This window comes from Carassius auratus, chromosome 7, assembly GCF_003368295.1.
Source record: "Carassius auratus strain Wakin chromosome 7, ASM336829v1, whole genome shotgun sequence".
Classification (NCBI taxonomy): Eukaryota; Metazoa; Chordata; class Actinopteri; order Cypriniformes; family Cyprinidae; genus Carassius; species Carassius auratus.
Window position 1 is genome coordinate 5,468,250 of NC_039249.1, and position 288,358 is coordinate 5,756,607.

General features: G+C 39.1%; 5 protein-coding genes across 13 annotated transcripts; 4 read left to right on the forward strand and 1 right to left on the reverse strand.

Annotated features, from left to right (window-relative positions):
- Positions 1-24,753: 24,753 nt before the first annotated feature.
- Positions 24,754-46,472, forward strand: serpinh2 (serine (or cysteine) peptidase inhibitor, clade H, member 2). 2 transcript variants are annotated; one of them, XM_026266847.1, is made up of 6 exons: positions 24,754-25,082; positions 25,151-25,252; positions 26,862-27,487; positions 34,505-34,597; positions 34,676-34,908; positions 45,801-46,472. In XM_026266847.1, exons 1-6 carry the CDS (start codon positions 24,907-24,909, stop codon positions 46,104-46,106), a joined length of 1,536 nt encoding a protein of 511 aa, XP_026122632.1. In that variant the 5' UTR covers positions 24,754-24,906; the 3' UTR covers positions 46,107-46,472. The 2 variants fall into 2 exon arrangements, with proteins under 2 accessions (XP_026122632.1, XP_026122633.1); XM_026266848.1 differs by lacking the exon at positions 25,151-25,252 and having other exon boundaries at positions 24,761-25,082.
- Positions 46,473-52,289: 5,817 nt separating this feature from the next.
- Positions 52,290-188,061, forward strand: dnah2 (dynein, axonemal, heavy chain 2). Of its 2 annotated transcripts, XM_026266849.1 has the most exons (88): positions 52,290-52,432; positions 53,988-54,169; positions 54,823-54,893; positions 57,758-57,928; positions 58,326-58,554; positions 60,802-60,912; positions 63,609-63,847; positions 64,856-65,047; positions 69,702-69,859; positions 78,138-78,225; positions 78,846-79,048; positions 80,110-80,239; positions 80,933-81,115; positions 83,750-83,964; positions 84,443-84,589; positions 86,760-86,916; positions 90,126-90,365; positions 90,547-90,735; positions 93,622-93,769; positions 94,090-94,282; positions 95,209-95,409; positions 96,049-96,205; positions 96,370-96,544; positions 98,611-98,774; positions 98,871-99,032; positions 100,047-100,150; positions 101,693-101,849; positions 105,173-105,255; positions 116,262-116,442; positions 116,843-116,981; positions 117,382-117,599; positions 117,736-117,837; positions 117,917-118,042; positions 118,127-118,237; positions 119,227-119,415; positions 119,512-119,615; positions 121,756-121,945; positions 122,031-122,211; positions 122,684-122,811; positions 125,926-126,078; positions 126,709-126,834; positions 128,372-128,590; positions 135,765-135,882; positions 148,297-148,433; positions 149,460-149,597; positions 149,667-149,825; positions 150,163-150,315; positions 150,657-150,748; positions 151,336-151,534; positions 153,716-153,940; positions 154,040-154,144; positions 155,814-156,002; positions 156,391-156,476; positions 156,555-156,685; positions 156,777-156,926; positions 158,369-158,536; positions 159,129-159,289; positions 159,388-159,527; positions 161,493-161,625; positions 162,465-162,604; positions 162,771-162,981; positions 165,373-165,489; positions 165,622-165,763; positions 166,034-166,203; positions 167,252-167,368; positions 167,487-167,651; positions 167,769-167,894; positions 168,281-168,429; positions 168,715-168,781; positions 169,695-169,845; positions 170,292-170,440; positions 170,514-170,647; positions 170,802-170,946; positions 171,145-171,344; positions 172,110-172,236; positions 172,397-172,583; positions 173,012-173,160; positions 173,748-173,931; positions 176,151-176,341; positions 176,435-176,626; positions 178,685-178,869; positions 180,186-180,420; positions 180,515-180,666; positions 180,739-180,853; positions 184,467-184,643; positions 186,233-186,307; positions 187,352-187,502; positions 187,633-187,787. In XM_026266849.1, the coding sequence occupies exons 2-88, from the start codon at positions 54,022-54,024 to the stop codon at positions 187,785-187,787; spliced, it is 13,524 nt and encodes a 4,507-aa protein (XP_026122634.1). In that variant the 5' UTR covers positions 52,290-52,432; positions 53,988-54,021. The 2 variants fall into 2 exon arrangements, with proteins under 2 accessions (XP_026122634.1, XP_026122635.1); XM_026266850.1 differs by lacking the exon at positions 52,290-52,432 and having other exon boundaries at positions 54,022-54,169; positions 187,633-188,061.
- Positions 188,062-190,992: 2,931 nt separating this feature from the next.
- On the forward strand, positions 190,993-268,540 carry LOC113105649 (lysine-specific demethylase 6B-like). 7 transcript variants are annotated; one of them, XM_026266853.1, is made up of 25 exons: positions 190,993-191,544; positions 194,553-194,680; positions 218,504-218,540; positions 247,909-247,971; positions 256,170-256,268; positions 257,629-257,718; positions 257,954-258,077; positions 258,170-258,259; positions 258,339-258,549; positions 258,683-258,928; positions 259,027-259,191; positions 259,884-260,387; positions 260,562-263,686; positions 263,811-263,937; positions 264,094-264,199; positions 264,323-264,528; positions 264,692-264,792; positions 264,930-264,998; positions 265,186-265,334; positions 265,447-265,561; positions 265,660-265,847; positions 266,116-266,257; positions 266,335-266,461; positions 266,588-266,758; positions 266,853-268,540. In XM_026266853.1, the coding sequence occupies exons 7-25, from the start codon at positions 257,959-257,961 to the stop codon at positions 266,874-266,876; spliced, it is 5,985 nt and encodes a 1,994-aa protein (XP_026122638.1). In that variant the 5' UTR covers positions 190,993-191,544; positions 194,553-194,680; positions 218,504-218,540; positions 247,909-247,971; positions 256,170-256,268; positions 257,629-257,718; positions 257,954-257,958; the 3' UTR covers positions 266,877-268,540. The 7 variants fall into 7 exon arrangements, with proteins under 7 accessions (XP_026122638.1, XP_026122639.1, XP_026122637.1 ...); XM_026266854.1 differs by lacking the exon at positions 190,993-191,544 and adding an exon at positions 192,129-192,343; XM_026266858.1 differs by lacking the exons at positions 190,993-191,544; positions 194,553-194,680; positions 218,504-218,540 and adding an exon at positions 247,485-247,795 and having other exon boundaries at positions 260,562-261,069; positions 261,160-263,686.
- Positions 268,541-272,642: 4,102 nt separating this feature from the next.
- LOC113105650 (transmembrane protein 88-like) lies at positions 272,643-279,281 on the forward strand. Its single transcript, XM_026266859.1, has 3 exons — positions 272,643-272,902; positions 274,770-275,168; positions 278,581-279,281. The coding sequence occupies exons 2-3, from the start codon at positions 274,776-274,778 to the stop codon at positions 278,860-278,862; spliced, it is 675 nt and encodes a 224-aa protein (XP_026122644.1). The 5' UTR covers positions 272,643-272,902; positions 274,770-274,775; the 3' UTR covers positions 278,863-279,281.
- Positions 279,282-285,722: 6,441 nt separating this feature from the next.
- On the reverse strand, positions 285,723-286,836 carry LOC113105367 (uncharacterized). The gene is made up of 4 exons (XM_026266404.1): positions 286,720-286,836; positions 286,523-286,609; positions 286,308-286,388; positions 285,723-286,220 (listed from the first exon to the last, which is right to left on the reverse strand). Exons 1-4 carry the CDS (start codon positions 286,777-286,779, stop codon positions 285,723-285,725), a joined length of 726 nt encoding a protein of 241 aa, XP_026122189.1. The 5' UTR covers positions 286,780-286,836.
- Between the last annotated feature and the right edge of the window lie 1,522 nt (positions 286,837-288,358).

Sequence of the window (288,358 nt, forward strand, 5' to 3'; positions counted from 1 at the left end):
AGTTGCCTGGTCTGATGAGTCTCAGTACCAACTGAGCATTGTTTAAATGCCACAACCTACTTGGGTTTCGTTGCTGACCAGGTCCATCGCTTTATGACCAAAGTGATGTCTATTTCCGGCAGCGTGCAATGTTACAAAGCTGAGATCATCTCTAGTTTTGTGAACATGACAATGAGTTCACTGTACTCAAATGGCCTCCACAGTCACCAGATATCAATCCAGTAGAGCACTTTTGGGATGTGGTGGTGGAACGGGAGACAAATCTGCAGCAACTGCATTATACTATCATTTCAATGTGGAGGAATGTTTCCAGCGTCTTGCTGAATCTGTTCCACAGAGAATTAAGCTGAAAGTATTTTTTTTTAAGTTGTTATCGAAAGAAATATGTCACTTTGTAGGTCAGTCGGCAGTTAGCTTTATACTGGTACCCTCAACAAAAAGCCCATAGGATTTTTCCATAGGCTTTTGGATTATCACAAAAAATAAACTGTGTTAGACAATAGTTCATGAAACTAACATGTTTTGTCCACTGAGATCTTTTGAATTTTGAAGCCTAAATACAAGTATTTACAGAAGTTAAAAGCTAAACTTAGGCTATAAGTGAACTAAACCAAGTTCGCTCACCTTCACCACGTTCCCGACAACTTATTTTTAGAAAAATGTTCAGTGAAAAGGATTTACTGAATTTTATTCAATGTACCATGAAACGTTTCATATAAACTGGAAAAAACTAAAACAAGACATTGAAAATAAATAGTAAGTAGTGAATAAATTAAATAATCGTAACTGAAGCACATATTTTTTTGTACATTTCGAAATAAGGTCCAGTAAAAGTAAATAAATCCTTGATTAATATGAATATTTTTAATAAAAACTAATTTTAGAATTCAATTAAATTCTTTTTGGATATGGTAAGATTACATTTTTTTTAGTTTTGTTAGGGTGAATACACAAAATTATATTTTGAACTTGCTTCTAGAAAATCCTCAATCTTTCTGCTTAGCTTCATGCCATAAACATTTCATTTTAACTTGACTTCAAGCACTATGCATCATTAGAGTTTCACTTTCACCATTTCTAAGGCGGTAAATGTGGTGTTTACATGGAATAATCATAATTTTTCCTTATGGTACAAACCCAGAGTCTCTGCTGGGATACATCTGTGGGAAAGCAATAAGACAACCATTTTCCATCTGAAGACTTGTGGTTGCATTTTGGAGCAAAGCAAAAAATAAAAAAAAACTTGTTGAACAACAATATAAAAACAGGAAACTAATTGGACTACACATTATACTACAACTGGAAAATACTATAAATTGATCAAATGTTCACCGTGATGACGTTAAATGCCTCCAGTAGCTCCATTTAGCAACTTGTTAGCAACTGTTTTATCCTGTTAACAGTCACTCATTTTTGAACATAGACTTGAAAGTGCATGATCCAAACCTACATTTTTATAATTCATGACTGAAAACATTTTGTAACATGATTTTGATGTACCATTTTCATTGTAATGCAATGTTTGATTTTAAAATGGGTTCCAAAGGATGAATTTTGAGATTTTAAGTTTTTAAAGTGATACAGTATATAATTTCTGATGATTTCTAAAGTGTGATAGAGATACAAGCAAAAAAGAAGACTTTATTCTGTTATGATGTAGTTTTTTGGGGTGCACTCTTGCCATAAATTAATCTATTACTTTTCCTACATAATTTTTAACAAAAAAATATCTATTTAGGAGTCTAAGACCTTCCCAATGATAGTTTGTCACGATTAGATTATGATTTAATTGTAATACAGTGAAGTAAATGTAGGCGGCCCACCGAGGGGCCGGGTGGCAGTTAATAGGTTAAAAAACGTAACAGTTTTAACTGGGAGTGCTTTATTGTCCCAATAAGGTGGAATCTATTTAATAATTTGAATTCAAATGATAATTTGCACTCAATACGTAATAATTGCATACTGTTTTATAACGTGCAACAATACAGAGGTGCAGATAATTGTCACTATTTGCAACAAGTATTACAGACAGCAGAAAATCCTGCTATTTTAACATAGAATAAATAGAATTTATTGTTAGTTGCATAGTGTAAATAGCATATATTGCTAAGAAAAAATGCTGTTTTCACTTGGTGTAAATAACATCTATCGCTATTTACACTTAGTGCAAAAAGCCGCTGCCAAAAATAATTATCACATTTAACTAAATGTTTTCTTTTAAATGACTTATCAAATTAATCTGTGAGTCATTTATTTACGTGAATCGTTCAGATAATTCAAGGTAGTAGCTACTAATGTGCTTTTCCAACACTGTTCTTGTCTAGGAATAATTTGTATTTTAAAAATCACTGGCTAATTTTGAATTGTATTGAATCTTTCGTATCTCTCAGACATATAATCACATTTTTGGCAGGAAAATATGTGGGAAATGGAGAGAGACAGAGAGTGAACGCTAAATGGAGATGTGGGGGAAAAAAAGAACAAAATTGAAGCTGAGGGTGAATGTAAAATGAGGTTCACCAGAAGAGAGAGAGGGGGTGTGGGGTATTAGGTGAGAGGAGAGGTAAAATAGTATAAGTGCAGGTTCGTTATCTCCATTAACACCTGCAAGGCTAACGAGGATGTCTCTTGGTTACTATGACGATGGCTTGTCACACAGCACACACACACACACACACCAGACTATTCAGTTTGCTCTTTATCACACTACATTTTCAGCATCTGTGTGTATGTGTGCTCTACCTTGGTGTGTTAGTGTCATAAATGAGTCTGAGTTGATCAGTGTGTGTGTGTGAGTGTATGTGTGTGTGTGTGTGTGTGTGTGTGTGTGTGTGTGTGTGTTACCCCTCATTTTACCCACCTCCTTATCTAGGCCATCCTTAAAATCACATCGGTAGATATATAGTGCAAAAACCCTGCCTACTCAAACCCAGTTTGGTGGGATCCAGCAGGATTGAGGACTGTGTGTGTGTGTGTGTGTGTGTGTGTAAGGGAGACAGCGTGTTTTATCTCTTGTAGTTAATGACTGCAGCACAGCTCTACAGATATTGCTTGTGTTGAGTGATCTGTGATTGTCTCCGACCGCTAGCCATTTATCAGAGCTATATGAGAGAGAAATAGACTGCAGAGAGAGAGAGAGACTCCAGATAAGTGATGGCTGAGGTAAGGATGAAGGTAGTGAAAAGAAGTGTAAGTTCATTTCGTCGTTGGCCTGTCTGTGGCTGCTTCTGTGCGATCGTGATTGTGATGTGCACAAATACATAGCGTGTGTGAGAGAGAGAGAGAGAGAGAGAGACATAATAGTGAGATTTGGGTCCCTTGCAGATGGACCGATACACAGACACACAGCAGGCCTGCTTAATAATTAACCAGGCAAATCTATTATATGAATATTTAATGAGAATCGCTCTTGCTCTGTCCTGATACAGGAGTGCAAGGCTGTGGGAATGTCCGTGTGTGGGACTGTACTGTGTGTACTCACACATTGTGTGTGTGTATGTGGTTGTGTACTACTGTCAGCCAGACCTGTTCTGGCATGCATGGTGTTGGGAGGGAGTTTGTGTGTGTGTGTGTGTGTGTGTGTGTGTGCGTGCATGTAAATGTACGTGTGCACATATTTATGCTATATTGTGGAGACCAAATCCCCACATAAGGATAGTGAAACCTGAAAATTTTTACGGTTAAGTGATAAAAAAATACCGTTTGGTCAGTATAAAATAATCGAAGTCTATGGAAAGTCCCCACAATTCACAGAAACAAACATGTTGTTATTTTTTTTATAACCTATTATATTTATATACCTTTTTATATACCTATATTATATTTGAACACACCAGTCTAACACCAAATATTTAGTAAACAAATCAATATATGGCATTAATTTAATTTAATCTCAATGTTTTACATCATTATAGTGTAATGTTAAGAATTACTAAAGTACATTAAGAATATTAAGTAGTCTTATATTTCACAAATTGTAACAAGCAAATTTAGCAAATGTATTTAACACTGAATTAATGTTGAGTAATTTATTTTATAATTATCAAATTATAATTTTTTTCTTTTTCACACCATTATAATACCAAATTTAGCAAATGTGTTAATGATATTAATAATAATTATTGACAACAATAACAATTAAATTTAAATTTCATTATTTAATTTTCATTATTAACTATTATTTATTTAATTGTTTTAGTATATAAATAATATATGTGAAGCGGATTAAAAATAGGCGGGACTTTTATCCATTTATGACCTTTTAATGAAAAATTACAACAACAAAAAAACACACATGGATATATTGTTCATAGTAAGTTCAATAATGTGTTTAGAAAATAGATAGGGTGAATTTTTATTTCATGTTGACTTTAAAAATGAAGGCCATTAAAAATGAAGAATTAATTGCATGCATTGACTTTGATGTCTAATTTATTTTATTACATGGTTAGTTGGCAATTAATAGGTTTTTTTGGTTATTTTGGTTTGGTGTGTATGTCTGTGTAATTATTTGCTTTTTTAACCTTGCCTATGAAACCACTTGAAAATGAAAAAGAGAATGAGAGGAAGCAACAAACTCAAGGAACAAATAAGAGACCGCAAACATTGGAGAATAAAGGAGAAAGAGATTGTGTGTGTGTGTGTGTGTGTGTGTGTGTGTGTGTGTGTGTGTGTGTGTGTGTGTGTGTGTGTGTGTGTGTGTGTGTGTGTGTGTGCGTGCAGTGATGTTCTCATTCCCATGCCACTTTCTCTGTTCCAATATCTGTGAGAATTAGAAACTCACACAACTCTCTCTCTCTTTCTGCACTGACAGCTCAATGTCAACAGTGACCCAGAGCGAGGGAGGAGAAGGAGAGGTGGAGAAAAAGAGGAGTAGCTAGGGAAAAGAATGAGTGAAGGAGAAAGGTGAGCAGCCAGTAATAACACTGCTGTGTTACTTTTGAGCAGTAAAGGATTGCATTTATCAAAGCTGAGGTTGAATAGGGGAAATATGAAAGATGGAGGAACACAGAGTGAGAACAAGGGAAGTGACTCAATAATTGCATTCTGGGAAGTCAGAGATATATTGCGTGTATTTCATACCAAACGCATGTTTGCATGCTTTTTTGGACCAGATTTATAACCCCGCACATAGTTTATAGCAAACAAACACGCTCAGGTGAAAAATGGCTTTGTGAATTATTCATCAACGAAAGTCACTCGATGACAATTTACGATTTTGAGGTATGTATCCGCCATTGAACATGAGACCTCTCATATTTTCTGCCGTCTTAGTCACATTTCCGATCAATTCAACGTATGCAGTTTATGTGTGTTTACCATGGCCTCTCAGCAGCTGTGTCTCAGCCGTCCAGATGTGTGCGTTTATGTATGTGACATGGAAACTAACGTCTAAATCCCGAGACACAACGATTTCAACCTCGTCACATGACACCTGCCGTAACCAATCAGCGTCCTGCTACAAACAACTGCGCTCTTGAAGTATGTCTGGGTGTCGTAGACAGTGTTTGATTTGAATTTGAATTTAAAATATCGGCCTCATTACGATTTTCATTATCTAATCAATTATTCATGAGTTAGGCAAACGAAATGGCTTAGACACTCAGCGAGCACTCGACAAGGGCGATTGGCCTTGAACTTGATTTTCGCTTGATTTCGCATTTAGCATCGTTCTCTCCCTCTCCCTCTCGCTCTGCTTTTTTTGTTGTTGTTGTTTTTTTTTTGTGCTCTGTTTCCACTGTCTCTCTTCGAAATTTTCTTTCTACAGAATGAAAAGTGCATGGGAGTCCCAGGGGTGCGCTTTCCCCAGCTTTCAGAACTTATTCTGTGCCACGTTCTCAAGAAAAAGCAAGTGAAACGGGGAAAGAAGGAGAGACAGAGGTGGAGAGAGATTGGTGAAGGAAATCAGGGTATGTGCAACACAGAGCAATGGATGACAGCAAAACAGAAGGGAAGATAGAGGGATGGCAGATGGAGGGATATGAGAGCTTTGGGACTCTGAGAGAGAGAGTGAATACACAACCAAAAGTATCATGCCCATTCAAACTGAGAGGACACACGCAGAGTGGATTAAAAATGCAACACAATTCATGGAATATATATAACTGATCATTTAGTTGCCCAATTATTGTAGGTAAAATGTGTTTATTTAGTACAATGTGGCTGAAATGTCTACATTTGCAGATTTTCATTTGCAGAATGTTTGCTTGGTTTGTTTAAAAACAGTTATATACATATATTAGGATTTGAACCCAGTTTCCTCGCTTGACAAGTGAAAACTGCACACCTTAAGGAATGCATTATATATGATGCATTTCTACGTTCTTAAACACTCCATTAACTTAAAATGAGAGGCTCTTAATGTATGTCTTTTAGTATTACGACCAAGCATACTCTTCAAATTTTTGCAGTCAGTATTTTATTTATTAATTTATTTTCAAGAAATTTAAATGTATTGATTTGTTTATAAATGTGACCCTGGACCACACAACCAGTCAATAATGGTCATTTTCTTTAGATTGAGATACATCATCTGAAAGCTGAATAAAGAAGGTTTCCATTGATGTATGGTTTGTTATGATAGGACGCTATTTGAAAATGTGGCATCTGAGGGTGCAAAAAAATCTAAATACTGAGAAAATGACCTTGAAAGTTGTCCAAATGAAGTTCTTAGCCATGCATAAATGACATGATATTTTCTTAATATCCTAAAAAAGAAAAATCCATCATTCTGACCCATACAATGCATTGTTGGCTATTATACATGTGCTACTTATGACTGGTTTTGTGGTCCATGGTGGCAAATATATTATTTGTATCTTTATTATATTATAATATTAAGCAAGGAAACATTAAATTCATAACAGTGACATATATTATAGAAAAACAAATTCTGAAATAAATGTCAGAGATTCCAAATTACTAAGCAGCAGCATTATCATTTTCAGCTGATAAGAAATGTTCATTGAGCATCAAATCAGCATATTAGAAATTTCTGAAGGATAATTTAACACAGGACTGAAGTAATGGCTGCTGAAAATTCAGCTTTGCCATCACATGAATAAATTACATTATAAAATATATTAAAATGTAAACGGTTATTTTAAATCGTAATAATATAGCTGTCATTTTGCATTATTGACACACTGATTTCCTAATGAATGTTGTTCAGCTGCTTTGACGCAATGTATTTTATTTAAAGCGCTATATAAATAAAGGTGACTTGACTTGACTACTTTTATATCGTATTTTACACAAATAAATTCAGCCTTGGTGTGAGAATAAGAGGCTTTTTTCAAAAAAATGTAAAATGTTGCCAACTTCAAACTTATGAATGGTAGTGTATAAAATCCTACACACACTGGCTGAATTCACTTTTAGCAGATACGTGCATTTATATATATAAAATTCTTCTTCTTACAGGATTACAGGCCAAAAATGTTAAGTCTTCCTGTCCACATGTTCTGAGAATATTCTTCCCTCTAAAGCCTATGGACTAGCAAATGTAATGCGTCTTCTGATATTTACATTTTCTGTTTCAGTAAGAAAAACCTCAATACAGGAAAGAAAAGTACACTCATCGTGCGATTTCATGGGGTCTTTAAAAAGTGAGGCAGGACCGCCACTGGTGTCCCCCTCAGAAATAACAGGTGCGTGACATTCCTGACAGCCGCGGTAATAGTAGCATCTCATCATATTGTGATGGTACAATAGAAAGAACGGACAAATGGACCGAGAAAAGAGCGCTCTTCAGGCATATCTCATTCAACATGACAGCTTTCCAAGAGGAAATTATGTTTAAATAAAATCTTTTTCTTTCCCGCTCAGCCTCAGGAAGATAAATAAGGAGACATAATGAGAAAAGTTTGTGCAGGAGAAGAAAAGCCATTGTGTCTGTATATTACCGGCCACAAATTACGGCCGTTAAAACACCTCTTTGCTCCAGCTCCCCCTCACCAGCCATCCTCTGCCTGAGCTAAGATAAACACAGGCGCTAGATGGAGGGTAAAAAAAGAATCCAAATGAAACAAATGACCTTTTATTTTCATTTCATTCAGTCCTCCCCAACTCACTCCTGCTCGTCCTTTCTCTCTTTCTGCTCTCGCTAATGGTTATTTGCCTTGGTGGAAAGGGTACAGTGTTCTCAAAGAGGAGAAAAGAAACTCTATGTGCCAGAAAGAAAGAGATGGAGAACGAGGGTGTGGATGGGAGAGAAGGGAAGGGGAAAAAAAGCTGAAAAATATTTCATTTAGATCCATTTTCATCCCCAGAGACACAGATCCCCTTCCTCTGGCTACAATAAAAGAAAAAAGACGGGGGAAAGAGATACAGGAGGGGTGAAAAAAGAGAATTACATGTCAATATTTGTTCCCTTTGGCTCCTCGGATAAGGGCTGATACATTACCTAGAACCTCTCTCTGTAAACCAATTCAATAACGGCGAGGTTTGCCGAGGATCACAGTGACTCGGGGGGCAGCACGGAGAAACAACAAGAAATGGAAGCGAACGAGAGGGGAGACGGAGAGATGAGTTGAAACTGGCTTAAGTGAGAGAGAACGAAAAAAGAGAGGGTCAAAGAAACCAAAATCACTACTGCAACCAAAGAGATAGACAACATTAAAGGCCTTTGTTTCCGCCACCAAATGTTTGGATGAACATGCGAAACACATGCATGTTTCCTCATTTGGACTAATCGTTTTGAGATGCTGTTGACTAGCTGAATCAGTGTTGATATGTAAATGAGTCAGTGCACCAATCTTAGAGGTCTCAGGGTGGTTTGCAAGAACATTGATATTACAAGTTCAACGCATAAATGAATTTTAATTATATAGATTAGTATGCATTTATTTAATATTTTATCACAGTTAATGTTTTTGCATTTTTTTATATACAATACTGTGAATACAATTTTTAAGCAAGGATGCATTTCTTTAATCAAAAATACAGTTAAAACAGTGATGCATCGTTAAAATATAAAATAGCTGTTTCTAAATATCAATTTGTTTCCGTAATAGTCAAGTTCATTTTTAGCAGTCATTACTGTGTGAAGCTTTAGAATTTATGGTTTGGGGTTCAACAAACATTTCTTACCATTATCAATGTTGAAAACTTTTTTTTTTTTTGTCAGGACTTATTGATGAATAGAATTCTTGCTTGGGGGAAAAAAAAACATTACTGACCCCAACTTTTGAATGATAGTTTATATACAGTGAAATGTATTTATATGTTTCCCTGTCTGACTCCTTTCACAGCTCAGGGTCATTGCTATTGACGAGTTTTTCAACCATCAACCAAGCAGAATTGTTTGGTTTAATGAGTGACATCTTAAGCCCCTTTCACACTGCACGTCGGGCCCGCGATATTTCCGGAACATTGCCGGGTCGCCTTCTGTGTGAAAGCAACCACGTCCCGGGACTGATTACCGAATTGAACCCGGGTCGAGGACCTAGTAACATTGGGGGGTTCGACCCGGGACAAGCGCTGTGTGAACAAAAGCCAGATCTAATTCCGTGTCGAAGTGATGACGCGCGTTATCGCGACTCTTTTACCGGCTGTTTTGAAGGAAGATCAACGTTTGCGACGAAAACATATGTGCAAACTGTAATGAAGCAGAGATCAGCTAGTTCCTCACTTTCCTCGCTGACGCAGAGGTTGTTTGCTTGCTTCAGTGAAAGTATAACGTGCCTAGCGTTGTCGACTCGTACATTACACGTCACGTGCTGATGTCACGTGTCATTACGGGATCTTCAAGGGTTGTGTGTGAAAGCACGCACATATACCGGGTCATCACTGGCAGTGTGAAAGTGCCAAATCTAGCGACCCGGGAACAATTGCAGGAACACTTTACCTGTGTATTTGCCGGAATGGCAGTGAGAAAGGGGCTTTATTTATGCTAGCTTTCTCCAAGTATTACAAGCCACCTTTCTCAACACAGACCAAAAGCAGTAGTAGAGATAACTAACTGGGATATTTGAGTACATCATTAAAATTATTCCAGATCCAACAAAGGCTTTAATCAGAAATAACTTCATGTGTGAGTTCATTAATGAAAGAGTGGTCATCACCTTCAGCAGATATTTTCTTCTACATACCCTCACTGACTGTGTAGGAGAAGTATCATTGCTCGTAAGAGAGCCATTACTTTAACGACTGATGAACCTAAAGATGTACGATGGCGTAACACTCAAGTTAATTATGTTGTTTTTTGGTCTCATATGGTCTGATATTAATCCAGATGGTTTCTGAAATAAGACCGCGATGCTTTGGAAATGCTAAATGAATGTTGTCTTTGCACATTTAGTTTGATTAATAGAGTCTGGGGCCGGCGAGAGTCTCAGGTGGAAGGGTCATGATCCTGTCTCCTACCTTCATCACCTGTCCGTCAGACACAAAGTAGGCTGGGACTGGCTGCGTCGGGCTGTCCGTCAGCCTTAGTGGGAGGGTCATGGATAATGATAGCACCCCATCTGGCCATGAAGGCGACATCACAACGAGCTGATTGGGGTGAAAGACCAAGTACGCCCACTTTTTCCTCTTCAGTCCAAGACATATGAAGCGAAACTCTGGCACGTGCATATGTATGTGTGCTATGACATTATGGTTTAGGGAGACAGATGGGATCCACTCACTTATACTCACGCTGACGCTTGCTCGCGCCAGCCACTGCCCCATTTCACCCTCAGCTCCCCATGATTCTGGCAAGGTCGTGACCTTTACAACCCTTGACTTTAACAGACTGGACAAGCATATGGAGGTAACTCGGGGGAAATGAAGTTTTGTGTGCACACACTCCACGGTTATCTCAGCAAAACTTCATTTTCCATTAAACAACTCACTCCCGTCACGATTCGGTGTTGTCCGCTCTCATAAACGTCCCATTCAGTCGCCAGAGATCAACAGAAGTTAACTCCATCTCGATTCGCACGTCAGTAGTTGATCCAGGAGCCCGCTGCCCTCACCTGTGCGCATTTCCATTCTAATGCCACCTGCACTGATGTCTGCATTCATTAAGACGAGAGCGCTCAGGGCTGCCATGTGCGCGTGATACAAGAACGCCAATCTGTCATACAGAGGAATGGCTGTTGCTACTGTCGGCGAACATGCGCGCTCACCAATCCCAGACACATGTTTGGTGACTCCTGCGGTGTTCACTTCCATCTTGATCAAAGCGATAACGGTGCTTCTTAATGTCTCACCTCATTGAGATTCTATCAGTCTATCAGTCACCGGCCTCAGAACACACACGCTTTCAACCTGAGGAATGGCATTCTCATTAAGATACATCAGATACGGCAACTCCTGAACTGAGCGCGCGGCGTACGGCAACTCATTTCCACCGGCTCTCATAAACGTCTTATTAAAACAGATCTCTTCTTATTTTCCACCTGTACGTACGGATGTCGAAATGATTTGCATTTGTACTGGTATACGTATCGGTAAATACGCATAATAGAATCAGTTTGTGTGTGCGCTTGTGTAGCCGTGGCCCAAAGCCTCACCCGCCGTCAGTAATGACAGGCACAGCGTAATTAGCCTGGGGTAAACAATTAACACAGGAGATCCATTCTGATGCAAATGACCAAACCCCAACAGAACCAGACACAATGCCGCCTCAATGCATTTAGAGTCATTATGATCACCTTCCAGGTTGGCGAAGCACACGCCATTTGGTTTGTGTGTGTGAGCGTGCAGGCACATTGTCTTTGTTATTTCTGGAGCTCGGTCCTCTGTTTGCAGTTCTCATTAAGGTTTAGGGTAAATGTTTTTAATATTGGCGCTCCAGGTAAGCCGTATGGCCTAAAATACATTAACGGGCGAAGACTGTGGCTGCAAAACTCATCCTTCAATCACACAGCTGTTTCTCTGTAATCACACTCATCATTGTTCGTCTTCCTTCCTCTCTCCTCCACCGTTGTCTTTTGTTTGCCATACTGTCGTACCTCTAAATTAGCACCACTGCAGCCACCATTTGCTGTCCGTTCCGCTTTTCAATTACCTCTGTGTTTTTAATTTACTCTCTGGATTTAATTTTGAAAATCATAGATTGATTGTCATAAATAGAGCTATTTATTTTTCTGCGATGAGACGTGGAAATGCATTATGGGATTGATTTTAAGGCACGTATTAACGTCTTCATTCACTGTGTCACTTAAACACTTATTTCTCTATTACGTTTCGCATTTTTATTTTACGCATAGAGCGAGTTGGGTGTAAGTTTAGATATATATTTCTATGCACTGTTGAGTCATCTGTAATGTTTTTTTGTGTTCATCCATTTTGAAAAGCTTTTAAGGTCATCTGTGCAAATGCACACGGGAATAGAGTTTCGTGTAATGGCAGCACTTATTCACTTAATCGAGATCATACGATTCAGATTTTTTTTCCCTCCCGGAACAAAACTCTCAGTCTCTTCGAAGAGAGAGAGAGAGAGAGAAAAAAAAAACGTTCCTCTCCTCTAAGAATAATTGAGGCGATAGTGAACACAGTTGCTAATTAATCATGCAGTATAGCTGAAAATTGAGGTGAAAGAGAAAAAGATGAGAGGAGAGGGAGAGAGATGAGAGGACCTGGATGAGAGATGAGAGACATCTAGAAATGAGAGGAGAGGGCAGGAGTGGATGAGTGCAGGTCACATGGGGAGGGAGAATGTCAAAAAACATGGTCATAAAGGAAACAATGGAACAAGATGGAGACAAGCTTTGAGACAAAGATTGGTACATTATAGATTCATTATTGTAATAATAGATAAGAGGTGCTTTTAAAACATTAGTGTTTACACAGTGATGGCAGTAGCACTGCTAAAAGTAGCAAAGCTTTCAGATTAATTTAAAGTAGCCAGATAGTAGTGTAGCTAGTTTTTAAAATCCTATAGCTTTTTAGTAGGCTATTGAAGCTGTTTTATTAGGTAGGTTTCTTGACAGTATTTTAATATTAAGATGTGAACTGTATTATGTCAAACAAAGAAATGTTCATTTTAAGAATGAAAGGCTCTTCTGAATCAGTTCTTTTCAGGGATTCATAATTTATATTCTGTGTGTTTATTTCTGTCGAAATGTTTGGGATCGAAAGGATTTTTATTTGTATTTTTTATGCACATCATGGGGCCATTCACACAGACTGCATTTTTCCATTCCACAACTGTATGTTTCCAATATTTGTTTTATGTAAACACGCTAGATGGACATTTCTGACCATTGTTAAAAGTTAAAATGTTTCTCAAGTTTTTTCCCATTCCACTGCCCAAGTCTTGTATTTTTTTAAGAAAAAAAACGTTAGGAATGCCCCACAATGTAGCATTTATTTGAAAAATACAGTAAAACTGGTAATACTGAATCACAGCAATGTGAAATAATAATATATATTATAATATATAAAACATCAGTTTTCTACCTAAATGTATTTAAAAATGTAATGTATTCCTATAATGACAAAGCTAAATTTTCATCAGCCATTACTTCATATAGTAATCCTTGAGAAATTGTTCTAATATGCTGATTTGATAACTTCTTTTCACTTTAGAAATGTAAAATAAAAATTGTGGAAACTGTAATTAAATTTAACACTGTGAATTTAACGGTAAAACACTGTAAAAATGCTACAGTAAAACCTGTAAAATGGTTTACGGTAAATTCCCATACTATCCGGTGAAAACCTGTATTGGACTTTATAGGATTCTTTGATGATTTCAAATGAACAAAATTTATTTAAAGTAGAAATCTTCTGTAGCATTATAAATATCTTCATTTGTCACTTTTAATGCATCCTTGCTAAAGGAAAGTATTAATTTCTCTAAAAAACAACAACAACAACCTTACTGACCCCAGATTTTTGAACAGTAGGATGTGTCAAACTCTGTCTGCTTATTGGAGCAGTCTGTCAAATTGAGGCTCACCCAGTTCTTTAAGGTTTGGATGACACCTCTGTATCTGTTTGTCCAACCATGGCAGACGAGGCAGGGCGGAATAGACTCCAAGACCTTCTAAACACTTGAGGTTTTCTGGCTGCAGAGAGGTGAAATGGCTTGTCATGTTCATTCTCTCGCTCTCTCAGGAGAGCATGTTTTATTTTATATTCGTGGGACAAAGGTCCATTTTCTTGGAGTTCTGCTAAAATTACCCTCTTAGCGTCCAGCAGCCCCTCATTATCTCTCCATCTATTCTCCATTCATCCATCCCCCTCCATTTTTGCCATTCTATTTCATCTCTGCTGTCCTCAAATCCATCTAATTCTCTCCATTTATTCTTTCTTAGTTCTACCCTTCCCTCCATTATTCCTCCATCCTCTTCTCATTCTGCTCTGTTCATCATCCCACCACCTGTAATGTCCTTTTCCCGCTCTCGTATGCCTTCGTTCCCAATCTCTGTGACCTCCTCTTTCCCTTTCTCCTCTCATCCTCATCCACTCTTCATCCCTGCCTGTGCAGCCCACTCCAAATTGGAGAGGGCTGGTTTCCTCTAATTAAAATCTTTAATCAGACTCCTAATTAGCCTAACCAGAGCCTTGTAAATCATTTCCGCCTCTTGCCTCTCCTACAGACCCAGACCAAGATCCTTTTTTAAGCGTTCAGCCCGCTGTAATGTAGCTAAATGAAAGCGAACTGCTGCAGAGGGATGGATATGATGGAGAAAGAGGAAGATGCCCTCGTTCATTGTTCTGGGTGGGTTTCCTGTGACTGGCACACTGGTGTGATCTGTACGGTCTCTAATGTGGTTTTAAGCTTTATCAAGTCATTCTGTATTGATGGCAGAGGCTGGTGGTTTTTCACTGTAGCTATAGTAGATTTACAATGTTTATTTTACATCTAGGACATCATATATACTGCAGGTTTGTAGCACTTTAGAACTAGAAATAGATAGTGGTCCTTGTAAAAAATATAAATTTTAGTGTTTACAGTATCTTCACAGCTCTATATCAAGCAGTTCATCACAGGCGCAGATTTGTTGAAGCAAAAACCAATATTTTCTTGTGTGACACCAAAATATGAATCCCTTGTGTTTTCTACAGTCGTTTTAGAAGTTATTCCCTGTTGTTATGAGTTAATCTGAATCCTCTTCACAAATGGTTTTGTTTGCTTTCAATGATGTATTTATTCTTTCAGTAGTTTATATGCTGTTTGTTATTTACACAAATTACTAGGCTATGTAAAAGGTAAGTAGAATGCATAGAATATAATTTGGGTGTTAATTTTATGCGTTTTTTTACTCTTGTATTTTTCTAAAATGAAATTTCCTCTCTTTTTTTATGTATTTGTTCTTTCTGTGATATTATTTTCACTAGTGAGTGACTAGACTAGCACTAGGAAGCATGGAAATCTAAGCTGCATTGAAATACATTGTGGCCTAAGTTGATCTTTTCAGCAAAGTAAATGGATGGATGGCTGAATGAATGTCTTTTACTGATCCCTAAAGGGAAATTGAGGAAGATGAGCTGTTGAATTCACTACATTCTTCTATTACCTCACCGCAGTGAGCTCTTCACCGCGCGGCCCTGTCAGCTCCCTTTACTAATTAGGCTACACAGACTGAGTCTCCATAGCTAACCTGCCTCGAGGCTAAAACTTTATATGACTAACCTCTGCTTCCACGCCATCTTTCACATAAATCCAAGCCACAGGTCGTCCCTTAAATCTGCCCGTATTCTGTGAATAATCGAACTCCCGTGGGACTGGGGCTAATGTACACAGTGGACGACCTTTGCCACTCTTAATGGTTTAATGTCTGGGTTTTGTCATGGTGGATGTGGAACAAGAAACGTAATGAACTCCCAGCATTATTAGCCGTGGCTGATTACTCAGCACAGCTGGATGAGGACATGATGGAAACGCAGCCTTGTTTTCCTCGCTCTCTCTTTTCGCTCTTGTTTTATGAGCTTCTGCCTAATGCCCCCAAAACACACTTACAGTCTCATCTCCACGGTAGCTGAAGTCATTATTTGGATAAATGACATCACCTGTTGATTTCCTCCAGACCCTCGAAGGCTCATAACTCTTCTCCTGCTCCTTTCTTTGTCTCTCATACTCTTCTCCTTTCCCAAGCTGCAGGCCTGGTATTTTTAGGGCCGTGTGAAGGGGTGAAAGCATCGAGCACTTTTTCTCTCATCTCTCCATTTTAATCCCTGAGTGATGGCTGAAATGTGCGAGGCCCAGAAATGACTGTCTCTCCTCGCCTGCGGGCATGAGCCATCAGTCACCTCACTACAGACTAAAACAGCACAATTCCTCTCCAACCTGCCTACGGAGCACACCCCGGAGGTGTGTACGTACGTGACTGTTGTGTAGTAGTGTATTCAGGCTGCATTATGCCAAAAATTAAGAGCACTTCCTTTGTGCCACTCGCAAAACGCCGCCAGGCTAAATAGAGCATTATGCGTCTTTCACTTTTTTTTCACCCTCGCTTTTCCCAATGACCATATTGGTTGTACTTACTCACCTCTTTGAGCCAAAAACGAACATGCTCCTATCGCATCACAAAGACACACATACACACACGTTCGTGTAATGCATAATGCATTGTGCTGTAGCCATTTCAGCGTACCCAAACCCCCCCCTTGCACGCCCAGTCTGTTCCAGGCTATCAGACATGACAGTGCCAGCTGGGCTCCTGGCAGCAGCCGAGCAGGGAGGAGGAGAAAGAGAGAGAATCCAAGAGAGAAAGAGAGATGGAGACACAGCAGGACAATGTGAAGAAAGGATGCAGGGGGGGAGGCGGTGGGAGGCACGGTTTGCAGCGCTCCAGCGTCTGTTCCGTTCCCCGCTGATCTAAGACGTGTTGCAGAACCGTGCCGGTCGGATTTTTTTGGGATGGAAAGCCGCTCTGGGTTGAGCAGTGTTCATGTTCAGTTTATATAAAGACAGCTGTCAGCACAGGAGTGTGTGCCACTTCCAAACACTCCACTCCACTCATCGCTGACTCACTCTGAGCAATTAACTGCTCCAGTTAACCTTGCTTCTGTTGATAGAGTAGAGAGAGAGAGAGAGAGAGAGAGAGAGAGAGGGGAAAACAGTATCCGAGTGTATCTGTTTGAGCAAATCACCATGTGTGTTCAAGAAAGTGTGAGAACTGAAGAAAGTCTGTGTGCGTGGCTGTCCATCTGTCTGGGAAGGTGTGCCTGTTTAAAGCAGCATGTGAGCTTTAAAGCAGCATGTGTATGTGATCATGTCTGAGTTAGCTCAGACTGTTCAGAGACTCCGCAGCTTGTTTCTGTATGCCGTGTTGGCGAATGCTTGTATGCGTAAAACTCTGTCCTGATACGCTTGCTTTCCTATGCAAAAAGCAGTATGGGAAATGAGTAGGTTGTGAGTAGTATTAATGAATCGTTAGATACTTGCGCACTTACTGTATGTTTTGCTATTCCACTTGTCAGAGTGAAGGTCAAAAGTCAGTGCTTATACAGCTGATGTAATATATCAAGAAATGTTTTTATTCTACACACCTCATTCCTATTTCTTAATTCCTAAATCATCAGTGGTGAAGAAGTTATTTTTAATTTTATAGACCAAAATTTGGTATTATACAGAACATGAACCTCATAGATCAAAATATGAAAAATGCATTGCACAGTGGTTTCTTTTCCTAAGCTCAGGAGACTTAAGATAAGATTCTCATATATCTCTCATTTTAGTATCAACAGCACTTCAGATGTTTCTCTAAAAAATTCCTTCGGAGAAATGGAAGTAGACAGAGCTGGGATTCAAACCCATGTTGTCTGAGGTGCAGTTGTTTCTTCATGTTGATGTGCACGGTGGGACTCTGACAGTGGTAACCTTATGCTCAGGATACTAAGAGGTGATTCTCTTATATGTCTCCTTGAAATATCAGCTTTGTCTTCAGATGTCTTCAGTTTTATTTTAGGAGAAACTTTACACTTTTACTAATATTGTAAATATTAAAACTAGTATTCAGATAGCATTAAACAGCTTTGTTTATTTAGTATTAAAATTGTCTTGTACAGACCATCTTTGCATGTACTGTATGTAAATATAGTTTATGGTTTCCTCTGTTAAATCACTGTGCAATAAAAAACAACAGCTCTCATATTTGACTCCTCTAAATTTCAGAACTGATCTCAATGACTTTACGAAGTCAAATGCCTCTATGAGCTCAAACATTCCTTCCATGTATTAATCAAATTAGTCAATTATTAATCAAGACTAAGTCATAAGCCATTTAAGTGCCTTTCAGCAAAGAAAGCTCCAGGGTTACATTTTCTGTAGATCAGTTTTGATTAAGGTATGCGACATATTACTATTTCCAACAGAAATTATGTGCCTAAGTACATAAACATTGTCCTATAAAATGTATCATTATCCTAATTCTTACAAAATGTATTTCTCAATATAGCCTTTAACTCTAAATGAATGATTTCCCCCCTTTTATTTACTGCCTTTACTTGACTTGATGTACACCTTTTACACCGTAAAGTTGTTGAGATCTCTTCTAAAGCAATACAAGAGACAAATATGATACTCCTAGATTATTTAGCTAAAGAGAAAAATCTAAGCACAGTGTGTGATGTTTTTGAGATCCGTCAACTAAACTTTTGAGGTTTAGATTACACAACTCACAAATGTGAGAGATCCAGAGTCTCTAGATAAGGAGAAAAATCCTAGCAGTTTGATGTTGTTGAGATCTCTTCTAAAGCTTTAAAGAAGACAAATATGAGACCACCAGAGTCTTTAGACTAGGAGAAATACCTGAGCACAGTGTGTAACGCTGTTGAGATCTTGATTGAAACTTTGGTTGGAGACAAATGTGAGACCACCAGAGTCTCTATTTTAGGAGAAAAATCTGAGCACAATGTGTGATGTTGTTGAGATCTCTTCCAAAGCTTTAAAATAGAAAAATGTGAGAGATCCAGCGTCTCTAGTTAAGAAGAAATATCTAAGCACAGTGTGTGATGTTGTTGAGATCTCTTTTAAAGCTTTAAAGGGCACCATTGTGAGATTGGTAGAGTTTTTGTCTCAGGAGACAAGTTTGAGAAGCAGGAGACATGAACACATTCAATCTTAAGGTTACCTCATTTCTGTCAGGAGAAATATTTGAAATGGTAAAGAGATCTCACTTTTGATTTTTCTTTCCTATGGGATATCTTGGAGAATATTGGTAACCAAACGGTTTCATTTCCTACTGACTTCCAAAGTTTTATTTTTTATTATTATTATTATTTTGTCCATTTAATGGAAGTATATGGGAACTAAAATGGTTTAGTTAGCAACATTCTATGTCATAAAGGATTTGGAACAACATGAGGGTGAGTAAATACAGTAAAGGCAGAATTTGTATTTTTTGTATATATACACACACACACACACACACACTCACTGGCCACTTTATTAGGTACACCTGTTCAATTGCTTGGTAACACAAATTGCTAATCAGCCAATTACATGGCAGCAACTCAATCTATTTAGTCATCTAGATTACTTACTAAAGTTCAAACTGAGCATCAGAATGGGAAAGAAAGGGGATTTAAGTGACTTTGAACGTGGAATGGTTGTTGGTTCCAGACGGGCTGGTTGGATTATTTCAGAAACTGCTGCTTTACTGGGATTTTCACACACAACCGTCTCTAGGGTTTACAGAGAATGGTCTGAAAAAGAGAAAATATCCAGTGAGCGGCAGTTGTGTGGACGAAAATGCATTATTGATGTCAGATGTCAGAGGAGTACTGGTTAGAGATGATAGAAAGACAACAGTAACTCAAATAACCACTCGTTACAACCAAGGTATGCAGAACACCATCTCTGAACGCACAACGCATCAAACCCTGAAGCAGATGGGCTGCAGCAGCAGAAGACCACACCAGGTGCCGTCCCTGTCAGCTAAGAACAGGAAATGGAGGATACATTTCACACAGGCTCACCTAAATTGGACAATAGAAGATTGGAAAAATGTTGCCTGGACTGATGAGTCTCGATTTCTGCTGCAACATTCAGATGATAGGGTCAGAATTAGGCAAAAAGAATATGAAAGCATGAATCCATCCTGAATCCATCTCAGCAGTTCAGGTCGGTGGTGGTGGTGTAATGGTGTGAGGCAGGGCTATTCAAATCTTACCCTGGAGGGCCAATGCAGTGCAGCGTTTGGCTCCAACCCTAGTCAAACACACCTGAGCATGCTAATCAATGTTTTTGGGATCATTAGAAAATCACAGGCCGGTGACTTTGATCAGGGTTGGAGCCAAACTCTGCACCGCATTGGCCCTCTAGGGCAAGATTTGAATAGCCCAGGTGTGAGGGTTATTTTTTTTGGCAAACTTTGGGCCCCTTAGTACCAATTGAGCATTGTTTAAATGCCGCAGCCTACCTGAGTATTGTTGCTGACCATGTGCATCCCTTTATGACTACAGTGTTCCCATCCTCTGATGGCTACTTCCAGCAGGATAGTGCACCATGTCACAAAGCTCAAATCATCTCAGACTGGTTTCTTGAACATGACAGTGAGTTCACTTTATTCAAATGGCCTCCACAGTCACCAGATCTAAATCCAACAGGGCAGCTTTGAGATGGGGGTTGAACGAAAGATTCACATCATGGATGTGCAGCCGACAAATCTGCAGCAACTGTGTGATGCTGTCATGTCAATATGGACCAAAATCTCTGAGGAATGTTGAATCTATGACACAAAGAATTCAGGCAGTTCTGAAGGCAAAAGGGGGTCCAACCTGGTACTAGCGAGGTGCACCTATTAAAGTGGCCAGTGTGTCTGTGTGTGTGTGTGTGTGTGTGTGTGTGTATGTATATATATATATATATATATATATATATATATATATATATATATATATATATATATATATACATTATGTATGTATATAAAATCATATGAAGGTTTAAGTGTGTCTTCATTCAAAGTGTTACAAAAAAAATTCAAAATTTGTCAACTTTTATTTTAAGTTTCACTGGAAGATTAATGTTTCTGAAGCATCTACATCACTTACATGTTTCCCCAAAACCAATACATTTCCACTACATGTTTTCTGGACCGTAATGGATTTTCCATACTCCTTATAAAAGTAGAATTATCAATATCATTTCCAGAATGTCTGCTTGTGTTTCTGTGTGTTGTTTTTTTTGCAGGGAAGTCTTTGCAGATTTTGATAAAGTAACTGCACAAATAACTTTTATATTGCTACTGATTTAAGTTAATTTTTACTGCATTTATGCAACTTATATTTGCGTCATATCTCTTGCATTTCTTTCTTTGGACCAATCAAGTTTATCAAAATCAAACAAAATGTGTGCTTCAATAAATATGATGAAAATCCATGCATTTTTTTTTTTTTTTTACCATTTTGTGTAAAGGTTTAACAGACAATTAAAATGAATACTTTTTCTTTGATTTCATGTCATGCTTGTATATTTCTCTGCCTATGTGCACTTTAACCAGACGCCGTTACAAAAAACCATCATGCCCACCTCTGTCATCTGCTCCCTTCACCCGACACCCTTCTTCTTGACTCGGGATCACCCTGAGGGTCGGCCGGCCGGTTTGCCTCGTCTCACAGGAAACTCCAAGAGCCTCTGCCTGAAACATATGAGACAGAGAACAGATGGTGCTGTGATTTCTGACAATTGTGAACATGTTTTCCCCCCAACTGTGTCTGTATGTGTGTGTGCTCTTTTAGCTATCTAGACCTCCGCTCCTGTAGACTATACACCCTTGGGTGTGTATTTGTATGAATGAGAGAGTGAGAAAGAAAGGGAGAGGGGAGGAAATATGTGTGTTTATGTTCTTTTTAGACCTACTTGCTGCTGTGGGTCTGACCCAGGAGTCATCATGGATTAAAAGCACTGGGAAACACGCCACAGGTCCGTCACTCAGCACACTCGGATCCAAACGAGTACAACAGGATTTTGACAGATCTTCTCTTTTAACACTGATCTCAGAGCAGTACTCCAGAGTCTCTTATTTCGATAGGAATTTGAATGTAGATGAGACTGACTGCTCTCAAACCAGCATGTATGGGAGACTAAGCATGAAACCGCACCGGCGGGGCCCATGGGTCAGGGATGATGATGAACTGACGGAGCGCATGGAGGAGCTGAACCCCACTGTTTGTCCTGAAATGGCTCCAACATATAAAAGGCCCTGCAGTAAAGGTGTGTGTGTGTGTGTGTGCACTGTCTACAGGCTCATACGGAAAGTAAATCAGGGGCCTATTGTACAGTAAATGTCAGTCGCCCTGCCTCTCGTCTCCTGTCGCTGGCAGAACGTTTTGCGGGTTATGAGACTGGATGGACACCAATACTCTGCCTTAAAGGTGTCCACAAGATGCTGGAAGAGACTCGTGCACAAGATGAACTGTGAATTTTGGTCTCTGTATGTTTTATAAGACAGCATCCATAAGGAAAGGCAATTAAGCTGAATGGTAAATGTCAGTTATTTATGTATATTGTCTCTGGCACTGTAGAGACATCCAACATATTAGGAGCAAAGTTGAGCCCTTTGACGGGCATGTAATATGATAAATAGCAGAGTAAACTACATTTTTACATTCTGAAAAAAAAAATGTGAGTGGTGTTTGCTCACTGCCACAATGGGGTGATAATGTTGTTTGCCAGGGTGTTGATTTATGATTGTTATAGTTCCCTGGGTGTTTTTTAATCTATTGCTATTAGGGCATGATGGTGGTACCAAATCAATTATCTGCCAATATAAGAGTTGGCAGATATATTCCTCTAGTTTTACATTTAGATTACCATTGCCACCATGCAATGCTTACGCAAATGTAATCTTAAAAACACTACTAATTTAATAGCGATGTAAGATGTGTAATCTTTAAAGAAATCAAAAAAAAAAAAAGAATATTGTTTTTTGATACTGTACATTATAATGTTATAATGCCTAAATTAAATAGTATAATTTTATTTGACTTTAAGCAATTTAGTTTTAAATTCATGCATTTAACAGACGCTTTTATCCAAAGTGACTTACAGTGCATTCAGGCTATCAATTTTTACATATCATGTGTTCCCGGGGAATCGAACCCCCAACCTTGCGCTTGATGGCGTAGTGCTCTACCAATTGAACTACAGGAACACAGTTTTAGCAATGTGAATAAAAAATGTTTAATTGGTTTTGATTAAATATTCAAATTTCTCTACTACCAGTCATTTATTGGTTACTGGTCAGAACATAAAAATAATTTTTGGCTTATTGTATCTGCCAGGATTTTTATATTGGCATATTTCTAGTTGCCATGCGCTTGCTAGGGTGTTCTGGGTTGTTCCTTTTCCAAATCAAAACTGTCTATAATTTTTTTTACATCTGTCTATTAAGTGGACATATTAATTTCTGTATCAAGCCTCAGAAGATTAGTTGAAATCTTCTTAAACAAGCTATACATTTCCTTTTTAGCCCTGAAGCCAAACATTTAACTCATAAACCTGCAAGGCTAACATAGTACGTGGCTGGCCTGATAAAGAGAAATAAGATCCTGCGATGGCATTTTATATGTGAGGGAACATTAATGGAGGGCCATGCATTACTACAACCATAGGGGTGGAATGAACATTAATGGTGTCAATGTGCATCTAGGAGGTCAAAGGCTGGGATATACTAGTAGCAAAGGAAAGGGTAAAGATGTCACACCGGTGAAAGGTGAGACCCCTGGAAGATGCAAATCTCCCACAGGGTGTCCACAGATCTCTGCGGTTTCCCGAGAGACTCGTTTAGGTGCGAAGCAGCCGCGGGCAGCTGGATCATCTGGGCCAGTGTATCTGTGAAAGCCGCTCATTATAGGCTCGGCTGACTGTGATAACCTGATCGGTTTAACAGTTTCTCTTTTAACGGCTGAGGTTTTGATTTGGAAACAGGGAGGGGGTGATTCTAGACCAGTATGAAAGGGCAACTAATTACAGGCTCCAACGACTGTGATGTTCTGCGAAGGTCCTTAAGGCAGCAGCTCCCAGAGAGATGGTTAAGACATATCCAGTTACACCAATAAGCCCTATCCTCCACATAAAGCAAGCAGCCATGACCAGTCACACATTAGTCATCATTACTGTGAGTGCGCGTGTGTGAAGGAGGGGCGTCTTTCCATTCAGCATTGCTGGCAGTATGTGTGCGTTGGGGGTGAATGCACTAGATATGATGCGTGAGGCCTCTGACAGCTTTAGATTCAAAAAACATATGCACAGCATGTATGTCTAATTACCCATCACAGCATATGAGTGCAAGCTACAGTAGCGTATGTGTGTGAGAGACATACAGAGGCATTGTGTGTACTTGTGTATTCACCAGCGTGTGCTTTGTCGACGACTATCTGAGAGTGTGATGTGGATTAGAGGAGTAATTGGCAGAGTCTATGTACTGTCATGTCCCGGCAGGCTGTTTAGTATTGCGGCGTGTTTGCCGTGATCTGAGTCTGTCTTCAGGCCTGATCCTCCTTTTCCACCCTCTCTGACTATCTGAACATCAATTGATTCTGTCTGCTAGTGTTATCTGCTCATTGATCAATTTGCTGTTTAACTTGACTAATCTTGAACTTTACCTTAAAAAATAAATAAATGCTTTCTGTGAGGATGTTGGAGAATGTCAGCCGAAATCCAAAACTGGGATCTCGAAATGTAAATCAGGACGAAGAGGAGTGTGTTTAACGCTTTCGCAGGCGTGTACATGACACACTATTATGGGACAAGTCGACCTTATGTTTGGCCGTGGCGGTGTAGATCGCGGGCGCCCCCTTTCGGTCGCTACTGCAACTACAGGCTTTCATAGAGGAGGGAAGCAACCGGTTGCGTGAAATAAAAAAACTAAGACAATTTAAATGACAGCAGCTGGACAGTGGTTTTTGCAGGTCAAACCAGAAAAAAACTACGCGTTTTGAAATCTTTTTTAATTAATTTTATAACACTGATAAGGAGGAAAACGACACCATCATTGTTTAGTTATTGTAAGAAGGTTAATGGAATGTGCCAGGTTTCTGGAAAGAGGAAAAAATACCCGGATTGAGCCCAGAGAGAATACATTCGGCTGGAGGAAAAGTAAGCAAACTGTGAAAAGACCCTCCTCCGCCACGTCTGAACCTGCCCCGTCAGTTCCTTTCAGCTCAAACCCCGCGGAAGAAATCGGAAGAAAGAAGTAAGCTTTAATTAATTAACGGTACAAGCAAACAAGGAACTTGTTTCACTTTGTTTTCTGCCCCTCAGTTCTCCGAGCAGACGGAACAGCTGCTCGCTCAGCAAGCGCAAGAACCAACATCTACTGTTCCGCCTGTATAATATCCTCCAGCGTCTGCTGTTATTTAAGGGGTTTGTTTATTCTGTCTTTTCTGTGATCTCTCGCGGATATAAAGCGAAATTTCCGGAGGACGCCGTTCGGTTTATGGTTTAGATTTAAGAGGATTTTAAAGTTTATTTTAGTGATGTATAGGCCGTGAAGATGCCCTTTCAGCAGCGCAGCTGTATGGAAAATTATCATGACGTCGGGATTACATTGTCAGAAGAGGGAGCTTTAATAAAAAAAATACCATGTTAACCTTGTTTTCAGCAGAATACATTGTCTACCCAGTTGTTAATAATGTTAAATTGAAATAAATTCTCATTCAGTGTTATTTGTCATTGATACATTTCTATTATGACAGAAACATAACAGAAACTCTGGTTACCACAGTCATTTTTAAAGGTGGCTGAGAATCTTTTTTTTTTCTTTTCTTGAGATTGGTTATGGCTTGGTTCCCGAAGGCACTGCTAATGTAAAACTGATATAGATTGGTAAACAGTGCTTGAATGTATGCCAGTAATATAATTAAATACAATAAATTAAAATCAAACAATTTTGGAGAATGTCCAAGAGGCTGGTGTTCCTGAAGCCATACAGGACCAAAATCCATCCTCAGTGTTCAGTACTTAAACATCAATTTGTATTTGGTAGATGCAGTAAAAATATATACTAAAATGGGATACTTTTTTTTTTTTTTTTTACCCACTGAATATTTAATAGAAGCATGAAAAGTTATAGAATAATAGGAGCTGTATGTCATTTTTTGACTGTACAAAATCATAAAAATGTAGATATTTTCCTCCAGCCGAATGTAAATTTGTAGATATTTTAGAAACGTGCTAAGTTCAAATATTTGTTTCTCCAATATGATGCAGCCATTTATTCAACACTGAAATGTGTTTTGTGTCAGAATGTCTGTTTTTGTTTTGGTCTGTGTGATTCCGCCCACTGCCTATTTACTTAATTGTATTTCAACAACCCCGGGTTGCCAGTTGTTGGAAAACTCAATGTCTTGCACCCATGGAAGCTAGCAAACAAATTGGGTCAGAGATTCTGTAGCATCGAGTCTGAAGAGGAGGGGGGCGATAGGAACGACTATCTCCAATATTTTGAATTTGGACTACACAACTAATTTCAACCTCTTGCTGTCATTATTAAATACAGCACCTTTAAGTATTAGGAACAATAAAAGTGGTTGACATCAATCGAAAAGAAAGTAATTTCAGAGGTGCAGCAAGAAGATAAACATTTTATTATTTTAAATTCGGTGCGGCAGTTAATTATCTAAAATATAAACTGAAAAAAAAGTGAAAGTGTCAAGTATGGTGAGTGACCCATACTCAGAATTCGTGTTCTGCATTTAACCCATCCAAAGTGCACACACACCCAGAGCAATGGGAAGCCATTTATGTTGCAGCACCCAGGGAGCAATTGGGGGATCGGTGCCTTGCTCAAGGGCACCTAAGTTGTGGTATTGCTGGCCTGAGATTCAAACCCACAACCCTAGGCCACAACTTACCCAAATATGTAATATGGAATATGTTGTATAAAGTAAATGAGATCAGTTTAATTTTCATGTTGACTCCAATTAGAATTTGTGGAATGATATGTTCATATTTCTCTCTCTTTCCTCTCCAGTCCTGCAATGGTGCCCATTTCTCCTGTTCCTCTCTTGTTTCTACTAGTTTTGGCTCTGCAGAGCGTCTGGTCATCTGCTCCACAGGAACATAAAGTTCAAAGCTCGCCTCAGCCAGAAATCTCCAGCTTACATCATCCCACATGGAGCCTGGGGCTGCAGCTGTATAGGTCGCTCCGCATCGATGGTTCCCAGACCAACACCTTCATCTCCCCACTTCTGTTGGCCAACTCCCTGCTGGCTCTTGGGGGTGGAGCTAAAGGATCCACAGCAGGCCAGTTTCATGATCTCCTGAGGATCACCAAACACGATAAGGCTGTTGGAGAAGCTTTGACCAAGGCACTGAAATCTGTGCATGAAGCTAATGGAACCTGCTACACATTTCACAGTTCTTCCGCTCTGTTTTCCAAACAAGTCCCAAGACTGGAGAAGAGCTTTCTGGAGAAGCTCCAGTCCCACTTTGGGTTGCAGCATGTGGCCCTGGAGGATGCACAGAAACAGACTGATATGGAGAAGCTCAAGTCCTGGGCTAAAAGTGGGATGGATGGAGAAGAGACAGCAGATCTGGAGCTGGCACTGGAGACCAAACCTGGAGCCATGATCCTGGCCAATGCACTGCACTTTAGAGGTGAGAAGAATATGCTGGAAACTATTCCAGCTGACTTCAAATAAAGCTAAAAGAGCACAGTTATATTCTAATACGATATTGTGCCAAGTTACATAGTTAGGTTAAGGAAAGGCTTTTTTTTTAATCACTGAGTGCAAATAACATATCACGAAGACAGACTGAAAAGCTTTTGTGAATACCATGCTTTAGGAACAACCATTAGACACAGTTAAAAAGGTATGGCTTGTCTACTGTAGCTAGGGGATCAGGATAGTTGTGTATAATCTTGAGGCTTTATGGTCCATTATGTGTTTGGACTTTAGCCAGACGGCATTGCAAAATTCAAGGTCTCATCCTTCGCTGATGCACTGTAAAACCTGGCTTTACTTTAATGGCCTGTGGGAAGTGAATACTGTTATTTTCTATAATTTGAGTTCTTAGCGATGTTTTGTCTGTGAGTTAATCAGTGTTTTTGAATGAATTGTAGTCATGAAAGATTTGTAGACATGTGCATTGTATAAATTACATTAGTGGTTAATTCCAGTTCTGTAATCAGACTGATGTTCCAAGAGCACTGATGTAAATTCTAATAGCACTGGGATTTAAATCATGAATTCAAGTGGGATTTGAATTATTGATTCAATTGATTTGTTTCAGGAATGAAACAAGAGCCTGCTTGTATGGCTGCGTTCCACTTCGCTTTTAGACACACACTTCTGAACTTCCCTAAGCACTTCCCCTTGGGGGAATCCCCGCTGCTCTTTTGAAGTGTGTTTCACTTTGTGAAGTGGATGAGGGAAGATTATATGGGCAGACCCTTGACCCCTCGATTTTGACAGAGTCTACTTCATATGCAGACAGCTCCATAAACCACAACGCAACATGATAGTGATGTCACCGCAGATCGCGCTTATTTTACCCCAACCCAAACAACTCTATGATATATGAATTCTCTTTTCAATATTTAAACAGCCCAAGCATACCTATACGTATATTGTGCACCATAATCAATGACATACATCCGGTTCATCGAGATGCAGGGAAGTGAGGAAAGGACATTAAAAAAGTGGAACGCAGCCTATTTGTGAGTCACTGAACCATTTATTCAACTGATTTGTTCTAAAGCACTTATTGTTCAGCACACACACAAAAAAGTGACTGCCATGTTGAGCGAGTCATCAAATCTTTACTCAAGTGACTCACTCGCATAATGATGCAACATGCAAAAAAGATTCAATGAACACATCTTTTTGGTAAACTGATTCAAAAAATCAATGGGATTAAGCAAATCCACAACCCTATGTTATTCTTATTTATTTCTGATTGACAACTAATTCATCTAATGCAGCTCAAATAATTTAAGGCAACCGTTAACCATTTTAAAAACCCAACAATACTTTTTACATTTGAGTTTTTCTCGGATTCCAGTTTCATTACCAATTCCAAGGTCATCGGTGAGTGAATACAGTTATCAGCTCATATTGTATCTAAAAAAAGGCAAGAAGTGATATTTGAGCCAAACAGGATCAGACAGAGTGGTCATAGCACCGCTGGGCTTCCTCTTTCTTGCGTGCTGGAGAACTAGCTAGTACAGATTGTGCTGCTGCTTGATAAATGAACCATAAGCAGTTGCACGACTGATGCTGAAGGTGAAAATTTGCTTGGAGGATAAGGTATCACACTTTAGGGGGTGTGCAAAGCATACAAGTGTGTGTGTGATTGTAGTGATTTATGTTGGTGTAGCAAATGCACCTGTAAAGTGCACGCGTTTACTTATGTGTTCGGATGTATTTGTGTATTGTATACACACCTGTTTCCATTCATGCAGGGAAGTCTGATTTATTTTAGCGAACTGGCGTTTAGTGAACAAATTGGTTGGAATAAAAGATTCATCATTTCAATACAGTTTTCGTTACAGTTTCCGAACTACATTCAAGTGATTTATGCTCTGTGAACAAAGTATTTAATACAAGCATCGGTTCAAAAGAATGATTCTTTTATAAATCAGACATGCATTCTCCTTCACACCCAGCCTGCAAGGTTGATGACAAACCATCTCCAGAAGAGCCTATGTATCTTCCCGGGAGAGGTGGTGTGTCATCTTAAATAATTTAGTAATGATCGCCTGCCTGTCCTGCCCTCCAGTGAGTGGCTGTATTCTTCATACAATACTATTCTGCTAACTGCATACATTGCAATCACTTCCTGCTATTAAAAATTATATGAATCTGTATATGTGAACTGAGTACTGCATTATTGTCACCTGACTATCACTAATAAACTGTCAACTGTGTTTGACTAGTTGGTGCAACATTTGGGGTAATTTTGTTGGTCTGACAAGGTTTCGTAACTGGAAAATGAACAGTTAAATTTTTTACAGGGCGTTGTCTTTTCATTTCTGAAATAAATATGGTTATTCAAATCCATGCATGCAGAAATGTGCATATGCATGCACAGAATCGATATTGTTTTGGTCCATATGAATGCATTTAGCAGACACGCTTATCCAAAGAAACCTATAGTGCATTCAAAGTATGAATTTTTATCAATTCATGCGTTCCCCCATGCGAGTCGATTTAAATTTGTGTCAATCATATGAGCACAATGGTTCAACATGTAAAAGCTTGCATGATAAGTATTAGGCCAAGGCACTGATTTAGTTTTTTTTTTTTAAACCATGAACCCATCTACATGCATTTTTGAAGTAAAAGGAAATTATTTTGACATGCTCGAGAGAGTGGTTTTCCTGTCTTATTATTATTATTGAGCTGTAATACTAATATTGTTTTTGCACAAAAGCTGTGCCGTACATTCAGTACCACGTCAAATCAGACACAGTTCAGCGATACTTAAGTTTCTTGTCACTTTTGAGAAGAGATGTTAAATATGCTTGAAGGGCTTAAAATGAGTTTTTAACATGTCGGTGCTATATGCTGTTCTACTCTCATTTGTGCATTGTCTCACCCACATGCTGAAGTCTTGTTCTACTCATCGATTTCTTTGTCTGAGTAATACTGGCAGGTGCTTTGATCCTATTTTAAACACAGAGCGATGGGAACGATGCGGTAGGAGGAGAGCTTCTCTCTACTACCAAACGCAACAGGAAATAAAGTTTGGATTGATTTTAGGCTGATAAGCAATCTAATTAATTTCTTTTGTTTTATGTTTTGACTTAATTACTTTTTTTTTTTTTCGTTCGCTAGCAAGAAGCAGGAGTCGGTGGAAGTTCATTAATTCAGTCGATGAAATATACAAATTAGATCAGACAATAGATTGGGCCCTGTGAATGAGATTATGAAAATTGAATTCATAGTTTGGATTTATAATTTAAAGGCAGTCAGTAGTCACACCGCTTCAGGGTTCTATAGTAATTCATTTAGTCGCCAGTGTAATATTAACTTTGTCCGAAGCTTTTTCATTGTCTCTCTGATGGGTCGTTTGTGGACTTTTACTCTTGGTGTTAATCTGAGAGCAGTTTTCTCTGTTCTCCTGAAATCTGCTCAATCATGCATGTGCCTGCTTCAGACTTTTGAGCCAAGTGGATTTGGATTGGAGGTTTAAAAAAAAAAAAGTGTTTAAAATTACACCGGCCTTGTGCAGATCATTTACTTTATTTATAACGTAATAATTAAAGTAGTTGTAATACCGTATTCATATTTTGAGCATGATTTCATCAAGTACAATGTGTTCCTGGATCAACATTCCAATCAACCAATCAGAATTGAGATAAAACTTTCCAGGAAATAACTGTTTTAGGCTTAAAATCAGGGTTAGGTGCTTCTACACCCTTGTTAATCAGCTATCATTTCCCACTGATTTTAGAAATAAATGATGGGTAGGGTTAGGTTTTGGGGTAGGGATTGGTTAAGTTTATATTTTTGGACAATAATGTTGATCCAGGATCATCAGAAGATGTTGATCTAGGAACATGTCTTACTTGGAAAATCACTGCCGTATCTATATGTTTATGTATATATTCACTGAAAAAAGTAATGTCCTGTATATCAAAAGTCTGCTTTAAGCACTACAGTACATCTCATCCTTATGAACAGCCATGTCTTGCTGTGAGATGTTACTGCACTTGAAATTTCTTAAACACGTCAGAGGGGACACATGCTTTTCTGTGGTTTTCCACTCCAAGGACAATCCGCTATCCTTCCTGTCTCAGACGTCTTACATTGCAGATAATTTCTCTGGCTACATCTGCATTCCTCATGCGTCCCTGCAGCAGGACAATGGCATGTTCATGCAGGTGAGCACGAAACCTGGGTTCCTTTCTTCTGGTGAGTCAGTAGAAAGGTCTCTCTCTTTAATGTCCTAAGTTATCATAACTGTGACCTTAATCGCCTACTGCCTATAAGCTGTTCCACATGTCCATGTGAAAAAATGGTTTATTCATTGAAAAAGTAACAGAAACCCTTTCCGATTAAAATATATGAAGCTTAATTGGATTTTACAAAATTATCTTTAAAATGCAGTACTCTAAAAAAAAATACATTTTTTGATGATATTCCTGTCAGGAATGACTATAGTAAGCTTGGCAACAGTCCTCTGGTGCGTGGACAATTCCTTATTCCTGGTACGTTGAAACAAATAGCCAGGCACCATGGAGAACTGGATTGGAGCTCACATCAGGGGGCAAATTGAGAGCCACAGGTGTGGAGGGAAGCAAAGACAGAGGTGAACGATAAGAGACTTTTGAGGGAATGGTCAAAGGCTTTGAAGAGCGAGGGGGGGAAGAAAAAGGTTACTGTAGGCCGATTCTTGGTGTGTCATGGTGGCAGACACCACACTAGCTCATTACCTCAGCCTTTGTGCTCTGTACAGCAAACCCCAAAAACAAGCACACACACTTCACCCCCGAACAGCAGCCCTGCTCCGAGCACCAAAGGATCCCGGGAGAGAAGATGAAAGCACTTTAATTCACAGCGTTTTAGCTTTATTGTTTGTGGCTCGGTTATTACTGAAAATGGGCATGAGAGAGGCTTCAAGATGCAAAGCCACACAATAGCTGCATTGTCTTTATGCTCTGTAATTAATGAAGAAGGTATGAGTGTCTCTCTCTTGCGAATGCTCTTTGGGTCATTCTGTTTCTCTCTTTCAGTCACAGAATCTCCCAGGATGTTTTCTTTCTTTTGATTGCCAGCCAAGACCGCAGTGACAAGAATCCTTGTGTGGCATTTCAGAAACTCGCATGGCAGAATTCCCCTTTTAGCTCGCAGTTCCAAGAGCTTTGCCACCCCATAAAAACTGACAGATACCATGCCATGTGTTTTGAACTTTAGGCTGATCAAATTTCATCCCCCTGTGTAATTATTGAAATCCAACTGCTCTGGCTCTTGGCTTGCGTTCACAAGCTTATAGGGAACTGCTAGCATACTATTGAGGCGCATGCAAAGCTTGGCACGGGGCCGAATGAAGAGGTTTGCTTTCCCTACACAGGATCAGGTGTTTCTCATAATATATGACAGTCGGGCGACTCGTCTCGGGTTTATGAAATGAGACTCTTTTCTTTTCTTTGAAGAGGAATCCTACCCTAGTTTCTGTCTCTTTGTTTTGTTTATTTTCTGGTTTTGTAAATGGTATTCCTAATTATACATAAGGAATATGTTTTGAATTCCTCATGAGGAGGATGTTTAATGCTGAAAGCAGTGGTTTTGGGACTAGGAGTGTTTAAAGGTGATTATGGAAATTTCATCTTGGGTGGCACATTCCTTTTTAAGGCACATCAAAACTGAGGCCTGGATAAACTGCAGCTATAAACACATAAGTGCGATCAGGTGACTTTGATGAGAAAGTGAAAAACTAGCACCAAATTGAAAAAACGGGGCTAGAGATACATCTAATGCTGGTAAAATATTCAGCAACCCCGAAAATATATTTTTGAACATATTAGCCACATTTAAAGATGTATGAATGCCATTGCATCAGATAAAAAAATATATAAATCAAGTGCAAGTACAAAAATAAATAACACAAGCACAGTTGAATTTTCAGTGTCATGTGATCCTTCAGAAATCATTCTAATTTTCAGGTTTAATGCTCAAATAACATTTCTTAGTATTATCAATGTTAAAAACAGCAACAGTAGCATGTTACATTTTCTTTTTCAAGATTCTTTGGAAGCTTGAAAGAACAGCATTTAAATGAATATGAAATTATGAAAGAGGTACATGCTCTAAAAGTAGCTTTAATGTCCATGTTTGTAGTTATTGAAATAAGCTGTGCTGGTGGTGACTCAGCTAGGTTTGACACATTAATAGTGAACAAATTCGCTAAAAATGTCCTTGGGACCTGTTGTTTATAAACAATTGTAAAAATGGCACAAAAAAAATAGAAAAAAATTCTAGCTTAATTTTGGCAGGTGACACTTTTACATTTTGTATCTGACGCAATGAGATTCAGACATTTTAAGCGTGTCTTAATTGTAATACTTTTTGGAGCCAGTGCAGGTCCAAATAACAATTGGCAAGGTCCAAATTGAGTTGCAGAGGCTGTTGAATGTCTTATGTGTCTCTTGTCTCCTGTTCAAGAGCATTATACTGCTTCTGGTGCCGCGAAATACAATAACACGGCCTGGTTTAACCCTATATTGTCTTGCAATCATCCTTAGAACTTGATACTGTTTCTTTCACACTTTCTTTCTAGCTCATTCTTTATCTTTCCCTTGACTAATCCAATATGGTGAAAAGAAATTGTGACTATAATACTGCTAATAGTCTCTTTATCGAATCTCATCTTTGTCAGTGAATTTAATGGGTGTAATGGGCTGTAATAATATGTCCTATGCCTCTGCCTCCCCTTCACCCCTCCTCTCTGCTTTTCTTTTATTTTTGGTTCTTTTTCTGGCATGGTGTCTGTAATAATCCTTTGTATGGTCTCATCAAAGCCTCAGATCCAAACAGTCTGTCTGTAAGATAATTGTACCCGATGTGTTCTAACAGTTTACGTCAAAATGTTAAAATACTTGTCCGGGTCATGACATCTAAGTGATGTTCATCTATTCAGTTGTGTTTTTGTCGTTTTTTCTTTTGGTAGGATTTTGGGATCGAGGCTTTTACCATGAAAACCAAGATTTGCGTAGCTTCTTAGGTACAAAATACACCAAAGTTCCCATGATGCACAGATCAGGTAAGTCCAAGACGAGTTATTTGTCATTGAAATACACAATAAAGACATCCAAACTATGGCAAATGTTTGCGTTCCCAGGTGTATACCGTCACTATGAAGACATAGAGAACATGGTACAGGTGTTGGAACTGGGCCTGTGGGAAGGGAAGGCCAGCATGATACTGCTTTTGCCCTTTCATGTGGAGAGTTTGGCTCGGCTGGACCGTCTGCTGACCCCGGATCGGGTGGAGAAGTGGTTTGAGAAACTGAACTCCACAAGTGTAGCATTATCCCTCCCGAAAACCAAGATAAGCAGCACGGTCAATCTACAGGTAATAGTCAAAATATTGTACATATCACTTCCTATCCAGCCGTTATAAATGTGTGAAATACAATTTGAAAACATTAAGTTATAGATAAATATCCTTAACATACAATGTAGATAAGACTCATTTAGAAAGCTAATGGAAGATAACCAGATATGACATTAGCATAATGAGAACGAACCATAGGTCATAGATTATTCTCATTCAGTGGGAAAGCTATTTTCCTTTTAATGGAAATTGTGTTTGCACTGAGATTGCAGTCAGGCTTTGCAATGCGGTTTTATGTGTGTTAGGACACTGAGCTATGGTCTTGATTCTTTAAAACATTCTTCAGATGTGCATTGTAAGTACTTCCATTGCTGTCTTGTGCTGCTCTCTTTTTGAACAATATCAGGCTGAGTGTGTTGCTTTGTTGACCTGTAAACAAGATGCAGATTACAGAGTTTTTTTTAATCATTAAAAGGACAAGAAGTTATCTTTTGATGATTATTTCCTTTAAATTCATTAAATATTTGGTACTGTATGCCATGTTAATTTTGGTCCATTTTAAACCATATTGAATCACATTTTAGAAGGCAAAAGCATTATTTGAATTCAAACTAGATTTTATTGATTGTCTGTGTTTGACTGCCTCGTTCAAATCCAATTTTGTACATATCCGATTGGAATCCAATCTAGATGACTGACTGTCCATATACATGGTATCACAACTGTTTACGTTTCATGTGGCATGAGAATGTGACAAAGCTTTGCTAAATCTGATCTGAACACTCAGACTGGATTTCCAGGAATGCGATTTGAATAGGACTCCACACCACGTATGAATGTAGTTCGAAACAGATTTGCAAAAATCAGATTCATGTAGTTTGTTGCTGTTCAGACTATCTAAATATGATTGGATTTCAATTGGAGTTGCACAAAAATTGGATTTGGGCTGACAGTCTGAAGGAGGCTGGTGTTTTAGGCGGATGCTAGGAATTTCTATGATATAACAGATAGATAATTTAATGTGATCTGCCATGTGAGTCTGATAAGTACTGTCATCATCTGACACTTTTGCTGTAGATGTACAGTTTTGTTAGTTTTGTAGATTTGTAGATTTACAGTAGAAGTTTGGGGTATGTAATAATTATAATTATAATAAAAATCAAGTAATTGTTAAATTATCATTGTTTAAATATTAAGAAACCCCACTGTTTTAACACCAGCATCTTAGAGTAATTTCTGAAGGATCATGTGACACTGAAGACTGGAGTAATGATGCTGAAAATTCAGCTTTGCCATCACAGCAATAAACAAATTAGAAAATGTATAGAAAAGTAAATTGCACACACACACACACACACCCTAAACATGCATGTAAATGAAGTAACTTTAAAATGAACACAAAGAAATCTTTTGCGTTGTTTTGTATGGATGGGTGTAATTTACGTTCTAGAGCAAATGTCCAAGTTTCATCAGTTTATGTTTACCACAGACCTTGTTTTTCTCATAAATTGAAAAACCCCATTTTAAAACCCATAGTAAAACTTGAGGGAACCCCATGGTGTTTTAGTCTCCCGGGTTTGAACATCACAGCTGCAGTACTCTATTGGTGTTGTGCAATACAGAGCTCAACAGAAAGTCTTCCTGTAATTGCATGCCTGTGATCCCTCTAAGTGTTTCCAATACAGACTAATGGCTCTCCTGGCATCCCAAACATTTGTGCTCCTTCTAGGCCTGGGTCCTCAGAGAGATGCCATGCTGGGTTAGGAGCTCGGCAAGATCTCGGCCACAGGAAGCAGCCTGGACGTAGATAGCGAAGAGTGACAGAGTTTTAGAATAGCACAGATGGTTGTGTCTGCACTGCTGAACAGATCTGGATTTGGACGACAGAGAGTGACAGTGACGGGCTTGTTTGGGCTGTTGAGTTCAGTGGATGAGACCGTGTCTGGTATGATTGGCTCGTGGGTAACACATTTGGATTCTTTGGTTTCTAGCGGTGGGTGGATATGTCAAGCAAGCTCTTCTTGTGGATCGCGGAGGTGAAGTGTTTTGGAGCTTGATGAATGATTTTGTGACATGTGCTGCTGGCTTTCCTCTCCACGCTCACCTCGGTCTTCTTTCTCCATCCTTTTCTCTCTCCTGTCTCGTCTTTTCTCTCTCTCCATCCTCCCTCTCTCAGCGTCTGACCTCAGCTCATCTATCTCCTGCCTGGAGTCCACTGGATCCTCCCACTCATCTGTCGTCTCCCTTTCTTTATTCATCACTTCATCCACCAGCTCAATCTTTGTGTCTGCCCTCTCATTCGCTCTCATTTCTAGCTGGTCAGAGTCCCTGTAGCTCATCTCCTGTCTCGCCCCTTTTCTTTTCTCTCACTCTTTCTTTGTCAAACTCTCATATTCCCTGTTTAGCTCTTTTTAATATTTGCATGTCTTATTCTTCTTATTTTCTTTCTCTTTTTTTGTCCTCCCATATCTGTGAAATATTTCACTTTTTAATCTTTACTTGTTTTCTTGCTCAGTTTTTTATGAATGCATCTATTTTAATGTGTGTATAAGGTGAATGTGTTTTTCGTGTGTGTGTTTGTGACTTTCATGATGAAACTGACAATTGAAGAATTTGTTTTTGCACATTTTTAACACAGATAACTTCCAAATCAAACTGAAGAGTAGGAGAAATTTTATATATATATATATATATATATATATATTATTTTGGATGTGATTAATCATGATTAATCATTTGACAGCACATATATTATATATATATATATATATATATATATATATATATATAGAAAAGGCCATCCCCTTTATTGACATCAGGACAACAGATTTCTCTTCAGACAAGATAAGGTTTAATATATAAAATAAATGAATTAATATAAAAAATGCATATAAAATATATAGTTTTATAGATTCTAAACGGTATAAAAATAAATATTCATAATAGATAATGATACTGTATATCATATATAATTGTATTTTCTTTCATTTAAATGTAATCTTTTATTTATATAAATAAGATCACAATAAATAACATGTCACAAGATCAGTCTTTAGAAATTAAAATTAAATAATCCTTTTCAGTTTGATGAATGTTTCAGTTTGTATGAAGAATTCGTTAGGATTAAACATGTTTCCTTAATATCTAAAGTGCATAAGTTAACTCTTAGAGCGCCAAAACTCTATTTGATACATTTTTTGTCTTTCTCTCAAATTTTTTGCCCATTCTGAAAACCCCTGCTGTAGGGTCACTGTCCCTGGTTAATGCTGCAGGCAGTGACAAACCTTCTGAACCACAAGGTTGGTTTTATCCTCGTGGTGGACAGCAGATGTCAAGACAAATATGTCAGTAGGTGTCCAGTGACAGAGTAGGGTAAGAATTCAGAGAAGCAGAGGTTAAAAAACACAGATAGAGTAAAAAGGTACAACAAAAATGACAGTTGTTGAACTAGACAGGTCAAGTGGGGCACAACCGTTCCCAGGGCGCACAGAGAAGTGAATGGTCGCTGTAGTGGGGCGCAGCATTTTGTTAGTCTAGTAATGTCAGGTGAGAAATATAAGCACCCGCATGCCATGTCCGCTTATGCAGCTCTGCTCAGAAGAACAAGATTTTGACATTAACATGAGCGGTAAGGATGCCCAAGAGAGACCTAGAAGCTTGCTTTAAAAAACCCACCGACAGCCCAGACATGACTCCCTTTTTTGGACTTGCTGAGTTCACATAAGTGATGCCCCAGCGTGCGGAAAGAGGCCGAAAAGTCCTGCCACGGCTGCATGACATGAATAGAGCTGTATTACTTCTCTGACAAGTCCTCCTGCTGCTCCCTCGCTCTCTCTGTTTCCCCGCTCTTTCATGTTCTCATCTGGCTTTGTCTTTTTTCTGCCACACATACACACTCTCTGTCTTGTAGTATCTGAAGAAATATGACCGTAGGTCAGAGACACTTGATTCCTCTGCTTTTATATGGGCAGTGACAGAAGAGGCGTGCCGAGTGCAGCTTCCTGCTCCCTCTCCGATCGGGTCGAAGTGAGCAAACACTGCCTCCATCTCCAGGCGTTAATAGCGTTTCATCTCGCCTCAGAGCCTCAGCCTCCAACATGGCCGCCTGACGCTCTGTCACTCTCAAGTCGCTCTAGGCCTTCTGTCACGCTCCCGCGTGGACGTCTTCGGTCTCAGGAGGAGCTGCCATTATCCTGATTTCCAATCCGTGTGCTTGCATACGCACTAATGTAGTCGTGCTGCGTGGCTACGGGGGCCCGGCTCGGGGCAGGATGACCCAAATTGGACTGACGTGCAGCTGGAGAGGTGAGTGGTTGTGAGAGAGGTGGAATGGGGTTGAGTGCTGGAGAGAGAGAGAGAGATAGGGAAAGGGCAGGAGAGCGGGTGAGCTGGATAAAAATATCCGCTCTGGTGGTGAGGCAGCGGGGCCAGAGCTCAGCAACGGTTAGTGCCAGGCGATAGCCGCTAACAAGAGATTGAGTCTGGACTCCATAACGAGCACGAGGGGTCGAGGGGTCACCGTCTGCCTGATGCCTGGCAAACACACACAGCCAGACACACTGACCTTAAGAGTCTGACGCAGGGATACACAGAAAACACTCTCACTCTCTGACAAACACACACACACACGTAGCGTGCCAAGGCCTGTGGATGCCAGTGTGGCTGTAATTGGATTGCACAGTTCTCTGTGTGTGCCAGAGAGACAGAGGAAGTCAAGCTAACATACACACTCATTGATGAGGTCATGAAGTGGATGTGGTGTGTATGCCAGGACTTGGGAAAAGCCTGTTGTGTTTAGACAAGTGTTTTAGAGCACAGTACCACACCGTGATAAAATGCTTATACAAATATTGACACATCCTGTTTATTATATATAATAAAATTACAATTTATTGAAGTTTAGAACCGGCTTTCCTAAAACCTTCATCACGTTTGCCAAAAGCAAGGGAATTTATTATAATAATCTGTCATAAATATTTCTTGCCAGCCATGTAACTGTATTCTATTAATTACACTAATGGTTCTTTTAGTGCTTCTGAAGAGGAAAAAATGGAAATAAGACACTGTGCTTATTTTTTATTTATTGTATTTGAGTTTTTCTGCCCTTATCAGTCTGGCACCATATGATAATTTCAGTCGTCAACAGAGCAATTCAGAAATAGATGTAATTACATTTGAATGAAGCACAGAAGTGTCATAAATGCAGTCTAATAATCTATATTAAATAATCTATATTCGCTCTCATTTCTAGCTGGTCAGAGTCCCTGTAGCTCATCTCCTGTCTCGCCCCTTTTCTTTTCTCTCACTCTTTCTTTGTCAAACTCTCATATTCCCTGTTCAGCTCTTTTTAATATTTGCATGTCTTATTCTTCTTATTTTCTTTCTCTTTTTTTGTCCTCCCATATCTGTGAAATATTTTATTTTTTAATCTTTACTTGTTTTCTTGCTCAGTTTTTTATGAATGCATCTATTTTAATGTGTGTATAAGGTGAATGTGTTTTTCGTGTGTGTGTTTGTGACTTTCATGATGAAACTGACAATTGAAGAATTCGTTTTTGCACATTTTTAACACAGATAACTTTGTGTGACTTCCAAATCAAACTGAAGAGTAGGAGAAATTATATATATATATATATATATATATTATTTTGGATGTGATTAATCATGATTAATCATTTGACAGCACATATATTATATATATATATTTATATATATAGAAAAGGCCATCCCCTTTATTGACATCAGGACAACAGATTTCTCTTCAGACAAGATAAGGTTTAATATATAAAATAAATGAATTAATATAAAAAATGCATATAAAATATATAGTTTTATAGATTCTAAAAGGTATAAAAATAAATATTCATAATAGATAATGATACTGTATATCATATATAATTGTATTTTCTTTCATTTAAATGTAATCTTTTATTTAATTATTTAAATATTTTAAATATTTAATTATTTAATTACATTTGAATGAAGCACAGAAGTGTCATAAATGCAGTCTAATAATCTATATTAAATAAACAAAAATTAACACATCAATTCATTATTTTTCATAAAATAACCCCTGAAATCGTTGAATCACTTGTCATTCATTCATAATTAAAAATAAATAAATAAATCTGTCATCATTTACTCTCATGTTGTTCCAGAGCCATTAAAACTTTGATGAAACACGCAAAAATATTTTTAATGAAACCTAAGAGATTTCTGTCCCTACATTGGAAGTCTTTTACATCAAATCATTGATGCTTAAAGTTCATAAGTATATCTATATAAATGAAGGGGTTTTGATTGCTTCATATCATGATCAGATTTAATTTAGGCTTTCATTTACGTATAAACATTGATCAAGTCACATGCATAGAACACATCAAAGTAAACATCTCGCAGGTTTACAATCTTCATTGGTGTTTTAAAGATGAATGAAAAGATCTGTGAGTTTGGAACGACATGAGTGAATAATTAATGACAACACTTTCAATTTTTAGGATGAAGTAACCCTGATGAAGTAACTACACACATACCAAATAAATGTTTTAGTGCTGTAAAATGATCTTTGCCTTATAAATTATCTGTGATTTTTCTTATAACAGTTATTTCTGTTAGCAGACCCCTGATGGCCACGCTGGGTGACCCTTACATTATGTATCTTTCACCTTAAGTTGAGGCTCCCCCTGGGGGAGGGTTCTGTCGCTGCTTCCATTGATTCAGAAGTGTTTTTGATTCACTGTGCAACCTGCTCATAAGAATCATTCATTTGGATATGGGTTAGCATTGATCACACTGTTCATTTACATTGAGCCTCAGTTCAAAAGAAATTATCCCGAAAAAATTTCATTTTTAAATATATATTTAACCAATTTGGAATCAGTGCTTGTTTTCCCAGCACTGTTTGTCATTAGCATTTGTAATGAAATGTCAAAGTTGCTGACACTATTTCTCTAAATGTAATATATCCATTTAATATTTCAACACCGCTCTGTTTTAACACAGTTACTCTTGTGTGCAGTTGTTGGGATTGTGATTCCAGGAAACTGATAAACAGTGTGAAGTGCTTTGTGACACAGTGTGATGTAAAGAAAAAAATATATATTTTGTGTGAAGAAGAAGGGGACGAAAGCGAAAAAGAGAGACAGAAAATGTAAATAAGTCATTGACCGTGATAAAGAACTCTGCCACTGAATAATATCCAAGACATTTAGTGAAAGGTAAACTGACTGCCGTGATGCTGCGAGGCTGAATTAAACAGTTGCTGGAGTTGCTCCATACAGTATGCCGCTGCTGGGCCATCTCCACCCCTTACATTCCCATGCACCATCATGTTGTATAGAAAATGCAACATTCAGTCGACTCCAGGGCTGTTTCTTCTTGTGCGTTATTCATGAGCTGTATGTTTTTGTAGTTGTGTTTATTGATGTATGCGCTACAGTATAATACAGAGTTTGCTAAAAAAATGGAGCGCATGGATAGGCGGCATTTGGAAAACTTTGGCTTGAGAAAGAAACAGACAGGAAAGAGAGAGTGAGAAGAGAGGAAAATAGAGACGCTCCATTTCCACCCAATGAGCAGCATTAGAGCTGAACCATGTTTACACAGCCCTCCTCCTCGCTCCATCTCTCTCCCTCTCTCGTTTTCCTCCATCTGCCCATCACATTTACTGCATTAGTTGGGAGTCTGTGTGCCATATTACTACATGATATTTATTAGCCTCCTTTCATCTGTTTCCAGTGCAGAAACTACTGTACTCATTTGCAGACCCATCACTCAGTCCAGATGCCTGCTGGGCATGTCTTTTCTTCGCAAACGTGTCATTAATTCATTTGGGGCTCACTGCTCCTAGAGAGGCTTTACCTGTACCCCTTCGGGGCGTCCTGTGAGCTCCATTGGATTTTGTAGAAGCGAAACCAAGCTTCACTAGCTTCAAATGACTCAAAGCTAATAGCTGTGTAGAATCTTGGTCTGGATTAAGTGAATATGCGAAATGAGCATTTTTTTGGCCGTCGGGCCCCGGGGTCTTCTAGGGTGAATGCTTGCACGACGACAGCCCACATTGAATATTTAAACGCTGATTGTTTTTAAAAATGAAGTGACCTCAGCAAATCTGTACATCCCGGGAGGTGCCGCCATCCAAAGGAGAAAGAGCAAGATGGAGCTAGACAAAGAAAGAGGCATGCTATTTATAGAGCCTGTCACAATGCAGGCTGGGAGACGTCTGCTAATGTTGCATGTGACTCTAATTGCTGGAGACAGCATTGTCGTAGTAACACACGGCGCCATGTCATGGTTGCGGCAACAAGCTGCTTCGGGTCAAGGCTACGTCGCCAAGGAGCGGATCTGCATCTATAGTGCCGGAAAACATCAAAGTTACAATGGGAAAGCTGGAGAGATGCAGGGAAAAACCCTCGGAGACAACACAGAGAATTAATTAAAGGGAAATAAATTCACCCAATGCGGTGTCAGCCTGAATAGCAAGGACATACAGCCACGAGAGAGGGTGAGAAAGCCTCAGGAGACAGAGAGGAAAGACCGTCACTCTCCCAAACATAAATACGTGCTTAGATACAAGCCTGGACATTCGGATCAGAGCGGGAAAAAGACAGGGAGCACATAAGAGCAGGCGAGAGAGGAATTAAACAAGCGTTAAACAAGCGGCGGATGGTCAGATGAGGGATGAGGATGCCACAGAGGTGGCTGAGCGGCCGATAGGATGAGGCAGTGATGAAGTGATGGAGGAAAGAGGTAGGTGAAGGAGAATAATGGATGAGGACAATAGAAGTGCATTAGTGCAGGTGTGTGCTGAGACTGTTGAGAGAGAGAGAACCGCAGAGGGTCGAGCAGTGTCCGCGTAGGTGACAGCCTCCCCCACCTCTCTGCTTCATTATCAACCTCTCTGTCCATCTTTCTGTTGTTTTCCTCCTTTTTTCCCCTTTAACAACCTCTGATTCAAATCACTATGCCAGCGCCTGTGTTGTGCACCCATTCAGAATTGAATTGTGAATTGCTTTTAATTGCTGAATTTGAATTGAGGTAGCAAACAGGATGCAGAATTACTTTAAAGTCCCTTTCGAAGAAAAGCCAGTTCACTCGGTGGCCATATTTTGGACAGCTATTTTTGGCATGCAAGACCAACTCCTGTCTACTTGAATGGGAAAATAGTAAAATCTCTAATACTGATGGCCAAACTCACATTTAAATAACATTTTATTAATTTGGAAACAAAACCTTGGGATGAAGTGTCCATTAAGAAGTCAGACTTCTTTTTTTTTCAGCACAACGCCATGTCATGTGCGAGACTTTGCACAAAAGTCAAAGATGTCCTTTTACACAGAAAAACTATGGGAAACCAGCAGAACCAGTGGAATGCAAAAATGTGTTTTGTCTGAATGCTGAGTTCAAGTTTAATAGCCTCGTGGGCAGTGCACCAACATACTGTATGGTGCATTTGCGCTTTTGGTGTCCTGAGTTCGAATCCCGCCTCATGGACCTTTCCCAATCCCATCCCTCTCTCTCTCTCCTACTCGCTTCATGTCAGATCTCCACTCAATTTAAATAAGTAAGATTAAATGAATTCTAATAAATGCATACTGTAGTTTTCACGTTATTAATTAGAAAAGCAAATTAGACCAAGCCTTGCTTTAAGTGTAAAGATAAATGTTTATAGAAATTTTCTTTCCCAGAATGCATTAGTTTGTTGAATTGCAGTTCTGTCGTTCTAATGAAATCAAGTTACAATTTAACTTGCTGTCAGGTGAGGACAATTCAATTAGGTTTCCAACTTATTCATTGATTTGGAGCCTATTCTTTAATTCTGAGTTTTGCACAAATCTAGCTAGCACACCAACTCAGCCATTCGCAGTGAGCTCGCATCATTTTTGCAACAAGATAGAGTGTGCATGCGCTCTGTTTTAATTACAATAGTCATTTAGGCGAGAGTGCTTAATCATTCAGTTAAAGCACTTGCCATTCGGTCTCTGCTTTCACAAACATGTTGGGTGTCTCTCAATCTTCCCACAGCAGTTCACTTATTATCTCCTCTTCCTCATTTCGCTATCTCCCTCATAGTCTCTCACTCTCTGTGCGGGTAACTTTTTTTTATCCAGGATCTCATCCAGGGAGAATATAAACTACCTGTCAGTGAGCATCTTTCTGCCAAATTCATATCTGAAAGGAAAACAAAAGCAGGCCGAGGTCAGAGAGATCTTTTTTTAAATTATTCATAAGCAGCTCTCCCTCGGCCACCGTCTTCAGCTCCTGTCGCATGCTTTGTACCGCCCGCACCGCCAACAAGGGCATCTGTCATGCCTCTAAAATAAAGGGGAGACAATGAAGAGGGGAAACAACCGAATTTTTGAAACATTATTGATTTACAGTGACACTTTTTTTGTTTTGTTTTCATTTGTCCTTTCTACCTATCTGACGAGGACTGGTCTCTCTTTCTCTGTGTGTGTGTGTGTGTGTGTGTTTTCCATTTTCAGCATTGGGAGTCATAAAAGGATATTGAATGTTTAATTTTTCAAAGTCTCTATTGGCTCATATTTTAGTTTTTCTTTCATGTAGTCTGCATTGTTTGATTCTGAGTTTGGCACAAATCTGAGTTTGGTGGCACCAAATCTGGTTTATCAGAAATCTGAGTTTGGTGGTGGTTGAGGAGAGACCCCCCCACCACCACATGATTGTGTGGTTGTACAACAATACACAATAAAAAAAAAGCACTATATAAATGCATCATTCATTCATTCATTCACCATCTTAGTCATTTGGAGCGGAGAAGGATTTTGGGGCTTAGTGTTTACCTGCCTTCTGAATCAGAAATTATTTTGTATGAAAATGCATTAAATTCTCTGTTTTCTTGCACTCTTTTTCCCTAATTCTGTTTTTTTCCACTCCTTGCTCTCTCTCAGAGGCAGCTAGCCGCATTGGGCCTGGTAGATGCGTGGAACAAGACATCAGCTGATTTCTCCACTGCATCAAGCTTGGGACGGGGGAAGCTCCACTTGGGAGCCGTGCTGCATTGGACGTCCCTCGAGCTGGCCCCTGAGTCCGGCAGCAAGGATGGTATGCATGAGGATGAGGATGTGGACAAGCCAAAAATCTTCTATGCAGATCATTCCTTCATTATACTAGTCAGGGACAGCAGCACTGGAGCATTGCTCATGATAGGTGCACTGGACCAGACTGATGGTCCTGCAATTCACGACGAGCTGTAGAACCAAAATACTTCACCCTCTGGCACTGACAGTTGTTTTCAGAGCCAAAATGGCTGACCTACGGGTATTGACAATAAACTGACCTTCTTATCCAGTGCAAATCCACTGTCTTTCACCTACTGGCCTTATGTTTTGTGCTGACACATGCTATGTTTAACTTACAGATATGAAAGAGCTTAGGATAGGATGATGTGTAGACCTGACCTGAATCTGCACTCACAGAATTTTGCAGAAAGAATTGCTGATTGCCTGTAAATGACTGTATATTAGTACCTTCTAGCCTGTTTGTATTTGCCTCAACAATTAGTGATTGTTTTGGGTCAAATTAAATGGATTGAAATTTGAATTTAATTATATTGTATGTAATTCACCTGTGTCCAGTCATTTGATGTTTATTTCTGCTTTGTAGCTTTTTTCTGCTTTTTTTCACCCAGAGAAATCGTATTGGTTTAAAATCCTATTCCAATCAGTGTGTAGATTGATTCTATGTGTGCCTAATGATGTAGTTACATTTAAAAGACCCCGTGTGAATTGCTTGTGGTCAGTTAGCACACCAGTGAATACACTAGTACGTGTGTTTCTATGTCTGGAAGCTCTTCAGAGCAGAGACACTGACTGACAGCAACGCTCACCGTGATAGACGTGCACTGCGATGGGATCGTCAGAGGGAAGCTCTGCAGCCAGTGTGGTGGGTGTCAACTACACTCATATCGACACACCGACACAACTCATTCCTTACTGTTACTGTAACCACCATGATGACAGCCAAGTGAATACATGTTAATGCTAAGGTACTGCTCCAGACACACAACATACTCTTACACTGCAACACAAAGTGACTCCAACCACTGTCAACATGTAAACAGCATGGATGCCAGCAGGATTTCATCTGAGGGGGTACATGCACAGAAGGGATATTTGCACTTAAAAGTATATGCTAGTTTTAAAAGTCCAACTAGGAAGAGTTTTTTTCATTTTCTACAATATATCACTATTATGCACGTTTTTAAAGACTTTAGACTATTCAGACCAAACGTTCAGTGAGAGCAACAGTACACCTTAGCACAATGAAAGAGTCTCTAGTTTACGTTTTAAACTTTTTAAAACTAAAATTTCAAAAAGCAATGAAAAATTAATCCATCTACAGAAGATGTCCATATAGGAAAACAACTGTGAAGCAAATGACAGCTCTTCAAACGTAGTTTTTTGTTTCAATCGTAGATGAATATCCAGTTCATCCAGCAGTTTGTTCTAAAGTAACTTGACTGAGAAATTGCTTTAGATAATTCTAAAAGAAAGCAGTGCAAATTAATGCAAATCAATTCAGACCATTCTGCATGTTTGGCCAGTTCAGTGAAAAGAAAGAACTGACCCAACTTAATTATTTTATAATTATAGGAATATTTCACCCCAAACTGTTCTGAATATCTACTCACCCTCAGGCCACAAAGGATGTAAAGGTGTCTGAATCATAATTGGAACATATTTGGAGAAGTTTTGCTGTACATCACTTGTTTTTCAGTGGATCCTCTGCAGTGAATGGGTGCCGTCAGAATGAGAGTTTAAACAGCTGATAAAAACATCACAATAATTTGTTAAAATCCCGCAGCTTATTGCTATAGAAGATATTAATTGATGGACTTTGGCTGGTTTTTCTCTCACATAAACACAGATCAAATGTTTTTATCAGCTGTTTGGACTCTCATTCCGACAGCACCCATTCACTGCAGAGGATCCATGAGTGAACAAGTGAAGTAATGCTAAATTTCTCCAAATCTGTTTTGATGTAGAAATCACATAATGGATGGCATGTTTGGGTGAATGTCAGTAGATGAGCTCATGGTAGGTACACTGCATACAGCCTTATCTGCAGGCGCCACTGTATGCACTGCAATGTCTCCTAGTAACATGTCTGTTAAGTTTAAAGATTTCATCTAACCTCGGCTCTGACACAGGAAGGTCCCTGTTCTCTTTCTCTCTCTCCTGCTTCACCTCATCTCTCTTTAATTTCTCTCACTGTAGCTGACTCATCTTCCTGGACAGACTTACCCAAGCAGATCAGGGACTCCAGAAGAGCAAGGGCTAAGCTGGCTGTGCTGTCCCGGCCCCAGGATCACTCTCTCGGGGAGCCAGATCACTCATCCAGGCTGTTATTGATGGGGTAGGCTTAATGCTAATGGCACTAATGACTCGAGACTGCCATCAACAACGCAGACAGATGATACACCTTTTAATCTTTTAATGCCTGCCCCAATCAATGAAGGCCACAGCCGTATCACTTCATACCGGTTAAACGGTGTACAAACCATGCCATAAATTAAGAATTTACATATTAGTTTTGCATCGCAGGACTTAGCATTTGTTGACTTTTATTGCTGCTGCTGTGGTAGAAGGGAAAGCTCAGCTGTGCATGACTGGGGAAAAATGACTGTACTGTAAAGTAGTGTTTTGTAGAAGTGCTTGTAATATGGCTTTGGCTTATAGTGCTGCGTCCAATATACTTAGTGCATCCAAAAATTAAATAAATAAGCAAAACAAGTAAAAATGTAATATCTTAAGCCAATAAAACTGTTTGCAAGGTGGGTTTACAAGGCTATAAGGCTTTTAATGTTTCGATGAGCGTATTAATCAGCTTCCATTTTACGGAGCGCTTTATTCATTTAAATTCTCCAGAGTGGAAACCTCTCAAAGAAACATAAAACGAAACAGAATAACTGTGTTATTAAATGGCCAAAGCACTGTATCCTTATCCAACCCCTGTCCCATAATTACATGAGCGACTGGGCCAGAGATATTAAAAGTAGCTGTGATATTGGAACCGTCAGGCCATTTAAGCGCAGACGCTAATTAAGGGCCGCTGGAAAATGTGTGGTAGCCCGACTGATTTCTCATCCTCTCAGCAATGGTTCTTTCAGCCAATACCGCACATAAACACAAACTGTTAGTTTCGTCCCTTCGCAAATGAATTATTGAGAAATAAAAGGAACGAGTGGGGAAAAAAAGAGAATCCCCTTGCTGCCATTAATCTTAAAAAAAGAGTGTCCCTACACGGCCATGTTTTATTAAAAGCTTTGAGGGTAGTTTTATTTGATTACTTCAGAATGCTCCGGTTCCCCGCTCTGGAAACACTCTGTATTATTTTTACAGACCGACTGTGTTTTGCGGGTAAAAAGGGGTTATGAAAGGGCATAGATGGATTCTTTTGAATGGAAACAAAAAAGTGTAAATGCATTGTAGATTTGTCCACATAAGGAACATCAGATGTTTGGTCCTGTTCGTGATGAATGTATAATGTCAAAACGTGTGTGTCGCTGCCGGTTGCTACTGCTTCTACAAGGCCTCGGCGTGCCCTGTGAACGCCAAGCACAATATGTGACAATGTTAAAAAATGAGTAACGTAATTATCCTCCCTGAAAACCACCAGAAGAATGTCATTATTCATTTGCAACTTCTAAAACTTTTAGAGGGCCCCAGATGTTGTGTTCTGGCCATGACATAAGGCTTTCATAACCCTCTTGACTTTTATAAGCCTGTGTGAAACAGAACCCTGCATGTGAGCTTGTTTCCGCACATGTGTGTGAGCGTCCATCCGTTTCAATGTATGGTCTTCATATATCATGTGCATTGTGAACATAAAGCGTGCTGTGCTGCTGTTTCAGAGACTCTGAGGCCTGAGGCTGTGCAATGAGAGCACATTATTTTTGCTCAAGCTCTCATTAGCTTCACCGCTGATTCTATTCCAGTCAAATTCCTTCAGATCCATTGTATGGCGTGTCTCTTCCCTGCTGAGAGCTCACACTACATATAGAGTGCTACAGTGATGTATTTTGTAGACTAACCCTGTTTTCCTCAACAAAACGCCAATAAGATTTTTCCATTTGTTTTAGGATTATTACAGAAAATAAGCTATGTGTCCAAAAATCAGCAAGGGTATTTATTTATTTATTTTTTGACGTTACTCAAAACTCCTAAATGAGTGGATTTCTATTGGAATGACTCGCGAAAGTTGCGAATGGAATTTCACATGCAAAATTTTGCTGAGCAACAGTAAATCTGACAGCGCCATTTTGTTCATCATGGTAACCTTCAACAATGAAACATAATTTTGAAGCCTAAATCCATTGGCTATAGCTATAGATAATAGCTAAATGCAGGCTATAAATGAACTACACCAAGGCTGCATGACCATTAAGCATCTGACAACTCTTTTAATTCAAAAAATCCCTGAAAGTTTAAGTTCGAAATACAATTAGGCTGTGGAAGCAAACTAATGAGTATGATTTTATTTGTTCTGTGTGATGACAACTAATGTCCCCCAAAACCTTTGTAGTCCCATTTAGCAACTTATTAGCATCAACCTTTTTCAAGACAATTAAAAGCTTGAAAAATCGTAAAGGTGTATAATTGATGTATTTTGTCTTAAAATTAAACATGAAAATATCTTAAGCTAATGTTAACCACAGACCATATTTCAAGCGTTTAAACAAAAAACCCATTCAAAAACCCCAACGACTTTAGGACGATGAAGAAGTGCTTAATCTGAAAATTAAGAAAAATATGTCATACCTTGCAATTCTCTTTCTCTCTCTCTCTTTCCATTATTATTTGTTGTCCATAATAGCAACCACCGAAACCTGTTGCTTTTAAATTCATGACAAAAAATAAATAAAAAAGATCATAACTTTTTTGCCTCCCATTTATTATTTCAGGCCTATTTTATTTTTTCCACTGCTCAAGAGGATGATATTTTTGTGCAAAAGGTGCATTAGCTCATCATTTAATATACCGCAGAAGACAATCCAGCGAGCAATGCAAAGTTGTTTGCCATAGCATTACAGGGAGTGTTTCAGGTCCCAATGGGGAAATTTCCTTTTGACTTGCACTCAGATTCTCGGAGGGACTCCGTCAAGCCATATATCTCAGTGGAGTGTGCTTTGGGGTGAGAGAGAGAAATGTAGAGAGTGTATGCCTATGTGTGTGTCTGTGTCTATAATCAAAAAGTAGAATGCATTATGGGTGGAGGTTGAATGAGTGCGAGTGACATTATCAGAGACTGAAAGTGCACCTTCTTCTTCATCCAACGGGTTTAATCTTTAATCTCCCATTTTTAAATAAAAGATTGTAGACCCGAGCAATGAACTTCAACTCCCATTGCTTCCTTTTGTCAAAGTCCTGCTCCTCACCATTTTGATGCTGAAAAAAGGGGATTTGTGCACCATCTGAGTTGTTATACTTACATAGAGAGAGTGAATGGAGGCTCACAGATCGGCTCCCCAGGGTCAGAGGACTTGTACAAATCCTACAGTTTGTCCATTTGCACTCAGAGCCATTTCAAGAGTGGTAAGATAAGAGATATAAATGACAAACAAATATTTGGGCTTTTAAAAGATGTGTGGGGCAGTGCTTGAACTTTGAGGAATCCACAAAAGCTGTTTTGGGGTCTATTCAAATATACATGTCTATATCAGTGCATTCAGCCATTGATTTAGCCGGATTTTTTCCAGTTACTTGTGGAAAGGAGTTTGAAGTGTACATACAGCTGAGTTTTATAAAATAGACCTTCAGCTAAATTGCCCTTTTTTCTTTTAAACAGTAGATACAACCAGCATGTCTTTTTTTCACCTATATTCTATATTTCAGTAGTTTAATGCATCCTTGAATTCAGTAAGGCACTAGCGTGTCACCTTAGCTCCATAAAGAAGAAGAAAAAGAATGTCCCCCTGGAGACAAGGCCATGTGTGACACTGGAGTATTAAATTAAACATAATATATAAGCATACTGCCGTTCCAGTAGGTTTTTATTTAACACACATCTGCTGGAGGTGAAACATGAAAAAAAATCCCTCTCGAGACATTTTCTGACCCAAAACACAAATGTTTTTTTTTTTTTATTCCTCAAAAATATTTGCATTACAGTAGTTATTCAATATTTTCAAACGATGTTTTGCGTTTTCATTTACAGCGTCAATTAAATACTTAAGACTGTATGGTTATAGGCGCGTTTGCACAGAATGATCACTGTATGACATCAAAGTACCGCGAGAGCGATTCGAATGCATTGGATCCGTGTGCTGTCTAATCGATCTCGCGATACTTTAATGTCGTTCAATGATCATTCTGTGCAGCGCTGCTTCTGAAGGCGCCTATCCAGCCTCTAGCGCCGTTTCCATGGAGACGCGTCTACAGAGTTACCACGAGCAGCAGTGTCTGCTGTTTGCTGCATGAAACAGTTGGGAAACGTTGACTTTAAGCACTTTTGGTTATTTATATAGTGCTATATTTAACTTCACACGGTGAAAGACGCCGTCAGAGGAAGTATTTCAGAGGTGAGAGTGATATTTTGCTTGTTTATTTGAAACTCAGCTCTAAACTGTCGAAATAAGACACCGGCTGTTTTCAAAACAAACGGTTGTTAACGTTAACGTTACTTGGGAGTTTAACAGTAACGTGACTTACTTAACTTAAACTACGTACTTATTTGGCTATTTAATGTTTTATTTTGAACGTGTTTCGGGAGAGCTAGTGCAATTTTACTGTTCTAACGGCTTAACTGATATAAAATAACTCAATCAGACGACATCATTCCGTAAATGAATAATGAAGATAACGTAGACGATAATCTCACAGGATCAGATTTAGGTCTTTAGAAGCTTATAATTGTATTCAATAAAGAGACCAAATTCCCGAAGTCCTTTATAATCTGCCTGTTGCCTCCCACAGTCTTGGTTTTGTCATTTCATCTGATGCAGTGTGGCTCACAGACTTATTTTAACTGATCAAACTCACCTGGTGCCTTTCAAACTTCATCTGATCTGACGGGATCCGCGGTTTTAAATGTTTTCCATTACACACAGACTCCCTGTCATACCTTTTCATGCTTTTGTATTGCCTCCAAACTGTCTGCTTTATTATACAGCACTCAACAAAACTGACAAGTTGGGAACTGAATCAAAGCTTCAATGAAGAAGGAGGGTCTGCTGGTGTTGACAACTAAATGTGGAAATGGAGGGGAGACATCAGCTTGGAAAAGATAAATAGTTTATGAGCTAGATATTTTTGCTCTCGCTTCCTGACTGAGGCAGATCCAGCGAGGCAGATTTATCCATATCGTCTGTCTAGGAAGAGAGTAGGAGAGAAGGCAATATTTTGGTGCTTGGAGACTTGTAGCACGCCTATGCGAAAAGGTTCTTTTCCCGTCTCTGATGTTCAAAATGTCTGCTTGTTTCAGCCTCGGTTTTTCATCGCTTTTATTTACTTTGACCAAGAACTGCATCTGGGGAAATCACAGAGCTCTTAGACAACTGATGAGGCATCATTAAGATGTTGAGCACATAATTTAACTGAACCTTTTCAACTGTACAAGTCTGTATGTGCACATTTATTTGTGTGTAGTTTTGGGTTTTTAAAAATGTTTTTAAAGGACATATTTCATGCTTAACAAGGATGTCTTCATGTGTTAAAAATACTGTAAATTGTGAAAAAGTAATATTGTGAAATATTACAATTCAGAACACATTTTTTCTATTGTAAGATACTTTTAAAATGTCATTTAATCCTGTGATAGCAAATCTGAATTTTCGGCAGCCATTATTTCAGTCTTCAGTGTCACATAATCCATCAAAAATATTCTAATATGCAGATTTAATACTCATGAAACATGAATTATTATTATCAGTGCAGAAAACAGTTGTGCTGCTTAAATTTTTCATATTTCTATGAAAACTGCCCCCCACCCCATTTTGTTCATGAGGTTGCAAGGTGGTTTGAAAGCGGTATTATTATTGAAACCCATATATAAACATATTTTAGCAAACACCACTGAAAAAAGAGTATGTGGTTATTGCATGACTGCCTATATTTTTGCATTATTCTTACTGAAAGGTAAGCATACCCACAGAGGTATCAGTCTCTCAGGATGGCTGACCGAGGGACCCCCCAGCCTGCCCGCTCATCTTCCAGCATGTCCATGCAGTCTGATTCAGAGAAGGATCACTCCAAGAGCAAACTCATTTCCTCCACACCGGTCCCCAGTGACGTCTCCCTAGAAGTGCCAGAGGTTCCAGGTATGAAACAAGCTGCTTTGAGTTTTTAGTGTTTGCCTCACACTTGTAAATACTGTACAAGCAGCTCTCTGATCTGCCGGTTATTTACATTATGCTAAAAAATGCATCGCGTTTGACGTCATTATGTATTTAAAATGGTGCCAGCATAACGATATAGTGGTTCAGAGTTATTAAATATTGAAAACTGTGACAGAAAGCTCCTTTACTGCCACTCAACACTTACATCTAATGCACTCACACTTATTTTCCTTTTTTCTACTTGCTACTTTTATTTTTGTAAAGCCAACAAGAAGTGCAAATGGGCTGCAAATGGATTAGTAGCACTACCCTAATCTAATCGTAGGACCTCTGCATCTGTGACCATTGTGTATTTTTGTGGTTACCTTTAACACTTGCTTTTTTGTATTCACATTTTGGTTTTCTTGCACTTTTCGCTTGATATGTTTTTACTTATTCATTTCTTGATCAGTTGTGTTTTGGGCACCATGTAAAACAAAGTTATTGCAGGAAAACCATAATATTATTTTACTGCCCTTTCCAGTAAAGGTCAGCTAGACCTGAACTGTGGTGCAGAATGCTTTCTAATCTGAACTGAGCTGGTTGTTCAAATTATTCTTTGCACTGTGTGTTTGTGTGTATGTTTTTTTTCTCAGTTGAGAAAGAGAAGCCTGTCTCAAAGGTGGATGTTTCAGCAGAGGAAGCAGATTCCTACACGCAACGGCTGGTAATTCACTCATACATGCTAAATTACCAGCCTTTAGGCACAGACACTGATAAATCACCTCACAATGATTGGGATTCTTATCTGATTATAATCTGCAATTTATAATTTTTCCCTCGCTTGAGTCTCGTGCCTGCGGTCCTGGCTTACTAATCAGTGCTTTCATATCGGCGTTATTGAGTTCTTCTAATGATGTGAGTGAATATTTCATCCGCTCTCCACATGCTCTGTGGGCTTAAAGGTCTTGTTTGGGCCCTGTTCACGTCTTAGACCTCATCATCGATCACACAAATCGGAAGACGGCAGCAAGTTAGTGCGAGAAACATCGTTAAATTCCACCCAATGGTCTTCAAAATAGAGGAAGAAGAGAAGCATATTGTTGAACTGTAATTTCCGTTACAGGCTCATGCATACGCATGACGAGGTTTTTGGCTTAAACAAGATAGATAACCTCTGGTCACAAATGATGGCTGATGCAAATAGCATGGGAGGAAGAAATGACTGAGAAAGTGAGGGGCGAGTGGGCAGAGCCAGTCAGCGGACTTACAGCATCTCTGTCCTTTCATCAATGAGGTTAATAGAATTAATTACAGCCCTCTGGCTGCAAAAAGGCAATGGCATTTACATGCAGTGGCTCAGTGTGTCCGCCCCTGCTGGGAGACCCTGTAGAAAAAGCAGCTGCTGAGCTGGTTGTAATGCTATTTGTTATAGTAATGCACATTCACTGACATTAGCCCTTTAGACAAATATCAATATGTTTATGGTAGTTATGTGGTGCTTTTAGCACAGAGTCAAGATTAATTATTAATGTGATGTGTTATGCCACACAACTTCTGAGAGGATGATGGAGGTTTTAAATGGGAGTTTTCAATCCAGTTTGACATGCAAAATACTGTCTCACCATATAATTCGATGTTACGCCATATCGTGATTTATCCAGTTTGGCCAGTCTTTTAAAGGGGGGGTGAAATGCTCGTTTTCACTCAATATCCTGTTAATCTTGAGTACCTATAGAGTAGAACTGCATCCTTCATAACTCCAAAAAGTATTTAGTTTTATTATATTCATAAGAGAAAGATAGTCTGTACCGATTTTTCCCGGAAAAACACGAGCGCCTGGAGGCTTGACGTGTGGGCGGAGCTAAAGAATCACGAGCGCCCAAGTATAGGTCTCTGCAGGAAAGTAATGGGAGTTACGAGATCAAGGTGTTTTTACACTATGATACCTGATTAGTTGATGTAATAGTGACGTTAGGTTTAGGGGTGGGGTTGGGTAAGGGGGATCATTTAGATTGCATGATTCAGAAACACCCAGCAGTTTCAAAACACCCACATGGTGATAAACGCTCCCTTTTGCTCTGCAGAGACCTAAGTCTCCGAGCGCCAGTTGCGTTGAGAAGCTGTGACAGCTGTGAAGGCTGAAACTGAACGAGAGCAGCAGCAGCAACGACTCGCTCCGAGCGGGGCTCGAACCCGGGTCTCCGATGGGAGGCGGACGCACTAACAAGGAGGCAGAGATATTTGAAGCAGTTTTACTCACCGCCTGTGGTTCCAACACACAATCGTGACCCTTTTTCGTTGGGATTGCATCATCCTTAAGAAATAAACCATACGCAAATCCGTCGTCAAACTGGGCCTTGTTTGTAAAACAAGCATTTTAGAAATGCAGGGAGCCACAGAGCCATACTCGAAAAAAACTTTCCGAAACTTGTGACAAACCGGAAGGAGTATTTTTGGAACAGAAATACTCCTACAAACGTACAACTTAATTTTTGAAACTTTGTCCATGTTTAGCATGGGAATCCAACTCTTTAACAGTGTAAAAAACTCAGTATGCATGAAATTGCATTTCACCCCCCCTTTAATTCAAATCAGCTCATACCCTTTTTTCAAATAAATGCTGTTCTTTTTTTTAATTTTCCGTTAATCAAAGGGTGTTTTCAGACCTGGCCCATTGTTTCGGAACCTGGCGCATTTCCCCCCTTAGCTCGTTCATTTTGGCATGTGTGAATCATGCTTGGATCCGAGCCAAAACAATCGACTCAATTGACTCGAGTGTAAACGAACTCTGAAGCGGTTTGGTTGTAGTAAGAAAGCAATCTGATCCAACGGACCAACGAACCAGACTATATCATAATGTATAATGAATAATTACGTAAGTTCCAGGAAACCCATTAACTTTGTTGTTTTGCTAATACTTCAAAATGAACCTGTTAATTTCTGTGGGTGAGCACGTCTTCGCCATTCAAAATCAAAGTGCACTTTTTCAATTTATAATGTCGTATTATTGCTCTTCTTCCTAGTAGGTGCATTTTAAAAATGTTTTCCCGATGAATCCTGCACTCCTGCTCAAAATGATTAATTAATATAATGACAGCTACAAAAAAAAAAAAACAATAAGCCCACATAGCTGTTTGTCGTTCTATATCCTGATGGATGACAGCCGTGACAGCTAAGTGGAATCCTGCAAAAATTATCCGTGGACCTTTGACCAATGAGAGAACAGTTTACTTGTGCCTGACTTCTATTAACAAATTTGGTCCGTTTAAAAACTTTGCTGTATGAAAGCGAACCAAGCCAAGAATAAAAAGCAACATTGTAATAATTTTAATCCCCGTTTCGGAACAAAGCAATCGATCTACAGGTGTGACAATGAAGACTGGAGTAATGGCTGCTTAAAATTTATCTTCGCCACCACACAAAATTTTAATTATATTTTAAAACATATCCAAGAGTAAGAGTCTTTTAAAAATCTAACTGACCCCAATCCTTTGAATGATTGTTTAAACAAAATACAAATATATAGTTATTTAAAATACTTATAATACAATAGATTGGTTATAATGAACTGCTCTTTTTTTCCACCAGAGAGAAGCATTTAAACAGCGTTTAGTTTTGAGTGGTGTATCAAAGGAGTCCTGGACAGAGGAAAGTGAGCGTGCCTTGGATAAATTCATCTCAGACTCTTCTGTCAGGCTTCTCGTTGTCTACCATGACCCTTTCACCAGCCTACGCGTGGACTACGCCATACCAGCTCAGGTATGCTGCAGCTCTATATTGAGAATTGACATTTAACATCCCAATCAGAGCCTTTTGTGTCACACAATCTCATAAAAACTGAAGATTATTCAACAGTTGAGTGTGCTCGTTTTTATAGTGATATTTTGAGCTTCAATTTAATCAAGGAACATGCAGGGGTTTCTCAATAATTTTATTCTTCATGCGTTGTATTCATTTCTAATGCATCTGGTGAATATACCAGGATACCAAAGATCTCATTGTTAAACTGTGTGTGATGACTTTGGGTGATCAATTAGCACTCAAAAATATGAATTACCAACATGTCCTCTTTCCCGCTTATCCATCTTCCACCACACTCTCTCTCTCTCTCTCTCTCTCTCTTTCTCTCTCTCTCTCTCTCTCTCTCTCCCCCCAGGTGGTTGAGCACATGTCCTACTTCATTCGGGCAGAGGACAGTATAATCACAGAGGAGAGTTTTAGGAGCACGGTGCAGTTTGGTTCTGTAAGGGGAGGGGCCATAGAGGGTCTCCTCAGGCTGATGAATGGTGTTCACACCCCTCAGGTCACCCTCAGCACTGCCTGGCCAGAGACCGCCAAAAACAACTACTCTGTAGAATTACACCGCTTCCTCAGCAAACTTACAGGTAATGACAGAAAGTCACAGTGCCATCTAGTGTCGACCCTCCTCAGACAGTAACAGTAACCTTCTGTATTTACTTGTATGTTATTTTTTTGTGACTTTACAGTTGACACAACCTGAAGTATGCATTAATAACAGTTGAAAAGGGGCCATATAGGGTGTCTTGGCGGTTTTAAAATCGTGTACATTGGGGAATTTTTTTTCAAAAACTTGTTTTCTCATAAATTGTAAATTTCACAAAGAATTTTGAAGAGAAACAATTAACAAATTGAATTAAACACAACTTTTTTAAGTAGAAAGCCTGAAAGATTATTTTCTTATAATACATACTCCAGTAATCTTTATCTACAGTTTTGAAAAATCATTTATTACAGTGCATGTATAGTAAGGAGCTGCCTGAAGTACATACAGTCTTTGATTAATGTCTCAAACTCTTATAAAAGTTACTTTTTGTAACACATTTTGTGCAAAATATTATTTTTCCTTAAAACAAAAATAATGAAAGTAGAGCGCTGCAGCCTGGGTGCTTTATTATTTACATGCTCACTGAAGTGCACTGACCTCTCATTTACTACCACTTTCTCTTTCAATTCACATTCACTGTGTTATTGATCCTTCATTTCATCCACACTGCAGTCAGCGACTTTCTTCATATATGTTTCTTTCACATTAAGCTCAACCCAAGCACTACTGACCTGAGATCACATTTACATTTTGTATTTTGATTTGCTCTCCTTCAGCTAAACAGGCGTAGCTGATTCAGAATCAGTGCTTTTGTGTTTTTTTTTTTTTTTTTGCAATCTGACTGAGCTTCTCCTCCGTCAGCCATTCAGAGGTAATCACCAGGCACAGTGGAGCACTGTGATGGTTCAATTATTATGCTCATCAGTCCAATCAGCACACCCACATCACCCAGAGCAGCACGACTCTGACTAAACAGAAATAACACAGCCACCAATCACAGGCTCTTCTTACATGGGGAAAGGCAGTGCTGCAGTGCTCCTGGGTAATCAGAAACCCGTTCGACAATTTTAACAATTCGCCTTTTGGTTCTCCTCTTTTAGCACATAATTCTGTAGATCATGTTTGATGCGGTAAGACTGGGTGCCAAGAAATACATTTTTGAAGTTATTAAAGATGTATGGAAAAATGGTTCAATAAATTTGCCATACCGCAAATTTACCTTGTATCTGTTTTAATTAAGCTAACAAATAACAGTGAGGTCACAACGTGCTCTTAAGTGATGTATTCAGCTGCTTAAAATGGTGTAACTCAGAGGGAATTCAGGTTACAATTGAAAGAAGTGAGTAAGGCGCCACAGGTATATTGATGTTAGCCATGCCTTTTCCAAAAATAACATCACAGGCTCAGTTCATTCTTACTCCGTGAGGTAAAGCCTTGCCAATTCGTCTCTCATTTACCAAAGCTGAAGAATTTGGTCTGGAATTTGTACTGAATAAATATAGACACTGTATACCCACTCCTACACAAAAACGCCACATATGCTAAATGATTAGACACACAAGTACACACACATGCACATTATTTCTCATCTCAGCAAGCTGACTCATTCGCTTTCTGGCTATATTTTATTTTATTTATTTTTTGATGTCTCATTATTTTCCCTCTGGTGTATCCCGTTTGCTTGTCTTTGTTCTCGCTGTAAAGGCCAATCGAATGCTGTCATTGTGTTCTTCCACTCTTTTTATTTCTGTGTCTCATAACTGCCGTCACAGAGTGAAGCAGCTTGTCGAATTTGTACACATTGGCCTTGTTCCTTTTAATCTTTTCATCTCTCAATATGCTACACACTTTCTGAATCTCGCTCTTTCTTCTGTCTCCCTCCATCAGACTTCTCCTTCCAAAGATTTTATGTGACAGACCTCTATTATCTTTTTATCTGCCTTTCACTCTTTAAATGCTTGTTAAAGTGGCTGCAGCAAGAATTGTTTCGATGTCCAGCATGGAAGGAGCAGTGGATACTGTAGAAACCACAAAGAAGTTGTAAAAAACGTTTGTGATGGTTGACACGTGCCACACAGGCATAAGAGCATAGCAGTAAACTTTTATTGTGTTTCCCTTTTATGCTCTTGTGTTGATTCATTTCACCAACATGCAAAGCACTACAATATGGGATAGCTTTGCTGTGTGTAGCAGTAAGAATGAGATGTGATGATGTGCTGTGCTGTACTATGGATGACTTGCACTGATCGGATTACTGATGTTACTATTGTTTTTGTTTTTTTCACAGACAGCAGATTTAAACTGCTGGGCAGCACTGTGCTGTACGTCCCTCTGGAGGCTCTGCAGCACCGCCCAGAGGAGGCTGTCACCAACAAGAGTCTGGTGCAACGCCTAGAGAGTAAGACCGTGGTCGTGTCTACGGGTGCTTGTGTGTGTAAATGGGTGTGTAAATATTTTTGAATCGAGTGGACTGTGTGGAATGAACAGTGTGAAAAGTACATAAGTTGCCATATGCAGGAAATTACATCTACCGTGACAGTCCGTGGCTAGAGCCTGTGAGTGTGATTTACACAGTAACCACAGCTGAAGGGCAAAAATAAAGGGCTAATTCAATTCAATACTGCCATGCTGCTCTAAGACAGTTAAAGGAGTCTTTATTCAATTTGGTGGTCCTGGAGGGGTCCAGGGTTAAAGGGACGTACTTGGGGCATTTGGAGGTGTTGGAGAAAAAGACATTTTAGAAGCTAACTTGAGCAAAAACAAAAAAACAGGACATGGTATGAATGATACTACACTCAGGGTCTTTTACAACAGGCAGCAGAGCAGAGACTGTTTGTCTTCCAAATGATTTTATTAAATTTCCACTGCCTTAAAGTCTACAAGAGGTCGGAAGGTGCCCTTTCTTTATACAGGCTTTGTTTAAAGCCGAGCTCAGACTACAGGAGTTTTAACATCATAACCGATTTTGAAGTCTGGTTGCAGCACACACATAAGGAGAAACTTTGCAGATTATCTTCCCTCAAATATTAAACATGCGCACAGTACAAGATTTGAACATCGTGACTCATCACACACTGCAAATTATCATGCCAGAGGAAGATGATTTTTTTGTGTGTGCTAGTAGCTTTCTGCACTCAAAACTGAGGCGATTTCACTCCAGCACTTCTCTTTCTTCTTACAGTTGTGATAAGTTTTCGACAAATTAGACAGACTGTCGTGTTACTACACAATGTCAAGAAACAGTTTCCTCTTTCTCTACTATCCAACGAAGACATTCATCAGCTGTTTTGTGCATTGGCTGTGAAAGTACTGACGTAATCATATAGCCATCATCATGCCGATTTAAATCCTACATATCAAACATGATGGATGATAATCAGGGCTGCCCCGATTTGTGTGCGAGCAGATCGGGAGGTGCAAGATTCGATCTGTGAATGCCTCACACTACCAAATCATCCACGCCGAACATTGGGTCAGATCGAGGTGCTCATCAAGATGTTTGCTCCGATTCTCGGGAGGGGGAAATCGTGGCTAAATCGGGCTAAAAATACTGTAGTGTGAGCCAGGATTAATAGATATTAATATATACCGTTCAAAAGTCTGTGAGATTTTTCTGTCTGTGAAGTTTTTAAAAGACTATCATGCTCACCAAAGATTCTTTTATTTGATCAAAAATATTTGATCAATATTTTGAAATATTATTACTGAATATTATATTAGGGAACTAAATGCTTATTGTGAAAATTTTATCTTTTGAAAGTTCAAAAGAATTTCCTTTTAGTCTTGTTTTATTATTAAACTGCCATTTTTATTAATTCAATGGCTCCTTGCTTTGTAAAAGTTTAAATATTAAAAACAACAACAACAAACAAAGTCTTACTGACCACAAATTAGAATATAATTTCTGTTTGTATTGTTTTTGTAGTCCTTTGTCAAACTTTAATGACTTGCTCTGGCTGTTAGATGAGTTTTTGGGTCATGTTGTCAGGTATAGGCATTGATTTACTGTAGGCTATTGCTGTATGTAATGCAGAGGCACTGCAAAATTTAGCTGTTAGTTGATAGGATAGTTCACCCAAAAATGAAAATTCTGTCATTAAATACTAACCCCGTGTCGTTCCAAACCTGTAAGGCATAACGTTCATCTTCTGCTCCTGAAACGCCATCGAATCTCAGTTTAGAGGCATCTTTTTAAGGACATGGACGCTGAAGGTCAAGTTCACCCTCAAGAGCATCTCATCACATCACATCCCATGCTTGTTTTCAAATCTACTGCTATTTTGCATTTTGGCCGTGACCAGCTTATATTAACCAGCTTTAAATTACTGTTAAAGAGATCACCCCAAAAATGAAAATTCTGTCATTAATTACCCACCCTCATTTTGTTCCAAAACCGTAATACCCTTGTTTGTCTTCAGAACACAAATTAATATATTTCGGATGAAATCTGAGAGCTTTCTGGCCTGGCATAGACACCAACAGAACTACCACGTTCAAGGCCCAGAAACATAGTAATATAGCAGAATTTACATTTTTTGGGTGAACCATCCCTAAACAGTCATTTAATTGTGGTTAATATAAGCTGGTCACAGCCAAAATACCCAATAGCAGTAGATTTGAAAATTAGCATTACCAGTGGGATGCATTGAGATGTTCTTGAGGGTGAACTTGACCTTCAGCATCCATGTCCTCAAAAAGATGCCTCTGAAGTGAGTTTCGAGGGAGTTTTTGGGAGCAGAGTAGTCATCCACAGCCACATCACACTCCATTATGGGATGAAATACACAGTTTTTAATATTCTAGAATTGTCAAGTAGTTTACATTTTAATAGTCAAATACTGGATGATAGAAGTGTACTACACCCTTTGTAGTTAGCCAATTAGCCAAAATGTAATGGAATATTTAATGTATTTTATGTATTTAATAAAAGATCATGCAAGGGTGTGTAGAATTTTTTGAATAATGGACATTTATTTTTATTTTTATTTTTTTTGCTGAATTCTGTGGCCAGAAATTCAGTGCAGAATTGCTGGTTTGAATAAATAGAAAATATAGCTCCTCACAAACCCATTTTTCTCTCTTTCTGTCTACCAGTGGTGATGATCCACTGGACACGTCAAATAAAAGCAGTGCTGAGCGCTCAACCTGTGAGTGACATAGGAGACACCTCGGGCCTCCTGGAGGAGATCTCTTTCTGGAAGAGCCGCTGTGCTGATCTGGACAGCATTAGTAAGCAGCTGCAGAAACCTGGAGTCTGTCATATACAGGCGATTCTGCAGCTCTACACGTCAACCTACATCCCACCCTTCTGTAAACTAGCCAAGCAGATCCAGGTAGAGCTGAGCATCTACATGTGTGTGTGTGTGTGTGTCCATGGGTGTGTGAAAATATGTGTGGGGCTACATGGCAGGAATTGAGCCGAGGTTTAATGGGCTGAACAAGAACATTCTCTGGCTGTTGATGATTTATATGCGGCTTCTGAACGGCTTCTCCTCACCCCTCGGAAATGAGGCCGTCTCACATTCGGGCTTTGCTATTACGAGTTGACCTGGCTTCTCATTTCAACGGGAGATGGAGCATGTCTGTCAGCTCTACTTCAGCACTTAGTGTCCCACCCTTGTTGCCCCTTAACACTGATTTTGGATCAGTTTCTGGTTGTTCTTATAATGACTCAATATTGAAGAACCCAGTCCTGCATCAGTGTGGAGGACACCTGTCCTTTTTTTCTGATTGTTATGCCTCCAGCTTCACACTGTGCAAAACTGCAAGGATAGAGCAACTGCCGTCCTTCATTTCATACAATCTCCAAAGCCTCTAAAAAAATCAATGTGACCAGAGTGAAATAATTAAGCATCAGGCCTATTTGACCTTCAGGGGCACCCATGGCTGCTTGTAATAATGGTGTTGTAGAGTCAGCTGTGTGCCTGATCGCTGCCCCGTAACAGCCATTGTGTATGGCAGCAGTCAACAAAGGGTGTTGATCCAAGAACAAGTCCCACTGGGGTAAAACCCTTTAAGCTTATTCGGATGTCACTGAAGTTGACCTTAACGGTGCCAAACTGACTTTAGATGAGTGAAATCAGGGCAAAGTGAAGGTGTTGTTCTCAATGATGTGACCTGGTTTAGGTAGTGCTAAATTTGTGAGAAGCATGTTCATCAAATCCTGTATTTTACAGTAAACGAATGTTTATCTCAAATTTTTTTATAACAAAATTCAAGAATGTTTATCTAAATTCTATCTATCTGTCTGTCTGTCTGCCTAAGGATATAGTTAACATTCTTTATTTTGGTCATATCTATTTTCCAACACTGAAGTAAAGTGGATTTTTGTTTTTCTCCAGGATAGTACTTTGCAGGCTCAGTCAAACGTCTCCTTCCTGTCCCTACTGAAAGAGCCATGTGAGGAGCTGGCTCAGCTTAAACCTCGTGAGATTGCACCCAAACTAGCTCACATCCTTAACCTCATCCGTGTGATATGGATCAACTCCAGCTACTACAACACCCGTGACAGGATCACTGCTCTATTATGCAAGGTAACTAATTTTTAATTCAGGAATGCTAATATTGTTTGTTTGTTCAGAGACACACAACGCATGACTCCAAACTGTCAGGAACTAACAATATTTTGTTCGAAGTTACTCAATATTAACTTGTTGTTTATTGTATTAAAAGCTCGCAATTGCTCATGTGATAATGTTAAAATGCTATATTTTGGATATGTAATCCTGTTTTAGTATTATTGCATCGTATGTACCTTCTACAAATGCAAATCCCCTGTGCAGAATGATTGAGTAAAGTGATACATTATAAGATAGGTTACCCTTTTATGATATCATCGAGTGAATTGATTTTCAGTGCCCTGACAATGAAGATTGATCAACTGCACCTTTTTGTTGTTATGCACAACCCTTTGTCTAGGCTCACAGATCAATCACTTCATGCATAATTTTGTATGAATCAGCTAAGCTCTCATGCTCAGAGGTTTTCCTACATCCACTCGCACAGACCTGTACAGTCGTATTAGTACCTACTGCCTGGATTCCACATCCCCCTCTTCTGCTTCCTGTACATCAAAGTTCGGATTGCTTTGGGCTCCGCCACATAGATAAGCCATCAGCCGCAGTCGTGTAGCACATGTAACACGTGTTCTTCAGATCAGAGAAGCGGGGCCTTGCGTCTCTACGCCACTCGCTCGCATCGCTTCACTTGCTTTTCATTTCCATCCTTGGCTCCTTGAGAGCATCAGGGAAACCGTTTAACCTTCTGTAATTACGCTCTGACCCTTCCTCTGCTGGAATCACATGGTACCACTACCACTTTGTTTCCCTCTCTTTTTTGTCTGTTTCATTTTTCTTTTTTCCTCTCTTTCATTCTCTTCTTTGAAAAAACACATCAAGGCAAATCGGACTGCTACAAAAACATTTGGTCTAATTGTTTCCTGAGGGGTGAGATTGTGCGCACATGCTGAAATGCCCACATTGAATTCGCAATTGTTTTCCAGGGGGCCTTTATATTCTCTGAGGTCACATATGCACCTTTGACTTGCATGTGCTGAATGAGTTCAAGTCTAGACAATCTTTTCCCGTTTGTTTCAAACTTTAAGGGATAGTTCACCTAGCATTGAAATTCTGTCTGACCTTTTCTTTTCTGTGGAGCACAAAAAAAGAGACCATAAAATATCGATATCCTGTTAAAGTTATATCTAAAAAAATCTGTGGTTGCCAGAAATTCACTGTAAAAAGTGACCGTGTTTCCGGGTGTTAGGAGATGCATGTAATTAACAACCATCATTTTATTTTAAAGTGATTATGATAATGTTAACATACCAATCTACTTGAAGAACCAAAATCTGCTTTTTATTATAAAATATAGTTCACCACCACCACCGTAATAATACTATTGGTACAATAAAAAGCCAAATGATGAATCTGAGTTCATTGTAAGATGCATGTCCATTAAACATGGCCAATACTTGCAATACATATTAAACATTATCTAAATGCAACACACCCAAATGTACATTACTGATAGCAAAACTAAGAAGAAACTAAATCATTTACCTAAAATATAATCAATGTAATGTCAAGCAGGGACTAAGTTAAAGTTTTTAACTTTACGTTTTTAACAATTAAAATTTTTATCCGTAGTATTTAGTGTGTTTTAAAATGGATTTCCTATGCAATAAAAGTTAACATGGTACAGTATTGTTTCAAACCCCTTTGAATTTCAATGTGTAGACAAAAACATTTAAAATATTCTTCAGAATTTTATTTTCAATTCAGATTTTAAATTTTGGGGTAAATTACCTTTTTAACACAAGCTCTCCTGGACATTGCAGCACCAACCCTCAACCAAAAAAAACAGATATACTGTGTTTAGAACCATTCTTTTAAGCCTCGGATAATACACGGGTAATGGGTCCCAGCAATTGTTCCCGTATTATTCCCGGATCGTTCATTCACACCGAATGTTGATCTGCCTCCAAAACACCCAGTAAAAGAGTTGCACGATAACATGCGTCATCCCTACGACACACCCTTTACAGCATTGGTTCTGGCTTTTGTTCACACAGAGCTCATTCCGGGACTGAACCCGGAAATGTTGCTAGGTCCCCAACCTGTGGTCATTCCCAGAATCAATCCCGGGACTTTTTTTTTTTTTACATGCACACAGAAGGCAATCCGGCAATTTTCCGGGTCCAACGTGTAGTGTGAAAAGGGCTTTAGTCTGCCAGAAAAGTACTTCTGTTCATCTACAATACTGTAATTCTTTACACACTCTTACCCAGTCCAAATACCTGCAGTTCAGTCAATTGAGCTCTCTGCACTTTGTTCTTACCTTGTCAGATACACAGACTATCTATTTTGAAAAGTTCTATTGTGTTAGATCAGTGCTTATGCCATGAAAATGGCTTAAGTTATGTTATAATGATTTTTGAAGTAAACGAAAGTTCTCTTCTCCTACAATGAAAAAGAGCCTTCATCAGTTTACAAGCATTTTTTTCTGCTGGAAAATTGAATTTCTATTTGCCTGAGTGAAAGATTCCTACAACTGATATAGGCTCTCACTGTGGAGGTTTTTATGTTTTTACTGTTATTCTACGAAATAACGTTGCCATTTTTCTCATGGCAGTTTCACCGTGCCATGAATGTGCTGTGAGTTTAAATCACCTGCTAAGGTCCATTAATGCTCACTGACTTGAGTCTTGTACGTAGTTCATAGATTTGGCAGACGGTCCTATAGGGCTGATGGGGGATCAACTTCCCTGACCAAACGTGAAATGAAACATTTTAGAATAAATTGAGGAAACTGTTCTAAAATCAGAGTTTAATGGTGATTTCTATCAACACCCATAAACAAATACATCTAAATGGTCTGTAAAGTCCACCCAGTGCTTTGTTGTCATTGGCTGCATGCAGTAGCATGTTAGCAGAGCTGTGTTTAATGAAGGGGAAATGGGCCCCGGTATTGGCACTCTTTTTCAGTCGGTTTCTCCCTGTCTAAGAATTAAAATAACATTAAAAAACTGATTATTTCAGCAGGGAAGCATTTTATTGTGCTTAAAGAACGGAGGTAGAGAGAAAAGACATGGAGCAGAACTTGCTTCCTTGATTCGGTTTCCAGTCAGTTTCTAGCTAATAATTTCCAATCAGAGGGCATTTGAGTCACGATGTGTGTGTATGTTTGTGGATTTGTGTGTGTGCACGACCACCTTTTCTTGTCTCTCCCTCAGGGCTTTAGCATTTCTTTTATTTGTTTTTAGTTTGTACCCCCCACCCCACCCCATCCTATTTCTCTGAGCTGGTAGAGCCTACATTGGATTTAATATCATTTTCCAATCAGCCAGCACTAGGGGCCGTGGGCTTTGGACTCCGTTGTGCTTTCGCTTTAATACCAATAGAAAAACAGAGGTAAAGAAAGGGTTCAAATACATAAGGCCTTCAAAAGAATAACTTGTAATAATTGTGCAGGCATTCTGAGACTGATGTGCTCATTGTTATTTTGTACATGGGATTCATGGCTCCATAAGCTGTTTGCTTCCCATTGTCTATTCCCAGATATGAAACACCATCTGCCGGGGTTTCTTAAAGCTCAGTGCCTGTCATCTATTCTTACCTCCTACGTCCACCTAACCCTACTCTCAGCTCCCCAAAGAAAGCCAAAGTTAAGACACACTTCTCTGCTGATTTTCAAGAGCTGCTGTGACAGAAATGGAAGAAACGTCTCTGATTGAACAAGGCCTTAGAAATCTCTTGAGATGCAGGCGTTGGGACATGTGTTGTCTTCATTTACAGAAGCTTCTTTTTTTCACTCTGTAAAGAGAGGAATGAAAAAAATAAATATATTAGGAACTCATAAGCTGTTTAATTCTGTGGCTCTCTTAACCTTTTGCTTAAATGAGAATTTTGAGTCATTTACATATCAATTTAATTTCCTCTTGTTTTGTGCCTCCTTCATTAAAACAGGAATTTGCCTGGCACTGTAATCAGCGTGTAGTACACATTACTGCAGCATGACACACACACACACACACACACACACACACACACACACACACACATCTTTCTTTCACATAAAAATGTTTTTCCCTTTCCCACAGATACACATGTAGTCCTTTCTTTCTTTCTTTCTTTCTTTCTTTCTTTCTTTCTTTCTTTCTTTCTTTCTTTCTCTCTCTCTCTCTCTCTCACACACACACACACACACACACACACACACACACACAGTTGTTTCAGCACTGTATGGGGTTCTTCTGCCAGATGAAGCTGAGAATGAATGGGAATCTGTCATTTCACATCCTCCACTATAAAAATCTTCAGCGATAATTACACTTTCTTCTCCTCTCTTCCTTCTTTGTTACCTTCTCTTCATTATTTTTTGCTCGTTTCTTTACAACGATCTCTGTTTTTGTAGAGTGCATAGGTTTGAATGACACCAGGCATAACAGCCAGGGTTTTTACAGGAGAAAATCTTGTCTGATTCATAGCAAATTCGGTACTCAAGGTTAATCTACACCTGAATGCGAAGCACATTACGGCTCACACCTGTCTGTGCTTGCTTTGGTACAGTCAGTGCGGTTCTCTCATCAAACATTCATGTGCAAATCCTCAGTTATAAGGCTGACACAAAGACAGATTCACACTGGTTTATTTACATATCTATACCATGTGTTGTTGTTTATTGCAGATTAGTAATGAGATCATCCGCCTGTGCTGTCGGGAGATTTCTCTGGACAGGATCTTCCAGGGTTATGTGATCTCCAGCAAGCAGATTCTGGATGACTGTATCCAGTGCTGCCTGGCCTGGAAAGAGCTCTACCTACACACCTCCCAGCTCCACCACAAGTACTGTGTCCCTCAATCTTAATTTCTGTCTCTCTCTCTCTCTAAGTTCTGCTCTGTTCCCTACAGCGCAGGAACACACCACTTAGAACTGCACTGTGATTGCACTGTATTACAGCAGCACCAATCCACTTTACACACCATAACTCTGTGAGTTACCACGGTCAGCAATGACATATGGAGTGCTGTATCATTTCAAATATAATTAAGCTTCTTCAGTGATTTATCTCAGTTTACACTCTGCTGGGTGCCGTACTGTTTTGTCAGCATCACCACTACTGTTACCACTTCTACCAGAACCACTATTAGTACAAATATTACTGCCACTATTAAACCTGGTATTATCACTGCAGCTGCCATTTTTGCTACTGCCGCTGCCGTTACACCAAGCAGTCTGATTTAAATCTGTTTTACTACTGTACCACTACTAATCCAAATATGACCACTACTGCTAATAATATTGTTACTTTGATAACTGATAGTATGTTTCTCTGCATTACTATCACTATTAAATATGACCATTACTATTTTTTTTTTTTTACCTTTACCATTTCTACGGTTTCTATGGTTAACTGCATTACTGATACTACTTATATGGAGATACATTTGTCTCAGAATGAATGTATTTTTAAAATATGACTTACAAATTTGCAAGCTAATTTAATGTTTTTAAAAGAAGTCTCTTATGCTCACCAAGGCTGCATTTATGTGATCCGAAATACGGTAAGAAGTGTTAAATTCTAATTTAAAAGAACTGTTTTCCATTTAATATTTAATAAAATGGACTTTATTCACGTGATGGCAAAGTTCATTTTTTAGCACCTATTGTTTTCTAGTATTCTAAAACACATGATCCCTCTGAAATCATTTTAAAATAGGCTACTGATACACATTTCATGTTTCAGAGTTACACATAAACACTTGTTTAATCTCTGTAAGCTCCTCAGATGACAATGTAGACGTCTGTCAAACGTTGTTGTTGTGATCATAGACTGTATGGTTGTGAATACACGCAGTACAGGGAGCAGCTTCTCCCTCACCATTGTAATATGCTGCTTTTGCAGGGTTCGGTGAAAAAGCTTCGGCTTTTTTGTTTTTGTCACCTGACCTGAATTCGGCTTCTGCAATAAAACGTGAACTTGCGATGCCTTGGACAGTGCAGGTTTTTTTGACATAACGTGTTTAGGGTTCAGATCGCGCTATACTGCATGAAGAGAATAATGCAAAGCATTTAATTTTTCTTTTTTTAAGTGGCGTTTATCAGTTTTTGCAAATTGACTCTTTATATATTGTAACAATATAAAAGTCTTTGTTGTGGTATTTGATCATTTTAATGTATCCTAGCTGATTATGAGTAATAATTGATTTCTTTAAAAAGATCTTCCTGTTACAACAGCCTCTGTTTAGCTAGTCTGAATTCTGTTTCATAGTCAGCTAAATGTTTGCTCTCTTCTAGTTCTCTTCTGTCTGAGTCAGCTGTACACAGATAGTTTTCAGCACCTGGTCTTCCTTTCTATACAGTAGCTAATAGAGAGCATGCTTTAAGCCTATATTATTAACTGCCCGCCCTCCTCTCTGTCTTTCAGCTTTATGGCCCTTTCTCTCCCTGTCATTTTCACCATCACTGGCTCTGCCTAACCCACCCACCCATCTCAACTTCTCCATACAATTCTTGAGCTCACGCTCTCTCCCTTTCGCAATGGAAATGATACTGCTGCTAAATGAGAGTGCCAAAGCTGTTCTGTGATTGCAGCCCTCCTGCTAAAAAGAACAGCATTTTACGATGCGATGACAGAGTTTCTTCTTCAAAGTGATGGAACTTACTGCCAAATGACAGAGGCTGAACACTGCAGCATCCATTTGAAAGGAGCTCTCTCAGAGTCATCTCCTGGAGTTTTTTATTGCACTTAGGTTTAGGTTTGCGCTTCTTCTTTAGGTGTGGTGAAACTTTGCAATACTGTTTCATCATGTCCCAGCAGAATGCAGCATCTGCTTCGTAGCATTCTGCCGTAAACTATGGCATAACTCATAGTGGCTGTGATTTTGAAAGATGTTAACAGTGTAGCAAATGCTGTATTGTTGAAGCTGAATGTAACTGATTCAGTGGGAGGGATAGTCTGTAGAGAAGAAACATTTATTTCCTAAGCAAGCCTTCCCTACAGGATGCAGCCATTCAGTTGTGGCTTTTAAAAACAGCGAGGGACTCCAGAGGTATTTCGTGGAAAATAATGTGCGGTCAACCAAACACAACACAATGTTCTTAGTAGGTTACACCCTAAGGTCTCTCACTTTCACCCCAACCCTGCAGGTTTTTTGGATTGTATCATATTTTTAGTGTAGTGGGCCTGCTGGTTGTTTATGACTGTTGGCTTCATTTGTTGTGATAAAAGCAAAGAGTTTGTTTTGCCCCCGCAGACACAGGGATCTTCGATCGTTCAGTCGAGTAGCTGAGCCCACTCTCAAAAATACAGCCGATGTTCAGATAGCAAAAAGAATACAGTGTTCCACCTCTCTTACAACACTGTACAAGGATTCTTACTATAGATGCAGTAAATACGGTTAAATAACTAACTACCAGATGTACCAGATTATTGCAGAATTATTATTAATATTTTTTTAATAATAGTTTTCTCACTATTCTTAAAAGTGCTATCAACTTTAAGGAACACAAGAATGCATCTTATTGCAGCTCTTCTGTTCCGATTTACCATTTAAAAGTTAAAACAGGCCTAACTTAATTCAGTCCTACTTTACCTTATCGTTAATTATGGTTTCTTTGTTTGACTGTTTTATTCACATAAAAGTTGGTGACAATCAGTCAAATTTACTTAAGTAGATTAAATAAACTTTAAAAGCCATGCAAGTTATTGTCTATGAAAAGTTATTTTGAAGAATGTTTTTGGAAATACAATGAAACTGAAAACAACTCTGGTCCTAAAAGACCTTCGCTGGACAAAAAACATCAACAAAAAAGCAAATGATGACTGAATATGTACTTTTGCCTTAAATTCCTTCAACATCCTCTTGACATTTCTTGATTTATAACTAGGGTTGGGAATAATTAGAAATTGTTCGTTCTGGTTCTGCCTAACGGTTCTAGTTCCGATTCTGGTTCCATTAAAATCATTAAACAACTATTTAAAAAATAGTGGTAAGGAAAAATCCCCAATACTCACCTACTCAATGCTCAATACTGTTTGTTACTTACTGTGAACTTAATTTAAAGGTTGGCAATGTCAAAATTCAACATATATTACAGTATACAAATTTTCAGGTATCGGTTCTGGTTCCATTTAAATGAACTATTATAATGTTTTTTGCTATTTTACCTTCATTGAATGTAGTGTTGCTGGAAGGTAGTAAGTAATGTTGAGTAATGCTAGTCCATCAGCATGTGCTTCAAAGTTGATGTTTTTTACACTATTAATAACATGAATGAGCTGGTTGGCCAAATAGTATCTTGAGGGCTAAAACACTTGTTAATTTCCTTTAATTAATGAAATATAAAATGTTATACTTATAGCCATTTATACACACACTCCATAAAGCCCCTCTTTTACAAATAATAATGCAGTCTGGAGATGGTGTGATGCAATGATCACTCTTGAAATGACTTGTACACTAAATAATCTAACCCTCACACTTACATAACAATAGCAGTCTATTTATTTAGTGGTCCAAGTTGAAGCCAGTATGTATATTAATGCCAATATGGGACAAATATAATGTAATTTATTGGCAGCAGGTGACATCCATTATGGGAAACGCAGAATCATCAGAACACTGGCGGAAGGCTGTTCACAGCACTTGGTCATATGTCACACCAGAACCGTTATGGAACTGAAACTAAGAAATTGCTCACAGTTCCGGTTCTTAAAAAAAAAAACAGAGCCGGTTCTCGGTTCCCAACCCTATTCATAATGCTGACAAACACTGGCATAGTCATGGATCTGATGTTTTATCTGATTGAGGCAGCACGGACATTCAGGGTATTCATCAAAATGATATACTCAGATTTGTGCTTCTGTTCTATAGAGTCTGTTATTAAGTATATTGATATTTGGGAGAAAAAAATCCCACTTTAGAGATAAGATCTATAGTTGTTTTATTTTTATTTATTTTTTTTACTCAGTAAAGATACTATGTTTACTGAATGCACTAGAGCATCAGGAATCCTATACGTTTTAGAACTTGTGAATAGAATCATTACAGAAGAGCATGCTAGTATTGTTATTATGGGCCATTTGTTGTTGCAGTACCATTAATGACCTGCCAGCTGCAGCAATAATAGCCTGCACTCCTGCGGCCTGGGCCGATGGCAGCACTTGAAGTGAATCGATTGCTGCACTAGTAAATTCAATACAGCGCTGCAACTAAAAACTTAAGGCACGGCAGGCCTCCGAGGTAGGATTTGATTGTCCCTGCTTTACGATGTATTGAGTGCGAGATTGAATGCCCTGTATAAAGCAGACAGCGTTATAAATGGCCAATGTTAAAGCTGGATCCAGATGCTTGCGGTTTGGTCTTTTCAGTTTGAGGAGGAAGACCATTATGCACACACTCACATATGTCTTCAGAGTTCAGCTGTGGGTCGAAGTCTTGGAGACTTGTGGTTGTGTGTATTAGTACTAAACAGCAAGCAAATGTCCTTTGTCGTATTTTGCCATCATTGTGTTGTTCTTTGCACAGACATGAGGACCAGAAAATTAGCAAGTGACACTGGCACTGTTGCAGCTCACATCACGTCAGATACTTTCAGAGAAATGATTGATCAAAGCCAGCCGTCAACTCTATCAGTCTGGACAGCCATGAATCAAAAGGTCACCTGTGTTTTTCTCCAGAGCTATTTTACTGGCATCATATGTATGAGTAGAGATCACATAAGCTGGTTTGTTCAACCTCTTGGTGCATGTGTATGTTTAAATATGTGTGTGTGTTGTGACATGATTAATGTGGTGTTAGCTGCAGCATGCCCTTTATCCTCTGTCCTCCTGGTGGCCTCTCCTTTTCTCGACTCTTTTTTTTTTTTTTTTTTTTTTGCCATTTCACAGATTTTATCATTCAGTCAAATTATTATTATTTTTGCCTTGAACACTTTCTTCTCCACCTATTTTTTCACTTTCACTCTCATATGAAACAAAACCACAAATGACATCTCTATAATATCTCAAGTGATGATCCTTGACAATAATGAGATTTAATGGAAAGCAAATGGAGTCTTTCCTCAAGAAGTAATTTCAGATTTCAGAAGAGATTTCATCCGTATCAAAGCTGTGTGCTCAGCCTTTGATTTTTGATTACAGATCTTAGCATATTGGCAAATCTATGTTTTGGATGCAATACTAGCTTCTTAAATAATAAGTCCCTGCCAATTTTTTATTTTTTTTTTGATAATCATTTTTACTCGGATGTACTTCACAATACAGTAGAAAATTGATTGATCAAATTGATACTGAAATGAAACCAAAACTGAGAACTTAAACTAAATGTATGAAATAGTAATAAAATCAATAAAGTATCTTTCATTGCCTTCTCTTTGACTTTACCCTTTCCTTCAAGTGCTCTTTCTCTCCACCACTCTCTTTTCCTTTAACTCCCTCTTTTTAATATTTTTTTTTATTGAATTCTTATTTATTGAATTACAAGTCAATCATGTCAGATTTTCCTGACAATTCCCCAAATGAATCATAACCCTTGTGGTCAGCCTGGTTGTTCTTCTGTATAATGATTGAGCTTAAATCCTTTCAGACCTTCTGAAACAAGGATGACCTCATAAAATATCTGTCATGGTTAGAAACATTGCCATGGTACCACTGCCACTAACTGTTCAGGGAGTCATGCTTTGAAAGAAAGACATGCAGATTTATTTTTGTGTGTGTGTGCATGAGTTTAAATGCACAGAACATAACTATTTTAACTGCTCAGTGAGTCACACTGATTTACTGCCTTGCCATTTTGTGTCTGTCTGTGTGTGTGTGTGTGTAAGTGTGTGTATAGGACCATCAACTTTAACACTAGATGTTCATTACATATTTCATTTTACAGATCAAATTCTCAATTTCATCATACACTTTTGATTTTACTGCATTTCCTAATGTTAAAATTGCCACTGACATCACAGCTATGATGAAATCTTGTAAGACGGCTACCAGTGAGAGTGTTTTCATTCATGTTCACTTCTAACCTAACAACTTAAAGATAAAATGGGTATTACTTTGAATTCATGGGCATAAAAAATTCAGACAGAAGTAGAAAAATATTGGAAATCCAAAAATATTTTTATGTAACTCCGGAGTCTTTTTTTCCCACTCAGACTGAGAGAGAATCTTATTACATTTAATTTAAACTGCCCCTAACACAGTTGTCCCCAAACTCCCTTCTGTATTGTCTGGTTAGGACCAATAACGGAGGAGGCTTGTTGTAAACACATATTTCATTTTAATTAATATTTTGTCTGTTTATGTGAAAATGCAGTCAGTTGTTTGCATTTCACTGATTCCACTCATTTATTTTCCGTAAGTGCTTAACTTCTTAGTCTGATCCACTCTCTCACATACTCTGTTTAAATCAACATCTCTAACCTTGCTGGATGTAGTAATAGCGTTTTATCATGGTTCATGGTATGCAGTAACTCGTTCAAAGGGATGTGACCCTGGAGCCAGAGAGCGTGTAAGAGAATAAACATAAAGATAGCTTATCGTCTGTAATCTGTGTTACTGCCTATGTCTGACATTCACCTCTGTGTCCTCCTGTGTGTTTAGACAGTGCATTCATCACTTTGGGCCCAATGACGACCTTCTCTGAGACCTACACCACTGGATCATGTCTCTCTCATAATCACTTACTCTCGCTCTCTCTTTCTCTCTTTCCAAAACATCTTTGTTCATCTCTGTCTATTATCCTTCCTCCCAATCCCTCTTTTAGTTGTATAAAAGTTGTCCTCCCCCGGCCCTATTTTTCCTTTCTTTTGCATGACAGCCGTTTACTGGAGCATTATTACTCCCCGTATAAGCCCGTCTTTAATTAGACACCAATTTGGACGGATTTACGCTTTTTCACATGCCAAAACATTCATATTGGCTGTTTATCCCCGTGGTTAAAGGGCATAGCTGTCAAACTGACCACAATTCATGGCGATATTAAGTGTTTCGCAGTGAACTGAGCAGCATGGCGCAGCTCCGTTCCTTCAGAAATAACATGGGCTAACTGGTGATTAAGGATTTAAAAGACGAAGTGGAGATGCTCGTGCCAGGCGGTCCTGTAAATGATTCAGGAGAACTGATTGCTGGTGCGCGGCTCACCGTCATTTCAATGTGTTTTTGAATCTCAGTCATTAAAGCTTTGGCCGCATTTCAATTTAAGCCCTCATCCTCCGCTCTGGTGACTATGATCTCCGTGCTAGGTGAAAAGCGTACTTTAGTCGTTGCTCCAGACGGCGGTTATTTTTCTCTTTAATAATAAATAGAAAAAAAATCTTTGCATAAATCAAAGTAGTATGAAAGATGAAAAGGGAATTTTTGTTTTATGCGTGGAGACCTTTCTAGAACTTATCAGTTGGCCTGTTGTTACCCCATACATCCTAAGATAGGGGCCGCACATTAAAAGAAATCACAAAACACTGGCAAGCGGATCGTTCTAAATGACCAGAGTCCCATTGTATCTTGACATCAGCTTTGAACTGTGTATGTGAACTGTGAACCAGTATGACAGAGTTCCTAGTTCCAAGATTGTTGGCAGTGCCTCAGAACAAGGCCATGGATTTGCTCTCTCCCTTTGACTAAATCACTCAATTGACATGTACTATCATGCCATCTGGTAACAGAGTCATCCCGCTGAAGTCTTACTCTCTTTTTCTACATATCTCTCTTGCGCTCCCTCTCTTTTCCCCTCCCTGTGACCCTGGGTTCCTCTCTGCCCCACTAAAGGTGTTTGTCTGTGAGCGGCAGTGAGGATTAGCTTTCCATCAGTAGAAGAATGAGGTGTGAAAAGCAATCTGAGGAACGCCAGGCTGGCTGATATGGAACTTTGGCGGATGCAATTATGCCTATGACAGATCATTTCTGACCTGATCCCTCGCTGCTCTGGCTGGCAGCCAGCTACTGCCGTTGTTTTGTTTTTCTCGTGCGGCGAGTGAAATGTGAAAACCTTTAGCAAGGGAGTAGTGACACAGCAGACTTCTCCATTTTTCTCTGCTTTCCCTTACAGCCCTGCACTGTAGAAACAAAAATGAGGATGAAGATGTATGAACTTTCTATTTTACTCTTTATCTTTGTATTTTTAGATACTCTTCCCAAGGGTGGTCGCTTGACCAGATTACCATATTTGCTCTGGTGGATTCCTTTGTGCGGAGATGCAAAGATCTAATAGAGGTGAGCAAACACTACAAAATGATGCAAACAAACTCCCATTCACAAACTGTACATTTTCCAAATGCATGCAGAATTTTTACACCCTACTTTCTCAAACACACATCCAGATCTCCTCTCAGATTTCTCAATAATTCACGTCTCTGTGTGTCTTTATTGCTTTCATTTTTCATATTTCCCAGGACTCCTGTCCTTGCTGAGAGCTGTTTTTTATATCACTTGTCATTTTTATAATTATTCATGCACATTTTTTTGCTGTGTGCTCCTACTAGTTCCTCATACTATTGGTACTTTCCATAAATAGGGCTTGAAACACTTTTTCTCTTTCAACAAATGGTTAGTAAGAAGAGATGCTTAGCCTTCAGATATTGTTGTATATCAAGTATAGGAGGTCAAACTGAAATTCATGAGCTATTTTGTTTCATTCTTTTTTTCTTCTTTTTTTGTGCAATAAAATGACTGTTGCACTTTTTGTAAAATAGAATACAGTATATTGAATATCTATTCTATTTACAAACTTGCAGTTTAAAAAATTTATTTACAAAATTTTTGTTCTAAAAACAAATTCCAATGAAACCTTTTTTGCATAAGTTTGTTTCTCTAACAAATTCTCTTTATTTCAGGTGTGTGAGTGTCAGCAGCAGTTTGCTCGCTGGGAAGAGGGTGAGCGAGTCCCATTGCCATGCTTTGCTGGACGTCAGGGGTCAGAGGTCACTCAGAGACTGCTGTACATCGAGGCAACCTTTGACAACAGCCTGCACGTCCTGCGCTCTGTTAAGGACATCCTGGATGTCAGAAATCCCTCTTGGCATGAGGACTACAGCAGGTGCAGTGTGTTTGTAAATTGATCAGGGCACAGAGAAAAAGAGAGGTACTGTGAAATAGCTGGCTTTGATTGTTCGAGGAGCTACATTCTATCCATATGCCAGACACGATGCCTACACTGGAAGTGACCAGTGTTGCATTTGCAGTAAGCTGCACATCACCTCTGAATGTCCACTAATCAGAGACCAGTCAGCTGTGAGCCAAAATGCAAAATGAAGGTGCCAAATCTGGCTCTTGCACTGTAGACAGCTCCATTGACTGTAATGGAAGCGATCTAGTTTTGTTGTGTAGTGACACGCAAAATGCGTCAAACTGTGTGTCTGTCTTTCTGCCAGCCTGTCTATGAAGCAGTCAGTCCTTCTGGTTCTCATGTATATTTATGAATGTTTGTCATTCTCGACTGCTTATTGGCCTGCTGGCCTTTGGGAATTTCCATACATCTCATATTAGCATATCTTCATAAATATGCATATAATGACCCGCATATTGGGATCATATAGATATTTTTCATGAATATTCTGCCTAAATGTATGTGCAGCGGAGAGAAGATCACTTTGCCTTTCTGCCTGAGCCCAGCGTGCCCCTATTGTCATTCACAACTGTTTGTGACAGCAGGCAGTTTGGCTGCTTATCTGAATACCATCATGACCGTCTCGTCTGTGTGACAGAACCAGGGCTGCCCATCAGCCACCAGAGACCATTATCCCCTCGTACCCCCGCCCCAGGCACTGACGGACCTTGGGAAAGCGAACAGTGTGTGAGCGAGCGTGTGCATCTGATGGCCATGATGGATTGGGGCCGAGGCGGGTCATAGGGTTAGGATGTTGTTGCCAAGACAAACAGCTGTGCTTGTGTCTGGGGCAGGTGTTTCATAGTGTCTCAGCATATTGAGAGCACCCAAATCAATACCAGCCTCCATTTATGGCCGAGAGTGTGTGTGTGTGTGCTAGACTCTGCCTTTGAATAGAGGGCACTGATTTGTGTTTGGAACATGCTGTACAGCTCTACCCACTTCTTTGTTTTGTGCCTCTTGTTTATCCGTGTGTGTGTTTGTGTTTTTAGATTCCGTGGTAAAGTGAAAGATCTGGAGGTGATGATGCAGAATTTGATCACTTCGACCTTCGAGACGGTGAACTGTGTGGAGGAAGGCGTACAGCTGCTTGATGTGTTTCAGCACCTGTCTGGACGAGAGGTCTTTCTCACACACACTTAGCCTTCAATTCACACACACTTTATCAGCTCCTTTAAAACCTTGCACACTGTCAGACTGCTGCTCTTCTTAGCAAATACAGTGAATACAAATTGCAAGCGCAGAACAGACCACACACAGACTTCTGATGTCATTTACTCAGGAGGTCAGTAGCAGGACCTCACGCACACATATAAGCTCACTGCTCTCTCACCTGTGTCACCAATCTCTTTATTTGTTGTCATTAAGATGTGTTTACCTCGTTAATCACCATCATCTCTCCTGGCTGTGCCTTCCCCCTCGGTCTTATTCAGTTTGTTTTGTTCCTCCTCTTTCCTTTCATTTTGTCATTCAGCTTATCAAAATTTTAAAGTGGTGCATTGACTAGACTGTTTTACATGAATAATAGCTAAAACATTACAATGAATAATAAAAAGTCAAAAACAAAAAGGTGCCAGTGAAGGTGAAACCAACTTAATAATAAAAAAAAACTAATCAAATAAATAATTTCTAGAATAACAAGGCATGGGTAGACATTATGAAGACAACTAGTTAACATAATGATCATAGCAGTAATTTGTGGTTTCTGAGAGTGTTCATTCACATAAAGAGTCAAGCCATAAGAGGCTGTGTATTACAGTAATTTTACCACATTTTACACATTTCCTGAGTGTTTCTCTTTGATATCTTTCTTAGGCAATCAAACGGACCATTGACAGAAAGACGGTGGATGTATACGCATTGCTTAATGCTGAGCTGAGTGATATTAATTTGGTGATGTGCAGACTGTCATCTCTCACACCTGCTCAGATGCCTCGACACGCAGGACAGGGGCATTGGACTCGAGCACTCCGATCACGGATAGAAAGACCCATGGAGGTGATATTAATATTAAAGAGAGGTTAACCTAAAACAACTACAAGATCAGGGTTGTGAATCAAGAACTCTTTTGATTCAGAACTGGTTGCAATTTGTTTTTTATCCAATACCAGTTCATAATGATTTTAATGAAATTCTCTGAATGCAAAAATACTGTTTCCTCTGCTGGAGAATTCAGAACAGAAAGAAATTTTATTTTCATTTCAATCTTTTAATAATTTTTATATTTATACACCATCTGAAATCTGAATAAATAAGCTTTCCGTTGATGTATGTTAGGATCAAACAATATTTGGCCGAGATACAACTATTTGAAAATCTCAAATCTAAGGTTGCAAAAAAATGTATATACTGATAAAATCACCTATAAAGTTGTGAATGAATTCTTAGCAATGCATATTACGAATCAAAAATTAAGTTTTGATATATTTCCAGTAGTAAATTTACAAAATATCTTCATGGAACATGATATTTACTTAATATCCTTATGATTTATGGCATAAAAGAAAAGACTTGACCCATACAATGCTTTTTTTGGCTATTGCTAAAAATATACCCCAGCGACTTAAGACTGTTTTTTTTGCTCCAGGATCACACACATGCTAATTTCTAATTAAGCGACCAATTTATATGGTAGACTTTCATGTATTCTTTTATTTATATGCAAACATTGTTTAATTACCATTATAACTAGCTATCTCACATATTTTTGCTCACTCAGATTATTATTGAACACAATAGCTTGATTTGCAACTTTAAATTAAATAACAAATGACAAGTAAGCAGTCAGTAATAAAATAACAACAAATAAACAATTGACAAATGATAGCACAAAAAATAATAACAATACAAATGAAATAAATTGCTTTTTAGTATTTCAGGTTGGACTAACAGAAGGGCTATTAAGAGATTTCGTTTTTTTTATTTTACCAGTTATATACAAATAATGTTTAGTCCTATAAAGCTGTTATTATCAGAACACGTGAGCCTAAAGGGGGTCGCACACCGGACGAGACGCGCCGCGTCGCGCCACATGTAGGACAACTCGAGGTATCGCACACTGGACGCGCACATTCTATATCCGTGAGCTCAATTTCGCAGCAAGATGGGAGAGTTTTAACTTCATCTATTATTTTAATTTTAAATATATGATTTTAATTGATAAAAGCTGAGTTTTTAACGTTAATTAATGAAAATAATCTGTGTTATTATAATAAGTCTGTTATTGTTTTGTTGTATCTGTTGTCTAGGCAACTGTGCTGCTGAAAACGTAACCAAACACTTTGTAATGTTTTATTTGAATGAAACAAGTGTGCTGTACTATAATTTCAGTTTCAGTTTATAACATCTGGGTTTTTTAATATAAAACTATGCGGATGGCGCTCTGTGGCGCGGCAGAAATTTGAACAGCGTTCTGAGTCGTAGCTGGGCGCCGCGGACAGACGCCGAATGGCGCCGCCGGTGTGTGTACTCACATAGAGAATAATGTGTTCGAATTTTAAAGACGTGGCGCGACGCGACGCGGCGCTGCGCTTCTCGTCCGGTGTGCGACCCCCTTAACATAGTGGTTAGCAGATCAATGAATGAGAGGGAAGTGTTGCCAGAGTTGCCCACATACCACATCATGTTACAGTAGGGCTGTTGCAGACTGAAACAGTACTGTACTACTACATCAATGTTTCCTGTCGGCTCGATTTTTGAGTGGACTTTGCTGTTCCGATGAGCATGAACGGTATATGAGTGGAGCCAAGGAGCGCTCACATAGTGACTAATCAGTCCAATCCCTATCTGTAGGCTGTACCCTTTTTTCCTCCCCCTTTTGTACAGTAGGTGAACTCTGTTGGGGTTTATGGACAAATGAATCAGATTCCATCCAAAAACTTCCATCAGGGTAAATTTGGAAGGTGTCACAAGATAGCTTAACTCCACTGATGAGCTCTTCTCTGTGTTGAGCTAAGAGCCTTGTGTCAGAGGCCAGTGAGGGGCCTCAGCAGAGGCCCTGGAGCTCAGCCAGGATCCAGTCACACAGGCCCTAATGCTATTAAAGCCAGCTGTGCCTCTACATACTCCCTCTCTCATTCTTTTCGTCACTTTCTGTTTCACTCACCCTTCCTCTCTATTTCGCTCTCTTTGGCTTTCTCTTTCTTTTGCTTCTCATCTTTCTCTCATTCTTCAGTTTGCTTGCAAAGCACATCTCCATTGTGTTTAAATTCATTTTTCCGCTTTTCTTTAAGAAGGCAATTAAGAGCAGACGTAAGCTTTAATTGGACGCAGATATGATTATGTTGCATTTCTCCACAATTGATGCCAAAAAGGCCCATGGAGAAAAGAAAGGAAGACAGAAACCAGAGCTTATTGATGGTCTGATTAGAAGTTGTAAAATGTTTACATAGTTCCTACGTAGCCTGAGACATTCCTAACATGACCGAAGTTTAGCCTTCATTTGTTGCTATGTTTACCTTTGGTTTGTTTAGCTTAGCTGTGCTCTGACGGTTGCTTTGATTGTTTGTGACCTTGCATATGTGAGTCGGTAAGATTTCAAGACGTTGTTTGTTTGTAAGTGACGAGATGAGTGTTCTCTGCGTTCTCTCTGAGCTCATCCCATCTGTTTGTGTGTGTTTTTTGCACATCTAGGTTCTTCGGCGAGCTCATTTCCTCCCACACGTCAGCAGTGGTGAGGAGGTGCATGTAAATTATGCTAAGCTGTGTCAGACTCTGGATGAGAAGGTGAGGAGGATCTTCACAGACTGGAGTCAGAGTCTGAACAGAGAGTGTCTCAACAGTCTCAACCAGCCACTCATGATCCGCTGTAAAGGGAAGACAGGCCCGCTGGACATCAACTTTAACAAGTACGTGATTACACAAACTCCTCCAGTACCTCGGTGTTCACTGTTTCATGTTACTGACCAGGGATGTTTTTGTCCATAATTTTATGGCACAAGATTCAGCTTTAAAAAAATCAGAAAAATGTATTAAAACTTTTTAGCTTTAATGATGAGGACAGTATACAAATATCAAAGAACATCCACTTTTCACTTTATCCGCTCAGGGAAATAAATAATATTAAATAATAATATTAATCCAACTGATAGCAATGGATTAAATCCTATGCCATCCTGAATATTCCGTTAGACTTGAAGTTGAATACGTTTTGAATGCTATTAATTATTAAGTCCTTAAGCAACCCATTCAAACCCTTTCAAATAATTAAATTAGTCATGTATTATGCTCTGAAGTCATTACTGAAGATGTTTTATACATGCTGAATATTCAAGTGTGAGCACAAATACACAGACTTGAAATGTAAAACCCTGTTTATGTGTTCAGGAACCTGTTGAAGATGTTTAATGAGATTCATTACTGGGACCGACTGCTCTTCGAGATCCCTCACTATGTGACAGAGGTGTATCAGCGCAGAGAGGAACTCCACAACCTGAGAGAGAATGTCCTCCTAGTTGTTAGAGACTATAACAGGTTGGTATGGCTGACAAAGACTGACTTTTCGGGCGTCCCATACAGTACACGTTTACTCTTCATAAAACATATTTTTTAATAATAATAATAAAGATGGTATTTTCCGCAAATCCCAAGTTTTTATTTAAATGTATTATTATTATTTCATGTAGTATTATAATTATTTAGGTGTGATACATTTTTTATTTAATGCTTGAAAATAACACAGTTTAAGAAATTAGGCTTTTAAGTTGTATATGCAAATATTATATAAAATAATTAAAGCAGCGCTCTAATGTAGGGCCCTATGAACTCTGTTTTATTTTTTCCCAAACTCCGTTTTATTTTTGTCCAAATTCCATTTTTTCTGTTTTCATTTTTCTGGATTCCATTTTTTTCAGTTTAAATTTTTCTCCACTCCTTTTACATTGTTAAATTAAGGTGTATTCATTGAAAAACATGTCTAATTAATTAAAATCATAAAACTTACATGCTGCGCAAATCCACGTTCATTATCAGCGTTTATTTGCGCATCTTCTCTGTTAACAATGGCTCTCTGTAGTAACAGCAGGGGCAAGTTCAAGTTCAAAACAGTGCGCAACGTTTTGCTACGGTTTCCGCGTTGACGGTCATTTTTCCTGGAAACGGCGTGCACCGGTGTGCAACGTGGTTAGAGATGCGTTTTCTCTTGTTTGGTGGGTGTGTCAGAACTGCAGTCAAATCAGCAGCAACATGTATATAAAGCACGCAGTATTAAAGTGAACTCGCACAATGGCTTCAAGGAAAATAATGTACAAATGTGTTCGTTGCAGCTCGGCATACGCAACAACTGAGGATATTAGAAGACATGTTTGTCGTAAGTTTTATTGTAAAAATATAGGATATCAACATAATGATGTAGTTGTTTATATTTTTAGCTTCATTGCAAGTGTATGACATTTGGTATAGAAATAAACAATGGTAATTAAGTGCTTTTCCTACAAATGAGAAAGAAAATACAGGGTATTAAAACCGTATGAACTACAAATAAAGTCAGTATGCGAGGCTAAATAGATGGCTCTGAAAATTCTTCACAAAGAAGACAAAGAATGGCCTTCTCAGCTGCCATAGTTGCAACTCTTGCGTCATCAGAACAGTGTGTTCAACGCATCACCGTTTCTGTTTAAAAAACATTGTTCAATGTTTTGTCGGGGCTGATTTACCGCTGATTAGAGAACCGGCTTTACTGACGAGATGCGCATTAATGATCAGCCGAGCACCCCTAATTTCAACAAATAGCCTAGAAATATTATTATTTGTAAGTTAATTTAAAAACTGCATTATGTGCAATTTACATGTTTGCATACAATTTTTTGTAAAGTTGAGTTTATTTAAAAATAAATGGTAGGTATATTTAAGTTTAGGTTAAGTTGTTAGGCCTAATTTTAACTTTATAATGTAAAGAAATGCTCCCTACAGTTTTAAACATAAGCTGAGCTAAAATTCAGACTGTAACTGAATGTATTTAAAGAAAGAGCAACTTGTTCAGTAAACCACTGTTTATTTTTAAAAAAAATAAATAAATTGCTGCTTTACCAAAATCATACCAAACCATGATGTTAAAACCGAGGTACGTACCAAACCGTCATGTTTGTCTACCGTTACACCCCTACAATATACACATCTCCATTCAAGACTTTATCACATCCAATCTGGAGAAAAGCACTTGAATTAAATGCACACACACACACACATACTTCCACTGAGCAAAACAATTCACACTTATGTCCCTCATTCTGTTGTGAATAAAAACCTCCTCCTCTCTCACATAAGTATACACACACACACACACACACAAACACATGCTCTTCAGACTGGAGGACTCATTGTAACTCTCAGAGGGACAGAGTGAGTCATCTCTGTCAGTATTGTTACCACATTTAATGCATTCTACACATGCCAGCTGGAAACAAACACTTAAACCCAACACAAGCTAAACAGGCCACTTGCCCCAAATGGCAAAGCACATCCAATAAGACTTGTTAATCCATTTTTACCACCCTCTTGTTCTGTTATGCTTTTAAAATGGCCTTGCTTGTTTTTGAAAAATGCTGTGAAAGAAACTTGTCAATGCCTGAAAGACTTAAGATGAAAATGGGGGAATAAACAACAGCGAACTTAACCTTATATGTTTGTGTTCAATCTCAATTAGAATCATTAAGGCTCTAAATGCAGATGAGATGGGCCTCTTTTCTGAGAGAATTCGGTTCCTGGATCGGAAAATCCAGCCAGGCCTTTCAAAACTGCACTGGTCCACAAAAGGAACAGCCAACGTCTTTATCAATGACTGCAGAGTGCACGCCAACAAGGTCAGTAGTTTCTGTCACACACGCAAATACACACAACAGAAAACTGTGGCCAAACAGATGGTAGAGTGAAAAGCTTGTGTTCCTCAGGCAGACAGAGATTTTCTGGATTTGCCCTGATCAGAGCAATATGAATTTCAATGCTGGTCCAGTGCATTGCCACTAGAAAAACATAGCTAGTGGAGCTGGTCAGCCAGCATGGTCTGTCTGGTAAAGCTGATGGACAGCTAGCTAGGCAAGAAGCCCGATGTGGACAGCAGTCTGGTTTCTTAAGTAGAGAAACCTCCTGAGTCCAAAAATTGAAGAGAATTCTAGACATCTAGTTTCTTGTTTTACAGAGTACCACAGGTTTAAGATGTGGTCTGAGATTTGAGCTGTGTAACAGACAGCAAATGCAGATATCTGGCAGGACAAATATAAGCTTGCTGTTTAAAAGCTTATAAAGCACACATCTATAGTGAATGACAGATGTTTACAACTTTTACATTGAGTTTTGATTTCAGATTTTGGATTTCAGTTGTAGTTAGTTTTAAGGGGTTTAGAACTTTTCTCACATCTTAGGAGATAGACCAACAGGTTAGGGTTTGGACTGTGAGAAGAAGTGCTGGCTTTGACATAAATATAACAGATAGCTGGCACTTTATTAGAAAGACATCAACTATATAAATCAAATTGTTTCCCATGTATACTTACGCTCTTTCTAAGAAAACAGTAGAAACTGTGATCCTTTTTTTATGTTAGGATTCCTTGATGAATAGAAAGTTTTAAAGCATTTATGTAAAATAGTAAATTTTTGGAAACAATGCAAGTCTTTACTGTCACTATTGATCAGTTTAATGCATCTCTGCAGAAAAAGAACATTCATTTATTTTATTTTCTCTCTTTTTGGACAGTAGTGTATTTTTCAATAAAATCTAGTGCAGAATATATCTTAAAGCTGCGGTAGGACTTTTGACGCTCTAGCGGTTAATAAACAGAACTGCTTGCGTCTTGCGGAAGAACATCGTAGCCAGATCTACTTCTCTCTGTTTATGTCTATGAAGAATCACAAAGGTACTGGGTTACTCCGCCGGGGTATCCCCGAAGCAATCTAAAATAGTCCGAATATAAACACTTATTATAGGTGCACCCTAGTGATTCAGGACAAGCTAAAAAACGGTTTGGAAAATGGATTCATGGTGTACTCGCTTATTATATACATTTTTCTACATTTTGAACACAAACAAAGTTACGGACCGGACCTCTGATTGGTTGTTTCTTACTGGGAGCGGTCCGTAACTGCAAATGGCAATAGGACACTGGGAGGAGCCAGAGGAGCTTGATTTATTCACAGATTATCTGTCTCATATTCTACTGTCAGGACATAATGACAGGTTTAACAAATATGTAAAAAATATATTTTTACAAAAGTTACCTACTGCAGCTTTAATGGCAGGTAAGAAATACTTATGGCTAGTAAACTTTCTCAAGTCACCCAATATCGGCAGGTGTAGAAAAAAAAGTTAATTTTATACCCTAGCTATGGTTTTTCAGGAACAGGAGACTTTGCTGTTGTTTTGTTCTGATACAACTGTGTCCTTTTTGCTGGCTGATATTGCTTTTGTAATGCAAGAATAAGGCAGCAGGCTTTACTGAGAATGGAAGTGCAACTCAGTGGAGAGCAATTGTGAAATCTATTCACTTCCTCTGCTGGCTGTCCATCACTCTTACATTGTACAAGGCAATATGATATTAAAGCACTGGCAGTGGCCTTTAGCCATGTGGTAAAGACGCACACACACATACACAAAGGCATGCAAGCAGAATGCCCCATCTACTTTAATAAAGGCCACACAGGCATTTCTCAGTATAAACAGCCCCAGCATTCACAATAAAAGGCAGCCAGCCACGTTCATGCCGCCACTGTTCCCAGTTCTCTCTCACTTTCTGGAGAGAGCTGGGGGGTGAAGGGGTGGGATCAGGTTCACATCAGAGTCAGTGTCAGACATCCTTCGAGCCCAAAACAGAGCTGGCAACAGCTTCAGCGGTAATGGAGAAGTGTGGAGAACACGACACATCTGAGCTTACACACACCCACACACACTTAGAAATGCAAGTATACATTCTACACACTCCTGCACGTAGAGTAATCTTCCCCTTTGAGGCTTATTTCATGTGACACGTTTCATCCCATGAAAAAGTCATGAGACGAGCTGGATCCAGAGCTGGAAGGAAGTGTGAGATTATGCGGCATGTAAGATGCTTCTGAGAACCTCTGTGCAAACTCTCAGAAACGTCTCAGCATCTCTGCCCTCCACAGATTGAATAGAGAGCTGTTGGATGTGAAAGCTTGATGCTTTGTGGATAAGAACTGCCTCCTTTAATTTTAAGCACAGGGATAGGTTGAAATCAGATCTATTTCTGTAGAAGAGTGAGAGAGGGAGACATGAGCTGGAAAATCCTGCTGGAAAACCCCTGCTGCTCTGTTTGAATGTGTTTTCAGTCCTTCTCCCACCACATTCCTCTCACACCTGTTCTGCCTTTTCTTTTCTTTTCTTTTGTGTTGTTTTTGCTATTTTTGTTTTTGCTTTTTTGTTTGTGTTTAAGGTTGTTTTTGTTTAGTTTTTAGTTTTCAGTTAAGTCCCACTCAGATTTTCATCAACACTTTCTCACTCTGTTGTTTTTCTCTCACTCTCTCTCCTTTTTTTTTTTTTTTGCTTTGCAATTCAATGCAATTAATTTTCCTCAATTTGGTCATTAGATGGGACAGCCTAATGGAGGAGCACCTGAGCTTTTAATGGTTGCTTTGTGCAATAACTCTTCTCAGAGCATTTAGTCAAAACTAATTGTGTGTTCCCCCTCACTACAGGTAAAACATGTATTTCCATATATACTTGCTTAAGTATTGTGGATTTGGAACGGCGAAAGACCAGTAAAGTGGAATCTAATTTTAAATAATAGCACAACAATGTCAAGAATAGGTTATTCCTGACAATTGTGTCTGCAATATGCATTAGAAAATGTGTTATTGTAAATGATCCAGTAACATAGTGTTTGACGTTAAGACAAGCTTGCTGCTGAATTGCTTTGTAGAGAAGCTTTGTGTACAAAACTTTTATAAAGAAAATGATCAAATCTTCCAGTTTACTAAGCTGTGTGTTCTGAGATTAACATTTGCTCTCTATCTATGTTTTTCTGCTTTCTCTGCTTTTGATCTCTCATCTCTCCCACAGGTGCAGTTAATGGTGGATGAGTATAAGGCAGCTAGCTTAGCTGCCTCTAGGCTCTGCGAGCAGATCAGTGAGCTGCTTTTGGTGCATGTGGATGGCAAGATGGTCTATGGAGACCTGGAGTTCCAGGAGGATCAGCAGAGTCATCAGCGTAGCCAGCTGCTCCGACTGCAGAACGCTCACCAGGACATCATCAAAATCATGGCCAGAGTCTACGGGACCTTCCACCTCGATGGCCCAGAGGTTGGACTGTCTTAGGATCTTTTCTACTAAAGCAATGAACTTTTTGAGATTGTGATTTAATGATTTACCTTGTTTAAGGAATGTTGTTGGTGTAAAATCCGCACAATGCACAACCTAAAGTAGCTTGAGGTTGTCATGGTAAGGACTTCCCATTGACTTCTATATTTGTGTGTGCTTTCAGGTGCAACAGCATTGGGTGTCATACATGGAGAAGATGGACCGAATGATTGAGGAGGCGTTTCGTGTGAATATAAAGCGCTCTCTACAGGAGCTCTCTAAAGCCATCAATGGAGATGGCAAGACATCTCCAAACCCCTTATTCAGAGTAGAGGTGGTACTGACACAACAGACTCCTCGATCTCCTGCTCAGGTACACACAGACAGACTCAAATCTAATATTTGTCAAACCTAATAATGTAGTGGCTATTGATAAAAGAAGTTAAAGTGACATACAGCCAAGTATGGTCAGAATTCATGCTCTGTATTTAACCCATCTAAAGTGCACACACACACACACACACACAGCAGTAAACACACACACCGTGAACACACACCCAGAGTAGTGGGCAGCCTTTTATGCTGTGGTGCCCGGGGGTTCGGTGCCGTGCTTAAGGGCATAATGTGGTATTGAAGGTGGAGAGAGCACTGACCATTCCCTCCCTACCACCTACAATTCCTTCCGGCCCGAGACTCAAACTCGCAACCTTTGGGTCATGAGTCCAAATCGCTAACCATTAGGCCATGACTTCCCCTGCTTACGTGATGAGATGACACTTACCTTACATTTAGACATCATAAACTCTGTGATTGCAAGGCAAAAAGTATTAATACAAAAACTGTGTCAGTGCAAATCATTGTGTTGGTCACGGAGAGCTGCTGGCCATGTGTTTTACATACAGCATAAAGACACTATCATACATCAAGCAGAGGGCATTCAGAACACCACGACCTCTAAAGATCACAGCTGCGGCAGCACTGCTGCGTTATTCAGCACTCTACTCTACTCAGCTCTACAGAGGTATATTTGGACTAAGGCCTATGGGTGATGTCCCATGATGCTTAGTCAGCTAAACACAGTGGGAAAGAAAAAGCAGAAACGTTAGTGTGACTTAATTGAGTGTATTTTAGGGACAGTGGTTGCATTGGTCTGTGGAGACAGACTGCCTCAGGCAAAGCACTTTAAGTGCCAGAGGGAAGGGAAATGCATTAATGCTAGCTCAGGACACACCATTAAAGGCCCGTTTGCACTGAATGCAAAATGAATAAGCAAAACAAATAATTGATGAATAGTCTGTTCACACCAAGAGCAGGTTGATCGACAACCGAATTCACGCTTGTACAATAGTTGCTGCGTGACAATTATAAACAGTCACAGAAACCACAAGACACTGGACAAGCTACCAAGATCAAGATCAAGATTCTGTTATTTCAGGAATAAAAATTCAAACTGAATCTGAGACTCATGAGTCCATATTTGAAAACTTTCCTTAGCAGAATCAGAGTGGTAACATTTACATACTTTCATGATGAATCTTCACAGGTGAACAGTCAAAACATTTTTGGCCTATCAATATGAAAAGGTCCTCATCAACATATCATTTGATTAGTTGTATTTTTTGTAAATGATTTTGTGAATAATTCCTTTTCAGTTAATTTACATAGGAAAAAAACACTTAACGTTAACTAGAAAGGTTTTGTTGGTCAACTTTTAGTAAAAACTATATATATTTACAAATCAAAATTCCTTAAATATATTTTTGGACCCACTTTATATTAAGTGGCCTTAACTACTATGTACTTACATTTTAATTAATAATTTAGTACAATGTACTTATTGTGTACATACATGTTTTTACATTGTACTTATATTTAAAAAAATAACGACATGTAATTACATCTGTATTTAATTTCTATAATTACATTTATAATTACACTGTTGACCCATACTTTACACCTTAACCCACCCTTAAACTTACCCATACCTCCAACCCTCTCCCTAACCTTACCCCTATCCCACCTCAATAGCAGCAAGTGTTTTACAATACAATATGAACACAATAAGTACATTGTACTTATTTTTTTATGTAAGTACATAGTAGTTAAGGCCACCTAATATAAAGTGGGACCATATTTTTGAAATATTGTATTAATTCATGCGTTGGCTTAGCAGAATTTTCAGCAATCCATTCTTCATTGGTACATGATCCTTCAGAAATTATATGCTTATGCTTGTAGGCTGATTTGGTGATCAATAATTTTTTTTTAAAGGGGAACTATTATGCTTTTTAACTTTTTCGACTTTAGTCAGTCTGTAATGTTGCTGTTTGAGCATAAAAAAAAGATCAGCAAAGTTACACAGCTCAAAGTCCAAGTCAAAAGTAGATATTTTATTTAACAGAAATCACTTTTCTAAAAACTACAACAAACAACTTGTTTGCCCTACAATGCATATTTCCGGGATTTGTGATATCACATATCGATGAATGGGATGAGACGCACTAGAGGAGTCACCGAGTGTTATCACTAAATGATTTTCCCAAGGCAGAAGAACTAAGAGTGGTTGCAATCATCCGAGTTTAAATCGCGCTCAAATTGATTTGATTTTGACGCAGTATTTACACTAAAGCTGGCAGGCGGCTATGGTAAGGAGCATGACATGTTTCGACCAGGCGTCGAGTGCTGCCAATCACAACACACACTGGCCTAGCTAACCAATCACATTTCGTATTGCAGAAAGTGGCCTTTCATTTGATACAGGAACCATTTGAGCCGTTCATGCCAGACTGAGGAGAGAAGTGCTGTAATAATGTAAAATATGTGAAAAAGAATGTGTTTTTCAAGCAACCCAGTATGAGAGCCTGTTCTAGTACACCCCCAAAACAAAATCAAGACTTTGTATAATAGGAGCATAAGAGCATAATAGAACCCCTTTAATGTGTCTTTGAATATATGTATATTATTTGAAAGTTTCAAAACAGTATTTATTTTCAACATAGAAATCATTTGTAAAATAAGATGTCTTTACTATCACTTTTGATAAATGTAATGTATCATTGCTATATATGTGTTAACAAAACGTACTGACTACAAACTTTTTAGTTTTTAAATAAATAACAAAATTTAGATAATGTAATTGTTGTTATAATTTGGCAGCCCTAGTTTGTAATTAATGAATATAACGATTTTGTCCTTATTATTTTTCCAGTTTGTTTCACAAAATGATTTCCATTGAATGTATTTGTGTTTGTTTTTCCAGGTGGATTTCTCCCCTTCTCTCCAGAAACTGGCCCACATAGTGAACAGCATTAGCTCTCAGCTCATCAAGACCATGACAGGGTTCAAACGTCTGCCAGACCTGCTGACCCGCCAGGCTTCTCAGCGAAAACCTATCCACAGCATCATCGGTACACCCTCTCTCCATCTCATTCACCATATCCCCACTACGTTTGCAAGAATGCCTTCTTTTTATTCCTGTTTCCTCACCTTCATCTCATTCCAAACTCTTATATCTATAATAGTCATTATGAAGAATTGTATGGATCCATTCTCTTTATACAAAATCCTTCTTTTGTATTCGACTCAAAGAAGGAAGTGAATGACGCATGGGTGACTAATTGATGATGAGAACTTTAATTTTTGGGTGAAAAGAAATCCATTCCCATCATCAGTTGTGTATTACTTAATGTAATGGCATCAACAATGCTTTACTCATTTTCTGTTTCAGAGCAAGATGAAGAGATCTGTAAGATCCAGGGAGCTATAGCTGCAGGAATGGTGACTAATGCATCTTACCTGCAGACCTACCTGAAGACCTGGGACAAACACAGAGAGATCTGGGAAATCGAAAAAGACGGCTTTATACAGCGCTACCAGCGGCTAAACCCTACAGTTACCTCCTTTGACGCTGACATAGCCAGGTCCGGTGTCACTGTCCTTCATTCTCTTTTTGTAGAAAAAATAGTTGTTAAGGTTGTAAAAGCAGGGTCTAAATGGTCAAAAAGTATGTGCTAGTAAGATTTGTGCGCTTCTGTATTATTCGCAGTGCTACTAGCAAAATAAAAGTTTCTTTAGTGAACAAATCCACTGAAGGATTCACCATGTTTCTCTCTCACTATCATACATGCATCTCTTATGAGATTTAAAATGCATGAGTCATGATAGCACACTAGAGGGGTGTGTTTGAGGTCACATGAGAAATGATGTGATGGCCTTTCAGACTATTGACGTGTCTGTAGCACAGAGGGGCAGGGTCAACATCTCTTCCCTATAGGTTTGATCTTCACTCGCCAAATCGTTATCATGTCAACAATGGATGCTTGAGTGTGTGTGTGAATCAGAAAGAGAGTGTTTGCAGTGAGATAGAGACTTTGTGTTTGATTGTGCATAATGACCTTGTGCATGCTGGGAGGACACTTGTGTGATGCCTGCCACCCTCGTTTTTTTCACATCAATTAATGCATGCACAGACACATTTTATTCTATATGACTATGTTTAATTTAATTTCTTGCTTTATCTTCACACTCACTCACAAAATCAAATGATGCTGAACATCTTTTTTTTTTCTCGAAAAACTTAATTTCATTTACAGTAGGTATGTTGTACTGAGATGACAAATTAAATTGATATTAATAGAGCAACCATTATGAGTGAGGAAAAAAATAAACAATTAAATTACATTATCTCACAGATCAATTTAAATAATTTAGTAATTTAAGTAATTTAGTGTCAATTAGTAATAATTAAAATCATTGTTTTTCTTTAAATGTACCAACAAAAGCGGTAATGAGAATATGTAGTGTAGAGAATACTTCATTTATGCTTTGTCTCTCTCTCTTTGTGCAGATACACAGAGGTGGCGAATAACGTCCAGAAGGAGGAGACAGTGTTAAGTCTGCAGTTTGTGTTGCTGGACTGTTCTCCGCTCAAATTCTCTCTGTTGCAGCATTGTAACGAGTGGCAGAGCAAGTTCACACAGCTGCTCAGCCTTATGGCCAGTGCCAAACTAAAGGAATTGCACAGCTTCCTGCAGGAAAACGCTCTCAGGTGTGTGTGAGAGCTCTGTTCCAAAATCGTGCCTCACTGTCTGCTCTCTATATAAACAGCTGGGATCCTAACTGAAATGAAACCTCATAAGTGACCAATTTGAAACGCTCTTCATGGGCAGCGACCCTTTTAATGGTCACTCATGCATGCCACAGCAATTAACACCCCTCACGTGAAGAGCATAAGAGACTCGACAAACCTCGCTGTTGATTCCAATAGAGTCTGGCATTAGCTTGTTGCTAAGCTAATGGCCTGACACTCTAATAAATAGTTCCATCGACTAGCAAGAGAATACCATGGAGATTCAGAGATGGCCTCTTTTGACTTGAGCCAGTGTTATTTTGGTATCGTTGAGATACTGTTGTAGTTTTTTATTAATATTTTGAATTAGCAGTAGTTTCTATTTCAGTGTCCATTTTATTGTAGTTACAAAATTTAGCATTTTTGTTGTGTAGCAACAGCCCTGCCACAGCATTTCATCATGCTAAAAACCACTCAGAATTCCTTATCAACTCCATAGCGACTTACACTAAAAAGTTACATTGGTAGGCAGCTCATTATGTTTTGAGCATCTATATGTGACTAGTTCTGAGTTACTGTGTGTAATTCATTTAATTCATTGGCTGTGTGTGTTTTCAGGGTGTCTCAGCCTCCTCAGACTCTGCCGGAGTTGGGAGAGAGTCTAAAACTTCTGGAAACTCTGCAGGCAGATCTGAGTAAGATAGAAAGTCAGATTCCGCCCATCCACGAGCAGTTTGCCATCCTTGAGAAATACGAGGTTGCCGTCGACCCCGCTGTGAGTGTCGCGCCACACACACACACATACACTCCCTCCAGTCAAATCGTCTTCTAAATACACTTTCATCTCTTGCCTCCATTCCATATTTCACTGTGCTTTTATTTTTATTTCAGCACTCTTAGATTTTCTTTTTCTCTTGCTCTTTCTTTCCATCTCTGTAGGTGTTGGAGTTGCTGGAGGCTCTGAATTCAGAGTGGGTGCGGTTCCAGCAGGTTGTGATTGACAGTAACATCATGTTGAAGAAACACAAAGACATGATGAAGAGTGGGCTGGTCCTCTCCTCTGAGGAGTTTAAGAAGAAGACACAGTCTGCCCTGCAGAGCTTCAATAGCAATGGTGAACGCACACATACACATCAGCGTGAGAGATTTGAATGTTACCGAATGGGAAAACACAGACATACAAACACACGGTCAGTAGGATGACTGCCAGTGCTGTCTCAGACCCTACTGTGAGCTTCACATCCCAGCATGCCTCTTTTTCTGTAGGTCAGTTCGCTACATGGGCGGCACTGCAGGCCTTTGCTTTCTGGGACTGTGGGTGTTCTGCATGGTGGGGAGTGCTGGGTAGAGCCATCAACCTCCCACATGCTCCACGGCACATCACAACCAATTAGCCTTGAGATAATGTTTCAGAACGCCATGGAGCCTCACCTACAGCAGAAGTGACCGTCACGCTGACATCCTGCCCTTGACTGCACTCTCAGCCTTTCTGCCACCCTGTTTCTTTCTTTCTCTCTCTCTCTCTTATTGTCCCGTAATGCTGCTCTATCTCATGCTGGTGTCTCTGCGCTGGTTATTCTTTGCTCTATTAAAAATGGGATTGAAAAATTCTTTTTTCTGTCTCGCGCTGCCACCTCTCTTCACAAACAAAGTCACGTTGTGCCGAATTGTATCAAAGAGGACCGAGTTTTTGTCCTACTTTTCCTTCTACCTTCTTTCATTCTTCCCATTTTCTTGCACTTCTTTGCTCATTCGCTCCCCATCTCATTTCCATTGTGCTTGCGTTACCTTGTGATCGTTGATAGCTCTGTGAAGTCTGTTGTTTTTCAGTTTGATCTCCTGCCATTCTTTCCCTGTGTCTTTTTCTCCTATGTTCTTCTCCTCTCAGTATGAGTCCAAAAGCCTTTCCGTCTTGATTCAGACAAAGTACGAGTTTTGGCACAGCCGATTAACGCAAAAGCTTTGCACTAAATCAACACGTGGCAAACACGCTCAATGCTCACGTCATTATTTCCCCCAACCACAGAATTTCCGAACATGGGCGGCAGCTGCAACTTGTTGAAAACGGCAGGATTGTTTGGATTGTTCCTGCAAACAATGGCGGGCTCCTTCAGGTTAATGAGGCCAGGAAGCAGCTTTGTGCAAGGAGAAATTTGTATTCAAGAGAGAGAGATGGTTTCAATAATATCACACTCATTCAGTCCAAACACATACTACTGGCCCCTGCCAAGGTGCCCCTTCAAAATCTCATCTCCTGCTCTCCATGGACCCAGCATGACTTTCCCTCTCACATCCGGCGAGGAGGAAAAATATGACATTGCGTTTCTCAGCACAGAGCCAATTAAACATGTATGATTGGTTGAAGTCTCCAAGGCAGATTTATCAAAAATTTAGCACATTTTAATATTTGCTAATTAGATTTTCTTTTACGTTTTACTCTGGCACAACGGAGAGAGAGAATGGGTGTCATCAAACCTCTCAACACCAATGCTCTCCTGAATGCATTCTGCTCTAGCGACGCACTTCATCATGTTCTAAATGCTTCAGTAAATCAGACTTTACACAAATATTGACTGAAGATCCCCAATGGATCTTCACATGCTGCTTAATGGCTCATCTTAATGCTGAATTGTGTAAATGTCTGTTTTTTGTAATTGCCGGAGATGCAAGTGTGTGATTTAGCCGGTGTGTTTGATGGTATCCATTATAAACGCTGACAGACGTAAACAGTAGCGCCTATAAACATATCACAGAGGCCTCTGGGGCAGATAACGAGCCCTGCTGGTGTCTGTGTGAGTGTGTTCCTGTGTGTTACTGTGAGCGTTGTGTGTTGCCATCTTGAGATGAATGAGGCGCTTTTCAAAAGATCAAATCTCTCGTAAATCAAAGCTGTCGCAAGTGCGCGTGGATCGTGGGAGTCCGGGCTTGTGAGCGGAGCTGGGTCCGAGCCAGAACTCACACTCTGCTCAGAAAAGAGACCTACTGACCCGCTGAGCTCCCAACTGTGAAACCACATTAATAGCACATTGTGAGAAACATGCTCACTTCGCTAACTTTCTGGCCAATAGGAATCCATTGAGCTTGGGGGAAACCTAACTATATGCATCTTTGTGCTTGTGTGTGTGGTCTTATCTTTGTCTTCATGTATATAGTCTTATTTGTACGTATATGTATGTGCAGGTCCATTTGGCAGCAGTGTAGCCCCAGATTCTGCACTGCAGCAGGTATCAGAGCTGCGTGCCCAGTTGGAGGCTCTTAAGGAAGAGCAGCAGAACATACGTTATGGTCTCAACATCTTTAATATTGAACAACCAGCCTCTAAAGACATCCTCACTCTTGAGAAGGTGCCTATTCACTGCTGTTACAGTACACTGTAAAAACACTTCTGGTTCACTATCGGCTGACGTTTAGATTGTGTTTGTGTGTGTGTGTGTTTGTAGGACATGAATTACCTGCAGCAGGTATGGGAGATCGCCCAGCAGTGGAAGGCTCTTTGGGACGAGTGGAAGGGGGGTCACTTGGCCTCTCTGCAGACCGAGGCCATGGATAACACCGCTCAGACCATGTTCAAAAGACTCCACACACTCAGCAGAGACTTCAAGGCAAGCCAGCACAACACACTCTACATCTCTGGTGTTAACTTAACTTAAGTCAGTTCCATGGCCAAACTCACATTTATGGGAGTTTCCAATGAACGATGTTGGTCTTCTGAATAGTACAGATTTTATTGTTTAAGCTATGTCAATTACATAAATATGTGCCAAAATATAACACTAAAATAATACATAAATAGTAAACATAAAAATATATAAATACAAAAAAAATGTTTTAAAAAGTTCAAAAGATTTGGGCCAGTAGAATTGGAAGTTTCCACAAAAATATCCAGCAGCACAACCGTTTTCAACACTGATAATAAAAAATACTTTTCTGAAGGATCAGTTGAGAATGAGTAATGGCTGCCAAAAACACAAAAAAGGTTACTAACATCAAATATTTAAATGGTACTGTATATTGTAATGTTTTTACACTTTTTGATTTGCTAATGTACCTGGAAGTGATGCACATTTCATCTTCACATTTGATGTTTTCAGCACAGACTCTTATTTCTTTCCAGGTGTTGTATTATGTACAGGTATAATATATAAAAACAATACAAATACAATTTATTAATATACACTTTTAATTTGAAATTTAATTAAGCACCACAGTTAACAGGTTGAATACTATGACCTTCACAAAAAAAATCTAGCAGCCATCAGGACCCACTTAACCGCTATCAGTGATGTCTCAGTCTCTCACTCATCGTCTACTGTACTCACACACAGACTGATGCTGCTTCATTAGGGTCCAGCAGAGACTCTCATTTCTTCCTTTCTCTTTGTAACTGTGATAAAAGCCCTTTTGTGTAGCTAATTACCCTTTAATGCTAATTTAGCTTCTCTTCTCACCAGCTTCTCATTATCCTGACATTTAGCTTTAAGCAGATTAGAAACACCTGCTTGATTCAGACCCTTTGGGTGCTTTTCTACTGACAGGAGATCATTCCATCACAACACAGCACGAAGCTTGCAGTGGGAGCCTGACTTTTACAATGTACTGTATGTGTGTTCTTTCAGGACAAGCACTGGGAGGTTGTGGACTTCACCAAGAACAGGATCATGCAGTTTAAGAAAATCATACCACTGATCATAGACCTCAGAAATCCAGCCATGAGAGAGAGGTGGGGGTCTTCCTCACACATACACACACACGCGAATCAGTGTCCTCAGTATAATGAAGTGTCATCCTCACACTAATCCTCCTTATCAAGAGTGGTTCCTGACAAAACGACACTGTCGTCTTTCATGTTGTCAATCTCTCTTTGTAACCTCTCTCTGTTCGGGATATTGCCCTCTGTAGCTTGTGACCTGAGGTGCGCTGGTTGATAATCATCAGCAGCAGAGGATTGGTGCCGATTGCTGTTCTAGGATCAGCTGTAATCCCACACCTTGACAGCCAGCTCTCAGTTACAGCTCGTCACCTCTGTCCTTTCTGTCACGCAAGAGCGTTTGTGCACTCTGATGCCATCCCTGCCGAGAGAAACGTGTCGTTTTTTCGCTCTTCGTTTTTCTTCTGCCCTGTCATTCGCACCCAAAGCCATCTGATTGGATCTTGCATTCCCAAAACAACAGCCCATCGGCCCCAATCAGACGTGCTAGAACGGCCCTGGTGGAGACGGCAGAGACAGGTCCCACGTTCCCCTGATGACAGCCGGTTAATCACACTGATGTAACCCTCTGAAAGATCCCTGTTAGCGTCTCCCGCTGGCCAGTGCAGCACATCAGGGAAGCAGATGAAAATAAACAGAGCTCCAGCCTCAGAAGTCCACGACCGACGGAACGGGAGACAAGAGGAGCCAAAGAAAAACAGGCACCCGTAGAAGAGATCGCGTCCCAGAATGCTCGGGCCTGATCTCAGAGGGGCGAGTCATTGGCAGGATGTTTTTTTTGAAATAGCGGTGTTGTGTGTTGGTGTGGATCAGATGTACTGACGGTCTCTGTGGATTTCTTTGAGAGAAGACAACAAGCTGTGCATCATGCCTGCGGGATCTCTCACGGGAGAAATCAATCCTTGCGCTGTCGTCGCCCGTCACACCTGGTTATTAGGACAAAATCTGACCGTCAACATGACCAGTCTCTTGTAACAGAAGAGCGCAGTCGACTGTTTTTCTTCAGCTCTTGAAATACTCCAAATAACACACATTCTTTTGTTTCATAACTTTAATAATGAATTACAAACATAATTTCTCCTAATGGCCTAAACAATAGCTCTCAAAACCTATTGGGCTGAATAATCATCCATCAATATATAAACATTTGAATGAACTTTTTCTGACATATGCAATATTTTTCAGTATTATATATGTGTTCTAATATATATAAGAATGTATTTAGATTTTTTTTTAAAATACTTTTCTTCCATGTATTTATCTTTTATTTCAGCACAGTGTATTCTGGCTTTGCCTTTGCTATAAAGGTTTCATGCAACTTTAGAATTTGGACGAATTCTAGGAGGAAGCATAATTAAGTAGCTTCCTTTTGGAAAAGGCTTTATCTCCGAAACTGAGTCTATGTTGTCTTAAAATTAGGTTTTGGAATAGATCAAATGGCTTTGATCAATGGGTTTTCCACCCTGTTTGAGCTCAGATTCATGTGTTAATGTCAAAGGATCTTGGCCAGTCAGATTTTGTCTTCAAAAGATGTTGTGGATCTGTTTATTTTAGACATTGGGACCAAATAAGGCAAGAAGTGCAGCAGACATTTGACCCAAGCAGTGCAGACTTCACTCTGGAGAAGATTGTGGCTTTGGGTCTGGACCACCATGCAGAGCAGATCAGTGACATATCAGGAGCGGCCAGCAAAGAGCTCTCCATAGAACAGGTATGATATCCTCCTCAGAACTCTCTTTTTCTCATTTGGGTTCATTTATTTCCTTTTGTCACTAAAAGCTTGAAAAGATTCTTTAGTTAAAGATTTTACAGAAAACAGTTTATAAGAAACATTCTTTTCTGAAACGAAAGTGCATCAAACAACCAGTTTTCTCATTGGTTTTGCCACTGTGTATGGTTTATTCGAAATGAACAATGTCCTTTTTATTAGTTGTTAGGTTCTTCAGATCTATGTTTTGGACTCTGAGTTTTTTTTAAAGCAAAAGATACATCAAACTGTCCCTGATCCTTTGAAATAGTATTTGAAAATGTACAGAAACTTTCACTTAAAACATTATGGAAACCTAAAAAACAAATTAAGTTGACCTCATAGGGAAAAAAATAAATGAATAAAAAGTATATCATATGATTCAGATAGTATGAGGCTGTAAAACTCCTTTCGATTCTAACTGGAACCTTTATTTTTAGGAGTGTCTTCCCTTTTCGCTTTTGTTTCTATTTCTTTTTGCTGTGTGTAGGACTGTAAGTTCATCAAGGTTCAATTCTCTCTGCTCCTCTCGCAGTGCATAAGCTCCTGAGAGGTTCAGTATGTTAAAGAGAAAAGGAAAATCACTGTCAGGAGGATTATGGTCAGAGGTCAGGTTTAGAAGGTCAAAGATGATATCCTCAGGGTGACATCCGGTCGTCAGACTGAACCCAGCAGAGAATCACAGCAGAGATCTCCAGTCTAAGAGTCTGGCAGCAGGGCAGATTTTCATTGGTCAGCTGTTTGAATGTAAAGGCAGTGGTGTTTATGAGTACAAAGTTATCAAACTGCTTTAGGGTTACACTACAGTCAGATTTTTAATTACTTTAAAGCTGTTTCACACATTGCATTTGTGGCATTACAGGCAATTTTTTTGGTTCCCATTTGGCGCCCACACTACAGCATTTCAGCACATGAGCAGCAATAAAAGTAGCACTTTAATGCCAAGCTTTGTTTCGCTGCATGTCATTTATGATTTCTGTCTCAGAGTAAAACATTAAAAAGGTAAATGAAATATTCACAATGTGAAATAACTCACCATTATGACATATATTTACAGTTTCAAGTTTAAAAATCACATAGAGTGAATTAAAGTCACAATCTAAAGATATCAAGTCACAGTTAACTTTTCTACACTACTGCTCTGATGCTTGAGGTTTTTTTAAAGAAATGTATACTTTTATTTTGCAAAAGAGCAATAAATGAAAACACTTTTTACAAAATAATAAAACTGTATATATATATATATATATATATATATATTCCACCAAATTAAGCATGCATATGTATAAATTACATTCAAAAATATATTCAGATATTAAAGTTATAATAATATTTCGCATTTCACACTTTAATTTTGTAACTTTTAACACATTCATTTTTTATATTTTTACAATTTTGATCAAATAAATGCAGCCTTGATGATCATTACTTTTTTCAGAAGCATTTAAAAAAGCTTAGCAGCTTCTGAACTGTAGTGTATTTATTTGTTTTGTTCTCTGATGCCTAAACAGGCTTCTACAAAACTCATCAGAAACAAATGCTGAACGTGTACTGTAAAATGTTTATTAAAACTATATATTTTTTGTAATATTGGCTTTTATGAAGCAACATAATACTGAGAGTAGAATAAGTCCCCCATTGCTTGAAAAACATCTCCATGTCAGCTGATGCAAAGTCACAAAGAGCGCTTTTTATTCAGTAAAGATTGACTGAATCCAGACGCTTTAAGCTGTTTATAGCTATGCTTTGGGATCTGGGTAAAGCATTTGGATATAAATGTCATTCCACATCCTCATGTAAATTAGATTTCATGGATATCAAGTTTGTAATAATTCTCAATGGCCCACTTCCGATATCCATTATATTATTTGTATTAATTTATGGCTGTTATTGGAAGAAATATGCAATGTAGTAAACCAGCAGTTACTTTATTTTCTGTATAGAGCTGCTACACAGCAGAAATGCCTTTGGTGTAAAAGTACAAGCTACACAGACGCAGGATGTGTGAAACAGGCCTATGAGTTGACTGGTTTATAGTCCTATTTTAGACTTGAAAAGGAAAATTTCCTGGACTGTGTTCAGTAATAGTGCAGTACAGTATGAGCGCAGTGCTGCTGGAGGCGTCTGTCCCCAGGCTGCAGTCACAGGTCATGTGTGCCGGCCACAGGGGAAATGAGCCTTGCGCTTAATTTCCTTCAGCACAGCCTTTACTGCCCCTGCAGAGGAGCGCTGCCCTGTCCAACTGTCAGACTGTGGGAGGCTCTACTCCTCCCCTCTCCCCTCTCTCCTACTTTCTTCCTTTCTTTCTTCTCGATTTCGGCCCAGGGAGATTCCCAGACGTTCTGCTCTGTGCTCGCAGAGGTTACAACAACACAGCTTTGGTTCGAGAGCGGCAATGGGAGAGCAAACCCTCATAACCCCCAAAGCACAGAACGGTTCACCTAGAAGTCACTCGCAGAGAGAGAAGAAGAAGAGAAAGAGTGTAAATGAGAAGCATCGTTGCACATATGGTGTTTCTGGAAAGACCCTGTCTCTGACTTTTATTTTGGGGGCACTTTGCAAGAGTCCATGATTAATCAAAATTCCTTGCCACTAGTCGCCTAACATCTTCACAACATAGGTGGCTCCCTTTTTAGCTTTTTGCAGACAAAAATGGTTCATTGTCTATTGCTAATAGTATAGCAATGTATGATTTACAGCTCATACAGAAGTTACTTTTTAACCAAACAGCTTTATTTTGACTTTAATACAAATCCTGCCTATAAAGGCAGCTCACATTTTGAGAAAACAACTCTGCTTTTGAGAAACAGCCGATAAATGTGACCCTGGACCACAAAACCAGTCATAAGTAGCACAGGTATATTTGTATATTTGTTGCAATAGCCAAAAATACATTGTATGGGTCAAAAAGATTGTGTTCCATGAATATATTCTGTAGATTTCCTAGCATAAGTATCAAAACTTCATTTTTTGATTAGTAATCAATTGAATGTTTGAATGATGTCCAAAAATGCTGTTTAGGTAGGCTGCTTGCTAGGTTTTAAAATATATAAATGAGAAGTGTCATTGGCACATGTCTGGCTTTTCTAGAAAGACTCCATCTATGAGGTTTATTGTGGGGGCCCCAATCAATGTTCTTCTCCTGACACTAGCCGTCTAACATCCCCACGAGACCAAAGCCTGCCCTTCCAGCTCTAATCCAATGTGGGGTTCAGTGCTGAGGTCGAATGCGTCTGGAAAGATTAGTGCTAACATTAAAAAGCCTAATGCTGACCTCTGATTTACAGACACTGGAAGGCATCACGAAGACATGGGAGGAAACGGCCCTGGACATCACACCCTACAAAGACAAAGGTTATCACAAATTGAGGTGAGGATCCAGAGGTTCCAGAAGGTCAAACGTCAAAAGCTTGCAGAGTTGCTCAATAAGCAGAATCTTAAAAAGATGATAATGATGATTCAGCTTCCTAAGGTGGCAGAGATTCACTGCAAGTCCCTGGCCTGAGGGCCTATTCACACAGCAGTTGATGCAACTAAACAAGAAAGTATTTTATTCTATTTTATTTCCATTTGCCGCATAATTCCCTTCAGAAAAAGAAAACATCATGACAAAGTGGGAAAGAAAATCATAGTGAATGTCTGAAACACTTTGTCTTCCCTAGCAGCTTGCTACAGCCTACAGCTTCCACCAGCAGATTTTCCATCCTAATAGAAGAGTTGTCCTAATTGACTTTGCCTAATTGATATATTGGATTTTTTTTTTATTGAGACGTAATTGTGCCTTAACTTTCATGCTTGTCCAGTTGAGGGGTAATTGCTGAAGGTTTTTTTTTTTTTTTTTCGTGGCACATTCCCTGTCCACCTAGGGACTGTTAGTGGCTTCATCTATGGTGTTACAGCACCGTAATATGAATATATTAGTGCCAAAAACAAGCCATAGCCTAAAAAACACCATTCCTCAACATGATGGAATGCCCTGCTGCAGGGGAGAACCGCCACGCGTGAGGAGCCAGTAACTCCACATTATCATATTACTCTGTATGACACAGAACGAACTAGCAAATGAGACAAAACACTGGCTGTGTTTTAAAACCTAGTCAGCTGCCTTCTGCCTACTGGACAGAAATTTGAACATTACAGGCATATTTAAATGCTCTTATCGGATTTAATGCGCCTATGATTTGGAAAAATACGGTTTAGATAAGCAGCTCACTAGGTTTTGAAAGACAGCCAGTGTTCGAATGGACCTTTGATATCCCAAAATTCTGGCTCGTTGTGTAGCTCAGTAGGTTTTGAAACACATCCACTGTTTAAATGTACCCCAAAAACGCTGTCTAGGTGGGCAGTTCACCAGGGTGTGAATCACAGAGCCCCTGGCCGGACAGCATCGCTCTCTCTGAGTCCGGTTCAAATCCGCGTTTGACAGCAAGCCATGTTTTCTACACAGACTAAATGGCTTATCAATGCCAGGGCACCTTGAGCTCCGACACAAAGATAATTACGATCAATCTGATTAGAGAGCAGGACTCAGAATGGCTGCTTTAAAGGGTTAGTTCACCCAAAAATGAAAATTAGGCTGTGCTTTACTCACCCCACAGGCATCCTATGTGTATATGACTTTCTTCTATCGTTGCAGTCAACGTATGTTGCAGCGCTTCAGTCCAAAAGAAGTGAAATGTAATAATCACTTGAATCTAGCTTGCGTCACCAGTTGTAAACGGAAGCAGTTCCAGGCTGATGACGTATGAGGTCAGCCCTCCCCACCGGAGCAGTGTGAGGCACTTTTTTTATGGATGGAAGCTCTTTTCTTTTGGACTGAAGCACTGCAACAATCTGACTGCAACAATAGAGCTTGGAATAGCAAGGATAATTTTTTTATATAACGCCATCATATACACCTAGGATGCCTCGGGGATGAGTAAAACACAGCTAAGTCATTTTTGTGTGAACTAACCCTTTAAGCCTTCTGGGCAAACAAGCCGTGGGTCCAATAACGGACATAAACTGTCTATGAATTAATAAATACTAGTGGGAAAAGTCATTCTTGTGTTTAGATGAGCTCAAATGATGCTGTTGCTCTTTTGGATTTGATTGAGACCGTTCGGGAGTTTCACAAAGTGTTTAGTGCTCACAATTATACAAACGAGCTGTGAGCAGATAAGAACTGGAGAGGGTGCTTTGTGCATATGGCAGCCGCACAAAAGCTCTAATCTAATAGAATCATTTGTACAAGCAGCCCCCTTCCCAAGGGCTGAAAGTTTTCTGAAAATGCCTTCGGGCCCGTTCGTATTTAACTGAAAGCAGTGTGTGTGTGTCTGTGCGCGTGTATCAGCGGGTTTATGTGCGAGTTGCGTGAATGAATCGGAAAACGGGTCAAAAGCATTGTTTAGGAAATTCTTTAGCTATTTGTCTGTTTTGATGTTAGCGCAGTTTCATAGTGTTAGCTTGTTTTTTTTATACGTCTCTACCGAGACTTCTCATATAGATGTTTGTGTGCTTGTGTAATTTTGCATCAATACTGTTTGTGAAAGTTTACCTCTGGGGACAAATTTGTCTATTCTCATGTGAATTAGCTCATAATTCACACACAACCATATGTACAGACCAAAAGTTTGGAAACATTATTTTTAATGCTTTTGAAAGAAGTTTCTTCTGCTAATCAAGCATGCATTTATTTGATGAAAAATACAGAAAAAAATCGAATATTGTGATATATTATTACAATTTAAAAGAATTGTTTTTAATTTTATTATACTTTAAATTATCTTTTGTTTCTGTGATGTAAGGCTGAATTTTTAAGGTCATTACTCCAGCCTTCAGTGTCGTAAATGTATATACTGTGCAGACTCTGGTCCCAAATCAGCACAATTTGACGTGCCCTTTTGGGACGTTGATGGCTTCACTTTTCTTCAATGGAAGAGAGTGAAGGAGGGTCGTCCATCTTTTTTTACAGTCTACGGTTTTGAACAAATCGGGTAAATCGATGTTTCAAAGGTCCATTCAATAAAGAGAGCCGTTTACTGAATTCCTAAATGAGTCAGTCTTTTGAAGGAATCAAACGAATGAATCAATGGTTCATAAAGACATTTACCCCACCTGCTGGCAGTTTAAAAGGGGGGGGGGGGGCTTTAAAAGTATAGTTCACCCAAAAATTTTAACTTGTCATCGTTTACTCAAACCTGAATGACTAACTTTATTTTGTGGAAGATAAAAGATGGTATTGTGAAGACTGTGGGTAATAAAGCTGTTTTGGTTACCAATGACTTCCATTGGATAAAAATGTTTTGGTTTCTCAAATTATCTTCCTTTATGTTCCATAGTTTATTTTAGGTCATTGTAGCCTAAACTTTTATGTATAATTAATTTTGTTGAATCAAATGACATATTTCTTTCTTAAGCTACTATTTGAAATGTCTACTTAATACTTTCTCGTTTAACACAAAAATAGCTTTAAATAATCTTTTGAGGATGTTTTTTCAGCTAAATTTAATTTGTGATCAATTAATGAACACATCATGTAATAAAATGTGACAAGTAAATGTAAAGTAAATGTGATGGTACTTAGCTGCAGTTTTGGGGCAAAATTGTTCCTAAATCTGACAAAACCTTCCTGTGGAGACATTCTCAATTGGAAAATCAATGCATAAATAAAGCAAACACCAAAATAAATATATTTATCAATTAAAATGTATACATATATTTTGGGGCTTAAATTAGCCATTAATTTTTGTCTGTGGTTTCCATTAAGATATTGATCTTCTTGTACTCGTGTCCTTCATAGTCTTGTTTTTTATTTAGATCAAATTAAAGGGGGGGTGAAATGCAATTTCATGCATACTGAGTTTTTTTACACTGTTAAAGAGTTGGATTCCCATGCTAAACATGGACAAAGTTTCAAAAATTAAGTTGTACATTTGAAGGAGTATTTCTGTTCCCAAAATACTCCTTCCGGTTTGTCACAAGTTTCGAAAAGTTTTTTTCGAGTATGGCTCTGTGTGACGTTAGATGGAGCGGAATTTCCTTATATGGGTCCTGAGGCACTTCTGCCGGAAGAGCGCGCGCTCCCGTATAGCAGAGCACTGAGAGCACAACAGACTTCACTGATCAGAGCGAGAGTGAAATTTCACAAAAGAAGTGTGTTTTTGGTTGCCAGGGCAAGACAACCCTACACAGATTGCAAAAAAAAAAAAAACATTAAGGGACCAGTGGACAGAGTTTATTTTTAAAGAGCATCAACGGCGTTGTGCAAGTGTTTTTGTTTGTTCCCTGAATTTCGAAGATGCTTGTTTTACAAACAAGGCCCAGTTTGACGCCGGATTTGCGTATCGTTTATTTCTTAAGGATAATGAACGAAACGAAAAAGAGGTCACGATCGTGTGTTGGAGCCGCAGGCGGTGAGTAAAACTGCTTCAAATATCTCTGCCTCCTTGTTAGTGCATCCCCTCCCATGCCGGAGACCCGGGTTCGAGCCCCGCTCGGAGCGAGTCGTTGCTGCTGCTGCTCTCGTTCAGTTTCAGCCTCTGGATCTGATTCTGGATCATAAATAAACGGCTGAATCTGACTGTTAGCCATGGTTTGTTTTGGATGATGTTTTTTTTTTTTTTCACGGTAATGTCACAACTTCCAAACACTCTCAACGCAAAAGCCTACTGGCGCTCGTGATTCTTTAGCCCCGCACACACGTCACACGTATTTTTCTCTTATAAATATAATAAAACTAAAGACTTTTTGGAGTTATGAAGGATGCAGTACTACTCTATAGGTACTCAATATTAACAGGATATTGAGTGAAAACGAGCATTTCACCCCCCCTTTAAATACCCCATACATTCCCATACTGCCTAAAAAGTGTGTGTAGGTTTGGTTGGAAACGTGACTGTGTGTATGTTTTGTAACGCACTAATACACCGAGTCATAAAGACTGCAGCTCTCTGTGCTGTAAGCTGTCATATGCATCAGTTTTTTCACACCCACCTGTGAGAGAGAGACCGAGATAGAGAATCACAGGGGGTGGTGTCTTGCTGTCAGGTGGCATAGGGAGAAAAAAGCAAGTGAACAGATATATAGAGGAAGAGGGGAAAGATTCTTATTGCATATTTCTAGAAACTTAGATCCTGCAGAACAGAGAAAGGACGTGGTCTCTCTCTCTCTTTAGCACACATACCTGCTGGTATTATTCGTCCCCGTCAGTGCTGCAACAAAAGTGGACATATGCTTTATCTTTATTTCTCCCTCTCTCACTCATCATTGATCACTCTATTTCTTCTTCTGTTTTTTTTTTGTCGGTGGGATGTATGCCATATCAAAAAATACTGTGTGTTTAGTATTCAGCGGTGGGGTTGTATACAGGGGACAGAATCAATTCCAAATTACTCAGGCTCTCAATAACGGACAGCCCCGTCCGCAAGGAGAAAAGATGATTAATGATGATAGTATTCATGATAGAAGCTGAAGTGTTCACACACACAAATGGAGCTGTGTGTGTGTGTGTGTGTGTGTGTTAATGGTCCTGCAGTGAAGAGGCTTTCTGTTTGCTGCCGTGTACTTATAATTGAGCGTTTCCACACATTTAGCAGGACGGAGTGCAAATCACCTGTAATTACCACCTACAGCCCCGCATTGTACGTGCTACAAACACAGCCATTGTATAAACCCTGCGTTAAGCATCTCTTTGCCTGCTCTGCAGTTGCACTAGTGACAGTTCTGCAGAATAATGTGGTAAAACCATCCGGCACCGAAGGTTCGACTGACCGATGTACTCCCCCAGCAGTCATGACTGGTCTTTAATGAAGCAGGACAAAACGTGTATGCAAACACTTTTAGCATATGCTAGTTTCTGTAATTAAATTAGATGCATACACTTTCCTTACCAACACTGTATTTCATTTACAGCTTGCTACAATGCACATTTTTGTCCTGACGTGCATATGCTGCTGTTTGGACGCACACACACAGCTGCAGATGAACGTCCCAGCCTAGTTTTGCTGATGACTGGCTATTTTGAGAGGTCATGTCCTCCTCTATGTGTTTTTCTGTTAGCACAGTATGAGTTTGTTAGTGTGTGTGCGAATTTGTGTGCTTTAGTACCTATAGGCTGTTCAAAATGTAGTGAGATGCCTACATAGACAGCATTTTTAGACATTAGTTGCTTAAAGTTGGCACTTTACTTGGTAAGCAGACTGAGTGTATTCTATAGGCATAGAGCAAAGCTTCACATTCTAACTCACACATGGTCACTTTCTCTAAATGATCAGCATTCATTGCTTTATAATGGCTCTAGGGCTATAACTGTTACTCATTGGGCAAGGGTTGTACAACACTGCCACCTAGTGTGTGTGCATATGTGTGTGTGTGTGTGTGTGTTTATATGTGCTTGTGTTCGTATACACGTGTATGATGTGTGCATGTGTGTGAGATAAAGGAAGCAGGAATGCCCTGACCATCTGCTGCACATTAGAAAGAGACCCTCAGCCCAATTCAATTAACATCCACAAGCCCCCTGATTGGGCTCAGAGAGAAAGAGAGAGATGGGAAGAGAGATAAAGGCCATTGCAGGAGTTACTACCCTGCAGTAAATATGAGTTTCAACATTGTCTGATGAACTCACCGTATGACAGCGGGGCCAATGGAAAATTCATTGATCACACACACACACACACACACACTCACCCAAACAGTAGACTTATTCAAAGAGGTTATGGAATTGTGTTTGCTATGAAACAGAGGGCGAGATAAAGAAATACACTTGATCTGTGGAGATGTTTGAAATCTTAATAATAATAATAATAATTAATAATAGAGATACTAAAGGAATGTTTAGTTGGTAATTATCTTTATTTATCCTTTTTGCTTGTTTTTCATTTACCGAAGTCATCTAAGTCTGACAGAATAAAAAAAAAGTGCCTTATTTAATTTTTGTTTTGTTTTGTATATAACATTTTAACTTTTTTTAAAGCAGGTAAAAGTATTTTGAAACTTTGGATTAGTCTAAAAAGTATTTATAATCAGAATGTCACTGGAATTGGGGAAAATGTCCTAGATATGTAAATGTTAGCATAATAGCATACCAGTGAATTTATCTGCAATATATGATATTTTCATATTTTGTTGTAACAATGGGTTTAGTGTCTCTGTAGAACTATAATCTCTTTAATTGTCAAATATCTTCATTTACTGTCTCAGAGGCAACTACTGGTTAATGTGTAGCTAAAATTAAGTTGCTTTCAATAGAAAAAAATATATAATCAGGTTTTTGAAACACGCATTCTAACCGAGTTTGTATTTTATTGATATTTTGTGCATTATTTGTAGCTCCTTATGTATTGTATGGTGATGTTGATTTTACAGATAACAGCCATAATTGTGCAGAGAATTTACTGCACTTGATTCAGTTCAAGTAATTGTCATAAATGGGCAACGTACCTGTTTTTTATGATGTTAAAAATAAATGTCATTATCAATTCCAGGTGGCAAATATTGCTGCTTAAAAATATTTGAAAGAAATGACACGGTCTCTTATTTTGATAGCAGTATGTGCGTATGTGACAATGCTGTGGCAGTAGTAATGCAGTCAGAGATTTTCAGTCCTCTGCGAACAGCCTGCAGTGAAGATGATGTGATGAGAGTGATGAATATGACAGATCAAGAGCTGCTGTGCTGTGTGTGTGTATATGAGAATGAATCCTCTCTCTCTGCCAATGTTCATGTGTGTGTGAGGCAGAGTCAGAGAGAAAGAAAGAGTTGAGAGCACAGGAGATGGAGCAGGTCTCCGGTGATTGGTCTGAATCAGAGGCCTGCGGCAGGCGGGTGGAATGTGTGATCACTTATAGCAGAGGTGATAATTTACAGCCTTTCTGAGTGTGTGAGAGTGATGCCGCCTCTCAAAGCAGCCATGCTGTATGCTTCTGTCTACATTTAACACTAGCTTTGTTTTCTCCATAACAACAGATGTCTGTCAGAACAATATTATTAAAATGATAGCCACTGTAGAAAATAATAGACAAAATACTAATATATAAAAGAAAATAACATTTGAGGGGAAAAATATACATATACTAATGTTTACACTATTGTTCAAACGTTCAGGGTTGGTAAGAGATCAGAAAACATTAAAATATCAAGAAACATTCCTTACTGTAAATGTTGAAAGCAGTTGTGAATTTTGGAGAAGCCTTGATATATTGTTTTCAGGATGCTTTAAGTAATAGAAATTTTAAAAGATCTGCATTTATTTGAAAAATAAACCTTTTGTTAAATATCTTAACTGTCACTTTTGATCAATTTAATGTGCCTTTACTGAATAAATGTATGAAAAACGTCAATTGAACACCTGTTGAAGAGTGTCGAACCACAATCAAACAATGGCCAGTTTTAGTCATTGTCTACATTGATCAGTAATGTTAGGATTAAAGTTATGTAATATTTCTGGAGTTATATGCGCCCTGATAATCCACTTATACTGTAATAGCTTAAAGCTCATATTAACTGTCTGGGTCTGAGGATTTAAGCAGGTTCTCTGCCGTTCATCTTCAGATATATCCTGTTATATTCTGATATATGTTTTTAATGCTTTCTTTGATGATCATAATCCAAAACTTTGTCATCAGAGGAGCTCTTCAGGGGTCATTCATTCATATACTATAACATGCAGAAATGCAGAGTGTACTAACATGATTTCTTCTTTCTCAACCATCATCATTCGCATTTATTGTGCTATATTTTTATGGTGGCTTCGGGGCAAAACACCAAGTGCTCATAAGTGCACTTAAACTTGATTAAAGCTGTGTTATGATTCAAAGGGTTCTTACCTTGAGTTCTCTACACATGGAGCAGGGGATATATTATATTATATTAATATAACAATATGTTAATATAATATTATATTAATATGATACATATTATAATATATTATTTTATATTATACTGTTTTATGAAACATATTTAAATAGAACAAACTGTAATTGTTGGCAGCGATAGCCTAGTGGGCAGTGCACTGACATACATGGGGGGGGGGAAGCTTTATATTACACATGATTTACAATAAACTGATATCCAAAAGTTTGGGGTCAACAATACATTTTACAATAAAATTAATACTTTTTTTTCAGCAAGGTTGCATTAAATTGATCAAATGTGGCAGCAAAGGCATTTATAGTGTTGCAAAAGGTAATTGTTTAAATAAATTCTGTTCTATTGAACTCTCAATTAATCAAAACAATTATTTAAAAAATGTTACCACTGTTCATTTCTGAAAAATTTCTGAAAAATAATTTAACACTGAAGACTGGAGTAATGGCTGCTGAAAATTTAGCTTTACCATAACAGGAATTACAGTAAATGTTAAAATATAGCAAGTTAGAAAACATTTATTTCAAGATAATTGCAATATAATATTTGACAGTATTTACTCTATTTTTCAAAAATAGAGTAAATATCATCAAATAAATTCAGACATTTGCAAAACAAATTACTGACCCCAAACTAGTGTAATTTAAATATTAAAATATTGAATCTAGTTTATATATACCATAAGTTTTCACATACATTTGATACTACTGTGCATGAGAGGATGTGCTCTGACCTGTTGATCTGATTCCTTAAAATGTTCATGATGTGCAACTGTGAATTCATCTAATATCAGCCATTACAGACAGACCTCAACCATACACTTGTGTGTGTGTGTGTGTGTGTGTGTGTGTATGTGAAGTGTTTTTCCTCAGGCGCTGCTTCAGTGATGTGTGTCGAATGCTATATGTGTCTGTCATGTTGCCTGGACTCGAAAACAGACAGATTATTCCTCTGAGTGTGTGGCGGTAGGTGCCGCAGGCAAGAGATTGTGCCTCGTTTCATGCTGTCACTCTAGAGGTCAGGTGGCCCACGACTGTCACTCACCTCCTCTCATTCTCTCCTCCTCTCTGGAACTCTCTTTGCCTTTCTTCTTTCTTTCTTTCCTCAGTAAAGCACTACAAATAAAACTCATTCTTTCCCATCAGCCCTGTGCTCTCTCTCAGCCTTTTTCCTCCCTCTAAGAGAAAGAAAGATCATGTTTTGAGGTATTTACACTCATCCTTTTTTTTTCCTGTTTTCTTTCTTATCCCACCCTTGTGTCCTTCACAAACAATCACTGCTTTCCTGGATTTGTAAAATGTGTGTGTGCAGTGCCTCTCCATTGCTCATATGCACATACTCTGCATGCAAGTGCATCAGTTAGAGCTCAGGGAGATGGAGAGGCAGAGCCAAACAGAGATGAATGACACACACACACCTGCGGCTTCAATCTGAGAGATCAAGAGATGCGTGATGTGTTTTATGCCTCTGAGAGTGTAAAGCTCACAGTGTGTCTTTCCTGTGGGTTTGTGTGCTTGTGTTAATGTATTAGAATGTGTGTTTGTGCATGTGGATGCGGACATCAGGTGCCGGCAGTCACCGTTCATCCCCGCAGCGAGGCTATAGCTCCGCCGTTGGCATGGAGACGGCTGCGGCAGCGCGTGAGGCGGTTGCCGTGGCAACGCAGTATGCCAAGGAGGGGGGGGTCGAGGACCACTGCTGTTCACTTTGTCCTCTCTTTTGTTTGCTTCGTACATCTAGCTGTGTGTGTGCGGGCTAGAAGGGGATGTGTGATAGTTTGTCCAAATTATTAACAGGCTGAACCTTGAGCAATTGTGCCTTTTATGAATAAGCTTTGGGTTCATGTTCAGGTTTGACTGTATTTATGAGGGTCATTTTATTCACAAATATAGTAAAACAGATGTTTGAAGTCTTCGTTATTTAAAATGTTCTTTCTTTGGCTGCACTGATGAGCAAAGAAAGCTATTCAGTGTCGCAGCCTCAGAGAATTCAAGAGAGCAGTGGATTTATTGATTTACATATGTATATTACGCTGCTGCCACACAGATCTAATATAAACATGCAATTTCTTTCTCAGCTGTATAACTTCACAGACATAACAGACTGTTTTTGTGCACGTCTCTTAAAATGCGAATGAGCTGCTGCTCCCCGCCCCCTTTTCTAGAATAGGGCTGTGCCTTTACAGCTGGTACCTCATATAGATACTCTGCTAAAAAAAAACATCTGTTTGGTTTTTATTATCACGTCTATTGTGCTGAGATCATGCGTTTTAAACTATATTAGTTTAAACTTCTGAGTGCATGCACAGAAAGCATCTGTCACACAGCATGTGAGTACCAAACTAAGTTCTCTTTCACGTCTCATTGCGCTTAAACTGTCAGATAACACATGTTTTTAGCATTTTTTTGCATCGGAAGTATTACGAGGCCCCATAGTGGGTCCCAGCCCACTGGTTAAGAACCACTGGTGTATGAGAAGTGTTTACAAATGTATCTTCTAAACTGTGTGTGTGTTTGTGTGTGTGCTCAGGGGAACAGATGAAGTGTTCCAGGCTCTGGAGGATAACCAGGTGACAATCTCTGTAATGAAAGCATCTCGTTTCGTCAAAGCATTTGAAAAGGAAGTTGACCACTGGGAACGTAGTCTGTCCCTGGTGCTGGAAGTCATTGAAATGATCCTGACTGTTCAAAGGCAGTGGATGTATCTAGAGGTATGCTCACATTACTCATCCGAATGCTTCTCTTATGCTTTAAAAGTATGTGGTTACATTATCCAGGCATATGCTGTACACAACACACTCCTGACCTTCCTCACACCCTGCTCGTTCTTAATAAACACCAGTCGCAATCCGCTGTGTTAGATCACAAACTCACTGTAAAAGATTAGAGTCTCACAGACACACACATAGCGGAGTTCAGAGTCACACATCTGTTCTCTCGGAGCTGATGAGGAGAGTAAACAGTGGCTGTCAGCCTGGATTTCCTATGTGTATGAGCGTTTGTAAACACACCTGTGATGGCTCCAACCAAGCACCAAACTCTTTTATCTTCCCTTCTGTGCGATTCTTCATTTTGGTGGTCCGCTACCACATCCTTTGTTTTTTTTTTTAGAATATCTTTCTGGCAGATGACATACGTAAGCAGTTGGTTCGTGAGACGGCAGAATTTGATGATGTCAACTCCAATTGGAAGATCATCATGGGCCGACTCGACAAGGACAAAAATGCCCTCAGAGGAACTCACCATCCAGGTAATGAAATGATGGTGCTGGAATACACCACCCTCATCGACTGTAAAAATCTTTTACTGGACCAAGTCAGTTCACTTGGCAGAAATCTTGGCAGTGCCCTGGACAGATGAAGGAAACGTGTCCAGGTTACAATTCACCTGAAAAAAAATCTGTTTTGCATTAAAAACTGAGGTCTGTTAACTATTAAGATTTTTTGGCATTGCAGAATTATTTAAATGACAATTAAGCACAAACATAATTCATTCAGTAATTTCATTTTTTTTTTTGCCAACTTTCATATTTCTAAGTGGTGATTCTCATTAGTGTACTAAAGGGACTTTTTTGTTAGTCAAACACTTTTACCTAAAAAAAAAAAACTATATCATTCTATAAATATAATTTTTTTCTTCTGTTGTTTCAGGTCTTCTAGAGAAGCTCTCAGAAATGAACACTAAGTTAGAGGAGATTCAGAAGTCTCTGGACATGTACCTGGAGACCAAACGCCAGATCTTTCCTCGGTTTTACTTCCTGTCTAACGATGACCTTCTGGAGATCCTGGGCCAGTCACGCAACCCTGAAGCTGTGCAGCCGCACCTCAAGAAGTGCTTTGACAACATCAAAAGTCTCCGCATCAACAAGGTACATATGTACTAAAATCTTATACTGAATTATTTTATGCCATGTTATTTATATTTTGTTTTTGTTTTAGATTTTTTGAAAATGTATAGGGTTAAGCTTGAGCATTAGTTTAACTGTTCTGCTTCTGCATGTATAGGTTGGGATCAATAACAACAAGTCGGAGGCAAGTGGGATGTTCTCTGCTGATGGGGAGTTTGTTGACTTTACTCATCCTGTTCTTCTGGAGGGGCCGGTGGAGGTGTGTTCCCACCTAAAGTCCAACACAGTCTTTGTTGACAAATGCACTATCCATTGAGCTTTTCGTCTTGTATGTTTAGGCATGGTTGTGTGATGTTGAGCGAACCATGCGTTGGACTCTAAAGGACTGTCTGAAGAACTGCTCGATGGCTCTCAAGAAGATGCCAGGGAAGAGGGGCAAATGGGTACGAGACTGGCCTGGACAGGTGAGTGTGTGTTTGTATGTAAGCCTTTCTGTATCTGTGTGAATGCAGTAATTCCACTTTAAAGTGCTTCACCTGTTTTTACAGATGTTGATCACAGCCAGTCAAATCCAGTGGACCACAGATGTCACCAGAGCACTCGTGACCAGCAAGGAGAGAGCAGATAAGGCTGCTCTGAAATCACTAAAAAAGAAACAGGTGAGAGGAACTTTGGGCCAGTGATCTAAAGGTCACCAGTTTAAACACTAAAAAGAGCAATTAATGAATTCTGTTGAATTGTGCTGCCATTGTCCTGCGCAAAAATAGTTAGGCATAGTAAAGACTCGTTGAGTCCAACTAGTGACAGATGGAAAAGTGTTTGAAAATTCAATTTCTTTCTATTTTCATTCAAATTTTTGCGTAACACTGGATGTGGTGTGAACAGTCTTTATTTCTGCTAATAACTGCATCTAGACAGAATCTGCTGATTTTCCGTCATTTTCTTTGTTGATCTAGGTATAAAATATGTGAGATTCTGTGCAACTGATTACAACATGGTGTTAAATGAAGCTGAGAGTACTACACTATTGTTAGTAGCTGAAAGCAAAATAAAATTAGCCCAAATATTTAATTAACAACCATGTTAGCAGTGGGGGATTTGTAGAATTTTAGGAATGACAGGTGTTCTGATTCTGCAGAAATCTGCGGAGCTCTCTGTGGAGTTCTGTGGGCACTGATTCAATGAGAGTCTGTTAATAACTAGTGGATGAACTCCACATACATTGCTGACTTCACTCAAACCCTTTATTGAAAATGAGTTACTCGTTTCATGTGTATTTGTACATGGAGCACAGGAAGGATGCACTAGATACACAAGTTAATTAAAGACGGCAGCTCAAATGAATTTAATCCAATCACATCTTATAAGCCAAAGCCAGTGAGACACTGAGAAAGGCTCAGGCCTGTCTCTGTGCCTTCGAGAGTTGAGATTTAGTCTCAGAGCATGGCTTCTAGGGCTTTAGGAAGGTTGGGATTTTTTTATTTTGTTAATTTAAATTTGCATTACACGTCTCAGCTGATGTTTACTGACTATGTTTGGAGTAACTATGGTTAGGTTTGATCTGAAACACCTGATCCATAAAATGAGTTTGCGTTGTGTCTGAGTGTGTCGGTCTTCTAATAATCAGTGTTTGCATTGTTTTACCCAGGTGTCCATGCTCAGTCAGTACTCTGAAGCCATACGAGGGAACTTATCAAAGATTCTGCGCTTGAAGATCGTCGCCCTGGTCACCGTTGAAGTCCACGCTCGTGATGTCATCAGCAAACTGGCCAAAGCAGGCTGTTGTGATGTCAGTGCCTTTGACTGGCTGTGCCAACTCCGCCTGTACTGGGACAAGGTTAGGGGGGAGATAAGATAGTGGGATGGAGAAAACATATAGAATAGGCAGACAGGGATGCCACAAGCCTCTAAATGCCTCTGTCTGTGTGTGTAGGATGTGGACGACTGCATCATCAAGCAGACTAATACCCACTTCCGCTATGGCTACGAGTACCTAGGAAACTCTGGTCGTCTGGTCATCACCCCCCTCACAGACAGGTAACACATCAATCAATGACCAGTGTTTTTGAAGGGGGTTTAAATGTGTAGATCCAAAAACAAAGAGGTTTCATGTAAAAAAAAAAAGAAAAACTTTGGATGCATGAAATGTTACTTAAATAACAAACACAACAAATACTGTTTTGCATCACTTCATAAAAAGTGCTATCTTTTTTCTACCCAGAATGCTGTGTTATATAGTAGTAGATATTCCAGAGGTGCATGAATTCTGAATGTTTTAAATGTCATAAATAATGAAAAATAAAAAATGTCATAAACATTTAAATGTCATGAATATAAAAAAAAAAACATCAACATATAAAGAATAAAGAAACCCCATGGTGGTTTGAATGTAACATCAAACAGTCTAAAGTGTGGACACACTTTTTTATTTTATTTTCTTTATTTTTTATTTCAGCCCCGCTTTATAATAAGTGGCCTTAATTACTATGTACTTGCATTTAAATTAATAATTTGGTACAGTGCACTTATTGTGTACATGTTTTTACATATGTTTGTACATATTTAAAAATACCTGCATGTAATTACATTTGTAATTGTTTCCGTAATTACAATAAATAATTACGCTGTTGAACCATTCATTACACCTTAACCCACCCTTAAACCTACCCATAACACCAAACCGGTCCCTAACCTTACTCATATCCCACATCAATAGTAGGAATTTTTTTTTGCAGTACAATATATTATTCTAATTCTATTCTTAAAAAAAAAACAGTCTTTTAGACTTGCATTCTATTCATTCACTGCTTGTTTTCTTGCTTGCATATCATTGCACTTTTGTTGATTTTCATTGCTTCCATTGTCCAAAGTAATGTAAAAAGTAAAGAATTAGAAGTATGATTATTAGATACCAAAAATGAACTGATTGAACAAATTAGAAATGTAGATTTTAGGTTCTTTAGAAATTAGCCACAAATATCATCTCTGCACACTCTGATTCTCTCAATCAACTTTATGAAGGGCTATCCGGGATGCTTGCTCTATATGCATTTTTTTTTTCCATTGGCATTGATACAGCTAATTTTTGTCAAAAAGTCTAATTTGTCAGGCTTTTTAAGAATGAACCTTTAAATCAAAATGTCTGACGACCAGCTCCCACAGTTCACCAAAGAACACAGATTAGACTTACTCTGTATGTAGAAGTATTAAAACCACCAACAAATATAACCTTCAGCTCAGAAATAATTACCTACACTCTCATATTATGCCATAACTCTCAGATTGCTATATGTATCAATATCTTGTCCTGTGTGACAGTCAACCCTTGCATTTGACTGATGCAATCAGCTGGTTTATAATGATCATTATGGGGACCTTTGATGCTGTTATCTGACTTCAGCCATTATCCAAGTCATTATGATGGAGAGACGGAGATCATGTCATTAACCTTATCAGTCAAGATCTTATCCCCCCATCAGCAGAGCACACCTGCACATAGAGCCAGAGAGAGAGCAGCTCCAGATGTCTTGTGTGATAATAGAACAAAAATGCAAAAATCTTCTACTTGAAATTATGTAGCAATTCCTGCTAGGATGTGGAGTCAGGAGTCAATGGTGGATTTCCTGTTGTGTGCCTTCAGAGACCGCTGAAAATCAGCACAGAACGTGCCTCTAGTGGAATGAAAGGAAGGATCTAATCCGGGTTTATTATGTTGAGAGGGTGACATCTTAAGCCCACTCAAGGACATGGACAATGTGCTTAAGCCTGTCTGTCTGTCTCTTCTCCATGTGTGTGTGCTTCCGGATGCAAGTGATTTGAGCGAATGTCAGTTTGTGTGCCAGTGTGTCTAACTCTGTTCCTATCCTAGCCCTAAGGATTGCTAAAACATTTTCACAGAAGTTAACAAAATTGTTACCAATCCTCCTGTAAGGGAAAAATGGTTTGGAAATAGTCAATAAAACAAGATGAAGTAGAAAGTGATAGATATGGCCTCTACCATGCATGTCTATATTTTTGCCATAACTAGCCATGATTGTGACAGAATAATTTTGTTACTTAGCTCTTTATTCCTGTAGTTTCTTGCCTGCGGTGCTTGAATGAATGTCCAACTTTCATAATGTATATTTCAGTATATGTACTGTATGCATTACAGACAGTGTTCTTGTTTTGGGTGTAGGTGCTACATGACTCTTACCACAGCGCTGCATCTGCACCGGGGCGGTTCTCCTAAAGGCCCTGCTGGGACTGGGAAGACAGAGACGGTTAAAGATCTGGGTAAATCTTTGGGCATGTACGTGATTGTGGTCAACTGCTCAGAAGGGTTGGACTTCAAATCTATGGGCCGCATGTACTCTGGCCTGGCTCAGGTATGTAGTGAACTACATCCATGCAAACACTTCAATTCTAACAACAATTCATGTACTGAATATGTGCATTTGTGTCTCTCTCCAGACAGGTGCCTGGGGTTGTTTTGATGAGTTTAACCGTATAAACATTGAGGTGCTGTCCGTGGTCGCTCAGCAGATCCTCTCCATCCTGTCTGCTCTGTCTGCGGGACTCAACAAATTCACCTTTGAGGGGAGACAGATCGGCTTGGTCTGGTCTTGTGGGATCTTCATCACTATGAACCCAGGTACTCAATCTGCCTGTTGTTCTTCTAAGAGGAATGGTTAACTCAGAAATGAAAATACTCTTATTATTTACTCATAATTTTGTTTTTCCATCACATCAACGTCCCTTGTTTTTTGTGGAACACAAAAAAAATGTATTTTCCAAATATATTGAAAGTAAATGATGACTGAGGTTGCAAAGCTCCTAAATGACAAAAATGCATCAAATTTGTAAACTATCTTCCAGGTTTTCTGAAGCCATTGATCATTGTTTCTGATTCATTAACAAATCATTAAGACCAGTTTTGTAAACTGGATCAATAAATTGACTAAAAACAATTACATAAATTATGACAGAATTTAAATTTTTGGGTGGTCTATGCCTTTAAATATCTTTATAGAGTTGGTTATATGTGTTTTAGTCTGTGTTTGTGGTTCTCATCACCCCAGTTCCTGTTGTTTCTGTGTGTGTGTGTGTGTGTGTTTCTTCTGTAGGCTACGCTGGCCGCACTGAGCTGCCTGATAATTTGAAGTCTATGTTTCGGCCGATCTCTATGGTAGTGCCAGATTCCACCCTCATAGCTGAGATCACGCTTTTTGCAGAGGGCTTCAATAACTGCAAGGTATGCATACAACTCTTCATATTCATAGTCTGAAAGCTCTTATCTTCTGTAAGCTTTAAATGGTAACACAGCATGAATAACACCAATGATTTTAAACAAAAAATGGACACTTGAAGGATCACTTTTAAAGCATTAGAATTTGGTTTTATCTACAGACAACATTGAGAGCAAAAGGGATGCACCTTTGTCCCATTTTAAAGCTTAATACTTAATGGTAAAGTGTCAATGCTAAAATAATTTTTTATTACAATTTAATATAACTGTTTTATATTTTAATATGTTTTAACATATCATGTATTCCTTTGATGTTAAAGCTGAATCCTCAGTACCATTACTCTAGTCTTCAGTGTCAGATGACACTTCAAAAATCATTCTTGTATGCTAATTTGATTCTACTTGATATGTTTGTGGAAACCCTTTTTTTCAGGATTCTTTGGTGAAAGCTCAGAAAAAAGGCAATTGTTTAAAATATGGATTTTTATTTATTTATTACATTTTTGATCAAATGAATATATCCTTACTGAATAAAAGTATTGCTTTCATTCAAAAAAACAAAACAAAACAAAAAAGTACAGACCCAAACCTTTGGATGGTAAAGTATGTATATTTGACATAATTCTAGAGGGGCTTCCAGGGTTTTGCAGTGCAGTTGCTATGATGTTCTGGGTGGTTGCTAGGGCATCGCCAAATGGTTTCTCAGGTGCTCAAGAGGTTGCTAGGTGGTTAATTACAGACATAATTGAAAAAAGCCCTCACCAAGTCTTTATGATGGAGCCAATTTATTGTCCAAAGTATGCGTCACATGGAGCAGTAATCACACAGCTCTCCTCAAAAAGCTGCAAGATTTGAGACATCATGCATGTCCGTACCACTAACACCACTAACTAATCATTTTTTTTGAGTAATTTTTTTTGAGTTCAGTGTAAACGAATAGAAAACTATAGCTGAAGAAGGTGAGAGTGCTAGTTATTATGGGATATTAGATTCTATTGAAGATGGAGGATATCAACACAGTTAGGCAAACACAGATGAACTGGCTCACAAACACACTTACACACTCCAGGGGGCTGTTCCTGCCATCGGATTACCTCCAACACGCAGCAGGCATGCCAATTGTGTGTTTACGCACGCATTTGTGCGAGAGACATCCGACCGACGTGCAATGCCAACCCCTTCAAACACACACTCCACAAACACACACCCCTGTGGTTGACCAAATCCCACAAGTTTCCACTGGCTACGTCCCCTCTCTTCCCCCTGCCTGTGCGCTCCAAACGGGAAGCCTCATTTGTTGATGCCATACACAAGCCCGGCGGGCTGGCAGCAGCACTGGCATGGGGAATTGGACTCAGAATTACAAATAATGGACTTGAGATTAAGAGAGCTGGGAAGGGAACCAGCACGGGCCGCAGCCAAGCACAGAATGTCAATGGCAGATTTGATTGTCCCGGCATACTCGGCCCTCATCCAGACACCCTTCTGCATAGTCAATACGGCAGAATCACCGCGTGCTGTCGAGAGAGAACTATTACCTTTGCAAATGAAAGGAAATGGACATATCAATGCTAGGCCAGGGTAGAGAGAGAGGGCAGGGGAGTATTGCCCCGACGCACCGGAGTGTGCAGGTCCTGGTGTTATGAGCCATAACTGACAGCAAGATGACCGCCCCCTGCGAGTCCATAGCCTGCTCAGCCTTGCGTGACTCTGGCGCGTGTTTCTGTGTGTGCGTTGGTGTCTGTATAAGTAAGACTGTTAGTGGCAGTGTGGAAACGGAGCTGACACGGTTACCCTGACTCACACACACTGCTTCCTTCTGTTACATATTCATGGTATTCATGGACACACACATGCCCTCACCTTTTTGCTTTAGCCTTTTTTACATTCTGTCTCTCTCTCAATCACAGACATAAATTGCACCCATTGTGTGTTTGTCTGTCATTATTTTCATTCACAAACAATTGTGCTTTCAATTATTGTCTTTCCAATTATATTTCATGAATTATTGTTGACTTGCAATTGCATCATGGGCGTTTTACACATGTATTGAAGCAAATTTAGAGCTGCTCTGACCTGGTAAAATCAGGTTCAGATTTTTAACGGACCAGCCACAACATTTATGTTTTTTTATTTTTCGCTATACATTTTTATATTTTCCATAAATATTTGTTTTTCTTTGGCTTTTTTTTTTTTTTGCTGGAATTTTAATGGCTATAATTTAACTGCATAAATTAAACAACACACATTTGCTGTAAAACAGGGTTTCCTAAAACCTTTTTTTCAACCAAATTCTTTTTGATCTAAAATATTTACTTGAAGTTAATGTTTTAATAATTGAATAATCATTTTCTGATGACAGCTAATGGTAAAATGACATGCAGGTAAAGAAAGAACATATTTCTTGTTTTGTTTTTTTAGCAAGGTAAGTTTTTTTTGTTTTGTTTTGTTTTTTTCTATTAATTATTAGCTTTTCATCTACTCACAAACCCATTCCAGTTACTTAAAAAAACTCAACAAGAAAAAAACCCTGCTATAAAACAATGACATAATACACAACATACTGATTGTGGTTTTGTTGAGGTCTTGAAGACTGTGACTTCTTTTGATTTCTTGGCTTCTGTTTCTTCGTAGATGAAAAAAAATGATACAATAAAGGTTATTGAATTTGTTTCCACCCCTCTCACTCCCTCTCATGCTCTTTCTATACCTGTCTGCCTGACGTATTACTGTATTACTGTCAGATGTATTGCTACTGTATATCTCTTCTCATGGTTTCTATTCGCTGTGGGAGTTCAAAGTCACATAATTCATTTTCTTATTCCCATAAGAAATGTCTTTAATGTTAATGTCAACAGGAACACTGTTACTTTCTTACCGCATGTTTCTGGTCTTACTGTGAAACTTTTCGCAATCAAACTAATTCTCAACAAACACAATCAGCTCTCATCCTAATTTATTTTTTCTTCCCTGTTTATTCATTTTCACTTTGAGAATATTAATGGGTTGTAAATGCAGTTTCATGCTATCTGTTTTCATTATATTCTCATTGTATTTTGTTCAAAGAGACATTATATTACTCTTTTAATCTCTCTCTCTCTCTCTCTCTCTCTCTCTCAGGTGCTGGCTAAGAAGGTCTTCACTCTGTATTCTCTGGCAGTACAGCAGTTGTCTAAACAGGACCACTATGACTTTGGCTTGCGGGCTCTCACCTCTCTGCTTCGCTATGCTGGAAAGAAGCGCAGAGCTTGCCCTGACATTGTCGATGAAGAGGTGAGACACACAGACCTGCAGCATTCAATAAATCCAGAAACATTTCTCTAAGAGGCCTGCTTCACCAGAATACATCCCAGTGTTTACTTAGTAAAACAGACAGTTTTTGTGTGTATGTGTACTGAATTGTGTGTGTGTGTGTGTGTGTGTGTGCTTGCGTGCGTGTGTGTGAAGAATGTGCTAATGATGACAGGTACATGTCACTAAAACGTGCTCCTCTCTGGCTGTGATAAAATATGTATCAAAGGTGACAAAACCTTAAAAGGGAGCTCATAAACCTTGTGTGCTTATCTCACCACTCTCTCTCTCTCTCTCTCTCTCTCTCTCTTTACCTGAATATCATCACCCATGCAAAAGGTGCCCCATGTTTATTTAAAGGTTCACATACAGTATGTGTAACGTACGCTTGTTAAAATAAATGTCATTCAGAAGCAGTTAGGCTACCGCTTTTGATAGCCAAAGAGCAAGAAATGTTTTCAGATGTATCTGAGGCCCATTTTACAGTTTCCTGCCCATAAATTAAGGTTGACATTTGGTCAAGTGAAGATGGCCTGCCTAAGCTTTGAAGATGTACTCCTGTGCTGAGATAATTTAACATAATGTTTTTTTCTTATTACCCTTTGATCTCAGATCCTGCTGATGTCTATGAAGGACATGAACATTGCTAAACTAAGCTCCATTGATCTGCCACTGTTTAATGGGATCATCCAGGATCTTTTCCCTGCCATGGAGACACCCACTATCGACTACGGAAAGGTAGCCTGTCCCACTGTGCATCTAGCCTCATAATGGACTCATAAAGCAACTGAAAGTCTCTGTGTATTTGTGTATGAATGTGTGCTCTGACTAAAAGCATATTTTTGTGTGTTTTTGATTACACCCATCCTATTTTTTTTTCTGAGAACAGCTCTCACACAGACTCTCTCTCACTGAAACACCTTTCAAACGATCCATTAAAGCCTGAGGATATTTCCCTGCCCTGTCTGTACACAATTCACACAGTCCACTTCTTTAATACAGATAAAGGCCAATGCAAATGTGTTAGGGGGAGCTTAGTGGATAAATATCCTAACAAACACTGCAAAGGTTGCTGTTTTGCCAAGACAATCTGTGAGCTGGAGAGTTACAGAGATCCATGTTTAACTTTGTGTCTTTAAAATGCGGTGTGTAATTTCTGTGCCAATATCTCTGACTCAAGAAGTCCACCTTGAAATGGCTTGCTTATAGTGTTCTCCACACCCCCTGCTTTCCAGTCTAGGTAGGTTTACTTGTATTAGCTGGTCTCACATACTAGTCATCCTGGTCTGTTGGCTGATTGTAAAGTAATGGGATTTCAGTGATTTCTCTTTGAGTACAAACTGTACTGTAATTGTCGGTAAGAAGTAGACAAAAATGGAAAGCCAAAACTTTTATGAGGAATATTTGATATATATGATTCTCAAAATACTTGATAACCATCTTCAAAAACTTCAAAACTTGGCTAAACCTCTTACTAAACTACTGCCTTCTGTTGTTTTGACTGCTGTGATTTATGCATTGTCCAAATACACAGTTTCCTTTTTTAAAAAAAAAAAAAAAAAAAAAAGGCAAAAGATTCTAAAAGTCACTTGAATTATGGTGTGTTTAAACCTATTCTGCTGAACACACACTGTTTAAGAGAGAAATGTTTTTTTTCTGCGGAAGAGGTTATGGTGTTTGCGAAAAAGGTTTGGAGAAATAAGGCAGATACCTCAGTACATCTGCACAGATGCTTCCTGCTTCTGCAATTAAATGCGACAAGGAGAAAAAAATGGAAAATGGAAGCAGAGTGTGACACACACACATAGACAAAAAGTAGTACTGTATTTCTCCTTTTCTGTCTCCACTCATGCACAACATACTGTGTTTTTATTGCTGTTTTATATTACCCATCCTGCATCTTCATCTCCACCTTACTCCAGCACAAATGCCTCAGAGCCGTTCCCTTTATTCCTCCTCTCCATCTGTTTAACGAGTCGAGAGAGAACTTAGAGAGGGAGATTAAATTAACCTGAGAGTTTAGCATGGCTGCTTTAGTGCCCCTGGAGCAGTTCTGGTTGGTGCGACTTCACTCAGGGGTGCAGTATCAGCGGGTGTTTTTATTAAGATGGCACCCACCTCTTGCCAGTTCATTTGTCTTTAGTGCTTCAGTGGGATTCACCTCCACCGAAGGGATGTTTTTCCAACTTAGAAAGAGTTTATGCAATGTTATGAAGCAATTAGCACATATTTGGTTATAAGAACTTTAGAAAAATATATTTCTATTTATCTCTAGCTGAAAGAAGCTATAGAGGCAGAACTTCGACAGAATGGTCTCCAGGTGACCCCCTTCACCGTGACCAAGGTAATTCAACTGTATGAGACCAAAAACTCCCGACACTCCTCGATGATCGTGGGGAAGACGGGCAGCGGAAAGACGGTCACATGGAGAACCCTTCAAAACGCTCTCAGCACCCTGCACCGCAAAGGAGAACCGGAATTCAACATCATACGTGTAAGACCTTCTCTTTTATCTAAACCTCTGTCTCTCCCTCCTTTCTCTGAATTAACAGCTTGCAGTCTTGGTTTTCATGTTGTCTAGCAGGCAACAGGTCAACGCAAAGTTTCTCAATAACACAGCCACCCTGTTAGCTTTATCTAAATTAATTGTTCTGTTTAACTTCTCCTGACCACCAGAGGCGGTGCTCAAGCACTAGTGGATTATTGCAGTACCAGCTCGATAGGTTGAGATTATATACCAAAAAAGTCACTTGGTGACGTAGACTGAGCCTTGATTGTAATAGACACACTAGCTCAGTCTTCAGCCTCTTTCATTTTGATGAATTTACTGATGGTTCCCCAATGCAGAGTTCGGAACCAAATGCTGAATGTGAAGTATACCCGGGCCATACGTTCCGGGGGCAGCTCCTTAAGTTCGGCCATCCTACACACATGTGACTGACCTCTTGCTCGCACCAACAGGACGAGGAGGGGTCAGTGTTACTCTCTACACTGCACTCAGCCTGAGGGATTCCTACTCTTTCAGTATTTGAGGAGACATGGAAAACAGGGTCTAGTACACCTAAACGGCATCTATGGAGGATGCAGATAGAATTGGGGTTGGCCGTGCTCCAGAAATAGAGCAAGTCAGGTCAAGTCAAGTCAAGTCTGCTTTATTGTCAATTCTTCCACATGTACAGTACATACATACAAAGAATTGAAATTGCGTTACTCTCAGACCCCCAGTGCATACAGATAACATTAACAGTAGAGCCTAAAAATCTAGATCAAATATAAAATGTAGATACAACTATACAATAAGGGAATGTTAAAAAGACATAATACAATTAAAAATAAAGTTAAATAAAGCAGCGCAAGGCACATGGCAGATAGAGTGCAAATAATTGAAGTGAACAAACTTCAAAAAAGTGATTTTTTTTTTGTGCAAAAAAGAAGCTTATTCAGTCTGTTTAAATTGACAAAGGGTTCAAGAGCAGTTATTTTGTTTAACTGACTGATGAGGTAGTAGAATGATGTCAGTTCCATGGTGAATGAGGTAGTGAACAGACCAATGCTGCACAAAGTGACTGGTGCATGTCATCGTATATTAGTGGGGGGGGGGGTGGAAAGATCTGGGGATGTGGTATCTGGGGGGGGGGGGAGTTCATAGCTCAGTGGTGCCTGGGGCAAAAGAGGGATGGGGGGGCAAGTTTGGGAGTGAGTTCAGCTTCTTGCAATCTTGCGTTGCAGAGTCTTTCGGCAGGACGCGTTGCAGGCGCCATACCACACAGTGATGCAGCTCTTTAGGATGCTCTCGATGGGGCCTCTGTAGAAGGTGTACATGATGGGGGACTTGTCCCTACAGTAATAGGGGATCCAGTTTGTTCAGAAGCTCTCTCTCAAGAAAGAAGGGATCCATAGAAATAGTTCATCCCCACTTTCAAAGGAATGGTTTTTATTCAGCTTACTTCCTTGAGACATCAAAACATGTTCCTGAAAACTCTTCCCTTTCAGATGTTACATGCAGCTGACGTTCTTCGGTCAGTAAAAAGGGAAGACTGGTTCACAAACATTGATTTGAAAGATGCTTACTTTCAAGTACCGATTGCTTCTCACCACAGGAAATTTCTTCGATTCAGTTTCAAGAACCAGACCTACCAATTCAGGGTCCTACCATTTGGCCTGTGTTTGGCCCCTCAAGTTTTCAAGAGGTGCATGACTGCAGATCTACAAATGCCGTGGTCCAGAGGGATGCAAATCTTGCCTTACCTAGACCTCTAGCTGCTGTGGTCACCCACAAAATGGCAATCTGTCCACAACATCAGGCTGCTTTTGGAGCATGTGCAGCAGCTGGGTCTTACAGTCAATGAGGAAAAATGTTGACTGAATCCAGTGGAAACAAAAACTTACTTTGGATTGACACAGGACTCTTGTGTAATGTCTGCCACCCTCTCAAATGCTCAAGTGGGCAGTATTCTGCAGCTCCTTGCACATTTCCACCTGAGTGCAAGCTTGCCATACAAGACGTTATTACTACTCTTGGGGATGCTGAACACTGCCACTTCTGTGATTCCACTCGGTTTGCTCCACCTCAGGCCTTTGCAGTGGTGGAACAACAGCTTGCGGTTGAGCCCTGTAAGACATCTTTAACAGCTGATTGTTGTCTCTAGTTAATGGTTCTTCTCTTGAGTGCAAGACGGCTGAGAACAGCTCAAAACCCCCATTTTCTTGGATGGGATTTGCAACTTATTCTTGATTTTGTCTGTCTGCCACCATTTGAGCCTTTGTAGACAGCTGACCTAAAATGGATATCTTTAAAGCTATCATGTGAGTTACATGCGTTGTCCATTAGTAAGTTATGTTTGCGTTGGTTGCCAGTTGATTCTGGTGTAGTACTCCGTCCAAATCCTTCTTCTCTACCTGAAGTTCTGCTTCTGCAGTTTATAAATCAGTCAATCAGTTTAGCGGCTTTTCAGTCAGCAACACGGTCAGAAACTTTAGGGGCCTGAAGGGATATGTGACTACTACCATTCATTTTAGGAGCACAGATTGTTATGGTGGTGCAAGGAAAGGGACCACTGTTTCCAAGCAGAGATTGTCAGATTGGATTCCACTAGGGCTGTGTCTACATCTTGGGCTACTTTTAGAGGAGTCTCTATAGGAGATAACTGTGCTGCTGCTACTTGGGCTTCCCCGTGTACTTTTGCCTGCTTCTACAAGCTCAATGTTGCTGCCACTCAGCAGTTCTTCAGGAGCACCTCTTTTTTTCACCTTTTTTTCAGGTGAGTGGCATCTCTCATAACTATGTTGGTATGTGTCTTGCAGTAGTGCTTAAGCACCACCTCTGGTGGTCAGGAGTAATGAAACAGAATTAGGGCTGCAACTAACGATTGTTTTGATTATTCGAATAGTTGGCAGATTATTTTTTTGATTAATCTATTAATCGGATTAAAACCTTTATTTCCTTTTATTTTAATTTTACTGATAAAAACACAGTAGTCCACATTCTGGCCACTGTCCTTAAAATAAATGTGCCAACTGAATGCTATAAAAACATACAGTGCTTAACAATTTATTAGACCACCTGTCATAAGACAAAACACAAATATTTTATAATTACGTTGGCGATGATTTTCATTATCGATAATAATCTAATTATCATTTAGTTGTTGCAACACTAAACAGAATTCTAGTTACATATGTAACTGTGGCTCTGTGAATTCTGGATGACCTTCAGAGATATTTGTCATTCGGAAATGCGCGAGAAAGGCATATTGAGATCGAATGCTGAGCTATCGAGTTGGTGCTGTGATAATCCACTAGCGCTAAGCACCGGCGCTTGTGGTAATCCGGAATTCACAGAACCACAGTTACATACGTAACTAGCATTTCATTCTTGAGTAGTTTTACGGGCAAAGAGCATGCCTCTGAAACAAATGTCTTTGCAGCAGCTGTTCTAGAGCCTGAAAGGTTATGCCAACCTTCTATCCCTCATTACCATGAAAATGAATGGCTGTCAGCGGCCATGCTTATTCAGCACCCAATACATTTACCACCAAGACAACAGTGCTTCCCCTAAACACTCTTCACTGTTTAGAGAACATGTGGGAACAAGGACTTAACACTCATTAAAAGCCCCCTGATGAAAATGATGGCGTAGTCAAGATGGCAGCTAGTGCTAATTTCTGCAGCTTATGATCTCTTACTTTTCACAGTTAGTTTGGCTGTGGCTAAAGGAGCGCAACTCCATGCTGTGCTTTTAACACAGTCGTCTTTTCACCCAGTCGGCTGAGAATCCTCATGTCTAAAACCGTGTGTTTAGCGCTCATGTTTGTTCTGATCTTTTTTGTTTTCACGTCTATTGTTTTTCCTCATCTCCTTCATTCTTTGTAACCCTTTTCACGTGTCTCATCCTGATGTGGGTAAAAATAGAAGAGAGGGGTAGGGGTGGGGGGAATATGTGTTTCTCAGGTTTTCCTTATTTAATGATGTTCCTGGAGTGTTTGTGAGTGCGAGAGAGATGCAGGTGAGGTCTGACAGACTGTTTTTAAGCTTTGTTGATGTTGTCAATGTTTCTTGTTTCTCGGTTTAGATGCAATCCAAATTTCCCCCTTTTGTACTTCACCCTATAACATGTTAGGAATAGTATACTACTCTTAGTGTTTTTGTTCCAGCTGTGTTCCAAAACACCTGGCTGCAATTTCCAAAGAACCCTAAAGACCTTGATTAGTTTATTCAGGTGGGTTTAATTAGAGTTGGAGCTAACCTCTGCTGGGACTGGAAATAGGGAACACTGTACTTGCAAAATTAAACATTTAACATAATGAGGTCAGGTGACAGAATATTTGTTCTTTTAGTATTGAGAAAAGCACTTTACCAATTACAAAATGTTGAGAACAGCTGAACAATGAGTATTTTTTATGTATTTTTTTGACAGCAGAATTAATGTGTCATCACTGAATTATTATTCAATCATCATTCCTGTTTATCCCTGTAAAGCTGCTTTGAAACAATCTGTATTGTATGAAGCACTATATAAAAAGGTGGTGGGAAAAACAAAATCTTTTTTTAAAGATTTTTAGATTTTAAAAAGAAGAAGAAGAAGAATACATTGTTGTCACATAACCTTGAATAAGTGGCTTCCTGTGATCACCTAACATATCACAAATGTGGGTGTTTATTAAATACTGTATACTACCATTCAAAATTTTGGGTCAGATCTGTTAAGGTTTTTTGAAAGGTTCTTAAATTTTCTTGGATATAAACCAATGCTGGATTTATTTGATATAAAATAAAAATTTAAATTAATATTGTTTGTAGATAAACTTTTTTCTATTATAATGTATCTTAAAATCTAATATACTGTGATATATATATATATGTATATATATATATATATATATATATATATATATATATATATATATTAGGGGTGTAACGGTTCACAAAATTCACGGTTCGGTTCGATACGATACACTGATGTCACGGTTCGATTCGGTTCGGTTCGATACGTTTTAGATACAGCAAAATGTAAAAACATCTCAACTTTTCAGAATGCCGCAAGCGCACCGCGGGTCATGTGACAAGAACCAACCAATCAGCTTCATCCTTTCCCGTAACAACGTTGAGAGCTCAGCCAAGATGAAGGAACAGCTGATCATAGTTGTATATGGATTGCAATTTTGAAATAAATTCAGTAGCAGAGCTACTGCAAGCGATTTTTAGAGCTGCAAATCCATTTATCCTTCGCTGAAATTTCCGCGTCTCATGGAGAGAGCACGTCATTGTTGCTTAGCAAAGACAGACGCCTCAGGAGAAAGACGCGCTTAGCGTTTTCCATGCGTTTTTAGGCACGATATGTGAACGGCCCCTAAGGCGCTCGCTCACTCAGCACGCGCTGAAGGCTCGTTGCAAAATGTCTAATGCATTTAACAGACCAGAAATATAAGATCCTAAAATAACCAACAGGTCTGGTGTTTTGGTTGGATTCCCTGTAAGCTATAGTGTCTAAATGCTGCAGGGATAGTTTGCTGCGTGCATGTTTCTCCTTTTTTTTCGTCTTTTCCCAGATAGTACTGACGCATATATCACAGATATTCCCGCTGGTTTTTTTTTTTTTTTTTTTTTTTTGTAATCCCGCTGGTGTACCCTGTCATGTTGCAGATGCGACATACCGTTGTTTTTTTATCCACCACTCTCTTGCCATCACCATTATAGCTTAAAGGGAATCCAAAGTGCACCCAAACACCAGACCTGTTGGTTATTGGAGGATCTTCTCATTTCTAGTCTGTTAAACGCATTGGCTATTTTGCAACGAGCCTTCAGCGTGTACTGAGTGAGCGAGCGCCTGCTGAGTAGCCTAACATAAACATATAAGATGGTGTTTTTTTCTTCTTCGGGAGTGTCAGGGGCGTTGCCTGTTACGTTGTTTGGGTTATTGGGCTACCTTGTTGAACGCATATCATTATATTTCTTTCTCTCTCTTTTTTTTTTTTTTTTCAAATATAATTAATTACTCCAACGAACCGTTCGGTATACATAATGCGTACCGCGTACCAAACCGAAAGCGTCGTACCGAACGGTTCAATACGAATACGCGTATCGTTACACCCCTAATATATATATATATATATATATATATATATATATATATATATATATTTACTGATGTTCAAAAGTTTGAGAGCAGTAAGATTTTTGGTGTTTTTTTAAGAAATCCGTTATACTGACCAAGGCTGCATTTGATGAAAAATAATTATATGATAATGATTTTCTATTTAATATACTTCAATATATAATTTATTCCTGTCATGCAAAACTTTTCATCAGAATTTCCATCAGTCCCGATCCTTTAGAAATCATTCTAATATGCTGATTTGATGATCACTGTATTGCACTCAAGTGACAACAATGTGTGATACTATTGCATAATATTCTCTGTTGCAATCTTTTCCTTTCCAAACATATTCTGAAATACTGCATTATGTTTCTCATTTTTAGTGTGTATACTGTCCATAATGCAGTAAGGACTACACTAGTATTCTATTCTGAACTTATTCTATAAACTTTTTACGTACTATTTTTAAAATTGTAGTAAGAGTACACTACATACAGTGTAGGATTCAGTTAGTAGTGTTTCATTCTGAACATAAGTCTCTCTCCCTCCCTCCAGTGTTTTCGCCCCGTTCCTGTCACTGTCTAATTCTCTGTGGGTTTGGGTACCTGTGGTGACTGTGTGTCTGTGTGGGTTTGGCGTCCTGGTGTTAGCATATGAGTGTGTGTGAGTCTAAATCTCTGTTGGTTAACGTCTCTAGATACTTTCTGCCTAGTGTGTGTAATTCCTTACATTTTGGGGGTCCATCTTATTCTCTGCTCTCTCAGTGACTCAAGCTGCCATTTCTATTTGCGTCATCCCTTCTCTCTACCTCCATCTCTCGATGCCTGTCTCCTCTCTCTTTCATATCTGACTCAACCCCCCGCCCCCCCACCCATTTTCATATCTATTTCTGGTGCCTATTTCTAACTCTCCATGCAAACATCACCTCGCCCTGTTTCCTCATTACCTCCACTCCTGTGTATCAGTGTCTCTTCGATATATGATTCCACCTCTATTTTATTCCTCTCCTCTAGTTGAATCCTTCTCTCATTATTTGAATTCTGACCTTTGACCTTTGCTCATGTCCCTTTAGGAGTGTCCACTAAACCCCAAGGCAGTGAGCCTGGGAGAGCTGTATGGAGAATACAACCTCTCCACCAATGAGTGGACAGACGGCGTTCTCTCCTCACTTATGAGGACAGCCTGTGCAGGTATGTGTTTTATTTTGTTTTGTTCTTTTGGTGTTTTTATTTTTTATGTGTACACTGTGTAAGCTGTGTAAATGTCAACTTAACTTGAGTTTAAAGTTAGGAAACAAAATATTGCGTAACATATAGATGCAGCCATTTGTTTTAATCACACTTGTAGTCAAATAGATGTGCATATAAAGACAGCAGTCTGCTGTAGATTCCTGCATCAGTGCACTTTAATCGTTACTCTTGCGCTTTTCTCTTCTTCACATCAATACAACGTCAAATACATTTGCCTCCAGAACTGTCAAAACTTGTTAAAGAAAAACAAGTTCAGGTGTCTCATTAAAGAGAGAGGAAGCTTCTTGGGTGAGTCTGTTTTGCAGCCTTAGTATTGATTTGTTTTTGAAAGAGTATCATTGTAATAATGCACGCTTTAATGATATGAATCATAATGCTGAATGATTACCAGTTTAATTGAAGTTTAAAGAAACACAGTTCTGGTGTGGTCTCACTAATGGGGCTGTGGTGGTGCACAAGACTCCAAAAAAAAACAAAAGAAACATTGTTTATGGACACTGATGTACATACTACAGCTTTTCAGATTCTAGTTAACACAGTAGTTGCAAATAACAGTTGAAATAGGTATTGCATTTAAATCTATCATAGGTTTTCATATAGAATGCCCACTTTCAATTCATGATGGATAAAATAATTTATTTTCTCATTAAATTTATTTCTGAGTGACACATTACATAAGTAAAACGTTGTGAAAGTGGATTCATGTTGACTTTTAGACTTGTGCTCATCAAGAAGTTTAGAAATGTGCTGACCGAAATAACAGTGGCAGATAGCAGGTGCGACGTCAGCTGAAGCACTGACAGAGACAGAGGACAGATAATGAGTCAATGAATCCTGATGTCACAAAAAAAAGAAAGAAAGAAGCAAAGAGTGAGTGAAAATGGTTGTAGAAAAGTTTGCTGATTGGTTTTCTTTTTGCCATCCTGTCCATCCTGGTCTGTATCCACAAACCCCCTCTGTCTCTCTGCCAGCCTCTTGAGTATCACAGGAAATCACAGAGCTTGTTTTTTCCAGCCTTTTTCTTTGATCGCTATACAGCTTAAACAGCAGGGATTGGCAGCACTTGTGTGTGTGTTTTGTCAATTTTCGTACTTGTTTTCTATGTACAATCCAATATGAAGTTTGTCAATCTGTCCAAAGTAGACTCTCAAGTCGTTCATGAAGGATGTGTTGTGTTATTCTGGTATTTCTTAATTATTAGTCTATGTACTCATGCAGAGTTACGTCTTTGGTTATGATGTCTCTCAAAAAATAAAAAAATCTTTATTATTTTAATTAATTATATGTCATTTTTGGTCTTTATTGTCTATCTTTGTTAGGGTTATCGTGATATACCGGTATTGATGATAACCGTGATATTCAAAGCAACAATTATCGTTATCGTGTTAATTTAGTGTGTGACGATATACCATATTATTGATAACTGCAATATTTAAAATGAACAGTTCTCTTATGATAACACCACGTAAATACTCCAGCGCCAGTACCTGGTTGAGCTCCCAGGTGGCAGTATTGTGCTTTAACACCGACTTCTGTCACACATGAAGAAGACGCAGCGCTCTCAGCTACTCCGAGGAGAGCTGTGTTCGTCAGAGAAAGTTGTCATTATTTTACTAGTCATAGAATGGGAAATGTTATATTAACCTGTTAACAGTGGTTTTCTGTGTTCATATATTCAAGTAAAGGGTGATTATTTTAATAAGTACCACGTTTTCTTCATTCATCTTGTTTTTGTATTTGCAATTTGTACAGCCTGTGCATATTAACACTATTTCTTTGTTTAAATCTATTAACAGTTACACGATTAAAACTGATCTTGAAAAACTGAGCAACAACATTGCCACATTAAACTCTGTAAAATGTTAAGTTGGTCACAGTGCCATGCACTTAGTGCCTTATCTACGGTCATTTTTTTCAATAAGGTTCATTAGTTAACGTTAGTTAATTATATTAGTTAGCATATATAAATAACATAAATAATAATGAACAATATTTCCACAGCATTTATTAATCTTAGTTAATTTAAGTATTAACTTATGCATTATTAAAATCACAAGTTGTGTTTGTAAACATTAATGCACTTTGAACTTACATAAACAATGAACAATGACTATTTTTATTAACATTAACAAAGATTAATAAATTGTGTTATAAATGTGTTGTTCATTGTTCATTCATGTTAGTTAATACATTAATGTTAACAAATGACATCTTATTGTAAAGTGTTGCCATTAATATTTATTCAATATACTGTTGAACTTGACAGTATTTTCTCTTGATATTTCATCGGAGCTTCAAAGAAGATGGAGAAAACCAGAGTCTTGGGAGAAAAAGAAAAACTTCCAATGGCCACAATAACCGTTATATGAAAAAAATCTAATATTGTAACATCCCTAATCTCTGTTTTGTAATTTTTAACTTGTCACACTGATCTGGTCTATTTGATGTTTCCTGTCTCTCTCTTCATCTCTCTCTTATATTGCACATCATTCTGACATATTTCACATTATTCTTTAACAACAAACAGCTCAAATATCCTGTCTTTCCATCTTTTGTTCTCTATCTCTCTTTGATTTTTTCAATTTCAGCTTGATTTATTGGCATGACAAATAACAAGAAAGGATGGCTGACAAAGAAATTATCTTCAAGGAATTCCTCAGTTTCCTTCATTGGGCACTCTCTCTACTTTTTTGCCTTTAAACTTAAACTATTTTTAAGAAGCCTACTGAGCCAAATTCCCCTTACTGAAGGCATACTTAGAGGCCTACATCGTAATATAGAGTTTTCTCTAAAATAGATTTTTGAAACTTCAATACGTACACTCTTAAAACTGCTGGGTTGAAAACAACCCAATTTGGGTTATTTTGACAACCCAGCGCTGGGTCAAAAAGGGACGAACCCAGCACTGGGTTATTTTAACCCAACCAGTTGGGTTATCATATTTAACCCAGCCTGCTGGGTTGCCTTTTTTATGGTTTAAAATGAGTATATTGCAGGGTTTAAAAAACCAGAGCGGGTGTTTTTTTATCACTGTATTTCAGAAGGAAAACTACTGTATTTAGAAAATGTTCGATATCATTTCGCATGTGCTTGATAAGGCAGCGTTTATGAGCTCAGCACCACTCTGCAGCCGTTACCGGAGAAACCTACCTCTCCCGCTCTTAGCGCCTCCTGCTGGCAGAAAATAAACTCGCAGAGTGCAGCCATGTGGGGAAACAATCATAGACAGTAAAAGAAATGGACACAGCGACCCCATTGGAACTCAATTGAGACAAATGAAGCCCAGTTTTAGCGTTTTTTAGCACTTCCGTTTCTGACGCGCAGACTCAAACGAAGCTTGACGACGTCAGCAACCTGTCTGACAGATGTAAATCTTCTAGTAGCTGTGCGTGAAAACTGCCCTCGTTAATCTTGCAGAGACGGCGAGCTTGAGCGGGGAGTTCTTTGGCGTGAATGAGCAGGAGTAAGTATTCTGATTAATTATTTTGTATAGTATTTTAAAATGTAACGCCAGTACGCCATATTAAGTTAATTGCCTGCGAGCTTCTCCTCCTGTCTGTACGGTAATGCGACAGAGAGCCGAGTGGTTATGACGCAATCGTTAGCCTATTTTTTACAAAAACTGTTTATACGGGGCCATAATGTAACATAAAAGGTAATGGAGCCCTTTATACATTGTCGTGTATCTTTAGAAATAAATAATGGACAAACAGAGTCTTTAAACGCCTCAGATGTAAAGTTATTCGCTGTCAAAGTGACGCCAAAATGAATGGGAGTCAATGGGAATGCTAACGCAAGTGAAGTTCTGCTAAAAGATGGCAGCCCCCACCCGACTTCAACTTCCAGTCGAGTTCCTTGCCCCTTGGAAACAATGCATTTCTACGTTAAAATTAACCCAAATTGAGCTAGGCACTAAACCTACAAATGTTGTTCATTTTAAATATCACTTTTACACACAAATAATAATTATCAAAAGGAAAATATTTATTAAAAACAAGAGAAAAGTCAAAAAGTAACATGTTAGAAGAAATGCAGAAAAGGATGGCATTAACAGCTACAGAGTTCATAAACAAAGCATTGAACATTTGATGAATATAACTTAAGATCAAATTGGACTTTGTTCAATTGTATATATTGTATAAAAATATACGAAAACACATACAATAAATTTGCAATTAGTTAGGTTTTTTTCCAACTATTCTGGCATGACAGTACACAAATAAATCACAACATTAACTTTGATATTATAACCTTTAACAGACGCATGTGTGTGTGTGTGTGTGTGTGAAAGAATGTGAGCAGGTGTATGAATGACAGAGTGTAAACTCTTCTACTAAACAACCCAGAAAAAGCATTTAACTTTTTTTTTTTTTAACAAATTATACACTTACAGTTTGTTTCATAGTCCATGAATACAGATCATGCATCACGGTCAATTTTCATGATCTCTTTAGCATAACTGATGTAATCATGAAGAAGCCCCATCAGCACAGCATGTGACATCTTCATCATCCAGGACAGCGTCCTCCTTTAAAACCACTGCTGCATCAGTTTAGGGGAAAGAAGATTCTCCTCTCTGACCAGGATTCATCCAGTCACCGCCTGCTCTTCATCAGTGGCCTAAGAGAAACACATTTGAAAAAATTAAACATTTAAACTATCCATTTTCAGGTAGAGGTGTATTCACATCTGTAAGGAAAGGTAAATAATCGGTTTTAAAGTTTCAACACTTTGTGCGGTTGTTTAATGTCTCAGTCCACCACAGCGCTCCAGAAGGCTATAATGGCAGCACTAGTGTGAGGACATGAGATATTGTTTGAATAAATATTGCTTTCAGAAAGCTTCTTTACTGAAACATTAAAACAGTCATGACATTCACATACCTCACAATATTCATGTACATGGAGGGCTGCTCTTCAAACCGTTAGTTCACCAAATAATTAAAATGTTCATAATTTACTCTCCCCATGTTTTTCCAGACTCATACAAACTCTGCTCATTTTTTGGAAAGCATATGAATATATTTAATATTCTCTTTTTGTGTCCTCCATTGCTGGTCTGGGAGACCAGTATTTTATTTTGAACATACATGTTTGCTATCATATAATTTAAGATGTATTCATATATAAATATCAGAATTTACTTATACAATAACTCTATATTTATGAAGCTTGAAAATACTGATTATCTAAACTATAAATGGATTAACAAATATTATGAGAAAAATAAAAATATATTAATTTATGTTGTAAAGACAGACAAAAGTCTTATAGGTTTGGAATGACTTGAGGGCAAGTAAATGATTTTTTGTGTGAACTTTACCTCTAAGAGCGAAGACCAAGAATGAAGACTCTCCAAATCAGCAACTCCAAACTTGGTTTGATTTCTACAATAAAAAACACAGACATCAATGGTCTTAATGAAATGAGCACGTAATCACACTGTTGTTGCATCAAAATGTGAAGTAAACCGGCAGGAGACAACAGAAAAATTTATTTTCTAAAAATAACTTACATAAAATCTCAAAGGAATGATGCTCTCCCATGTCTCTTGCTTTTAACATCTACAAAAACCAATATTATTTTACTCTTAGTAAAACACAACAACAACTGATAACATGAAATTATGAAGTTAACTTGCCTTAAACGATCTTTCCTCACACAGGTCTGTGACTCCTCACACAAACAGCTTCTGTGTCTTTAACTCTCGGCGCGAGGACAATGAAGACACAAGCTTGACAAGTCTGAAATATTACATGTAAAACATACTTTTAACAGTTACCACTTCAACAGCCTCAAAATAATCATGCTAGTCTTTACTACACAATGCCGTTTCCTTTAGGAGACAAACATACATTCAGTTTAACCGCGAAAAAAAAGACAAATTCACATGAGCGTAACCGTGACCATAACCGTCTGTTAACGCCTCAAAAAGTACAGATAATGTAAAATCTTATGTAAATATGACAAAATACATTCACAGACGTTATATTAAAAGTACATCCTCCGTTCAGTACCGTTACATGAGGCAGTTAAGACCTCCGTGTCTGAGGCGAAAACCGCGTCCGTTTTTATATATATATATATATATATATATATATATATATATATATATATATATAACGTTAAGCTCCTTTGTTTCCGCCTTTCATACAACCGGGTAAACAATAAAAGATAACTTTACATTTGAATATTTACTTACCATAGTCTTTCACTCGCTTCTCGCTTCTATCACGCTGAGAAAATGGCGGCTGCTCGCACTGGAGACATACGATTTTGACGTGACGTGCGTGCTCTCCTTCACGTCCGCCTCCTCAACCCAGACCCGCTGGGTTAAAAAAAAAATTTTTTAAACCTTATTTTCAACCCAAACTTGGGTTAAAACATCCCAAAGTCCTATCCAACGGCCTCAACCCAGCAGTTGGGTTGAAAAAACAACCCAGCGTTTTTTAGAGTGTATGAGTGTTATTACGCTAAGTCGAACATGATTTTACAGGGTTGACTTTGAAAAGAAATGTTGTATTACTACAGTGGGAGTCTAATGGTTTACAATGAAATCTGTGTGTGTGTGCACTGAATTGTTCTTTTGAAACTGTCTGACAGAGCCAAAAATGTGCCTTTCCCCGGATGCTTGTGTTTCTCTCTGGACTTCTGCAGTCCCTTCCTCCCTCTGATTCCCCTTGAATGTTTCTATGGGCTTCATTGGCATGACAAGTTATGGTGCATTTGCCAAAAAGAATGAGTCAACGAGTATTCAAAGTAAAATACAAAATAAAAGGGAAAAAATATTCTAAAATATTAAGCAGTAAGGTATAAAAGACTACTAAATTGTGAATAATACAGCACAACCTTGAGTACCTTAGTGCTTCTATTAAACAATTAGGACACAAGTGTTTATCACAGAGTCTTATTTTCAGAGCGAAGTTGATGTATTTCCTCAGTGACCAGCACGGATCATATAAGACGTCATCCTTTTTTGGAAGGCTAAACAAAGTAGTTTCACTTTCACAATGCGTGAGCATTTGGGCGGTGTTATACAAATCTTCCCACAAAGTGACGTAGATGTGGGGCGCGTTTAAACGAGGCATTTTAGGAGCGCGTGTACAAGTCTTAACTTTTATAAATAATATCTTTTTAGGTTCAGGACTTTAGTCTTTGTAACTTTAGGATGTTATCTGTGGATGAACAGATTGTAACACTCCAAAGAGAAAGAAAAATGTGAAATTGCATCATATGACCCATTTAAAAGGCTGCTTACCTACTATCCCTCATAGAGTGGCAAGCACGGCGCTGCCTCTACAGCATTCTTTTTGTTCTGCCGATTATAGGGAAGTTGTTTAGTTGTCAAATTGTGATATTTGTAAATACTTAGCAGTTTTTATTGAACTTTGTCACAGTGAAATAAAGCATTGACTCAGTTTTGTTTGCTTTGCTATATAAGAACAACCCTTCATCTTGTTCTTTGTTTATTCTGCTTGTTCCCATTGCTGGGTTGTTTGCTGAGTGTGGACCTAGTCAAGATGATTCCCATTTTCCCCAGAGGACAGGTGTACATTTTTGGGCCAGATAACTTTGCATTTGTTTGGGTTTCCCAGTGTGTTTAATTTAATCACATTTCATTTGTGTTCTAGTGTGGTTTAGTCCAATCACATGATTATTCTGCTCTTGAACCTCAGTCTGTAGTGAGAGGCTGGCTTTAAATTTACAGGATTTTATACTGGTATTTTTGGAGACCACTAAGTTCTAAATGGTTTCAGAGTTTAATTGCCTGTTTTGTGTCTTTATAGTTAATGGATATCAGCCTAATTATACCCTGCATGCATTCTTTCTGGAGTTCCACGTCCTTTTTTTTAAGCAAGGTCTCAGTTGGGTGTTTTTTCCCATTTGTCGAGTTCTTGGTTTGTTAGTGGACCACACACCTCGCTGCCATAAAAAGCAATGGCCTCAATTACTGATTCTAATGTTTTCAGCCTCATTTTAATTGAAATCTCAACAGGACATTGCCTTTTATGACACAGTGGGCCCTGTGAGCCATTCCTCTCAATTCTTTCACCACAGGGTTGATGTTGCCTGTGGACCTGAGTTTCAGGTCTAATTGTACTTTGATGAATGTGTGATATAATTGGATATAAATATGTTTTTCATGCACGTACATCTGGATCTTGAAGGTCAGTATTCAAGTTTTTAATTTTAAGTTTACTGCCAGGGTAAATGGTTGAGTCTGTCAGTATTGTTCTAGTATGTCCAACTTTTGCTGTGATACTGAATCAGAACCAGGTCTGAGCCAAACTGAGTGATACAAGAAATTACGGATGCTGATTGAACTGGTTGGAAAATACTAGGCTCAAACAACTATCTATGCTCAACCCTCTACATTGTGACTAAATCACTCCCATACGTGACTAAGTATTCACTCTGGGCAACTAAATGATGTCTAATACTAACCAATGGCTAATCAATTCTCAGATTTTACTCGCCAGTGTGTGAGTTGGAGGTTAGTATTAGTTTAGCACAGATATATTTTCATTCGCCAAACACACTGACTGAGCGCTTCAGTTTCACTGTCCGTCCGGGGTTTTTTTTAGCTCCTCTCAATGGATGCGCAGCGCACCTGTATTTGACTTACACAACTCGCCGTTGCGAGAGATAGAGAGTTGACATGCTACATGTAAATGAAATATATCTCACTTAATTAAAGGGGGGGTGAAATGCTCGTTTTCACTCAATATCCTGTTAATCTTGAGTACATATAGAGTAGTACTGCATCCTTCATAACTCCAAATAGTCTTTATTTTTATTATATTTCTAAGAGAAAGATAGTCTGTACCGATTTTTCCCGGAAAAACACGACCGGCTGGAGGCGTGACGTGTGGGCGGAGCTAAAGAATCACGAGCGCCAGTAGGCTTTTGAGTTGAGAGCGTTTGGAAGCTGTGACACAGATCCAGAGGCTGAAATTTAACAAGAGCAGCATCAGCAAAGGCGGTATGCTATGTGGTATGTACTGAAACTGTATATATTTGCTTAGCGGTTTTGGAAAATGACTAAGTTCCACTTTATGTCGTCTTTTTTTTTGTTTTGTTTTTTTTAAGCTGTACATGTGGAAAGTGCAGTTTGATGACAACATCGCATGTTGTTTACTTGATGTGCTTACAGGCTGATAGCTAAGTTAACAACACAGAGATATTTGAAGCAGTTTTACTCAACTGTGGTTCCAACACACGATCGTGACCCTTTTCCTTTGGGACTGCATTATCCTTAAGAAATAAACGATGTGCAATCCGAAATGCATTAACAAACAAAAACACTTGCACAACTCCATTGATGCTCTGTAAAAATAAACTCCATCCACTGGTCCCTTAATGCTATTTCTCTTTTGGTAATCTGTGCAGGGTTGTCTTGCCCTGGCAACCAAAAACTTTTCGCGACGCTCTCGCTCTGATCAGGCTGTGCTCAGCCTCTCAGTGCTCTGCTATATGGGAGCGCGCGCTCTTCCGGCAGAAGAGCGCGCACTTAGGACCCATATAAGGAAGTTCCGCTCCATCTAACATCACACAGAGCCATACTCGAAAAAAACTTTCCGAAACTTGTGACAAACCGGAAGAGGTTTTTTTGGAACAAAAATACTCCTTCAAACGTACAACTTAATTTTTGAAACTTTGTCCATGTTTAGCATGGGAATCCAACTCTTTAACAGTGTAAAAAACTCAGTATGCATGAAATAGCATTTCACCCCCCCTTTAAGATAACGGATTTCTAACAGAAGTGTGGCAGCTCCACAAGGTCACTGAAAGAAAAGGAAGACAACACACATTCTGTTTGTTTGCTTTATTTTACAAGAGCACAAATCTTATATTTTGATTGTGAGAGTGTGCAAATGAAAGTAAACATTTTTGCGGAAAAGTTATTTTTTATTTTTTATGTCTCAGCTGTTTTGATCGCCGGAGCCTGACACACACACATTCCAGCAATTCAAACTTACATCGCAGTCTGTTCATTATCAAAATAAAAGTCAACTAAACATTTAAAAAGTTACACTGGTAAGTTCAAATAGACCGTAGTAGCCTATACCGGTTCACTCTGCTGTTATGGCAAGGACGTTTTTGCTCGTATGAAGAGGTTGAGCTCAGTCAGGAATCAGGATCAAATATTCCAGACAGTTAAGCAATAATGCCATAATTTGTAGTGTCAAACAGCAGGTAGAATGGAAAGCTTTTATAAAGTTATGGCAGAAAATCTTGCATTTTCTGTTTGATATTTATTTCAATGAATGTTAGAAGTATAATCAGATGTGCTGTAATTTTGGTATTTAAAAGTCAATTTTACTTCTACCCAGGAGATTGTGTGCTTTTTGTGGAATTCTAAGAGTCTGGTATTGATTACTACAAAACTGCCTTCCCTAGTTACCTCCCACACAAATGCTTTAGACATTATTACGGATAAATTCATTCCCCCTTTCAAGAGCCATATTGAATAGCTTTTGGAGAGCAAGCTGGAATTAGTACATTTAGCTCTAGTGCATTTGCTTTTTAATGTGGTTGTTTTGTCTTGAAGCTCTTGCGCGGTAATGCAGAGATCTAATGGATTCTGATCTCAAAAGCTGATTCCAACACCTCAGGCTGTTTGTTTATTTAATTTTGCTTAGAACTCTCTTTTTCTCCTGCTTCCCCTGCAATTGAATTTTCCTTTCGTTTGTGCCTGACATCTTCCTCATACTTTTAACCTAATTTGTAGAGCCGTTTTGTCTGTTGCCCTTATACTGTATACATTAAACTCTTTCCATCACACAGACAGGAGTTTCCTATCAGTACTGAACTCTGTGACCATACTGACCAAGACGACTCAATTCACATCCAGTCGCAATACCTTTCTTGTGCCAGTCATCAGTCCAATCTAAAGCAATCACTGTTTTTGCAGCTGTTCTTTCTTTTTTCATGGGCTCCTTCAGTTTCTTTTTCGATCCCAGGTGTCAGTATCTTAAACTGGTCTTAGAGGGATAGTTCACCCAAAAAAGTCAATTCTGTCATAATTTTCTTGCTTTCACGTTGTTTCTAACCTGTACGCATTTCATTCTAGAAACCCAAAAATGTAAGATCTGTCATCATTTATATGGATTTCTGTTGTAATGTACTGTAAAAGTTTAGGTGGAATTGACTTTAAATTGAGAGACAGAAGTCTTGGGTTTGTTAAATATATCTTCATTTCTATCATGACAACTCCCTAAAGATTTTTGCATGGTAATGGATGTGACACTGTTAATGTTTTTGGTCTTGGCAGAATAGATTTGCTACGCTGCTGAATTGCTGCTGCTGGTTATTTCTGTTGTTGATTATTGCTGCTGCAAGCAAGCAAGTACGGGAACTTGCTACTGTCAATACATATGCTGTTTGTATTTAAGATAACTGCTGCTACACAAATAGCATATAGAATAACCTGTAGCAGAGCTATACAGGTGGAGCTGGGGAAGGTGGAGGATTTCAGAGGAACTCTGAAAGCTCACTGCGAAATGCTCTAGTAAATGCTAAACAGCTATTTAAATGTAAACCAGCAAGCTTATTTGCTGTACATGCAATATTAAAAAATCAGCTTGTTCCAAGAAGTTTGATGCTGTGAATATTATCAGTTTGTGTTGAGCACCCATCAGCCTGCGCCATCTAGAGTTTCATGACAGAACTTGGCATTTATTTTTCGAAGATGAACAAAAGTCGTTTGGGTTTAAAACGACATGTAGATGAATAAATTATTGAATATTTTAATTTCTGGATGAACTATCCCTTTAAGCTGTTTTTTTTATATATATATGTGTGTGTGAATGCATTTCTGCTATAATTTTGAATGTAAGCTCACGGTTTGCAGTGGCTCAGTGCAGTTTGAATCTGTTGCCTGTGTCCCCTCCTCCCTGTTCAGAGAGAGAAGATGGCCCAGAGGAGATGTGACACTTCCTGTAGCTGTGTGTGACAGGTCTGGTGTTATTCGCTTACCCAGGCAGCCAGCAGGCCTGCTGCTTCCAGACAGGGAGCGTTTGTATGTGTGTGTATAAGACAGATGGGCTGTGTGCCGTGTTTGTGTTTTGTTGTTTTGAGTTCAGTAAATGAGACACACATGGACTGATAAAGGGACAGGAAAAGATAAATGATCAATTAGAGGCTTCACCACAATTGCCTGCAAGTCTCTCTGGTGTCTGTGTGAAACCAAACTAGGGAAATGAGACTGACAGAGAGAAGAAGAGAAAGGGAAAATGAAAAATAGAGAGACAAAGAGATCCAGGGTGTATTAGGAAATTCACATTCATTCTGTGCGTGTGTGTTTGTGTGTGTGAGAAGCACTAACACTAGCTCTCTGTGTGGCCGAACTCAGATGAGAAGCCTGATGAGAAGTGGATTGTGTTTGATGGGCCAGTGGACACGCTGTGGATCGAGAGCATGAACTCTGTAATGGATGACAACAAAGTCCTCACACTCATCAACGGAGAGAGAATCTCCATGCCTGAACAGGTACCGGTGCCAGACCATACTCGGCACACACTAAAACCTCTAATGCTGCCCACCCAGGGTTATTTCACTTCACCTCACTAACTCATCAGTGTACTAGAGAACTATTTAGTATTTCCTTCACTTATGACCTTTTTCATCAGTTATTGGGTGAATCTCGTGAAGAAATGCCTTAGGCATATAAAAAAGCCATTATTCAAAGGTTAGTGTTTAGTAAAAAAAAAATATTTTACATAAATTAATAATTGTATTCAGCAAGGACACTTTACATTGTATCAGAGAGTATCAGTAAAGAATTATTCAATTATTTTATTGTAATAACATTTTACAGTATTGCTGCTTTTACTGTATTTTTAATTAAATAAATGCAGCCTTTGTGAGACTTAAAAATAAAAGCTTTCAAATACTAAAATAAATGAATAGATCTGAACAAGCCCATACTTTTGAATGGTAGTGTATTTTGCATCAAGAAAAGGGAGCTTATTTTTAAAAATGAAAAATAAAAAATCTCTCTAATGCTTTGTTGTACAATTTTACTTTGTGGGGTAAGCGATTATTCAAAAACCCTTTAGAAAACTGATTCAGGCTGAGTAGCAAAACCAACTTGTAGCCAATCAGCAGTATGGGGCGTGTCTACTTATGTGGAGGAGAGAGCGCTCAGTGCAGAGAACAGACATAAAGATAAAAATAAAGATGGTGGGAAAAAAAACAAAAGAGGAAAACATCTGTGGAACAAAAGAAGGCTTAAAGGGATAGTTCACCCAAAAATGAAAATGATGTCATTAATAACTCACCCTCATGTCGTTCCAAACCTGTAAGACATAAATTGCAATACATAAAATCATAATGGCCCTAAAATAGAGTTCTTTTCATATATGCAAAGTAAAATATCTTAATTATTTATTTTGCTTTAGTGTGAAATAGGACGCTGTCATGCTCTTGACAGGTTTCGTGAGATGCACTTTTCAGCTAAGTGACAGTTCTGTGCTTATTCGGTTGGGTTTAACCATTAATGAGAGTGTGTTGCAGGTCTCATTATTGTTTGAAGTGGAGGATCTAGCTGTGGCGTCTCCTGCTACCGTGTCTCGCTGTGGAATGGTTTACAACGACTACTCTGATTTGACCTGGAAGCCTTATGTTCAGTCCTGGATGGAAAAACGGCAGAAGGTTTGGGAGGCTATGTGAAGCATCGTGTTATACATTTGGCAAAGTGCTCCATCTCTCTTTTGCTCTCAGGTTGAAATGGATCATCTCAGGCAGCTGTTTGACCGCTACATAGACAAGACCCTTACCTTTAAGAAGACTCACTGTAAGGAGCTGGTGCCCATCACTGAACTGAATGGAGTGGCATCGCTCTGTAGGCTCTACGACTCACTGGCCACTCCAGGAAACGGGGTCAGAACACTTTCACTTCATTGATGTGTACAGCTAATATTACAACTGTAGATGGACAGTATAACTGACCATCGTTCATGGAACATCAGTCTATTGCTCAAAACATTTAGAATGACATGAGGGAGATTTTTGTTCATGGGTAAACTAGTCCATTAAAAGCATGCTTTTATTCATTTATTCTGGGGTTTATTTTTACTGCCTGTTTTGTTTTCTGATCTTGCAGCTCCTAAGTCTTGTGTTAGTGTCTGGCTTAGTTAAACGTAATTAAACGTAATATTCAGCTCTATTATTGTTAGTTTACACAAGCCTAATCCTATAACTCTCTTTGGCTGGTCAGGTGAACCCTGCGGACTCTGAAAACTTTGGGCGTATGGTGGAGCTATGGTTCATCTTCAGTCTCATATGGTCTGTGTGCGCCTCTGTAGATGAGGATGGACGCAAGAAGATTGACAACTTCCTGCGGGAAGTAGAGGGAACTTTCCCGAACAAGGTATACTGTGGGCCAAAACGTCTATGTACACTTAAAAATGAAGTGTGTAATTTCTGTGCCATTTAATGTCACCAAATAGAATTAGAAAAGAATGACTTAAATACCTGTGAAGTGATTTCATTTTTTTGTAAACTAGTTCATGCATTTTTAAGTATCCAAATACTTTTTGGGGCCATGGTCGCCTACATAGAGTGTGAAATAGATAACATATTTGTGTAATTAATGTAAATGTATGCATGAAAAAGTACTGATGCTCTGGATCTAAAATAAATGTTTAAGCCTTTTTGCCTACAGAAACAAATATATTACTGGAGAAATAATCACCTTGTATTAAACCTCAGGACACCATCTACGAATACTACGTGGACACCAAGAACAAAACGTGGGCGTCATTTGAGGACAAGCTGCCCAAAGGCTGGCGCTACGCCTCCAAGTGAGATGTGTGTGTGTGCCCCATCCTCCCCCTATTCAGGGGTCTCTGCCAGCCGCCTGCGGGCTCAGTCAAAGGCCTCTCGCCTGGCTCCCTCCCAGACTTCTGAATTCCCCGTCTATTCATATTTCTCATCTTTTTCATCCTTCTTCATCTTTCTCTTCTCTCCCTTGCTCTCATTTGTCATGTCAGTCCAACTCTTTCCCCTTCATTGTCCTTTGTCCTATTGGCTCTCTTTGCTCCCTCTTTGTCGGTTGTCCTTTTTTCCATCCTGGGTTTTTTTTTTTTTTCTTACCTGACTCGTTTTTTTTTTTTTTTTATCCCTCTGTTCATTTGAAATGTCTCGCTACATCTTTCAATTTTCAGTCTTTCAATCAAGACTTTTCACCTCCTTGGTATTCCCATTCATTCTGCTCTCTCAACTCTATTTCCTCCCACCCATTTTTGCTCTTTCTTTCTCGCTCTCTCGCTCTGTATTCTACTTTTGCTCTTCATTTTTGTCCTCTTTTTGAAGCATGTCTCATACTTAGCCGTCCCACTTTTCAACTTTCTTTCTGGCGTGTTTTTAATTATCACCTGTCTCTCTGCAGTGCTCCGTTCTATAAGATCATGGTCCCCACCGTGGACACTGTGCGCTATCATTATCTGGTCAAGGCTCTGGTGTCGGCTCAGCACCCTGTGCTCCTGACGGGTCCAGTGGGGACAGGAAAGACTTCAGTTGCCCAGAATGTCCTGCAGAGCCTGGACTCAGCCACGTGGGGCATGCTCACCATCAACATGTCCTCACAGGTGATCAGAAACACTTTTAGTATTAGTAATAAGGTACATTTTGAACTCAGCAGAAAAAAAAAAAAGAAGAAGAAGAAAAGAAAAATCTTTTTTGCAGTAAAATATCTTCAGGAAAAGATATTTGATCAGCAAAAGTTTGGTAAGGTAGCACTTAAACAAGTGTGCAGAAATATGAATATATATTGAAATTTTCTTAAAGGGGGGGGTGAAATGCTTGTTTTCACTCAATATCCTGTTAATCTTGAGTACCTATAGAGTAGTACTGCATCCTTCATAACTCCAAAAAGTCTTTAGTTTTATTATATTTATAAGAGAAAGATAGTCTACCGATTACCGAGGCGTGACGTGTGGGCGGAGCTAAAGAATCACGAGCGCCAGTAGTCTTTTGCGTTGAGAGCTTTGGAAGCTGTGACATTACCGTGAGGAAAAAACCATCATCCAAAACAAACCATGGCTAACAGTCAGATTCAGCCATTTATTTATGATCCAGAATCAGATCCAGAGGCTGAAACTGAACAAGAGCAGCAGCAGCAACAACGTCTCTATGTGGTATGTACTGAAACTGTATATATTTGCTTAGCGGTTTTGGAAAATGACTAAGTTCCACTTCATGTCGTCTTTTTTTTTTAAGCTGTACATGTGGAAAGTGCAGTTTGATAACAACATCACATGTTGTTTACTTGATGTGCTTATGCGCTGATAGCTAAGTTAACAACACAGAGATATTTGAAGCAGTTTTACTCACCGCATGCAGTTCCAACACACGATCGAGACCCTTTTTTTTTTGGTAATCTGTGCAGGGTTGTCTTGCCCTGGCAACCAAAAACACACTTCTTTTGTGACTTTTCGCGACGCTCTCGCTCTGATCAGTGAATGTCTGTGCTCAGCCTCAGCCTCTCAGAGCTCTGCTATACGGGAGCGCGCACTCTTCCGGCAGAAGTGCCTCAGGACCCATATAAGGAAATTCCGCTCCATATAACGTCACACAGAGCCATACTCGAAAAAAACTTTCCGAAACTTGTGACAAACCGGAAGGAGTATTTTTGGAACAGAAATACTCCTTCAAACGTACAACTTAATTTTTGAAACTTTGTCCATGTTTAGCATGGGAATCCAACTCTTTAACAGTGTAAAAAACTCAGTAGGCATGAAATAGCATCCCCCCCCCCCCCCCCAACCATAAAAGTCATATTTTTGGTTAAATTTATTATACATATATTTTAGTGCTGTCAAATGATTAATCATATCCAAAGAAAAATGTTTGTGTTTAAATTATATATGTGTGTGTGTGTGACCTGTGTATATTTATTATATATAAACAAACACACACATATATGCATATATATGCATTACATTATATATTCACATTCTTATATTTTATATTATATTATATATAAATATTTTTAATATACAAACATAACACACACACACATATATGCATATTATGTAAACATAAACATTTATTTTGGATATGATTAATCGTTTGAAAGCACTAATTTATATAACAACAAATAAAAGGACTGTGTTGTGTTGGCAAGTGAAATATAAGCAAAGAAAACGTAAGTGCACTGAGAGATAGCACTGGAAGAAGAAATGTTAAAAAGGGCTATTCATGAACCATCACCAGGTGTCTCTAGGGGGACTGCCCCTGTAATAAGAGCTGTAATTTGGGTTGAATAAAAGAATGAGTAATAATGAATGAATAATAGGTCATTTTAGTTTTGTTAAGAATATTTCTTAGCATAAAAGACTGACATATTAAAATAGTTATGAGTTCTGGTGCTTAGAATAAAAATATCTCCAGAGAACAAAAATGAAGTGTATTATAACTTTCGAAAGTTGGTAAGATTTTGTATTTATTTATTTTTTTAAGTTTATGTATGCTCATCGGGTGTGCATTTGTTTGACCAAAAAATATATAAGAAATATTAAGAAATAGTATTATAATTTACACAACTGTAATGACTCATTGCTAAGATAGGCCCAACCTGACGAGCAAATATTAGAACATTATTATCATCAATCATTATCCAACTATCATCATCATCATTTGTTATTATAATAAAGAGTTTTCCACTAATCTCCAAATCTGCAGACACGCTCACTGAATATTGTATCGTCTTTGGGTTTACTTGTTAATGTTCTTGTCTTAATAACATTCTTTTTCTGTCTTTCTTTCAGACTAGCTCTAATAATGTGCAGGAGATCATCGAGTCTCGAGTGGAGAAGAGGATTAAAGGTGTGTATGTTCCAGTAGGAGGGAAAAAGATGGTTGTTTTCCTGGATGATCTCAACATGCCCGCCATGGACGACTTCGGCTCCCAGCCTCCTCTGGAGCTGCTCCGTCTCTGGATCGACTATGGCTTCTGGTACGACCGCCAGAAACAGATCCTCAAGTGTATCAAGGTAAGACTGTGTGGATGCGTTTTATTCCTTTTTATATAAGTATATTTTTTAGATGTGTATATAACTACGTCTTCTCTCTTTTTTGCCATGATCTAAAAGGACATTTTTCTGCTGGCTGCTATGGGGCCCCCTGGTGGAGGGAGGACGCAGATATCAGGACGCCTTCAGAGTCGCTTTAATCTTATCAACATGACATTTCCTACAGTGAGTAGAAATTCCCTCTAAGCTAGGTGTAAATTAATATAAATATAGTGTAAAGCAGCTATTGACAAATAACTAAAAAGGAAAGAAAAAGTCATTTTTCTATGCAAATAAATTTGAACGTTAAAGGACTAATCACAATTCAGTATTAAAATATGGTGATGATGCTATAGTTGTCGTTTTAAATACTGAAAACTCTGCAATGATGTATGAAAACTTTAATCATGCAAGTATTGTTGTGGAGATAGCATATTAATTGATAAAGAGTGAGACACTTTGCCAAATATACTTGATTTGTTTCCAGCTGTGCAGAAAAATAGGCATAAGAAGAAGAAAATAATAAGAATTTCAATACAAGTCAAGTTGAGATTTATTGTCATTCCGCTACATGTGTGGACATGAAGTGGAATTAAATGTGGTATCTCACAGGACCACGGTGCTACAGAAATACACAGACATACAACAATGAAGTAAAACAGTATAAACCTACTCACAACTAACCTACTCACAGATTTGACTATGAATACTGTTTACCTCTACTTAAGCTAAAAAATACAGACTACACGAATGCTTCACATAATACTATACCTATACACAACTAACCTACTTACAGATTTTGAATATGAATATACTTTATATAAATGTTTACCTATACATGGACTGAAAAGGAAAAATAAATAGACTATACGAATGCTTCACACAATGCTGTACATGTGCAAAGAGAAACATTGTAAGTCAAGCAGCTGGCTGGGGAACAGTGCAGGATGTTCCCCGAGAACAGTGCAGTTCTCGCATAGCAAGCAATGGAATAAACCATGCTTTAAAGCACATGACTACAGATGGTATATTTGGATTTAATCAGTGGTTAGTATTTTTGTCGCAGCCCAGTCTGAAACTAGTTTAAAGCCACTTACAAGCAATTTATCATAAAGGAGTCAATAATATTAGGAGTGAGTTATTGAAAAAGCGGAAATATTTTATTTCACACTTTCTGAATAATGAAAACTGTTTTATTAAAAAGGAATAAAAACTGCATTCATTTTTTCAGTTGTTGAATTCTGAATATATATAATTTTTTATATACTATTTCTTTATAATATTTTGTTGCAAAAATGCATTAAACATTTCATTATAGAAAATGGCTTTTGATAGTATATATAAAAAGAAATGCATAAAATGGGGATACTGTTTTACTTGAAGTAATATATTCACCACAAAATGAAAAATGTCAGCTTTTTCTCACCCCTGTGTAGTTCTTTCTTTCTTCTGTAGAAAACAAAAGGGATGAGATGCATGAGGGATGAGAGGATGATGATTGTGACTGTCAAGCTCCAAAAAGCACATAAAAGCTCTGCATCGTAAAAGCACCATAAAAGGGTCCAAATATCTTGTGCTATATTCCAGGTCTTATGTAGTCATATGATAGCTGTGTGCAAAGAACAGACTAAAATTTGAGTCATTCACTGAAAATCTTGCCCATAACCCATTTGAACCTGCTGCAGTGATATATGCAATAATGTCTAAACCTCTCTTTTCTCAGATGGTGGTTTAATATGATGTTTCTGTGCTTCACCAAGTTCACCAATTACTTTTCCTCTTTTGTCTTATCTGCTCTATTTATCTCCGGCTTTATCCACCCCTGTAATTCCTTCTCCTCTTCTATTCTCTCCAGGAGTCTCAGATAAAGCGTATCTATGGCACCATGATCAGTCAGAAGCTGCAGGAGTTTGAGGAGGAGGTGAAGCCCATCGGGGGGGTTCTGACTCAGGCCACCCTGGAGCTCTACCACGCCATTACCACCCGCTTCCTACCCACGCCCGCAAAAATACATTATCTGTTTAACCTCAGAGACATCTCCAGGGTACTTAACATCATGTGTGATTGTCAAAATGTGGTTTAGGTACACCCAGTCTGAATGTAATATCGTTTCGATTCAGACCGATTGATTCCAGAAAGCTGAATCAAAACATATCAGTCCGTTTTGCCACTTTAAGACCGCATGCCTAAGATTCAGATGTGTTTAAGGAACAGACTGACTGACCGAAAAAAAGACTGTCTCTTACTTTTAATCACGTACATGGCTGTACAAAATAACACCTTTTCAGAACATGCTTTGAAAGCACCTGAGGCTGCAAGGACACTTAGAGTATTTCTTTTGAGTTTGATCAGACAAAAAAACAGATTTTTTTATACCTAACAAGAAATTAGACTGAAGGCTTTGTCCATGTGCAATATGTCCTCCACTGCAGGTGTTCCAGGGTTTACTGCGAGCACACAAAGACTTCCACGACACAAAACAGAGCATCACCCGCCTCTGGATTCATGAGTGCTTCAGGTACAAACAGGCACAGGTCTGCACACACAGATACTTGTGTTAGAGGAACAAACCAGTAAAGTTTTGAGTATGTTTCAGGGTCTTCTCTGATCGACTGGTGGATCATGCAGACATGGAGACTTTTGTGGGACTTCTGTCAGAAAAACTGGCTTCTTATTTCGATGTCCCCTACCACACAATTTGCCCCAACAAACAGCCTCCTCTATTTGGTACACACACATACACGCACACACGCTGCTAATCTGTATGTCACTGGGCCCTCCTAGCTCTAAGTATAATTGTTATGTGTTTTTATTGTAGGTGACTTCCTGAGGGAGCCACATGTGTATGAGGACCTGTTGGACTTTAAAGCTCTTAAGGTTCATATGGAGAACGAGCTAGAGGATTATAATCTGACGCCTGGTGTGGTGCCCATGAGTCTGGTGCTCTTTAGAGATGCTATAGAACATGGTACGTACACAGTCAGAGAAAATTGAGTAGTTTAGTATAGATCTATCCCAAAAGGTTGCAAGTGTGGGCCTACAATGCTAACTCCATGAACTATCACCATTGTACATTTGAGTGAAGTTACTTCTGGGTGAGTATATCATTGTGATTATGACATCATATGAAAAACAAATTCAACTAGCTCTGTTCTTTTGGAGCCATCCGTATTCATGGCGCAGTAATATTACAGCTCTCATCATTTGCTTACATCCATATCGCAATACCCATAATTCAGAGCACACTCTGGAGTCCCATAATTCAGTGACCAGTCTCATTCAGTGCTCGCACAAATATAACTTTCTTCAAAATCACATGCACTTCAGCCCTCAGATCCCCCACAAGCATGAATAATTACCCTTTTCATTCCCACAAAGAAAAACGCAATCGCATTACAAACCCCTCAGCAGGGAGAATAATTAGGTGGCCGGTTCCCCAGCCTATACGTCACTCAGCCGCATGCAGGCATTTACTGTCAAAAGCGCATATAAGAATGCTTTATATGCATCCTGTCACGCACACGCCACACTGTGACATTAAAGTGGTCTCACATTCAGCTTGGTGAATGCGTCTCGCATGTCACAAACACTCAGTTCAATGACATGCCGCTGTGCATAGCTGATTGATTACGAAATTAGCAAGCATAACGTGTATGTTTATATGACTGTGTGTTCATAACTAATTATGGTTTTGTGCCAATTAGTTTCCTTTGTGATCGGTTGTTTGTTTGGCCTCCTGCAGCAATGATGTGTGCCTGTGTATTTGTATGCATTGACATTTTAATGTGTTATACTTTGTGTTTGTAAATGTTGCATTGACCAAATGACACACATGATTAAAGGCACAATATGTAAGATTGTTTTTTATCAAAATATTACAAAAAAGCACTAGTACAGCGTTGCAGTATCCTGAATACACCCCCGATTTCCATTGTTTTGTAGAAAACATGGAACCACCAAATATGCTTTAATATGTAATGCATTTCATTAGACAGATGAGACTGCACAGAATAACATTATAACAGAACTTTTAAATGTATCTAGTATGATAAAACAGCGCTGCTTTACTCCACACACTCGCTAGCGGAAAGAGCTGAAGCGGTAGTGTGTCACGCTCATTCAGCGGCCTTGTTTCTCTGTAATGGCTTTCAGCTTCATTCTACTACATTAATAAATCATTAGCTCATCCCTGAACATTACTTTGCCTGTGTCCCGTCGGATTGCATTGGCTGTGGGGATGAAGACAACAGCTGCCATGATTCCACACTCAGTCATGGGGTCATCAAACTACAATTTTGTTTCTTTGTTTGTTTTGAATACGCGCCCTCTAGTGGCAAAGACTTACATATTTTGCCTTTAATGCAAGTAAATGAATGAGATGGAAACAGCGCCCTCTTTCTGCCCCCTCAGTAACGCGTTTGGTACGTGTGATCAGTCAGCTCCGGGGGAACATGTTGCTGGTCGGTATCGGTGGCTCAGGCAGACAAAGTTTAACCAGACTTGCCGCCTACATCTGTAAGTTTACGATCTTCCAGGTGGAGGTCACCAAACAGTACCGCAAACAAGAGTTCAGAGAAGGTGAGTTCTGCACACAATTTCTAACTTACATTTATTTGTGTGGCAGTTGTATCCAAAAGCAACTCACAGTACATTAAAGGTGTACACATTATAATCATGTGTCATTCCTGGGACTCGAACCGTGACATTGGCATCGGTAGCACCAACAACATATAAGAAGCCTCTCAAAACATCTCACGAGCTACTTCAGTCTTCTCTCAGTCCAGCTACTTGACCAAGGCAAAGTTAATTAAGTAGCCTGGTTGGGACATCAGCAAACCAGCATCTATAGCCATGTTCCCAGTAGTTGAAATGGCTATATTAACATTCAGGCATGTTAAATAGTATTTCAACACAAAGTAATGTAAAGCAGTTGGCTGAGTTATATTTTCAATTTCAGATCTCAAATATAAAGCTTTTTTGATCTATATCAAAGGCTTTGATATTTTGTCCTGTGGCATGTTGTAGTAAATGTTTCCAAATGCTGAGGAATAACGCCTCTTGCCCTAGCGCTCAGGACCAAACGATCTATTATGTTATGCACATTGTAGCCTTCACAACAGTTTAATGTGGCCTCAATGGAATATTTGACATATTTCTTCTCCCCATACAGATATTAAAAAGCTGTATCGCCTGACAGGAGTGGAAAACAAGCCCACTGTGTTCCTGTTTAATGACACACAGATCGTGGACGAGTCCTTTCTTGAAGACATTAACAACATTCTGAGCTCAGGGGAGGTGCCCAATCTCTATAAAGCAGACGAGCTCGATGAGGTGTGTGTGATTGAATACATTTTTAATGTGCGTGACTGTAAGGTTTAGTCTTCTAAGTGACAATGAGAGCAGATTTTTAACATGTTTTGTTTGTGTAGATTCACAATGCTCTGTCAGACTCCGCAAGGAAGGACAATATCCTGGAGACATCAGATGCCATGTTTAACTACCTGATAGAGCGCGTCAGAAACAACCTGCACATTGTGCTGTGCATGAGCCCTGTAGGAGATCCATTCAGGTGCAATTTTGTTTTAGTGTGTTTTATTTGCATGACAAAAAACTGCATTGATATTGCTAAGCATTTGCAGCGAAGCTTCATACAATAAGAAATGGAGCAAACAACAGTGCAAATGTAATAAAAAAGAAATGATATCACTTTTAAAATGAAAACATTTTAAATTAAATAATACTGGGTTGTGAGTTTTCTGTACAGTATGATCCACCAGAGTTGCAAAAATACAAGTTGATAAATTGCTGCATAATTTTACTGTAAAATTTAAATAATAATAATTATTGTTATACTTTATTTTACAGTATAATTGTATTATTGCAATAGTAATTTTTATCTTTATTGGTTTCATTTTTATAATTTAAATAACTATTGCTATTAATGTTAATATAAAAAAATCTACTACTATTTTATTTCACAGTTATATTTTTTCAATAGTAATTCATTTCTTTGATTCAATTTTATAATTTAAATTGTTATTATTAACGTGTAGTCATACTGAATTAATTTAACAATTTAATTTATTGGGCATGTGCTCAGCTACTGTTTTTCAATATGATATTCAGTATGATTGCAATAATAGTAATAATAATAAATAATATCAACACTAAGAAAAACAGGCTGAGCGCATGCCTAATTATTAAAATAAATGAAATGTGTAAAGCATAACATAAGCCTAAATGTAACAAATAATACATTTAAAAGTATCAATAAAGATTTATTTAAGAACTTACTGAGCAATGTGGCAATTAGTATTAATAATTAACATAAAGAAGTGTACATAAAGACGACGAGAAAAGGCAATCAGTGTCCTTCATAGTGTGGCAGGCAAAGACATACTGTGCTAGTTACTGTACAGTACATACTATGGATATCACATGTAAAGGCATGATTGTAACCCGCCACCACTTCAACATTCAGTCTCCACAAAATCCCATGTGCGTGGATTCAATAGCTGACTGTAATAGAGCACACATGCATGTCTACTGCTTATAATCTTGTGTGCTTAAATAGGGAGTCAGCCTTGATTACCATGCTAACATTGAGATCCATCCTGTGGCTTCTTATGGCTTAAGATCTCTCTCTGTAGCCTTGATTCACAGTGAACAGCAATATACGGTTTAACCAAACAGACCCGCGCACAGTACAGCTTATGAATCAACCGATGACTCAGTGTGCAAGTTCAAAGTGGAAGCGAGATACAACTGTGTAAAATTAGAGGAAACGGCGGGAGTAAACCTCCCTGCCACTGTCATTTCACACACATCAGGAAGACAAAGCTCTGTCCTCCATCTACAATCTCTTTACCGTGTGCTGTCGTAAACTCACAAGCGTCTTCATAAACGATGTAGTAAATTTGGCTTTGCCTTTCTCTCTTTCTGTTTACTTTTCCATCTTTAGCTTGCTGTGTCTCAGTCCATTTCAGCTTCAGGGGCTTTATTGGCATGACGAACAACAGTGCATTTGTATTGCCAAAGCAGTAGCTGCTTAGCTGCAGTCAATAGTTATAGTGTGCCAAATCAATAATGCTAAACTATGACAATGAAAATAACAAGGAAGGGCTATAATACAGGTAAATATTAGGTTAAATGAGAGACTGTGATAAGTAGACGCAGTACATTACTCATTGGCCCCCAGACACCAGCTGGCAAAAACATTCTTGCTTTGTAATTATGCCTGTCACGCTTATAGAACCATGCATGGGAAATGTTCTCGTTAATCACTCATTTGCATCTGCCGTCGCATGAAGGAGGCGGTTGTGCGTAATGTGACCCGTAGGGCCCTGACTCATAAAATATGACAGCCCGAATCATCTAAGCTCTCACTCTGATTGGTCTGGCAGTGGTCTGACTTTAATAAGCATGATTGGACCGGTGGGTGATATTAGTGTTTGTGACAATCAATGCAAACAATCTTGAACTGTCTACATAAAAGAGGCTTTATGGGTATGTTTGCTTGTGTGTATTTGTTTAGGAACCGTATTCGACAGTACCCAGCCCTTGTGAACTGCACAACGATAGACTGGTTCTCTGAATGGCCACGTGACGCTCTATTGGAAGTGGCTGAAAGATTTTTGGATGGACTCTCTTTGGGGACCGAGGATGGGGTGAGACACATCAAAAGAAATATGATCCATTGATGCTGGCAATGTGTTCTAAACAAATACATAAAGTTATGTTATTGATTAAATTAGTTGAACCCTTCCCTATTAAGTAAACTGTAAAATAAATACAACATTAAAGCTTTTGTAAAATAAAGAAAACTACTTTCTACTGTCTAGTTTTCCTTTCAGAGAATTTTGGATTGCATCAATGAACCTAAACTCAGCACCTTTTTTTCTTTTGTTTTGTTAATCTGTCAATGATTAAGTGAAATATATTTGGTGTATATATATTGATTTCCTGATTGGTGGACAGCAAATTTCAAATATCAAATGGAACGATAAAATGACGTTATAAACCAGTTAATGTCATTTCACATTTTCGATTCTGTTCGGAACAATAACATTTTATTTTGTTACTGTTTCTGGTTCCATTCCTGTCAAAATTTCGTTTGTTTCCGTTTTTCGTTTTTGTTCCTTGAACTGGTTCAGAGCCTTGTTTTTGAGGTACTTCATCTCTTAGTAGCTGTTATTGAATCTTAGTTTAATTGAATTTCAAGTGTCTTTGACTCTTTCATCCTTCATCTCTGTGCTGATCTTTTGTTTCCTTTGAGAGATGTCATACAAACCGTGTTTCTTTTTGTTCAGTTTTTTAACTGCACATCACTTTGACTTGAGGTTCACCATTGAGACTCTCTGTTGTTTAGGGGGAGTTCAATGCTAGTTTTTTTTTATAGTCTGTTTAAGGAATATTCTGGGTTAATCATACTACTGTTCTGACCTTGTGCAATGTTTGTTTAAAACGGAGGCTTCCAAATCTTGTCATTTCTCTGGTGGCTTCACAGATCCAGACTAATGTTTCCAGTATCTTTGTGACCATGCACCAGTCTGTGGCCCAGTTCTCTCACAGGATGAAAGTAGAACTGAAGAGACACAATTACGTCACACCCACCAACTACCTGGAGCTGGTTTCAGGATACAAGAAGTAGGAATCCAACACACTTTTATTTTTCCTGTTGTTTGGGTGGGGGGGGGGGATTAGCTGCCATGAACATTTAACAGACATGGTAGTTTCCTGTTTCCATCTTACTGTTGTCTGTTAATGATAACTAAATAAAACAGAGTATTCTGAAACTCTCTTTTTTTCTCAGGTTGTTGTTTGAGAAGCGTGGCGAGCTCGGAGAGCAAGTGTCTAAGTTGAGGAATGGCTTGTTTAAAATCGACGACACGCGCAGTAAGGTGGAGGCCATGTCTGTAGAGTTGGAAGAGGCCAAGAAGAAAGTGGCAGAGTTCCAGAAACAGTGTGAGGAATATCTAGTTGTCATTGTGCAGCAGAAGAGAGAGGCAGATGAACAGCAGAAGGTGCGTGTGTCGGTCTGTCTAATGTAAAAGCTCTTTATTAAGGCTAAAAGTTATGACCAACCTTCGGCTCCACGGGGTTCATAAAGGCCTCCTATACCGAATCCATGTGTTTTTGTAAGAAAAATATCCATATTTCAAACGTAATAAACACTTTTCTTTCACTTCCGGTATCTGTCATACACGGAAGCCATTCCGGCTGATGACGTAGTATGCTGGTGTTGTGTGATTAGTGACAAATGCTGAGAGAGAACAAAACAAAACGCCGGTCATGAATTATAAGTACAAACCGAGGATTTGCAAAGAAAAATGTTGGAGGATTTCGATATAAACCAAGAGGAGACTGGCTTTCCTTTGCTAAAGTAAGGAAACTTTGCTTCCTTTGCTGGAAACTTGCGAGGCTAGCGTATCTCAGAGGCGCGTGCGCTGCGCATACGTGCTGCGTCATCTGCTGGAATGGCTTCTGTGTATGACACGGAATGATAGAGCTTGGAATAGCCAGGACAATTTTTTATATACCTCCAACTGGATTTATCTGAAAGAAGAAAATCATATATACCTAGAATGCTTCGAGGTTAAGTAAAATATAGTCTAATTTCCATTTTGGGGTGAACTAACCTTTTAATATTTTTTTGTTTTGTATCATTAGGGTTAAACACAAAATACTTTTAATGTGTGATAAATATACTGCATTATAAATGGTACTGGTTGACACATTTTTGCCATTGGCTGATATCTTTAGGTTACTCGCGTAACCCCAGTATCTCACAATGGGAATCGCCTCGGGTGTGACCAATCCTGGAAGCACCAATTACACCTGATCTGTCAGCTGACGGATCAATCATGACAGTGTTGTGGGAGTCCCACCTCCCTGTATATATCACTGCATAACGGTCCCTACCTCATTTTCCACATGTCTCTTCCCGTGCAGCTGCAAGTGTTGTGAGATACCTAACTCATGTTTCAGAGAACCAGGGTTACGTGAGTAACCTAAAGTTCTCTTTCAAACGTTCCTTCAGTATCTCACTATGGGATATAGACAACTCCTTTATTGCAGATTTGCTGTCCGAAGCAGGCATGTCAACCAACTCAGTGATGTGAGATAGAGCCATACACTATTCACCGAATAGAACGGAGACATGTGAAACATAAAAACATCCTCTGTACGTATTTTTTTTTATTTGACACATTTAGGACAGAATGAGCCTACGAAGTTGCAGTAACATCCAGCCTATAAAATCTGACAAAAATATCTTGAATTGAAATGCCCTTAAACGCGAGGTAACCAAGCTTTGGGTACTATGAGCCCTCAGTCCCTCTGGAGAACTAAGACCTATGCTATTATAACCCAATTTAAAAGCTTCCACTACCCAGTGGGTCAGGCGCTGATGAGAAATAGGTTGAGAATGAGAATCAGCACATGAAACAAATAATGCCGCGTTTCCACCGAAATTACCCGAAACATTTGTACCAGGAACTTTTTTCCCCAGGAACTATTTTCCCCCAGACCTGCTGCTCTCTGCGTTTCCACCGTGGTGTAAAGTACCGGGAAGATTAGGCAAATAGACTGGTGACGTAGGTCTGCGCACGTTTCTCAATACAAGGTACGCTGATTTTGGACATGCATCCTCGGTAGTTCAGACTTCGCGCATTCGACTCGGGAGTGTGATGTCCGCGACAACGCGAATCCAGTAAATCTGCGTACTTGATAACGTCAGTCAGCTCGCCTTGACTACTGCAATTTTCCTCACTGTACATTTACAATAAAACAAAATATGATATCAAATATCACTGCCTCCTTTCGTTTTAATTTAAACATAATAACAGCTGCAGAAATGTTCTTAGCAGAAATGTTCTTAGAGGCTGCTCTCGGATACATGATAACTGAGCTACCACTGATCACCCACTCTCAGAAAAAAATAAGTTCGGCGACGTACCTTGATGGCTCGTCTGAGAACAGTTAAGCAGCTGACCCTGAAAGGGGGCAACCATGAATTATGAATTCCAAAAGATCTTCACATGGAAGAGAACAAGAATGAGGTGGGGGCCATTATGCAGTGATATATCTATGGGGGCTGGACTGTCACATGACTGTCGTGATTGGTCTGTCAGCTGACAGATGTGGTGTAATTGGTGCTTCCAGGATTGGTTTATCCCGAGGTGATTCTCATAGTGAGATACAGAAGGAATGTTTGAAAGACAAATATTGTCATATTGCTCTGCAATCCTCTTTTTGTAATTGCATATTGATGTTTGTGTTTGCTAAAAGGTTCTATGACTGTGCGTATTTGTGTGTTGTTGCTTTTCTTTTTGTATGTGTTAGGTAGTGTGCATTCTTGGAATATTTATAACCTTCTAAGATTGGTGTGTTTCTTAATGTGTGTCTTTGTGTAGGCGGTGGGTGCTCACAGTGAGAAAATAGAAGCAGAAGAAATCAAGTGTAAGGCCATGGCTGAGAACGCTCAGAGAGACCTAGATGAAGCACTTCCTGCTCTAGAGGAAGCCATGAAGGTCATTCTGCTTTCATGCAACTATTACTTTCAATACGACATCATACAGCTACAGAGCCAACTGAATATGTGATGCATAATGTTTTCATCAGCACGTGAAAAAACTGTGGTAATCTTGTTGGACTGTCTTCAGGCCCTGGAGTCGCTGAATAAGAAAGATATGACGGAGATCAAGTCTTATGGCAGACCTCCAGCTCTTGTGGAAACCGTCATGCAAGCAGTTATGATCCTCAGAGGATGTGATCCAACTTGGGCGGAGGCCAAGAGACAACTGGGTACGAGAAAGAGAGAGTTCCAGATCTTTATTAAATCACTCCATCACACTGATGTCACACATGAATTCAGGCACTGGCTCAGGCATGAAATCCATACCAGACTACTGTATAACCAAAATCACATGAGCCAAACAGAGAAAGGGGAGGGTTGGGTGATTAATTAGCATGCTAGTATATATGCAGTAGAAAGCACATAACCGCAGAACAGATTGCAGAAAAAAATGAAATATGTGCTTGCCTGAGGCTGAATTCAAGCCATTTGTTTTTTAGGAGAGGGCAACTTCATTAAGCAGTTGGTGAATTTTGATAAGGACAACATCTCCGACCGCGTGCTGAAGTCTATTGGACATTACTGCACGCAGCCCGACTTCCAGCCTGAGATCATCGGACGGGTCTCGCTCGCTGCAAAGTCCCTCTGCATGTGGGTCAGGGCCATGGAGGTACAACAATAATGATCAGTTACAACGGTTATGACACCAAAATGGTGTTATGCTGCCCTTGTTATTAAATATATATATATATATATATATATATATATATATATTCTAAAGCAAGTGCACACCAAAACAAAAACTATAATGGTAACTATATTACAATCAGCACCAGTTGTTTATTCAAAGAACTTTGAAGTCACCATAAAATCCAAAATTATTTTTATTATTTTATGTATTTCGGTATTTATAATCAATTATTTATCCATGCACATCAGCTTACCTACCCCCTCACAACAATGTCTTGTCTCTGATAATGTGTGTATTGGCGCAATGACTGGCCAATAAATTCCTGTCATCTGTCACTTACATGAGATCTCAGTAATTAGAAAACAACAACCATCCAATTCATTTTGAATAGACAAAATCAGGTCCCACCATGTATTTCTTTTCCATTTGAAAAGCTGTTTCTCTTAGATATAAATCACAATAGGGTAGAAAACATAATAAGACAATCACGATTTTAGTTTTAATCAGATCTTTTTGTTTTTCAATGTTTTTATTGTTCTTTAGCTGGTAAAAAAGTAAAAAAAAAAAAAAAAAAAAAAAAGTCCTCCTACATAAATTCCCATAATATATTTCTTGAAATAGTGGGTTCTTCTAAGGTGCAGTAATAAATTTACTGTTAACTTGTGAAATTTTGAAATTTAAGTAGAAATGTGCGATCAAGAGTTTTGTGTAAGAGTGAGAAAGTTTCCCACAGATTTTGGTCATGCTAATTTGTAATGCATGAGTTGTTTTTTGCAGTGACTATAGCATAGTTATACTTCTTGCTACACTTTTGACAATAGACATTTTTTTTCCTGCAAAATGTCTCTGAAATTTCAGTAATCTGACTGCACTTTTATAGTTTAATTTTTTAATATAATTTAATTTTTATAGTTTTTTTTTTTTTTTTTTTTTTTTTTTAGATAATATTAAAGTTATCATTCTTGGTGTATAATTTTTTTTTTTTTTTTTTTTTATGTTCTCATACCTTTGTGTGTGTATATATCAGGTATATGGCCGTATCTACAGGGTGGTTGAGCCAAAGAGAGCCAGGCTGCATGGAGCAATGACTCAGCTGGCTGAGAAACAGGCTTCTCTGGCTGACGCCCAGGGCAAACTCAGAGAGGTCAGCATGTGTCAGTCTGTCCTGCACTATATTTGTGCATTCATGTGGGCGTGACTTTATGTTAATACTGTTTGAGTTATATAGTGCTAAAAACATGTTTGTGTGTGTCTCTCTATAGGTAGGAGAGAAACTGGATCAGCTGAAGCGGCAATATGATGAAAAGCTGGCTCAGAAAGAGGAGCTACGGAGGAAATCAGAGGACATGGAGCTCAAACTGGACCGGGCCGGCAAGCTGGTGTCTGGACTGGCAGGAGAGAGAGTTCGCTGGGAGGAGACAGTGGCTGTACGCACAAACACACACAGTCACCCTCCAGTCACCTTGATGTTTTATATGAGGATGTGAAAATGCAGCCAGGGGTCTCTGATGTGATTGTGATTGTGAGTGTGTGTGATGGCTCAGGGTCTGGAGAAGAACATGTCCTGTCTGGTGGGAGACTGCCTGCTGGCTGCTGCTTTCCTGTCCTACATGGGCCCTTTCCTGTCCAACTACAGAGATGAGCTGGTCACAAATATCTGGATGAAACAGGTATCTGTCTACCTGTCTGTTATTCTGTCTGTCTGTCATTTTTTGTTTTTTTGTGTTCTTCTTTTCTTTCTTATCTGTCTGTCTCTCCTCTTGTCTGGCAATCTTTCTGTCTGCGAAATTCATTTTTTTTCCATCAATTTGAAAAAAATAAAAATAAATTAGGTACACTCTTAAAAAAAAAAGCTTGAAAACCACTGATCTAGAGCACTTGCAGTAACTGAATTCATAGTTTTGCATTGAAAACTGGTTCAGTATTGCATAGTATTGCGCACTTCACAGGTTCGAATATTATGACATTATGCAGGTGACAGCTCTAACACTTAATTTCTTTTTCCTCTCGTTCAAATGTCCTTGCCTGAATCCTCCACTACCCTTTTCATCTCTAGGTGAGAGAATTGGGGGTGCCGTGTTCTCCGGGGTTCAGCTTTGCCATGTTCCTGTCTAAACCCACGGCGGTGCGCGAATGGAATATCCAAGGCCTTCCGTCTGATGCCTTCTCCACTGAGAACGGAGTCATCGTCACCCGTGGCAATCGGTCAGGCCCAGAGAGCCAATCCCTTAACGCTCATTAGAATAATGATGATATCTCATGAATAATGAGCAGTAATGAATAGTGATTGGAGAATAATTAGCTAAAGATAATAGTAAGCTCAGTTTTTTGGGATAGTTCATTTATAGCTAATGCTAATTTCCTTTCCTCACACACACACACACCAAACTTATTTGATTATGGATTATTAGGAAATAGCCTATTTATGGATACAGTGACATGCATTTCTAGTGAGAGCTAATGTTTCTCTCTCCCTGTTCTCTGTCACAGATGGCCACTAATGGTGGACCCTCAAGGACAAGCGCAAAAGTGGATTAAGAACATGGAGTCCAAACGGGTGAATATTTCTCTCACACACACACACACACACACACATATATGAGTTAATTTAATCCTTGTACTGAACTGAGACTACATTATTTTGCTGTAAATGTCTTGGCAATGAATACAGACATCAGAGTAGGGCAGAAACAATGGAAACTGAGACTGCTGGGATTATCAGACAGTGTTAGATCTACTTCTCCATGGAGAAAAACATAACCCACATTCATTGCCAACATTACCTGCTCAGAGTCACGATGCCTCGTCACATGACTCACCGTCTAACCCACAGACACGCCGGTTTCAGAGCCCTTTATTAGAATACAGAAACTCAGTTCTCTTGTGAGTTGGAAACTGCGTCCCCTGTGAGGCCGTATCTCCTCACCTGCTCTCCTACAACAGAATACATCTTCCAGTTAGCACTCCCTCTGAACACAGCCACAATAATACACTCGCTCTCTGTGTCTCTGTGCTGGGGTGTGTGGGGTGGGGTTTATTTGCTGAACGACAGACAGACAGACAGATGTATAGAAGGAGACATAGGTGGACGCATACTTTCGATTCATCTCTCAGGATAATTTGCTGTTCAGCTTCAGCCTCTTTTCTTCTTCTCTCTCTGTCTGTGACCTTTTCCTCCTCTTGCAGGTCTTTTCACATCTGTAGTGGTGAGTGTCTGGAGCGGCGAGTGCCGTTCACACGCTACAGTTAAACGCTGACATTTACGAACAATAACAAAATGACAGAGCCGGAGCCTCTTTTCTGCCTCCTCCAGCTCTCCTCCATCCCATTTTCTGTCTTCTATGCTCATTTATCACGTTTGATTTATCACTCTGTTACCTTTACTCTTTTCTTCTTAGTTGATGTCATTATATCGTCCTCTGTGTGTCTTTCATGTTCTCTTCTAGTCTCATGTTGTCTCGCTCTCTCAGGGGTTGAAGGTAATAGACCTGCAGATGCCGGATTTTTTGCGGATCCTTGAGAATGCAGTGCAGTTTGGTTCCCCAGTTCTTTTGCAGAACGTCCAAGAGGAACTAGATCCTTCACTAGCCCCCATTCTCAACAAGTCCTTCACAAGAGTTGGTCAGTCCCCTCTATACACACACAAACACACACACGACTCACCATTGACTGATAACATTGCTTAACAATCAGGATGACAGAATATGCAGGATGTAATGGGTTTGTTAAAAGCCATTTTTGATGCTATATCAGTGTAATTTACTGGTTTAATGCTAATTAAAGGTTATTTTACTTAAAAAATATATATTTTTTGCTATAAAATTACCTTTACATCATGCAAACTGTAATACAGTTAATGAAGTAAAATAGCTTAAAAAAAAATCAGTATTTTGTTTCTAATATTTAAAAATAGCATAAGGAAAATATATCAGGGCCAGAGAAACTGTCACTGGAGCAAGTAAAGTTTGGCACAGTTATTACAAATTTGGCTTGGCAGTGTTGTAGGTTCAGATTCCACAAGGAATGATCTGAGGAAATATTACATATCTCTTGTGTGTGTTCTGCAGGTGGACGTTTCTTGTTAAAACTAGGAGATAAAGAAGTGGAATACAGTCCTGAATTCCGTTTCTACATGACCACCAAACTGTCCAATCCGCATTACACTCCTGAAATCTCTTCCAAAACCACCATTGTCAACTTTGCTGTTAAAGAACAGGTCAGTGTGTGTTAATGAACGAGTATCCATGACCGAGGTCTTTGAGGATGAAACAGAAATCTGTGTGTGTCAGGGTCTGGAGGCCCAGCTGCTGGGGATCGTGGTGAGGAAGGAGCGTCCTGAGCTGGAGGAACAGAAGGACTCTCTGGTGATCAACATCGCCTCTGGCAAGAGGAAACTGCAGGAGCTGGAGGACGAGATCCTGCGGTGGGCGGCACACACACGCTCGCACATGTCACAGCTCTGCATTAGCACCTTCATACAAGTGCCACTAACACATCAGTAGTTCTAATCAACAGTGTATTTATACTAGCAAGTCTCACATTTTGCACTCATCCGTTTTGTTTGTGTGTGTGTACAGGTTGCTGAACGAGGCGTCCGGCTCCCTGCTGGATGACGTTCAGCTGGTGAACACCCTGCAGACCTCCAAAGTCACGGCCACGGAGGTCGCAGAACAACTGGAGATCAGCGAACTGACCGAGAGCCAAATCGATACCGCCAGAGAGGTGAGGGGGGGGGGTCAAGGAGAGAGAGAGACGGTGTGAGGGGAGGGTGCTGAAAGGGTTGCCAGATTGGATTAAAGATTGCACCTCTGAATAAGGCAGAGAGATAAAAAGACTGCTGAGATGAGGATGTTGTTAGCAGGAGAGGCAGATAAAGCTATAGACACCACTGTGTGTGTGTGTGTGTGTGTGTGTGTTCAGGCCTACCGCCCCTGTGCCCAGAGGGCGTCCATCCTGTTCTTTGTACTGAATGATCTGGGCTATATAGATCCCATGTATCAGTTCTCTCTGGACGCCTACATCAACCTGTTCACCCTGAGTATAGAGAGCAGCCCCCGCAGCCACAAACTGGAGGAGAGGATAAACAACCTCAACAGACACCACACTTATGCCGTCTACAGGTCTGAGACACAAACTCACATACACATGCATATATTTACAGAGATGCTACTTTGTTACTGTGCAATCTTTGGAGTGTTTTCACTGTACTTATGCCCCAGAGGTAGATTTTTATTAAAACTTACAGATGCCTGTAAGCATGTACTTTTTCCAATTTCAAAATGCCTTTTAAGAATAAGTTTTATTGTGTCTTAAAGCATGAAAATCTCTTTTAAAGATAATTCTATTTTTATTCAAAACTATTTTAATTGTAACAAAAACATTTAATATAAAAGCTTTTCTTTGAAAATTATATATACTGTATACACTACCAAATCTTTTTCATTTTTGTGTATGTTTTTGAAAGAAGCAGTACAAAAATTATATTGTAAAATATTAGTATAATTTAAATAACTGTTTATAAAAAAAAATAAAAAATGTAATATGTCATTTATTCCAGTGATGGCAAAGCAGCTATAAATCCAGTCTTCAGTATCACATGATCCTTAAGAAATCATTCACATTTCTTATTACTCTTAAAATATTTTGTGGAAACCGTATCTTTTTGTTTTTTTAGTAGTTTTTTAACTAGAAAGTTTAAAGAACTACATTTATTTTGAAATGTGTCAGTCACATTTTTTTCATAAATGATGAACACACATATACATAATCATCATCATGTAGTGCTTGCTCGGTGTCATATCACGTTTTTTTATGATTTTATTTTAAAAATCATATTAAGCTGACTTCCTTTCAGAGTGATGTCAGAGAGTTTGATCTGTTTGCAGATACACCTGTCGAGGACTGTTTGAGTGTCACAAGCTCCTGTTCAGTTTCCACATGTGCGCCAAGATCCTGGAGGCGTCCAGAAAGCTCAACGTTGATGAATACAGCTTCTTTCTCCGGGGGGGACTGGTGAGAGCTGCAGGGGGGAGTGTGTTTGTGTGTGTTCTGGTACCAAAAGTGGATTTTTATAAAAGATTGTTCTGACTTGTTTGAAAATAAAAAGAAGTTCTCATGTTACATAAAGCAATCTGTGTTTGTGTGTGTGTGTGTGTGTGTGTGTGTGTGTTAGGTTCTGGATAAGGAGAAACAGATGGATAACCCCTGCTCTAGCTGGCTGTTGGACTCTAACTGGGACAACATAACTGAACTGGATAAACTGACTAATTTCCATGGACTCATGGCCTCGTTTGAGCAGTACCCTCGAGACTGGCACCTCTGGTACACCAATCCAGAACCAGAGAAAGCACCACTTCCTGGTAATGTGTGTGTGGGCATCAAGTTTTGCATACATTGTGGGAGCCGAATTTTAGAGTATAAGGTTTGGATTGGGTTAGGAATCTTACTGTCAGAATGATTCTGGCTCCTTAATGGTTTTTAATGGGAGTCGGAGCTAATGTCAGAGTTGTATGGATTTAAAGTGTTGTTCTGTGCACACTGGCAGAAGAATGCATCTACCATTAACCTGAAGTAAATATCATTCCGTTCTGGTACTAAAATAAAGGTGCCGGTACTTAAAAAAATGGTTCATGGTTCAGAGATCCTAGTTAGGGAATAAAAAATATCATTAGAGCAATATTGAAACAATACAAGTCAATGAGAACACCCTTTTAAAGTTAGTGAAATGAAACACATTATCACCTTGTGCCTTTTGTTTTCTTTTTCCTCTCTTTCACTCTCTGCACAGGAGAATGGCAAAAAAACTGCAATGAGCTCCAGAGGATGCTGATTGTACGATCTCTCCGACAGGATCGAGTCTCTCTCTGCGTCACGACTTTCGTCATCAATAACCTGGGCTCTCAGTTCGTAGAGCCGCCCATTCTTGATATGAAGGCTGTGAGTGACACACACACACACACACACACACAAAGATGTCTGCTCACCTTAAAGCGTAGTATGAAAATGAAGTTAACTTTTTTGTTCTTTATATCATAATGGCTCTTGGGCGAGATGTGAAAATTGTAAAGTTTTGTGTTACATTAAAGTGAAATGTACTCAGATTGTCAATGACACCATTCTATAAGAAGCTGACATTTTCAGCTTTTGAACTCAGAAAATTGAGACTGCTTTTTAACTCTTACATCTCTGGATCTCTGGAGCATAACAACCAACACAACTCACCAACCTCAGAGCTTTTTTTTAGCCGGCCGGCATCTCCCTCTAGAAAGAGAGTAATAGACTGCATGAAATAAATCAGATATGCTTTAGGGTTACCTAAATGCAATTGATCCCTCCCCACCCTTTTCATTTTTTTTCTCATTTTCAGTATGCATTTTGACTTTTGCATTTACTTTGAAAATAGAAACCATCTGAAAAAAATCATCTGCATTTGCACCAAAACCCATTTACTCTGTGTGTGTGTGTGTGTGTGTGTGTGTGTGTGTGTGTGTGTGTGTGTGTGTGTGTGTGTGTGTGCGCCTCAGGTTTTAGCGGACAGCACCACAAGGACTCCTCTGATCTTTGTGCTGTCCCCTGGTGTGGACCCAACAGCAGCCCTGGTTCAGCTGGCAGAGATGTCAGGCATGGGTCAGCGATTCTTTGCCCTCTCTCTGGGTCAGGGCCAGGCTCCCATCGCAACACGACTGATCAAAGAGGGAGTTGCAAATGGTGAAGTGATCTCTCTGCCTGTGTTTTTGCCACTATTTATCTCTCTCTTTATAGCTCCTTCTGATAACTCTTAAAGCTGCAGTAGGTAACTTTTGTAAATATATATTTTTTACATATTTGTTAAACCTGTCATTATGTCCTGACAGTAGAATATGAGACAGATAATCTGTGAAAAAAATCAAGCTCCTCTGGCTCCTCCCAGTGGTCTTATTGCCATTTGCAGAAATCCATCGCTCCCGGTAAGAAACAACCAATCAGAGCTGCGCTCCGTAACTTTGTTTGTGTTCAAAATGTAGAAAAATGAACATAATAAGCAAGTACACCATGAATCCATTTTCCATACCGTGTTTTTAGCTTGTCCTGAATCACTAGGGTGCACCTATAATAAGTGTTTATATTCGGACTATTTTAGATTGCTTCGGGGGTACCGCGGCGGAGTAACCCAGTACCTTTGTGATTATTCATAGACATAAACAGAGAGAAGTAGTTCCGGCTACAATGTTCTTCCACAAGACGCAAGCAGTTCTGTTTATTAACCGCTAGAGCGTCAAAAGTTACCGACTGCAGCTTTAACTCTTTGGGTTTTAAAAGAAATTATTTTATTTAGCTATTTGATTGCATTAAATTGATCAAACATAAGAGTTTTTTACTTTATTCATCAAAGAATCTTGTATCAAAAAATGAATCACAGTTTCCACAAATAAAAATAAAAGATGAGCAGCACAACTGTTTTCAACATTGATATTAATAGGGAAGCTCCAAATCAGCATGTTAGATTGGTTTCTGAAGGATCTGGAGTAATGTCAGTGGTGTAAAGGGTTTGAGTAAATCTAATTACTTACTGTAAGTACTTAATCAAAGACATTAGCAACTTTTACTCTCTCCTTGACTACATTTTTGAATAAGTATATGTAATCCTTACTTAACTACATTTCTGATGAGTAATAACGTTACACATATGCTGCGCTCAAAACTCTAAAATTCCAAGGCAGGAAGGCATCAAGGCACATCCGAATCCAAATTCTGCTTTACTTCCTGTCTCCGGAGGTACCTTCTTCTGACCGAATTTTAAGGCAGCATAGATGGTTCCTTTGCTGTCTTTGGAATCCCACAATCCTGTGCATTCCATTCCGTGACTGTTGAGCTAAAAAATAATGATGGCTTCTGAAAGTTGCGTTTGGTACACTGCTTTCGGACGCAGCCTCTACATATGACATGGCACCTAACTTTTTCGGCAGCAGTTTATTTCTGCTACTAAAGAAGTGATATAGCCATCTAGGTCACTGGAGGTCTTGTGTGTCTTAGTCACTCAAAACCTGTCAACAAGGCTTCTTTCTGTGAACGCAAGTGCATTACTAGCTAGGTGCTGACTTGCAGGTGTTTCATATATGAGATGGGGACATAGAAGAGACCTTTTGGATATTGGTTTTCTTATGCACTTCTGAGTGCTTGAGCTTAAATGAGACTTGAGTGTTTGTAGACGTTTAAGAGGATGATGTGTCGACCTTGATTTATTGCAGTATTAAGGTGTTCAATTTGATTTTTGAATGTATATATTCCTCTTTTTGCACCAAAAGCGGTTTTATTTTACTTTTACAGGAGTATTTTCCACACTTTCTGTGACCCTGAGAATTTAACCATTAGTTTAAATTTGTATTTATGCATTTGGCAGATGCTTTTATCCAAAGCAACTCACATTGCATTCAACGTATAGATGTTATTAGTTCTTGCATTCGCTGGGAACCTATGTCCTTTGCATTGTTAGCATGCCCTGCTATTTGAGATTAGGAATGTTGCTACAGTAGCTTTATTAGCTTTAGCTGTAGCATCTGTAGTCTCTAAATGATATCTTGGACTGACTAGCCTCTTCACACGTGCAATGGATAACAGTGCTTCACAAGGTTGCTGAATACTGAATAGATATTGTGTGGTGGTTATATGTAAACGTGCTAATGGTTGTGATGTCACAAAATACTAGAGGTGATCCATATTTAGTGACTATCAGAGTGAATAAATAGGATAGAGACTTGGGAATTTTGTCATTAGCCAATAAGCAATGATCTAGCAGCCTCATAGCAACGTGTTAAATCATGTTTTAAAAGCAGATTAGCAATTTCAAAAAAGAATAATAATAATAATATCGATCAACACAACTCAGAAAATGTCAAATCTAAAGTTCTTTTACTAAATTTACCAATTAAACTCATTCTCTTTGGCAGGTCATTGGGTGTTCTTGGCTAATTGTCACCTGTCTCTCTCTTGGATGTGTGAGCTGGATAAAATAGTAGATGAGTTACAAATCCAAGAATGTCATCCAGATTTCCGACTGTGGCTAAGCTCCTCCCCTCACCCAGAATTCCCCATTGCCATCCTGCAGATGGGCATCAAAATCACCACTGAGCCTCCTAGGGTACACATATACACACTTTGCACAGTATCCTGAGATGTATAAAATGGTGTGTACAGTGATTAAAGTGGTCTCGGTGTGTGTGTGTCTCTGTAGGGGGTGAAGTGGAATATGAAGCGTCTCTATCAGCGGGTGTCTGAGTCTCAGTTCTCGCGCTGCTCGCGGCCGCTGCTGTACCGTAAGCTGCTCTTCACTCTCTGCTTCTTCCACAGCATCATCCAGGAGAGAAGGAAGTTCCTACAGCTCGGCTGGAACATTGTCTACAGCTTCAACGACTCTGACTTTGAGGTAGAGGAAGAGAGACAAGGATGGGATTTTTCAATGGTTATGTGGATTTCTGTGTTTTCCAAAGTATGCCCAATGTGCATTGCTTAAATTTAAATAAAAAAAAGTCAATCTCATGTACATTTATTGCATGCATTTATTAGTCCATTTATTTCATAGATTCCACACAAACTCCATAAGGGTCACTTATATCTTGCACTTGAAATTGAAACATGCGCATACCCTTTTCCCAAATAATAGTTATTATTTTCACTTGTTATGATTATTAATATTAAATATGCTTTTGTTTTTATTTCACAAAACAATAGTAAAAAAAAAAAACATGAAATCCTGCATACTAAAAAAAAAAATATTTTCTATTCAGGCCATAAAAATACAAAAATGCACATTGCAAAGACAAAACTTTTTCAATATCATACCATCATCAGTGTCTATACTTGTAGATTGAATTAGACCCCTGATCTCTCGCCATTCTACTTCTAAATCAATCAATCAAGAAAAAATAAAGTTGTATACTTCAACCATATAATAAAAATAAATAAAATAATTAAAATATATTTTATGTGTAGGGAAAGCTATTAAAAGCCTCTAACACTGACCAATAGGAACTTAATGATACTACCACTTACTCGCTCACATATATATTTTTTTTTTTTACAGTTACTAGCCATGCAGCCTTTCTCTCTGGTTTTAAGACAGCTGTACCTTTTATAGTTTGCAGAACATTACAATTTAAAATTGCTCTTTAAAGCATTAAGAGAACTAAATTAAAAGTAAAAATCGCTTGAGTTAAAAATGAAAATAAATGATAAAGACAATCACTATATTTGAACTGGTATAAGAAACACACTCACTCATTTGAGCTTAGTAATAAGGACTGTACTAGTTTACATTTGATTTACCCATTACAATAGTCCCTTTACAGTTAAACTGCTACTGTCATAAAAAATACACTTATATGTAGGTTTAAAATTCTACAAAAGACACATTTAATGTCCAACAACAAATATTTTAGCAAAATGTATATTTGCCTCAGAATTATTCTATTGCGCTCCATCTGTTCAGAGCAAATGCACACAGCAGCGCTCGTTCGCTCGCGTCGCCTCGCCCACTCCTGACAGTGCAAAGAATATGTTTGCGTGACTTTCTGACATTTACAGATGAAGAATATAACTGTGACATGTCAGTTATGCACTGTGGGAAACACAATTTCTCAAAAGCATTAAACAGCACAAATATATTCACTGTTTGCCATGGCTGATCAATTTGATCCATGATCAACATTAAGAGCTGCTTAAGAATAAACATGCACAAATTAGTGAGATTGTGTGAACTCAGTTTGTCATTTATGGAACCGCTTTAGCCTCTATTGATCCATTAGGTTATTTCAAGTCAGGTTTTAGACTTTTAATCCTCATTTTTCCTCTGTGTCTCGGTGGTGTTGTGATGCGTCATATTCATGCAGCAGAAGTAGTGCATGAGAGAACGCGTTTGAGAAACAGTTTAGAGAGGAGAAATCAATCTACATATAAAATATTGGTAGCAGATTATTGGCCACTTTATAAATAATACAATTATAGTTCATCAACTAGTAAATATATATAATTAAATAGTTTTTTACTGATGCAAACATATAAGAAACGATGCATTGCGATACAAATGTCAACTTTTTAAACCGGTGCGTCACATCATTAACCTTTTATCCCGATGCACTGAGCGAATCTGTAAATCTGCCTATTCCTTCTGTTAAGGCTTTATTTTATTTGATCCACTACTCATTTTTGTAGGCTGCAAAATTATTAGGACTTTGGCAGCATGACATAGTCTCGATCTGTATGTTTACCTTTGCATCCTGGTGATGATGTAGCCTAAATTTTGCATAATATTTTAAGTTCAAGATAACTGCATATTTAATAGGTATTGCCTATGGCTATGACAAATTCAAACACGTTTCAAAAATATACCACAAATAAATCTGTGTACTCGTATGCATCTCTGCCAACTGTATGGGTTTGTGGAGACTGACTGTTTGTTAATTATTCCTGTCTCTTTGTTTTTCAGGTGAGTGAGAATCTTCTGAGTCTTTATTTGGATGAGTATGAGGAAATCCCCTGGGACGCTCTCAAGTTTCTCATCGCTGGGATCAACTATGGAGGACATGTGACCGACGACTGGGACCGGCGTTTACTCACCACCTACATCAACCAATATTTCTGTCCTGCTGTTATTGATACGCCCTTCTTTAAGTGAGTTCACACACACACAAAAAAAAAGTTCAAAGGGAACGTTCATTGTTTACATTTTATTTTTATTAAATCAAACCCTAACCTTACATCTTAAAGAAAACTTTTTGCATTTTTATATTAAAAACACGAGTAATTTCATTTATTTATATTCCCAAAATAAAGTTTTGTCAGATTTGCCTCACTTCTGGAGTAAAATGTGTCCCCAAACTACAGCCTAGAAAACCCAACCACACGCACAGAATCTCTAATGTACTCTCTGTTCGGTCCAAACACTGTATTGTGTCTTTAGTGTTTGTCACTCTTAGTCAGTTTTTGAACATTATGAAGAGATAGAGCGTCCCCATATGGAGAAAATGTTTGCCTTGTTGAAAAAGAGCAAGAAACTCTCACGCACAGATCTTCTCATTACTCTCTCACACACAAACTTTGCATTGAATATATGTCAAGCCATCACACACACACACACACACACACCCTTTGAGGATTCCCGTGTGTCCTCTTGAGCCAGGAAGTCTGCCGCACACTTCTGATCTAACGAAGACCAACAGCTCCCCCATGGGGCCGAAAAATTAATCTCAGAGCGTCTGAGTTAAATGTGTTTGTTCCCCTGGTCTTTCAGGACCCAGCAATACTGCATATGTGGATGGAAACTCTGTTACTATAGCGACCACATCCTATAATTACCCTCAATCAGTGCCTCCATGGTGACTTGAGTGCACCGCAGAGGCAGCTCGAAAGTTTTAGGCAGTAATAGAAATGAAATCGCATGGATTACTGGACTTGGAGGGTGAAAGAGGAATTGGCAGTAATTACAGTATCTGTGAAGTTTTACTGACAAACAGTTTAGCTACCATCAGTTGTTTGATATGACCTTTAGATGAAAACTAAAGAAAGGGTTATTTTGCCCTTCAGCTTTACATTTTTATGAGCAAATACAAGGATCGTTCATGCCATTTCTGGCGCAGAAGTATAACATTCACAAACGTTTGCTGATTTTTCTTTTGGCCCCTACGATATTCACAATAAATCCAATGCAACCAAATAACAAAGTAATATATATTACTGTGCATATTTACAAGCTTTAACAACGTTTTAGCACATTTAATGGTTCCTTTGTTAAATACTACATGATAAAAAAGTATGACATTCATAATTAGTTATTTTTGTATTATTTACATACTGCTGTAATTTTTTGTTGTTGTTTTTATTTTTATTAGTTTTTTTAAATAATCTATTATCTTTCATTTAGCTTTTTTGAATTTCAACTTAAACATATATTTTTTTAAGCCTTTAAAAGCTGTTTTTTGCATGAATAGGGTCTCCTCGTTGGTGCATTACTATGTTCCTCGTGATGGGCCTCAGTCCTCATATTTGGACTTCATTGGTCAGTTGCCAGCTCTGGAGCACCCAGAATTATTTGGACAACACCCCAATGCTGACATCGCCAGCCAGATCACCGAGGCTCGAACCCTCTTCCACACACTACTGTCTCTGCAGCCACAGGTCACCAGCACAGACGCCACCAGCACTGGAGCCAGCAGGGAAGATAAGGTGAGGATGATAAACATATTGAATTTACTGCATTTATAAAGATCTTTCAGCATATGTGACACTTAGAATTGAATGTATAACGTTGTGTGTTTAGGTGTTGGAACTTTCTGCTGATGTTCTGCAAAGGATTCCTGCTGAGATTGACTATGAGGGTACTAGAAAGTTGCTAAAGGATGACCTTTCACCTCTAAATGTAGTTCTGCTGCAGGAGATCCAAAGATACAATGCATTGCTGCACACCATCAGGTCTGTGTGTGACACTCATACAGTGTGTGATTATGAATATGAATATACTAACCGTTCTATATGTGTGTGTAGATTATCTCTCTTAGAGCTAGAGAAGGGCATTAAAGGTCTGGTTGTGATGTCCAGCAGTCTAGAGGAGATATTTCGCAATATCCATGATGCTCGTGTACCTCCTCTCTGGGAAAAGGTAAGAGAGGACATCTACACTCTTATACTCTCCAAGGCTGCATTTATTGGATCAAACATACTAAAATGATTATGTTATGAAATATTATTACAATTTAAAATAAGTGCCTAAGTGTATATTTGCTCATATTTTAAAATGTAGTGTATTGCTCAATGACAGTGTAACCAATCCTTCACAAACCAATTCTAATGTTAATTTGGTGCTCAAGAAACATTTGTAAAAGCTGTTGTACTTTCTTTTAGGATTCCTTAAAGAATAAGAAGTTAATTTAATGCTTTATTGATTCATAAAATTATTAATTTCTTACCAAGCCCAAACTTTTGAATGGAAGTGTACATACTGTATGTCTGGGATTGCCTTCTCTGCACTGAATTAATGCAGTAATTACAATTTGGCCAAAACAAGTGATCTTCGAGGGTGACACATGCTCCCTCTGAAACACTATGTAGATAAGCATCTCACTAGGTTTTGGAGGAGTGCTCTATAACTCTGTGAATCACACACACCAGGTCATGTTGAAGTTGTAATACAGCCCTGCGTGAGTGTGTGAAAGTGGGCTGTGATCTGTGTGTTCAGCGGAGAGCAACAGGAGGGTGTGAATGAATGGTTGAGAGGATTGCTTTGAGGTGAACAGAGCAACATTTAGAGAATTAAACACACACTCATCTTGGGTTTAAACACTCGTAGTGTTTGTTATAGATTGAGAGCTGCCCGAATCACAGGCCTCTCTGTCCACAAGATGTGGTAATAATGCAGTATAGTGTGTGTGTTTAGGTCCGCAAGAGTAGATGTTTGACCTTGTATTATTCTGATGTAGATTTGTGGTGGTGGTGGGGGGTTCTTGGTTCATTTCTAAGTATAACTGGACTCAAATACACTGAATAAACAAACCCATGTTTACTTGAAGCTCTTTGGTAAGCGTATGGCCTATATACTAATCCAGACGCCAATCCATCCATCCCTCTATTCCTCCGCCTCTTTTACAAAATAAGTGGAGAGCATCCATTAAGACTTCCTCTCCAGCTGGGACTGTCCTTCTGCTGTCTGCGGTGCCTCATTACTGTCTATCTCTTTCTTTCTGTCTCCATCCATCAGCCTATCTTTAACGCTGAATGCAGTTCCTCTGTCTCTGTCCAGTGTTATATTTGGGCAGCAGTGTTGGGCAGAGTCATTTAACGCGTTATCATTTTCAAAATCGTAATTAGAGTATAGTTTCAAGCCGAGGTCTCTATACGTGACTGCCGTGTTGCATTGCTGACAGTATGCAGTGTTTTATAGTCTAAAGATTGTAAAAAGGATGTAGCACACACACTGTCAAGTCAAGGGCCAATGGATCAGAGACCTGCTCCCGCGAGACCAGCGCAGGACAAGATGGGCGAGTGCTGGTGCGCAAAATAGAAATATCTAAACATAAACTATCGAAAACAAATAGATTGTTATTCATCTATTGCACAAAAGCAACATGAACTAATATAAAATCTAAACGATTAGCAGGTGCAAGCGTATGCAGAGTTTCTGTTTAGGCTATAACACGTGTTTGCAGCGTTGAGCGCTCAGGAATCCTCTCATTATAACACATGAATTGTAGACATTATGAAAGATTCATCATGCATATATTTATTGTGTTATAACAGATATTTGTGAGATTGCGATTAACTGAGATGTCTTTTGGAGATTATAAATGCAGCGCTCTTTGCTGGCATTCTGCCAGACCAAACCATGCACGCAGCAGACGCTTGCTTTAGTAAAAAATAATAATAATAAATATTAATGGGGAGCGTGTATGCTGGGATTTCATAAATTTAATGGAGAAAAAAGTAATGTAACTAGTAATGTAACTAATCACTTTTGACATAAAGTAATCAGAACAGTAACATGATTACTAATAAAAGGAGTAATCAGTAATATGATTAGATTTACAGAGAGCTTGCCCAACACTGTTTGGCAGTGACTCATTATATCTTTACAGAGCTATATGACTTTAATTTGCTGCTGACTCTCTCTGCTGTTCGTCACTCATCTTCCTTTCTGTCATGCTCTTTATATCTGCTGGTTTGTGAGTGGTGGAGGTGTCAGGCCTCATAGGTTACACTGACACTGTTGGCATAACCCGCTGTGACCTCAAAGGCTATTAAAAGATAACACTCACACCATTTATTGAAACTGGTCTTCTTTTTTTTACTGTACTGGGATCAGTGGTTTCCAGGCTGTAGAAGGCCATTTCTGAGGAAAAATAAATTAGTTATAGCCTAATTGTGACTTTGTTTCCTGCAATTTTGTCGCTCATAATGGTGGCTTTATGTCTCAGAATAATGAATAATGAATGCTTGTGCCAATCTTGTGTGTGTTTAAAAGTTCAAAGGTTTAATCACCTGTGCAGAAAACACAAGGTTATGTTAATGAAAGCTAATTATATTTTGTGCAATTCATTAATGTATGTGTCCTTAACGCTAGCTGATTTCTGCAGGCCGGTTAATTGGTTTTGTCATTTCTGATAACATGCTATGTGGCTGTTTTTTCCTCCCCATTTTTTTCATTGTCAATCATTGTTCAGTGGTGCTGAAATGTTGCTGTTTGACCTGATTTGCCTTTAAACTGCCTAGTTAAGAAAAATCAATGGACATCATACAGTTGCTCCCATGATTGTGATTCATTTGTCAGAGCAAGAGTTTGGTTGATTATTTAGTGCTCCCCATTTTCATGCGCAGCTTCAGTTTGGTGCGTGGGTGGTTGGAAAGTTTGGGAACTACTGCTCTGGAGTGCTAGATCAGATTAAAACATCAGCAGATACTCCATCGAAACCTTTTATCCTCATTTATATCACTCCATGTTGTCCCAGTTTCAAAGGGTAAAAGCGACAGCGTTTATTCTTCCTGGAAATATCTCAAAACGTTCTCATTTTCATGCCAGCGAGAACCTAAATGCATAACGTTTTTTTTATGGCGCAGCGTGAAATGAAACTAATCACGAGTATTTTCCTAGTGCTGTGTGGCAGTGGCAGTGTTTGAAATGCTAATTCCTTTGGCACAAGCCACGCTCACGTTTGATTTTTATTTCTGTTTTTTTATCAAATCCAAATATCTTTGTTCTTTGAACCCCAAAAATAACATTAAAGGGTGAATAATGACTTCAGTCCCAAGAATTCCAGAAAACATCGCGCCGTACTGTTCTGCACCGTCAAATTTATGTTGGTTTAATTGCTCAATTGGAACTGGTTATGTAAGATTTGTTTAAAACTCTTTAGAGTCTGACGTAATATTATACTCTGCGGTTCAATCACTCAAGATATTCTTCATGACAGACAGTAATGCATCTCATCCAAACCCACAGAAACTCTTCCTTTGTGTCCTCTCAATGGCCTTGAGCGGCAGTTCTCATAAACCAGCTGAACTCGGAGTTACACAATACTCAATGAAAGGCCTTACTGTAAGCGGAGATAGATGTCACCAAGCTATTTTGTGCCATTTGAAGTTGATGTTATTCCCTTGACCAGATTTCATTCATCTAATGTCAAGTTTCCGCTGAGAGCAAGTACTGTTGCAGAACAGTAAGATCATTTAATTGCACCACTACAAAAGACAGGCATCAGTAATGAGACGCTCTCCATCCTTAGGCGTACCCATCTCTGAAGCCCTTGGCATCTTGGACGAGGGACCTGTGCCAGCGCGTGGAGCAGTTTGCTCGCTGGGCGGAAACCGCTCGCCCTCCTGTCCTCTTCTGGCTGTCTGGATTTACCTTCCCTACAGGATTCCTCACCGCTGTACTGCAGAGCTCTGCACGCCAGAACAACGTGAGACTCGCACACACAGAGTCTGCAACACATCACGAGACTCATACATATTCACGCATACTTAACAGAGTCTTAGCACACTCTCAGGACATATCAAACACGTGTGGGGAGGACTCTTATACTTAACTCTGTCACACACACTAGAGAGCTCAGTCAAAGATGCACTAGTGTGATGTCAGTAAGATTAAGAGTTTTTTTGATACTTTTATTCAGCAAAGACAATACATTGATCAAAATTCACAGTAGACAGTTTTTCATTGTAACAAATTATTTCTATTTCAAATGCATAAAAAAATTGAAATAACTATGTCATGGTTTCTACCAAAAAATATTAAGCAGCTTAACTGTTTTCAACATTGATTATGAAAGATGAATATATCATTTGAGCAGCAAATCAGCACATTAGAATGATTTCTGAAGCATCATGTGACACTGAAGACTGGAGTAGGTTCTGCTATAAATTCTGTTTTGTCATCACCAAAATAATTAACACTTTGTAATTATATTCGAATAGAAAACAATAATTGTAGTTCACAATATTACAGTTTTACCTGATCAAACAAATGCATCATTTTGGAAATATCTTCTTTTGTACATTTAAGAAGATACTTATTTTTTTGGGCGAACTATCCCTGTAAACAAAAATGACAGAATCATAGCAGAAACAAATTCATATTGATTTTAATAAATTATAACTCTGTATGTTAACTGTACAGTGGATTTCTATGCATTGTGTGTGCTATTAATAATGAATAGCAATAAATCCTGCCCCAAACTACAATTGATTCAGCCAGATTATGAGGCAACATGCTTGAGTGTATAAGCAATACTTCCCATCGTTCTCTGTAGAGGAAAGCATCAAGTACACACATAATGTCAGTCCTCTGCACTTCATTTTAGTGCATCGCTCTCTAAAACATCTTCTTGAGAATTTGAAAGAGGGAGAAAGAAGTATGAAATTGCTCTGTGTTCATTTTATTCTGAATAAAATCTATTCTGAGCACATCACTATAATTACAATTTCCAAACTCAGAAGTGGAAACTTCCCAAGTGCAGCATTATATTTCTCATATGGACTTCAATCACAGCAAACTGGTGGTCTGTAATTCATTTGAGTAACTCTAACACATTTATACTGCATTACATTTACTGACACTTTGCATTCACAATCACTTACTCACACATTCTGCAGGGGATGCAGCACAGTACTGCTCCATTACCTTTCTAATGCTCTAGTGATGATGTTTATTCTTGGGTCCTTTTGGGATCTGCAAAAAGGGGCTCTCACACATCCCCCCAAATCACACGATGCTCAGCTGCTCAATAGCTTCAGGAGCACAGCAGCAAAATGAGCTGCATCTGATGATCACGAGACACCTGTGACGCTTCCGGGCAGCCAATTCTGCAGCAAATGGACTAAAAAAACGAATGTCCTAATGTGCAATGTCCCCACACACCGACAGGTGGCTAGCAAGAACTGAGGATTCACTTAAAGTGGCCATATCTTGGCAGTGCTGTAACTGTGTGTGTGTGTGAGATTTCTCTCTGCTGGCAGTGATTCTGATATCAGTGTTGTGTTTGCTGTGCAGGTGTCTATAGACTCTCTATCCTGGGAGTTCATTGTCAGCTCTATGGATGACAAGAATCTGCATTCCCCTCCCAAGGTGAGTAACTGCTGCCCTCAGCTGTCCATTAGGAGCTGATACACCCCTCCCTCTCTCTCTCTCTCTCTCTCTCTCTCTCTCTCTCTCTCTCTGTCTATCTCACTACTCATGCCTCCAAAGCAGAAAAACAGCCCATGCAAGTGCTCTATGCTAAGTCTGGCTCTTTCAGACTTAGCATAGAGTTTTTTTGTTTGTTTTTTTTGTTTTTTTTGGTTACGCAGTTAAATATTTGTTGACTATTATTAGTAGCTCATAAACATTCAAATATATTCTATTCAAATGTTTGGGGTCAGTAAGATATTTTTATTTTCTATTTATTTATTTTTAATTAGCTTATGCTTGCTAAGGCAATATAACAATCCAATATTGTAAACTATTATTGAAATGTAAATTAACGGTTTTCTATTGTGAGATATTTTTACAGTTTAAAATACATTTATATTTATTTGTTCACTTCTAACTTATTAATGTCACGGCAAAGCTGAATTATTTTACTCTAGTCTTCAGTATCACGTCACACGAATCGTGATACATTTTTCGGGATTAACTTATAAATAAAAAGGTGAAAACAACAGCATTTTTTTTTAAATTCATACAAACATTTTTGTGATCATGTACATTTAGAAAGAGAATAGAGAGAAAGCGGTTTAGAGAGATTTTTTACTGTTCTAACACAGCATCTTAATAACACAAGAAATAAAAAACAGACACGACACCCATGTATTACAATTGACTGACAATTAAAAAAACATTTAGATGGACCGTAAGAACAAATTGTGTGTGAAAACCCCCTTAACCTCTGCTGACTTAGATGGAAACTATCAAAAAACACCCATTACTGTGTGTAACTTAATTCCCATGCATGCTTAGATCCGGAGTTTGCGTCCTTATGATATCTGCTATGAATTTGTACATCTCGATTGATCGGCACTGGTCCTCACACCAGTGTGGCCAAATAGTGTGGCCATTTATTTGCCAGTTAAATTCTTGCACTGGAGGTTGCTCCATGCCCTCTCTCAGTGTCTTTGCCCCCCTCTCCTCCAGGATGGTGTGTACATCCAGGGTCTGTATCTGGATGGGGCAGGCTGGGATAAGAAGGCTTCCTGTCTGGTAGAGGCAGAGCCCATGCAGCTAGTCTGTCCCATGCCCTCCATCCACTTCAAACCTGTGGAGAGCCGCAAGAGGGTCGCCAAGAGTGAGTACACAGCCTTACACACCTCCCAGTATTACAGAATCTTCTCTCTTGATTTCAGCTGTCAACCTTATGTCAGTACATTCAGTAATTGTTGATGTTCTGGTGTGTGTGTGTGTGTGTGTGTGTGCAGACATGTACTCCTGTCCCTGCTACTACTACCCTGTGCGGTCCGGTGGAAGTGGTCGGCCGTCATTCGTGGTGGCCGTTGATCTGAAGTCTGGAGCCGTGCCTTATGATCACTGGATCAAGAGAGGAACCGCTCTGCTCATGAGCCTTGATAGCTGAACACACTCACACTTTCAGTGACACTAGATTAACACTCCAGGTCTAATTTTATGCAATCCACAAAAGAGGACAAGCACTTGTTATACCCTTTTACACACTGAGTCAATTTAAGAAGAGAAATTCATATGCGTTAAATCACAAGAGATGAAATGAAAACTAGCAATTTGTTATGTTTTATGGAATTAATTTAAATGTTTAATAAAACAGCTCAGCATTTCCTCATTCATTGGTGTTGCAGATTTTCCAGACATAAAAAAAAAAAAAAAATAATAATTCACTTGTTGGGATAATCATTGTGAAATTCAGTATATGCATGCAGGATGTCACCAAGATGCTGTGTACCACATTTTGTAAGAATCAGCCACAAGGTGGCACTACAATAGATTTTTTCAGAATTTTTGAATTTGCCATTTTATTTATTTATTTATTTTTAATTCACATTTTTAGAGGATCCTAAGCCGTTTCTTTGATTCAAAAGATTTTGATTCCGCATCTCACTTTCGTGGAGGTTTTATTTGGTCATACAGATTTGAATAGTTTAATAGTAAGGGCACATAGTGATATTCAAAACATGATAGTCAATGTAATTAGCTGGCATCGTATATTATTAAAATATACAAATATTTGCACTATTTTTAAAAAGTTTGGGTTTAGACTTGAGTTTATTTGATCAAAAGCTACTCTTCATGAAATATTGTTGGATTTTAAGGTAACGATTATCCATTTTAATAAATTAATTGTATATATTTTATTTCATTTATTAGTTTTTCAGCAGCCATCACACATATTCCTTCAGAAATCATATTAATATATGCTGATTTGCTGCTCAGAATCATTTGTTATGGTTATCGATGCTGAAAACAGTTGTGCTGCTTAATATTCTTGTGGAATCTATGATACTTTTTCAGAATTCTTTGACCAATAGAGTTCAAAATATTTTTCTATAGAGGCGTCATGTGATAAGTAAAATGTTGGACGGATTTGTTATTTTCTTTGATATAGAAGGATGCTCTTGAAAGAACAAGCATGTAAAGCCACAATCTAATCCTGGTTCCCAGTAGGATTGCTTTGACAACAACTCTGTGATGAACGGAACAATCCAGGATTGTCAAATCAGCAGGTCCAGCTAACTCAGATAAAAACAGGACCTATAGGGCCATCTAAGTTCACATGCCTAATTTCTTGTAATAGAGGGTGCCATAATTTCAGCGAATTCTCAAAATTATGTAACTGTGATCCAATGAGTTGAAGTTTACCACCAAATCATCTGTATCCACAGGAATTATTCCTTCAAATATGACAGTTATTACTCCACTTTTCCACTGTCGGCTATATTTTCTCTTTAGAGCCGGAGGCAATCTTCTCAGGACACTCATAAGGTTGAGGGAAAGTTCTTGGAAGAAGAGAACAAGAGAGCGGAGAAACTGGAACAGAAGAATAGTTCTGAGGGAAGGGGAGAGCGAGGGTGGCCTTCGTGGAAGACTGCATTCACTCTGCCGTCCTCTTCTGAAAGAGCCAGACTTGCTCAGACTGTAAGGAGCTCTTTGTTCAGCCGCAGGTCTGTGTCTCTCTCCACCTCCAACTGGTTGTTGGGGTGCACATAGCAACATGTCTAATTCACATTCAAATTGGCCTCCAAGGCGCCATTGTAATCGTTCAGAGCACTTCACATTTTTTTTTTCTTAAAAAAAATGGAAGTTAAAAAGAAGAAGTGAGAGAAAGACATCTTTTGAGTCGTGGAATGGAGGATGAAGTCCCCAGGGTTTATTCATCACCCCCGTGTTCCCACCTCAGACCCATTGAGGCTGTGAGAGGGGTCGTTCACAAGAAGCAACCCGCATTTCCTCACATGAATCTGACACTTGTTGCTCCCGGGCAGCTTGTGGAGAGATGAATGTACAGCGGGAAGTGTCCAGATTTCCTCTCAAAACAGAAGAGAACTTAATAATGATCTGGAAGTGCCAGCTGAGGACAGGTGGACAATCTGATTTGCGTTTTGAGTGATTTTGGTCCCTCTGGGACACCAGTCTCGAGTCTCGCTACATTTGAACTGACATAATCGAGTCAGCTCTTCCCGGTATAGTATTACATCAAACGTCCTCTATCACAGACATTGCAGGAGGAATACACTGAAAACACACACAGCCCTCAGCTGCACACCTAATCAAGAAACAATTCCCACCTGTGACCTTTGAATTACATTTGACCCACAAAACATTCCATTAAAAATATTAACATTAAAATAGACCAGTCCTTCACTGCAGTGTATAATTGGTTTAAAGACACCCTTGTTAAAGATTTTGGTCTCAAACAAAGAGAGAAAATCTGGTCCCAGACTTATTGTGCAAAATCTTATTTAGCGTATTTTCATTATAATTATTTTTAAAGTGTTTAAAGACACCCTTAATGAGAAAAAGAGAGAAAATCTGGTCCCAAACCGTGTTATGCACAAACAAATGTATAATGTACAAAAATGCATTAATAATAATTATTATATATAAATTGTACATTCTTGAGTAACACTAACAAATCTAATAAATGCACAGAATGTCCCTTTTTACTTTTTAGTATCTAATGTTCTAATCTAATGTTTTATAATGAATTTGACCAATTTCATATTTTAAAAATAAATTACCAATTTTATAGAAGCAGTCAATATTGACCCCTATTTCTGCACACCATTCATTCAAACTGTTGCACTACAGATGTGTAGAAGTGTTTCTCTCTCTCTCTCTCTCTCTCTTTCATAGAAAATAGCTTCAGGTTAAACTTTTATAAAGAATGGAATGATGAGACATTGTCAAATATGTTTGAGTCATATTTGATCAATATTAAAAGCTATCATATTTTAAGATGAATCACCCATGTCAGGTTCACCCAATATGGTTCAAATTGAACCCACATGACAATAACGTAGTTATTTTATAAACACTTTATTAAATGTATTTATTAACCATTTATTACAATTAATAATGTATTACAAAAATAATAATCTTAAAACAATAAAAGGGTTAATTCACTAGAGATTACCCAAACTCGATCAACACTAGCAGCCCCAAATTGCCCCCAAGAGCAGCCTGCTGGCCCTGGGACCGGACCCCCGCTCTCTGCTCGGATGGAGGGAGTGATGGAGGAATTTGGAAGAGTCCGGGAGAAACGGAGGCGGGTCCAAGAGAGACTCGTTCACCGAAAATAAACCTGCACGAGGGGGGAAACGTCTGCGAGGGAGGAGAAAGAAGAAGAGAAGGGGAAGCAGCGAAAGAGTGCAGGGGGAAACATCCGAGAGAAAGAGAAGGGGGAGTGCCTGCGTTTGCAGAGGATTAAAAACTGCGCAATCTCCAAACGCGCATCTCCTGCTCAGATCAAACTCGTGAGTGGACACGAGGGACTCCACATCCACATCCACATCCTCGTCTGGCCAAACGCGCATCATCATACTAGCAGACCAGAGAAGTCGTGAGATGCGTGCGTGCGTGAATGCATTTCTGGGGGGAAGACTCTGGAACAAATTGTCACATCATCTCTTCTTACAGTGGTTTCATAACGCAGCTGCGCCGACATTTTACAGTGTGCGATTCAAATGTGCTCATGTATGACATGATGAAGGTGCTGGCGGATCGCGCGCTGCGCCGTTCATTCACCGCGCGAGGCGAAAGAAACTGCGCAGTTGCTTATATCGCTTGCATTTTTACAATGAGGACATGCAAGAAGAAGAAGAAGAAACCACCTCCTAGTTGGACCCTCCGTGCATTAGCAGGTAAAGACAGACACTTTCTGGACTTTATGCACCACGCCTGTTGTATTCTAATAGCTGTTTGCGTTGCCAATGTGTCACTAGGTGTGCAACGCAACGAAACGTGTCCGGTGTGGGTTGGTTAATATCGGAAGAGTGATACATTCCCGCATTTGATTTCCATGCGTTTTGATGAAATTCAGTCATTTTGTGTCGGTTGCAAACAGAAAGTAGTGTGGGTTTCCATATGAGTGGTGGATAAAGTTACCCACCCTTTACCAGTAACACGGGTGAGATCATAGTTAACGCGAACCGGGGAGACCGTGGGAGTTGAATATTGTGCAATCATAGCATGAGGAATATAGCAGAGTAACGTTACATAGACTTGTTTTATATATGTGAATTAATGCACATTTTGCAGCTGTGTAAATCAACCCGCGCTGTAAGTGATGGTTTCACATAGTTAAATAATTAAATGTCAGATAATCGCTGAATGAGACTGGGGCCTGGCTGCAGGCGCGCAAGTGTGTCGCATTTTTTTTCTTTCGGAAATGTCATGTTGTGAAGTTGTGGCGGGATCGGGTATTTTCCAGGAAGAACATTTGAATTTTTTTTGTGGCATGTTTTTTTTCTCTTCCTCTCTTGTGATGACTGTACGTCGCCGCCCCCTTCGGTCCTCCTGCGTTTCCTGTGTGTGAGCGCACGGGGGCGCTGCAGCTCCACCTAAAGCACCTCCCCTCAGAGCCTTCTAGAGCCTGAGAGATGCCACGCTTTTGGGGAAGGAAAGAAATGTCATGGCGGCTGTTATAGTCTTCAGTTAAAGGTCTACTCACTCTTTTTACTAATTCAAGTTTTGCACTGTGTAAAAAGTGTTTTTTGAGAAATATGTTTAAAATGATGCATGCTCACATTCACTCATATTAGTTTAATAGAAAACAGATATTTATTCTACGTGGAGAGGGTCTTCACTTGGTGACGTCAAGTTACCAGCACAGTTAATAGAAATGTTTATGAATACTACTACATGTTGCAATTTAAGTGCTTAGCACAAGCACACAAAGGTCAAACAACAGCCATTAATAAGTGTGAGGTTGAAAAATAAAACAGAATTGAATAAAACCCTTAATGGTTGTCGCTAGAAGGGATGCTACAAAATCCAAAAGCTATCACTAAATTAGAATTTCTGCCTATTAGATTGTGTTTTATTAACGTCTAAACCCACCCCTTACAATAATGCAAAAACATTGTTGTAACAGTGTGAGAAAAATATTGATGTGTGCATGCCCAGTAGTTTCTACACCTTTAAGAAAGATATGCTTCCTACCAACGCACCTGAGAAACTTCTACCTAAAAAAAACATAACGTGGAAATAACTTAAACAAAACAAAAATTATATTGTGAACAATAAGCCCAAATGAATATATCTCAATTCAGCTTACTAGTTGGTATCAAAACGAAATGTTTGTGTTGCATAAAAAAATCGAATAATTACGATTGGACTAGTTGTATTTTTTTAATACAGACTGTAAAATTAAATGAACTTGCAAAATCACATATTATAATACACTCCAGGTTTGCTTTCTGCCCTCTGATCTCAATATAAAGACTATTTCTGCCACGTTTCAAATCAACACACCCTTTCGAGTTTCCCACTTGTAACTTTGCTTTGTTATGCATGTGCTTGGATCAGGTAGTTGTGATATTTTAGACTCCACTTGTTGATTCTGAACTTATTCCTCTTCAGGACTCAGATTTCAAAGGTTCTAGTTACCACACACGATTATAGTTTTCATTTTATTATTCATGCCAGCACTTCAGCCTGGCTCACATTACCATCAGTTGAGGTTCACTGACAAATCTGCCATAAAACTCCAGAAGCATTTGCATTGAGTGTTTTAATAAATGCTCATTGATTTCATGCACACTGCAAATAAATTCTTTAAAAAAAAAAATGCATACAATTCTGCCATCTAGGTCACTTTGTAAATAGGAACAAATCTGTATTTGAAACCCAACCTAATCTGTTATTGTATCTAGAGGACACTATGTCCTTTGAACAGCATAATAACTAATCAGCGATTCATCTTACATTACAATACACCTCTCATACCTGCTACCTGAACCCGGTAACCTCACTCCACCTACAAACCATCCCAAAGACAACAACAGTCCCTTCAGTCTGCTCTCATGTCCCTTTAACACCTTCACTAGAGTTTCATACAGGCTCCTACTCTTATGTTTATCTTCTATTGTACTTGTATGTTCTCTGAATGCGTTATTGTCAGCTGTATTTAGTTACAGCGAAACATCATTGTTTTCTTTTTCTTTAATCATTGCTGTATTCCGAAAAATTTCAAGACTTGACTTTTTTTTCATTGAATCACTGTTACTGCACGGATATGAGGTTTACCCCGACCTCTGCGCCTTGTCCCTGTGTTTAAAATGTCATTTGTTTCACATCGGCATCACCATTTGGTTTTAAATCTACATGTTACTTTATATTATGGGAGTAAAGCGGTGTGGTACAGTATCATCCCACTAGATAGCAGCACATACTCAGAAAAAGAAAAGCCTTTGTGTTCAGATTCCTTCGGGTGGAGGTACAAACTCAGGCCTGTTTCTTCATGTCAGACAAGCAAAACGTGCAGATACAGTTGATCACGTGAGCACAGCACTTATAATTAACACAAGGAACATTTTGCTGCACTGCTTCTCAACCTGGAGTGTAATAGTGTCCCAAAATTGAGACACAGGTCTGTTCTGTGCTTAATACAAATAAGTCATGATGGCAACTTAAATAGGCTTATCAAAGGGAGAACACATTTCTCATTTATTTTGCGGGTCATATTTTGGACCACATGCTGACCACCATCAAAAGTGCATTAGATGGAACCAACAAAATTAAATTTTGTAGAAGAATCAGTTTAGGTGCTATGTTGTTGCCGGTTGATATGCAGTGAAATGGCATGGTCAGCAGACAGTAATGTTAATGTAATGTAAATGTTTGTATTTACTCTCTCTCTTTTCTACAGAGTTTGAGATTTGGTTGGCCAACATGAGACTCTCTCTGGAGCAGGCTTTAAACCACGGCCACAGGAGCTTCAATCATCTGATGGAGGAAGAAGATGAAGACGCAGAAGAGTCGATGGAAAGGACTGAGGTCAGACTACTGCAGACAACATGATGATTAAATTGTCTTCTCTTCAGTTGTCACATGATCCTACAGAATTCATTCTAATATACTGATTTAGTGTTTAAGAAACATCTCTTTTTATCATCAGTGTTGAAAACAGTGGTGCTGCTTGATATTTTTGTGCAAACTGAAACATAGAAAGTTCAAAAGAAGTCACATTTATTCAAAATTTTCTGTAACAATGTAGTCTTGCATTATTGCTGAAAAAACATGTAAAAATCCTAAACATTTGAGCTGTAGTGTATCTAAAGTGGACGGCTAGCAAGTCAGATGTTAAATAATAAAATATTCGGCTTTCACATTGTTTCAACAAAGGTCTAATGATGACATGAAACTTTTCAGTATGAGACCACTAGAATCACTTCCTTCCTTATTTGTGCAAAGTATATCCAGTCTGTCAACTTTGATCTTAACCGGAAAAATAAACCGGTAACTGTCCGTTTAGAAATGTTTATACTGTATATACTGAGGCACAGGAACGCACAACCAGTTCATCCGCCTAGAAAATGAGTCCCACCTTCATATGACAAGTGAGAAACACTGAAGAAGAGAAGTGTGCTTTAACTAGAATAATGTCTGAACACTCGACTGCAAAACTTCAATTTTAAAGGATGACACTGTAAATCAATGAAAAGAAAATGAGCGACAGGTCAACATTATTTTCTGTGGTCACTGACAGAAGGATATATGTCCATAGAATTTAAGTTATATTTGACCAGTAATATTAAATGAAGTGTCATTTTAGTGGTTTAGAAAGAGCAAGTCATGGTCCTGCTGTGTTTTCTTCTGTGTTTGTGGAGGCTCAGTGTTGTATATGATGGAGATGCTGATGGGTTCATGGCTTAACTAGCTCTCAGCTGCTTCCCATTGGCTGGTGTTGGATTAAAGAGATTGATTGATTGATTTAATGATGTAAACCATGCAGTAAGCTCTCATAGATTTCTGTTGTACAGTGTATGTCTGCTCTGCTTGTCTCACTTGCTGTTTTTAATGAGTAGACAGTGTGTGTGTGTATTTTATACAAACACACATGCACGCATTGTTTTGTCTTAAATAAAAAATATGTTGCAGATGTGATGGAAAGAAGAGAATTGTTTGAATAAGAAATATAGAAGAGGAACAGAGAGACCTAAAGTGCTGACAGACAAAGGCCACTTAATACTCGTCAAGAATGTTTTCACAGGAATAACACCCCAAAATTAAAATGTGGTCACATTTACTCACTCTCATGTCATTTCAAACCTGTATGACTGACTTTCTTCTGTGGAACACAAATGAAATGGGTCCAAAACCGCCATGGACAGAAAAACAGATATATTTCTCTTTTAATGGAAAGTCAGTCAGGTTTGGAATGGGTTTCGTAATATTAAACAGTGAGCTCAAATACCTTGTTTGGTAGAAAAGGTCATGTCACAGTTGCCTTTTTCTGCACACCTCTGTTTATTCTAAGAGGTGTTAGTGAGGCCAGCAGGGGGTGCTCTGCTCACCCGGGGGTCTGTGTGGGTCCTAACGCCCCAGTGTAGTGATGGGGACTCTATACACACACAAAAAAAGAGAGAGAAAAATCTCTTTCGGGTGAGATGTTAAACTGAAGTTCTGATGCTCTGATGTTCAATAAAAATCCCAGGATTTCCTTTGAAAGTTTTCTTGGCCAGATTTGCCCATTGGTCTCTGACCGTCCCCATATCTCCCCTTCATCATCACTCAGTACATCATGTTATCTGTGGCTGCTGTTGCATGATCCAGGGGGATGCTGCACACTGGTGGTGCTTGAGGAGATTCCCCCTTCTACGTAAAGTGCTTTGAGTGCCCAGAAAAGCACTATATAAATGTAAGGAATCATGCATTTGCTACAAATAGAGGCATTGATGTTTTGCCTTTAAAACCACCTCTGGCTCGTCATTCATTACTTTAGACTTCTGTGCCTCTAGAAGCTTGTGTTCTGCAAGTGAACGTCGCTTGATTGTGCCATCCCAAAGAAGCACAAAATTACTTCTACAGACTTTTAAATGAAATGTTCCTCCTGGTGGAATGACCTCCCCAACTCAATCCCAGCAGCTGAGTCCTTAGTCATCTTCAAGAATCGGCTTCAAACACATCTCTTTCATCTTTATTTACCTTTATTCTTAAAAAAAAGACTTGCACTATATTCATTTACTGCTTGTTTTCTTAAAAGAAAACATTTTTTTATCTTCTTGTATTCTGTTTCCTTTTTATTTATTATACAGTTAACAAAAGCAAAAAGTCCTCTAGCACTAGCTCTATTCTTTTTCTAAAACGGAGTTTCAACAAGCCGTTATGAGGAGTTGTGTATGTGAAATGTGAGGCACTGAGACAGTGTGTCCTTCAGGAACGGAGAGACGAATGTGTCGTCTGTAGATTAGACAGGAAGCTGTTGTATGTGAACGGGTGATGTGAAGTAGTTTGTGTGAGAGTTATTGCAGTGTTTCTGGAGTCATGCTGCTATCAGGACATTGTATCAATCACCATGACAAGACTGTCCATCACCTGCCATCCCTGCACTGTCCTCTCTCACAGAGTCACCTTTAAACACACACACACACACACACACACACACACTCTCCTTCAATATCTTGAGTGACACATAACTCTTCTCAAGGCTGGACATCAGATGAGGCCGGACAGAGTCGCTGTAAACCACTTGTTCTTTTAACCTTCTTCATTCATTATTTTACTCCACTTTAATATCCAGCCTTGTTTTATTGTGTTTTTAAATAGATAGATGGACGGATGGATGGATAAGTAGACAATTATAAAGATAGATAGAGGTTCATTAGCCATTACATTCAAACATGTGAAGTTAGACATATTTTATGGCATGTCCATCAAAGGCTGACTTAACTGTATGGTCTTGACAAAAGGATAGAGAGGAAGGAAGGAAAAGAAACAAATAAAAAACAGCGATATTAGCTGAGTCAGCTGAAGGAAGTAGTGTGGGTGGATATCCTGTACACACCTCCTCACAGCGAGGAGAAAAGAACATGACGTCACTCCGAGACCAATGAATGGGCTGACGTCACACATGTGTGTGTGTGTGTGTGTGTGTGATATCGAAGAGGACGAGTGTGTGAGACTTGACGATGAGAAGGAGTGAGTGAGAAGCATGAATAAGCTGCAGAGATGACCAGGATGGAGGAGACTTCATCTGACACGTAACACATAAATGTCTCCTGTGTGTATATGTTGTGTGTGTCCTGAGGGGCTTCAGGTCTGTGTGTGAGTGTTTCTGTAGAGAGGAAGTGATGTATGCCTGAGGCCCAGCTAACCATGAGCCGGATGAGAGGAGCATCCCTGCGGGAGCATCTGTAACCTGAGGGTTCAGCGTCTTTAACAACTTGACCAATGGCACAGAATGGAAAGAAATGCTCTCTTAGTTAAAGATTTTGTTATGCTACTTAACTTTTTCTTATGTTTTCTAGTTAACATTGATGATTTTCACTTTTGGGATTTCATCACGTTCCCCATGTTCACTGAGCAGATGTAAGAATCAAAACCTTCTTCTCGCCCTCCTCCTCTTTTGAATGAAAGGAGCTAATCAAAGCCCACCCCTCACCCCCCACGCAGTCACTGCTCCCAGCTCTTTGTGTACCAGGCCTTTGTGTTCAAGAGGCCCTGACGGGGAGAGACAGAGAGAGAGAGAGAGAGAGAGAGAGAGAGCACATGCAGACTGCTTTGTGATCAGATGTTATAGCTCACCGCTGTACTTTACCCTGGTGCTGTGACCCATGCAGTTGATCAAGAACACTGGCAGAACTTGACTGTGTGCAAGAACGTACACGTACACATGTCCCCTGCTTAACCCTGACACAAACAGACATTACCCAGTCAAATCAATCATGGCCTGTCCACTTCTCTCCCTCGATCTCTTTCTTTCATTGTCTTCTCCCCCCACCATCTCTGTTTAGTTTCTGGATTGACAAATAACAGCTGAATTGCTATAAACAGTTCATATAGATTTGAATATCTTCTTTAGAAAATGTGAGTGTTGTTTGATGTACACCATCATTCAAAAGATTGAGGTCAGTAAGATTTGTAGTCTCATCAGTGGAGCATTTATGTGAACAGTGGTAATATTGTGAAATATTATTGCAATATGAAGTAAGAAGCACTATTTTTATATATTGTAAAAAACAATTTATTCTTGTGATGAAAAGCTGAATTTTTACCAGCCATTACTTCAGTCTTCAGTGTCACCTGATCCTCCAGAAGTCAGTCTAGGATGCTCATTTGGTGCTCAAAAATGTTTATTGGTATTATCAATGTTTTTAAAACAGCTGTGCTGTTTAATATTTTGGTGAAAACTGTGATAGCTTTTTTTTTGTATGCTTAATAAATTAAAAAGAACAGCATTTATTTAAAATTGAAATCTTAACATTTAAAAACTGTTGTCAATTTTGATCAATTTAATGTGAATACAATTATTGTATGATGTTGCTAAAAAGAACATTATTTTGTGTATTTGGTGTAATGCAGTGTTTATGTGGTTTACGGTAAAAAAAAATAAAAAAAAATGCCCCACCTTTTTGAAACACATTGATTTTTACAAAGCGCATCGGTCTGAAACGCGAGGTGTGCTGTGATTGGCTGAATCATCAGTGGAAAATCCTTTACATATGTGAACGAACTTACAGACTGTGAGTCAAAAGCGCCAGACTGTCCTTGCAAAGTTAAAACTGCCCCACTTCATAGAAACAGACACCGGTGTTGAGGGATATTCTCACAGGAAACAGTCCTTGTCTTTCGTAAAATGCACTGCACACATCTGAATATTTGGGTTGAACTGTTCTGGAACAGTGTTGTCGTCTTTTGGAAGACCAAACAAAGTAGTTTCACTTTCACAACCAAACACAGCATCTATACGTCATGGCAGCAGCGCAGGCATGTACTGGCCATCGGGACTACCGGGAGATTCCCGGTGGGCCGCGGTCTGGTTGGGCCGGTGCGTTAAGTATTTTGTTTTTAAATCATTATTTATCGCAAATATATTCGTAAGTATATTTTTGTACAGTCCAATTCCGGCCTTACGTGTCTCTCTCATGAAGCCGCAAGATGCTCTTTTTTACGTTAGTCATAATAATTTATTTAAAACATTACAAAAAGCAGTATAAAGACAGATAAAACGACACGTGCACATGATGCTGATGCGAGCTGCGAGACGTGACGTGTTCACTGCTCATTGGCCAATCAGAATCAAGTTCTAGCCTTGAAAAGCGGCCGTTTTACAACTGCGACGAAATTCAAAATGTTAAATAATAAAATATCTAAGCGTAAAGGAGGGGCCGAACGTTGAGAGAGAGAAAACGACAAGCACTTGAGGCAGATGCCACCAAATGTGTCAAGATAAATAAATTATTTGCTGGAAGGCAAAAGACTTAGCTAAGTGAAGACGTCCTCAGGGCGGGACTTGACTGCTGAGGTGAGACAGAAATGTAATGATACACGGAGGCTACTGCATTGTTTTGTTTCAAAAAGTTAGGATATTCCAGCTGTAATATGCCACCATTCACTGATCTATATAAATTACATTTACAATTCTCAGCTCTCAGGTTCTGTCCATATTATGACAAAATTCAGACAATACCGTTTTGGTGTCAGAAAATATGACGTGAAAGATCGCTTTAGCGCCTCAGTTCAAGTAAACCGATCATCTGTTACTTTCTGTTTAAAGATATAGTACAACTTACAGGAATTTATATATGCCTCAGAAATAATATCGATCAGTTATCAGTCAAAACAGCAGGAGAACAATTATTTCACAGAATGTTACATTTACCTCAAGAAAGCCCTTTAAAGACCTAAGAAAAATAGCCATAAGAAAGGAGTATTTTGCTAAATATGTGCACTACAGTACATATTTATTATATTTTCACCTAAAGTATTTTACATTTGATTATGCAATATCTGTACCTGAAAACGGTGCTGTTTATGATATTTTTTTAAACATTTTTATTACTGACTGTTTACTTGTCTTCATTAATGTTTGAACTTAATAGTTAGTGTTTATTGTGGTATTGAAATTACAATTGTGAAATGAGATTGCAGCTTATTTACAAAGAAAACAATAGCAATTTTATTTTTATCTTTGTTTATGTATTTATTTTTGGCAGGGCAAGAAAAGTTCTGAACCCTAGCATTGAGCTCTGCATTTGAATAAAGTGACCTGACATTCAGCCAAGTATGGTGACCCACACTGAGACTTTGTGCTCTGCATTTAACCCATCCGAAGTGCACACACACAGAGCAGTGAACACACACACACACACTGTGAACACACACCCGGAGAAGTGGGCAGCCATTTATGCTGCGGCTTTTTAAAGGCCTTTGATTATGTTATGAAAAATTTAAAATAAATCACTACACAAAGTTCTTTGTCTTAATTACTCTTTTATTTTATTGTAGATCAGTGGTCTTTATAAATAATGCTTACTATAGTTCAGTGGTCTTAATACTGGCCTACTATAAGCAGCCAACGGGTCTGAGGTAATTTGTGTGAATTAATATAAAAAAAAAGTGTTATGTTGCAGCACATGAAATATAGTTACAGCAGAAATTGTGTACCCTAAACATTAATATGTCTATTAGAATAATAAGAAGCACATAAATTAAGAACTTTAGATATTTAAAATAAAGCCTGATAAAATAATTTACATTTTCTTTGTTTATTATTTTAATAGTTTTTTTCTTGGTTTTGATAGTAATACATTCTAATCAGTAATTTTACATCCAGATTAATGTATGTATAGACATGTAGTGTGCGTGTGTGCGTGTGTGTGTGTGTGTGTGTGTGCGCGCATGTTTACATGCATGGTGGGCCGGTCTGGATGAAGTCCAGGGCTTATTTTTTGTCCCAGTCCAGCCCTGCAGCAGCGGCATAAGATAGAATAAAAGTTATGCCTTCTTTCTTTGCGTGAACATTTGGGCGGCGTTATGCAAGTCTTCCCACATTGTGACGTAGATGTGTGGGGGCGGATCAGAACAAGCTGTTTTAGGAGGGCCTGGTTGACTCTTAACTTTGATAAAGAATATCTCTTTGGATTTGAGACTTTAGTCTTTGCAACTTAACAGATCTTCTTTATGCTTGAAACACTCCAAAGAGAAAGAAAACATTTTAATCGCATCATATATATTAAAAAAAAAGTCTTAATGACTCCAAACTTTTAAATGAGTAGTGTATACCATGATTTAGTTCCTGCATATTTATAATAGCTGTATATGTTAAAATGTATGTGTTAAAAAATTGTATTAAATAATATTTTATATTATTTAAACATAAATAAATAAATTGTAAAACATACATTTAAAAATTAAATTTTACATTTAAATGGATTTATTTATTTCTGTTTATTTTTTGCAATGAGTCCCAGTGGCACTGACATGTGATTAGGTTTTGTTAATAAAAGACAGTCACCCATTGTCCCTCACACAGTATCAGGCAGACATACTGTACAGCTAGTACACAGCACTCCTTGTGTGCACCTAATAGCTAGGAGAGTTTGATATAGTGCATGCTTATTGATGAATTGGGGTGAATCTTTGTTAATTCTTTGTGTGGGTTGTGTGAATTGTATTCAGTCTGTTCCGAGTTTGTTTTGCTTGCACTCGAGGCACAAAACTAGTCTCAGTCTCTCTCTCTAAGAACTTGTTAACCTCTCTTCAGACTGTGAGCTGAATAACTGAACAGCAGGGTGCTTGTGTCAACTCCACAACACCGTGATAATAAGCCATCTAATGCCATGTGTGTATGTGGGCAATGGTGGGAGGCCGAGACGTCAGCTCACGACTCGTGACTTGGACTCAAGTCAGAAACGAGTCCCGATTTGGAAGACCTGTGACTCGACACGGCCAATATTAGAAAACTTGAGACTCGACATTGACATTATCATTGTTACTAGTGACTTGAATCATTCTGGACGAGTCATTCATTGCTGGTGTGAGCTTAGACTCATGCTGATGTTCCTGTCCCGGATCAGCGTGTACGATGTCCTGGATATAACTAGATTTTTACTACAACAAAAAAAAAACAGTATAAAAATATCGCAACATACCAGATATTTAACTTGAAGCGATTTGACTGAAACAAACCTCCTACTGCAGATTTTCATTTAAAAGTCATTCAGTCTGAATCATTTGTGATTCTCTTCTGTTCAGTGTATTCTGTTCTAAGATAGATTGAGTAATTTTACTTCTGTAAAAATAGAGCGGGGTGTAAAAATAGTCTCTAGAATGAAATCTTGAATAGTGAGAGCTACTCGCACGTCTGCTTCTCTTTCTGTCACACTTGCACTCACATTTTAATACCTCTTCATTCATAATGATGTGTTTGTATTAAAAGGAATTTCATCTGGTCTGATATTGTCATTCAGATGAATTTGATTGAAATGGCCACAAAGTCCATAAGTGATTATGCATGATGTAACTGTAAATTGAGAATGTAATTAATGTTGTGTTTAATTAGCCAGTTGTTATGGGAGTCCGCCAGAAGCCCAAAACTCACAGGACAGTTCCAGCATATCTCTAATTACCTGTGGTTAATTTTGAAGGCCGTACCCCATTAAAACACATTGTGTGTTGGATAGTGACAGATGGATCACTGTGAATGTCTGTTCTACAGTAGCTTTGTTCTCGCTGTAGAGAACTGGAGAAATATTGAGACAGACTCTTCAGGATAAGAACAAAGAGCACAGAAGAAGCGTGTGACTGCGTGTTCTCTTCTCTCTCGCTGTCTGTTTTCTCTGTTCCTCTGCGTGTTTCTTCTGATAAGAGTCTGTAACAGGCTTATGCTCCGTAAAACCTTTAAAAGAGATTGTCACAGGGTCTTTGTTTCCCAGTGAAGGTCTTACACATTTCTTGAGTGTGTGTTTTGTCGGTGTGTGTTCTGTAGTGCTAATGTGATTGGATGTGATGAGATCAGCGAACAGCTTGGATTGGTGGAGTTTGATGTTGTTGTTGAGAATGCCATGATTCAACTCTTTATGATGCAATATTTCAGCATGTTGATGACATTGAGCTGTAACGTGTCTGTATGTGGTTATGAGACTGAAAGATTAAAAAATATTCAGCTATCACTATTAATCTGACATATGCCACTGTACGGTATATAAAAACATTTATTTTAATTCATGTTAATTGCCGTTTTTTTCTCCTTTGAGATTACTTTAATAAATAAAAATGTATATAAATAAAAAAATATAGAATATAAATAATATTTATAAAAAAACATAAACTGTCTATATATATCTATTCTTGGGCTGTAAAATGTTTAATAATGATTAATTACATTCAAAAAAGTTTGTTTACATATTATATGTGTGTGTACTGTGTACATTTATTATGTATTTATAAATACACATATATGTATACGTTTAAAAAAAATAATATGTAAATATATGTTAATACTTATTTTTTACCTTAATATATACATGTATGTGTGAGTGTGTGTATGTGTGTGTATATATATATATATATATATATATATATATATATATATATATATATATATATATATATATATATATGTATACGTATATGTATATGTATATGTATATAATATATATAATTAATGTTAAACTTGTTTTGCAGCCCTAATTTATTCCTACACCCAGTAATTAAAAAACAGCTAGTAAAGTCATGAATATTCAATATTCATCTGTCAAAAAGTGTAGGAAACCTGTTAAAAATAATTTCCCCCTTTTTTAAAGGAAAAAGCCCTTATGGGAACCAAGTTCAGTGATTTTTATTTTGCTGTTGGGTATTTCTTCTTCTGTTCTAGAATACTTGTGTGTATGCATGTATTCACTGATGACCCAAGAAGTATTTGGACACTATATAATCAAATGTTGTTCATAATTAAGACAAAACATTTGTTTCTGGTTCATGTACATGGTTAATGTGATGAACTACACCTGTGTGATCTTCAGGACACCTGACTGTGGACATCAGGTGACCATCAGGCATATAGAAATCCTGGCCGGAAAGTGTCCCCCTAAAGCGGCACGCATGGTCACCCTAGTTCAAATCATGTTGGGAGCAGTTATCTCACAGCCAGTGAAAAGAAATGTCTCAGAAAAGTGAAGTTCTGAGAAAAGATCTAGCATCATATGTGCAAACACCGCTTGGCTTGATATGTTGTTATCCATAGGTTTCTGGGGCTGTCACTATATCTGTGTGTTTTCTGTGTTGTGCAGGTCTGCTGTAGGTCAGGCATCGGTCCCTGTGTCCACTGCTAGCCTGTGTGTTATGGTCTGTTTGTGTGTTTCTGCAGGGTACCTTTAGTCAGGGCCAGGCTTCTGTTGCCATGGTGAACCTGGAATCCAAAAAGCTTAGCTTTCCCTACAGCTCCGCCCCATTACGACATCTCATTGGCTGATTGTCCTGCATGGGATTGTGATGCGGGCTGTCAGCCGGCCAATAGGGCACAGACTGAGCCAGGGCTGTTGCTAGGGGGAGTTGCTTGGAAAAGAGTCAGCTGGGTTTTCTCTCTCGCTCTTGCTCTCCCATTGCACTCATTGACTCCATCTCCCCCTCCCGCTTCCTCCTTCCTGTCTCTCTCTCTTTTTATGCACTTCTACACGTGCTGGGGGAATAGAGCACATGTTGAAAAATTCACTGAATATTTCATGTTGCTCTTTGGTGTGTAGAGCTCAGATGCTTTGTATAAGTGTGTGTGTGTGTGTGATGTGCAGAATTGTTTTGGCTTGGCATTTGTGTGTGTCTCTGTAAACGAGTTTAGTTTCTCGTGGGAATATAATGGTATAGCCAGCCATACTGTCTATGTGTGTGTGTGTGTGTGTGTGTTAAGAGCTATGCACAGAGTATCACGTAGGCAAGTTCCCCTCAGTTACCCCCTTCATACACTGACCCCAAACCAGTGGCCCCACACACTCCCCTCCAGAACAAAAGCACACATATGTAATTAGCAATCAAAAAGGGGACTTCCTGTTGACCTGTATTGTTCTCAAATCAGAATTACACTAAATTAACCCTAACTCCAGTAATTGACATTATTTTGAGGTTAATATAAACATAATTTTGTCTCTTTACAAAGCCTAGTATTAGTAACACTAGTATTCTGTATATTTAGTCCACTATGTTAGTATGATTGATATGCGCTATTTATATACTATAGAGGTGCACTGAAATGAAAATTCTGGTCTGAAACAAACATTTTGGATGCATTTTGCCGAAAAATGAACCTGAAATGCTTTTTTTTTTTTTTATTATTATTTTATTAAATAACATAAAATAATTTTGTAAGACTTCTTGATTTAACTCAAGCCAATAAAATAACCAAATTTTTTACTGCAAGTAAAACAAGAAAAGTGGATAGAAAATATATTAATATCGAATACCAGTATATTATTTTTTATTCAGTTCTATGCAACAATCAGATTTAACTGAACATTTTTGTTTGTTTAATTGTCCAAATAATGTATAGTCCTAAAAAGAGCATGTTACCAGCATTGTCCAGTACACATGCACTACACCATGGAACAAGTGAACTACACAGAAAAAGGAGAACAGCGTTGTGATGAGAGCTAAAGTTGGGAAGTCAAACTTGGGTTGCCCGGAGTGATTTTCAATCATTGTTCATTATACTATGTCTCTAAAAGTTTAAAGCTTAACTAAAACTACGTTTGATCAGACTGTGTTAACAGCTGAATCATTATGTTTCCAATTGTTTCGTGTTCCCCAAGAAGCCTTTGCTCATAGTTCTTCATTATATTAGCCGCTCTCTCTAAGGCCCCATTTACACCGCATGGTTCAAGTGACCCAATTCAGATTTTTTCCTCTCATGTGGCACAGATCGGATATGACCGGTGAACGTGTAAGCAGAAAAAAAGCGCATGGATTCCGATGTTCTCAGATCGGATTCAGGCCTCATTCATATGTGGTAATAAATCGGATATGAATCGGATACGTGCATTTGCGTGTGCCATGTGTAACCAGACAAATCGGATATTCCCAAGTAAATACGAGTCGTACGTCATTAAAAAAGTGACGTCAACTCAGGTGGACACCACCAACTGAGATCACATGACTTATTATAGACGCGAAATTCGCACAGGTTGCAACAAGGGCTCCTCTTTTTTTTCTCCGCTGTACGAGTCCAATGTTTTGCAGATTTTTTTTTTTGTTGACTTTTCAAAATAGCGTGGAAAGCAAAACACTGTATAATTTTATTTGCATCTGCATCCATTGTATTTCGTGCTGTTTTACTTTCTTTTCCGGGTCAGAACATCTACGTTTGGTGGTTTCAGCAGTGTATAGTGTAAATGCAAAAATCTGATATGGGACACTTTTAAAAGATGATATAAGCGGGTCGTCAAAAAAATTGGATATAGTCAGAAAATCGGATTTGACCTGCAGTGTAAATGCAGCTTAATGGGAGCTTTCCCTTTGGAATTAATTTCTGCTACTGTAAGATTACAGTTTCTCGATTACAGTACATAAATACACAGATATTACCATAATCCTCTGTTTGTATGTTGATCCATCTGAAAAAACAACAGCACAAGACGTGTTAAAGCTTGAAGTGGAGAGTGTGTTGATGAGATACAGTAGATTAGATCAAAGCACTCAACTCCAGCCCACACCCCGTCTCTCTCTCTCTCTCTCTCTCTCTCTCTCTCTCTCCATCGCTCCTGGCACAGACCCAGCTGTGTAAGCTCTTATTACTGTGTTTGTGCCCTCCTCTCTTTTTCTTGTTTTCTAGTTATTATAGGTGTGAAGTGAACACCTACTATTGTACAGATGGAGTTTGAGAATATTTTTAGCATTTGAAGACTGAGATTTTGTCTGATTCTTGTGGTTAGTTGTAGACTGCATGTATGCATTACTGTACTCTGGGGGGGTCAGTGAGTTCCTCTGTAACACCAATGCAGATCAGGTTACATAGCTTTTTTTGGTTGTTTTACATTTTACAGAGGTGTCCGCATATTAATCAACAGACTATGAACCACTTTCTGTGGTGGCTTTAGGAATAGAAATCCCATAGTTTAGGTAATACATCCTAATACATTTTCAAGAGAGAATGTGCATTCACTTTAACTGAAAAAAAAATACAGTTTTTAAGTGAAGTCAGCTTTATTTGTATAACACTTGCTTTATATGCAATAGAGACTGTTCTAAAGCAGCTTAATTGTAGTAAACGGGGACATAACAAAATCAGTGATGCCAACTTCACCAAATAAACAAATCTAAATTCTGCTGTGCAACAGCTCTGCAAAGACGGGCTTTTACAGGCTTTTAAAGTAATTTGAGCAAAAGAAGCATCATTTATATCTACTTCAGGGAGATAAGAGTAGTACATGCATGTCAGTCACGTACAAACAACAAATAGACTGATTTAGAGACTTTGCAATCTCTAATTGCTTGTAATTTATTCACAGCAAACTCTAATCTTTTTCACAAGACCTTGAAACATCATATTATTTGTGTGGAAATCCACACAAAGCACTCGTGCACACACATCCTCTATAACACACTGTGTGGTGCAAGGATAAAAATATCCAGGACTGTAAAATATAGCTTGCTGTGGTCAAAGTTAGTCACACACATGCAATCTTGAGCTTGTGCTAACATACAGTATCTAGACGTGTACAGACAGAGTTATTTTTACTCGTTCTTGTGTTTTTTCCCCCTGAAGAGCAGAAACACATAATGCACCCCTCTATCTCTCTCTCCGCTCCTCCTCCCAAACTCACTCACTGCTCTGGAAGGAAAGAGGAGGAGATGGCAGAAGAGAGAGAGAGAGACGGAGAGAATGCAACAGGAAGAGGAAGAGTAGAGAGAGAGAAGAGGTTCACAGGTGAGACAGGATGGCAATTATCAACTGTGTAAGTAAAGGATGTGCAGGTGTGTGTGTGTGTGTGTGTGTGTGTGTGTCTCAGTGCATGCGGATGAAACTAAGTGACAGTTTAAGAGAATAAATCTTTCTTTCTCGCTCTACTGCAGTTTGATTGACAGACAGCATGTGCAGATGTCATTCAGTGACAGTCTTCTCTGGAACAGACAGTAGATAAATATATAGACAGACAGATAGATAGATAGAGAGACACCGATAGATAAAAAGAGACTTTTTTTTTTTGCTTTTGCTGGACTTTATTTAGTTGAGTGTGTCAGTGTTGCAAACTCCAGAGAATGACTCGGTCTTCACGTGATCTCACTCTCTGCATCACCAGGACCGTTTCAGTTTTTGAGTATTTGTGCTCTTGACTGCTGTGGCAGGCCATTATTTGACTTCTTTGCTCATCTTATTGCATCTCACAGAGCGAGAGAGAGAGATGAAGGGAGTGAAAATTAGCTTCTGAAGCTGGAAAGGGAAAAAATGGAATGGAGAAAAGTGTGTGTGTGTGTGTGTGTGTGTGTGTGTGTGTGTAGTAAAGGTCTGTGAAGGACAGGGTCCCTGCAGTCGAGGGCAAATTGACTGGAGTCATGTGAATTACAGAAGACAGGATACGTGTGTAACGTTTCTTTCATCTGTCTGCTCTCAAATTCCCTCTTTTTCTCAGGTGACTGGTTCCCCCCCCCCCACACACACACACTCGTTATTTCCCCTTAAAACTGTCTGAGGTTCATTCTGCCTCTCTTTGTCTGGCTCTTTGTTCAGCAGTAGTTAAAGTAGTGTGGAGAAGACGCTCTGTCTCCATCTTTCTCGTCTGTGCGACACATTCTGCTCACGTATGCGTGAATGGCAGATATTTTTCCAGGTTGTTTGTGGCTGTCTCTTCTGTAGAGAGCTCATTCGAGTCCTTGAGTTCAGAAATGTTGGATTTCTCTCTCAAATGCAAGTTGACGTTACACTCATAAACACGTGATGTAGAATATTCTGCTGCTGTTTCATCAGGATGATATGATACATAGACTGCTGCAACAGAACAGCCACAACACAAAGACTCAAAAACCAAAAAGCTTTTAGTTGTGGCTTCTAATCCCAGTGGAAAGTTGTGTTGCTCAGAGGTTCAGTAGATTTAGTGGAGTACTCAGTGATGTTTTGCATAGGACACATGTATGCTACCTTCATGTATTTAGGTCATTATGATTTTTTATGTTTTTGAAAGAAGTCTGTTACGTTCACCAGGGCTGCATTTTTAAAAAATTAAAATACAGTAAACACGTTATATTGTGAAAATTATTTTAATTTTTTGTCATTTTAATATATTTGAAAAGAATTTATTAATTTAGTTATTATTGTAATTTATTCTTGTGATGGAAAAGTGAAATTAACTCCAGCGTCTTCATTGTTACAGGATCCTGCATAAATCTTTCAAATGTGCTAATTTTATTTTTTTTTTTTTTTTGGAAAACTTGTTGGAAGTTTGAAAAATGTATATTCATTGTGAGAAGGATTACATTTAACAATGTCATTAATTAGATTAGATTTCTTTTATATGATTGTTAGATGTCATCGAAGGCAATCCTAATGTAAAAATACTGTCAGTCAAAACAGAAATATTGTGCATCCCTGTATGGGATACAGACTAGACAGTTGTTGACTTACAGTAAAAGTACAGTGATATACCATTAATATGGATGTCAATATAATGATATTTTTTTTATTTTTAATAATTGGTAAAGAAATGTTTGAAATCTCTTTTGACTTGTGATTGCAGACTGTAGCACCTGAGAACAGTGTGTGGCACTGCTTAGATTTGTTCTGAAAGTTTTGGATTATGCATTGAAAAAAGAGGGTTTGGTTTCTTTATCTCTCTGTTAGACATAAATGAACTGCAATGCATCGAGAGTTTTAAATGAGCCGAGAATGATAGTGTGTGTGTTTTGGTGTTGGAACACCTGCCAGCTGTTTCCAGGTGAGTGAATGGAGTATATTCATGTGAGTGTTTGTGTGTGAGGTTTAGTGTCAACGTACTGTGTCTGTCTGCTAGTCCCAGCGGGGGAAGAGAGTTGTGTGTGTGTGTGTGTGTGTGTGCGCGGTTTAAAAAGCGAGAGGGGCTCACTGCTTAAAATATACAGTGTGCCCGATGAAAGCACTTTCTTTTCCTTCCTTTCAAACTGTCACCAGATTACTTCACTCTCACATGTAAACACAGAAGTATCTCTCAGTGTGTCTCTGTTCTGTTTGTGATGTTGTGCTGTAGCTGCTGACCTCGGCACATATAGAGGTCTCAAACATTCCCACACGCTTACCTGAGATACTGTAACCATTAATCGCACACACAGAACCGGTTCCAGTCTTTTGTAACTGTTGTATCTAGCCTCTTTCCTCTGCAGTGTGTGTGGGTGTTTTTGTGTGCTTATGTGCAAAGTCTGTTTGCCCAGCAGATATAGAGAGGCATATAGAAGTATACGTAGGTGAATGCTTTAAACCTTTGAATTATGCAGTCAGGCACAATATAACCTACAGCATGCTATGTGAACTTTTCACTTCTTTCCTCTGTGGTGTTTACATTTGCTGTCTGTTTAGATGCTTGTACTATTTTGGTATCTAGGTTTGCTCATATTGGTTCCATCTTAGTGTGTATTTATACTTGGTAACTGCATGCTAGTGTAAATGTTAGTCAAGACACATTTGAGATGTGATCTGATCACTCAGACCTCCGGGATTGAGACGTAGCCAAGACCTGTATTTGAAATGCAATGCATTTGTTTGTTCAGTCCACAAACAGATGTTTGTATTGTGTTTGAAAGTCACGCTCACTAAATGTGCATTCCTTTAAAGACTTAAACAGGGGGAAAAAACAACAGTAATATTAAAGGTAGGGTAGGTGATTTCGGAGAGGCTAGCAATAGCAAGCTAGCTATGAAAGCATAAGATCCCACCCTCCCTGCAAATCACTCTCCAAAGCCACGCCTCCTCCAAAACACATGAGCGCATATATTAAATCTAATTTATTCCTGTTATGGCAAAGCTGTTTATAGCAGCCATTAGTCTTCACTGTCACACCGTCTTTCAGAAAACATTATAATATGCTGATGTGGTGCTGAATAATCATTTCCTAATATTATCAATGTTATTTTCAATCCTGTTAATTTAAACAGCCTTAAATTCTACACCGGTGATATTTACTGCATCCCTCGATTAAATCACAGATTTCAATTGAGTCTAGTTGTTAGTTTGTTTTATAGTTACTACCTTTACATTTTCATTTGATTTACTGTGTGTTATGTTGATTGTATTTTTAGTAAGTAAGTTTAGTTCAATCTCTACCCTGCTGATGTCATTATTTCTAACTTTGGCTGCATGTGGGGTTATACTGGTCACGTGGGAGGAGTTTGCATGACCTTAAGGGGTCATGAGGGATTTGGGGGTGGGGTACAGATGAGGGGCGCCCCATGAGATATAGAACATCTTGAAAAGGTATTTGTAGCAGCGGGGATAAGGTTTGTCAGGAAGTGGATCTGTTGTTAGTTTATATTTGCAGCAGCAAGCTCATTTTTGTAGCTTGTAGGAAACATGATAAAAGGAATGTAAACATGCATGCACACACACACACACACACACACATCTCCATCTCGTTTCTCTTCTTTTATCACACACTCATGGCTCTCGTTTTTACTGATAGCATGCAGGTGTGCCATCAATTACACACTTTCCTTCCATCTCACACACACATGCCCCGCCGTCTCGCTCTGTCTGTCTCTCTGCTCCTTGTGTTGTTGGTGTCTGGGGGTAAGGGCCCTATTAGTGCCTCTGTCTGGAGCCTGGAGAAACCCTACACCCGACAGAGACGGAGAGACAGAGCAGGAGAAAAGGGGGGAAATGGGGTAACTTGATCTCTTTGGTTTGTCTATTCAATACAGAGGTCACTTGCTCAGGCACAAAGCATTAATCCTTATACACACACACACACACACGCACTGACTCATAAACACTCATTTGTCCTAAAATCCCAGAGCAGTAACATGCAATGTGATGATGCAATTCCAAGCAACAGTACTATTGGACTATTCACTATTGGAACTGCCATCATGAAAGTGGAGCCTATTTTTTTGGGTGGCTTTTGTCAAAGGAAAAAAAATGGCTACTGTCTGTTATATCCTCCGGCACAAAGATTTTGTGGATGACAGAGAAAAGAAGAGTGGAAGTAACTGAAATAGAGGGACAGACAGACAAACAGTGTTTCAATTGAAACGATGGAATCTGTCTTCAGGCACAAAAGTAACCGTCCACTTATAGTTTTTACTTCTGCTTGTAAACCAGAAATTACTTACCGGCCTTTATTAATAGTTATTTATATGGGAAATTGTCATATTTTTGTCTTTTTGACAATTTTGTGTCACCGTCATGGCGTGAGAATAGCGATTCCTAAAACTTTTTGTCAGCCGAACCCCTTTGACCTAAATTATAAACATGAAGTAGCCCTGAGATTTAAAGTTAATATGAATTAACTGAATATGAAAAACACATTTGCATACTAAATAGTATTACATTGTTAATTATATATATATATAATATATATACTGTATATACATACCAGAAATAAATTATTGAAATATATTTGATTAAGTTTACAGATAAGCAAGTGGAAAAAACAGTGCAACACGTAATGTAGCCTATATATGCTGAGTTTCAGTTCATTTTTGTGACAGGCTTCATTTGTTCACAGAAAGGAAACTCAAATGGCAGAAAGTGACATCCTATTTGTTTTCTTTATTTTAAAAAAGCACAATGTTTTGGTTTCATTGTGACTGTAGACAAATAAAAGCAGACCTTTATACAGTGATGCATTATTAATAAGACAATAAGTGTTTAAAGTTGATTCTGCTGGTATAAGGAAACAGTGTAAGTGATCGTGCCGGCATGCACACACACACACACACACACACACACAAAACACATCGGTTCCAGCATTGCTAACTTGACAGCGTGGTTGGTACTTTAACTAAATAAAATAAAATGAATCAAACATCAAAGTGCCCGCCTCTGTGTTACCATTGGAACTGAAGTACAAGCTTATAATTAACATGATAAATAATAGTTTAGCATTCAGATACGTTGCATCGCAAATATGGAAATATTATGAAATATTTTGATTTGTGCTGAATGAGAAAGGTAGGATACACGAGCACAGAACTCCGTTTCACAAACAGTTGAGTGCACAAGCCTTTAAAGTAAACTCCTTTGTCAGTCTGTGAGAGACGCATTCAGAGTCAGCACATGGTCACTGTCTAGTGGGCTTTGTTTTCAAGTAAAACTCACGGCATTCGCTGTTCTTCTTCTGGCAGCTGGTTATCAAACAGCGTTGCGTTGCTGTGGGCACCCTCTCTGGATTGGGGGTGAATTGCCTGTATTCATTGTAAAGTCTCATGCACCGAACTGAGATGCTGTACCTTAACAGTTCGGTATAAATACATGTATCGTTCCACCCTATATATCTATATATATCATATCTCATATGAGTGTACATCATTTTACATTCATATTTAAGTGCAAATTATTCTTTATATTTAAAACTTTTTATATGAGAAAAATTCCTGTGTTCAAGTTTGTGAAAGTTTCTAAGATGACATTATTACACTAGTTTTGCAATGAGGCTTTTACTACAGTATACTGGCATTAGAGCTGCTTCTACAGTTTTGTTTATTTCTGTGAATCAGTTAAGATGTTGATAATCAATTTATCAATTTATTTGTGTGCATCATTCAAAGTCATTTTGAGCCATTTGACATTAGTTCCATTTTTTTTTTTTCATAGAAAATTATTTTTTACTTTTATTTTATTATGTGCCATTAACATTTTGATTTCTGGAAATGTGGTTAGTCTGATTAAATATAATCATATTTTTAAGCCATTTCAGAGCAAATACAAATACAATCAAAATTAAGATATTAAGTATCATAATTTGCTGACAAATGTGAAGACATATCTTGTAAGCTCCGGAAGCTGTTGTGTTGTTGGTTACTAGTGCTGTAGGGAAGCGTGTGTGTCTTGCGTGGCCTGGTGATCCCCTTTCATCCGGGGGTTTTCCTGCATGCACTGCCACTGCATGTGGCCCGGGGCCAGAGCTGAAGCCTGTTCTGCCTGTGCCAGAGTCCCTGGAGCCTGGAAGGACAAAGCTGGTCTCCTTCCAGCTCTCTTAACCCCCAAATACTGGCACTGCACAAGCTTTATCTGTGCCTCTCGCTCTGGCTCTGATATCATTTCACTTTGACGGCCTGCTCTATCTCCGGCTCCCACAACCCTCCACACGTGCTCTCTTCCACACACACACGCACTGCAGCTGCGGTGGCCGCTGTGTGGCAGTGTGTGTGTCTCGCGCCGTGTGTGGCCTCACATCAAACTCGTAAGTATTTTGGTTAATGAATTCTTCGCCCTCACTGTATGCCCGTTAGAGTGGTACCAGCGTCTAAGCTGCAGTACCGCCCCGTGCACCACCCACGGCGAGCCCCAGAGAGAGAGAGAAGTGCTGTCTGGGGAGCTTAGGGTGGTTCAGGTCATGTGTGGTCCTCCATAGTGTTTTAATTAGGTTCTTCTCACTCAAATGGATCATTAGCTATAACGAGTCCAAACCACAGAAACATGCGTAGACATTTGTAACAAACACACGTATGAGCCTAAACAAAAAGCAAGAAATGCACCCAAAAAAATTCTTCTGTGTTTATGTGTGTATATATATCTGTGCTGCACTATTTGAAACATTTCAACAGTTTACGTTCCCTTTGTAATCATGTGCAGTACTGTTCAAAAGTTTGGAGGAAGTAGGCCTGGTTTTTTTTTTAAAGAAAGAAAGTAATACTTTTATTGATCATTGGTGCATTAAATTTATCATAAGTGGCTATAAAGACATTTATAATGTTACGAAAGATTCTGTTTTTAAATTGTTTTGTTTAAATGTTGTTGTTTTTTTTACTTTCTATTCATCAAAAAATGTATCGCAAAGATATTCAGCAGCACAACTCATTTCAACATTAATATTTTATTAAGAATGAACATTCAGAAATTAAGAAACGTTAAGATGACTTCTTGAACCCCATTCACATCCAGAATGATAACTATAAGGGCCGTTTCATAGTCAACGCATCTGTACGCATACGCATCCCCGAGGCTACGCATCGTTACGCTTCGACCGCCATTATGCGTCGGTGTGTAGCCAAATGTGTCGTCCTAGTTTTTGATACGCGACGCGCTGATGCACGCAATACTATGGTTTGTCAGTGGGGGCGACATTGCAAGTATTGTACATTAATTCAAGTATATTGTGTTTACAGAAGAAGAAGGTTTGAATACAATGGCGGGCGAAGAGGAAAAATTATGTGAACTTATACGAATTCATCCACATTTATACGATAGTTCATCAGCAATAGAATACACTCCTCTTCAGTTGCCATTGTGATCTGAATGTCACGCAACCCGACTCTACCAATATCACCCGACTCTACTACCCCCTGTTGCGTGAGCGGTGTATTGCTACACACGCATCGCCCGTGACGCTTGTTTAGACTATGAAAGGGAGCGCGTTTCTCGCGTTGACTATGTAACGGCCCTAAAGATAATGATATTAGCATCCACACAAGCGCACATGTGTCTGCTGCTTTAAATTCACAAGTTCCTTATAGCAGGATTCATTCTGATTGGGTGTCAATGTTTTCATCATTCATCTGCTTTATCATTAGTTGTTGTGTGGATTCTGCTTTTCTTTAATATTGAGAATGGTTTTTACAACTATATCTTTATCGTTATCTTTATAGTTATTGTTCCTGGTTTGAATAGACCTTTATAAACCAAATCAGCATTTTAGATGGATCATTTGACAGTAATGACTTCTGAAAATTTAGCCTTGCCAAATAAGGAATAAATTACATTTTAAAATGTTTATCTAAATAGAAAACAGTTATTTTAAATTGTAAAAATGTTTCACAGTATTACAGTTTTTGGTCAAATTCTTTAAAAAACCGTTAAAATATCTTACCGATAGTAGTGTATGCAAGCGGATTCATTCTGTCATCAGTATCCCATCTTAAAATCATTGTGGGAATATTGTTTTCATATAAAAAAAACAGATAAAAAATCAGCTCAGTGTAAAACCCTGACAATGCAAGAAACCCTCATTTATGTGATATATTGCACATTAGATAAGCCAGCAGACCTGTGGTAAAGGCATTTATATGCACAGCGAAATCGAAGCACTAACTTGACCTTACACGTCTGAGTGAGTGTGAAAATTGTGTGTGTGTCTGCGTACAAAAACTTTTAAGACACCCTGAACCCTCATGACCTCTGCGCCCAGACGTTGTCCCTTCCCCCATGCCAGTGAAAACCCCCATCTGCATTCAACACAACATCACAAACCTACACACAGCTTCCAGCAGTCACCATCCCTCCTCTCTCACTCAACACGTATGAAGAAAACACTGCTTTATCTGCATGTAACATGATGACTTTTACTGCACAGCATCTGCAGTCCTGTGTGTGTTTTGAAATAAAACAGTGAGCCATGCACCGCAGTACTTTTCCACAAATAAGGGATAGTGTTGTCACAATACCAAAATTTCAGTAGTTAGAAATCAGTTCTCAATATGACCAGTACAAACATGCAGGCTAAACAGACTAGCAAAAACATGATTCTTGCTTTGATGGATTTTTTATGTATAATGTGGTCATGGGAAAAAGTTAGGACACCCTACTGAATTCCATAGTTTTCCTATCAGGATATAATAAATAAAAAAAATAACTGGACCTTTTCAGTTCTTAAAATTTGGAAAATAAAACCTCAGATGAACACATGGTATATTGCATATATTCAACAAAAATAAAGCCAAAATGGAAAAAGCCATGGGTGACATAATTAGGACAACCCTGCTGTCAACATAAGAATTAAGTGGGTAAGTAGCAGTCAGGCACTGCTTTGATTAACTGATCATCAGCAAGTGTGAGCACCTCTATAAAAGCTTCAGGTGTGTGTTAACATGGTGCCAAGGAGGTAAGACATCAGAATGATCTTAGAGAAGCAGTTGTTCTATCTAAAAAAAACATGGCAGCACGGTTTAGGTTTGCAAGTTTGCATCTATCTTTTAAAAGTGTTTTAGAAGAATGTCCTTTGAACAGATGAGACCAAAGTGGAGATGTTTTGCTATAATGCACCGCAGCACGTTTGGTGAAAACCTAACAAGCATATCAGCACAAACACCTCATACCTAAAGCCTGCTGATTTTGGGCTCGTTTTGTAGTCACAGGACCTGGGCACCTCACAGTCAAATGTGAGGACATCCATTCAAAAGTGGATCAAAAGGCAATTGAATAGGCTATGTCTTTATATTTATGTTTTTTTTATTCCCAATAAAGTCAGGTCTATTATATTCACTATTAAGAGTTTTTAACTATTCTTTTGACTAATCACACCTGCACCATTCACTGCAGTGAAGAAAAGTATATGTACACTTCATTGCTTTTGTTTCATTTATTCAAACAGTACATCAAGGCGCTTAAAACGCCAAGGTTATGGGTTCTAATGCATGAAGACTTATACCTTGAATGCAATGTAAGAATCATAATGCAACAATAAAAGCATCTGGCATATGTATAAATGTAAATGTAGTAATCTTTATTTGTCAGATTCACTATTGTGAATGCTGCTACACTTCTGGATCTATTGTGGAACTTCTGAAATGTAAAATTCTTGTAAATATGTGAACTTGCAAATATACACAGAAGAGCGGCTAGCACAGTTTCACTGATCAGAGCGTTTGGAAAATGCTGCATGGGCTCTTTTGGGTGCTTTTTTATGTGTTAAAGTGAGTCTTGAAGTACTACATGGTAATGAATCCGTCCTGCTGGATATTCATGAAGTTTTCCCTTTTTGTTTTCCACAGAAGACAGAAACTGATTCGGGTTTGGAGTGACGTGAGGGTAAGTAAATTGATCGTTTTCTTTTGTTGATGAACTGGAACTATCCCTTTTAGTAGAGTTTTTTACACTGTGACCATTTAGTGAGTGTGTGAATGACAGAAGTAACAGAAAGGGGGGTTGAAATCCAAGATAAAAGCCAAGGAAAGAGAAACTTCCAAAACTTCAGAGCCTGTCTGTCTCCCTCACATTCTCTCCCTGGAGTCAGACAGGAGCGGGATGGGGGCGGGGACCAGACAGGTCGACGCCCCCTCAACCATATGCCCACAGTGAGAGGGGCACACATGTCTCTGTCCAATAGGTGGTCTGCAACAGAAACAGAGCACAGTAGTTTGATGGATGTGGCCTAAAGTGACTCAGTCTTTGGTCAGTGTGTTTGTGTGTGTGTTTCTCTTCCACTCTATTTTTATATTTTTTAACCCAAAAGGTGACTCACTCTCTTTCTGTCTTTCTGTGGGCCAAAACCAGTGTGTGTGCAGTGAAGACAGCAGTTGAACACACAACCTTATGAACATTTTTAAACAGCAGCCTTATATATATATATATTTCTATATGCATCCATGCACACAAAAACTCCTTGAACCCGTGAGGAAAGTCTGTAAGACTCACGTGCTGAGGCATGTACAAACCAGCAGCATGTGGTTTGTGTTTGTGTGTTTGACCCTTTTTCCCTTCCTCTCTCTTTTTTCCTGTCGCTCATTCTTTTTGGACTTGTTGCCTTTCCTTTTCCAACATCCAGCAGCTATCAAAGCACTGCCCGAACATCCCAACACACACACAAATAGCACATTCAGAGCGGTTCACATACTTACTCCTTTGTATGTGAGCTAAGAGAATCCAGATGCACGTGCCTGTGTGTGTGTGTGTGTGTGTGTGTGTGTGTGTTTTGTCTAAGCCTGAGCTGTCTGTAGCTGACTCAGCTGATAGTGAACACTTAATAAGGTCTTTTTTGGACAGATCCGACAGTAGTTTATTAGGTCTGTGGGCTTTCTGGGCACACATTCAGACCCTTCTTTCAGACGCAAGACTTCTTAAACTGAAATGTGTGTGATGAACATTTTGCATGGTTGCTATGTCAAGGACCTGTTATGGAACAAAACAAGAGTAGTGTGTAAACTAAGTTTGTGGTGAGGAAATTATTTCATCACTTTTTTTCTATAAATATTGAGCAGCACAACGGTTTTCAGTGTCAGTAATAATAAGAAATGTTTCCTGAGCACCAAATCAGCATATTAGAAGGATTTCTGACATCAGTATATTAAAACAGAAAACAGTTATTTTAAATTGTAATAATATTTCAATATATTACTGTATTTTTGATCAAATAATATAGCCTTGGTGAGCTTAAGAGAGTTGTTTCAAAAACATCTTACTGCAAACAAACATTTGTAGGGTAGTGTACATATGTGTAAAGAAAGATGTATGGCATCGGTGTGTTTCCACCACTCAGCATTTATTAATCATCCTGCTTCAATCCTCTTTAAACCTAGTATTCTGCTTCGAGTCAGTCACATGTGGTCAGTGTTAAACACATGCGTAAACAGGGTTAAAAACAATGTGTCTCATTGCATTAACATTACCTGATATTGTGAGTTGTGCATACAATCATGAAATCAGAGACCCTCTTGGTCACAGGAGATGCATTTCAGATGCATGTTATTACCAGGTGTAAACAGCAGTGTGTCTCCGTTTACCACTAGTGACCGGATCACATGAGACGGATGTTAATGCCAGGTGTAAACAGACCAAGGTCACACACACACACACACACACACACACACATACTGTACAAGCAATAAAAGTGTGTGTGAAGTCTATTATTCATCATATACACAATGCATAGACAAAAGGCAGATGCATTCATATCTAATGTGAAATTGTTGTTGCATTATTTGTGTTTTTACTTGTGTGTGTGTGTTTCAAAACCACATGCACATATTCATATGTGAATATTAAGTATTTTCGCCATTACATTCCAAATAACTTTCACGTTCACACACACTTGCTCCATTCTACACACACACTTTTAAACTATCTCTGCAAGCTGTGAATCAGGGCCAGAGGGGAAAGATGAAAGATCAGATGGGAGAGTAGGCCACATGAAAAGCCATGCTACTGCAGGGTCAAAAAGATCACCTTCTATAAAGGTCAAAGTTCATGCAGCCCTGTCATGCTTCAGCACGTGTCCTGAGCAAGTGTCCTAGCAACCGAACCGGAGTGTTTGCTGAGTAAATATGCATCAGGGTGCATGAGCCCGAGATCGCCCGCACACACAGACTTTGATGTTCAGGATCCCGGTGGGTTGAGATGAAATGTGGAGCAGATTTTCCAGGGACTTTTTATTTGTTCTTCCTGTTTTTCGGTCCATGTGAGATGAAAATAAATCTGTGTGTGATCTTTGCCTCAGTAAAACAGGGAGCAGTGGGGAAGGAGGCACATATGTAGATAAACGAACAGGATTTCTTCAAACTGTTTTTCCACCATGATGATAGCTAGCATGAATGCTTGAAAGCTTTTCGCTAATGTGACAAGCCTGCATAGCTAGCAGTATTTGTGTTCACATTGATCGAGATTGATCTTAATGCCTCATTTCAAACACAAATAAACTTATTCTTAGTCTAAGATGTTAACCTGAGGTTCTCAGGATCATTAAACAGCGTATCTTGTTGATACAAGAGAGAATTTTACTTTTTGGGTTTCAGGGTGAGTAAGAATAATTTTTTTTAAATGGAATTAATACTTTCATTCCACAAGAATGCATAATTGATCAAAAGTGACAGTAAAAATGTTACAAAAGGTTTATTTCAAATAAATGTTTTCTTTGTGACAGCTTCCACAAAAATAGTAAGCAGCACGACTGTTTTAAACCTCGACAACGATAATTACAATAGAAAATTGTAAATTGTAAAACTGAAAATTGCCCTTTAAACTTATATATATAATATTAGTTCTTGGCAACGATTAATCTCATCCAAAATAAAAAAAAGATTTTGTTATATAATATTTGAGTGTATACTGTGTATATTTATTATGTATATATAAAGACACATACATACATTATATATTTTGAAAATATTTACATGCATTTGTGTGAGTGTGTGTGTGTGTGTATATATATATATATATATATATATATATTATATATATATTATATAAACATTTTCTTAGATGTATATACATGCATGTGTATTTATATATACATAATAAATAACAGTACACACACATATATTATGTACACACAAAACTTTTTATTTTAGATGGAATTAATTGTTGCCCAGCACTGAATAATATTTCACAACATTACTGTTTACTGCAGCCTAAGTGGGCATAAGAAATTTGTTTGAAAAGCATCACAAAATCTCACCAACCCCAGACTTACCATTTAAATAACTTAAAAATTCAAAGTAGCATTTGCTGTTCAACTTGTCCCTGGTTGCCCCCAGCTAAGTTGAGTCTGAGACCCTTGGGTTAACCTTTGTGAGAGAAACATGTCCTCCAGAGACAAAGTCTTAAAGTCTTGCTTGAAGTTTCACTATGGTGCAGCATGCATGCATTTGTGTTTGCACATCTGGTTAAGTAGGTGTGTAAATGCCTTGTGCAAAAGATGTGTCTGTGTTTCTGCAGGCCAGTCTTGTGGCGATACAGCTGTATGTGTGTGGATTTGTGAGTTGTTGTCGTCTTGGTTTCTGCTGGTCTGCTGAAGTTCCTGCTAATGTTTATTCCTGAGCCTGTTTATCTCATGGTCCACGTGAACTAGACAGTAGACATGATTGTGTGTGAGCGTGTATATGATTCCTACCGCTGCTTATAGCTTGCATTGCCTGTGTTGCCAGCAGAAGTGGTATTTCTAAAAATATCCCATAAACCCACTCACCTCCTCCTGCATCCCCTGCTGGATAACCTCCCCCCGCTGTGGATCGCTCCACCCTGTCATGAAATGCAGGCTGCTCCTGCTGCACATTCCACATGGAAGAGCAAACCATCTGCCTGCAGAGCCAAAGGGGAGAATTCCCAAGGAAGCCTTTCTTGCTCTACAGCATGCAAATGATATGAAAATTTGTGTTTTTTCATGTTTTCTCACATGCACACACTTTAGCAGAAGTTTTACTTTGCAACACACTTGCTACCATGCATGCAAGTGTCTTTGTGTGCAACCGTAGTGCGTACTGAAGTGTGCATGCAAGTCATCTCCTTGTGCGACATGTTTTGCTGGTCTGCTGGAGCGTTCTGCTAATGTTTATTCCTGAGCCTGTTTATCTCATGGCACGTGACTAGCTAGACATGATTGTGTGTAGTGCCGCTGTTATAGCTCTGCATTGCTTGTTGCCGCAGATGGTATTACTAAAAATTATCCCATAACCCACTTCACCTCTCCTGCATCCCCTGCTGGATAACCTCCCCCCGTGTGGATCGCTCCACCCTCTCATGAAATGCAGGCTGCTCCTGACTGCACATATCCACATGGAAGAAGCAAACCATCTGGCCTGCAGAGCCAAAGGGGGGAGACATTCCCAAGGAAGCCTTTCTTGCTCTACAGCATGCAAATTATATGAAAATTTGTGTTTTTTCATGTTTCTCACGTGCACACACTTTAGCAGAAGTTTTACTTTGCAACACACTTGCTACTATGCAAGTGTGCAACCGTAGTGCTTATTGAAGTGTGCATGCAAGTCATCTCCCAGTATGTGTTTGATTCTTATGTATGGATAAGGTGTTTCCATGCATGTGTTTATATTCCTATATGAGAGCGTGTGTTTGGCCAGCTGTGTAGAGGTGCATTCTTTAAGCTCCAGGCGGAGGGGGGGTTGGAAAACAGAGCAGGCGAATTCCCTCTGAACATGTCCAGGACTAAACTGCAAACCCAACAAAACTCACGTAGCTTTCTGTTTGTCTCTTTCTTTCTTGTATAAACAGAAGTTAGTTTGAGTTGAGAAATGTCAGATTTGGTTATTCTACAGTTTGTTGCTTTGAATTGTTTTAATGCTGTAATCTTGGAAATAATATAACATATTAAAATATAATAATGCCAGCCCCGCCCCCTTTTTACTCCCACTAGTCTAAACAGGAAGCACTTTGGATCCTGCTTTTTCAGGGTTGCAAATAAACCGTATGTTTCTTGTTCTCTTTCTTTACAACTCTTATTCATTCTCTATTACAGATTGGAAAAAAAAAGTAACAAGTTCAGTCAGAAGAGAACGGAAAAGTTTAGTTTCACTGCATGATCATAGTTGCTCCTGTAGGTGTTAGTGCTTTTGTGTAGAAGATAACATGTTTAGTTGTGAGTCTAACTTTGAAAAAAGTAAACCCATTTGCTTCTAATTATTTTTGTAACAATATAAATGACTTTACTGTTGCTTTTGATCATTTTAATGCATCCTTGCAGAATAAGGGTATTCATTTCTTACTGGCCACAAACTCTGAGTGATAAATTTATTACAACAATTTGATCAAAACATTTGGAAACGTTCATACACATTCATTAAAAGAACAACTGACAAACTAACTCTGCATGTTGATAGCGTTCTGTCTCAATTGACCATTTGTGATTGGATATGGAAGTTAATGTCAGATGTAAACAGGTGCAGAGTGCAGTGAAAAATGACTGTTTTTGTAGTCATGTGTATGAGTAAAGGGTGCACTGACACACTCATGCCATCAGTGCTGAAGGTGTGTGTGTGTGTGTGTGTGTGTGTGTTCATCAGGACCGGCTGACAGTGGCAGACTAGCACACTGAATAGCACTTAACCTTCACCTCACATTCACAGCGGGAATGTGCATTTTGCTGGCACGCATTAATAGATTATTGATGTGATGGTTGACAGTCAGATGGAGGTGGAAATGGACCTATAATTTCATGCTGATGTCAGACAGACAACACAAATACTAATTTACATCCTCACAGGAAATGATTTCTCATGGAGAAGAGAGAGAGAATAGAGTTTTCTCTATAACACCCTTTTCTCTCTCTCTCTCGCTCTCTCTATCTGTCTGTCTCTCCCTGGTCTGCGTTTTGGACAGATGGGTTGAGGTATCAGTTTTTAATGAAAAGCGCAGTGTAAGAGTCACATGACCGTCTCTCACACACAAACAGACAATTCAAATCATTGTAGAGCTACAGACATATTCTATTCTAGACATACAGACACTCAGGGTCCTATTTTAACGATCTAAACGCAAAGTGTGAATGGGATTGTGCCTATTCTTTTAATAAGTAATGGGCGTAACGTTCAATAAACTAATCAGAGTGTCATCTCCCATTCCCTTTAAGAGCGAGATGCGCTCGCGCCATGGCGGATCGCTATTTACATGGCGGAATTTGTTGGCGGAAAAGCTAGATGCTTCTCAAGCGAAGAAACCGATCTGCTCGTGCGTGAAGTTAAAGTACGTGAGCAGATTCTACAGGACAAGCAGGAATCCACCAAAGCTTCCCGAGGTGGGATGGGATGAATAAGAATTTAATTCACCATAAGTAGTAATAGGCTGAATTGCAAATAGGTAACCTAATTCTAATACACACAATGACTATCCATCACTAGGCTACATTTTTATATTTATGTAGCCTGCACAATAATATTCTTTTACACTGTAATCCTTTTGTTTTTAATATTTGGCATGTTTGTATGATGCGCATCCCTGTGTGTAATAAGCAAAGTCAACGCGCACTGTGGACCCGCCCAGAGGCACATTTTCTACCAACGCGCTTTTTAAATAACAAAAAAAAATTGCGCCATTGACTTTAGACTTTAGACCAGGTTTGAGTTGGTCTATGGCGCAGTCTATTTTCAGCTCCTTAAAATAACAATGCACCAGCAATGTGCCTGAACACACCTCTTTTTTAGACCAGCACGCCCGTGGGCGCACAAATGGTGCAAATGCATTTGCTAATCAAACGCATGGTGCTGGACGGGAAAATGCGTACTGCGCGGGACTGAAACTAGCAAACACACTTGCGCTGAGCCTTGCATCGCATTGCGCCGGGTGTATGATAGGGCCCTTAGTTTGGAATAAGACGGTAAACAGAATGGTTCAAATGTGTGTTGTGTTATTGAATAATGGAATAATTGCATGTTACTTTTTGTGCTTCAAAGAAAGGATAAAAACTTCTAGATTATAGTCGTTACATTCATTGACATTAATACATTCTGGGCAAATTTGACTGGTATGATTTCAATCAGACAAAGGTGTTTACATGATTTTATGTTTTTTTTTAATATTTTACGCTCACCCAAGGTGCATTTATTTGATCAAAAATTATTATTTCAATTTTAATAAAAAATATTAAAATGAATTAAATTAACATATTAAAATTCCATTTCTTCCTGTGGTGGCAAAGCTGAATTTTCAGCAGCTATTACTCTGTTCAATCACTAAAATATGTCGTTTTGGTGCTCAAGAAACATTTCTTATTATTATCGGTGTTGACAACTTTACAAATTTCTGTAAAACATGATTAATTTATTATTTTTTACCAGGTACCATTGATGAATAGATATTTCAAAAGAACAGTATTTACTTCAAATAGATTTTTAAAATAATTTACAAGTCATATTTTGCTCAGTTTAATGTGCATTAATTAAAGTAAATGACTTAAATTTAGTTGTTACTTCAAAAATGTTGCTGTGCATCAGAGATGGGGACTCGAGTTTGAGACTCGGACTCGAGTGCGACTTAAGTCGCACAAACAGTGACTTCAGACTCGACTTGAGACTCGTCCTCGAAAGACTTCAGACTCGACTCGGACTCGAGCTCCGGGACTCGTGAACAATGTTTATTTTTAGTAAACGTCAGATGAGCTCGCTGTTAGAGTTGTGACGTTCGCGAACGAACCGATTCTTTTGAACGGCTCATAAACATGAACGATGGGAGCCGAGTCACGGCTGGAGGGGAGCCGTTCTTTCTGTCGCTCTTTTTTCCTATGCGTGTTTCAGAGCGCGTGTTTCACACAGATGCACACAAATGAGCTCCTCCGCAAGACAGAACAGTTATAGGGGGAGGGGCGCACCCAGCGCAGGCCAACCCTTTATAGCGTGATGATATTAGTTATTAGTTGTGCACGCATCCTTCACGTGAGTACTCCAGTGGAAAAAAACCTGAGTGCCTCTGTCATTGGGTAGGAGCGGAGCCATGACGTTTTGCACAGATATTCATTGCAGCCCACTTTGTTATTGTTCATTGACTTGAAGGGGCTGATGTCCTATTTGCAAAGTTTACAGTAGTAATAGTATGTAGACATTTCCATTTTATTTATTCTAATTTTATCTACTTTAAATATTTTTGGTTCTCTATCAAAATGTTCTTGTGTGATAACAATGTTCTTGTGAGGAAGTGTTTGTAGTAAAAGCTGTTTTGCACAGAAATTCATTGCAGCCGGCTTTGTTTTTGATGTTTATTTGTGAGTAGGTATTGTATGAATAACATAAGTCAGCGTAGCTTTGTTCATTCTTAAGCCAGACAAGAGGTGTGCAGCTATACAGCCAGGACAGACAGAAGGCCATTACTGAATCCATAAATGCAAAATACAGATATTAACTTAAAAGTAAAGCATTCTTGGTGTTTTTGTCATGTTGCAATAGCCTGTTTACACTGATTATATACCAAAATCAAAGTTGATATTGTATGCTAATAGATAGAGTTGTCATAATAACATATTACATGCTTTGAATTCCTTATATATAGCTATGCAGTGTTCTAAGCAGCTTGGATGGGTCGCTGTACGTGATGGAACATTTATTATAACCAGAGACTTAATATAATAAAGAGACTTGAGACTTGACTTGGACTCTAACTCAGAGACTTGAGACTTGACTTGGACTCTAACTCAGAGACTTGAGACTTGACTTGGACTCGAGCTCAGAGACTTGAGACTTGACTTGGACTCTAGCTCAGAGACTTGTGAGCATCTCTGCTGTGCATTCATGGCCATGCTGTTGTTACTAATCAGCTCATAATGATTCCTAATGGGTTAACAGTGTTTATATGAATTGATTGACAGTTTCCTTGAGAAATGAGAACTTCATTTAAATCTAGGTCAAAAGACGGAAGCAGTGCATTGTGGGATGCATTGTTAGGAATGTGCTGATTGGTAATAGCACACAGCTGTAGCTCATTAGTCGTTAATTGCCAATTAATCAGCAGCTCCTCATTGTGTATTTTAAATGGAAATAAAGAAGGGAAACGAGAAGTTGGAAATGTTGAAAAGAGGAATCGATTGGTGGCATGGGCAGAAGAGCATGATTCTTACTTTCCTTTCCTCCTATCACAGTTTCCTTTCTTTATGAAAACACTTGCTCTCTCTCTAACATTTCCACAGTATGTTAACAGGAAGAACAGTAGACAGAAGAGATGTGTTTTTGTGTGTGTTTTATCTTTTGCATATATTGCATGTATACTGCATATGATGGACAAAGCCATAGTCATCAGAAATTAAACTTTTACAGTGAATGTAAAAATAAAATCATGCAGGCATTGTAAAGAAGTTGTTAATTAAAGACAGAGCAGTGTAAACTACATCATATCTGACTTGCTGACACATGGTTATTTGTCATGTGTGTCATTCAGTCATCTTTTATACGTTTGGTTACATAACTCCACAAAGGACTTTGATACCAGCAGCATTCCCTGACACACATTTACTCATAATCTCTTTTCTTTTGTCTGTTGGCCAAGAGTCAAATATTTCACTTCTCCTTGGCACACAGCCACATCTCTGCGGTAATAAATCAATACAATGGAAATTATGTAACGCTTGGGCCAAAGGCACTGTGGACGATAGTGAATGTGGCTTTATTTGGCTTCTGAATTCTCTTGCTCTCACCCTTCCTTCCTTTCTCAGAGAGATTTTTAAAATAACTTTCGTCTTTGTTGTATCATGGGAATGGAATTCATGAAAGAAAGCTAAAAATAGCTGGCATTTTATCTTGGGACGACTTTTTTATGTGTGTGTGTTTTCTTACTTTATTACTGAACAATGTAAGCATGACTTTTTTGCACCAAGTCAGCGGGTTTTCCATCCAGCCTCCTTTTTCGGGTCTCGCAGTGGAACGTTTTCTGCTGCACGTGGATATCCTCATCTGTTGTCCCCATTCAAGGGTGCGAGTGTGTGCTTGAGGCTGATTTGAGTCGACACCGTAGGAATAAAGTTACAGCACAAAACAGCTGTTTCTTTATTCTCTGTCCCACGCCTTCAACACACACACAGATGTGTATCTCACACATGCACATAAATTTCACTAGTGATGCATCCAAACAAAATCATGCAGAAACATGCATACATGACTGTTTTCAACATTGATACAATAAAAAGTTTTTCTGGTGCACCAAATCTGCATATTATATTGATTTCTTACACTGTGACACTAAAGACTGAAGTAATGGCTGCTGAAAATTCAGCTTTGCCATAACAGAAATAAATTACATTTGAAAGTAACTTCAGTTAGAAAACATTCATTTTAAATTGCAATATTTCACAATATTTATTTTAATATCAAACAAGTGCTGGTTTAAAGGGGTCTTATGATGTTGCTAAAAATAATTTTGTGTGTATTTGTTGTAATGCAATGTGTTTATGAGGTTTAAGGTTAAAAAAAACACATTATTTTCCACATAATGTACATTACTCTTTCTCCTCTATGCCCCGCCTTTCTGAAACGCATCGATTTTTACAAAGCTCATCGTTCTGAAAAGCGAGGTGTGCTGTGATTGGTCAGCTATCCAGTGCGTTGTGATTGGCTGAAATGTTACGCCCCTCACTATACTGTTTAGTTGTGTGTCCTAGCATGACAAGACAAAAACATTGAAATCCATTACAAATGAGGCATTTGTTGCATCCAGTGGGCCAACAATAATCCAATAGTTACTGATTATAATGACTTATAGTGTCTTTTCACGCGTTGGATTGTGTGTCACACTGTGTAAATATCAAACCATGTCTGCATTTGTGATCGGTAGTGGTGGGCGATACTGCAAAATTTGGTATGGATCCGATACCAAATACCTATAGGGTCAGTATTGCCGATACCGATAACGATACCAATACAATACTTTTTACTTAAAAAAAAAAAAAAAAAAAACTTTGAGTGCAGTAGGTCTATGTCATTATTTCTGAGGTGAATGAATGATCAATTATTTAGGTAATATTTTTTTATTAATGTATTGAAGTCCACAAAATTATTAATTATCAGGCACTGTAGAATAAATTCTTTACAGCCTTTAAAAAAAAACAAAAAAAATGAATAAAAAAAATCTCTCCCTTTTTTCTGGTTTTAAGAGCAAATGAAATAAAGTGCACACAGTTATTACTGAAGAACAAACAAAGAACAAATATACCTGTGCAATTACATTCCCTGAGCCCCCCTTCTGAATGTGCTATCAGATTCGCTCTCACTCTGTTCGCAGCTCCTCGGCGCGTTGTGTCAGTGACGACACAACAACGACTCACAGCAGAGCAGCAGGAGGGGGAGGAGTAGCAAAGTGGGCCAGGATGTGAAAGCACCGTTAGTTCAGAATTGTAGAGGTAGAATATACGAGCAAAGTATAATGAACGTAGATGAGAGATATTTAGATTAAAATATCGATTCAATTACAATTGTATCGATCCAATACCAATATCAGTGTTGGCATCGATACTATCGATATTTAGACCTTAGTGATCGGGGAAACGACAAACCACAAGCACTGCTCTACACTGCTCAAAACTCACGTTTGAATCATCAGTGGAAATCCTTTACATATGTGAATGTACTTACAGACTGTGAGTCAGAAGCGCCAGACTGTTCTTGCAAAGTTAGAACTGCCCCACTTTATAGAAACAGACACCGGTGTTGTAGGATACTCTCACAGGAAACAGTCCTTGTCTTTCGTAAAATGCACTGCACACATCTGAATATTTGGGTTGAACTGTTCTGGAACAGTGTTGTAAATACAACTTAACCACTGATTTCTAGTTGTGCCCTCTTTTGGAAGACCAAACAAAGTAGTTTCGCTTTCACTGCGAAACACACAGCATCTCCACAACATGGTTCACATTTCTTTGCGTGAACATTTGGGTGGCGTTATGCAAATCTTTCCACATTGTGACAGAGACATGTGGGGGTGTGTCTTAGGAGGGCATGACTGATTAACTTTCATAAAAAATATCTCTTTGGATTTTAGACTTTACTCTTTGCTTAACACTCCAAAGAGAAAGAAAAAATGTAAATCACATCATATGACCCCTTTAAAACCATGAAGGCTTACTGTCCCCAAACTGTCCCCAAAACTGTAGTATATGTTTGATCATTATTAAAATAATTAATAAAAAAAAGACTGAATAAATGAAATGAATATTTATGTTGAATAACTTTAATCAAGTTAAGACTTAACCTAAGATATAACTATGCTCTTCTGGTTCCTGTTTAGTTGTTTTAGTAATTTGGTCAGATAAATAAATTGTGAAAACATAATAATAAAAAAGGAAGAATAATCTAATCTGTATGAACCAGAATATAGGTATCTAAAGTTGCGGCACTAATCGGCCAAATAAGAGAAGTAACAGCAGATCATTTCAAGAATTACTAATATAATATAATACTGATTGACCTACTGACCTCCTTGACGTGTAGTTCATTAAGACTTTTTCATTCTGATTTTTGGTGAAAGCATTGAACACGTTGCACACTTAAAATATTGAATAAACAAGCATTCGAGGAAAGCGTATAACTTTGTGAATGACGGGCATCTGCAGAAATCTGTGATGCATTTTATGGATTTCTGCAGGTGTACCGGCATGATGCACTTTGAGATCACACAGAAATACTGGAAGGGAACGAGAGAATGAACTATAGTAAAAGGATCCCTTCCACTTTCTGATCCCTTATATCTGACACACACTGGGAGGGAGGGTGAGAATGAGGCTAAAGAGAGAGAGAGGTGACAGGGGACAGGGGGGAGGGGCTGTTTAGAGCGAGAGATGTGAAAAAACTAAGAGAGGCAGGCTGGCCTATAGCAGGGGTTGGGCTTAAGCGCTGTCTGTGTGTGTGTGTGTGTGTGTGTGTGTGTGTGTGAGAGATCAGCTCCTTTCCTCTCTTTGTTTGACTACTGAGTGGAAAAAAGCAGAGAAAGAGTGTGTGTGTGTGAGTGAGTGAGTGAGTGAGTGAGAGAGAGAGAGAGAGAGAGGGAGGGAGAGAGAGGGGAGAAGGATTGAAGGATTGAGGGAGGAAAGCAGTGAGAGAAGGAGAACGAGGGAGACACACTCTTTTTTTTTTCTTTGGCTGAAATAGAAGGAATTCTGTTTTGTTTGGAGCTGGAAACCTGCATCCTCTTGACTGTCTGCTTCTGCATGGTGTGTTTATTGTTTGCAAGCCCTGCTGCCGGTGTGTGTGTGTGTGTGTGTGTGGGGGTGGGCAGGTAGTCAAGCCTGCAGCTGGTTAAAGGGAAAATAAGAGCCAAGATTTTACCGAACAGGCTGAACGAGCAGCTCTCAGTGTGGAATTACCTCAGAAACACAGGGAATAACACTGGGAAACACGGTAAGACACACATGCTCCCTCTATCCACCGCTGCTGCTCTGTTTCTTTGTGCTTCCAGCAGGGCATTTAAACTGAACTCGTGAAAGTATCCGGGCTGCGTTTGCACAGCTCTGCAGAATAAAAACACACACTAGGTGGAGAGCAAAAGAAAGTTGCACTGCTTTTCCCAATCGGAATGCAGCACAAAGAAAGCTTGTTGTATGCATTCAGTCCGGTTGGCTCTGTTTAAAATCTGACTGTCACACAAATTCACTTTACTGCAAAAAAGAAAAGATAAAACAGAAATGCTCCTCAGTTTTCCGGTGTCTGCTTCCCACACATCCATATGGAAAAGCAGGATGTATACATCCTGACAAGATTCCTGTTCCGTTAGCGACTCTTTGTTAAGTGGGGTGAATTCGTGTAATTGTTTTGCAGGTGTGTGTGTGTGTGTGTGTGCTGTCCGTTGTGGTCTTAGGAAGTGGTGGTTATGGATTGTGTTAGTTGAGAACTAGAGTAAAACCCCGGCGGCGTGAGTGTGTGAACCTCCACTTCCTCCTGGCCGTGTGTCCATCTCACACAACCCACATCCATTACCGGCATCCTGGAGTGTTTCGATCAATCAAGAGTCATTGTGCGGATGTGTGTTTGTGTGTGTGTGTGTGTGTGTGTGTGTGTGTGCATTGCTGGGCGTGTATCAGTTGGCTCCGCCCCTCATTAAAGCTCTCCACTAAGATAAAGAAACACAAAACATTGCCGGAAGAGCACACTTCATCATTGTCATCAGGAGATTGTGTAAAACAATCGCACGGCCTTATCTGTCAGTATTCGGTTTCTCCATTCCTAGTTCTCCACATCTCTCGACCTTCTTCCTCGCCCCATCTATCGGCGCAAGAGCGAATTTCGACTGTCTGCCCTGAAACGAATTTGACGTAGTGTTGCCAGTGCTTGTTTTCATCAGAGTGTCTGCGTGTCGCCCTCAGGCCGCTTTTGCTTTTAGCCTACATTCCTGTTTGAGCTCCACTAGCTGCTGTTTACGCTGAGCACAATCCAACTCTGTTAACATTAGCAGCATGAAGACTATTATTACCCATAATGCCATGGTGATTAGCAGTGTGCTAATCTATTCATTAGCTGCTAATCAGATAATTGTCAGCAGTGGTAATGACTGGGCTGTTTGTGTGTTCCTGAAGTAGTTTTGTATAGTTGTCAAAATACCAGTGAGCTAACATGATGTCGTCAAAAAAACGAAAGAAATTAAATTATAATAATAACAAGATTTTTTCCTGACTGTTCTTATGTGATTTCTAATTTCATTTTGTTGTTTACAGTATTGACGATAAGTAATTGCTAAGGTATTTTTGGCGTAAACCATGCTCTTGTATTACTTTGCCGAAAAACCAGCCTAAGGTAATTTGCCGGTCTTATATGGAAGTTTAACTAGTTGAGCTGAGACTTTATCGCCTGAACAGCTGAAGTGTCCAAAGCGTCTCTAAAACCATCTAAGACCATCAAATCAGTGAAGGCTGGTTTTGTGTGTTTTAGCTTTCCATCCAGTGTCCCTTTCACACTGCACGTTGGACCCCGGAAAATTGTCGGAACATTGCCGGGTTGCCTTCTGTGTGAATGCAAACATGTCCCGGGATTGATTCCGGGATTTATCCCGGGTCGGGTACTTAGTAACATTGCCGGGTTCAGTCCCGGAACGAGCGCTGTGTGGACAAAATCCAGCTAATGCCGTAAAGGGTGTGTCGTAGTTATGACTTATTGCGTGACTTTTAATCAACATTTGGGGCGAAAAAAATATGTGTAAACTATAATGAGGCAAAGATCAGTTGGTTTATCACTTTCCGCGCTGAAGCTGAGATCGTTCGCCAGCTTCAGTGAAAGTTAACGTACCTATCGTTTTCGACGCGTACATTACACGTCACATCCATATGTCATGTGTCTTTATGGGTTGTATGTGAAAGCACGCATGCACATATTCCGGGTAATCACTTGCAGGGTGAAAGGGACAAAATCTAGCGACCCGGGTACAATTCCCGGGACACATTACCCATGTATTTTCCAGAATCGCAGTATGAAAGGTGGCTCGAGTCATGTTGGATTTGCCTCAGTCTCCATTGTAAACTCTGTCTTTATCACTCCCTGTGACGGGTGTTTGTTCTTCTGCAGATGTGGTGTGGGTGTGTGTGTGCCCTGAACCCCACCCCCAGGACAGGCCTGGCCGAACAGGGGATTGTGCATTCATTGGAATGGAGAGAGAAGGGAGGGAGGCAGGCAGGAATGATTGAGTAGGCTGCCTGGAGAAGAAAAGGAGACAAGAGATAGAGAGAGGGATGGGGGAGGGAAAATGTTGCTTGGCTGGTGTTATGCTCTTTGGTTGAAGGAGGAGAGGGGGAGGTGGGGAGGTAGTGACACCCAGCTGGTTAGTTTGAAAAGGAAAGATGTGCAAACATCATAGGACGAGAGAATGCACGGATTGCTGAGGAACAGGGTCTTATGTCCTTAAACGAGAGTGAAAACACAAATATCACGTGACAGGAACAATTTGCACAGAAAAAATGCTTATAAACACTGACAATAAATTGACACTACAGTCATGTATGTGTGTTTTCAACTCTTTTTATCATGGCAGTTAGTGCTGACAGTGCGCGTGGTTTCTTGGTGAGATCACGTTTGATGTGATTTGTTTTGTAAAGTTTGTTGAAGTCACAGAGATGGGAGGATAGATGTGAAGAGTATATCCGTCTCCCCTCTGTCTCTCTCAGAGTCATGCATTTTCTATCTCACACACACTCTCATAAATTCCTTATTATCGTTAGCGTGCAACTCGATCAGTCCAAATACACACCTGTGTTTCCTGCGCCTCCTTTGTCTCGCTTGAGTCTCCTGGGAATGAGGTGGTACTGACACACACATGCACACATTCTCTTGAGTAAACAACAGAAGCTGTCTTGCCTCAGAATATCAAGTTTATTCATATTTAGCAGCGTCTTTGTTCTCTAGCATGGAAGGCACAGTGCTTTTGTTAAAAAATTAAGCTGCAGAAATTCTGACAGAGTTATTCTATAATATCATTTTGGGTTTATGGAGGGTTTATAAGAAAACAGCCACATTTAATCATACAGTTTTGCAGAATTTGATGTTTCCCCATTTAAAGTGATAGGAGATGCGAGTGCAGATTCATTCAGAAGGCGGGGCTTCTTGCGATTGAGCGGCCATATTGGCATAAACAGTAAGCTTCTTTATGGTTTTTCTCGCAGAACTTTGCCAATATTTATACATTTCCACAGTCTTTATCCCATCTCTTTCATGTTTGGTATGCATGAAATCCATTTATAAATCTGTTTAGTATGCATTTGTTTTTTAATGTGGGCAGGACTACCTGGAAGTAAATGATTTAATTGCTTTTCATGACAGTGTACAGTTAAGACGTTCTAAATTCCATCAAAACATTAAATGTGAAAAATATTCCTTTGTTAGAAAGTAATGCTGACAATAGAGCAGGGACTTAACATGAAATCAGCTTTATAAACACTCATAAACACAAACACAGACTGTGGTTTGAGTATGTGTGTGTGTGTGTGTGTGTTTCTGTCATCTTTAATTCTCTGTTTGTATGCCTTTGATCTGCCTCTGTTCTTTTCGTCCTTTCTCCTCCTCCTCTCTGTTTTTGTCTGCTGACAGCCCAAAACACTTTCTTGTTAATCTTGAATTGAATCTTGCTCTGTACAGTATACACACATCCCGTCAGTGAGCTATTGTAAATGTTTCTGGAACATCGCACACCTGCTTCAGAGGAAACCGTGTGATGTTTTGCCCAAAATATATATTTCATGCAATGTGTATTATGGGGCGTGACCCCTCTGTGACCCCTGGGCGTGATCGATGGCCGTTTCGCATTACTTAAATGGAGTCATGTGACTGAACGATAGAGTTACGCCATCAGTGGATGAAATGGCACCCGGCCAATCGATGGCAAGATCATAGTGATATGGAGAGAGAGAAAGGTCACATCAGGGTCAAGAGTGTGTGTGTGTTAGAGCACCATTTCTTCATGATTGTGTCATCCCCCTTTTTCCTCCCTCTTCTCTCTCTCTCTTTCTCTCCTCTGTAATGCCATTACGGGCGAGCCACCTTTCTAACCCAGTTTTCCAGTGAGCTTTGACCTCATGAGTAAGGTGTGTGTACAGTATGTGTGATTTTAGCAGTACTCTGACCTGTTGTGTAAGGTGTGTGTGTTTGTGTTGTGTAAGACTCCACATTAGTGTGTGTGTGTGTGTGTGTGTGTGTGTGTGAGGTGTGCGATAAGAACTGGAGCCGCTCAGGCTGCACAACGGTGAGATTCTTTGCAGGTCTGTACGAGATTTAGTGCCTTTCTCTGGACTGAGATCCGTGTGTGTGTGTGTGTGTGTGTGTGTGTGTGTGTGTGTGTCTGTGTGTGTCTGTGTGTGTGTGTGTGTCTCACACTCCAGTAACCTGATCCATTTCCTGTAGATGTGGGAGCCTGTATAGACGACCCCCGTGTGTCTCTGTGTATGTATGTGTGTCTTGTTGCAGTCAAAGTCATTGTTGATGTTGTAATTGATTTCTCACTGCACTTGTTTCTGTAGTGTGAGACGTCTGGAGTGTTAATTCAGCTGGCTTAATGCGAGTGTTTGTGTGTGTGTGTGTGTGTTTATGAATGTGTTTTCTGAATGACTATTGGTTTTGTAGATGAAGTTGAATTTCTCTTTATAATAAATAGGAAGTTGGTCTCCATTTCTTCCCCTTAGTTTACAGTTCACCTGCATGAAGAGTGTTAGGACAGAAACTTTATGCATGAACGCATGTGGCACGATTGAAGATACTTGTCCAACATGTTTCAGACATAAGCTGTACATAGTTGTAATTTAAAATTTAAGTCAAATGTATATTAACAAACCTCTGTTCCAAATGTTTATTTTATTTATATAGTTAAAAAAAACTTTTTTTAATATTTAATGATTATTTATATTTAATAATCTTTATTGTACTTAATGATTTTATTTATTTATTTTTATTTATTTTTTTTCATAGATCACTAGAGTCTCGCTTTCACATGACGTTATGACATTTTTATAAGATCGATAACATGCATTCACAAAGTAGGATGAATTTTCATAGGATGCAAACTTTAAACTAATTCCAAGACTATTTACTATTTATTTAAAATAATAACAAATAATAATAGTAATTGGCAAGTAACGCAGCACCATCAGTCCATCTTTATTGATGAGCCCTGATAAGGGCCTGAATATATATATCCATCATTTGGAAACAAGGCTCTGTTAAATGTCTTAAAATGTTGTGTTGTAATGTGATTCTTTGTTCTAAGATCATAATAATACCGGTCTGTTCATAGAGACAGTCTTATCTGTGAGATGGCATCATGAATAAGAGATGGAGTAAGAGAGGTGGCTTTTGAGGTTTAGATGCTGAATACTGTCTGAATCATTCGGTGTGCGTGTGAGCAAGCTGGTGTGGACATGTTACCACCTTCAGTGCGGCAGGTGCGAGATACGAGGAGTGTGTAAAGCTGATCCCATTTGGTTTTAGCAGCAGTATCAAAGGCAACTGTGTACCTTGCTTTCATTGAATGTTTATGTGGAGCCATTTGCTCGCAGCTATAGTGGCGTCCCCTGCTGTGTGTGTGTGTGCGTGTGTGTGTGTGTGTGTGTGTGTGTGTGTGTGTGAGCATTCGTGTGCTCTGGTTGAGAATAAATAGAACAGCAGTGTGATTTCACACCCCTCCTCCTCTCCTACCATCCCCTTCCCCCATCTCTCTCTCTCTCTCTCTCTCTCTCTCTCTCTTCAGCATCAGTGCATCTGTGTCATGTCACAGGGTTCTGCCGTCCCAGAGTAACCCACATCCCCCTCCTTCCCACTAAATGCTCGCTTTTTCTCTTGGCCGCCCTCTATACATCATCATCTCTCCTTGCACTTACTGTTTATATACACACACTTCTTTGATATTACAGCATCTGCATTCGTAAAATACATTTAGTTTGTCTTTTTCTGTGTGGCGTTGTCATCAGCACTGATCACACACATGTGCACACATTCAGCACATATATACGTGTGCATGTGTGGACTGCAAGAGCGAGTGAGCACAAAAGGCTTTTGTATGTTAATGTGTGTTTGCATGTGTGTTTGTGCGGCCTCAGGCTCCTCCCCCAGGGAGAGACGGGCAGGTGTGGAACAGATTGAGTTCTGCCTCAACGCACACACGCATGAACACACCTGCATGCTCACAAACACACATACAGCATCACACACTAACTCAACACAAAGCATGCAAACCTATTAATGTACACATATACAAACACATATACTATCATGCACTCTATCTCGGAAAGTAATGGCAGAGATAGAAGAAGCCTAATATACATATATCTTGAATTCAGCCACTCTCTTATAATGAGGGAATCATTGAATTGTTCACTCGAATGATTTGTTCAAAACACTTATTCATTCAGGAATGTAACACCAACTAGTATGCAAATCTCTATTCATTTTGTGTTTATGTAGAAAGGTCAGCTGCTGTGGTTATATTTATAGATATTCATGTAAATTGTTTATTGCCATAGAATTAGAATGATTTCAACAGAAACAAGACTGTATTGGCAAAGTTTACTTTGATTTGATCATGTTTAACTAAAATAAAACAACACTTCATCCTTTGCAAAAAAAGGGGGGATCACTAGAACATGTTTTTCTGCTCCAGAGAGTTTACTGTGCAGTGTTTAATGCTATATAGAGAACTCATTATAGAGGAAGAGGCTAGAAAAGCCCATGATCACAGATTGATGTTCTGCTGTGAGGATTGTCAACTGATGCTATGATGTAGTTTGTGTTGGTCTCACATCATATAGAACATGGTTTCTTCATTTTCCAGTTCAAACGAATCAGAACAAAACTCCCAGAATCCCCCTAAACAGCCCCACATTTCACTGAATTTCTCCTGCTCTCTGTCTTTTTCTCAATCTGCTTTGGGCTTTCTCTTCCTCTTTTGCAGACATTATCACATACTCATCGTGCCTTACATTTTCTGCATACTTTAGTTTTAATGACAGTGTGTTTTGACTGAGCATCTGCTGTTAAACCCAGTGTTTATATGAACACAAATTTCTATTATTTTGCTATATTAAGTGTGTGTGTGTGTGTGTGTGTGTGTGTGTGTGTGTGTGTGTGTGTGGTCTTGTGGTGGTTCAGAGACACATGTGGATCATATGTGAGTTTAAGCCGTTTTGTGAAGGTGAATTTTAGTGTAAACAGATGGATTTACTGAAGAATACACCACACACTTATACAGACATATAGAATATAAATTACATGCATGCACACACAATGTCAAACCAATTGTTTAAACAATTTGCAAACCATCACATACAGTATTAATTACTTGCTCTTTGTCTTTTGTTTAACAACTCTTTGTAACTATTAAATTTTGCAATGCAATGTTACTAGGTCTCCAACCTGTAATCAATCCCGGGAATCAATCATCACACAGAAGGCAATCCGGCAGTTTTCCGGGACCAACATGCAGTGTGAAAGGGGCTTTTATGACATGTCAGCCAAAAATGATGTTGTGCTACCTATCCATCCGATTTTCTAGTGCAGAATTATGCTATTTCCTTTGAATTAGCCTATAGGTAAATAACTAGAATAGAATAACAAAGTGTGGTGAACTACCTGCACAACAAAACAGTGTGTTTATAATTATAATAATAAATCAAACTAATCTGATAACAAATACCAGTCTACAGTATCAAACAACGTAACAAACCGTAACTGGAAACGGCTGACACTGGAAGCCCTGCACATTCGAGGTGAAACGGCCATGCCTCTTATGCTAAAAATAAGGTGGATAATATTGGAGTGCATTTCCTTTTCATTCAACCAAACAATATTAATTGCACACAGAGGGTGAATAAGTTCTATGTTTTGTCGTTCACTTCACGTTTTACATATTCCAAAAAATGAAAGTTAAAGGTGTCCAGTGTTATTTCCTCCTTCACAGAGTCACACAGGTTTAGCTCAGCATGAAGTAATGACATGAGTTCATGTTGACAGAGTTTTAATTTTGGGGTGAACTATCCTGTCCTGTCATAATTATGTCCTTGTAACAGTACAATCAGGAAAAAGTAGTTATTTGACTATAAATAATAAAAAAAGACTTACAGGCTATAAAACACAGAATATGGGTTATATGGGCTGCTAAAACAGACTTTATCTCTGCCTCTCTGTATGACTTTACCTCTTTGGGACATGGTAAAACAGCTTTTACAGGTTTCAAACGCACATATAGCACCAATGTTTTTGACAGAGTAGAAAAGCTAGTACCATTAAAGGCTGAAGACTGTATTTGTGATGTTTGGTGTGGCGTATAATGACAGTCTGTTGTGTCTGTCTGTGCTAGTCGTCTGCACCGGCTATGTCCTGTAGGAACTGAAGTCAGTAAAGAAATGCTGGCCCAAAAGTCTTGTTCACTTGAGATCTGTGAGATTGATTTACAAGAAGTTGCTCCCTCGGGGTTTAGGATATATTTGTGCGTGTGTTCGTAATAGAGAAGGTGCAGAAACGTGTGTGAGCCTGTTTGCTGATTGTTTTTACCTGACTGGATGATGTTCTTGTTTCTGGCTCTGTCTGTCTATGTGTGTGTGTGTGTGTGCGTGCACGTGTGTGTGCGTGCATGTGTGTGTGCGTGCAAGAAAAAACATTTTGTCTAGTCTGGCTGTCGGTGGATATAGATGGAAAGTCAATTATTGAACTTTCTAAGGGAAAAACAGAGAAAATAGCTGTTTTGTTGTGGGCTGCTGTCTGTTTCTCAAACTCAGGCTACTGTTATGTGGTCAGCTGAGTGTGTGTGTGTTTGAAAGAGACCTACAGAAAATGCACCACACCCTCATGAACGACTGACAGATGTTCAAAGACGTTTTAATTATTCATGAGAGAGTTCAAAAGCACATGCACACACACACAGATGCTCTTAAGAGAGTCTGTGTTTAGCATTAGGGATTCCTGCTTGGCTTTGTTGGTTACTGTTTCGACAATAATGTGTGTGTGGGTACAGGTTTGCATGTGGGTAATTTTCGCAAACCATACATGGCTGAATCTGACCTTTTCATGCGACATGTGGCAAAGGTTCACTAAACCAAATCTTCAGTGCGGTTTCTGCACACCCCCACACACGACCGATCACAGTCACAACCACACGAACGAACGCAGACCAAAACAAATGAAACGGACTTAAGCAGACATAAGTGGGATCATGATTTGACTTGGTATCACGCTGTATGGAAGGCTCTTGGTTTTTGAATTTAAAATGTACTGTTAAAGTGATGTTGACGGTTTGATGGTGACTGTAAAATACTTTCTATATTTAGGGATGCTTGCTAAAGCAGCTACTGTAAATGTTTGTTACTGCGGTTAATCAAAGTCATGTTTATTGGCATATTAACATATTGCAGGGCTGTGGAGGAGACATAACACTGTTCAGCAAATACAAGACATGAATAAGATATAACAATAATATAGCAGTGAGTAAATTTGGGATTTAAACAAATCAGCAGAAATATTGGACTTTGAAACATAACTTGTGTTTACATTTAAGCATTTCACTGGCATTTTTATCCAAGGCGACCTACATTGTATTCAAGGTATGTTTTGCATATGTCATGATCTGTTTTGCGCTACATGAACACTAATGATGTTGCATTGCAATGTGCTTGTTAAGCAAAGGTGTGTGGTTTCTTTTAAAAGCAATCTGTCTGGTGGACCAAGAAACAAGGGACAAATATAATGGACTTACATTGAGGTGTTAAACTTAAACTTTAGTTCCCAGGAACAAACTCCATTAAGAAAACTTTTGGTTATAATTGTAAACCAATTATCAGTAACGGTTAAAATTTTCTTAAGGGTTCGTATCAACCGGCTGCAGAACATCAGAGATATATTTGGTGTGTTCTTTTGTTCACTAAATAACTGTGTAATAATAAACCCTGAATAACTTTGTAAATACCTTAGTAAGCACCACAAACAACTGCATAGCAATGCCATTGCAACCACTCACTAGTGATTTTTGCATGGAACATTTTCTTCAAAAAGTATCTGTATGTCTGTGCTCATGTGAATGTTGCTGTGTGTGTGTGTGTGTGTGTGTGTGTGTGTGTGTGTGTGTGTGTGTGTGTGTGTGTGTGTGTGTGTGTGTGTGTGTGTGTGTGCACATTGGGGTATGTGGTCTATTGTCCCAACACGAGGAACAGTTTTGAGTCATATAGTGACTAACCATCAGAAAAGCTGAATACAGTACCATGATTCACACAAAACAAGCTCACACATGAACATGAATGCACTTAGTCTTCCACTTTGCACCCATAAAAGCGGTGCACACGTGTCGGTCTGTGTCAGCTTGAGTGTAGGTCGCAAGGAGCAGGTGTGGTAAGGAGGTTGGTTAGGTAAGTAAAGTGATATAACCTCAGTGCTCTATAACATACAGGATGATAAACTGTGACACAGCTTGTAATCTGGGTTCGAGGCTCTCAGGGGTGAAAAAGCTTTTCAGACATAGTTACTGTTTTACTTAAATGTTTTGACTAGTAGCTCTGGGGTAATTGTGATTGCATGTTGGTGGTGGGGGGTCTAAAAGGTTCTAATTTTTAGTTTAATAATGTAAGTAAAACCTGAAATTGTAGGCTACTTAGTTCTGGTTGGCGTCTTTTTGAGATCATTAATACAAAGGCAGAACAGGTTGTACAGGATGTATATAATAGCTTTGTTTGCTAATGCATACAGTAAGTTCATTAATGGCTAATGGAGTGTGTATTGAGTAGGTCATCATGTTATCTGTGTGTGTGTACATGCCCCAACTGGTGTACACACAACAGGGAAGGGAGAAAAATCTCTGCTGGTAAATCCAGCTAAACCTGGTGAGCCTTCTTGGATCTGCAACAAACCAGCTGGTCAGAGCAGTTTAAAGTCACGATTAAATGGAAGTAGCGCCAGATCTTATCTTCCATAATGTGACATACATCTGAGTCAGTTTAACGGATTATTTAAAACTAAAAAAACTAAAGTAACGATAAACGCAAGCTTGCAGGGGCAAGTTTAAGCGGACTAAATGATTGGAGAAGTCCTGTGTACTTCAACAGAGAAAACCTTGTCATTTTCACTAGAAGAATGGTAGTAATGATATTTTGATTGAACATTACAATATATAAAAATGAAACATGCAGTGATAAATTGTTCACTATAAGATCTAAAGCATGCATTGAGAAAATGTTTAATTTCATGCTGACTCTAGTAAGTTCAAGCTGGTTTGTTAAGCATTAAAGCTGGTTGACCAGCTGCCGTCTTGAGCTGGATTTCCCAGCAGGTATGGGGACTGTTTTTCCTCTCTTTTTCATTCTCTCTCGCTCTCAACCTGTCTCTCACTTTCATGCTCTCTGATCACCAGTGCTCTCATCTGTATCAAGAACACTTTGAATCTGAGTGTCACACTTTCTGTGACTCACCGTGTTTGTTTGGTCTGTGGCCTCTTATACTCCTCTGAATCCGCTCTTCACCTTCAGAGATTAGATACGTCTTTGGGTAGTGGAGATAGAGGCCTTTTCTCATCTAAATCTTGTAAACTCCCCCTCACTTTGACCTTTGAGCTCATGGAGCCTGTCAGAGTTCAGAGTGACATTTAAAACGAAACGCTAGATGTTGGCTTTGCGATTTGCTTATCAAGGTTTGATTCCAGAAAAGATATCACTTTTTTTCCATCTCTGTCTCTCTCTCCATCTCAGTGATCAGTCAGGATATATTAACAACCAGTTAAACACTGGCCTGTTGTGTTTCAGTTGCTACTAATAGCAGTGCTTTTGCAGTTGCACAGCCTTTGGACTTTAGGTTTGTGTTGACTTTACAGTTGTCGCTGGAGGCCTGTTTTAAAACTCAGAGCAGCTGTCTCTCTGCAGGGGTGCGACCTTTGGACTTTAAGGTCATAAGTCAAGCAGCCTAACCACTTCTGTTTTATAGTCATCAATAAACAAATAAACCCACTTTATCTGACCAAAGATTGCTGTCGTTTTCATTCTACAGAGAGTATGGTTTTGTGTGAGGCTTTTAAATGTTTCCACCTGAAGCTACAGCTTTGGGTAGCAACAGATAGAGAAGGTGGAGAATTGGTGAGAGTCCAAAAAAGAAAGAGTACCCAAGTAAATTACAGTGAGGAATTTTATTTTTCTGGCCTTCTAGCATTTCCACCACAATAATTATACGTGTTTTTTTTTTTTTTTTTTTTTTTTTGAGAAATTATTTATATACAGTGTTTAAAAAGACAGAAAAAATGGTGAAGCACCTTATTATTTATTTATTTATTTTAAATTCAGATGGACAATTAACAGCAGAGACATGCAAGCTTTTCAAAGCCAAAGGAGGCCATACAAACTTTTCTGGTTATTATGCATGAATAAAGACTCTTTAGTTGTTTCAAATTAATTACATTTATGCATTTCGCAGACGCTTTTATCCAAAGCGACTTACAGTGCATTCAAGCTAAAAAAACACGTACCTAACACGTGTTCCCTGGGAATCGAACCCACAACCTTTGCACTGTTAACGCAATGCTCTACCACTGAGCCACAGGACTATATTTGCCTACCAGCTGACAGTAACCAATTTTAGTTAAAAACAAGTGTTTGACAGATTCCTAAACTTTGGGTCTTCTTTTTATTAGACTGTATTTATTGACTGCAATTGGGCATATGAACAAAAAATAAAGTATTTTATTATTATTTCTCCCTTGTAAAACAGATCATTTTAAAATTCATGAATAACAACAATAATTATATCTTAGCATTACAGATACTACTGTGACTAAAGGGCATACACATACTGTTGTATTGATCATTACATACAAAATATTTTTGATAACCACACTGTTATATTAAGGCAAAAATGGCACAAACCTTACATTGGATTTAAGTTTTATTAATTCACTTCATTTTTTGTCTTTGTGTTTTTTGTTTGTTTAAATGTTGAGCATATGTATATAAAAAAAGAAAATAAGGCCCATGTATAAATCTTAAAATACTCAAGCATAAATAAAAAAATATATTTCTGTATGTGTCTAAAACAATATTCATGTGACTCATTAAATGTAAAGTTTTCTTTGCAATAAACTATTCATGCAATATGTATATATAACTATAATATTATTAATTTTTTTCATGAAACTGAATTGAAATAAACATGTTCTATGTATATTACTGTATTCATAAACAACAAAGATTTTTGACATTTTCAACCAATTATTAACGATGAGACTTCAATGACACATCATTGTCAGTGTGCAGTCACAGATAATCCTAGTTAATAAGTTTGCAAGGCACAGATACACATACAAGATAAACGAAATTAAGGTTTAACAATACTGCTAACGCTTATCTGTATATATCGTTCCTCCTGTGTCCTCAGAAGTTGGTTACAGTCCCCCTACTGTTTGAGTGGGACATCTACTTTCACTATGAGTTGGCATGAACTATGGTGTGTAATGCATATGTGGGAGTATGTGGCGTAAATGTGGGCACAGTGGGCAGACGTGGGAGTTAACCCTATGAATGAACCATCCATCCATGTGTAGCAGCTGTGACAGCTAATGCACCCTAATGCTGACTCAGTGGAGCCCACAAAGTGGGAGCAGAGAGTTGATCTAAAGGCCGCTGTCGGTTCTCACACGCACACATACACATACCACTCATTTCTGCCATTGCACATCTGACAGTTCTGCGTATTTCAGTTCTGTGTGTGTTCAGAGTTCTGCGGTGCTCATGGGAACGCTGCTATATTTAGCTGCTGTGTGAGAACGGGAGACTGAGCTCTGTCCCTCCCTGATTAAATGGCCAGAGCCAAGCAATCGGAACTACAAGCGCGCCTCTGGAATTAAAGTGCTCTAAAAACACGCACATATCTTTTGAAATCTGTTGTAAGGGCAGAATGTTAGTGTACTAGCCCACAAGAGCACAATGGGTGGGTGAGAGTGGGAGAGATCACAGGCCGTCACACCCTGGTCATATCCCTTCTTCCTGTCTGGTGTATCCTATGATGTGGTCATCACCACACACACAATCTCCGAACAGCAAAGACAGTCTGTGGCTGGAGTGTGATGAGGGTTGCATGATAAAAAAAGAAAAGCCATATTTTTCAATTTCCCAAAGAAGCCATTCACACATCTGCTGTTGTTGATGTTTGCCTGTTTTTGGTAGGAGTTGTGCTCGGAGCAGCTTATGTCCTGTGTGTGTGTGTGTGTGTGTGTGTGTGTGTGTGATGTCCTTCTGCTGCTGTCCAAGAAGCCTGGTTCCCGTGACACACTCCCGTGGTTTGGCTGGCCTGTTTTGTCTCGCTGCCACTGATGTAACCTTGCTAAATATAACGTGCTGATCACACACACGCATGCAGCGTCTGTTCTCTGTTAAATGAACATACCATGCTGTCCTCACACAGTCAAGAAACATCCTGACATAGCAGATGCCATCAGTTTCTAAAAAAAAAAAAAAAAAAAAAAAAAACTTCAGTCGTGACTGTTGAATAAGTCCGAAAAAAAGAGGATACTCTTCCAGTGTAATTTTTTAAATTTTATCCACAGTTTTTCTCTGTTTTTCTTTATTTCAGTACTTCTCTGTCCATCTGTTATTTCTGTCCTATTTTTATTCCACTTTGATTTACAGCGCTCGTCTGTCTTGTCCAACGCTCTCAGATCATTCTCTGTGAAATTTTATTTTAGAATCTTCTCAACTTCAAACCTTTTACATTTTGAATAAACCCTGCAATAGCTGCCCTAATGTTTTTTTTTTCAGTTCATCTGAACATCAGATTCAAGTTTTTAAATTTTTAGTTATTTGTTATTTTTTGCAATCTAATTTTATATAATAATAATAATAATAATAATAGCAATAAGAAGAATAGTATTATTATTATAGTATTATCATCATCCTCGTTGTTGTTGTTGTTTATTAATAAATATAGAATTATAAATGGATGTTTACATGGTATAAAATTGAAATCGACATCTTACAAAAATTAACTAATAGTAACAAATAATAATACATTATTATTATTATTATTATTATTATTATTATTAGATATGGGACTAATTATTATTAGCCCCATATTTACTGAATAGCCTGTCCTGAGTCTATATATATGACGCTGCTTGTATGAGTGAGTCTTGGGTACAGCATTTTTGTGGATTATTTCTGTGATGAGGAGTGATCATCGTGTTCAGACTTATTAATAGTTGGGAGGCGGAACTGCTGTCCCGGCTGGCTGTGAGAGTAGGACACGAGTCACGAGTCCGTCTTAAATAAGGCAGCAGGCGGAGATGCGCCGGTTTGCGCTGTCAGGGAATTCCGGTGCCGTGCGCGCTGACGTCAGGACAGGGGCGGTCCCGTGGAGAGAGAGGAGAGCGCGCGCCTCAGTAGCCGAAGCTGTGCGTCCCTTTAAAAAACCCAAGCGCAACTCGATCCCTGCCTTAGCTCACAAACACAGCTCTGTGCTCGCTATACAGAGCGAAGACTTACCCAACAACAACATTAAATATCAGCAGCACGCCGTCTGCGGAGAAAAACAACAGACTTTTGACGTTTAAACCGATGGATTTGCGAAAATAGACGATTTTGCCGGATTACTATTGTTGTTATTCAGCTGGTACATTCATCTGCACGCCAAGGAGAAGTTGCTGATAAACTGCGCGTGCGATATTCACCGGTACTGTCATGGATTTAGCAACATATTCGTGTTTTAACGCTTGTTTTTGTTCTCCAGCAGCGTTTTATTCCGGCAGCGCTTATAACATGATGTCCTCGTTTGTTCTCCAACAGATCCCGTCTAACTTTTGGGAGCGCTAGTGGAGACGCAAGCTGAACGAGTTTTACTACTTCGGGGTAAGTTAAGTCAGATCTCTCTCTTGTTTCAGTTGTTTTATCGTTGTTAACCCCGTGGCAAACTCGTGACTACTTCATAGTTCAGTGCTAGAAAGAAATGAACGTTGCACTTCTTATTACAGAGTAGCAACAGTTTGTGTGAATGAAAGCGTTGTAGTAACAGTGACCGGAAGATGCGCGCTCGCGCATTAACTCTTTAGTGCCCACAAACACATGCCTTTGAAACAATGAATGACGTTCTGTCTTTAGAGAGATAATCTTTGGACAAATCAAAGCATGGTTTGATTATTGGGTTGGGTGTGTGATTGTGTAATCTATTGCTGTATTGTGTAAGTGGGGTGTTCAGGCACTAAGTGTTTAGATGTAGGTTGTAAAGCCTCTGTCCCACGTGTGTCCGGTGGAAGGGGGTTGGGTTCAGTGTGTAAACTGACCCGGCCCATCCCCAATGTCCAGACATGCTCACTGGTGTCAAACAAATCCAGTTCTCTTTTACAAGTATCTTACTACATTATACTAAATTATAAAGCAAAAGTTATTTTTTAGTTTCATATAAATCTTCATGACCTTGACACAGTCATGAGTCTAAATTGGTCCCCTGTTATATGGTTTTCTTGTCACATGACAACAACAAAATAGCCTGCATACTGCTTAAGCCATACTGAATTAAGAAAGAATATGTGATCCTGGAGAACAAAACCAGTCATAAGTAGCAATAGCCAACAATACATTGTATGGGTCAAAATTATTGATTTTCTTTTATGCAAAAAAATTATTATGAAATTAAGTAAATGTTACAATTATGTAAATGTTATGAAGATATTTTGTGAATTTCCTACCATAAATATATCTGAACTTAATTTTTGATTATTAATGTGCATTGCTAAGAACTTCGTTTGGACAACTTTAAAGGTGATTTTCTCAATATTTAGCTTTTTTTTTTTTTTTTTTTTTGGCTCCCTCACATTCCAGATTTTCAAATAGTTGTATCTTTGCCAAATATTATCCTATACTAAAAAAAAATCGTATTTATTCGGCTTTTAGGTGATAAAAAAAAAAGTCACATACTTGAAAACAGAATTGCTTCTTTGCATACATTTTTTGACACTAGCAAAAGATTATGCCAATAGACTACTATTTCTATTTATCTTCATGCATCTACATGTTTTTGACCTTCAACTCTCTATGGAAGAAAAAAGGTTTAAATTAAATTGAAACCAACCCAAGAAAGAGCACCACTTCATTGACCCATTTATGTGTGTGTGATGGCAATGTGATCCGCTGCTCTTTGTTTGACACGGGAGGGCTGGGCAGTCTCATAAGGCTGAATGGATTGCCTCAGCCTGCTCGTGCTGAACTCAGTGCGTCTGTCTGAAAGGAAATCATTTGCATCTTTTTCAACTACAACAAGCCTCCAGCCCAACCTGGGGGTGGGGTGTTTTTTCTCTCAGCGTTTGCATGTGCGTTTGAACATATTCCGGCGTCTGGGTTAAGGGAATATGCAGGGGAAATTTCTCCGTCACATGCTAGGAGGAATATTTTGTGTTGACGTTGAACAAACATTGCTGACAGCATGTGAAGTTACAGTGAAACAGTTAGGTGTTGGTTGTATGAGCGTGTCTGGAGGGCGAGTTGGGACACTCTGCATTTTACGGGCGCTCATAAACACCGCATGGAAGTAAACACGGGGGTATATGAAGATCCCTTTGAAGATCTACTTCCGATCAATTAGCACGACTGATGTAAAAACAGAGAGCCTGCGTTTGTTTCTCTTTGAAGTTGTAGGTTGTATATTTCGAGAGCGCAGCAGCTGCCGAGACTCGGTCCTTCTCAGACCAGCGGGTGTTTTGAATCAGCCGCCTTATTGCAGCGTCACTGCCCCTTTATTGTGACGGCATATACTTGTGTTAAAGCTATAGGCCAGACTAAAATAAGAAACACAATTGCTGTGAATGTATACTTCTCCTCAATTGTTTGAAAGTGTGTAGAACTGTGCATTAGGGCAATGTTTTGATTAGTGAAGTTCAATACGTGAACTAAAATAATCACTAAATCAGTGTTTTTTATTTTTATGCACTATGTCTGTCTTCCTATCATTCATTTTAAGTAATGATAGAACATTCAAAAGGGTGTGTTTGTGTTGCTAACAAGTGAAGTAAAGCGAGAAAGGTGTAGGTTGCATATTTCATGTGTGCATATTTCAACAAAGGAATGATAATGTATGATGTAGGTCAGTGGGCTTGCTAGTGTGTTTAGTCAACGTATGCTTATGTCACGGTTGCCTTTCGACAGTGATGATGGCAGAGAGCCGGGCTTAAGCGAGTGTGGTTATACTGGTATTTCAGGACTGTCCGAATAATAATAAAAAAAGTTGTAGGCTGTAAAGTGCTCCTCATTCATTCCATTGAGCTCAAACGGTTGTGTGTGGGCGAGTTTTTCCCATGTTAGGACTGTACTTTTGTGGTAAAAGGAAGTGATGTAGGCAAGCTAGAGGAATCTCACAAGAGAAAGTGTGTGAGTCTGTGATTGTTTGTTGTTATTAAGTTTGATGAGTTGGACTTAGGTGGTGTAATAAAAGACAACAAGAAAGAAAAGTTTAATTCTGTTTTAAACCAGATTATCTTTTTTTTTCCTCTCATGGCTGATTTATTTTTTCCTTTGTCGCTTTGCCTGTCTGTTATCTCACATTTTGGCAGAACACCGGAGTGAGGGGAAAAGGGAGAGTGAGTAAAAGAGAGGGAGGGGCGGTGAAACTATAGTGGGAGGGGCTGAAAGGAACGGAGAGCGGTGGAAAACAAAAAAGATCAGTCATGTTTCTGTGACTCAAGTCAGAGGTTTTTTTGGATAGAGTGAGCAGCCAGGATGCATCACACAGATCACTAACATGCGTCATAACCTGGGGAGGGATTATTGTCCTGTATCGCAAACATCTTGGTTTCGTTTCATATTAAAGTTACATTTTCAAATCACTAACTTATCATATTTCAATTAGTGTCTGAAATATTTTAGATTCTCGGCTGGATCCTTCTCCGACTTTGTAAGCGACATACAAGAGTTGCCTTGTCAACCCGAGAGCCAGCTTCTTTGTGATTTATCCTTTTTGTTACTAATAACTAATAAGTGTGGCTGTTTTGTTGGTGTGTAATGCACTTGCTTCTGGGAAACGAGGAGTTTGAATATAGGAGGGGGCTAACGAGAGATAAACAAGACCGATGTTCAAGGTTTGACTGTTCCAGTAATGTAAAGCTGCGATGTTGATGGCTACAGAGAAAGGTCATTAGTGGTGCTTTGTATCTATAATGTTAAGAGAATGGAAGAGCAAACTTGTGTCTCCTGATATCTCACAATGACACATTCGTACAGTCTGTGCGGCTGAGTGCATTAAAAGTTGTTTTTTTTCTCGCAGATGGCTGCAGAATTTGATGCAGACTCCAGACTTTCATGTCTAGCAGACGTTCGCACACACTTGAGTCACTGCCATTCAGGCACAGCACACGTCTTTCAGCTTTTTGCCATTTGGGCTGTCTGTTGTGTAAAGTGCTGGCACGTCAGTCACTCTTTCTGTTCCTTAAAAGTTTTACTCGAGTTCTCAGAAGAACTGTCACACAAGCTGACCGACAGCAGTGTGGATATAACCCAGACAGAAAGACAACAGCAACATCTGCCGAGCCTAATGGGACTTAACAGGATGAGAAACTAGACACTTTTTTTGACCATTCATAAATACATACACACAGAATATATTCCACAGGATGTTTCATCATTCCCCCTAGTCACTTTTAAGACACCCTCCCCTCTTTTGAGAGGCCCACTTCCTGTTGCACTGGCGACGTCTTCCGTTCTCATCATATCTGTTCTGCTTTCTTTAATCTCACATGCTGGTACAGTCACATTCACAGACGAGCGCAAAAGCAGAATTTTCCCTGACTATCTAGATAAGAGATATCAACATGTCTTAGGTCTGATCTCTTGCATTTCTTTTAAACCGTTGAAATGGCACGTCTCTGAAGTTGTAACACAGGTCCTATAGTTGTTATTGGGGAAGTATAACACACGCACACGTTTGTTTTTGTGAAGAGTGGGGACATCCCATAGGCGTAATGGTTTTTATACTGTACAAACTGTATATTCTATGGCCCTACACTAACCCTAACCCTCACAGGAAACTTTGTGCATTTTTACTTTATCAAAAGAATTAATTCTGTATGATTTATAAGCGTTTTGAAAAATGGGGACATGGGTTATGTCCTCATAAGTCACCCTCTCCTTGTAATACCTGTGTCATACCCATGTCATTATACAGAGTTGTGTCCTGATATGTCACAAAAACAAGAGCACACACACACACACACATATACATACATATATGTGTGTGTGTGTGTGTGTGTGTGTGTGTGTGTGTGTGTGTTTAAATTGAAATCATAATCTTCTCGCATGCATCTCTCTAGTGACATTTGCCGGACTTCTCCAAAAAGTTAGTTCACTTTCACTGACTGCAAAATCTGCCTCTATCTAATCAACAACTGATGAACATAACTGAGTCCCCACCCTATTTCTTCTCTCTCTCTCTCTTGAGTATTCTGTGATGTACATCACAGTGAACTGAAAAAAAAAGATCTGTTGTCACTTTTGTTTCATTATGTTTTTGAAGTCAACGTGAGATCAAAATGGACCATATTTACTTTCCGAATGCACATCTCTGGTCTTATCGTGCATAGAAAGCCTACATCATCTTTCATCCAAATTACTACACAATCCACCTCTAAAGCTTAGTCAACACGAAGCCAGAGTTTTCCCTATGCAATCTTTTTTTTTAAAACTCATCTCAAGAAACATCTGCGTCCACACGAAACCACAAAACCGACACAAAACGATGTAGTATACATGTCCGACCAACATGTGGCGCTGTAATTCTGCCACAGAGATGCAGTAAAAACGCAGAAAGCTTGGACTATGCACATAAACCTTGCATGCGGTATACAAATGAACATGTTAATAAAAAGACTGTCGTTTTAGTGTTTGTTCATTTGTTGTTTCGGTTACGTGACGTAGCGCTGTCTGACTAGGGTCGAGACGTGGGCTGATGACGTCATCGTTTCAGAAAATATACGGATTCGCTTTCCAAACGAAAATGCAAGGGCGGCGTTTTCACATTTATCTACCCTGGGACCCGGTTTCCAAAAAAAAAAAGTTTTACTCTGCCAAAACGCACGATCCGTGTGGACGAAACGCCTATACGTTACAAAGTCTCGTACTTCAGTTTTTCAATGAATATCCTTTTTCATTTAGAAACATGGCAAGTTACAGAAGTAAAGTTTCATGTCAACAACTTCTTTTATGAGTAATATCAGTGTCAGTAATACACCTAATTCAAGGTAGTGACAAAGGGTGTTTTCTCAGCAGTGCTTACCACAATGACAGCATGGTTGTTTACTCATAATAGGACATGAACACTAGTTACTAAGAAAAGCATGGCGTTTCTCTGTGTCGACTCAAAAAGAAACAACTGAGAGCGGAGACCTCAATCCAAAATGTCAGGAATGAGGTTGAATATTTAGATTAGGGTCACCTGAGTCTTTCCCCCTCTCGTAAGACAATCTTTTATAGACCGCTAATGTGCCCTGGTTTATATATTAGCCTACATGTTTATTCATTAACAGCTGATGCCAGCTGGACAACATTTTAGTGCTGGAGTGTCAATATCATATCGATGCCTGTGATGTTAGCGCTGCCTATCTTCAAACGCTCCATCCAGATGGATTTATCATCTGTCTAGCAACCATAAATCAGGAGCGATGAACTAGGTCGAGGGCGATGACATGAAAACCAGAGCAGGGAAAGTAATCATGGTCTGTGCACAGAAGCCAGTTGTGACATTCTGAAAGCGTAATGGGGCCAGTCGTGAAAGTTTTTATTGTAATGTTATTTCTGGAAGGGTGTTGCAAGGTCGAGGATGGCTTGTTGCAGAGTTACATGTAGGCGAGGGCTCGGCCAGAGAGTCACACCGAAGCGAGCACTGTGTGTGTCCTCGGTTGAACTCAGGATCAGGATGTACAATCATGTACACCATTGTGACGTGAGGCAGACACACATGGAGGGAAGGGAACAGACACAAGCCTACTGTGACGTGGTACTTTCTTGTGCCTCTGTGTGTGTGATCTCTATCTGAGGTGGGTTATATAATGGCCAAATGTGAGCGCTCACCCACAGGCCCTTCCGCTGGCCCCCTTTGATCACTGAGGAACATTCCAGCGCTCCCATTTCCCCTGTTCTTCACATCTACCTATCTTTATCACAATCTGTTCTCCCTCTCCTGGCCCAATTCCTTGAATCCGTTCCATGCCGTTCTTTTCCGCATACTCGAACGCTAGGCTGTGTTGGCTCTCCGAGTTGCGTTGTGGTATTTTCTGGCGGGAATGAGGACGCTGTCGTCATGCTGGGAGATGACATCATTCACACGACCCAAAGCACTATTCTAAAATGGAATTTTCACATTGCCATGTTATTGATGTCAGTCCTCATCTATTCAAAAGTGAATCATAACCTAAATCAGGTTTTTTTTTTTTTTTTTAAGTATACGCATCACTTTAGACTTCATATTTTAGTTGGTTAGTTCTCACCGTGATTTCCTGTATATATATATATATATATATATATATATATATTATATATATATATATATATATATATATATATATATATTATATATATATATATATATATATATATATTTTTTTTTTTTTTTTGGTAGCTTGATTGGACAGGGTTGGTTGGAGACGCCCACATATGGGTCTCTCTTTTGGTTTGGTGTTTTTAGGCATTGATCTGGTAAGTGTGAAGACTTGGTGTGACTGGAATAGTTGTTTGATGTTTCTTGTCATGGGGAATTTTATCAAGCTGAGGGGCGATGTGGGGGTGAATGGGGATTTTTTTTTATTAGTTATGACATCGTTTTAACATTTATGATTTAGAAATTATTCAAAATCTATGACTTTTAAAGAGTTTTTGAAGAATGAGTAAATACACATGACATTTCTAGAAAACGGTTGGCTAAAGCATGACAGCTAATAGAGATGCAACGCCTTTCAGTAAGCCAACAACCACACAACCTCATTCACTCTTATAATCAATCACCGCAAGCCACCTGTTTTCTCCTGTCTGATCGACATCGGTGAGTTTCGGATTCCCCGGTTTGGTGAAATATTAAAAAACCCCACTGTAAATTTACAGTTCATATGTTTTGCATCCAAAACAACACACTGTGAGAGATATCGATGACGGCACACGTTCTGAAATTCCCTGTGCTGTGACTGAGGTGGATCATCCCTGATCACCTGACCGTAAAGAGTGAGAGAAGTTGGGCTATGTGGGGTAAGCCCTCTCCATGTTTGAGTCATGGGAGTTCCCCAGTTACACAGCAGACATCGAGCTGTTATCAGACTTTGTGTATGCGTGTTTCGATTTGTCTCTCTTACAATAATAAGAATCTGTTTCGGGGTGCTGTATTGTTTCCACATTACTAGAAATCTGTATTACTTGAAATTAAAACATGTTCTCGTAAAAAGCGTAGCTGTAGCAGAATGATTTGTCATTGTATGTGTAATGTGGGAATGGAAAACTTTCAGTTTGGGTTAATGTGTTTTCCCTCAACTTTCTACCCTGGTCTTCAAACTTTTTTGGAGGACAAAAGACCACCAGTTGAAAACTGCAAAAAAATAAGTTTTAGCATTTTTGCATAAAGCTTTAGTTGGGTTGTTTTGGGGGTGGTTCACTAAAACTAGTTTAAGATCACACAATATTTGGCAGACTCGCTGCTGAAGACCCTTGGTTTACACTGTGAACGTGCCTCTTTACAAACATTTTCTCTAATGCTAAAACATGCACATATACCAACTGAAAACACTTTCTATAAATCCCATCAATTCTGACCGTTATTTCTCATGAGGTGTTTACACTAGTGATAGTTGGATTTCCGCACCGATACGACTCTTAAAAAAAAAAAAACACTTCTCTTCTCTGGAGTCATTTTTGACACCCTGTCCATGATAGGTTACTGCCGGCACAGCTGCAAAGCCTGGCTGTTTTTACTGCACTTATGCTGATTGGATGGAATAAAGCCAGTGTAAAAGATCAGGAACACAAATGAAAGTAAGTCAAACTCTGTGCACTGATGGTTATTACCTCTTTATTTCTCTCTACAGCAATCTACGACCACCGAGTCAGCTGAGATGATCGATAGTTGGTGCTAAACCCTTATTCCTCTGACGTTTGAGAAGTGGTGCTAGATGCTTATTTGACAGGTAAAGTGTGTGTTTGTGTGAATGTGCAGAAACCGTTCTAAGAATGCCGTGTGCTGCAGGGTCACGATTAATACAGTCCCCAATAGGCAGCTAAATCTGGAGTTCCTGAAATATCGTAGAAGCCTTTTAATAGTACGACACTACGAGCCAGATAGGAGTGGGTGGGCTCGTGTGCACTGTAGGCTCAAAATACACACACTTGCGCACTGACTAAACCTGCTGAGCAATGAATAGCTCACACACACTATCCAAACAGTCCCTGAATATTGTCACATACTTATTTATCTTTAGATTCATTGATGCCTCATCGCCAAAATTGCAGCTTAAACACTGTATTAAAGGGTTGTGAATTTCATCAGTAAGTGTTACACTGCATGTTGAGTTTGTAGCTCAGGACTAATCCATCAGGTTATACAGCATTTTATGGATGACATGTTTTGCATCTGTGGCCTGTTTGATTGTGTAATGTGTGTGTGTGTGTGTGTGTGTTTAATTTGTGCTATAGAGAGAGAAAGCCTGTGTGCGCCACACTTGAAACGCTTTTGCCAAGTCCATAATTAGTGTGCACTAGGCGTCCTTTGCCGTATGGGTATATATGCACATGTGCCAAGCGATTTTCAATCGAGTGCGTGCATGCTTGCCAATGTTTGTGCATTTAGTGTGTGCCATGTGTGTTGAGAAAGCATGGGAAAGCTCAGTGTGTTTGCATGCGTGGATGTTTCATGGGAGCACAGCCGGTCTTCTCACTTTGGTATCTCCCTAAAGAACACTTTAATTTTAGACCCGTCTTTTTACCCTAATCTTTCCATCCATCCTGTTCAAGCCTTCTGCTGTTCCTTTCTTCCCTCCACCCCTTGCTCTCTTTCTTTCTATCCTTTCCTCTCTCCATCACGCCTGGCCTAATGAGATTAACCTCTCTCTTGTCGTAGACACACACTCATACACATGCAAATAATCAAACTCGAGCAACACAACACAAGTACACACTATCCTTTCTGTAGACATGCACACAGACACCGCTGGCTTGACTCCAGGGCTTTGCTCTGGTCGTCCCCTCCCTCCGATCACTCTCACCCTCTGCCAAGAGGCCCTAGGAAGGGTTATAATGACCTCAGTGTACTCACCCTACAGGTGAACTCCCACAAGCCCATCTGTGCACCCTTTCCTCCCATTAGAATACAGAAAAACACTGCCCCCTAGAGGCAGAGAGTGGAGGGTTCCTTTGTTATTAGCTGCCTTCAGGCCAAACATTCATACAGACTACAAAGGATGTGTTTTCCCCCTGTGTTTAATGGATTTGGCAGTTATTTGTGCCTCACCCCCTTATGTCCCATCTCTTCTCTTTTCTTTTTCTCTCCAGTTGGCAAGAGTAGCAGTAAACAGCTTCTCCTTGTTGGTGAGTGGCCCTCTCTGTTTTGCAGTGGAGGGCTTCACACTCACAGCTAGTGTGGTGAGTAACCATGAGCTTTGTTCTCTTATATTCTCTTATCTAATAAATGAAAAGTGCCATCTAAGTTAAGACAAGATATAATGCATAATGTTTTAGTAGTTGAGTAGTCCAGTGTCACAACCACTTCGCTAAATGCTGGAATGCAAGATTTTGCGTATTTTTCCTGGCAGTGATAGATGTATTGTCTAAGACAATGAAGACATGTAGGAAAGTAAATGGTCTGTTTATTGTCTAGGCTGGATGCATCACACAACAGAACAGTTCACCGGGTGCAGCACACGGGACCCTTTTCCTCTGGACGGTCTCAACCGGGGACCATGGGCTCCCGTGGGCAGCCACGCCTGGCCACCTCCCTCCAGGTAATATATCTCATGATCAGGGCCGAATCATGCTAACTGAGCTATGAGAAGGAATGATCAAAGCTAAACCGTGTTTTCTGATCTCTCGATAGGTGCTTACCAGGTGTCAATCAGCACCAGTTCCTCCCCCATATGCCACATAGTCACATGACTGGGCTAAATCATAAATTCGTAAACAATGGGTGAGTTTTTAATAAACTATATTGTTGTTTTACAAACACATCTGGCCGAAGGTTTGTTAATGTGTCTTTGTATTTGCAGTCCCTTACATCGAGGAGATAAGCAAGACCTGTCTCAGGCTTTGTTGCCAGGATTACAAAGGACAACCCATGCTCCTCCCAGGCCATGGGAAACAACCAGAACTGGCCAGGGATATGAGCCATTGCCTGGTGATAACCACAACCGACTGCACAATGGCTACAACGCAGGACCTCCTGCACACCTCACAGCTCGAGCCAGTCAGCTACTGAAGGTGATTATTGAGCTTATATTTCATTACTGTGCTCCTTATATGCTCTCTTGTTAAATTAAAATGAATAGTGTTCCTGTATAAATCAGTATTTAGTACTGTAGCCAACTTCTCTTTCTCTCACTTTATCCACCAGTACGGTGTACCTCATTCTCAGCTCTCAGCCCATGGCTCAAGGCCCATGCCTCCTTTGCCTGATATGTGGACTCAGACTCAGCAGCAATCCAGGGGACCTCATTCTCACTCTGGACAGTTAAAACGACCTGGGCCCCCTCTTGGAGAGCACTCTGTCATTCAGCATACCCCTGCTCCTTCTTTGCACCGGCCCATGGAGGACTGCCCCAGTCCAAATAAAAGAAAGAAGAGCTCTGGGTCTGAACAGGTTAGTCGAGAGCACATCATGTGATATGCCCAATTCTGCATTTTTTGTCCTAAAACGCTCCTTTACCAAGCCCTCTTTTTTACTTTTTGTTATGACAGATGCCTAATTCCGCTATACAGCGCATATCTGGGCCGCCTGTACATTTGAATCAGCAACTATCCTCCAACTACCCCCCACCAAAACCTGGCTTTTGGAACCCATTGCACAAAGGTGGAGCACCCTGGAACCCAAACGAACACAAAAGCAGACCCATTGATTTCCAGGTCAGTCACTGCTGAAATGGAGCATAGAGTTAGTTCTGGCAGGTCATGTTAGTCTGCCTATAAGAATACAACACCAATCATAATTATCTTTATAAGGTCATTTCAGTCATTATTCAGCAGATATTGCTTTGCTCAGGAGCTAATCACCCATCTGCAACTCTTTCTCTCGTCCAGTCAGGACTTGGCATTGGATAATCTCATTGAGTCACCACTGAATGTTGTTGCATAAAATAATCACTTAGAACATTAATGATATCGGTTACATTAATCATTAATGTTGGTTCTGTTCTATTTACCATAGGGGTGTTATTTATGCTCTCCCAGCTAAGTTATCTTTGACGATAGCGATCCTGACAGAACTGAATGTTGATATTCTAAAATATTTTCTTGTTTGGCATGCTGATATTTGGCATCATCTGTCACTGCCACTATCAGCTTTTACTTATAATCTTTGTGACAAAAGCCAGAAATCAGGTGTGAATGAATTTAATGGGTTAAATATCTAGACCTGTCTGTAATCCAAGACCTATAGCGTGAAATGTGGTATGACTGAAACTGAGATCAGCGAAGATCGACAGTTGTGTAAAGAACAGCAATCCGATGAAAGTCGTATATTGTGTGATGTTTAGTCTTGTTTGTTTTACATTTGATGTACTTGGCTCACATGGTCAATTCCTATTCTCTATATACAGGATTCAGCTAAGTCAGGAATTGGAAGCTTCCCCTATAAACCGCCTCCCTTGAATCCATCAACCACATCTTCACCCACCGTTCCCAACACAAGAGGCTACGAAGAATGCAGGGGTCCTCCACCACAGTCCCACAAGACTGCTCAGTCACCACAGTCTCTGGGACCACCTTCACAGAACCCTCACATCCACCATTCTACTTACTCCTACCCCAACAGCAGACCTTCAGCCCAGACCCAAGTGGAACCACGTGGTACTACTTCACAAAGAGGACATGATTCTGCATTGAGTTCTTTGAATAAACAAGCTCCACCCCAACCTACATCCTCATCATCACCACCACGGGCAGATGGGGAGCGCCCTGCACCCTCACCAGCAAACCACACCTCTGTGCCTTACAGTCACCCCCAGTTCCAGCCTCACCCAGGGCTGGACCTTTCCAGCCCACCAGCCAGCAACCAGGCCACAGTACCTCAGCACAAACCCCATAAACCCTGGAGGAACCAGGTAACACACAGAGTTTCACAATAAACAAAATTTCTGATACACAAACAGATCTACCTGTTCAAGACTTAAAATTGCTAGCTGTTTAAATCACAACATGTGCTGTAAAATTTAATTATCAATAGAAACAATTTTGTGTCATATGATTTGTTCACTATAATATTAATTACCCTTTAGGAATCTCGTGACTTTTCAGCAAGAGGGCATTCTCAGGTTGCCACACACCTTTCTCAGGCACCAAATAGGCTTATTGGGGGCGACCAGGGTCCAGGGACCCCCCAGCGTGTAAGCCCTCCTCAGGCCCCTGCACGAAAACCTGTCATTACCCCAAACCTAGAAACTCCTCGTCCGCCTCGCCCTCTGGAACTGTACACAAATTTTGGAAGCATCCCTGCCTCAAGCTCAGCACCCTCTACCACCTCCTCCATTCCCAGTACCCTGAGCAACTGGAGAGCAATGGATTCTTCAGTGTTAATCTCAAACCCAAACCATGTATCGATGATTGGTCAAAATGTAACTCATCCAGGGTATCAGGGTGTCCACCCTGGTGTTGAAACCCTTCCAAACCCACATCGAGGGGCACAATCTCTGATTCAGTCCACACAACCCCACATAGGACAAGGCAGACCCAACTACTCCCCAGTGTCCTCTTCCTCCACCCTAAACTCAGGTCTTCAGAGATCAGGTGAGAGCGTCATCACCAGCAAGACTTCTCAACACTTTTTCAACATTCTCCCTCCAGTGAGTTCACCTTTACCTTGCCCTCAACCTCCAGAACACATAAAGGTCAGCTCAGCCCTCAAGCCAATTTCTAGTAATTCATACAACTCTGCACCCATCCAAGCCTCCTCCTCAATTTCTCAGGCAACTACTAGTGTTACAGCCCCAGTCTACCCAAGGTCCTGTTTGCAGCCTGCTGCCCCAAGCTCCCAGTCCATTGTTGATGCTTTGAATAAACTTGATGCAGAGCTGCAAGGCCACATGCAAATAGAGGAGAGAAGTAGAGACCAGAATGAAGAGGGAAAACAGAATGTAGTACGGCAAGAAATGGAGACAAAGCCACACGGTGAGTCTGCCATCAAGAGTCTGGAACGTCTGCTGTCGGGTAGTGCAGCTGAGTCTCCAGCTCCTCGTTTGTCCCCAGCCAATGCACACTCCTCCATCTCACCTCCTAGCCAGAATTCACCGCATTATCTCTGGTTGAGTCGGGGAGGAGTGCCCCAACATCTTTCTGGAACTGCAGCGAACAATATGGAACGGTCACAACCACCTCCCCTCACCCCCCAGACAGAATATGCCCGTGAGAAGCAAAGGCAAAGAGAGAAATGGAAAAGTGGTGCACCATCTCAGAATATCACTGGGAATCCCAAATACCCCTCAGAGTCAGGTCTCATCAGCCCCATCGACAGCCACACCATGCAATTGAAACCTGACCCATCCAAAGATGTCAGCATGTTGAAAACCTCTCATAATGCTGAGATTATAAATGCAATTCCCAACCCTCCACCTCTGCGAGAGCCACCCAAACTTTATCAGGCTTTCCCCAAGGATGTTCGCTCTCCATGCACACCTATCAGCACGAGCAGCCTTCAAAAGCAAATGCCCAGTACAGGACTTGGTAATTTGGTTAGCAGTGATAGAAGTTGCAGTGGTGACTCTGATGGTGCCCAATTTGAGGAGGAAACTTCTGAGCTCTTACCAGATGGATTGGCTAACATTATGAAGATGCTGGATGAGTCCATCAAGAAAGAGGAGGAGTTGTATTCTGGCCAGAGCAGAGAACGGGCAGTACCGAAACCTCTGTTTTCTACAAATGTGGCACCTATGAAGAGTTATTTGTGTGCACCAGACCTCATGCCTGCCCTAAAGCAATCTCCGACTGCTGCTTATCAGCCAGATGGCCATTCAAGCCCACCTGTGTTAAGTCGGCAAGGTTCACTGTCATCTCCTTGTAGTCGTACTTCTTCACTTGAGGAAGAAGAGGAGGTTCTTAAGGTAATTCCCAAGCCTGCCAATTCCATTAGCATGCAGTCTCAACAAAGCAATCTTGCCACAACAGGAACAAACTATCGCCATAGTGACTTGGCCAAGCTATATGGCCTTCCAGACGTAGAGAAAAGTGAGTGTGAAGATGATGAAGCAGATCGAGATGAAGATGAAACTCCATCCTGTTCACCACCACCACAACGGCCACACCTCCATCAAACAGGTGTGAACAGCATGTTTAAAAACCTTGCATCTGTACTTGAGAGCCAGAAGTACACCTACAGAGGTGGACCCTTTGGTCGTCCTCCTCCTTCTGCTTTTATGGGAGTGAAGTACTCTTCATCTCTTTCTCTGGAGCCTGACATTTGCAGACAACAACAAAGCACTTCTCCCACATCAGGTTCATCCGATCACCCAGGTTTTAGCAGTCCAACGCAAACCTCCAACGCCATTAGTAACTCAGGACAGCCCCGTCCCCTCTCACCTACAGATTGGGCATCAGAGAGCAAGAGAGGGGATAAGATAAGCCAGCCAGATCTTTTGGACAATGATGATGAGGAAGATATTTCAGAGGAATCCACAGGAGAGAAGGATTCTGGAAATGTGAAAGACTTGTTGAAAAAACGGCCAATACTGACCACCATCTCAGAGTCTTCACTAGCAGAGCTTGGTCATAGCTATGAGGTGAACAAACACGTACTCCCTCAAAGGCAGAGCTCTAAGGCAGAGTCTGATAAAGAAAAGGACCGACACAGAGAGCGAGAACGAGAGCGGAAACACAAACACAGTAGCAGTAGCAAAAAACATGAGGACAGGAAAGAGAGAAAGAAAAAGCACAGAGAAAGACACGATGATGCGTCTCTTTCCTCATCCTCATCTTCCAGCTCAAGTCGACGGCACAGGGATGGAAAGTCACACAAGGAAAAAAAGAGCAGGCAGGTTCTGGGTAACCTGGACCTTCAGAGTAAGGAATTTAGAGAGAAGGAACAAGACTGTGACGGAGACAAGAAGAGAAGGAAGGATGAATGTAGACGACCCCAGAGTGAAGAAGAAGAGTGGGCGCGGAGTAAGGATAAGGGCACCAGCTCTGGATGTTCGTCTGATCTCCCATCAGCTTCTTCAGCATTATGTTCTGATGACTTTCAGAAACTGAAAGCACTGACAGATGGGCCACCCAAAGAACTGAAGATACGCCTCATAAAGGTGGAGAGTGGGGACAGGGAGACATTTATTGCTTCAGAGGTAGAGGAGAGAAGGATTCCTCTGGAGGAAATCACCATAAAGAACACAGCTAGTGAAATCATCAGAGCTTGCAAGTAAGCAATATTTGTGTGTAGGAAGTCTTAAAACGGTTTATTTCTTGGCTGCGGTTGCAATATATTTTGATGTGATTTGGACCGTGAAAGGCCGTAACTGATATTTAATGTCTTGTTGTTTCAGGGGTGCTCGTGTGAAGGGGAAATTTAAGGAATCGTACCTTCTACCTGCCCTCTCTGTTAAACCAGTTTTGACCACAGAACTGCCCATCCCTCAAGAGAAACTCAACCCCCCCACACCTAGCATCTATGTAAGCGCTGCAGTAGCATTGTCAGCATCTCTTGCCCCTTGTGGCCTTTTTGTGTATTACACGCACAATAACCTCTGCTCCACTAAAAACAGTTAATGCTCCAATGTGTGAAAGTTTGTCTTAATTGATTTCCATGTTGTTGTTGTTTCTCTGCAGTTGGAAAGTAAAAGAGATGCATTCTCTCCGGTACTGCTACAGTTCTGCACTGATTCTAAGAACCCCATTACTGTCATCAGGGGACTAGCTGGCTCCCTCAGATTAAGTAGGTTTAGGCACAATGTATTATGGATGGATGGATGGACAGATACTCAAGTTGTACATTTTGTAACTTTAATAGTTGCTGTTGTGGAAACTTAATTAATTTTTCTTTCCTTCCTCTTCATAGATCTTGGTCTGTTTTCCACAAAATCTTTGGTGGAGGCAAATGCGGAGCATGCAGTAGAGGTCCGGACCCAAGTCCAGCAGCCAGCTGATGAGAACTGGGATCCCAGCGGCACTGGCCAGACCTGGCCCTGCGAGAGCAGCAGGTCGCATACAACAATTGCCAAGTATGCCCAGTACCAGGCCTCCAGCTTCCAAGAGAGCTTACAGGTTTGAACACAAACATACAACCAAACACATAAAAAAAATTAGTTTGTTAGTTTTCAGAGATTTCTTGGTCATTTTGCAAATATTGTACAAATAAAATGAATTTCCATATGAATCATATGCCTCATGCACTAAAATGCGCCTATATAATTATCTGCCTTTAAAGGAAGAGAAGGGCAGTGACGACGAGGATGATGATGATGAAGATGAAAAATCAGCCACTAACTCTGAGAATATAACCAGTAGCTCTTCAGCTCCCAACTCCAGGTAATGTTTTGCAAGTTTAGCACAGCACCAAATTCTTGATTTTGTCCAAATAACTGCCTCTTTTTAAAAATTTTAATACATGTATGTATAAATCTTTAAAATGTTTTAACTTAAAATGTCTTGATTTGTCTTTATAGTTTAGAGCAGAAACCTGTGGGGAAGATAATAAAATTTGGCACCAACATTGACCTGTCCGATCCGAAAAGGTAAGACTACTGTGCATAAATGTATAACCTTTTCTTGTCATCTCATTTGGATGATATAAAAACCTTAAATATTTAAAACTTCAAGATATGGTTGGGGATACAGTAATGGGATACTGCCCATGTAAAGTGCAAGACTGTATACAGTTTTTGTTTCAAACTAAATTGCGTTTTTTGTCTTTTTCTTAAGATGGAAGCCTCAGCTGCAGGAGTTGCAGAAGCTGCCGGCATTTATGCGCGTGTCCTCCAGTGGTAACATGCTGAGTCATGTTGGCCACACCATTCTGGGAATGAATACAGTACAACTGTACATGAAAGTCCCTGGCTGCCGCACACCAGGTTTGACACAAACACTAATAGCTTTCTTGATTTGTGTGTTGTAGAAATCAAAGATAGGTCTGCTTTGGCAAGTAGTTTTTTCTTTATTGGTGTTAAATGCTTGTATCATCAGGACACCAGGAAAACAATAATTTCTGTTCCGTAAACATCAATATTGGGCCTGGAGACTGTGAGTGGTTTGCTGTTCATGACAACTACTGGGAGGCCATCAGTGATTTCTGTGAAAAGTAAGAAAGTTTACAAAAACAGTCAAATTATGTTTAATTCTTAGACATTTATGTTAAACTAAATACTTTATTAAGAAGTTTATGAATTTTTCTATCAGGCATGGAGTCGACTACCTGACAGGATCATGGTGGCCGGTTCTGGATGACTTGTACCGCGCTAACATCCCTGTGTACCGGTTCATCCAAAGACCAGGAGACCTGGTGTGGATCAATGCAGGCACTGTACACTGGGTTCAGGCTGTGGGCTGGTGCAACAACATTGCTTGGAATGTGGGACCTGTCAACTGTGAGTAACCCACACATTTACCTTCTCTTCTCTTTATCGTTCAAAACTTGGTGGTTTTTGGATGTTTTAGCGCCTGTAGCTGAAAATCCTGATTATTCATTGTCATTGCAATTCCATAAAATATGTATGATGTGTGCCAGGAATAGTCTACTTTCAGTGGAAAAAAATACAATCTAATCACTTTGAAATGCATTTTATCAGTCATTGCAACTGTTAATCTAATTGTCACTAAATGTGTAAAACTAAAGCTGTTTTTCTGACTTTGTAGCTTATCAGTACCAGTTGGCTTTAGAGAGATTTGAGTGGAACGAAGTGAAGAAAGTCAAATCCATCGTTCCAATGATTAACGTATCCTGGAACTTGGCACGGAATGTCAAATTCACTGACCCGGACACTTACAAGATGATCAAGTGAGTATGCAGCAGCAGCAAGTTACATCCCAGTTTAGTAGCAGACATTTAATCCATTTGCCTTTCCTCTTTTTCAGACACTGTCTCCTCCAGTCTATTAAGCACATTCAGATTCTGAGGGACCAGCTGGTGGCAGGAGGAAAGAAGATTTCCTACCAGAGCAGAGTGAAGGATGAGCCGGCCTATTACTGTAACGAGTGTGATGTGAGTGGATTGTGCCACGCAATTTGTAAAGTATATGTAGGCAGGCCCTAGATAGAAAAACCAACCAAAGACCTGCAAATAAAAAAAAGTTACACAATAATAATGCAAGTTTTTGTTCTCATGCAGGTGGAGGTGTTTAACCTGCTGTTTGTGACCAGTGAGAATGGCAGTCGGAAGATGTATGTGGTGCACTGTGAGGACTGTGCACGACAACGCAACCCAAACCTCTCCAACGTAGTAGTGCTGGAGCAGTACCGCATGGAGGAGCTCATGAGCGTGTACGACTCTTTCAGCCTGGTGAGTGCACCCACACCCTTCGTCAAAGTCAACAAACAACCGCGTAGCTTCAAAAAAAACCTAACCTTTCTCATTTGTATGTGTGCTTTCTCAGGCTACCAGTTCCAGCTCCCGATGAGGACGTCTCATCCCTCGTCCTCACACAGCCATAACCAAAACTCCTGTTCGCAGGACAAGATCTTTTATTTTAGTCCAATTAAGACTTGGGGGGAAAAAAAATACTTACTACTGTTAATATTTGTTGAACAGCCAATCGAGAACCAGTTTACTCCGCACTGTTTACAAAACCAATCAGCCAATAAGACTCCAGTTTGGTGCTGTCCTGGCTTACAAGCGGCAGAGTTGCCGAGATCCTGTCGTTTTGGGTTTTGTTCTTCATTTTTGGGGTATTGAATACTGAAATGTGTAAATGCTCTTTGTATTTTTCCGTGGGTGCTTTTTTTTTTTTTTTTTCAATAATTTATTATTTTTAAACCTAGAACAGCCTAGATATATACCACATTGGCCTTGTGACTTGTATTTAGTGAAGAGAGAAAAATTAATAATACTAATAATAGAGCTATGGACATTTTTCTAAAGCATTAAGACTTAAAAGAAATACAGTTGTTCAGAATGCTTCAAAACATACGGGTTTTAAAAGACGCTTTCAGTTTCAGTATGGAATGTTGTGTTTATATCATCAGGACAAGCATTTTAGGATTGCATTTCGGATCAGTCATTTTTCCTGCATTTTAGGAGTATAATTGTTCAGTTTTGTCTGTTTTATTCAATGAATTGTTTCTCACCTCTATACAGATCTATTCTCTTATTTTTTTTTTTAATGTTCTTCTATTTATTGGATATAAAATGTTCTCCCCTGCCTCAACTTGGTTATCAGAGATGTTTTAAGGGTTTCTATTGTTAGTCGAAATCCTCAGTAAGATTTCAAGGGTGCTGGTTCTTTTTATGAGTTCCAAGCTTCGAGTTCTGGTGCTTGCCCCTTTAAATATCTTTCCCTGTCTATATATGAAATATCTCTGAACTGACTCTTTGTCCATGTAGATTGTAGAGCACAGAGGGTAGGGTTTGATTCATCAGACGTTGTCTGTTATACACAAAACGTATGTTAACAGGTGACTTGGTATCTCTTTTGTTTTCGACTAAGATGGTGACTTGGACTGATGTCAGTGATTCTGAGCCTAGATTAGCAGCTACTCTTTATCGGGGCTAAAATCAGTTTTTTGATACTCTTACACATTTAGTGGTGCTTCTGTCCTGTTGTAAATGCTGTTTGTTTGAGGACACAGGTGCTGTGCTGAATACAGCAGCCATAATCTTTATATATTCACAGTATACAGTAATTGGCTGTAGTGGGATGTCATACTGTAAGGCCGAAAAATCACATTGAACTGTAAATTGCGGCATTTTACTGAAATGAGTAACGGTGTGAAAGGGGATTTAACGCATTATTGTTTTTGATTTATATACTGTAATTTGTTACAGCTTTAGAAGCGTTAGTGTGAAATAATTCATGTATTATCAGGAAAATGGTTTTGATTATGATATAGATGGTGCTGAGTTCTTCTTGAGCGACTCTCAATATTTTTAAGAAATATTTTTCCTTCTTGCAATATACACACTTTTCCTCTTTTCGTTTTATTTTTGTGGTTATTTAAAATCTGCACTGTTTTGGAATTCACACACAAAGCAAACTGAGCCAGACATGTCTTAAACACTTTGTGAATTCGTGTGTCATTGATATTATTACTCTGAATAATATTAAATGCTTTTGATAAACTTTGATCAGTGCCATGTCTCTGTATTCATTCAGTCAAAATAGCAAGGTTTCAAAAGCCTTAATAATTTATCACGTTTTAACATCATAAAAAGCCCAGTACTTAAAACCGAAGGATGGTGATTTATAGCAGTAACTGATACAGGTATATGAGACAAATATGCTTACATTCATTATCAGGTTGCTAACATTTACAAGTGTTAATCATATATATACATACATGCTGCTTCATTAAATAAATGACAGAAGTTGATTCTGCCAAAATCCATAATAAATGAAGTATGAGTGACCCCTGCTTGCGTTATGTTGCATCTTTCATCTTTTGCATCAAACGCCAGCAGGGGTCATGCATACATCATTAAATAAATAAACTCACAAGATACATAAATTAAACCGTTTTCAGCTGTGATTTATTCAGGATACACCACATAGAATGTATAAATGGGAAAAAAAATTATATATATATAACATTTTACATCAAACTTTTTTTATATGTATTTTTTGCAAATATTCTCCTACACACTCGCAGTCAAAGCTGAAATATAGTACTTTCACTAAAATAAATTTAATTTTACCATATCCAAAAACTTGCTCCCTCAGCTGGTATTTAATAGATTAAATGCACTAGAATGTTATTGGAATAGTTAGTGGAGACACGTTTCTTATTAATATTAAAAATATTCATATTAATCAAGGATTTGTTGACTTCTAAGTTCTGGTGCTTTTATTTAGGCTTCACAATTTTTCAAAGTTATATTTCTTTGTGAAGATTATCTTGACGGACAAAACGTGAAAGTTTCATGAACTATGATTGAACACTGTTTTTTTTTTTGTGTGTGTGTGTGTGTGTGTGATAATCCAAAAGCCTGTGGAAAAATCCTATTGGCTTTTTGTCGAGGGAACAAGTGTCATGCTAACAGCTGATCTCATGTTTTGGTGTCAGGTTCATCCCTATCACAGTTCTTTCCTGTTCTCCGCTGCTGACGCAGGTTCAGTGGAACCAGAGCTTGTTTGCGTTTGGGATCAGCTCTCAGTAATATGGCCTATCACTAAACTTTTGGCACAAGAAATTTTGTCATTTTGTGTAGTAGTGTTCCATATGAACACACCCATGTGGGCTCCTGATGTTGATGGCTGTTGAAATGATAGTCAGATACATCAAGCAGCCTAAAGCATCAAACACCAAGCGTTCATTTCAACTGATAAATTATTTTGTAATACATTGTTATCCATGCTCAGTTATTGCAGAAATTTTACTCCCATCCTATTACTCCCAGTATGCCAGCTGAAAGTGACTTGGCACAAAACTGCCCAGGACCTCAAGTAAAGAGTTCAAAAAGGACAGAGATTCATTCAGAGGTTAATGTTGCACAGGCTTGCGGATTTCCTACTTCCTGTAAGTACAGGAAGCTCTTTTCACCCTTCCTTTATCACATTACTCAATTTTGCTCCATTCAGAAAGCCAAATCCTTGTTTAATGTACAAAGTCCCAAAGACGAGCATCACTGAGGTGAACTCAAAATAGCACTTGCCACAAACCAGAGGCTGGTGAAAACAAATCACTCAAAGACATGTAAAGCCTTATAAAAAATACAAAATAAAATATGCAGAGGTTTTAACTACTTACCGCAAACCTTGACAAGCTATATTTTGGATATCATTTGCAAAACACAATTTAGCCAGTAATTAATTAAGCCAGTTTAGTCTGCCATAATTACCAAATCAAGCTTTCTTTATTTCTTCCCTTTAGAAAAAAAGAAAAATAAATATTCACTCCTCCTATTTATGTCCTGTTAACTGCTCGTATGTATTGCATATTAGCCCAGGTTTTATCTTTTCATTTGGACTGTCTTAAACTGCCCTCCTTTGAGTGAGGTCAGGGGTCGCTACCCAGGGGAACAGAGAAAGAGTAAGGAAAAGCAGTGAGAAATCTTATATCTGACACATTAATTGATCTGTGTGTGATTTCGACCACAGATGGGCTCTTATCAGTTATGCAACCCAACATTTACTCTATTCCTCCCCTGTGCAACCACTCCCACTGTCTTTTCTAATTTTCTTTTCATCATGGAGGAACCATGCTGCTCCTCTCCATCCTTCCTTCAGCTCTCTCAATCTGTCCTGGCCATCAGTTGTTTGTGATCATTTCTGTTTCCCCATGTGGCCTTCAAAACTAGAGTCTGATCAAAAGACCCTAAAACAGCCTCAGTCACATCAAATGTTCAACTTTGTTGACCTTGGTATATGTACAGTGCTCTCCACTATTATTGCCACCCTGGGTAAATATGAACAAAGGTGGTTGTGAAAATAAATCTGCATTGTTTATTATAATATAGTATAGTGTATCTTTCATTCAAAAAATTCCAACCTTTCATTGAAGTAAAACAAGTTGAGGGGGTGGGGGGGGGGTCTCAAGCCCAATTCCATTAATCATCCATTACAAGGAGTAAAACCAAGGAATATAGTTCTGATGTGCAGAACAAAAAATATTGTTGAGCTTCACAAAATAAAAAGTTGCTTTAAGAAAGGAGTTAAAGCATTGAATATTTCTACCATTTCCAACATCAGGGTATTAATTAAGTGGTTCCAATCAATCAAAGATGTTACAAATCTACCTGGAAGAGGACATGTCTATATCGCCCTAATGCACGGTGAGGAGGAGCGTTTGAGTGTCCAAAGACTCTCCAATGATTACAGCCGGAGAATCGCAAAGATTAGTTGAGTCCTGGGGTCAGAAAACCCTAAAAATTGGTTAGGGTTAGGGTTACAACCACATGTTGTTCGGGAGGGTTTCAAGAAAAATTCTCCTCGCTCATCCAAATACAAACTCCAGCATATTCAGTTGTCATACACGACTAGAACTTAAAAAAGGCACTGGCTTCTATGGTCAGATGAAAAAAAAAAATCATTTGAGCAGTAAAAAAAACCAGATGGGTTTAGTACAAACAGGGATAAAAGTACCCCATGTCCAGGGTTAAATATACTGCTGGATCTTTAATGTTGTGGGCCTGTTTTACTGTCAGAGGTCCTGGACATCATGTTCAGATACATGGCATCATGGATTGTATCAAATACCAAGAAACAAAAATCTAAACCCTTCTGCCTCTGGTAGAAATCGTATAATAGACCATGTTTGGATCTTCCATCAAGAGAGTATTCCAAAACAAACATCAAATAGTTTATGCTGGAAATGTTGAAAAATTGCATCCAGTGGGGACATAATTACTGATTATAATGACTTAAACTGTCTTTTTACATTGTGCTGTGTTTTTTATATTTAAAAATATAAATATAAAAACGTGCCGCTGCCTTTGCGTAAACAATGGTGTGTTATCCAAATCTTCCCACATCTTGACGTAGACATGAGGGGGCTTGTTTAAACAAGGATTTTTTAGGAGGGCATGGAAGAGTCTTAACTTTTCAATAGAATATTTCTTTGGGCTTGAGACTTTAGTCTTTGCAACTAGAGATCTTATCTATTCACAAACAGCTTGTAACACTCCAAAGAGAAAAGAAAACTTGAAATCGCATTATATGACCCCTTTAAAGAAGTAATGCTGATGAATAGATTAAAGACCGGAAGTCCTAAGCTCTTTTGATTTCTAATTACATTTCTAAATTCTTATTTCTGATATGGTCCTAAAAGCCATGTGAACAGCCTCACCAAAAATGAATAAATAAATAATTGCGGTTATCTCTGCAATGCCCCATAAAAGTCCAGCAATAGTTGCATAACAATTGCATTATGGGTGGAGGATGATGCTTAACGTGTTTAACACGTAGAGATGGCAATATTAATCAAACCAACACGATTACAGGAAAGCAAACACTCGTCCCCATGTGGTAAGAGGAGTTTATGATACGATTAAATATGAATAATGGAAGTCTGGAACATGTGGTGTAAATGTGAGGTGGTTTCATGCCCTCTCTATCCATCCGGAGTAATTAAAGTTCTCACTTCAGATCTTTAAATAAACATTCCTTCCCCCATACAAAGAGTGAAGAAAGAGAGAGAAGAGAGGGGTAAGGGAAAAGGGGAGGGGGCACGAGGGAGGCACAGAGAAAGGCACTGCTATAACTGCCAGGCAGGACACATACATATCTCAGTCTGCCTCACAGAGAGAGAGAGAGAGAGCCAGTGGACAGAATACAGCAAACCTGAGCTAAAACCAACGATAGACTTCAGAGAACACAAGAAATGCAAGCAACCATCAGACTAGTACGCAAGGAAAAACGTTAGAATTTAAGAAATTCTTCCCATTTCTGAACCAGGAATTCCAAACAAACTTCCATTAAAACAAAACAAGGAGTGCATGTTGTGTTAGTCAAAGGCAACAAAAAGAAGAGGACATCTGGAGTCACACCACTGGGTGAGTGGAGACTGTGGAGGGCTTATGAGACTTACCTATCAGAGTCATGATACAGCTATCTGCTTGAATACTCTTTTTACATTAATTCACATAACCAGTAACAAGCAAATGCACTTCTGCGTCATTTAATGTTGAGTGATGCATATCTGTAAGGTGTAACATGTCAAATCTAATGAGAGACTGTTTACCAATTAAACAAAATATAGTTGAATCATTTAAAATACCACATCATGCAAAAGCATATATTGGTGAAATTATTATTTTTTTTTTTAAATTCACATGTGAAGTACTGAAGCCACATCAGACCTTAATTCAAATGTAAAAGTAAAAACCCATTCCACCTTGAAGCTACAAAATATTTAAGTTAGTTTCATTTCTTAAATTGAGCCTCATTCATGCATAAAAATAGTAGAGTTTAGTTAATGGTCCCAAAGTTTTGACTCCAAGTTAATTCTCAATTTAGTGATTCCCAGAAACTGGAAACAGAGTTAGTGGGTGGAGCAGTCCAGGTTTGACATGGTGTGCGCTTGTGTTCACGTTTCCTGTGAGTGAGGGGTGATCTAGTGTTTGTTGAGTCACCTGCTGTGTAACAAACAGAATACAATGGCAGGAAGACAACACAACCATCAGCAAGCGCACAAACGTGTGCATGTCTCCCTCATCATGCATCACTGATGGCATATTCAGGATCTAGTGTTTAAGGGTCAGACTGCATGTGTGTGTGAAAGAGTCGTAGACCATCCTGTATCCATTTTTAGATGATTTGTGTATGGCACTGAGGCCACAGCTGTATGGCGTGTAAACTATTTGTGTAGTTTGACCTCGCTCTATTGTTCTGGAGTGCTATCTGGATGGTCAACCCAACCGTCTAAGCATTGACGGGGGTGTAAGGCACCTCTTTTCAATGCTCCACATTTTACTGGAGCCAACATCCTGAAAATCTAGCTTGAAGAATATAGTAAAATAAAGAAAATTAAGTCTCTTAAGATCTTAAATTACAAGAATCTGTTAGATTTCCATTTCTACATTGTAAAAGAATGTATACATCATAGTAGCATTTGTTGTACCACCATGAATTTATTCTGAAGGGATTTATTCTACAAGCATTGGGTCCCGACAGGATGGTTCTTATTACTGTTTTACTTATTGCAAATTTATGATAAATGCATATTTATTTATGCATATAAATGCAACTCTTCAACACTTGATCTTATCGCCTGTGTTGTTCCAAACACACTCAAATACCAATAAGATTCTGCCACAAAGCACCAGTTAGCTTTCAGATAACAATCAGTCGCTGATAAAAGAGCTAATTAAAAGATCACAAACCCAGCTTCCTGGCGATAAGTGATTTAACCTTGCCCTGAACCTTTTTGAAGCAGTAAACTGTCCAAAGCAGATATCAAAGTTGACTATGACTGCATCCACCCCTGACAATATTTATTGTAAGACATGTTCCAGGGTTCTGAACAACTGCTGACAGGGATTGAGAGAGAAATAACTTCAGACAGCTTAGTGCAGCCACTGCCATCAACAAACAGAGATCACATTCACTGATTTTTCAGGGTGTTGACAGCTGAGTTTGAGCCCAGATTTTAAGATGGTTGAGGTTAAAGATGGGGAGCCGAAACCCCATCTATGGCCACTTTAAAATTTGAGTAAACTAACTGTTAAATCAATGCGTGTACAATCTAAAAGCATAAAAATAATTTACAAAAAAATGTTGGCTAACTGTTTTGCAAACAATTTGCTGAGCTCCAACAATGTGGTTCAAGCCTACAACTGAAAATACAAAACTCAAGAAGCACTTTCATTCACAGTTTAACAAAGTAATATGTAAATGTCCTTGATTCTCTGTTTTCATCAGACTAGGATGAGCATGAATAGCACACTGGAGAAGGGGGCTCATCACCAGGTCCTGGACCTCTCTGAAGAGCTCCCAACCAACAGCCATCACCACCACCACCATCACAATCACACCGGTCTCCAGCACACCAACTCCTTGGCCTCCACTGTGCCAGCCGGGACCCCAGTGGGTGGGTCTGGAGTGGTTGTGCCTCCACCTTACTCGGCTGCGGAGGCTGGGAGAGGTGAAGCGCCGCTGGAGCTCCGGGGCTCTCTGGACTGCTGGGCGTGCTCTGTGCTGGTGACGGCGCAGAACCTGCTGATCGCAGCCATCAATGCCTGCCTGGCCGGGTTGGTTTTCGGGCTCATCCTAACTCCTGCTATTGTCATGGTGGTGTTCGGCTTCATCTGCCATTCAACAGTAAGAATTGAAATGAAATTTAATTTTTTTTCAGGTTTTTCATTTTTCATGTATAGAGGACTTTCAAGTAGGTCCACAGGAACAAAAAGCAAGCCGCTTAATTCTACAGGTCAGAGGGTAGGAGACTTTCATAAAATCATAAAGTAAACTTAAGAAAAAAACTAAACAAATTATTTTATAATTCAGCAGAAAAACACTGATAAAGATATAAAAAAAAAAAAAAAAAAAAAAAAAACCGAATAAACTTTACTCCAAAGATCATTAATATACTATGGGCCAGATTTACTAACAGCTTACACCAGCACAATCCATCTTTTGACATTAAAATAGTATTTTCAGGATTTACTAAAGATGCGCAGTGAAGAATTACCGCTTAAAAGGCGTGGAAACATTTTTTTTGCACCTAACATCATTGAATAGGCCTTTCAGGCATAACATTTATGGGAGGAGATTATTAAAATGAATCACGCAATGCGATTTACTAACGTTTGAATTCAACAAATTACTGGTATTTGCACCATTATTTAATTCCCCCCAAACCCCACCCACCCAAAAAAAAAAACATCTTAAAGCAGGCGGTAATTTGCGTTGCTCCTAGTAGATTACTCTGGTCATTATGAAATAATGATCTGTCTGCGTCTATGTTCTTTAATGTGAGAATTTTTTTTTTTTTTTTTTACATTTTTCCCTTCCATCTGATCTTTTATGGAATTGCGCTCTAATGCTAATTTGCTCTGTTTCGTAAAAATGGCCCTATATGTTATAAACAATACTGCATATAACATATGATACGCAGCCAGTATTTAGTATTGGAAAAATCTAAAGATAATGACAAATCTTCACAAGTAATAAAAGTCAATACAAATTCTTTCTTAAATGAGATTGAATACCAATGAGAAGAATACTGCATAATAATGGAGTCTTCACTGCAACTTTCATATTTAGATCTTGGAACAATAAAATCCATTTATGCTTAAAGCATACTGAAAACTTGGTCCCCGAGAAAAACAAAAAGTGTTGATACTAAAGGAATGTCCTTTATAATCTGGGAAAAGATATCCTTCTAGGGATTTATGGGAGTTTGGCCTCTGTTTCTCTTTGATTCACCAAGTAATCTCTTAATCTTGGGCATTTCTCAGCCGTCTGAGTGCAGGAGTATTAGCAGGGGCAGGTCATGACGTCGGATGAGGAGTGTTTTCAGGACAGAAGTGGATTCATGGAGTTTAAAGGGGTCATCGGAGGCCAATTTTCCACAAGTTGATATGATTCTTTAGGGTCTTAATGAAAAGTCTGTAACATAGTTTGTAGGGCTGGGCGATAAATCGATTTTATCGATTAACTTGCATGGGAGTAAATAATACGATGATACATTGGCGAACTGATAACAGCTCACTCAGGGCAGGTCTAAGGTAAGACACCAGAACAGTCTGTGCTAAAACACTACTGTCAATCAGACTATCGATTTGAGAAAGTTAAGATTTTAGTAGATTAAAAAAACCACTGGGTGGATTTTTATCATTATAGGGTGGTTGTGTACACACTGCCAACACACATTTCTTGTAAAAGTGCATGTAGTATCCGATGACCCCTTTAAAAAAAACATTTTCTCACAACGCTGTATAGCGACCGCCCTCGACATTCTTGCACTATTACCCACAGAAGATTAGATCTCCTGCTTCTCCACCGTATCAGCTCTGTTCATTTTCAACAAAACACTCTCACATTTTATTACAGACAAGTTTCTGTAAGATACAGACCTTTCAACTCACTACTACATTCTCTTCGTCTCTTGCTAGAAGAAAACCGCTTAAATCATCTTGACGCATCCCCCGTGGGTCAGTAAGGGTCAATGTGTGTAAATAAAGGACGAATTCTTCTGATCTCTCCAATTACAAGACCTTTAGGATCTAAGATCAATAGCCACTCGGACCAGTTAGTCCCCATGTGACACTAGATCACCCATGAAAGAGAGATTAATCCAAACGGAGCAACAGACCACCATGGTACTCAAAAGAGTAAATAGTTTGTCATAGAAGCAGTCACATACTCAGGATTCTGTCAAGATGCATAATAGGATCACTTATAAACAAAGCATCAGCTCCAACTACAGAATGAATCTGCATGATTTAAGACCAAATCTAAAAGACTGAAGTGATGAGTGTGCATTTGTCTCAAGGTGTTGGATCCTTTCTAAACATATGGTTAACATCAAGGCCACATATGTGCATCAGTTCCCTGAAACGACTCTAATCTTATCTGCACACACAACAGTACTACAGACAGCTGGAATCCCTCATACTTTAGACACATACCAAAAGAGAACTGTGGCTGATTTCCAACTTTGAGAAGATTTACATTTAATTGCATCACCCTTTGACGTTTTCTTACATTTTTACAGCCCAAAAATATACATTTGCTGATGATTTACTCACCCTCAGGCCATCCAGAAAGTAGATGAGTAGGTTTCTTTATTGGAACAGATTTGCATAAATTCAGCGCTACATCACTTGCTCACCAGTGGATCTTCTGCAGTGAATGGGTGCCGTCAGAGTCCAAATAGGTGATGAAAACATCACAATACTTATTACATTTCTAACCACAATGAAATTCATAATTAAAGCTGTCACAATATTATTTAATGATAGGAGTAGTGAATTTAACAAGCATCTACTCGAGTGAAGAAACCTGTCAGAGTGAGAAAGTGCAGGTCAAATTGCAGATGGGCTTTATCAGTTATCTCTCTCCTCTGTTTATTCAGTCGCCTCTTCTTCCCTTCAGCTCACAGGGGGATTGATGAAGAATGTAGGGGTCTCTTTATGCCTCAATCCTTTCCATCCTGTGCAACGCCAATTATCCAAAATAATTAAAATAATGCATAATGTTTATTTGAAGTCTCTGTGCATATACAATTATTGAAGCTTTAGGCAAGCTGATGCAGAATCTATATTTTGCATAGCGATCGGGCACAGAGCAGCTCAAAGGGAGAAAAAATTAAAAAGCCTTTAAAAGTGTTGCATACATATTTAAACGATGTCAACTGCACTTCTAATATTAAATGTTTGCACATTTTAGCAATACTTTCCCTAGAAAATTTTTACAAAGCAAAGATGATATATTGAGCACAACAGTGGCCTTCTGTCAAAATATAACATTACATTAAAATAATAATAATCAGAATTAAATAAAAAGACTAACTTGGAAGTAGCAAAGGATCAACTCCCTAAAGAAAACAAGCATATGGTAGACATTCTTGTCCAGTGTGTCTGTTCTTCGTCTGTCCACACTTCAAAGATGGTGTTCCTCCAGGGACACTTCATTTCTCTTCGACCCTCCTCAGCAATGCCTACATGCATTCCTGCACTCATCCTTGACCTCACACAGGTCCACACCAGTCAAATGTCTCTCTTTTCAGGTGCGACCGCACGGTTCATCACCATACTGTTCGGATCTACTGACTGACGGCGGCTGTGTGGCTTTGCTGGTTGTGGGTTTCTTGCTAGTGACTCCGCTCCTGGTTCTGGCCTTGGCTGCGTACTGCCGGCTTGCTCGTCACCTTCAGCTGGGTCTGTGTTTTATTCCATACAGCCGTGCCGTCTACAAGAACCTTCCAGCGACCCAGCACCGTGGCTTGAGAGGGGGCTGCTGTGGACAGCGATCTGGGAAAGGAGAAGGGAAGGGGAAGGTGTGGGTGTAAAAGGAAACGACTACACTTCTGTTGTACTGGAGATATGCAATTTTGTGAAAGAACACCATATGCATTATAGACCAAAAAAATCCCCATCCTAAATATTTCAATCTATATGAAAGACAAAGACAAAGAATTCTTATTTACCGATTTACACCATGTTTGTCCATTTTTGATGCAACTATTATAGTGTTAATCCATTTCAGTACTTGACATTTATAAAATAATCAAATATCAAAAAAAATGGTGTGTATGTACTCTTTGTATAACAAATGCTATCTGCATTCTTAACGGTCAGCACATTTTTCTGAAAACATTGTCAAAAATATTTTATATTTTTTTCTTATAAGCTGTACAGTGTTGTGTATTTCCCTTTTCTTAAATGTTAGGCCTATATTCAAATCATTAAATTCTGTAATTTCAGAGAACTGATGGGATGCTCTCCTAATTCTGAACAAGATTTATTTAGACAACATTAAAAAAAGAATGATTGGCCACTAATGAAACACTATCTGGAAATGTTCTTGTCTAGAAAAGAAATTTGGGATTAAACGGATGGTTAACGGCTCCCACTAGCTGTGGTGGAGCAGTTATGAAATATTATTTTTTTCCCCAATAATGTGTGTGTCCCCATGATAAACAACTTCCCTCTGAATAAGGCTTATGAGTAATTTTTAAGTTTTTTGGAAAGGTGTGTAAAAATAGTTTTATAGTCTGTCACAATTGTGAACATGGAATTAACATATTTCCGCAGTCATAAAATGTTAATATTGTAACTTATTTGTAACATTTTAAACTTTTAATTTAATTGCAGTATTTTGTCATTTAAATATATGTATACCTAAATTCACTATTATGCCACCTGTCATAACTACGCTCCTCAACGTGTTTTCTCATTCTGTGAAAACACTCAACAAAATATAATAATTGTGAATTCACATTACATTACACCTTAAAGATATTATAGAACAAAAAATCTTTGTCATATCTTTAACATACTTTACTAGTCTTTTGATCTGGAGCTTTGAGGTGGTCATCATCGACTGATGTTGCAAACAGGACAAAAACTGCTCTGGTCATGTGACAATTTGCATTAAATATGTGAAACTGCACATATTGCAGCGAAACCCTTTACATTTTTTTTTTTTACATATTTTCAGGAAACGCACTTAAACGTTAGTCAATAATGTTTTTGGAGCTTTATAAATGAAAACCTTTTTTATGGTCAAAATTGAGACCGGTGGGGTTAAATGGGTAAAGAACAAAAATATGAAAGACAAGCACATGGGTCATTATTATGGCAGGAACAGGTATGCTATACAATTTTTAAATATGTATTATATAGGTCCACAAATTAATACAAAAAACACATTTTTAATATAACAATTTTGAGAGATAAAATTGTCTACTTTCCTATTTTTTAAACCGATTTAAATGATCAAATAATAAATATATATATCTTTCATATTATTCTATGCATATGACATTTTATCTACTATCATGAGGTGCCACATGAGAAACGTATGAATAGGGCTGAAGACAAAAAGCCAGGGTGTCAGGAAATACTACAAATGTTATGTCAGTGTCGACAATAAGGACAGACACAACCAAGGTGCTTAACTACAATTTAAGGAAAGCAAATCACTCTAACTTTCAAAATAATATGGTATATGAGTTAAAACATTTTCAGAATGATACACTTCTACAGAAAACAAAGAAAATTTTTAGATACATCTTTTCCATTAAGTACTAGCACTTATTCATTGGACACTAGTACTTAAATCCTGTGGCAAAACAGAGAAACAAATAGAGAAATAATAAGCGTAGCTGCTGTTCCAATCAAGTAATGGTTGTGTGTGTGTGTAGCAGGTGGAGCTTGATGGTTGAGGGCGGTTGTGGAAGAAACCCAATGGCACCCCTCACCTGTAGCAGACTTACTGGGGGACATTATTATAAAAATGGACAGCATGTTATTGTCATGGATTTTGATGATGTGCGGCTGAATTAAAATAAAGATCAGAGGAAATCAGAAAATAGAAGTTATACAAATTATTCAATTTATTAATCATTCCCACATTTAGAAAAACAGTGTTCTCAATTATCTGAACTTTGTTAAAAGTGCAAAGGAAAAAAAGTTCTGAACGTGTTGTTTGACCTGCTCGAAGTTACACATTAGATATGTGTAGTGTTTGTAATGAATATCTCTGTATTATTAATGTAAGTTTAATATAGTTGCTAGCAACAGTAATAGGAACAGTGATATATTTATAAGCATTATGCCAGGTCAAGTATTCCAGGTCAGTCATTCAAGTAAAAAAAACCTAAAAAAAAAAAACCCTTGAACATACTTTTTACCCTTAAAAACAAGAAAAGAAAGAGACATCAGTATTGTAAACCAGTGACGTACTGTAAACCATTATTAAACGGCAATAAACTATAAAACGGTCACAACCATAAACTGTAAAACAATCAACTGTTGTGTAACATTTGTTAATAACACTGATAAAATTCAAGCGGTATGTAGAGCAATAACACTTGGTGATGTCTGCTTAGACAAACTCAGGAGGCCTGAGATTGCGAGCCCAAGAGAATGTCAACTGCTTTTTTAAAGTCTGCAAAGTCTGAAGTTTGTCCAGCAAGGTCTTTGGACGAATTAGAACTTTCGCAGTAGCTGTTTTTTCAGTACTTTTTCTGGCTACGAGTGAGTTGGCCACACATTGCACAGATGTCACTTTTACAGTGGCTGGATGTTCCATGCCACTGCGCTCTGCTTTCTTTCTCTTGTAGAATGTCGATCTTGATGCCGACGGAGGCGGAATGGATGCCTGCGGCAGGGAAACAGCAGGAGGTCCTGTTAGGGGTGCACCCATCAGCTGAGTTGGCGTGGACGTGCGCATGGTCTGGACTGGTGCAGGTAACAGCTGAGGTGGAGGAGCGGGGGACAGAGATAAGAGATGTGGGAGTCTCGGTTTAAGCTTTCTGGTCCCTGCCAAAGACCAATAGTATGTTCCTGCACAACCGGAGGCTGCAGATTCAGGAACGCAGTTCTAGGACCCTGGTATATAGCATCAATATATTAATCTATGTGATTTTTGATTCAAAATACAGCAGAGGTTAATTACTAAGTGTGCTTTGAGTCACAATTTTAAATTTAAACATGAATTTACACAAAATAAAAATGAAATATACATTTTGTAAAATTTATGTATATCAATTTTAAAACAATTGTAAAAAATGAAGAACCTTAAAAGTCTTCGTCTCTTGAATTATACAGTATATTGATTATTGATTAACCTCCTTAAGGTGAATTAGCTCATTATCAGGTAAGTTAAAGTTGGAATCAGCGTATGGAGTCACTAAATTACTGCCAATATTTTAAAAGTTGTTGATAGGCAAGACAGACACAAGAATGATTCAAGAATGTTTATATATATATGTCATTTTTGCAACAACAGCACCAAAGTGAACCTCTTTTCCATCAGTTGCTGCATGGATGGAATGGCTGTAGGCTTCAACTCTAGAGAAAGAGAGAGCGAGAGACATAGAGAGATAGATAAGAAACATTTGTTTAATATATTCAACTGGATTGTTGAATATATTAAACAATCCCTTTTTGGATTGTTATGTATCTTGAAAAAGAGAGAGCCTACTTGTTAGAATATTTTGAGATCATGAATCATCTTTTTTAATCATCTGTCCTACAATGAGCCTAATTGAATCCATAAAATCACTTCATATTGGCCATGCAGAACATGACAGAAACTAACACATCATAGCAATGTATAACTGTATGTGGAGTAGACCTGCAGATTAGGCCAAACTGTAACAAGCTATTAAAATTGCCAAACGCCTCATTCATCATTGCAAAACAATGCCAAAACAACAGACTAACACATACTGCAACTAGGCAGTTAGTGCAGTTTAATTATGAAAGATATTTTATCCATAAATATGGTAAAACAAGGACTATTAAGCCAGTATTCACACTAATACATTAAGCTGCAGGTAAATCTTACAAACCTTACATCAACCATGCTCTTGTCATCTGATAAGTTTAATTAATCTGCAGGCTAGATTCACTTATAATACTTCGTCATTAAAACTCAACAAGGATTTATGAAATCATGGCCACAAATTAACATTGTAGTAATTAATAAAACTAGCTCACAAATTCTTAATTTGGTGGAAATTAATTATTAATTCATAGTTAGCAGTTCTCACTTTGTAAACTCTGCACCGTTTAAACGTTATAAAATAAAACTTAATTAAATATCAGTACTCACCGTCTGATTGCTGTCCATGTCGTCCATCTTTAATTAGTGTTGATCCAGTTCGGTAGGTGGCGCTGTCACAAAAAAAACTAGGGTCCTAAAGCTGCGGTCCAAGAGTTGCGGTCCTGAAACTGCAGCCTCCGACCTGCAGCCTCCGGTTGTGCAGGAATACCCTTCTAGCCAAAGATGGAGTGGCCTGATACTGCACTGTAGGTCAGCTGATGTGTGGTCTTTCATCAGGAAGCTCGATCGCTGGGGGCTGGCTGGTGCTAAAAAACACTCCGATGACAATGGAGGACAGCCAAACCTTGATCCGCCACATTTGTGGCTGACAAGACCTCCTGCCTCCTGATGAACTCGCTAACACACTTTGAATTTATTTTTAGTATCGGAATGCCAAGTTTGCTGAATTCAGCGTCATCCACAGTCACTCTCTGCTGCACACGCTGGTACATTTTGGTGATGTGATCCTTCAGTGGCGACCCTTGACCCTTTCCTCCAGAACCAGGAAGAAGCCACAACTGTTTAATAAGACAGTACATCAGACGGTTCTTTCTGGAGTCAACCAAGTGGGCGGCCGAGTAACGCTTGCTGAACTTCAGCTTTTGCACCGAAGATGCCTCAGACGGATCTCCACTTATTCGACCGAACAGAGTATTGCCCCAGTGTGCCGAGTAAAGGCTGTCGAACTGCTGGATGCTGTGATGGTGGAGTTCAAGGTTGTTCCAGGCACTGATGACCCTCTGTCTGTTCCGAGTCACTCATCGCAAGGTTTCCATCCTCCAAGGTGATCTCTACAAGGACTTTGCACAGATCCTCTACGTGTTTGTATCCAGGGAGAATTGGGACCGCACACATCCTCCACACAGGGATCAAACTCTGCAGCCGCTACCTGGTCAGTGAGACACAGACTGTTCCTCAGGGAAGTCAGATGTTCACCCTCACTGTTGGAGTTATATCCCACATTCTCCTCCTCTGCTGCGGCAACAGAGACCTCATCATCTTCATCCTCACCCACTCGAAATGACTCTTTGGTCTTCCAGGCTGTTGCTCCCACTCACTGTGCTGTATTGTGGAAGACGCACACCATTACGGATGTGATGGTGTACATGTTTCTCACCGGCAGATCCTGGATGTATTGGAGGTGCTTCTGTTGGTTCTTCCCAGACGTGGTTGATGGCTGCAGCGTCCTTGAACAGATGCACCTGGTTCATCCATCCCAGCTGCTCCTTCAAGATATCAATGGCACTCTGGACACCTGCACAGGTTTCCTTGGCACCCACCTTTATCCTCCTGACATGATGGCTGAGGTCTGACTTGCTGACATGCAGTTCGATGATCTGGCTGTCAGTCAGGGAAGCATAACTTGTTGGGTAACTGGCACGTACCGCCTGTACCAGGAGAGCCACATCGCCCTTGTTGTAGACAAAGACTGCAGCGGAAAGGGCAGACTTAAACAGGGCATACTTTGGATGGTAATCCATCCGTAGGGCTGCATCAAATCAATGGATCCGATGAAAGATGTCGAGCCATACCAGCATACCCGTCAGTCCACTCGCTGAAGAGCTGCTCCACAGAAGACATGTCGTGGATGCAACAGCAGCCCTGATCCATGTACTGCTGAAAAAAAAAAAAAAAATCTGAATTCATATTAGATTACAAAATCCAATCTTGGTTTTGATCTGGATTAAATCCTCAGTTTGTGTTGTTTAAAATGTTTTCATAAGATTTGGATACTTTTGATCCCCAAAAAACTGGATTATTCTGTTCCCAGCAAAGAAGGGAATATTTCAGTACCAAAAGTGTAATAAAACTATAAAACTGGTCCAACAAATACTTCTTTGTAACATGTAATATATCTCCAATCAACCGTCAAAAAAAAAAAATATATATATATTATATTTAATTTACCATAATAGTTATTACTATTTATTAATGACTGAAATTCCCCATGATACAAGAATAGATAACAATCAGACTTTTGTTTGTTTGCATTTGTAAAATGGTTTAATTTACATTTTTGGTGGAGTTGTACTTGAGGACTTTGCCACAAGTAGACATAATCGTCCTCTATGTTAACTGCTTCTGCAATGAGAAAGGCCTTTCTCAACAGCTTTCGACATGGCAGCCCTCTCCTCGCTGGTGGTCACTGGAATAGTTGGCAAAAATTCCCTAAAAAGCAGAGAAAACAGACACACAGACACGAAGACTTCTTTATAGGTGGAGAAAAAACAAAAAAAAAAAAACTAGAGAGTGAATTGAGGGGATATTTGTTCCTATTGCAGTGAGGTCTCCTGCTGTGCTGAAGTCAGATGGAAATCTGCAGTCATATGCGACAAGAAACCAATGAACTTAACTTACGTGTGATCTTTCCAGGTTTTTTGTACTGGCTGAGGAGGATGTTGTACAAGTCCTTTCTTTGCAGCTACTCCTCGCAGTGGCTCTCCAGGACCTGCCTCCACACCTTGGCCATGGTGTTGCCTCCGGTGCGATGCCTCATCAGGTGCATAACCTGCTTAGATTTTTTTTTTGATTTTTTTTTCAGAATCTATCAGAAATCAAATAATTGTGGAATTGTGCAGAGAACTCACCGTAACATCAAGACAGCAGGGAACACAGCTCTATGAGCTGGACTGAGCTGCTTAAGGACTCCTTTGCAACCTTTCTGCAAGCGTTGCATGCAAGGACTTCTGTCAGCATGGAGTACCAGCCAGACATGTGGCAGATCTGCCTGACAGTTTTCGAATACCCACAACGGTAGAGAAAGGCCTTCTGACTGGAACATGCCGGGCAGTAAGACCTTGGACACCGAAGACTGTAACGCCTAACTATGACTCCAGAAAAAACAGAGCTTTGAAAAAAGGAGTCTTCTGAGGGGACTTTTCCTTCCATCACTCCAGGAAATTCAGGAGGGTGAAACCACTTTCTGTTGTCCTTCAGGACTTTCCTCCACCTTGTGCTGCCGTGCTTGTCTTTATAAGACATTGCCCTTGGAAAAAGTCCCCTTTCAGCATCCTCCTTTAGCCACGTTATGTCTGCTCTGGTGAGCCCATTAGGACCAGACTCCCACATGTTGTGCCAACCCTCAAGCGTCACCTGGTAGTATAACAGAGACAAAATCTTATGTAACAAACACCCAAACAGTTTCCTTGTCTAACAACCACTGACTACTTAGACAGTTACCTCAGGATGTGCTGTGTCTGCTGCTGATGTCGCAGTACCAAGGCATGGCTGAGGTGCTGATGCAGGAACTGATGCATGAGCCTTAAACGTAAGGGTATTAGTGAAAACATTTTTTATTTACCTAGGCATACTTTTGCATGCCCTACCCATTTATGGTGCCCCACCTGGAATTGGGGAGGTAACAGGTAATTGTGATGTACAAACTAGGTACTTACAGCATACGGTGAAACAGTCTGTGGTTGGCTTCTGTGGAGGATCTTGATGGGAGTCTTTTTCTGGAGACTTTTTTCTACCCCCAACTGCTAAATGAGGACAGTTGTTGTCATCAGCGCACAGTGTTTTTTGACTATTAATACAGGGTTCATGCCATGATAACATGAATAATTCAAGACATTAATAAAGTGATATAAACCTCATCTTTCAAAGGAGGCAAGAGCTTCCACCAGCAGAGCGTCATAAACACAGCCACCATCACCTTTGGACCCTGATGAGCTGGAGCTGGCAGATGCTGTGGGACTGGCCCTGTCCTCTGGAGGTTTCTGTGATGTATGGGTGGATAAAGTTTGTATTAAATGTGCTGTGATTTTTATTAAAGGCACCATAAAAAAAAAAAAGCCTACCACCTCTTTGTCGAGAATGTACTGCCTGAAGCGCTTCAGTGACTCCGCCTTAATCACCAGCTACTGCTGCACAGAGCAGTGCGTCTCCTGTGCCATTTTCCTCTTGTGGTCGGTCCCGGCTTGTGGGTCAATCTGAAGAGTCTTGTGCAGGCTGTACCACTGCCACTTCTCCAGGAATCGACCTGAAGCGGCCCTGCCCATTCCTGCCCTGTCCACGTAGATCTTCAGGTGACAGGAGACTTGTGGAAACAGCTGCACATACCTCAGAATGTTGTTCTTCACCAGCAATTTAAAACTTTGGCCGTTGTATTTGCCAAATGTAATCTGGAGCTGGCCAAGGTACTGCACGTCTGATGGAGTCGAGGTAATGGACTGACATCTCTTTTTGGCTGAAAACAGAGAAATTGTGATGACTTTAATGATAAGCTTAAAAAGACTATGCTGCAGTGGAAACACATCAATGAGATATTACCTTCCTTACAAGCTGTTTTTTTTAATCCTGGACTGTGTTGTGAGATGCCAGTGCCTTGGCCTCCTTTGAAGCCTTAAGAAGGCATTGTTGCCTTTTTGTGTCTAAAATGCACAAGGTGGGAAACAAGGGATCCATGTTTAACACACCTGTAGGAAACAGTCTCTTATAATCACCATATTATTATGGGGAAAAATTTGTCCCCAAGCAAGTATTGAATAAATTTGAATGTGTTCAAATGTGTTCAATACTTTTTATTGTTCCTTTCCACATTATTACACTCATCTTCATAATGGACTTAACCGATTTTTTGTTGTTGTTTATGTCTTTAGCCCTATTTAGACGAGACTTACCAGCTGACGTCTGCGATTTTCATGCACCAATTCGGACGGGACTAACATCTTCGTGTTTATTACAGATATGGGAGGGTCTGTTTTGTACATCTGGGCGTTACAGAAATCATGCACTACATATGAGCGCACTGCATACAGCGGGGAAGGGTTTCAAAATGGGGCGGGGTCTCCTTTCGCAAAGACTTTCACCATTGGCTGTGGCTTCTGCCAATTGTTACTGACTTACATTTCAAAATAAAACTTTATAAGTTAAACATTGTTTCTAGCTCATCTAAAATAAAATGTAATGCTATATAAATAAATGTTTTCCATGAGAGCAGAGCCCAAGGCTCGTGGCCAGTGATGTTTGGACCCAAATCTGAACCTCTGCTTCATGAAGTAAACGGGAATCACTCAGGAACCGTCCCAGCGGATGGAAATTATTTTACTCTATCGCTTTATTCCAAGCAACAAGGTCGTCCCAAGGCACGAAATTCGCAGGCTATGAGGGGGTAGTGATGCTGGGTGTAACTAAAAAGGTGCCATTGTGAGTCTCATTTCGGATAATCTTATTAACTGTTAATCTCCTGAATTGCAACTTTCTTTACCACGCTATTCAGCGCCAATCCC

What these genes read in the sequence shown, in the direction of transcription:
- dnah2 (XM_026266849.1), top strand. Translation starts at nt 54,022, where the DNA reads ATGGCTGACCGAGGGACCCCCCAGCCTGCCCGCTCATCTTCCAGCATG. An exon ending in GCAGAGCTTCAATAGCAATG is followed by an intron (nt 96,545 to 98,610) that starts GTGAACGCACAC and finishes ATGTATGTGCAG; the next exon opens with GTCCATTTGGCAGCAGTGTA. An exon ending in TCACCACTGAGCCTCCTAGG is followed by an intron (nt 176,342 to 176,434) that starts GTACACATATAC and finishes GTGTCTCTGTAG; the next exon opens with GGGGTGAAGTGGAATATGAA.
- serpinh2 (XM_026266847.1), top strand. Translation starts at nt 24,907, where the DNA reads ATGGAATGTGCCAGGTTTCTGGAAAGAGGAAAAAATACCCGGATTGAG. An exon ending in GAAGAAATCGGAAGAAAGAA is followed by an intron (nt 25,083 to 25,150) that starts GTAAGCTTTAAT and finishes TCTGCCCCTCAG; the next exon opens with TTCTCCGAGCAGACGGAACA. An exon ending in TCCCATGATGCACAGATCAG is followed by an intron (nt 34,598 to 34,675) that starts GTAAGTCCAAGA and finishes TTGCGTTCCCAG; the next exon opens with GTGTATACCGTCACTATGAA.
- LOC113105367 (XM_026266404.1), bottom strand. Translation starts at nt 286,779, where the DNA reads ATGGTGGCTGTGTTTATGACGCTCTGCTGGTGGAAGCTCTTGCCTCCT. An exon ending in TGCCTCCTTTGAAAGATGAG is followed by an intron (nt 286,610 to 286,719) that starts GTTTATATCACT and finishes GTCCTCATTTAG; the next exon opens with CAGTTGGGGGTAGAAAAAAG. An exon ending in CAGACACAGCACATCCTGAG is followed by an intron (nt 286,221 to 286,307) that starts GTAACTGTCTAA and finishes TTATACTACCAG; the next exon opens with GTGACGCTTGAGGGTTGGCA.
- LOC113105650 (XM_026266859.1), top strand. Translation starts at nt 274,776, where the DNA reads ATGAGCATGAATAGCACACTGGAGAAGGGGGCTCATCACCAGGTCCTG. An exon ending in GCTTCATCTGCCATTCAACA is followed by an intron (nt 275,169 to 278,580) that starts GTAAGAATTGAA and finishes CTCTCTTTTCAG; the next exon opens with GTGCGACCGCACGGTTCATC.
- LOC113105649 (XM_026266853.1), top strand. Translation starts at nt 257,959, where the DNA reads ATGCATCACACAACAGAACAGTTCACCGGGTGCAGCACACGGGACCCT. An exon ending in ATCAGTGATTTCTGTGAAAA is followed by an intron (nt 265,562 to 265,659) that starts GTAAGAAAGTTT and finishes TTTTTCTATCAG; the next exon opens with GCATGGAGTCGACTACCTGA. An exon ending in TGTACGACTCTTTCAGCCTG is followed by an intron (nt 266,759 to 266,852) that starts GTGAGTGCACCC and finishes GTGCTTTCTCAG; the next exon opens with GCTACCAGTTCCAGCTCCCG.